Source organism: Oryctolagus cuniculus, chromosome 7, assembly GCF_051225735.1.
Source record: "Oryctolagus cuniculus isolate XC-2025 breed Fujian yellow rabbit chromosome 7, ASM5122573v1, whole genome shotgun sequence".
NCBI classification, from domain to species: Eukaryota; Metazoa; Chordata; class Mammalia; order Lagomorpha; family Leporidae; genus Oryctolagus; species Oryctolagus cuniculus.
The window spans coordinates 137725351-138011094 of NC_142873.1; the positions used below are offsets into that span (position 1 = coordinate 137725351).

The 285744-nt window shown below is 46.6% G+C and overlaps 5 protein-coding genes across 26 annotated transcripts in view; 2 read left to right on the forward strand and 3 right to left on the reverse strand.

The window, feature by feature from the left end:
- Nucleotides 1–33530: 33530 nt before the first annotated feature.
- Nucleotides 33531–71539, forward strand: PSMB2 (proteasome 20S subunit beta 2). The gene is made up of 6 exons (XM_002720693.6): nt 33531–33733; nt 38577–38699; nt 40880–40950; nt 67011–67173; nt 68629–68678; nt 71304–71539. Exons 1-6 carry the CDS (start codon nt 33643–33645, stop codon nt 71409–71411), a joined length of 606 nt encoding a protein of 201 aa, XP_002720739.1. The 5' UTR covers nt 33531–33642; the 3' UTR covers nt 71412–71539.
- An 8516-nt stretch (nt 71540–80055) lies between these two features.
- On the reverse strand, nt 80056–97003 carry TFAP2E (transcription factor AP-2 epsilon). Its single transcript, XM_051832042.3, has 7 exons — nt 96843–97003; nt 96095–96571; nt 95509–95560; nt 84435–84657; nt 83054–83172; nt 82481–82622; nt 80056–80487 (listed from the first exon to the last, which is right to left on the reverse strand). Exons 1-7 carry the CDS (start codon nt 96867–96869, stop codon nt 80205–80207), a joined length of 1323 nt encoding a protein of 440 aa, XP_051688002.3. The 5' UTR covers nt 96870–97003; the 3' UTR covers nt 80056–80204.
- Nucleotides 97004–102901: 5898 nt separating this feature from the next.
- On the reverse strand, nt 102902–111684 carry NCDN (neurochondrin). Of its 3 annotated transcripts, none has more exons than XM_051832167.3 (7): nt 111545–111684; nt 110236–110376; nt 108165–109133; nt 106917–107158; nt 106206–106430; nt 105691–105833; nt 102902–104436 (listed from the first exon to the last, which is right to left on the reverse strand). In XM_051832167.3, exons 2-7 carry the CDS (start codon nt 110356–110358, stop codon nt 104000–104002), a joined length of 2139 nt encoding a protein of 712 aa, XP_051688127.1. In that variant the 5' UTR covers nt 110359–110376; nt 111545–111684; the 3' UTR covers nt 102902–103999. The 3 variants fall into 3 exon arrangements, with proteins under 3 accessions (XP_051688127.1, XP_002720740.1, XP_051688128.1); XM_002720694.6 differs by having other exon boundaries at nt 111204–111663; XM_051832168.3 differs by lacking the exon at nt 111545–111684 and adding an exon at nt 111379–111540.
- Nucleotides 111644–232977, forward strand: KIAA0319L (KIAA0319 like). 8 transcript variants are annotated; one of them, XM_089301030.1, is made up of 22 exons: nt 111989–112199; nt 115186–115355; nt 153747–154270; nt 170102–170267; nt 187862–188108; nt 190332–190433; nt 195788–195885; nt 198981–199068; nt 200938–201030; nt 202780–202912; nt 207202–207430; nt 209008–209131; nt 209690–209822; nt 211855–212003; nt 213384–213535; nt 214185–214323; nt 215763–215922; nt 220649–220791; nt 221447–221569; nt 222059–222149; nt 224557–224648; nt 231948–232977. In XM_089301030.1, exons 5-22 carry the CDS (start codon nt 188012–188014, stop codon nt 232133–232135), a joined length of 2334 nt encoding a protein of 777 aa, XP_089157156.1. In that variant the 5' UTR covers nt 111989–112199; nt 115186–115355; nt 153747–154270; nt 170102–170267; nt 187862–188011; the 3' UTR covers nt 232136–232977. The 8 variants fall into 8 exon arrangements, 7 of the variants coding, with proteins under 7 accessions (XP_069934876.1, XP_051688123.1, XP_089157159.1 ...); XM_070078775.2 differs by lacking the exons at nt 111989–112199; nt 170102–170267 and adding an exon at nt 111644–111773; XM_051832163.3 differs by lacking the exons at nt 111989–112199; nt 170102–170267 and adding an exon at nt 111744–111880.
- Nucleotides 232978–244475: 11498 nt separating this feature from the next.
- The window catches only part of ZMYM4 (zinc finger MYM-type containing 4), a 185719-nt gene continuing 144450 nt past the window's right edge, over nt 244476–285744 (reverse strand). For 11 of the 13 annotated variants that reach the window (XM_002720695.6, XM_089301035.1, XM_089301034.1 and 8 more), the window contains 11 exons: nt 285247–285418; nt 281692–281745; nt 280785–280964; nt 279889–279983; nt 267565–267736; nt 267290–267385; nt 263532–263683; nt 252022–252133; nt 250057–250305; nt 247798–247927; nt 244476–246975 (listed from right to left, as the gene is read on the reverse strand). In XM_002720695.6, the coding sequence (XP_002720741.3) occupies nt 246768–246975; nt 247798–247927; nt 250057–250305; nt 252022–252133; nt 263532–263683; nt 267290–267385; nt 267565–267736; nt 279889–279983; nt 280785–280964; nt 281692–281745; nt 285247–285418 (1620 nt within the window). In that variant the 3' untranslated portion in view covers nt 244476–246767. Of the gene's footprint in view, nt 246976–247305; nt 247396–247797; nt 247928–250056; nt 250306–252021; nt 252134–263531; nt 263684–267289; nt 267386–267564; nt 267737–279888; nt 279984–280784; nt 280965–281691; nt 281746–285246; nt 285419–285744 lie in introns of all 13 variants that reach the window. The other 2 variants (XR_016211122.1, XR_016211123.1) reach the window with 2 other exon arrangements.

A 285744-nucleotide genomic window follows, 5' to 3' on the forward strand; every position in this document is an offset into this window, starting at 1 on the left:
ACAGGTGAGTAATGTGTTTCACTATGACATTATGACACCTATGATATCTCTATGCCATAGGAAGTTTTCAGCTTCATTGTAATCTCATGGGGCCATCTTCATACACATGGTCTGCTGTTGGCCGACATGTGGGGCAGTATGTTATTGTAAAATGTTTCTTAAACAGAAAATCAAGTTATAGCTGGACTGACGGCTGGAATCCCAAAAGAGCACAGCCTCCAAGGGGAGAAAGGAAAATTTCTCTTGTCCTTGGACAAACAGGTCACTGATTGGAACTTCAATTTGTTTATATTCATCTCCAAAATGGAGAACTAGCTTTTGGCAGTGTGCTCGCCAGGGATATGGTGGTGCTGACACAAGAGAAGGGGCAGGAAGGAGCTCAGCATCCCAGCCAAGCAGGGAGCTTCAGGAACAGGCTGTAGGCTCGCAGGGAAGCAAGTCCAAGGCTTGGGCAGAGGCAGTGGGGAAGGAGGAGAGGGTCGTGCCAGTATGCTGCACACCGAGGCAGGCTGACTCAGGACCCTGCCCTGGGACAGAAGGCAGCGACTCCTGACAGACGGCTTGTTGGAGCAGGGGTAGGCAGAGCTGACGGCCAAAGCCCTGGGACCTGGATGGCTTCCTTCTGACTCATCCTGCCCAGTGGAATCTCCTGGCAGAGCTGGACAGTTCCAAGGAGGTTGAAGGCGCCAGGGATCAGTAGCCTAGGATCTGGCTCCAGAGGACAGGGCCTCCCTCTGTACCCGTAGAGGGGGCCAGGCAGGCAGCAGCTCTCAGCCAGAGGGGGAAAGCGGCAGCTCTGTGCTGGAGGCGGTGAGCGCGTCCAGACTGAGCGTTCCTGCGCGCCTGGGCCCTGCTCTGCATTAATTACCCTCCGACATGGTTTGCGCTGTTCTCCCTTTGTGCTGTTTTAATTAACATAGATCTCCTCCGAGCAAACCAGCTGCTCTGTAAGTTGTCAGACTGTCAGCACACACAGGATGGGTGTGGGGACGCCAAGTGTGGCAGCGTCCGATGGGCTCTCATCTCTGTGAATCTACCCCAAACCCGCCCCACGGTGGAAAACAGGCTCAGGAAGGTCACGATCCAGAAGAGGGCTTGGGGTCCAAGTGAAGCTCTGAACTTTGACCCTGCCATGTGACGTGGGCAGATCACTTAACCTCTGACCCTTCCTCATCGGCAAGATGGGGTCCCGATGCTGAGCCACAAGCAATGCTGAGCTGCAGGTAGTTAAGCGATGACGTAAGATGCTTCACTCGGTACCTATGGAGCCTAACAAGCATGTCAGTTTTCTGTGCACCATCCTCCTGTGTGTAGTGGAGCCCAGACTTTTTTTTAAAAGATTTTATTTACTTATTTGAGAGGTAGAGTTATAGACAGAGACAGGAAAGACAGAGAGAAAGGTCTTCCATCTGCTGGTTCACTCCCCAAATGGTCACCATGGCCGGAGCTGTGCCAATCTGAAGCCAGGAGCCAGGAGTTTCTTCCAGGTCTCCCATGCGGGTGCAGGGGTCCAAGTGGTTGGGCCATCCTCTACTGCTTTCCCAAGCCATAACAGAGAGCTGGATCGGAAGTGAAGGAGCCAGGACTTGAACTGGAGCCCATATGGATGCAGAGGCAGCAGCTGATGGCTCAGGCAATTGGGTTATTGACTCCCCTGTGGAAGACCCTGATTGAGATCTAGGCTCCTGGCTTCAGTCTAGTCAAGTACCAGTTCTTATGGGTATTTGGGGAGTGAATCAGTAGATGGAAAATTTCTCTTTACCTTTCAAATTAATATAAATTAATTTAAATTTTTCAAAAATGCAGATATTAATATTTATTATCCATTCAAAATGCTTATCATTATTATTGGCAAATACATTCACACATACATAAGCCCTTGAACACATGCAGAGGCCCTCATACATCACACAGGTTCACATGCAAGCTCAGTATTTGGCTAGGGCAACCTAGCCTAAAACAAAAGGTCATGAAGGAGCCGGCACTGTGGTGGCATCCCATATGGGTGCCAGCTCGAGTCCTGGCTGCTCCACTTCCAAACCAGCTCTTTGCTATGGTCTGTGAAAGCAGTAGAAGAAGGCTCAAGTCCTTGTAACCACGTGGGAGGCCTAGAAGAAGCTCCTGGCTCCTGGCTCCTGGCTCCTGGCCTTAGATCGGCACAGCTCTGGCCATTGCAGCCAATTGGGGAGTGAACCAGCAGATGGAAGACCTCTCTCTCTCTCTCTCTCTCCCTCTCCTCTCTCAGTGTAGCTCTTTCAAATGAATAAATAAATATTTTTTAAAAAGTCAATGAAAACATTCAGACACCTTCACCCCCTTATAGGCCCACACCCAGTCCAGCCATCTAGAGATTCCCATAAAATCTCACACACCTCCAAGTTTTGTTTTGTTTAAGATTTATTTATTTATTCGAAAGGCACAGATACAGAGTTACATTTGTTTCAGCAGAGACTCAGTCTGTCTGGGGCAAGGCGGGGAGGTGTGTGTGAGTGTGTGTGTGTGTGGGGGGCAGTTTGGAAGGGCAAACCAGGAGGCAGAAGGGAGAGATCTGCTCTTCTCCCACCTGGCTTGCCCTCCACCCACCCAAGGGCCCAGATACCCAGGGGCCCATACTTCCACACCCCTGAGCAGAAGCTGGGATCCTCTGAGCTGCAGTTTCTGACCTTGGAGAGCCCTCATCCCCCAAGCTAATGCCACAGTCATCAAACCCCTCTCACGGGGACTTCACAAACTCAGCTGCTCCAGCGCCATTTCTTCCACTGCTGTGACCCCAGCAGGCAAGCTCTGCATAGATGGGTCCCCACTTGGGTGATGAAAAAATTGAGTTCAAGCTAAGAAGGTTTTTTTGTTTTTGTTGTCTCCTGAGGATCTCAACCCACACAAACCCACAATTGGCTGCATCGGTCAGAGCTTCAGTAGGCTGAAGCCAGGAACCATGAACTCCATCTAGGTCTCTCACATGGGTGTCAGGGGCACAAATACTTGAGCCATCATCTACTGCTTTTCCAGATGCATTAGCAAGGAGCAGGATAGGAAGTGGAGCAGCTGGAGCTCCAACCAGTGCTAATGTGGGATGCCCGCATTGTAGGTGGTGGGTTAGCCTGCTGTACCACAATGCCGACTTCTTGACAAGTCTTGATTCTCTTATCTCCCCCTTGGCTCTCTGTCCACCTCTTATTGGCCACTACTTCCTCTCCCCTTTTCCCTCAAGTCCTGTCAACATGAAGTATGTAGTATGTACTTCCTAAAGATCACTAAGAGAAGAGAACTCTACTTCTCCTCTTATCAAATGAGGCTCTCAGCTTAGCCTGAATTCAAGCAACACCCCCACAGCTGATTCCCTGCACTTACTCTCACCTTCCTAACTTACCATCTACACCTCATCTAAAGGGTCTTTGTTATAAAATACGAATCTGAATCTATCATTTCTGTTGCCTGCAACCTTCACTGGCTGAGGTCCAAACTCCCCAGGCCACCTGTGTTCACCCCACTTTCCTCTCTAGACCCGTCTGTCCCACCTACCCCCTTGTCTTCTGTGTGACTTGCTTTCCTCCGATACTGCGTGCTGATTTTGCCTCTGGACACGTGAACGTGGTGTGGTATTGTCTGCCTGGGACACCCTCGACCCCTCCCTCCTTCCCTTTAGCTAATGCCTACTTGTCCTCACCCCAGCCATCTCCTACTCCTTAAAACCAAGCCCCCCTCAGCCACCCTTTTATTCGTTTGTGCAGATCTTCAGGAAGGGTTGCAGCACATGAACTTCAAGATCCTCCAAGAGAATGTCCAGTCCACTCAGGGACCTGGCAGTAGAGTGAGGAGACGGGAGATGAGGATTGCCAAGTCCTAATGCCTTGCAGAGCAGAAGCTGAGGGGCAAAGCTACTGAAAAGGCAAAAGTCTGGGCTCTGGGGCCAGCACTGTGCCGTAGTGGGTTAAGCTTCTGGCTGCGGCACCAGGCAAACCTTTCTCTCTGTCTCTCCCTCTCACTGTCTGTAACTCTACCTCTCAAATAAATAAAATCCTTAAAAAAAAAAAAAAAACAAAACTCCACATCTGTTGATGACGGGTGATCTGTGCAGGCAGTGTGTTGGGAAGGATACGTGTAGGGGTGTTGGGGGGTATATGTGGTTAACCTGAGTGTGGGTGGGGTGGACATGGTGTCATGAACTGAGTAGGACTTGTCATGCAGCTATTTAAATTCTGATGTCTTAATGTAAACAGTTGATTGGTTAAAGGCAGAGACTCGATCTAACAATGGCATCTGATTGGTGGAAAGTCACTGTGAGCATGCCCTTGGAGGGTGGCTCCCTTGAGAAGTTTGAGTATTTCAGTTCAAGTTCAGCTGAGTTTTTTTCTCTACTTCCTGCCTCACAATGTGATCCCGCCTCCACACTTGCCATTAAATGGCTTCCACCAGATGTCAGAATAGAGGGCTGCATGATCCTGTAACTCAATCTGTGAGCTGAAATAAACCTTTTCTTTCCCAAGAAACTCCTCTCAGGTATTTTGATTAAAGGAACGAGAAGCCAACTAATACATGTGGACACCGACGTACTCCCCTTCACACCCACACATGTCCAGGTCAAAGGGCAAGCTTGGGCACCTCTTGTTAGCACCAGTGGAGTCTGAGTTAGTCTGGGCTCTGATTGCATACAGAGAGGAGCATGGGATGCCAGAAGGGAGGCTGGACATAGCTGTCCTTGGACAACCCTCGGCTCTTGTGCACTTCAATCTGTGTCTTCACCCTTCCCCTGATCTACTGGTTTCTTTAGCCTGAAAGGTTTCCTCCACCCCAGACTGGGTTTACCTTTCTTTAAGGAGTTGTTCAAATCCCCTCCTTTCCTTCACTTCCAAAACTCTGCAGCTAGTGGAGACCCGTCCTCACTGCCAGTCTCTCTTCAACACACTTCTGCTTCACTACTCCTGATAAGGCTTCTGGTAGCCACGGACCCCTGCCTCCTCGCCAGGTCCCAGCGGCCTTTCTCCCCACCTGTCTGGAGCATCTGACTCTGGATCCTTGGGAACCGCCCCCTCCCTTAGCTCCTACAGTAGCTCCCTCGGCACCTCTGCTTCCTCCTCCATTCTTTGCCTTCCTGCACTCCTGCTTCTCTCTACCCATCCTTTTTTTTTTTTTTTTTTTTTTTTTTTGACAGGCAGAGTGGACAGTGAGAGAGAGAGACAGAGAGAAAGGTCTTCCTTTGACGTTGGTTCACCCTCCAATGGCCACCGTGGCTGGCACACTGCGCTGATCCGAAGCCAGGAGCCAGGTGCTTCTCCCGGTCTCCCATGGGGTGCAGGGCCCAAGCACTTGGGCCATCCTTCACTGTACTCCCGGGCCACAGCAGAGAGCTGGACTGGAAGAGGAGCAACCAGGAGAGAGCCAGAGCCCCAACCGGGGCTAGAACCCGGAGTACCAGCGCCGCAGGCGGAGGATTAGCCTAGTGAGCCGCGGCGCCGGCCCTCCTTTTGTTTTAAGGCCTTCAAGATGCAAGCCTCATGCTCAGTTGCAGTGGAGACCTCAGACAGAGCAGAGTGGGGATCCTCCCAGGGCTCCTATCATACAAGTTGTCACAAGTTCACTAGACAGAGTCTTTGAGCTTCGGGAGACCTGGCTCTGACCTTCGGACAGGGCCCTCAGAAGGAGAGGGGATGGGAAGTGTGGGCATTTCTAGCACGGAAGAGGGTTTTGTAGGATTTGAGCAAGAGGGTCCTTATGGATTTGTCAGACAGACCAGCAAGATGTTCAGTTGCGTTCCTCGGAAGCAAACTGTTCCAGATGGGATTTCAAAAGGGGGTGGAAGTGGGAGGCAGGAAAACACGGAGTGCTCTGCTGAGGCTGGCACAATTAGGTGCGGGCACAAATGACTGCAGACTCAGGTATGGACCTGCGTGTTAGGAAGTGCAGAGCCCTGTCCCCGGTCCAGAGAAGACCGGGAATCCCAAGCCATCTCAGCCACTGAGGAAGGACTCTCTGTGTCCACTCCCACCCCCATCCTGCCCGCGGAAGGAAGGCACACAGAGGACAGATCACATCGCATCAGGACCTGGCACGGCCCGACTCCTGGCATCCTTGTCTTGCCCTGATGGAGGCCATCACAGAAGCCCCCTGGATGTTGCCTGGTGCCTCATTAATCGCACTGCTGAGCTCATTAAGTTAATCTTTTTCCTCTCCCTGGTCTCCTAGATCTGAGCTGTCACCTCACCCACTTGCAGCCTGGGGCTGAATTAACCATGGTTTCTCCTGCACCAAGGATCCTGCAGGATTCTTCAGAGGCTACTGTCAGTCCCTTGACATAGATTCAGAAAGACTGACCATGGGTCGGTGTTTGGTCTGGTGGGCAATATGTTGATTGAGATGCCTGCTTCCCACATGGGAATGCCTGGGTTCTCTTCCTGGCTCTGGTTCTCCATTACCACTTCCTGCCTGTTTGGATCTTGGGGGCAGCAGGGGATGGCTCAAGTAATTGGCTTTTGCCTCCCATGTGGGAGACCTGGATCCTGGCTTTGGTTTAACCTTGGCCCCAGTCACTGCAGGCATTTGGGGATTGAATGAACAGATGGGAGCTCTGTCTGTCTGTTTGTCTGTCTCTTGAATCAAAGAAAGACTGACCAGAGCTCACTGAAGGGAGTGTCTTAGTTTGCCAGGGCTGCTGCAGCAAAACACCATAGAGTGGCTTAAAAACCAGACACTTTTCTTCTCACATTTCTCATGTCTGGAAGCCCAAGATCAAGGTTGGCAGTCCTTCTGAGGGCTTTAAAGGAGGATCTGCCCTGTGCCTCTCCTGAGGTTTCTGGTGTTTATGGAACATCTTTGGTGTTCTTTGCCTTGTAGATATGTCTTGCTGTCTCTGCCAGATGTTTGCATGGTGCTCTCCCTGTGTGGGTGCAAGTCCAAATCTCCTTTTACAAGGACACTGGTCCCAATGCATTAGGGTCCACCCCAATAACTTCATTTTAACTTGATTACCTCTGCAAGGACAGTAGCTCTAGCTCAGTGGGTTAAGCTGACACCTGGCATCCTTTATCAGAGTGCCTGTTTGAGTCCCAGCTGCTCCACGTCTGGTCCAGCCATTTCCCCAGGTTTATTGGCAAGGAGGCAGCAGATGATGGCTCAGGTACTTGAGTCTTTGCCATCCAGGTGGGAGACCCGGGAGTTGCAGGCTCCTGGCTTCAGCCTGGGACCTCACCAGTTGTTTCAGCCATTTGGAGAGAGAACTCTGCTTTTCAGTTGAATCAAATAAATAAACATTTTTAAATTATGAAAAACAACCTATAGAATGGGAAAATTTTTAAAAAAATGAATGAATTAAAGAATAAAATAATTTCTTCCTTATTTTTCTTTTCCCCATGGCTCACCCCAGGGTGCTATCCAGTTCTCAGGCTGTTTCCATATTCTCTGTGCTCACAAATGAGAAATCGTACAGATGAAAGCATCTAACATGATGTCCAGCATATAACAGGTACTCAACAAAATTCAGATTCCCATGATGCACCTATGCACATCATATTCTGGGGATACAGAAGAAGTGGTGTCCAGAGATGACCTGAGATCCCTTCCTGTCTCCCAGTCATGGAGCATGAAGCCAGACCATGGGAGGAGAGGGGTGTTCAGGCTTTGGTGGAAAAATAGAAAAAAAAAAAAAAACCAAGGACCCCATCCCCAGGAACAGCACACAGCCCAGCAGAAACCCCAAATCATAATTAAAAGATGCCCTGCAACTCCCTTGGCAGCATAAATTTTGAAGATGAAAGTAAATGATTAAAATAATTAAACACTTCAAGCTGACAAGCTGGAGCAGAATCTAGCCAGCGGACGTTTGTCAGTAATTAGCTAATTAATCCTGGCGCAGATTATAAGCCATAACAAACCAGTCAGGCTGAACAGAGCCGGCTGCTCAGAATTAGACTTTCAAAAAAGAAGAGAAGAGTGGGGGGAGGCGAGGGCAGATAAGAGGGGAGGCGTTAAAATAAGAAGCAGACGTGGCGTTTGTGGCCACCTGGCCTTGCCCTACCAGCCAGTGTGGGGCCCAGCCTGTGTGGGGCCTCCTGGAGCATTCTGAGCCAATGTGTAGGCTACAGACCCAGTGTCTGCTGGGACTTCAACCAGAAGGGACGCAGGGAGGTGGAGAGGGAGCACTCTGTACCCTTGGCCCCCCACAGAGAAGGAATGGTGGGAAGGTGTCCCACGTCCGGCAGGTGCAGCATTACTCCATTCAACCAGGGACTGCCCTAATGACTAGAGTCTCATTTCTGCATCAGGGAATGGCAAGGTGCAGGTGGAAGACCAGGGCCCAGCCAAGCAGTCTGGAATCAGGGCTGGCTTTAGACTGGTGCTGTCTGATAGAAACAGGATGTGAGTCACAAACCTCACAAAATAAAGTGAAAAGAAGCACATGAAATTAATTTTAATAAAATATTTTGGTGAGCCAGTATATCCAGAATGTTATCATTTCATCATAAAATCAATACAATTTTTCATTCTTTTTCCCTCCATTTCTTTAAGTTCAGTTATGTTTTTATACCTACAGCCTATGTAGACTCAGACTACTTATATCTCAAGTGCTCAAAAGCCACGCAGGACTAGTGACTTCTGAATTGGACAACAGGGCTCCAGGTATAGAAAGAAGTGGGGGAGAGGGAGCCCAAGTCCTTGGACCTCTACAGCAGAGCGCCACTGTGACCTCCACGTGTCTTTCTCTCCGTCACCATGCTTCCACCTATCTGTTCCTGCTGACTGTTTCTGGCCAAATAAAGCTTTCTAAAAACGAAAGGTCTGGGAAAGACAGAGAATCCAGAGCCACTGGACTTCTGTCCTGGTGCAAACCCATGGGGCAGGGCAGTGCCACTGCAGCAGCGGAAAGGTTGGACCCTGCAGTCTGGGAGGGCAGTTGTGTTTGCCTGTGCACCTGCTGGTTTCAGAGATGCCTGGGGACTGAGCGTTGGCCTTCAGAGAGTGCCCTGCAGCTGCAGGCAGCAGGAAAAGCTCAGTTTCCTTCATAATGATCACATCAGGCAAGGTGCAGGAGCCAGCACGTTTCCCGCTAATGGAATATTCTGTAAAGACTGACAGATAGGTCCAGTGCTATGGCGCAGCGGGTTAACACCCTGGCCTGAAGCACCAGCATCCCATATGGGCGCCAGTTTGAGTCCTGGCTGCTCCACTTCCAATCCAGCTCTCTGCTATGGCCTGGGAAAGCAGTAGAAGATGGCCCAAGTCATGGAAGAAGCTCCTGGCTCCTGGCTTTGGATCAATGCAGCTCTGGCCATTGCAGCCAATTGGGGAGTGAACCATCAGATGGAAGACCTCTGTCTCTCTCTCTGTCTCTCTCTGTCTCTCTGTCTCTCTCTCTCTGCCTCTCCTCCTCTCTCTCTGTGTAACTCTGACTTTCAAATAATAAATATATCTTAAAAAAAAAGACTGCCAGATGGACAGTCTTGGAAAATAATCAGATATTTGTGAGGTGGATATCAATGGCTTCTAACCAGAGACTGATCCACCTTCCACCACAGTCCTGGTCTAACCTCTCTACAAATGTGAGTGGAATCTCTCATAACCCACAACAAAATGCTGGTAACAGAGAAGGTGCAAGGCACGGTCTCTGACAAATGGCACAGATTTGGTGGTGCAGTCACTGCCATCGGCCTCCTTGCCTGGAGGAAGGGAGAGGGGAGGGAAGAGGAGGCTGGAGGGAAAAGTGTGGGATGTGGAGCTCAGCCTACAGGAAGCAGAAGCCACTTTATTTTTTTTAAGAAAGATTTATTTTACTTATTTGAAAGGTAGAGTGACACACAGAGAGAGGGAGAGACAGAGAAAAAGAGATCTTCTGTCTGCTGGTTCATTCCCCAAATGGCCACAATGGTCAGGGCTGGGTCAAGTCGAAGCCAAGGGTCAGGGAATACATCTGGGCCTCCCACATGGGTGGCAGGGGTCCAAAGAAGTTTGGGCATTTTTCCAGGTGCATTAGCTGGGGGTTGGATTGGAAGTGGAGCAGCTGAGACTTAGACATCACAGGGAGCAGTAAACCCTGATATGCCACAACACTGGCTCCAGTCACTTTCTTTTCTTTTTTTTTAAGATTTATTTTATTTATTTGAAAGAGTTACACACAGAGAGAAGGAGAGGCAGAGAGAGAGAGAGAGAGAGAGAGAGAGAGAGAGAGAGAGGTCTTGCATCCGCTGGGTCACTCCCCAATTGGCCGCAAAGGCAGGAACTGTGCTGATCTGAAGCCAGGAGCCAGGAGCTTCTTCCGGGTCTCCCATGTGGGTGCAGGGGCCCAAGGACTTGGGCATCCTACATTGCTTTCCCAGGACATAGCAAAGAACTGAAGATCCTCATTTGATTATGCACCCTAGCCAGCAGCTCCATGACTGCAATAGATTAGAGCAGCATTGCACAGGGGCCAAGGGAGATGCAAAGAGGATCTTGTGGTGGTCAGGACTCAGGGACAGCTTTGTGAGCTGGATTGATAGGGAAGACCCCCCAGAAGGAGGTAAGCTTGAGCTGTACCTTGGAGGTGAGGAGGGACCAGAATAGAGAGAAGGAAGGAGGACACTTGGGCAGGGGAATGTGGCACACACCCTCTTGTTCACATAGATCTTTAGAGCTTACAAAGTATGTTCGTGTGTGTAATCTCATTTCATCCTCGCTGGGCTGTAAGATCCCAGAGGTACTGTCTCATTTGAGAGGCAATATAGCGTAATAATTAAGAGTGAAGTTTTTTTGTTTCTGGTTAAATGTGGCAGATGGAATACATGCATTTATATCTGGTCCCTCAACAAACCTCACAAAAGTAAAAGAAACATAAAGGAGCCCAGGGTAGACCAAAGATATCAACACATTTTTGGAAGATGGCAAGTGGATGGAGGGGGTGGTAGAGCAGAGATAGCTGCATACCAAGTGCCAGAGTAAAGGGCACCGAGCAGAAGTCAGCCAATTGGACCAGGAAAGGCTTGGAAACTGGAGGTGCCAGTCACTGCAGAAGGTGGGTGTGAGGTAAGGGCTAAGAACAAGGGAATGTGTTGAAGGTATGTTTCCTGGCATATGCAGACAGCCGACTATGTCTTCCACACCTTGGCAGGGACTGGAGGTTTTATTCTGTTTAATAAAATGAGGGGCCAGTGCCATGGCATAGTGAGTAAACCACTGCCTATAATGTTGGCATCCCATATGGGTGCTGGTTCAAGTCCCAGCTACTCTGCTTCTGATCCAGCCCCCTGCTAAGGTATCTGGGAGGGCAGCAGAAGATGGCCCAAGTGCTTGGGCCCCTGCACCTAAGTGGGAGACCCAGTGGCTTCTGTCTTTGGATGGGCCCAGCTCTTGTTGTTGAGGCCATTTGGGGAGTAAACCAGCAGATGGAAGATTTCTCTCTCTCTCTTTGTAATGCGGCCTTTCAAATAAATAAATAAATCTCTAAAAAAAAGTGAACCAGGGTGGGTGTTTAGTCTAGCAGTCAAGACTTCTGTGTTCCATATCAGAGCACCTGGGTTCGGTGTCAGGTCCTGTTCCTGACTCCAGTTTCTTGCTACTGCAATTCTGTAAAGCAGCAGTGATGGCCCAGTATAACCAGGTTTTTCCTTTTTCTTTGCCCTGCTTTAGATAATTCTCTGCAAGTGTGTTTGGTATACCTGTTTGGTGCTGGCAGATGCAAAATCAAAACTGTCTTCAGAGTGAGTATTTGACACAGTAGTTAAGCCACTACTTGAGACACTCGTATCCCATATTAGAGGACCTGGTTGGAGTCCTGGATACTCCATTTCCAATTCAGCTTCCTGCTAATGCACACCCTGAGAGAAGCAGGTGATGGCTCAAGTACTTGGGTCCCTGCCACCTACATGGGAGACCCAGATTGAGTTTCCACTGCCTGCTTCAGCCCTGTTCAGCCCCAGCTGTTACAGGCATTTGGGGAATAATCCGGAAGATGGGAGATCTCTGTTTGTCTCTCTGTTCTATGTTTCTACCTTCCAAAACAAATAGACATTTTAAATGAAAAACTCAATAAAGGAAAACACACAGGATCCAGCCTAGAAAAATGACAAGGAGAGACCTTGAACAACTTGTATATTGAGAGCCCAGAAGAAGATGGCAGGTTCCAAGCCTCCAGGAAAACCAAACAGGAAGTTAATCAATTACCTAATATGTTCCACCATGTGGAAATTAGCAGTGAGAAGGCATTTACAGTCTATGGAAGAGTTTGGGTTTGGGAAGAATTTCTAATAAGCATATGAAAAACTAAGAAGGGATGGTTCTGTGGCATAGTGAGTAAAGCCACTGCCTGCAATGCCAGCATCCCATATGGACACCGATTCAAATCCAGCTCCCTGCTAATGGCCTCAGAAAAGCAGCAGAAGGTGGCCCAAGTGCTTAGGTCCCTGCACCCATGTGGGAGACCTGGATGAAGATGAAGCTCCTGGCTCCTGGCTTTGGTCTGGCCCAGCCCTGGCTGCTGCAGTTCACCTGGGGAGTGAACCCGTGGATGGAAGATTCTCTGTCTCTCTCTCTCTCTCTCATTCTCTCTCTCTCTGTCTCTCCCTCCCTCTCTTCCTCCCTCTATGTCTGTAACTCTTTCAAATAAACAAATAAATCTTAAAAAAAAGAAAAGCTAAGAAAGTGAGAGAAAGAAAAAAAATCCAAGACCACTAACATAAGGGAAGACAAAAATCTGTACAAGAAAGATAATGCAAGATTAGCTTCAGCAGCAAATCAGCTGTGTAAAATCAGTTACGCAAATGACAAACATTGGTTCCATAAAAATACTGTGATATAACTACACCGGAATAATAAATAGACGGAGAGTTATGAGTGGGGCGATGTAAGAATATTAAATGATCACATTCTGGGTGAACACCTGGCCTTTTGTTCTGCATTCGAGTGTCTGGGTTTGATTCCTGGCCCCAGCCGCTGATTCCAGCTTTCTGTCAATGCAGCCCCTGAGAGGCAGTGGTGCGCCTTCAAGTAGTTGGGCTCCTATTGCCCACATGGGACCTGGGTGGAGTTCCTGGCTTCACCCCAGTCCAGTCCTGGCTGGTGTGTGTATTTGGGGAGTGAACCAGGGGATGGGAGTTTCTCTCTCTCTCTCTCTCTCTCTCTCTCTTTCTCTCTTTCCCCCCTCTCTCATAAATTATTAGAAAATTTTTAAAAAATAAATGGAATCTCCATCATTTCAATCTTGGTCTTCAGACTTCAAGTCCAGTGTTCCTCCCCAGCAGAGCAGCAGAAGCATAGAGCTGAGAAATCACATATATTTAATGTGAATGACTGGGTTTATGCAGGGGAGGAGCAGGCATTGGCTCTGGAGATGTGACTGCTAGTCACACAGTGGAGGAGGGTGCTGACATGAAATGAAGGGGGCTGGAAATTATCCAGAAGAAATGTGAGCACTGAAAACCCTCAGAGGAAAGAGTCCATTTAGGAAGCTTCAGTGACAGCAGGGTGCAGAGGGCACTGGTGTGGGAACTTGGTCATGAGTCCCATGGAGGAAGCTGCTGCAGTGAAATGGTAATCCTCTGAACTGGGCTGTGGAGGCAATGGTAGGAATGATGGAAAATCAAGAAAACAGAGGAGGCTGGCACCGCGGCTCAATAGGCTAATCCTCCGCCTGCGGCGCTGGCACCCCAGGTTCTAGTCCCGGTCGGGGCGCCAGATTCTGTACCAGTTGCTCCTCTTCCAGTCCAGCTCTCTGCTATGGCCTGGGAGCGCAGTGGAGGATGGCACAAGGGCTTGGGCCCTGCACCCACATAGGAGACCAGGAGAAGCACCTGGCTCCTGGCTTCAGATCAGTGTGGTGCGCCAGCCGCAGCAGCCACTGGGGGGTGAACCAACGGAAAAAGGAAGATCTTTCTCTCTGTCTCTCTCTCTCACTGTCTACTCTGACTGTAAAACAAAAAAGAAAAAAAAGAAAAAAACAGAAAACAGAGGAACTTCTAGATAAACCAATCAGGAAAAAAAGGAGTTGAGATACAAATTACCAATCTCAGTATCAGCAGCCGGAGATAGGTTATCAATACAAAAGTCATAAAAATTAAAAGGATAATAATAGATACTATAAACAATTTTTTTGACAACCAGGATAAAAAGATAGTTTCCTAAAGGGGAAGGCAGTTGGTTTAAAGGTTAAGACTCTCATCAATGGGGCTGGTGCTGTGGCATAGTGGGTAAAGCTGTTGTCTGTGGTGCCAGCATCCCATATGTACACCAGTTTGAGTCCCAGCTACTCCACTTCCCATCCAGCTCCCTGATAATGCACTTGGGAAAGCAATAGAGTATGGTCCAAGTGTTTGGGCCCCTGTACCCACATGGGAGACCTGGAAGAAGCTCCTGGCTCTTGCCTTTGGACTGGACCAGCTCCAGCCATTGTGATCACTTATAGAAAAACTGTAAGTTCTGATATAGACCCCCTGGGGCTTTAGAGCTGAAGATTGTAGTCAGGACAATGGACAGATACCATGAGTACCAGTGCCTGAAGTTGAGGATGAATTCAATGATCCTAACTCCATGCTGAAATGGTGTCTAGGGACACATTATCAGCACCATGGACAGATACCACAGGCAGTACTATCCTGAAGGGCAATCTTTAAGAACTTGGTTTAGTCAAAATACTTGTAATTATGAAAAGTAGAAATCTGGGGCCAGCATTGTGGCGGAGTAGGTTAACATGCCACTACGATATACCAGCATCCCATATGAGCGCCGCTGCTTGAGCCCCTGTTACTTATGTGGTAGACTAGATGGAGTTCCAAGCTCCTGACCTTGGCCTGGCCATTGTGACCATTTGGGGAGTGAACCAGTGGGTGGAAGATATCTCTCTGTACCCACCCACTCACATGGAAACCCCCAAGATGACTATGGCTTTCTGAAGGCCATCCACCCTCTACCAGTGTACCTTGTGTGACTGATTGAGGCGGCCACCAGTCATGCCCTTCTCCTCTAGTCAGCAGTGGCTGGAGGAACTCCAGGCACCCACTAGGACTGGGGGCTGGAGGAAGTCTGTAGATGGTTGTGGGAGGTCTGGCAGGGAGGTGGAGGGAACCTCTGTGGAGGGAGGATGCTGGTGGGAATGGGGGTGGGAGACGACTGGCTCCCTGCTGCTCTCAGAACGATTCTCACCTGCCAATCGATGGCTAGAGACTCACGCAAGTGCTAATCAGCTCCATTGACACGCACAGGCTGGGGCTACAATCCATTTTCACATGCAATGGCAGATCGATTCCTCATTCTCCACAGGCCCCAACCAGCCTCATCTGTCCTTGGGAGACCAAAAAGCTGGTTAACTCCCTGCACCTCTGGCCTCCTGCGATCTGTATCCTTCTCTGTATTCTCCCCCAGACACAATCTCTCCCCAGTCCACTTCCAGGCAGTGCAGCTCAGTGGATCTCTGGGCTGGGAGTCCCACAGGCCTGGGGTCTACTCTTAACCACCAGTTAATTATGTGGCCCTGGAACAATCACTTTACCCATTCTAACTTCAATTTTCTCAGCTGAGAAATGGGGATAATAATGTCAGCTCTGCAGTTTCTTTTGGAAACTCACAGGCCCAACTAGACATAGTGGCTGCTGGGAAGCACTGTGAAATGTAACCAATACAAATCACAGGCTGCAGCTGGAAGAACAGGTTCTTCCCCCAAATTCTGTCCTCCTCCCTGCACCCCAATCTTTGAGGCATGACAATGCTGGGAGGGCACTTCTCCTGACATAGACCTAGGGAAGGTTTTATCCTCACTCATATTATGTTAAATTGCCAAGAATATCTCATGAGCCCTGTTTTCCTTTCCCAATCAGACCTCTTGATGGGGGCTTCTGAGCTCTGGAAACTGAGCTTAGAGGCAGCAGAAACCAAGCAGGCAGGAGCTGGCCCCAGCCAGTCTAGGTATTGTGCCTGGGACACAGGTGTTTCCTGGGTAAATTTTTGAGCATTCTTCCTACTTCAGAAACAAGACCCTTTCCTTGTTGACTGATATTTCATCAGTGCACATCAGTTTTATTTCACTTCAGGAAAGAGGACCATGTCTCTGGACCCCTCGATCCCATGCCCTGGACATAGACACTTGGACAAGAGTAGGGGATATTTGCCCAAGCTGAGTTAGAGTCTCCCTTCCTCCCTCCCTCCCTCCCCCCTTCCTTCCTCCCTCCCTCCCTTTCTTCCTTCCCTTATCTGAGAGGCAGAGTTAAAGACAGACAGAGGGAGAGACATTCCACTGGTTCACTTCCCAAATGGCCGCAACAGCTGGAGCTGGGCTGAACCAAAGCTGGGAGTGCCAGTCTTTCTGGCACAGTTAACAGTGGTGGAGCTGGGATTGGAACCCAGTCTGCTTGGCGCCATCACATCATAATGCCTCTCAGTCTTTCTAACTTCTTTTTTTTTTTTTTTACAGGCAGAGTGGACAGTGAGAGAGAGAGACAGAGAGAAAGGTTTTCCTTTACCGTTGGTTCACCTTCCAATGGCCGCCGCTGCTGGCGCACCATGCTAATCCAAAGCCAGAAGCCAGGTGCTTCTCCTGGTCTACCCATGCGGGTGCAGGGCCCAAGCACTTGGGCCATCCTCCACTGCACTCCCGGGCCACAGCAGAGAGTTGGCCTGGAAGAGGGGCAACCGGGACAGAATCCGGCACCCCGACCAGGACTAGAACCCGGTGTGCCGGCGCCACAAGGCGGAGGATTAGCCTAGTGAGCCACGGTACCAGCCTCTAACTTCTTGTGTATCTGGGAGAGGAGCTACCATTTGGGGAGAGCGGTACTATCACGAGAGAAAACAGAGAAATCAGTTTGTTGATAGGAGACTGAGAAAATAGGCAGAAGGCCGGCGCCGCGGCTCAATAGGCTAATCCTCCGCCTAGCGGCGCCGGCACACCGGGTTCTAGTCCCGGTCGGGGCGCCGGATTCTGTCCCGGTTGCCCCTCTTCCAGGCCAGCCCTCTGCTGTGGCCAGGGAGTGCAGTGGAGGATGGCCCAGGTGCTTGGGCCCTGCACCCCATGGGATACCAGGAGAAGCACCTGGCTCCTGGTTTCAGATCAGTGCAGTGCGCCGGCCGCAGTGCGCCAGCCGTGGCAGCCATTGGAGGGTGAACCAACGGCAAAGGAAGACCTTTCTCTCTGTCTCTCTCTCTCACTGTCCACTCTTGCCTGTCAAAAAAAAAAAAAAATAGGCAGAAAAACATAGAGGCAAGAATTCCCGAGTTCCTGAGAGAGAGTGGTGGGGAAGCTTTCTGCTCGGTAATGTTTGAGTTTTAGAGTGCAGAGCTTGTACTTGGGAGGGTTCAGCCAGCTCCCCCGTGTCCATCCACTGTCAACAAGCTTTATAAACCTTTTTGAAGCTGGCTTGTGTGCATGTCTGTTCGTTGCAGACCAACAGCCCTCTCTGTAGATCAGTGTGCAACTGCTGCGTTAAGTGTTTTTTTCTTTTTTTTTTTAGCTACCTCGTGTTAATACTGACATGTTAAGTGGGGGTAATTACCAAAGACTGAATTAGAATTTGGCCAAGGCACAGGCCCCGCAAAGTGCTTCTGGATTAGCATTTCCACACTGTGCTGTATCCTGGAGTTAAATTGCTACTCATTTATTCATTTAAAAATATTCAATAAATATCAAGTAATTACTATGTTCCAGGTCCCATACCATGTACTGGACTCACACTGTGTGAGCCATACAAAGGCTTTGCTCATATGAAGTGTGCTCTCTATTGAGCTAACTTTTCCTCATTATAAACTGAGAATTACAGTAATATTAAATATCCTAAGCACATTTAACTTAAACACATTAATCAAATTATTTAAATATGGGGTAGGCATTGTGGCACAGAGGGTGAAGCTGCCACTGGGGACGCCCACAGCCCATATCTGAGTGCTGGTTTGAGTCCCAGCTATTCTGCTTCTAATCCAGTTCTCTGTTAATGTGCCTAGGAGGCAGCAGATAATAGTTCAAGTGCTTAAGGTCCTGCTGCGCACGTAGGAGACTCAGATGGTGTTCCTGGCTCCTGGCTTTGGCTTGCCTAGCCCAGGCTATTGTGGACTTTTGGGGAGTGAACCAGTGGATGGAATATCTCTCTCTTCCCCCTCCCCACCTTTCAAATAAATAAGTGAATCTTTAAAAATCTATTTAAACATATGTAGGACCTAATATTTCCTAGAAATTTTATACACTCACTTCACATATTAATTAATTCATCTAATTCTTGTATCACCCTTATGAAGCAGGTGCCACTATCACCTCTTTTCACAGATTAGAACATCAAAGCACAGAGAAGTTATGTAACCTGCTCAAAGTTACACGGTTAACAGTGGTGGAACTGGGATTGGAACCCAGTCTGCTTGGCGCCATCACATCATAATGCCTCTCAGTACAAATGAATAACATCCTCTGGTCAGGGATGAACCTACACTGATCCCCCTGGTCTCTTCTGGGGCCATTTCTCAGAGGAAGGCCAGGAAGCCGAGCACATCTGACCATTTGCTAAGAGTCACTAGGAAAGGCCCATCAATCACCTTGGGCACCAGAGCAGCACACTGGACTTGGGCCCAGGCTACTGGAAAGGAGTCCTAGCTGCTGCCCAGCCCACCCTGGGCTCTGCACAGCCATCTGAACGTCCTAGATGTACCAGCCTGCTGAGCTCTTCAGAGAGCTGGGGAGGGATGCCAGGTCTCTCCCATGGATAACTGTTGTACCAGTGCCTGCAGCCGGGGGCCTGCCCTGCTCAAGGCCTGCATCTCCTGACTGTGTCATGGTCATGTCTCTCCCAGAGCATCCGCAGCCATCTGCTCTGCTTCAGAAGTCTTCTCACACCCACACTTTCTGCTCCATATCCTGACTGCACCATTGCTCACTGGGATGATGCTAACTGTTCCCCCTGGGTCTGCTGGTGCCAAGTCTCTCACACTTGCACAGGAGTTTTCTACCCTGCCTGCCTATATCATGCTCTTGCTTTAAAAACCATGACTCTGGGCCGGTGCCATGGCTTACTTGGTTAATCCTCTGCCTGTGGCACTGGCATCCCATATGGGTGCTGGGTTCTAGTCCTGGTTGTTCCTCTTCCGGTCCAGCTCTCTGCTGTGGCCTGGGATGGCAGTGGAGGATGCCCCGGGTGCTTGGGCCCCTGCACCTGCATGGGAGACCAGGAGGAGACTCCTGGCTCCTGGCTTCGGATTGGCACAGCTCCGGCCGTTGCGGCCATTTGGAGAGTGAGCCAACAGAGGGAGGACCTTTCTCTCTGTCTCTCTCTCTCTCACACAGTCTGTGAGAGACTGTCAAATAAATAAATAAATAAATAAATAAATGTAATGGCTCCTGGGGCTGGTTAATTCAATATACCATATTGGACCCCTGCCCCTCACTGCCTTCCCACCACCATCCCTTGGTGAAACCATCCTTTTGTAAATCTCAATACCATTTAGTATTTAGAAAGCTCTTCTTCATGCCATTTACTTTCCACCCTGTTAGCTTCATGGACTCCTAACCAGTCTTATTTATCTACCAGGCACTTATGTAATATGTAACTGCATACTAGGCACTAAACAAAAAAATCAACTCACGTAGTCTTTACAACAATATCATAAGAAAGCTACTTTTTAAAAGTTTATTTACATGAAATGTAGAGGGAGAGAAGGAGAGAGGAAGGGAGAGAGGGAGAGAGGGAGAGAGGGAGAGAGAGGCTGACTTTCATCTACTGGTTTATTCCCCAAGTGCCTACAACAGCTGACATCTGGATCTCTGCATGGATGACAAGGACCCAAGTACTTACTTGGCGCATCATCTGTGGTCTCCGAGGTGCATTAGTAGGAAGATGGATCAGAAGTAGAGGTGGGAACCTGAACCCTGATATGGGATTGCAGACATTCCAAGCCGCAGGTTAACCCACTGTGCCATAAGGCCCACTCTAGGAGTTTCTTACTAACCATCTTTACAGATGCAGAAATCAAAGCACTGCACAGATAAGTTCAATAATGTGCCTCAAACCACATGCATGCAGTTGGCACGCAAACTCAGGCAGTCTGGATCCAGACGCCACACTCTTAACCAGTACATGCTGCTGCCTTTTCAGCTTTCAGAATTCAGCTCCAATGCCACCTCCTCTGGCAGCTTCCCTCATTTTCTTTCCAGCAAAGTTACTGTCAGATCCTATACTCTCATGTATATTTATTTCTTCTTTCAATATACATCAAAATGGATTTACTGAGCACTCACTATCCTGCTAGTGTTCAAGGCACTGGGAATTCACCTATAAACAGTCTGTATAATCCTATTTGGGAATCATGTGTTGATCTCAATCTCCCCTCTTGAAGAGGTTAACCTTTGTAACTTTGAATCTTGCAGAGTACCTGATATGGAGCTTGACCTAAGTAAATGTGCTTTGCAGGAATAAATAAATAGTTATCAAGAATTGTGATGACAGTAACGATAATGTCAACCAACCAGATGAATCTGATGTGGGAATGTGACAGCGTGGGCTGTGGGCCAAGGGCCAGGGACATCGTCATAATTGAGCCCTAGGCTAGGAGGTTCCTAGGGAGATGACAAGTGCCTTCTGCATGTAGACCAAGCCGCCGTTGTCATTGTAATTATTTCTGCCATTAGTGTTGGTGTTATGCTACAGTATGGCAGGTGCCAGTAGCAAGCTGGCTGGTTACACTTGCTCCTGGCAAGGGAGGCATCAGGGAAGCAAATGCTCCTTGAGGAGGAGCAGCAAGGAGAACCAGACATAGGCTGGGCTCTTAGCCCAGAGTCTCAGCAATCCAGACATCAGTTCTGGGTCACTGAGGCTGGGGCACATTTGCATTTTTCTTCTGTGCCTATAGACCAAAGCCCTAGATATATCAGGAGTGGGATAGAGAGAAAAGTGGGTGTGGTGGGGGCAGAAGTCACCAGATTAAAGTGACCTGAACAAGAGGGCTTATAAACTTGCATTGGATCAGAGCCTCAGTGGCATGATGGAGTAATTTTCAGGGAGCGCCAGACAGAAGTTGGATTCGGGAAGGATGGAGAGAGAGAAGTGAGGCAGAGATTAACAGGGCCCTGAATTCCTTTGCAGCCCCAAATCCTGTGAGGAGGCACACCAGTCTTCTTCTTTTTTTATTATTTGAGAGGCAGAGAAAGAGAAGACAGATAGACAAAGAAAAAGGCAGACTGTGAAAGAGAACTCCCACCCATTGGTTTACTACTCAGATGCAATGGCAGGGGCTAAATCAGATCAAAGCTGGGAGCCAGTAACTCAATTCAGGTCTCCCATGTGTGTGGCAGGGACTCAACCACTTACAGCATTACCTGGTGCATCCCAGGGTGTGAATTAATAGGAAGCTGGACCTAGGAGCTGGAACTAGGACTTGATATAGGATGCAAACATCCTAGCTGTATCTTAACTGCTAGGACAAAAGCCTGACCCACTAGAATTCTCAACTCTGAATGATCCCTTGGGGACCAGAAGTCAGATGGCATAAATGCTACTTCTGATGTTTATGTAAAATCCAAAGTCCTCTGCGACTTTTCCTAAAGGATACCAGAATCACTGTATTGGATGATTACAGGCTTCCTAAGTGAATGGAATTCTCTACAAGTCATTAGATCCATCTCCCTGCCTCTGGGCAAGAAGTTAAAAACAATTATAGATGGTGAATAACAGTTGATTGCCAGTCGTGTGCTTGGTGCCGTCAGTTTCAGACAGTGCAAGACAGCAACAAGTCTCAGATCATGGACCTGTTCAGTTCCACTGGGGGTGCATCAGCTCCTGTGGGACACACAAGAGGAGTGTTGTGTTTTTGGACATCTGCAGATGTGACTGCTCTGGTCTCTGGGGGTAATGCAAGGAGTTGGAAGGTATCATTTGTCTGAAAGCCCTGGGGATGCAGGAGCCTGCTGTCAAAGACACCAGTGAGCCCTTGTGTTTGATGTACACCTCGAAGGTGATGAAGGTGAAGATGAGATTTTCCAAGGAAATGTTTTCCTTTCCAGGTGGAGAAGTTAAGCCTAGAGTGCAAGACCCAAACACAAAGTTTATCCGATCTCAAGGATGCTGATTCTCAGTTTAACGTCTTCCCTGGGACTGGCCCCATTTCAAAGTCTTCTATCTAAAAGCCAAAGTGTAGGAGCAGAAGCAATGCTTTGACATGAAAGGCTTTTGTCTGCGCTAGCTCTAATTCTCTTGTCTCTGTTTCTATCGCCTTGGGTAACCTGGAACAGGAAACATACTGATTTTTATATTTATTCCACATCTGCACAGTTCACTCATTTATTCTTTAATCATGCTGCAGCAACCTCAAACACATCTCACCCGTCCCTGGCCTTCTTGCTTACCCTGCCTCTCCAGTTTACGCTTTGATGGGCTGCCTTCCCCTGTCCACACTTTGGTTTGGCACTTCCCTACCCTCTAGCCTGATCTCCCTCTGGCCCACCCTCTCTCGTAATGCAGTTCCTTCTGATACAACCCTGGGCCTCCCACACTGATGTAGCACTCTGATGGGAAGTTTGCATGCGGAACTGCCTGCCTCTTTGCCTTCTAGACAGTGCTGGGTTTTGAATAGTGACCTTTGAAGGTGGTGAATAATAACATCTAATATTTTCTAATTTATTTATTTTTATTTTACTTGAAAGGCACAGAGAGAGAGAGAGAGAGAGAGAGGGCGAGAGGATTTTGAATCTATGGGTTCACTCCCCACATGTCTGTATCAGCCAGGGCTGGGCCAGATCAAAGCTAGGAGCCTGGTACTTGATCTGGTGTTCCCACATGGGTGACAGGATCTCAAGTACTTGAGCCATCCTTTGTTTCTTCCCAGGATGCACATTAGCAGGAAGCTGGATTGGAAGCAAAGTAACCAGAACTTAAACCAGGAACTGTGGCATGGGTTGTGGAAATGCCAAGCTGCCATTTAAGCCACAGTGCCAAATGCCCAATCCAAATAATATCAACAACACTATTGAATGCCTACCAAATATTAGGCACAAAGCTAAGCAATTTGTTTATTTCATTACATTGTTACAACTATCCCATGAGGTTAATACTGTCTGTCATGATCATCTTCCATGCTATTTTAATTGAAACTGAGACTCAAAAAAGTTAAGCATTTTGGCCGATGTCCCCAAGATCATTAGTGGTGGAACCAGGATTCAGACACAGTCTTGTTTTATTCTAAATAGAAATTAGCCACCGAGGTAGACATTTGGCATAGTGGTTAAGACCCTGTTTGCAGGGCCAGTAGTAGGTAAGGCTGCCACCCGAAGTGCCGGCATCCCATATGGGTGCCGGTTCGAGTCCCAGCTGCTCCACTTCCAGTCCAGCTCTCTGATATAGCCCGGGAAAGCAGTAGAAGATGGCCCAAGTTATTGGGCCCCTGCACCCACTAGGGAGACCCAGAAGAAGCTCCTGGCTTCTGGGTTTGGATCAGCACAGCTCTGGCCATTGTGGCCATCTGGGGAGTGAACAGGCGGATGGAAAACCTCTCTCTCTCTCTTTCTCTCTGTGTAATTCTGACTTTCAAATAAATAAACAAATCTTTAAAAGACCCTGTTTGTAATGCCTACATCCCAAATAGGAGTGCCTGATTTGAGTCATGGTTCCGCTACCATTCCAGCTTCCTGCTAATGCACATCCCAGGATACAGCCGCTGATGGTTCAAGCAGTTGCGTCATTCAGAAATGCTGCTTATGACTTCATAAGAATATGGATGACACAAAATGAACTGGTAGTATTCATCAAGACTGAACAGAATGGAACAACTGAGTTGAGTATGGGAGGAAGTGTTGTATGCAAAGTGGGCCTGGTAAGTCCAAAATTTTGGAATACTGGAGCCTCTTCAGTGGGGTATGGCCCTTTAAACAACCATGATTCTGGCAAATGATGCCCTGCTAGCATGAGATTGCTTCTTATCTAGTTGTGGACTGCTCTAAAGTGCTGACTTGCACCTGGAAATGGAAAGACAGACTTATTTGAAATAAATTCACCTAATGGAAGGAGTGAGATGTAAACCATGTGATAAATTTTTGCTGTAATGTGGGTGAATTTGACTCTACCACATTCACAGGTAAGAAGTGGCACATTTTCTTTTCTTTTTAAAAGGGATTTATTTATCTAGTTGAAAGGCAAATAAATACAGGGAAAGAGCTGGGGGGGGGAGGAGAAAGAGAGAGAGAGAGAGAGGGAGAGAGAATTTCTTCCATCTGCTGATTCAGGATCTCCCACATGAGCAGCAGGAGCCTAAGGGCTTGGACCATCTTCCACTGCCTTTCCCAGACCATTAGCAGGGAGTGGGATTGGAAGTGGAGCAACCAGGACTTGAACTGGCATCTATATGGGATGTGGGTGCTGCAGGCAGTGGCTTAATTCACTGTGCCATAGCACTTAAGAAGTGGCATATTTTCTACATTAGATAAATATTATTTATCTATGAAATTCAACTTCTGACATGTTTCGGGGCTATCTTTTTCTTAGATGATATGAAAATTCTGAACAAATGTACACTTTGAGTTGGGTTCCTTGGTAACAAAGTGTGAGACAGGGATTTTTGTTCCAGTGATTTATTAGGGGAGTGATTCCAGGAGGGAGGACGTGGGAGAAGCATGATAGGAGTGAAATGCTGGCCAGAACGCGCTCTCAGTTGATTCTCAAGAAAGCTGTGCAGCACAAACTGGACCGCAGAATTAGTTCCCCATTGTGGCAACAGGGCCAGGTTTTCATATCTCTGTTAATTAGTTATTGATCAAGGTAGGGTGCAGCCTCCCAGGTGAGGGGGATGACAATTCTTTAGGAGAGAGAGCAGCTGTGAGCTATTGTCAACCAACATCGCTGGGGGTGGTGCACTAATAGGTCTACTACAGCCCACTCCTTGCATCAACAAGCTCTGCTTGCTTCTCACATTAAACTTATTGTGTGTAGGCACAGCTTCTCCTGGATCCTGGTCGGTCACAGATTCTGAGCAGAGGTACAACAGGAAGGTTTATGAAATGAAATACAGTACCCGTGGCTGCATTTTGTTTTGAGCCGAACTCCAATTTTAGATGCCCCTCCCTTCCGTTTGCCTGATGAGTTGACCCACACCCTCATTTTAATGTTACTTTTAAGTTGTTTTTCTCTCATTGTTATTTTTTAAAAAGTTATTTATTTATTTGAAAGGCAGAGTCACAGAGAGGCAGAGGCAGGGGCAGGGGTGTCTTCCACCTGCTGGTTCACTTCGCAAATGGCTACAATGGCGGGAGCTGAGCTGATCCAAAGCTAGGAGCCAGGAGTTTCTTCCGGTCTCTCATGTGGGTGCCAGGGGCCCAGGGACTTGGGCCATCTTCTACTCCTTTCCCAGGCCACAGCAGAGAGCTGGATTGGAAGTGGAGCAGCCGGGACTCGAATTGACACCCATATGCGATGGCGGCATTGCAGGTGGCAGCTTTACCTGCTACACCCCAGAGCTGGCCCCCACACTGTTATTTTTAAGGAGACTCTCATGGTCACCAGACATTTATCAGACTATGGTTGACAAAACTGCCCACTTCAAATGAACATGGGAAGGGCTGGCACTGTGGCATAGCGGGTAAAGCCCCCTCCTGCAGTGCCAGCATCCCATATGGGCGTTGGTTAGAGTCCTGGCTGCTCCACTTCTGATCCAGCTCTCTGCTGTGGCCTGGGAAAGCAGTGGAATATGGACCAAGTCCTTGGGCCCCTGCACCTGCGTGGGAGACCTGGCGGAGGCTCCTGGCTCCTGGCTTCAGATCTATGCAGCTCCAGCCACTGCAGCCAGTTGGGGAGCAAACCAGTGGATGGAAGACCTCTCTCTCTCTGCCTCTCCGTCTCTCTCAATGTAACTCTGACTTTTAAATAAATAAATCAAGCAAGCAAGTAAGCATGCGAGTACCAAGAGAAGTTCCAGTGGGTCAGCTAAATGTTAGATAGAGTCCTCTCTGCCCTCATTATGCATCTTTTGTGATGATTAGGATCAGTTACCCTTGCAGTTTACTTGTGCCTTTCTGGGGCTGCTTGGACTTGATCTCGAATGTACCACTTTGTATATAAATCCTCCATAATGAATACCTACACTTGAAGGTGTTACTGCTGATCCTACTTGATCTTATAATGTGATGAGTTTGATAGAATCAAGCAAAGTGGGAAAATCAAGGCACGTTATCATCCAATACTCTGATCAGACACTTGTTTTCTATCAGGATGGGATACTCTCGGAGTTTGAACTAGACCTGTTCTATTACGGATTAACAGAAGTGCCATGAAGCACTTTTCCCTACCAAAGGCAATTCTAGTGACATCTGATCAGCTGAGTCAAATGGCCCACGTGGCAGGGCTGCTTACATTGTTGACTGATCACAACCAGAACTAGCAGCTTTCCCAGGGTGGGCATTTGTACAGGGCTTAAGTTGCTGCCTGGGGTACTCGCATTGGTTACTCCAGTTCTGATCTAGCTTCTTGCTAATATTCACTCTGGGAAGCAGCAGCCCTGTGCTATCAGAGAGATCAACCAGAATCATCTGGATATTTACTACTATTATTAATTTTTCTTTCAGATGAAGTTTCATTTGGAAAATATTCATTTTTAGTTTAAATGTCAATCAAGGAGCTGGCATTGTGGCACAGTGGGTTAAGCTGCCACTTGCCACATCAGCATCTCTAATTGGAGTGCCAATTCAAGTCCCAGCTACTCTGCTTCTGATCCAGATTCCTGAGAATGCACCCGGAAGGCAGTGGAAAACGGCCCAAGTACTTGGGTCCCTGCCACCTATGTGGGAAATCTGGATGGGGTTCAGGGCTCCTAACTTTGGCCTGACTCAGCCTTGGCCATTGTAGCCATTTGGGGAGTGAACCAGTGGATGCAAGATCTCTCTCTGTTTCTGTCTCTGTCTCCCTTTCTAACTCTGCCCTTCAAATAAATAATAAATAACTTAAAAAAAACTATAGTAATATTGGAATAAAGCCCTGCTCACTTATTTATGTATTGTCTTTAGCTGCTTTCACAATCCAACATCATCATTGAACACTTATCACAGAGACAGTATTGTATGCAAAGCCAAAAATTATTTACTTTCAGATCCTTTACAGGAAAAAAATGAAATATATCATGCTGTTTCTGTGAACCTCTGCAGGCTTTTTTCTAACACTAACACTCAGTTATTCCAAGAATTACATTATTACAGGAGGCATTCTCCCTGATTCTTTGTGAGATAGCACAAGTTAGGTCTTTTTTTTTTTTTTTTTTTTTTTTTTGACAGGCAGAGTGGATAGTGAGAGAGAGACAGACAGAGAGAAAGGTCTTCCTTTTGCTGTTGGTTCACCCTCCAATGTCCACCGCGGCCGGTGCACTGCGGCCGACGCACCGCGCTGATCCGAAGGCAGGAGCCAGGTGCTTCTCCTGGTCTCCCATGGGGTGCAGGGCCCAAGCACTTGAGCCATCCTCCACTGCACTCCCGGCAGAGAGCTGGCCTGGAAGAGGGGCAACTGGAACAGAATCTGGTGCCCCGACCGGGATTAGAACCTGGTGTGCCGGCGCCACAAGGCGGAAGATTAGCCTATTGAGCCACGGCACCAGCTACAAGTTAGGTCTTAAAAATCCACCTTCTCCTATACTGACAAGAAATTGGGGCAGCTCTGGGGTTACCGAGCCAGAGGGTTCTTTCCAAAGTCCTGGGAAGGAAGGAAGAACAGCCAACTTCAAAGATCACTGTGTGTCTGTCTCTCTCTCCTCTTTAAGATTGCAGATCTTTCAGTCTAGAGTTCTGCAGCCTGCATGAATGAACAAAGGAATATTGGTATATACAAAAGGAAAGGTCTGGAAGTGTACAGACCTTTGGTGGGAGGGGGAGAGATACCTAACTTTTCACTCCTGTACTACGTGTGTGTGTGTGTATGTGTGTGTGTGTAATATAACTATGTACTTCTTTCATTAAACACACACACACACACACACACAGAGAGAGAGAGAGAGAGAGAGAGAGAGAGCACTTCCCTAGTGGTGTTCAAGAAAAGAGTATCTCCAGGATGATGGATGCAGCTGTTTTCATAGTGAGATTGTTGACTTAATGACCTCACTTGCCTCTAGCACTGGTCCCTTGATAGATGGGCTGGCCCAAACTCCTCAGGCTGTTTGTTCCTTTGTGGACAGAGAGCTGGAAGACACATTCAGAATGAAATAAGTACTACAATTTTTGCAGAGGCAAATGAATTGCATAGCTGTGCTTAGAGATATGATTGCAACATTTTTTTTTCATTTCTCAGGAAGCTGGCATAAAGATTCAGCTGTGGATGTCAGAAACTAGCCATGGAATATTTCAGCTCTTTTCAGAATCACTGCAAGATACAAACATAAAGGGATGACATTTTCTTCCTATTAACAATTATGGGTAATACATGAGGATTGTAAAACATTCAGACAATACAGATGTGTATGATTCAAAAAGCGGAAGTCTTCCCTTCAAATCACATCCTCAGGATAATTACTGCATATAATTTGACACTGGGACATCTATAAATAGTCATTTTTCAACTCATATTCAAGTGTAGGCATTCATTAAAAAATAAAATGGAATAGTGCCACACATAGGAAAGCATTTTCATTTTCATCTGATAATGAGGTCTTCAAAAAGTTCATGAGAAATGCCTGTTGGGAAAAAACTATGTGGGGCCAGCATTGTGGTATAGTAGATAAAGCCACTGCCTGCCATGCTGGCATCCCGTATGGGCGCTGCTTGGAATCCTGGCTGTTCCACTTCTGATCCAGCTCCCTATTAATGTGTCTGGGAAAGCAGCAGAAGATGGACCAAGTGTTTGGGCCCCTGTATCCTTGTGGGAGATTTGGAAGAAGTTCCTGGCTCCTGGCTCTGGTTCTGTTTGTAATTCTTTCAAATAAATAAATAAAATCTTAAAAAAGAAAAAACTATACATATATTTAAAAAAAATTTCACCAAAATAAACTTATTCTCTAATTTCATTTTCTATGAACTTTTGGGAGTACTCTCATATCTTTTTAAAGGTTTACTTATTTGAAAAGAGTGACGAGAGAGAGAGAGAGAGAGAGAGAGAGAGAGGGAGAAAGAGAAAGCTTCCTACTCCTATTCACTCCCTGATTGGCTGGAAGAATCAGGTGTCCCGCATGGGTGGTAGAAGTTCAAGTTCATGAGCCATCATCTGCTGCTTCAGGCACATTATCAGGGAGCTGCATTGGGAATGGAATAACCGGTACCCAAACAGGCACTCTGGTATGGAATGTGGGTGTCCCAAGTGGCAGTTTATTCCACTGTAGCACAGTGCCTGCTCTCCTCTTACATATTGAGCCATGAAATATATAGATATATTTATTTATTTTTAAAATATAGGTATATTTAGATTCATCCTATAACAGAGCCAGTTTAAGTCCTCGCTTCTCTGCTTCTGATCCAGCTTCCTGCTAATGTACCTGGGAAAGCAGCAGAAGGTGGCCCAAGTGCTTGGGCCCCTGTCAATCATGTTGGAGACCATCAGGGAGTTCTTGGCTCCTGGCTTTGTCCTGGACCAGTCCCGGCTGCTGTGGCCATTTGGGGAGTGAACAAGCAGATGCACCATCTCTGCGTCCAGCTCTTCCTTTCAAATAAACAAGTACATTTAAAAAGCTTATGTACACTGAAATGTTAATATATATCAAATTGTCCTCTTTAAAAGGTCTTATGGGGAAGGCAGTTAAGCTGCTGCTTGGGATACCTGAATCCATATTGGAGTGACTTGTTCAAGTCCAGTGTACTCTATGCTTCTGATCCAGCTTCCTGTTAATGCATCTGGGAGGCAGTGGATGATGGGCTAAGTATTTGGATCCCTGCCACTTCATCCAGACATGGAGTTCCTGACTCCTAGCTTCAGCCTGGCTCAGTTCTGGCTGTTGTGGGTATTTGGGAAGTTAACCAGTAGATGGAAGGTCTCTCTCTCTCTCTCTCTCTCTCTGTCATTCTGCCTTTCAAATAAATGAATAAATAAGCAAGTCTTTTTAAAATGTCATGTGATTTATAATATCAGCAATTCATAGCACTTAAAATATGATTTCTTTCAATTGATGCGATCATCAGGGTAGGATATAGACATGTTCTTGCCTCTGGACTCTGCTACCTCTCACATTCTGGGATACAGCCTGCAGAGACACAGACTCAACCTTTGTAGCTTTGATGAGAACACAATGGAAAACCCCACTCCCTTCTTTCAGGCAGAAAGTCCTCGGTATGGGGCTGGGCCAGGACAAAGCCAGGAGCCAGGAATTCCATCTAGGTCTCCATGTGGGTGGAACTTAAATACTCGAATCTCATCTGATGCTGCTTCCCAGGCACATTAACAGGGAACTGGATGGAAAGTGGAGTAGCTGGGACTCAAGTCGGCACTCCAGATATATGATATACACTTGATCTTAGCCAAAAGGCCGAGAAGCAATCATATATGATATCTGATGTGGGCATGGCAAGCAGGTTTATTACACTTCTGAAGTTACTGATTCAGACATCGTTCCCACCCCACTCTCTCCTGACCATACTCCTTTACCACTTAGCTGCTCGCACCTTCACTGGGGCCCCGAATGCACTCTTTCTTCTTGTCTGATTCCCCGTTGCCTTTACTTCCCCTCACTACCCACTTCAAATTCTATGAATTCAGAACTTCAGTGCCTTTCTTTCCAATATTCTCAATTCTCTTTCTATGCTTTTGCTTTTGGACACCTTCTTGAGGAGTTGAGAAGCCTACCTGGTTTAATCTATCTGATTCTCTGGGTGACTGAATGCTAGGGAAAAAATGTCCTATCACCTGTAGGACGGATACTGAATTAGTGGTCTGACCTCAACTCTATTCCAAACAGTACACACAGTACTCAGTATCTCTAAGAAATACTGTTTATCAGAGTGAAAAATTGAGAATAATCCAAATGCTTTAAAAGTATTTAGGGGAGGGTGTTGTGGTGCAGCAGATTAAGCTACTGCTTTGAACACCCACTTCCCATTTTGAGGTGCCAGTTTGAGTTCTGTTTCCTCTACTCTGATCCAGCTTCTTGTTAGTGTATCTGAGAGGCAACTGATGATGCCCTAAGAACTTGGGTTCCTGCCACCCATGTGGGAGACCAGGAGGGAGTTCCCGGTTCTTGATTGTAGCCTGGCTCTGCCCCAGCAATAGCAGGCATTTGAGCTAACCAGCTGATGAAAGATTTCTTTCTCTCTCTTGGTTTTCTCCCTCTCTTCCTGTCATTCTTTTAGAAAATCACATGAATAAACTTTCACAAGGAGGGATTGTCAGCAGATACAACAAAGACCACACTTACACACTCCCCACTAAGTTGCATATAATTTAAGGCAAAAAAGGACTCGGAATTCTAAAACAAGAGCAAAATACTGAAGAGCAGATGGTGAAAAAGGAGCAAAAATATAGAATGAAAAATATGGTCCTTGAAATAAGAGACTGAGTGGGCAAGGTAAACTTCAAATTAGATACTTCTTTCTCAAAGTGGAAACAAGGCATAGTGTTTCATTTGTACTTTAGGTGACACAACTAAGATTATCTGTAGCATTTGCAAGCCTGTTGCCTTAGATCACAATGCAAGATATCATTGCTCCCTACCAATCTTTTCTGAATTTCTGTATCTGGCCTTCTATGATACAAAATGGAGGTAAATCTGCTCTAACTTGCCCTGAGTTTTTCCATCTTTACCTAAACTGTAATAAATATTGGTGAGTTCATGTCCATTATTCTCAGAACAAAGAAATAAAACAAAAGTCCAGATCCAATGACAAAATACACCTAACTCTATTTAAATAACAAACAACATTTTCCTCTGGCTGTTCATTTCTCATTTCCTAATTACCATCAAAGTTGATGTTATTTTTATGCTTATTGGTCATTCATGTTGCTGCTTTTTTTTTAATAATTAAAAAAATTATTTGAAAGGCAGAGTTACAGAGAGAAGGAGAGACAGACAGAGATCTTCCACTTGCTGGTTCACTCCTCAAATGGCCACAACAGCCAGGGCCTGTGCCAGGCCAAAGCCAGGACCAGGAGCTTCTTCCAGATCTCCCATGTAGCTGCAGGGGCCCAAGCACTTGGGCCATCCTCTGCTGCTTTTCCAGGAGCATTAGTAGGGAGCTGCATTGGAAGTGGAGCAGACAGGACACAAACCAGTGCCCAACTGGGATGTTGGCATCGCAGGCAGATGCCAGCTTTACCCCCTAAGCCACAGTGCTAGCCCCTGCTTCTTTTTCTTCCTTTTCTTAAAATTTATTTTATTTATTTGAAAGGCAGAGTTACAAAGACATACACACATACATACACTCACAGATCAATCTTCTATCTGCTGGTTCACTCTTCAAATGCCCACAACAGACAGGGCTGGAAGCCAGGAGCCTGGAACTTCATCTGGGTCTCCCATGTGGATGGCAGGAGCCCAAGCACTTGTGCCATCCTCTGCTTTCCCAAGCACATTAGCTGGCAGCTGGAGGGGAAGTGGAGCTGCCCAGACCAGAATTGGTGCTCATAACGACTCTGCTGTGGCAGGTGGCAACTTACAGTGCTGCACCAAAACGCAGGCCCCATGTCGCTTTCTTTGTGGATTGCTTTCCTTAATCTTTGGTCATTTTGAGATTGTGTTATTTTTCCCACATTGATTTATAGGAACATCATTTTAAAGTTACAAATGTCAACTATTTGTATATTGAAACATTCTCAGTTTGCATTTAATTTTGAACTTCAGGATGACTTTCACCGAACGGAGGCTTGTCATTCTGTGTAGTGAAGTTTGTCTACAGATGAGCATATTGCTTCCGGGTTCCCTGTCACGCTTACGATCACGTGCCTTCCAAAGATTCTAAACATACTTTTCTTCCACTATTCATTACTTTTTGCATTTGTGCTGATATCTCTAATACAACCACGTACCATTTCTGTGAGGGACGTAAATAGGGCTCCTCTCGAGTTAATTTTTCTCCAATCTGGCCTGCAGGGAGCGGGATTCTGGAGATTTTAACCGGCAAAAAGGGAAACCGCCACCTGGGAACTCACCCTTTTTTGGAACCCATATGGGCTCGGCATTTACCAGCAGTGATTTTATCCTCAAGCAAGGTTTTTTTTTTTTTTTTTTTCCCCAGGCAGAGTGGACAGTGAGAGAGAGAGACAGAGGTCTTCCTTTGCCATTGGTTCACCCTCCAATGGCCGCCGCGGCCCGCGCGCTGCGGCCGGCGCACCGCGCTGATCCGATGGCAGGAGCCAGGAGCCAGGTGCTTTTCCTGGTCTCCCATGGGGTGCAGGGCCCAAGCACCTGGGCCATCCTCCACTGCACTCCCTGGCCACAGCAGAGGGCTGGCCTGGAAGAGGGGCAACCGGGACAGAATCCGGCGCCCCGACCGGGACTAGAACCTGGTGTGCCGGCGCCGCTAGGCGGAGGATTAGCCTAGCGAGCCGCGGCGCCGGCCCAAGCAAGTTTTTAAATCCCAGTTTCCAGATAAAGAAACTTGGCGTTACGTAAGTAGCACAGTGGAAGAACAGGACAGCCCACTAAATGAGCGCAGAGTGTAACACGCCCAATGCCACGCCCACTTTCTAACCTCTCGCGACATTTTACGTCATCCGAGAGCGCCTGTGGCCGGGGCTGTCGCGCGGCTTACGTCGCGCCAAACTTCGCTCCGGCGGTGCTGTCTCACCGGCGAGGCCTGCGTTCACTCGGACCAGTAGTCCTCGACCTCTTGCCACCATGGAGTACCTCATTGGCATCCAGGGCCCAGACTACGTCCTTGTCGCCTCGGACCGGGTGGCCGCCAGCAATATTGTCCAGATGAAGGACGGTGAGAGGAAGCAGACGAGGCCTGGCCTGGCCATAGGGGCAGCCGGAGGGTTCGGGGGCGTCCCGGGGAGGCCTGGGAGGTGAAACCCGGCCTGCACTGCCATTCGTGCACCTGTTTTGTAGAACTGGGACACGGGCGGCGGAGCCTGGGGCCGTGGCGTTCGCTCTCCCCAGGGCTGCTGGGTCAGTGCTCCTGCTCTGGTCTTCGCTAACTGCTTCTTGCCTAAGGACATTGGCTTGGGAAGTGTTAAAGCACCTGCCGGCCTCCAGGTTGCTTGGATCCCCGAACTCCCACGTTTCCTTAGTTCGCTGGGGGCACAAAGCGGGCTCCCGGGGAGAGTGAACCTGTGGGACTCGCAGGTTGGCGTTTCTCTGCTTTTTCCCGAGGCTCGGCCTGGATGCTCCTCTTCCGGCTTTCTAAGATATTGGCTGCTAAGCTTCCCTTATAGTTAAGTAGTTAATGAAGTTAGCAGACTGCAGCCCTGTCACCTGTTTGCTTAGTCAAGTTATTTCAAAATGCCCAGGCTTCTTCGTCTGTTACGTTATTACAGTAATGCCAAACTCACAAGCTTGTTGGGAGAATCGAATGAGTTGTATGCAAATACTTAGCACTTGACCGACATTTAGTAGTAAGAATGCCAAGGACTTAGGATGTACGAGGTGCCACGTTAACTCATGTTGAACCTTTTGAGACGGGCACTACTTCATCCCCATTTTACAGGTGTTAGTTTGAGGCCCAGAGGTTAAGTAACTTGCCTAAGTTCAGGTGCCAGAAGCAGTGTTCACACGTGTGCAGTCTGAGTTCAGCTCTTTTGCCCATAACTGCCAAACGGTACGATCTCTTTACAGTGAGTACTAAATGCATAATTTTTTAAAGATTTCAGTTATGGATCTGAAAAATCTAGGGCTATGTTTTCATGACTGATCAGACATGCTGCTATTGAGAAAGCCTGCTTTGACTCAGATGACTGAAAGTTCATCTTGACAAGTAGGTTTTGGGCACTGTGTGCACTTGGCTTTGTACTTGCTGAGGATCTGCGAAGATTCAGATGTGACACCTACTTTAAAAGAAGTTACAATTCAATAAGAGATTCAGATATGTGTACAAATCATTATAACACAACTAGAAAGGGGTTTTGTCCTATGAAAAGTACAGTCAAGCTTCTCAGGTGATACAGAGGAAGAAGAAATTCTTGTGGAGATTAGGGAGAGCTGTGAGGGCAGACGAGAGTTCATCTTGGGTTTAAGGAGAGAAAAATTATTAAAGCTGGGGCTTCCCAGAGTACGTGGACAAAGGTGAACTGGTGTCCACCACTGCAGTTGTAAGCCACAGGCGTTTGATCGTGCGGCTGTGGGCCCATCTGGGGAGATGGAAACAACTCTAAGGAACTTTTGTTTTTTAAAAAATACACAGTATATACAGTAACAGGAAATGCGATATACTAGGTATAATCCATTAAAGAGATGAAGATATTAAAGTAAGGAAATAAATACTGCAAGATGATTTTATAGGATGAAAGAAGTTAATAATTGGTTACTTTTAAAATTCATGACTTCATGAGTAAATGCTAAGAGTATTCAGAGAAAAGACAGACCACTGTGGTATGGGAAAGAGAAAAATGAATTTGAGTTCCTGAAGAGTAGCTGGAAATAAGTGTGCTCAGTTCTGATTTTCCCTGTGGTCTTTTGTGGTATAGAAACAATACGAGTGTTAGAATTGTATGAGGACTTTTTACTAACTATTCATTGCATGAAGGAAGTTGTATAGAGTAGTCAAGAATGCTGAAAAGTGATAAACTCTTAGGACTTATTTTCTCAGAGTATAAAATAATACTTCCATTCAGTTATTCAGATTGTCGCTTTGTGACCTATTTTGATTCTATAGAGAAGACATTTCCCAAAGATTGCTTGTTTATTAAAAAGTGGTGCAACTCTGGCCGGCGCCATGGCTCAGTAGGCTAATCCTCCACCTTGTGGCGCCGGCACACCAGGTTCTAGTCCCGATCGGGGTGCCGGATTCTTTCCTGGTTGCCCCTCTTTCAGGCCAGCTCTCTGCTATGGCCAGGGAGTGCAGTGGAGGATGGCCCAAGTGCTTGGGCCCTGCACCCCATGGGAGACCAGGAGAAGCACCTGGCTCCTCTTTGGATCAGCACGATGTGCTGGCAGCAGCGTGCCGGCTGTGGCGGCCATTGGAGGGTGAACCAACGGCAAAGGAAGACCTTTCTCTCTGTCTCTCTCTCTCTCACTGTCCACTCTGCCTGTCCAAAAAAAAAAAAGTGGTGCAACTTTCAGTTTGGTTATATAGTATGGTACATTTTGTGCCAAGTTTACCCCCTTGGCCTATATAGAATTGCTTTTCTTTTCTTAAGATTTATTTATTTATTTGAAAGACAGAGCTACAGAGAGGCAGAGGCAGAGGCAGAGAGAGAGAGAGAGAGAGAGAGGTCTTCTATCCGCTGGTTCATGCCACAGATGGTTGCAATGGCCAGAGCTGTACCGATCCAAAGCTAGGAGCCAGGAGCTTCTTCCGGGTCTCCCACATGGGTGCAGGGGTCCAAGGACTTGGGCCATAGCAGAGAGCTGGATCAGAAGTGGAGCAACCAGGACTTGAACCAGTACCCATATGGGATGCCAGCATTGCAAGCGGTAGCTTTACCCGCTATGCCACAGTGCCCGCCCGTAGAATTGCTTTTAAGTTACTTAGATTACTACAGTGCACACTCAACTTTCTTTTACGAATTCTTCTAACAGTTATGATCTAAACTATATTACCCAACACTAAGAATACTATTGTACATGTATAGAATTTGTTACAGTTTCTCTCACTCGATAGTAAGGCAGTGGTAAGTGATTTTATTTTTTACACATTTGGAAAGTGAAGTATAATGAGACAAGTAATATGCCCAAGTTCAGAGTCTGAAGTCCAGATCCTAATGAAGTCTGTTGGGTATTAGTCTGATTGGCTTCCATGGTATTATACACTGATGCTCAATTCATTGTCTGTTTATTTCATGTATGTAGTTCTTGTAAGTTCTTCACCAAAGGATCAGAAATTCCCTAGAGCTGCAGAGGCTCTCAGGGAACAACTCAGGGAGACATTAGTGTCTATCACTTGTGGTTTTATGTCACCCTCCTTTATTCACTGGATAGGCTCAGTGTTTAAAAAAGATGTTTGACATTTTATGAAGTTTCTTTCCTTTTTTTTTTTTAAAGATTTATTTTATTTATTTGAAAGACAAAGTTACAAAGAGAGGTAGAGACAGATAGAGAGGTCTTCCCTCTGCTGGTTCACTCTCCAGATGGCCGCAATGACCAGAACTGCACCGATCCTAAGCCAGGAGCCAGGTGCTTCCTCTGGGTCTTCCACGGGGGTGCAGGGGCCCAAGAACCTGGGCCATCTTCTACTGTTTTCCCAGGCCATAGCAGAGAGCTGGATCGAAAACGGAGCAGCCGGGACTCGAACCGGCGCCCATGTGGGATGCGGGCATTGCAGGTGGTGGCTTTACCCGCTATGCCACAGAGCTGGCCCCCAGCCTTTCTTCTAAATATGACAACTAAGCTCCCCTCCAAATAAGTGCAGCTTCTTTTTTCAAACTATAAAAATGATGTATTTTTTTTGTTTTGTTTTTATGAAAGTGGTACATATTAAGTGTAGAAATTTCAGGAAATACTGATAGGCAAAAAAGAAGGAAATAAAAATTGCCCATATGCTTAACACCTCCAAGAACTTGGACTATACCCTTCTGGTCCTTTTCTTTGCATGGATAATATATCTGTAAGTGAATTTTTTTCTTTTATAAACAAGTTTACAAACCCACAGTCTTTAAATCTCCTGTAGCCTGTAACAAATAAAAGTGAGCTTGTTTAGGAGTTTTAAGGCAATTTGATACTATCTGTAGGCACATTTTGTGTAGTTTTTCCCCAAAGTCTAAGAAGCCATATTATTGGTATCTCTAACTCTCAAACACTTGTAAAGTATTTGATAGTAGCATTTTGCTCTTTAATCCTATTAAGGGATTTTGACATTTCAGAAGCTTTCAAACTGGGAAACATGTCTCCCAGGGAAGATTATTCAGCACTATTTGAAAAAATGAAAAGTGAAAGTGAGAATAAGATGGGAAGATACAGGCTGTTTCTGAAGCCGCAGATTGAATATGAAGTTTTATCTTCCTTAGGCAGTAATTGCAATCTGAATATTTATTTATCTATCTAATCTGAGTCTGGTTCAGCTAGATAAGATTAGAGTATTTAGATTTTTGTGAGGTATTCTGTATAGCTTAATGTCAGAATTTCTGTTAGAACTTTTCTTTGGCAATCGTTTTAGGCTTTCTTTTTTGTTTTTTGTTTTTGCTTTGGAGATGGAGTTGGTTTACTTTCTAAGGTGATTTATATCACAGTCGATTTTCTATTTTGTGGAGCAGTTCTTTCTAATTGTAGCACTAGCCCTTTTCAAATACATGCTTTATATGTGTATAAATGTAATAACTACAATTTGTATCTGTAGGAACGTCTGAGGGCTTTGTAATTATGAACCTAAAGATAATCACCATTGGTTAGATTCCTTTAGTTTCCTCTACTGCTCCTTGCTTTCCAAATATCTTTAAATGTTGAAATTGTCATGTCATATCTGTTTTTGAGAATACATATGAAATTGACATTAATAACATGTTGATGTTTTAACATGGAGAGTGAAAGAAATTAATACTGTTGTGTATTAAAATCTGAAGACAATGATTAGTAAAATTATTCAAGATAGCAATTAATAAACCTACTTAGGTTGCATACATAATAGCTGTCTGTTTGTGTTAAGGCAGATTCTAACATAGTTTCTTTTCTTTGAGCAGATCATGACAAGATGTTTAAGATGAGTGAAAAAATATTACTTCTATGTGTTGGAGAAGCTGGAGACACTGTGCAGTTTGCAGAATATATTCAAAAAAATGTGCAACTTTATAAGATGCGAAATGGTGGGTAAGACTTAGAGAATAGCTGTGGTAGATAGGTTTTTCAGTGCTGCTATAACAAAGATTTACTTTAAGATTTATTTTAAAAGCAGAGTTACAGAGGTAAAGAGATCTTCTGTCTGCTGGCCAAGTGACTGCAATGGCTGAGGCAGAGCCAGGCTGAAGCCAAGAGCCTAGAACTCCATCTGGGTCTCCCACGTGGGTGACAGGGGCCAAACTACTTGGGCCATGTTCCACTGCTTTCCCAGATGCGTTAGTAAGAAGGTGGATCAGAATTGAAGCAGACGGAACTGGAACCACTACCTTTATGGATGTGGAAGGTGATGACTTAATCTGCTGTACTGTAATGCCAGCCCCACTTGGGGAGGTCTTAACAGAAATTTTTATTTTTTTTATTTGACAGAGTTATAGACAGTGAGAGACAGAGACAGAGAGAAAGGTCTTGCTTCCATTGGTTCACTTCCCAAGTGGCCGCTACGGCTGGCACTGTGCCGATCTGAAGCCAGGAGCCAGGTGCTTCTTCCTGGTCTCCCACGCGGGTGCAGGAGTCCAAGCACCTAGGCCATCCTCCACTGCCCTCCCGGGTCACAGCAGAGAGCTGGACTGGCAGAGGAGCAACTGGGACTAGAACTTGGCACCCATATGGGATGCTGGCGCCGCAGGCAGAGGATTAACCAAGTGATCCACAGTGCCAGCGTCCAGAAATGAGGTTTTCCCTAGTTCTGGAGACTAGAGGTCTGAGATGAAGGTGTCAGCAGGATAAACTTTTTTTTTTTTTTTAAGATTTTATTTATTTATTTAAGAGGTAGAGTTATAGACAGAGAGGGAGAGACAGAGAGAAAGGCCTTCCAACTGCTGGTTCACTTCCCAAGTGACCACAGAGCCTGGAGCTGGGCCTATCCAAAGCCATCAACCAGGAGCTTCTTCTGGATCTCCCACGTGGATGCAGGGGCCCAAACACTTGGGCCATCTTCTACTGCTTACCCAGGCCATAGCAGAGAGCTGGATCAGAAGAGGAGCAGCCGAGACTGGAACTGGTACCCATATAGGATGCTGGTGCCACAGGCAGAGGCTTAGCTTACTACGCCACAGTGCTGGCCCCTAGGATGGACTTCTTCCAAGGCCTGTGCCTTCCCATGATTTTTCCTCTGAACTGTCTGTGTCCAGAATTCTTATAATGACACCTGAATTAGGGCCCACTCTGATGACCTCATTTTAACTTAATTGCATCTTTAATGAATCTATCTCCAAATACAGTCACATTCTGAGGTACTGGGTGTTAAGACTTTAACTTATGAATTTTTGAAAAACACAGTACCACCTATAATTGTTGGTTTGTCTTTAAATGTGAACTAAAAGTTATTCTGTTGCAGTTCTACACATGAGCAGAACCATGTGATCACAAGACATTTGAGTTTTCCTATTTTAAAAAACTTTTCTAGACCCTAAAAATCTAATCCTTCTAATCTTAAAGATTTTCTGCAAAATTCCCAGAGCAGAGAACCATTGTAATACTGCTTCTTGGAAGATAAAACTAAAATAATCTTAGAGATGGGGGTGGTAATACCAGATGTTTTAAGTGTTGCATATTTCAGAGGAAATGGTTTCAGTTCAAGTATATCTGAATCTCAGAGCAAAAAGACATAAGTAAAGCTTGGCTTTACTGTTTTCTATGTGACAAGTTATCTATCCTCTCTAGGCCTTTATTTAATAATATTTATGAAAATGCTTTGTAAAACTCTAATTGTAAGCATTTATGGTACCTTAAAAGGGTTCTACCTTAGTTCTGTGGTAGGTTCCTGTCTAAAGAGATAATTAGGACATTTGTGTTTTGTGGGCTCTCTGCAGTTAAGAGCTTTTATCCACTGGGAAAGGCTCCCTGTTACATGATACTAGTTAACTTCCTGGAGTTTGTGGTGGTACTCTGTCAGAGAGAACCTTGTTTCTAGTTACTTCCTTAGTTCAGTAACACTGCTTCATACTGTACTGGTATAATATGGAGCTATAATAATTGCATGTATAAAATTACTAGATGAGGCCATTTCTATAATTTTTTTAAGGCGGTAGATTAAGCAGGCATAGTGAAGTGATTTGCGGTAGATTAAGCAGGCATAGTGAAGTGATTTGGGATACCGTTATTTCTTCTGCTTTGCTTTAAGTGTGACTCTTTATCTCTTGTCCAGGCTATGAATTGTCTCCCACAGCAGCAGCAAATTTCACACGGCGAAACCTGGCTGACTGTCTTCGGAGTCGGGTAAGCAGTCTAGCAGGTAGCCTTAGATAAGAACAGAAGAATATTCTGTACTTCTTTTACATTCCTGTTAGACATAAGTAGTATTTTTGCTTTTTTTGGCTTTCCTGAACCCTTCCTTGCTATTCCTTTATCCTTCACTCCCCTTAGATTTGTTTTTTCTCTCTGCACAGTTGCTACTTAAAGCCAGTAGGACAAACACACATTCCCAGAGAATTTGTGGGCTTATGCCCATATGAAGACCTTTGACAGCTTTTTTTTCCTCTCTCTAAAAAGACTTTATTTTTTGGAGCAGTTTTAAGTTTACAGCAAAATTAAGAAGAGAGTACAAATATACTCCATATACTCCCTCCCCCATACCCATTATAACATTCCCTGTTACCAACATTCATGATACACATCTTATAATTAGTGAACCTACATTGACATATCATAATTGCCAAACTCCATAGTTTATATCACTCAAGGTATTGTACATTCTATGGCTTTGGACAAATGTTTTATAACATGAACTCATCATTGTAGTATCATACAGAGTAGTTTCACTGTTCTGAAAATATTCTGTGCCCCAATCTGTTCATTCATGCCTACCTCTCCAGGTCCTGATATTTTTATTAATTCCATAATTTTACCTTTTCCAGAATGTCATATAGTTGGAATCACACCTTACATATCCTTTTCAGACTGACTTCATTTACTTAGTGGTATGCATTTAAAGTTCCTCCATGTCTTTCTATGGCTTGTTAGCTCATTTCTGTTTAGTGCTGAATAATTTTCCATTATCTGAATGTACCATAGTCTATCCATTCACTTCCTTCTTGTTTGCTTCCAAGTTTTACAATTGTGAATAAAGCTACCAAAAACATCCACATGCAGGTTTTTGTTTGAATGTAAGTTTTTAACTCCTTTGGGTGAATGCCTAGGAATGTGATTGTTGATTGTTGGTTGATATACTAAGAATAGATTTAGTTTTATAAGAAATTGCCAAAATTTTTTCTAAGTGTTTCCATAGGAAATCGTATTTCTTAATTCCTGTGACTAAAGTTTCCTGTATGATGCTGGAGGTGGAACCTTGAAAATAATAATGCAAATTTTCATCTTGAGATTATTTATCTTTGTTTCTCTGTAATTATTTTTGCTGAGCATACAGAATTGGTCTTCCTTGCTTAATTTTGGCCTTGTTGCTATCTAGGAGCTGTCTTAATTCCATTGACAGCAAGTTAAAAGATGCAGCATTAAGTTCAGGATTGAATGCATTGAAGATTGTGTAGGATGTGCCAAGAAGGTTTATTTGATTGCTAAAGGTGTGTGTTATTCCCTTCCCACAGGGACTAAGTAAGTAGAGCCTTCTCGTGTGACCTTACCTCCTGTGCCTGTCTACTCATCTATGAAATCGAGATAACTTCCCATCCCCACAGGAGTGCTAGGAAAATTAATGCTTGTAAATCACAATATTTAACATTCATATGACTTTTGCCCAAAGCATTTTGCTTAATAATTTAATCTACTCACTATTCCACTGAGACAGATAGTAGTTAATTCTGTCACTGATATGGAGTAAAAGCCATAAAGTGGCAGCAGGACTAGCTCCAGGTCACGCATCAGGTCAGACAAAGCTACAAATAATGATGGTGCCATCATTGACTGTTGTGCTGTAAGGTCAGTTCCTTGGCTCTTCAGTAGTGTATATGGTGCTGGTCATGGTTTTATTTTAAGCTACACTTTCTTAAACTAAGTTTAAAAAGAATCTACACAGGAGTTATGTTTTTAAAAAGTTACTATAGATCTTTAAAACAGTTTATTTTCTAGTATCTAGCAATACTGGACTGAGGACTTTTTGATAATAAATAGACTGTCAGCGATAACTTTAACCAAGGCATTATGCAGTCTGAAGGACTGAAGTTTAAAGAGAAGCTAGAGATAAGATAGATTGAGGGGAGGAGACAAATTTACTTACATTGTTTTGATCTAAGTGAAAGGTCAGTGATCTTCTCTTGCTCCCTGCTTGAGATGGAAAATGAGTCAAGTATTAGCTTTCATGCCACCTAGAAATTCTTTCAGTATTCAGCAAAGAGTATGCTGTGGCTTGTTCCTCTGACTTACCAGGCAGAAGTCAGCTTTGGACACAAAAAACACTTTGTCATAAATGCTGCAGACATTAAGTGAATTAAACTCCTTTTAAAAATTGAGATAAGAGTGACAATGTGCTTGATGCAATTGCAGTCAATCTAGTTAATCTTCTAGCAGAAATGTTTGATGTCTTAACAAATAAATATCCTTTGTAGACAATGGTATGAGGCTGTAGTAAATATTGACTACCTCTGCCTTATGCTTCTATGATAGGTCCAATCCCTGCTTCCCCAAGCCCCAATCAAAAATGAATTATTAGTTCTAAAATGTGAATTTATAATTTAGTCATTTTATTCTGAGATAGGTGACGATTGCTTGGTCAGTCTTCCTAATAAATATAGAGGAATTAAATTTGGAACATTTACACAGTTATACCAGTTGGCACATAAGACTTATTTTGGGTCAGCCAGATACTATACATAATTGTGTCTACAGCTCAAATTATTTAATTTCCAATTTGCAGTGTATATGTGCATGCATTTATGTGTATGTGTTTGGGGGTTATGTTGGGTTAGGAGAACATTTATTTACCAAGGAGTATATAGTAGATCCTAGGTAAATTGGTTCATTAAGATGCAGGGCCAGTATTGTGGCAAAGCTGACATACCATAATGAAGGGCCTGTTCCAGTCCTGGATGCTTCACTTCTATCCAGCTCACTGCTATTGCACCTGGGAAGGCAACAGATGATGGCTGAAGTCTTGCCACTCATGTGGGAGACCTGGATGAAGTTCTGGACTCCTGGCTTTGACCTGGCCAAACCTGGGTGTTGTGGTCTTTTGAAGAGTGAACCGGCAGATGGGAGATCTCTCTGTCTCTCCCTCTGATATTATATCTTTCAAATAAGTACTTAAATAATCTTTTTTTAAATTCAGTACTATTTTCTTTCTTTCTCTCTCTCTCTCTCTCTTTTGAGATTTAATATATTTTATTTGAAAGAGTTACAGAGAGAGAAAGATCGATCTTCCTTCTGCTGGTTTGCTCCCCAAATGGCCACAATGGCTGGAACTGGGTTGATTCAAAGCCAGGAGCCAGGAGCTTCCTTCAGGTCTCCCATGTTGGTGCAGGGGCCCAAGTACCAGGGCCATCCTCTCTTGCTTTCCCAGGCACATCAGCAGGGAGCTGGATCAGAAGTGGAGCAACTGGGACTTCAACTGGCACCCATATGGGATGCTGGCACTGCAGGCTGTGGCCTTACCTGCTGTTGCCACAGCACTGGCGCCCATAATAAATCTTAAAAAAAAAAAAAGATGCAGGCAGAGTGAATGTTAAGGTGGAGTGGATTAAGGAATGCCTACATGGGAATGCCTACATCCTATATCAGAGGGCCTGGGACTGAGTCCTGCTCCCAGTTGCAGTCCAGCTTCCTGCTAATGCACATCCTGAGAGGCAGCAGATGATGCCTCAAGTACTGAGCCCCTGCCACCCAAACGGGAAACTCAGATGGAGTTCCTGGCTCCTGGCTTTGGCCTGACCAGCCCTGGCTACACAGGCTTTTAAAGAGTGAACTGGCAGTTGAAAGATCTCTCTCTTTGTCTCTTTCCCCCTTTCCCCTTCCTTCCTCCGTCCCTCCCTCTTTCTTGCCTTTCAAATAAATAAAAATAAGTAAATTTTTAAAAAGACATTGTGGTTAAGAGCGGTCTCTAGGATCAGGCTGTTTAAATAGATGTTTATTGACTTGCTAATTGTATGACTTGCTAATTGTATGTCTTTATACAAATTCTAAGTTTAATTTTTCTACTAGCAAAGTAATACCTATTTTATGGAATTATTATAAATATTAGGTAATTTTATAAAACTCTTACCACTGTATGTGGCACATATAACTTAAATCATTTTTGTTTTTATGCTACATTTGCTATTTAATTGAAGAAGCAATTTAATGGCTCTAAGTTAGCTCCCTATGTTGTTGTGCTATTTTTGATTGAACTGATCTGTTCGTAAAGAGAGATAGAGGACAGGGCTAGTACTGTGGCGTAGCGGGTGGGGCCGCCACCTCAGTGCCAGCATCCCATATGGGCACTGGTTTGGGTCCTGGCTGCTCCACTTCCGATCCAGCTCTCTACTGTGGCCTGGGAAGGCAGTGGAGGATGGCCCAAGTCCTTGGGTCCCTGCATCCACGTGATAGACCTGGAAGAAGTTCTTGGCTCCAGATCGGCCCAGTTCCAGCTGTTGCGGCCATTTGGGGAGTGAACCGGCAGATGGGAGACCTCCCTCTCCTCCCCTCCCCTCCCCTCCCCTCCCCTCCCCTCCCCTCCCCTTTCCTCTCCTCTCCGCCTCTACGTTACTCTACTTTTCAAATAAATAAGTCTTGAGAGAGAGAGAGTAGAGCCAACTCCATGGCATAGTAGGTTAAGCCTCCACCTTTGGCACCCATATAGGCACCCGTTTGAGCCCCAGCTGCTTCATTTTTGATATAGCTCCCTGCCGATGCACCTGGGAAAGCAGCAGAGGATGGCCCCAGCTTGGGCCCCTGCACTCACATGGGAGATCTGAAGGAAGCTCCTGGCTCCTGGCTTTGGATCAGCCCAGCTCCAGCCATGCGGCCATTTGCAGAGTGAACCAACAGATGGAAGACCCTTCTCTTTCCCTGTCTCTTTAACTCTGCCTCTCAAATAAAATAATTAATTTTAAAAAGAGAGAAAATTGCCAATATTAATAGGAAAAATAGAAATAAACTAACACTGACCATCTATATTCAGTGGACTGAACAGGGCTATTTCCTTTTGGTTGCTTACTTTTAAAGATTTATTTTTTATTTATTTGAAAGGCAGAGTTACAGAGAGAGGGGTGGACAAAGAGAGAGGTCTTCCATCTGCTGGTGCACTCTCTAAATGGCTGCAACAGCCAGGACTGGGCAGGCTGAAGCCAGGAGCCAGGAACTTCTTCCAGATCTCCCACGAGGGTGCAGGGTCCCAAGTACTTGGGCCATCTGCTGCTTTGTCAGGTGCATTAGCAGGGAGCTGGATTGGAAGTGGAGCAGCTGGGACTTGTACCAGTGCGCATATGAGATGCTGGTGTCACAGGTGGCAGCTTTACCCACTATACCACAACACCGGGAATGGGATATTTCTTACTTGAAATGAATTATGTTGCATATATGGTGTATCCATCTGAATGTTGTAAAATTGTTAGTATCACTGTCCCCCATCTCTCCCCCCCTCCTTTTTTTTTTTTTAAGATTCATTTATTTGAAAGAGTTACATAAGGAGAAGGAGACACAAGAGATATTTTCCATCTGCTGGCTCGTTCTCCAAATGGCTGCCGGTCTGGGCCAGGCCAAAGCCAGGAGATAGAGCTTTATCTAGGTCTCCTGCATGGGTGACAGGAGCCCAAGTACTTGGGCCATCATCTGCTGCTTTCCCAAGTACATTAGCAGGGAGCTGGATTGGAAGTGGAGCAGCCAGGACACAAAGTGGCACCCATATGCCCATGTTGTAGGTGGTGACTTTACCTGCTATGCCATAGTGCTGGTCCCTACTGTCTCATTTTACAGATGTGGAGACAGATATGAGCCAGTCAAATTTGATGTCCTAGTGAAATATGGAATTTGCTTAGAATAAAATACTGGCCTTTGTGGTATATAATCTTTAGGGCATTACTACTGATCACCAGCCAAAATATTTTCATTGAGTTTTTTTCTTAATTACTTGATGTCTTTGGTAATATTCTTAAAAGGCTACACTTGTAAGTGCTTAGCAGGCCGGTGCTGTGGCTCAATAGGCTAATCCTCCGCCTGTGGCGCCGGCACACCAGGTTCTAGTCCCGGTCAGGATGCCGGATTCTGTCCCGGTTGTTCCTCTTCCAGGCCAGCTCTCTGCTGTGGCCTGGGAGTGCAGTGGAGGATGGCCCAAGTGCTTGGGCCCTGCACCCACATGGGAGACCAGGAGAAGCACCTGGCTCCTGGCTTCGGATCAGCACGGTGCACCAGCTGCAGTAGCCATTGGAGGGTGAACCAACGGTAAAGGAAGACCTTTCTCTCTGTCTCTCTCTCTCACTGTCTCCTCTGCCTGTCAAAACGAAACAAAACAAAAAACCAAAAGTAAGTGCTTAGCAAATAAAAAGTGGAAATATTGGGAAAATATTCGGTCTGGTATAACGGTTTTCAAACTTAATTCCATGAAGCTGCCTCAGGAGACTAACCAAGGAAGACCAGTGTGGTAAAACGTCAGCTATTGTATACAGATTGAATCAGCTTTTATCTATTTTACATACAGGAATTCTATATTGTGTTTTATTTGAGAAGGTAGCTTCACTTGTTCCCTTCTCGTTTGAAAACTAGTGGTAGAGTTGAGAAAACACTGCTACAGGAGGTTTAGCGCTACCTCTGCTGTTAGTTGAAAACTTTGGGGGAAAGAGCATTTGATTGAATTATTGTATGGTTTCTTTCTGAAGTGCCCAAATTGGATGACTTAAAGATCTGATGTCAAGACCATAATCATTCTTGAATTTATTTATTTATTATTTATTCTCAGTGAAAAGCAAAGAACATCTAGGAAAGAATTTCAGGGGTTAATCATTTCCAGATGTGACCACTGGTTGTCCTAGGGTTTCAGCCTAAATTAGAGTATGTTTTGTCTGGTTAGTATCAGGCGTATCTAGCATATTGTTGTCCTAGAAGAATATCATTACTTTGAGCCTTCTTCCCTTCACTAGAGTCATTCTCCTCTTGCCTTAGGTTGCTGGCACCAAAGACATCATGTGTTTATTGGTATCAGTACGGTCCTGTGACCTTGTGAACAGATGGCCCAGGTGAAACTTCGATGCGGGTCTTATACTCTAAACACAACCAACCATTTGTTACTTGTGATTAAAATATCACTAGCAAGAGTAATTTCACATGCTTTTTGGCAAAGGTGGTTAGCAGGATATGACATGACGCAGCACTGCCTTCCTCTCCATGTGCCATCTCCCTTGAGGCCTCATCTCTCCTGCTTGCGCCTGCCTCAGCCATGCCCAGGCTTGCCTTCCAGCTCACCTGCTCCAGATGGGCGGCACAGTGGGAGGACACTGGCAGAGGCAGATGTGTTTATTTTCCGGAGACAAAATGTTGTGTTGCTGCAGATGGCAATGCCTTGGAGCAAATGGCAGCCTTTGACACTGCTGCCGCACAGCCTGGGCACTTGACAGACAGGGCTGGCTTACTTTTGGTGATAGGGAAATTGAAAAACAGAAAAATCAAGACGTTTGTCATGTAGCTCCTGGACTTCTAGTGCAAGCGAAAGCTGCCTTAAGCCTGGAAAGCAGTTTTCTTCCTCTTCAGACCTATCAGCTAGCTGGCTAACTGGATTTTCACTGTGGGCCACAAGTTACATGCTTGTGTATTACCTTTGCTGCCTAGTCTTAATAGAAAATGAGGTAAAAACTGAAAACATATGGCTACATTTAGATGGATATTCAGTGGTATTGTAAAACTCATGTGGATCCCAGGTCACATATCACAGGAGTCTCTGAGGATTCAGAGTGGCTCATGTCTGCCCCATGGGAGATATGTTGTTCTGTTTTTAGTGGTCATTTTTACTATCCAAAAGCCCAGTGACAGATGTTCATTGAAATTGAGATGCCTTAATTATTATGACTTTGTGTTCATAGTATTTTCTTGTTTATTTGTTTCATTTTGTTTTTTACCATGAGGAGTAAGAATTTTGACTGCTGGCCATTTAAGCAACTTGTTTATGCAGTTATTGGGGCTTGACTAAGTCTGTTATTAGGAAGACAAAGATTGGCTGCTGACTGATTATACTTACTAGTCTCCCAAGGAAAAAATGGCCTGAGAAGATTCTTTGAAAGTTATTGGCTGTATTGGGAAACGTGTATGTATATATTAAATGTGTATGTGTATATATATTATATATATGTGTGTGTGTGTGTGTGTGTGTGTGTGTGTATATATATATATATATAGCTGCTGTTTTTCCCAGTCCTAGTGCTGATAGAGTTAGAGATTGCAGGTGTAAAGTCCTCCCCCTCCCCTTTCCCATCTCTCTCCAGGGGGTTGTATGTGAGAAGGTGTTGCTTTCTCACTCTGAGAGCATATATGTGCTACCCTGTTGGATGCCTGCTGTGAGCAGAGAACCCCTGTTCTGGTTGAATGGAATGAGCCTATTGGATGGATGGAATTGTGCAGCCCCATAATGCCACTTTTCACTTAAAACATCTTTACTATCCACATCGGGGTAAAGTAATATAGGAAATTGGCCTAGATTTGTGTTCTTGTGAAACTTGTGTCTTATTAATGTGGTTTCCGATTAAGGTTTGTTTTAAGCCTGGAGCAACACAGCACTGTGCCTGCTTAGTTAGAATATGCTTTTGTTTTAAAAATATTTAACATTAGAAGGGCAAATTTAAGATTACTGTAAGTCAGTGTGTTGGCCTGGGTAGGCATAGTTGTGGACATGCCCTCACACACATTAATAGGTACAAACATACCCTGGCATCTTGGTGCTTCTTTTTATCCGCTCTGACCTAGTCTTGTGCATGGATTTGAATTCAGGGGCTGATCCCCAAACCCATGATGGTTTCTTTACTCTTTTCCAAAATGACTCCAAGAATGAAGGGCATTGGGGAAGGCTTTTCAGGGAAAGAAGGATCAACTGTTCTGTTTCTTGAACAAGAAATGGTTACATGTTACTCATTTAGCTGTGCATGTATATTTTATGCTCTTTTATATCTTTTTGTTATTTAATTAAAAGATGTAAGAAAATAGGCTAAAAAGGCAAGTAAACTTAACTTTTTTTTTTTTTTAAGTTAAAAATAGGGGTGGACATTTAGCATAGCAGCTAAGCTACTAACTGGGATGCCTGTGTCCCTTATTGGAATGCCTGGGTTCACATCTCGGCTCCAGCTTCCTACTAGTGTGGATCACTCTGGGAGGCAGTAGGTGATGGCTTGGGTAGTTAGGGCCCTGCCACCCATGTGAGAGACTTGGATTGGGTTCCTGGCTCCCGGCTTTGGACCTGCTCTGTACCAGCTGTTACAGGCATTTGAGGAATAAACCAGTAGTTGGGAGCTGCTGTTGTACATCCTCTCCCTCCCCCTCTCCTCCCTCTCCCTCTCTCTGTCTCTGCCTCTCTCTGTGGGCAACAGAGCAAATAGGATTAACTAAACTGATAACCAGAACTTTCTACTTTCTCTCTCTTTTTTTAAAAAAGATTTATTTAATTGTTTGAAAGTCAGAGTTACACAGAGGAGAGGCAGAGAGAGAGAGAGGTCTTCCATCCGATGGTTCACTCCCATCTGCTTGATCACTTCCCAAATGGCCAGCTGGGGACTGGCATTGTGGTGCAGCAGGCCAAGCCACATTCTGCAGTGCTGGCATCCCATATGAGCGCTGGTTCAAGTCCCGGCTCCTCCACTTCTAAACCAGGTCCCTGCTGGTTTAAAGCATCAGAGGAAGGCCTAAGTGCTTGGGCCTCTGCACCCAGATGAGAGACTCCTAGCTCCTGGCTTCGGTCTGGCCCAGCCTTGGCCGTTGCTCTTATTTGGGGAGTGAACCAGTGGATAGAAGTTCTCTCTATGTCTGTCTGTCTGTCTGTCTGTCTCTCTCTCTCTAATTCTGACTTTCAAATAAATAAATAAACCTTTTAAAAAAAATAAGTATGCAACTGGGGCTCAAACTGTTACCCCATATGGGATGCTGGTGCCATGGGTGGCAACTTAACCTACTGTACCACAGCACTAGCCTCAGGAGCAAACACTCTGTTGCACTGAGAGGTGATAAATGCTACCATAGCCATGTACACAGGTGCTCTGGGAACACAGAGCCTAATATGAGCCTTGGAAGAATAGCTGTTGACAAGAGAAAGATGACGAAAAAGGTGAAACTAGAGGTAAAGACCAAGTTGTATGAGAGAGTATGTTAGGTTAGGTGCAGTGTTTGCCAACTTGTTTGGTGCAGGGACAGGTAGTTCTCTTTGCCTCCTTCTATTTTTATCTGTTTTTACCAGTGGAATGCTGTATATAAACTGATTCTAGCAAGTAAAAAGCAAATATATATATATATATATAGTTTATATACTACATATGTGAAACTCATAGTCTAAAATAATTTGTTAAATAAGTCTGAGCATTTTGGGGGAATAATAAGAAAAGGAAACTAGAAAAGTAGTCTAGTTCAAAGATGTTTATGAACGAGGTTTGCTTTAAAATCACTGGGGCTCGGGGACCAGTGCTGTGGCACAGTGGATTAAACCCCTGGCCATAAGCATCAACATCCCATATGGGCACTGCTTCTAGTGCCAGCTGCTCCTCTTCCAATCCCGCTCTCTGCTATGGCCTGGGAAAGCAGTAGAAGATGGCCCAAGTCCTTGGGCCCCTGCACCCACATGGGAGACCCAGAGGAAGCTCCTGGCTCTTGGCTTTGGATCAGCAAAGCTCCGGCTGTTGCAGCCATCTGGGGAGTGAACCATCAGATGGAAGACCTCTCTCTCTCTCTCTGCCTCTCCTCTCTCTGTGTAACTCTGGCTTTCAAATAAATAAATAAAATAAATCATTTTTTTAAAAAAAAGCATTGGGCCTCCCTGGGAACTGTTGACTTAGCATGATCAGATGAGATTTGGTTAGGTCATTGGCTGTTCTTTGGTGGTGTGTTAGGGGAAAGAATAAAGGAATTAGGGGCCGGCGCTGTGGTGCAGTGGGTTAAAGCCCTGGGCTGAAGTGCTGGCATCCCATACAGGCGCTGGTTCGAGTCCTGGCTGCTCCACTTCTGATCCCGCTCTCTGCTGTGGCCTGAGAAAGCAGTGGAGGATGGCCCAAGTCCTTGGGCTCCTGCACCCACATGGGAGACCCAGATGGAGCTCCTGGCTCCTGGCTTCGGATTGGCGCAGTCCTGGCCATTGCGGCCATCTGGGGAGTGAACCAGCAGATGGAAGACCTCTCTCTCTCTCTGTGTAACTCTGACTTTCAAATAAATAAATAAAAATCTAAAAAAAAAAAAAACAACAAAAAAAAAAACAAACACAAAACAGCTGGAACCCAGGGGCTTCTCACCACCCCAGCAATCTTTACAAAAAAAAAAAAAAAAAAGAATAAAGGAATTAGGAGCACTTTCATATCCATTGAAGCTGTAGGAGTAACTGTGTTGGACTTGGAATACTAAGAAAACACTGTATTTTTTTTTTTTTTAAAGATTATTTGAGAGGCAGGCTTACAGAGAGAGAGGTCTTCCATCTGCTGGTTCACTCCCCAGTGGCCGCAACGGCTGAAGCTGGTCTGATCCAGAGCCAGGAGCTTCTTCTGGGTCTCATGTGGGTGTGGGGCCCAAGCAGCTGGGCCATCCTCTGCTGCTTTCCTAGGTGCATCATCAGGGAGCTGGGTTGGAAGAGGAGTAGCAGGGACTTGAACTAGCACCCATATGGGATGCTGGCACTGCAGGCGGCGGCGTTACCTGCTGTGCCACAGTGCCAGCCCCAGAACACTGTTTTAATAGAAGGATTCCTAACTAGTCTTTTTCCAGTACTTTCATAGTACTCTGAATGTAGTTGCTGTGGACATCTGAAAGCATGTGAAATCTTATATAGTCCTAAATACTCATCTGTAGCAGACCATCTTGTTTATTAACTCAAAAAGATGAAGGTACTGTGATGTTCAGCATCCATGGATATTCATGGGCATGCATAGCATGTGCAACTTAATAGATGCATTGTGGTAGCAAAGCCTGACTTCTGCATTTGAGCTTGTTAAGAACTGACTTAAAAGTCTATGAAATCTTCAAGTTTTCCTGGGAACTGTCGGCTCATGAAAAAGAATTCAAGTGGCCTCGTTGCAAACATGGTGTTGGTTTTACCATTGCACAATCAGCAATTTTATTTTGATGTTATTTGAAGGAGAGCAGTATTTTTGATTAGCAAGTAAAATTAATGTAGAAAACAAATACCGTGTTAACTAGTTGGTATAATAAGGCATCTGTGCCATGTTGCATTTCAACTCATTAAATTTCTAAACTTCTAATTATAAGAAAGTTACAACTTTAATTGGAGAACCAGTCAAATTTGGGGTTAGCAATGGCTTTAGATAAATAAAATTTAAACACTTTGAAATTATTAAAGGGAATTTTAAAAATTCAGTATTGTTAAAAATTGAAATATATACAATATTTAATGTTTTTTATTCTTAAAATTCAACTTAATAACCATCCTTCCAAGAACTTTATTTTTAAAGATTTATTTATTTATTTGCAAGGCAGAGTTAGAGAGAGATCGATGTTTGAGAGAGAGAGAGAGAGAGAGAGAGAGAGAGATCTTCCGTCCACTGGTTAACTCCCCAAATGGTCATAATGGCCAGGGCTGGGCTAGTCTGAAGCCAGGGCTAGGAGCCAGGAGTTTCTTCCCCATGTGGGTGCAGGGGCCTAAGTACTTGGGCCATCTTCCATTGCTTTCTAGACCATTAGCAGAGAACTGGATTGAAAGTGGAGCAGCAGGGACATGAACTGGTACCCACATGGGATGCCAGCACCACAGGCAGTAGCTTTACCTGCTGTGTCACAGCGCCAGCCCTCTTCCAGGAACTTTAACACAGGTGAGCACTTTAATTCCTCAGAACCCTGTCAGGTAATCAGTACTGTCCCTGGTATTGCTTATGGGACACCAAGGCTCCAAATGTAAGGTATCTGTAATATAATATAACATGTAAGTGTAACATAACAACTCATATCATGTAACCGATCTTCATTGCTTTTTTTTTTTTTTTTCACAAAAGCACATGCCTATCTTACATAATTTATAGTGTTTAGAAGCAGTTTTCTTAAATTGTAATTTAAAAGATGTCTTGTTTTTATTTGTTTATTTTAAAAAGATTTATTTATTTGACAGGCAGAGGGACCCAGAGGGAGGGAGAGACAGATCTTCCTTCTGCTAGTTCATTTCCCAGATAGCCACAACAGCTGGAACTGTGCCAGGCCGAAGCTAGAAGTCAGGAACTCCATTGAGGTCTTCTTCATGGGTTTCAGGGACCCAAATACTTGAGCCGTCATCTGCTGTCTCCTAGGGACATTAGTAAGAAGCTGGATTGGAAGTGTAAGAGTGGGATTCAAATCAGACATTCTGAAATGGGATGCAGGTGTCCCAAGTAGACTCTTAACCCATGTTCCCAAATGCCCACCATTGAGACCATTTTTATATTTTGGTTTTGCATTTGCTAGCATCAAACAGGTATACCAATCATACTTTCAGAGAATTATCTTAGGCAGGGAAAGAAAAAAGAAAAACTTAGACTGAGTTCTTTTATTTCATCTTGGGCTTCTGAAAATCAAACATGCCAGTGCCTTTATTTCTCAATTTAGTGTGAGAATTTACAAACATAGGTCAGTTTATTTTTAGTGCTACAAAAGATAAATGTATCTGAAACAGGAGAGAATAGGTCAGGCAGTCAGTTTAATTTCCTGTTAGTGAAGTATTCTGATTCTGATCAGTTTAAAATGTATTTTTTTTTCAGTCACAGGAAAAAAGAAACTTTTCCACTGCCAATTCTTTACTGTTTTGTCTTCTGCATGGCAACAGGTGGATAACAGTACCCTAACCTGCCATGTGTTCCATCTTGCATCTCTGTCCTTTCCCACCCACAGCTTTGCTTGTCATTCTTGCCTGAGTGTTCCTATGTCCCCATATGGCTACCTCTTTATTGCTGGTTAAACTCAGTTCAGGAGTTATTAGGGAAGCTTCCTTTGTACTTACCTCTGCCTGCTCTCTTCAACTTGTTTGTGTGCTCATGGCGACCTAGGACTACCTCTGCCATTGTGTCCTGTTGGGGTGGTTTCCTTCATTGTCTTTTGTGTGTATGTTTCATGAAAATAAAACCTAACGGGCTGGCTCTTCTGTCTCATGACTTTGACTGTACATTATTTTCTCTTTTCAGCTGTCTCAGCAGCTCTACTTAAGCTCATTGGGTTCAAATTGAGCTCTTTATGTTTGAATTGAACACTTTATTTTTTTTTATTATTTTTATTTTTTTTGACAGAGTGGACAGTGAGAGAGAGAGACAGAGAGAAAGGTCTTCCTTTGCCGTTGGTTCACCCTCCAATGGCTGCTGCGACAGGTGTGCTGCGGCTGGCACATTGCGCTGATCCAAAGCCAGGAGCCAGGTGCTTCTTCTGGTCTCCCATGTGGGTGCAGGGCCCAAGCACTTGGGCCATCCTCCACTGCACTCCTGGGCCACAGCAGAGAGCTGGCCTGGAAGAGGGGCAACCGGGACAGAATCCGGCGCCCCGACCGGGACTAGAACCTGGTGTGCTGGTGCCGCAGGTAGAGGATTAGCCTAGTGAGCCGCGGCACTGGCCTGAGCTCTTTATGTTTGTACTACCACTTTTCCCCTTTCCGAGAGTCCTCTCTGCTCCTTTTCCTCCCTTACTTCTGTTCTACTAGTTACTAAGTCCTGTCAGTTCTGCCTTTTAGATGCCGTGTTCCACGTTTCCCTCTCCTTCTCTTCTGCTTGTGCTTTAGTTTGGCCCTAATCTTCTATCTAGGCTATCTGTGTAGTATACTTTAACTGTTCTCCCTTTCTCTCTGTCCCAATCCCAGGGCTTTCGTGAAACTCAATTATCCTAAAATGGTGATCTGTTTTACTTCTGTATATAAAAAAATTCTACTTAAGAGAAGGGGGAAAATGACTGGGACCAGTGGAGTATCAATCCTGAAACTTCAGGGTTCTTAGGCACCAACTGTGTCCTATGACCTTAAAAAAGGCTTGGGTCAGCAAGGTGTGGAAGTGGTAAATTTTCACTGGTTACATACTGAGGTTTATATTCTTTAGTCTATGAGGCCAATGATAAATCATCCTAGTTTTTCTCTGCTTCCTGCTGAAATCACCTAATTCTCCAGGTACATGTAGCTCATATTTACCAGGACCCAAACATGTTGTGTTCCTCCGTGTTTCTTTACCTTTACATTTGTTGTCTCCTTTGTCTGGAATCCTACCTATCTACATCTACTGTGCTTTTATACTTAAGGCTACAAGAGATTGACTCTATACATGGATTTCCTTCAAAAAGAAGCATAACCAAGAAAATTAAAATCTGGATAATGAATGTTGCTTAGGTGTTAGGGATAGATAGTTCTCCATCCGTAGAACTATAATCTTTCAGAGCTAGAAAAGATACTTAGATTATGGTAATTGTAAGTTGCTGAAATCTTGGAGTTTTTTGTTTGTTTGTTTGTTTTTTAAGATTTATTTATTTATTTGAAAGAGGTGTCCGGCGCCGCGGCTCAATAGGCTAATCCTCTGCCTGCAGTGCCGGCACACCAGGTTCTGGTCCTGGTCGGGGTGCCGGATTCTGTCCCGGTTGCTCCTCTTCCAGTCCAGCTCTCTGCTGTGGCCCAGGAGTGCAGTGGAGGATGGCCCAAGTGCTTGGGCCCTGCACCCACATGGGAGACCAGGAGAAGCACCTGGCTCCTGGCTTTGGATCAGCGCGGTGTGCCGGCTGAACCAACGGCAAAGGAAGACCTTTCTCTCTGTCTCTCTCTCACTGTCCACTCTGCCTATAAAAAAAAAAAAAAAAAAAAAAAAAAAAGAGGTACAGAGAGAAAGAAAGGGAGATACTGGTTCACTCTCCAAATGGCTACAATGGCCAGAGCTGGGCCAATCCAAATCCAGAAGCCAGGAGCTTCTTCTGAGTCTCTCATTTGGTTGGGCCATCTCCTGCAGCTTTCCCAGGTGCATTAACAGGGAGCTGGATGGGAAGTGGAGCAGCTGAGACTCAAACCAGCACCCATATGGGATGCCAGTGCTCCAGGCCATGGGTACTATGTCACAGTGCCAGCCCTGAAATCTTGGAGGTTTAAAAAGATGTTTGAAATAGTGAATTCCAATATTTTTAAAATAAACATCATTTTAATTCTATTTTCACAAATTTTCTGAAGAATCTCACATGCTTATAGAGTTTCTTTTTTAAAATTTATTTTATTTATTTGAAAGGCGCAGTTACAGGGATAGAGGGGGAGAGACGGAGAGAGCAATAGAGTGATCTTCCATCTGCTGGTTCACTGCCCAAATGCCTGTGATGGCCAGAGCTGGGCCAGACTGAAGCCAGGAGTCAGGAGCTTCTAGGTCTCCCTTGTGAGTGCAGGGGCCGAAGGACTTGGACCATCTTCTGTGCCTACAGGCACATTAGCAGGGAGCTTGATTGGAAGTGGAGCAGCTGGACTCAAACCAGTGCGCACATGGGATGCTGGCACTGCAGGCAGTGGCTTTACCTACTGTGCCCTAATGCCAACTCCAAAATAGTACATTCTGAAATGTTTGATTGTGAAACTGACATTTACTGACCAAATCATATTATATTAATTTACATCTTGTGGAACTTTAACTGTGGTGTAGCGGGTTAAAGCCCCGGCCTGCAGCACTGGCATCCCATATGGGCGCTAGTTCAAGTCCTGGCTGCTCCATTTCTGATCCAGCTCCCTGCTAATGTGCCTGGGAAAGCAGCAGAGGATGGCCCAAGTGTTTGGGCCCCTGCACCCTTGTGGGAGAGCTGGAAGAAGCTCCTGGCTTCATGTCAGCTTAGCTCCGGCTATTTGGGGAGTGAACTAGTGCATGGAAGACCTCTCTCTCTCTGTCTCTGTCTCTACCTGTATCCATTACTCTGTAATTTAAAGATAATTTTTTTTTTTTTTTTTTGACAGGCAGAGTTAGACAGTGAGAGAGAGAGAGACAGAGAGAAAGGTCTTCCTTTTTCCGTTGGTTCACCCCCCAAGTGGCTGCTACGGCTGGTGCGTTGTGGCTGTGCGCTGCGCCAATCCGAAGCCAGGAGCCAGGTGCTTCCTCCTGGTCTCCCGTGCGGGTGCAGGGCCCAAGGACCTGGGCCATCCTCCACTGCACTCCCGGGCCACAGTAGAGAGCTGGCCTGGAAGAGGAGCAACCGGGACAGAATCTGGCGCCCTGACCAGGGCTAGAACCTGGTGTGCTGGCGCCGCAGGCAGAGGATTAGCCTAGTGAGCCGTGGCGCCGGCAAACAAAATAAATTTTTAAGAAATTAATTTTAAAAAAAATTTCCATTTTGTAGAGGCGGCATGATTTCCTGGAAAAGAGTAAAAGACTTGGCGCTAGGAAGCCTGAATCCTGGTCCTGACTCTGAGGCTGATTACCTGTGTGATTTAGGGCAAGTTACTGTCTCCTCTTTGAGCTTCAGTCCCACATTTATGAAAGGGAAACTACTGAGTAAGTTAGTTTAGCCTTTAGGTCCCTTCCGATTCTATAAACTATATTTTTGTGAAATACTGTCATGGCGAAGATGGAATTTTAAGCAGCTTTGACAGTCAGCTGGACTAAAAGAAATAGCAGGTATGCTGTTCCTTTCAAAGTGCAGTCTGTGTTTAGTATATTTAAAAGTCTGTTGAAATTTATATTCATTAAATAAAAGTTTAAAAGAAAAGTCTGTTTATTAAAGTACTCATCTCTAGATAAACTCATGTCTCCTTAATGGCTCTGTATATTCTTCCCTAAAATTATTACCCACCACTGCTTAGCATTCTAAGGTGCAGTACATCAAAAGAGAATTTCTGCACCATTCTAAATGGCACCTTGCTCATAGCAGTGTCATCCCATTCAATTAGAGGTGGCAGAGCCTGGCCTGGCTCCAAAGGAAGACTGTCAATTCCTCTCTTTTTCTGTGTCCACGCTCTGCAGGATGCTTCCTCACGCCCACCTCTCTCCCCCACGCTGTGACTTTGGCTTCCGCCAGATGTCACACCGCTGCTTGTCACCGCCCAGACTCTCATCATCGCTGATTTTGTTGTTTCAGTGTATTTATCACAACTGTTCTCTTTAGCTGTAAAATTTATGGAATTTCACACTCTTCTTAATCACTGCAGTGTTTCTTTTTCATGAGAGAAGGAATGTATAAGGAGTGGTATGCATGAGAGTTGGGAAGTTTATAAGTCAATTTCAGTCCCAGGAAGAAGTTCTTAGAAGATGTATTTACTGGTTAAATCCTCTAGCGTAAATTTTATCCCTTTTAGCACCCGAAAGGAGGTAATTTTCTTGCCATTCTATGGTATATCATCTTGATCTTATTATTATGTAGTCAAATCTGTTAATAATGCAGTCAAATTCTAAAAATGTTGGTTATGGTGATGTGATAATAGCCATCTGTATCACTGTGTATCAGGCATTGCACAGAGTACTCCTTACATGTATTTATTTAAATCTTACCACAACCTTCATAATAATGAATCCATGTTGTATAGATGAGGAAATCTCAAAATGACTTTAAAGTTCTTCATTTTAAAAATTAGTTTAGCCTGGTTTAGACACCCAAGTCCCATCTGAAAATTCCTGGGTTCAGTATCCAGCTCTGGCTCCTGATTACAGCTTTCTGGTAATGGAACTTACCATCACCTGGGAGGTACCAGGTGCTGGCTCAAGTACTTGGGTGGCTGATCCAGCCCTGGCTGTTGAGGGCATTTAAGGAGTAAACCAGCAGGTGGAAGAACTGTGTCTCTCTGCTTTAAAAAAAAAAAAATTGGGCCGGCGCCGTGGCCCAATAGGCTAATCCTCCACCTTGCGGCGCCGGCACACCGGGTTCTAGTCCCGGTCGGGGCGCCGGATTCTGTCCCGGTTGCCCCTCTTCCAGGCCAGCTCTCTGCTATGGCCAGGGAGTGCAGTGGAGGATGGCCCAGGTGCTTGGGCCCTGCACCCCATGGGAGACCAGGGAAAGCACCTGGCTCCTGGCTCCTGCCATCGGATCAGCGCCGTGCGCCGGCTGCAGCGGCGGCCATTGGAGGGTGAACCAACGGCAAAGGAAGACCTTTCTCTCTCTGTCTCTCTCTCTCACTGTCCACTCTGCCTGTCAAAAATTAAAAAAAAAAAAAAAAAAAAAAAAAAAAAAAAATTGGCAGGGAGCAGTGCTGTGGCATGGTATAGGCTAAGCCTCTGCCTGCAGCACTGTGGCATCCCATATGAGAGCTGGTTCGTGTCCAGGCTGTTCCTCTTCCCATCCAGCTCTCTGCTTATGGCCTGGGAAACCAGTGGAAGATGGTCCAAGTGCTTGGGCCCCTGCACCCATGTAGGAGACCCAGAAGAAGCTCCTGGCCCCTGATGTCAGATCAGCTCAGCTCTGGCTGTTGCAGCCATTTGGGGAGTGAACCAGTGGATGGAAGACCTTTCTTTCTGTCTCTCCTTCTCTCTGTAACTCTACCTCTCAAGTAAATAAATAAAATCTTAAAATTTTTTGTTTTTATTTTTTAAAAGCACATGAAGATACGTATTAAGAAAAAGCTATGGCCGGCGCTGCGGCTCACTAGGCTAATCCTCCGCCTTGCGGCGCCAGCACACCGGGTTCTAGTCCCGGTCGGGGCGCTGGATTCTGTCCTGGTTGCCCCTCTTTCAGGCCAGCTCTCTGCTGTGGCCAGGGAGTGCAGTGGAGGATGGCCCAAGTCCTTGGGCCCTGCACCCCATGGGAGACCAGGATAAGTCTGCCATCGAATCAGCGTGGTGCGCCGGCCACAGCGCGCCGGCCGCAGCGGCCGTTGGAGGGTGAACCAATGGCAAAGGAAGACCTCTCTCTTTTTATTTTTTTTTATTTTTTTTATTTTTTGACAGGCAGAGTGGACAGTGAGAGAGAGAGACAGAGAGAGAAAGGTCTTCCTTTGCCGTTGGTTCACCCTCCAATGGCCGCCGCGGCCGGCGCACCGCGCTGATCTGATGGCAGGAGCCAGGAGCCAGGTGCTTTTTCCTGGTCTCCCATGGGGTGCAGGGCCCAAGCACCTGGGCCATCCTCCACTGCACTCCCTGGCCACAGCAGAGGGCTGGCCTGGAAGAGGGGCAACCGGGACAGAATCCGGCGCCCCGACCGGGACTAGAACCTGGTGTGCTGGCGCCGCTAGGCGGAGGATTAGCCTAGTGAGCCGCGGCGCCGGCCCTGGAAGACCTCTCTCTCTCTCTCTCTCTCACTGTGCACTCTGCCTGTCAAAAAAAAAAAAAAAAAAAAAAAAGCTGTGTGTTTGTGTGTGGATTTTAAAAAATTTTTGCAGCAAAATAAACTTATCTTTTAATTCTACTTTTCCATGAACCTTTTTGAAGTGCCCTTGGATTTGTTAAAGGAGAAAAAGATACCACTTTATTCTAATTTCCCATACCCCTATCCCTTATTATAAGAAGCAAAAGTTTGGTTATCCTCTATTTTAGAGGTTAAAATTAATTTTGAGTTTCCAAGACAGTTAATTTAAAAATTTTGGCTTTGTATATCAGTTGGACACAACTTAAACTAGCCTGTTGGGGGCCTACGCTGTGGCATAGCAAGTTAAGCTGCCACCTCTGGTGCCAGCATCCCATATGGGCACTGGTTCGAGCCTCAGCTGCTCTACTTCTGATCCAGCTCTTGGCTATGGCCTGGGAAGGCAGTAGAGGATGGTCTGAGTCCTTGGACCCCTGCATCCATGGGAGACCCAGAAGAGGCTCCTGGCTCCTGGCTTTGGATCATCCCAGCTCTGGCCATTACAGCTGTTTGGGAGTGAACCAGTATATGGAAGACCTCTCTCTCTCTCTGCACCTCTGCCTCTCTGTAACTCTGCCTTTCAAATAAATAAATAAATCTTGGGGGGGGGGGGCGGAGCGAGTCTGTTAGTATTTGTACTGCACATTATTGGTAATCCTGAAGACCATTGGATAGAGTATCTTAACTGAATGTTTGGATTAATTACTGAGCATTCAAGGTTAGTTCAGAATTATATATAATATTAACCTTTTGCAGTAGAAGATGCAGTTGCTCTTCCTAGGGACCTCAGACTTTGTCTTATTGCTAGACTTGGTATCTAAATAATTAGAATAGTGCAGGCAACCAAAGGCTAGATTATATCATGCACAGAATAGAGATTTCTTTGTAATCTCTGTTGTGATTGGTGTGTGTGTTTCTTTAGAATAATTAGGCAGATTCTCACGTGTAATGCTGGTCATAGGAAAGAAAGGAACTGATAAAATGTCTAGAAAATGAATCTTAGCAGTCAGGATGGACACATCGATAAGAGAGGAAACAGTGTGAAGGCACGTAATACATGTTAATTTACTTTCCAAATCTGGATGTAGGTGTTTTTTAGGGAACTGGGATGGATTGACTGTGAAGCAGATATGCTCTAACTGCTTAATGTAAGTGCTTTCACTGGGCCACTTTTTTTTTTTTTTTTTTTTTGACAGAGTGGACAGTGAGAGAGAGAGACAGAGAGAAAGGTCTTCCTTCGCCATTGGTTCACCCTCCAATGGCCGGTGCGCCGCGGCTGGCGCATCGCGCTGATCCAAAGCCAGGAGCCAGGTGCTTCTCCTGGTCTCCCATGGGGTGCAGGGCCCAAGCACTTGGGGACTGGGCCACTTTTGAAAGGGGTCTCAGGAGGGAGAGAAGAGGAGACTCCTTTACTGCTTTTCTGCCATGTGTCAGGCAGTACACTGGGCACTTTTTTCTGAGCATCCCTTTGTATCCTTTTATGAAGATACATGTGAGGAATTTATCTCGTGTCTCAGAGTGAGCTGTAGCAAGGGCTTCCTTTGAGTACTTGCATTGTTTATTTCATGGACAGTTCACGGATGATTGTATTTCCTTAGTATTTACCATTTATTGAGCCTTCTCTGTGTTTTAGGTATTGTGCTTATCATTTACCTGCGCTGACTCTGAATCCTTAAAGCAGCCTTGTTGCAGTAGGTATCGGAAGTTAGGTCTCTGTGTGACATAGCCCAGCTGTTTTTTCCTGAGATACTTAATTCATGTTGCTAATCTCTCTTTTTTTGTTGTTGTTGTTTTTTTTTGAAGATTTATTCATTTATTTGAAAGGCAGAGTTACAGAGAGGCAGAGGCAGAGAGAGAGTGAGGTCTCCCATCTGCTGGTTCACTCCCCAGATGGCTACAACAGCCAAAGCTACTGGATCCAAAGCCGGGAGCTTCTTCTGGGTCTCCCTTGTGGGTCCAGGGGCCCAAGGTCTTGATCCATCTAACACTGCTTTCCCAGGCCACAGGAGAGCTGGATCGGAAGTGGAGCTGCTGGAACTAGAACCAGTGCCCATTATGGGATGGCAACACTGCAGGCGGCGGCTTTACCTGCTACACCACAGTACTGGCCCCAACTGTTGATCTCTTTATTTGCTTCCAAATGGTTGACCTGTGTCCTAAGCTTTGCTTTTATTTAATAACTCATGTCTAAAGGGAGGTAGAAAGAGAAGGACCCAGAACCAGGCAAAAAATAGCAGTACATATGTATGTGGATTCATAGAAATGCTGGTAGTTAACTGAAACTTGAACTAATTCTCAAAAGTAGGGCCTATCACTTTGTGATATTGGTTTAGTGGTTTTCTTAGTCTTTTCTTGTGATACTAAGCATTAGCCTTATGTATTAAAATCTGTGTAATGCTTTGTGGCATGATTATTAGTACTCATTTATTCAGTATATATTTATTGAACATTTACTGTTTGCTTGTACATCATTGAAGAAGCCAGACATAGTCCTTGTAATTTGTAATTAGCACAGATGTTTGAACATGGATTGTGCCACATATTTTTTCTAAACAAACTACAAGCAGTCACACCTGTGTATGCTGTTAAGACTAGCACAAAATTGGATGTCTTAAAAGTTATCTCATTCCAGGAAAATACTAATGAATCAGGAACATGAGGAAGTGTAATATTCAAGAAACCCATAACCGTGGGTTTGTTGCTTTGGATGTCACAATTTCTAGAGGTGTGAAGGAGTGACAAACACAAGACTTTTTGGAAATAATAATAATTTAAAAAACTAGTGCGGCCAGCACCGTGGCTCACTAGGCTAATCCTCCGCCTTGCGGCGCCAGCACACCGGATTCTAGTCCCAGTCGAGGCGCCGGATTCTGTCCCAGTTGCCCCTCTTCCAGGCCAGCTCGCTGCTGTGGCCCAGGAGTACAGTGGAGGATGGCCCAAGTGCTTGGGCCCTGCACCCCATGGGAGACCAGGAGAAGTACCTGGCTCCTGCCATCGGATCAGCGCGGTGTGCCGGCCGCAGCGCGCCGACCACAGCGGCCATTGGAGGGTGAACCAACGGCAAAGGAAGACCTTTCTCTCTGTCTCTCTCTCTCACTGTCCACTCTGCCTGTAAAAAAAAAAAAAAAAAAAAAAAAAAACTAATGTGACACAGAGATCTTTGATGGAGCATTGTCAGAATTTCAGAAACTGCAAGCTGTTGCACAGATATGTTGATTTAATTAGTCTGGATAGCATCATTTATTTATGCTTAAGCATCTCACACATGGCAAAAGTTGGTAATTTGAAGTCACACAGTATTTGTGAGTTATTTTCTGTACCACAAGTGGTAGCTTCTGAACACCAACTTTGGTGAGTATGTGAATCAAATACTTGAGGATAAATGATGTTATATAGACCAGTTAAGCAAAACAGTTTGCTTCTGAAATTTTGTTGACAAAAGATTTCATGTAATATCTTCTGGCTTTTAAAAGAGCATTAATTATTTTAAGTACAATTTAACCTCATGATATAGGCAAAATGTTCATTAGGGACAGATAGTGGATTCTGCTGGTTAAGGCCTCTTTAGGTATCTGAGTGGATACTTAATATACTGTTGCAATGTGATAAAATTGTATTAGCTAACCTTGCAATGGGTGTTCAGTGGCCAGTGAGTGGAGAATAGAGTTGTACTCTTAGCAAAAGGATTGATTTATCTTGTGATAGGGAAGAGACTATTACTAATCTTTTAGAGAAGGAAACCAGTTGGAATCCATGTGCTATTCTCTCTATTCTAATTTTAACTGTAAGAACACCAAGGTATTTGGTATCTGCCAGATTTTGCAGTACTGTTTTCACACTTTCAAAAATGCTGTTATATATTTTATCTTTAGATAATGTAGACAAAGTTTTTGTTGTTTAAGTGGAAAGCTGTGGAAAGCAGACTAGGATATAGCTAGTATACTAGGAATTTAAGTAATTTTTTTCTTCCAGAGTTTGAAACATTTCACCTCTATTATTTTTTCTCACCCTACTCCCTAGAAGATAGAAAGGGAAAGGATTAATTAACCCAGTTTTACTCATAAGAAAAGAGGAGCTCATAGGGGTTAAGTGTCTTGCCTAAGGTCAGACTTACTAAGAAGGTAGTCAAGAGACTGTGACAGAATTCTAGAGCTTGGCAGAAGGCAGCACACTACCCACTGGGAAATGTGATAGGCAGGTAATTATTTTCTCAGAAGTCTTGACTACTGCTGTTCAATTCCTATTCCTCTGAGACTATCCACTATCTTATCCCCAGGACAGACACTTGTTTGAAGGTTAGGGCTCCTCTGTCATCTTCCAGAGGTGTTAACTCTACCTACTTACTAAGCAGAGCTGGATTGAAATTCCAAGTAAATAAAAAATATTTTCATGTGTTTTTTTAACATGAGTTTCTTCAGAGTGCCAAATGCCCATGTTAATCAGTGTTCAAAGAATGCAAAATGCCACTTTTAGGACCATTGATTGTTATTATTTTATGTTCCATGATAGGGAGTTCCATCTAATGTGCTATATACTAATAATATACCAGTGTGCTATATGCTAATGTAATGGAATACATAAGTGTAGGGATGGGCACACAAACACAGGCAAGACCTGCTCACTACCCACTGAAGCAAATGCAAGAGGAAAAATACATTCTGCAGAGGAAAATGAAGCCATAGAAAATGGGAGTGCCACTGCGAAGCCTGGGGTCACAGACAGACTGAATTTAATGTGGTAAATGATCCAGCTGATGTAGAAAAAAACCAAAACATCCCTTTGGAGAAGAGAAGAGCAAGGCAGATTTAGTTAAGATTCTCTATGATAACTTCGATTTTTATATTTGCAGGTTGCAATTCAATGGCAGGATACCTATAAGTGCAAGTTGTAATTACTCTATTTGTCTCATTGACAAAAAAAAAAAAATACTAGGTTGTCTGTCTTAGGGAGCCTTCTTATGTTAGGAAAGTGTTAGCATTTCACCTAAAGCTACTGGCTCGTCTAGAGTTATCATGTATCTTAGTATCTATGGATTTGCATTACTGTTGTCTTCATTAAAATTCTACCAATTTGACTTAAATACTTGAGGCCTCCTGTCCTTTTCCACCTCAAGAATTGTTTCTTTAATAGTATGGCATCCAGTGTACCATTTGTGGTTTTGGTCTAGGTGCCAAGAGTGAGCTTTTATATCTTGGATGATGTGGTGGAACTTGGAACTGCTGCTTTCTTCTTTCTATAGCATGGCACTTTCAAAATAGTGTTTTGTTGGTCTCACCAGTTAGGAATGGCACAAGAGCGACTATGTTTTGCCTTTGAAATGCTTTTGCAACAGGTTCTTGTTCATGGACTTTGAGAAGCGGGGCTCCCCCCCCCAAGATTTATTTATTTTATGTGAAAGAGTTAGAGAGAGGGAGAGACAGAGAAAGATGGCTGCCTCAGCCTGAGCTTTTTTTTTTTTTTACAAGTATCACAGTGTTTGTTGATAGATACAAGTATATAAAATCAGGGCATGAACATGACTTGATAAATTAAGTAGACTTAATTTCAATACTATAATAAGAGGGACCAATTCAAATTCTCACCACAAGAGCTTCTTCCATGTCTCCCATGTGGGTGCAGGGGCCCAAGCACTTGGGCCACCTTCCACTGCTTTCCTAGGTACATTATCAGGGAGCTGGCTCAGAAGTGGAACAGCAAGGACTGATACCAGCACCAAGATGGCAGTGGCTTTACCTGCTAGGCCACAGTGCTAGCCCCAGAAAGCAGCTTTTTCATATGCCTAAAAACTGTTCTTCTGTTCAGAGAAAACAAGTCTACCTCTCTACCTCTTAACACATCCCAGGTCCTCTAGAATTCTGGCTTTTTGTTTTGTTTTTGTTTTTTTCCTACTATATTTCCTCATCTGCTGCTTATGTTTTCTTTTTCATCAAGAGTTGAAAACTCCATTTGCCATGAGAAGAGCTGTTGGTGTTCTGCTTTAATCATTACTTTGCTATGTCTTTCCATTGCAGACCCCATATCATGTGAACCTCCTCCTGGCTGGCTATGATGAACATGAGGGGCCAGCACTTTACTACATGGACTACCTGGCAGCTTTGGCCAAGGCCCCTTTTGCAGCCCATGGCTATGGTGCCTTCCTGACTCTCAGTATCCTGGACCGATACTACACGCCCAGTAAGTATCAGCAGTCCAGCTAAGGAGCAGTGGCAGAGCTGTGCCTTCAGCTGCTTCTCCGTTTGGTCTACCCTTGGAGTTGGGTGACCCGGTCGTTAATAGAAGATGGCTTCTTAGAAGTACAAGCAGTGCCCTTTGGAAGCTGCTCTTTCCCTTAGCTCAGTATGGTCTTCTAAAAGTCCCTCTATTGCCATCCAAAATGCGATAGTGCATATCTGTGGAGGTGGGTTTTGTTCTATTTGTTTTAAAAGAGAGTTGGAGTAGATGTCATAGTGAGTAAAACATTGTTATTAAGGTCTGTAGTTCCTCAGTTACTTACAAGTAAGCTTTTCATTAATTTGCTCTGCCTGAATGTTGATTAGCATCTCAACTACCAAGAAGGAGCAAGTAATCCAAGTGATTGTGTATTTGTTTTGAACTTTGTGAGGATGAATAGGTCCCTGGCGTGACAAGTTTGGCCTTGCCCTTAGTTCTTATCACCTGATGGCTGCTTCCTCCGGCCAGAAAAAGCTGTCTTTCTGCTTGTCCATAAGCTGTCAGCTTGGCAGGGTTCAGACCCAGGGACATTTCTGTGTTAAGTTCTATCTCCTGACCCCAGTCCCAACCTTGCCTTTAGCTGTAGGCAATCAGCACTTGGAATTCTTGGGTTTTACAAGCTGTAGGTACAGCACAGATAGCCAGTTCTCTCCTAATGTTCAGTTCATCCCTGTCAACATTATAAGACTCTGGCATGTTCATTCTGTTTTGGTGTTGCCCTCTTTCTCAACCTCAGTCATGCTAGAGCTCCAAGCCTCATCCCGAACAGAATTAGCCTGGTTTCCTGGTGACTTTCTGGCTTTGGCATCTGTCATTAATACAGCTGATTTGCCTACCAAAATAACCACCAGCAACCTCTGAAGCCTAACTGCATAATATGTCATCCAAGTTTGCCATGCCTTCAGACACTTCCTTTGCCTCCTATTTTAGGGGAGTCACAGCCCCTTGCTATTTATTCTTTTACCATTATGAAACTGCGACCCAGCTAGGAAAGTAAGGCTAAAACTGTTGCCCTGTCCTCTTTTCCCCTAATTTGCAGCTGTCCAGGGCAGATGGAATTGATTTAAACTCTGGATTAAAAGGGAATAGAGGAGGAATGGGCCATTAAAAAGAGAGGCAGGCCTCTGGACTTCCTAAGAGATGGGCCTTGGCCAGGGGAGGCAAAATTCCATCATGCTTACCTTCCTCTAGAGCAAATCAATTTGCAATGGCTTGTGGCTGCTGGAGCACAGGCTCTGGGGCACCCTCAGCTGCATATGGAGTAAATTTGCTACAGGCTAGAAGGTTGAACATTTTTTGCCTTTTCTGTTTGTGTGGCACTCAGACCTGAGAAGTTTGAAACTTAAATGCTGGAAGGAGTTAAAAGAGTTAGGCTTAATGTCAGCATGCTCAGTGCTTGGCCTCTGTGTTCTCTTCCAGCTATCTCTCGTGATAGGGCAGTGGAGCTGCTCAGGAAGTGTCTGGAGGAGGTGAGTAATGTCCATGGGATCCTGATGGGAATGTTGTCTGTGTTTGCTGCTCTGTTTGGTCTTGTCCTCAGTTTTAGTTGTTCTGATCCTTGCAGGAAGATGTAATAAATACCCACTAACCAGATGTGAAGTTGCTGCCAGGGTTGGTTTCATCTGGGTAACAAGATTGTTTTTCTCTTGTGGATTACCTCTTCACCAATGTCAGTTTCCACAGTGTAATTATCTTTCTGGGTCATTGGGACCAGTGGGTCTAAAACTTCATTGGTCTTAGGTGTTGTGGAGGGAACTTATTTAAAAAGCAGATCCCTGTCTGTACCCCCTAATTCTGATACCACTGTCCTGAGGTCAAGGCTGAGAATCTTTAACTGGTAATCCCAGCTATTTTGATCTCTTTTTAACTAACAATCCCAGGCTATTTTGCTACAGGCAGTAGCTGGGACCATATTATAACTGTTCCGTTCTTGGACCACCTTTAATTGCCATACTGTCTGCTCCTGCAACAGTGCATGAGTCCCTGTCACCTGGAGTAAAAGCCACCCTGAGCATTTTGGAGCCATTAAAAGCAAACTGGGGGCCGGCGCCGCGGCTCACTAGGCTAATCCTCCGCCTAGCGGCGCCGGCACACCGGGTTCTAGTCCCGGTCGGGGCGCCGGATTCTGTCCCGGTTGCCCCTCTTCCAGGCCAGCCCTCTGCTGTGGCCAGGGAGTGCAGTGGAGGATGGCCCAGGTGCTTGGGCCCTGCACCCCATGGGAGACCAGGAAAAGCACCTGGCTCCTGGCTCCTGCCATCGGATCAGCGCGGTGCGCCGGCCGCAGCGCGCCGGCCGCGGCGGCCATTGGAGGGTGAACCAACGGCAAAGGAAGACCTTTCTCTCTGTCTCTCTCTCTCACTGTCCACTCTGCCTGTCAAAAAAAAAAAAAAAAAAAAAAAAAAAAGCAAACTGGGAAGCTTTAGGCAGAATGGGAGAGCAGCCTTTGATTTGTGGGTTCAGGAATATGAACCCCACCCATCCGATACTCTTCCTGAGAGTCTATAAAGCTTTGGGTGTGAATCTAGGATGAAGAGATCAAAAGGCAGCTCCATTAAACTTTTTTATATTCTTTTACTGTTCTTGTAGGCTAAGGATGAGTGAGAGAGTAGGAGGTTAAGAGCAGATGGGAGCACTGGAAGTAATGTCAGTTTGCCTCTTAAACAAGCCTGTCATTTTCAGTCCACAGTGCCTCCCCTCTTCCTTCTTCCTCTTGTTTGCAAATCTCCTTTCCAAAGCAGAAGCCAACAATAAACTCATGTGCTTTTCTTAACCATTCACCTGAGACTGTATTAGTCTGGTAGCCCCAAGAGTTGCAAGGAGCTTCCAGGAAGAAGCTATTGGAATATCAAGTGCTCTTGGAACTTTAGTCCCCAGGGTTCTAAATAAAGGGGTCCTGATCTGGACACGAGAGTCATCAGCCAGAGAGAACTCTGGGAATGGAATGGGCTGTTGCTAACCAGTCCTTAGCTGCAAAGGAAATGGCGTACATCAAGGGAGGGAGGGCTTAGGCCTGGGGAGGTGGGTGTTTCTGGGACAGGCTCCTAAGAGAGCAGGTAGAAAGCTTGGTGACTTCTCTCTGAAGACTTCTAGTGGGGTCCAGGAAGGGTTGCCACAGAAGCAAAGATGTCCTCATATGTCGTCAGTAATCACCAACCAGGTTAGTGGGGCTGTCTGCTTCCAGGCGTGTAGACCACAGCTCCTTTGGAACAGCCTCTCAAGCAGGGCCTTAGGTGAGTACAGAGACCTGGATGACAGGTCAGCCTGGACTGAGACAGCAGCAGAGCAATTGTGTTTACATCTTCCTACCACCCCTCCGCTGCACACACACACACACACACTTACCCGGGCCTTATAATTTGGGTGGGTGATTGGAGCAAACTTTTGGGACCCAGGAGTGCACTGCTTTCATCTGGAGCTTGTTCCTAGATCAGGCATTCCACATTAGCTCACTACCCACATACCCACAATAGCCTACTGCTCACCTTGAGAGATTTTGAGAGGTCTGTTTACCAGACTAATTGGTAGCAGACTGTCGGGATGAGAAGATTGAATTGTCTCATTCTTTCATCAGCTGACTGACAGAGACAGGCTCCCAGCTGCATCTCCCATTTTTTTTTTAAGCTTTATTTATTTATTTGAAAGGCAGACTTGTGCAGAGAGAGAGAGGTCTTCCATCTGCTGGTTCAGTCCCCAGTTGGCCGCAACAGGTGGAGCTGTGCCAACCCAAAGCCAGGAGCTTCTTCCGGGTCTCCATGCGGGTGCTCTACTGCTTTCCCAGGCCATAGCAAAGAGCTGAATCAGAAGTGGAGCAGCCGGGACTCAAACTGGCACCTGCATGGGATGCCAGCACTGCAGCTTTACCCACTACACCACAGCACCGGCCCTGCATCTCCCATTTCACACTCGCTGCCTTCCAGTCAGGCCCCAGCTAGCATTTGGGCTTTCCTCAGTGCCCATAGCAGCCGCCCCCAGTAGGGTGTCAGTCTACTAAAGCAGCATTGCGTATGTTCTTGTGTCCCTGGCATCTAGAACAAGGCTTGGCACGTGGCTGATGCTCAGCAATTTTGACTAATTTCCTTCGTATCTCTCTGCAGCTCCAAAAGCGCTTCATCCTGAATCTGCCGACCTTCAGTGTTCGAATCATTGACAAAGATGGCATCCATGACTTGGACAACATTTCCTTCCCTAAGCAGGGCTCCTAACGTCATGCCTTCCCTCCCACTTGTCAGGAAACTTTTTTGATGTGCTCCTTTATTTTTTTTCTACTCTTTTGACGTTGCACTCTTGATAGATGGTTAATTCAGAATAAAACTGAATATGGATAAATTCAGCTCTTTGGTTTGGGTCTGAGTTTGCCTATCACCCAAGAAAGGAACTGGAAGAAGAATTATCTTTTTACCAGGGCTGTCTTTCTCCTTACCTGACTTTTAAGAAATTCTGTTCCTGTATAAAGTATGCATACACATGCATACAGAGACACATCTCCTTTTTGTTTTGTTTTGTTTTTTAAGATTTATTTTATTTGAAAGAGCTACTGAGAGAGGTAGAGACAAGAGATCTTCCATCCGCTGGTTCAGTCTCCAAATCGCTGCAATGGCCAAAGCTGAACTGATCTGAAATCAGGAGCCAGGAGCCTCCTCCAGGTGTCTCATGTGGGCTCAGGGGTCCAGGGACTTGGGCCATCCTCCACTGCTTTCCCAGGTACATTGACAGGGAGCTGGATCAGAAATGGAGCAGCTGGGACTTGAACCAGTGTCTATATAGGACACCGGTGCCACTGAATGGGGCTTCAACCCGCTGTGCCTCAGCACCAACCCCTCACAAATCTCCTTTAAAAAATATTTAAATGTTCTACATGTTGCTTATTTCATTTAAAACTATATTAGAGTTTTTTTTAAAAGATTTTATTTATTTGAGAAGTAGAGTTACAGACAGAGGGAGAGAGAGCAAGGTCTTCCATCTACTGGTTCACTCCCCAAATGGCCATAACGGCCAGAGCTGGGCTGATCTGAAGCCAGAAGCCAGGAGCTTCCTCCAGGTCATCCACCTGAGTGCAGGGGCCCAAGCACTTAGGCCATCTTCCACTGCTCTCCCAGGCCACAACAGAGAGCTGGATCGGAGGAGGAGCAGCTGGGACACAAACCAGCTCCCATATGGGACTGGTGCTGCAGGTGGAGGCTTAGCCCATTACACCAGCCCCCAAAATTGTTTTATATCAGTACAAACAGATCAATAAAAGATTTGCATAATATTCTATTAAGTTGGTATACCGTGGGCTTTATTTTTCTAAAGATTTATTTACTTATTTGAAAGACAGAGTGACAGAGAAAGGGAGACAAAAGAGATCTTACATCCTTTAGTTCACTCTCTAGATGTATGCAACAGACAGAGTTAGGCCGGGCTGCAGCCAGAAGCCAGGATCTCCATCCTGGTCTTCCTCATGGGTGGCAGGGTCCCAAGCACGTGGCCATCTGCTGCTGCTTTCCCAGATACATTAGGGAACTTGATTAGAAGCAGAGCACTCAGGACTTCAGTGTGGGATACTAGCATCACAAATAGTGGCTTAACCTACTGCACCACGATGCCAGCCTTATCCCATGGGCATTTCATTAAATATATTTTACTCCTAATCTAGCTTTTTGGGAATGATGTACCTTCTTGTGATTGGGGCCACTAAAAGCGATTTTTGTTTTTTTGGGGGGTAGGGGAGGGCGTTAAAGGCATAAAGAGAGATAAAGATCTCTTATTTGCTGGTTTACTGCCCCAGTGCCTGCAACAGCCAGAGCTGGGACAGGCTGAAACCATGAGCCAGCAATTCACTCCAGGTTTCCCACGTAGGTGACAGAGACCCATGTACTTGAGCCATCACCTGCCACCTTAGGTGCATTAGCAAGAAGTTGGAATCAGGAACTTTGCTGGGACTTGAACTAACAGTGCCACAATGATTGCCCATCCCCCCTCAAAACAGTAGTAGATCTTAACTAGGTGTTTTTTTTTTTTTTTTTATCAGAACTACCAAAGGAGTTTTCTTTTTTAGTGTATATGATTAGACTGTACTTCTAGGTTCTTGGCTTTGGGACTTAAACATAGGGATTTTTTTTTAAAAAAAAGATTATTTATTTGAGGGCCAGCACTGTGGCATGGAGGCTAAGCCTCCACCTGCAGCGCTGGCATTCCATATGGGCGCTGGTTCGTGTCCTGGCTGCTCCTCTTCTGATCCAGCTCTCTGCTATGGCCTGCGAAAGCAGTGGAGGATGGCCCAAGTGCTTGGGCCCCTGTACCCAGGTGGGAGACCCAGAGGAGGCTCATGGCTTTGGATTGGCCCTCATGGCCATTTGGAGAGTGAACCAGCGGATGGAAGACCTTTTTGTCTTTCCCTCTCTCTGTCTGTAACTGCCTCTCAAATAAATAAGTAAATATTTGAAAGGCAGAGTTACAGAGAGAGGGAGGGAGGGATGGGGAGAGATCTTCTGTCTGCTGGTTTACTCCCCAGATGGCTGCAACAGCCAAGGCTGGGCCAGGCTAAAGCCAGGAGCTAGGACTTCTGGATCTCTCATGTGGGTGGCAGTAGCCCAAGCACTTGGGCCATCATCCATTGCTTTCCCAGGTGCACTATCAGGGAGCTGGATCGGAAGTAGAGCAACCAGGACTTGAACCTGCATCCATATGGAGGTCTGTGTCACTGGTAGTGGCTTGAACGGTTGGTTGTCCCATAACTCTGGCCCCAGGAATTTCTTTGAAAACTTACCAAGTAATGTTTACACACACACACAGGACTAAAGATTCTTTGGAGCTGTGGTTCTAACTTTAGTTTTCATCTAGTGTGCAACTTTGGGGCTTATTGAAACATGGTTTACTGGCCCCTATGCCGCAGTTGATGCTACATAGTTATTTTAGACTAAGACCCTGCTTTATCCAATTTGTGCTACTCTTCATACCATATACTGGTAGGTTTTTGGTTTGTCTGAGGTGAAATACATCCTCTGTCTAGGATACTACATACAGATCTTAACATTCATATTAATTGTACTGGGTTAACGTCAGGTTTAAGTGTCTTCGATTTTTTTTTTTTTTTTAAACAGGCAGAGTGGACAGTGAGAGAGAGAGACAGAGAAAGGTCTTCTTTTGCCGTTGGTTCACCCTCCAATGGCCACCGTGGCCGGCGCACCCCGCTGATCCAAAGCCAGGAGCCAGGTACTTCTCCTGGTCTCCCATGTGGGTGCAGGGCCCAAGCACTTGGGCCATCCTCCACTGCACTCCCAGGCCACAGCAGAGAGCTGGCCTGGAAGAGGGGCAACCGGGACAGAATCCGGCGGCCCGACCGGGACTAGAACCCGGTGTGCCGGCGCCGCAAGGCGGAGGATCAGCCTAGTGAGCCACGGCGCCGGCCTTAGACATATTTTAATATACCAATAGTAAGGCTGGCCAGGGAGTGCAGTGGAGGATGGCCCAAGTGCTTGGGCCCTGCACCCCATGGGAGACCAGGAGAAGTACCTGGCTCCTGCCATCGGATCAGCGGGGTGCGCCGGCTGCAGCGCACCAGCCATGGCGGCCATTGGAGGGTGAACCAATGGCAAAAGAAGACCTTTCTCTCTGTCTCTCTCTCACTGTCCACTCTGCCTGTCCAAAAAAAAAAAAAAAAAAAAGTAAATGCTTTAAACCATAAGAAAGCTAATCATTGAATAAATGGGGAAAAGATGATTCATATCATCAATCTCTAGAACCCCTGTGAATATGCATAATTTGGGCTTTTAGCTCTATTCCAAGTCATTTTTAAGTCATTTTTTTTAAAGATTTATTTATTTATGTGAGGGGTGGCACTGTGGCTCAGTGGGTTAACGCCCTGGCCTGAAGTGCTGGCATGCCTTTTGGGTGCTAGTTTGAGATCTGGCTGCTCGACTTCCGATCCGGCTCTCTGCTATGGTCTGGGAAAGCAGTAGAAGATGGCCCAAGTCCTTGGGCCCCTGTACCCATGTGGGAAACCAGGAGGCGGCTTCTGGCTCCTGGCTTCTGATCGCAGCCAATTGGGGAGTGAACCAGCGGATGGAAGACTTTCTCTCTGCCTCTTCTCTTTCTGTGTAACTCTTTCAAATAAATCTTTATATGAAAAAAATTTTATTTATTTATGTGAAAGAGTGACAGAAAGAGAAGTCTTGCATCCACTGGTTCACTCCCCAAATGGCCTCAATGGCTGGAGCTGGGGTGATCCGAAGCCAGGAGCTTCTTCCAGGTCTCCCACGTGCATGCAGGAGCCTGTTCTCCCAGGCCATAGCAGAGAGCTGCTTCAAAAGTTCACAGAAAAATTGATTCTATATATATGCACTATAAGAGAGTAAGCATTGCTTTGTGGAACTTTTCTTACAGTTCTATATATGTGTGTGTTGAATCATGCTTCTGCTTTCTGATATTTTCTGTTGTGTTTGCTTCTGCTGGGTTTTATTTATTTTTTAATGCCAGCTGTGTCCTAAACCAATTTCTTGAAGTTTGAAAAATACCAGGAAGGTTTTAATTCTTTAATACTCCTGGCCAAATGCTGCTCAGAACAGTCCTCCGATTGTCTTCCATCTGCTTTAGGTGCATGATACACAGAAAACAATTTATTTCTGCCCAGGTTTGTGGTAGGAAGGGGTTAGGTTGGCAAAGAGCAGCTGTTTTGCCTCAGGGTAGGGAAGCTCAGCCTGGCCTAGTGAAGAGACAGATGACAAGGCCGACAAGGAGCCTCTGAGGGCCGGGGGAGAGGGTGCTGAGATGGCTTGAGCAGCTCTGGGTGTTGCCAGCTGAACAGCAGCAGCGGAGGCTGCTCTGCCTGAACTGAAGCCAGGGTCCCGTCACCATCTCCTGCGCTGGCCCTCTGCTGGAAGCAGCAGCAGTGCTCAGGCAAGACAGGGACATTCTCAGGATTCTCTCCAGATGTCTGCCTCTGCCTAGTCCTGTGTGTGAGTACAGTAGTCCCTCCCTTACCTGTAGGGGATACATCCCAGGCTTCCAGTGGGAGGTCGGAAGCCATGACTAGTATGGAACCTTATGTTTGTTACGGTTTTTCTTGTGTGCCTGGCCAGGGTTGCTATATAGCCCCAGAGTTGATCTGTCTTTCCAGGTTTTGTTCCCTGGTTCCTCCTTTGCATTGCTCCTCTAGTCCTTTGGGGCCGTTGTTAAGTGGAATAAAGGTCGTTTGAACATAAGCACTGCCATACTGTGACATTCTGACAACTAAAACAGCTGCTCTCTGACTAATGGGCGGGTAGTGTATACAGTGTGGACACTCCGGACAAAGGGATGATTTACATCCCAGGCAGGATAGAGCAGAATGGTGAATTTCATCACACGATTTGGAATTTAAAACTTGAAATTTAAAACTTATGTTTTTTCTGGAATTTTCCATTTACTATTTTCAGATCTCAGTTGACTGTATGTGACTGAAACTGGAAGATGAAGCTGTGGCTAATCGGGAGGGGCTACCTATGTGTGTCTGGGAAGAGAAAATCCCATAGCTTGCCCTCACCTTCCTTCAGGAGGTTTGAGGGAGAGAAGGTTTTCAATGGCTGCTCTTTTCTTATTCCTGGAAGACTATGACCATTAAAACAACAAAGTCTTGTCTTTAAGGGAGTATAAAATTCTTGAGCTCCCTAATCAGCATCTACTTTCCTTATAGCTAAGCCCAACTAGTCAGGGGATAAAGGGATAAAACAGTTTATTTGGCTAAGGGGTTAAAAAAAAAAAAAACTACATTAGAAGAATAAAACACTTGAGACCTCATTAGAAGGTTCTTAGACCATTTACACTGTCTCCACACTGAACTTCTTCTGTACATTAATGACTGGCTCATGTCCTGGCATAGCAGAGCTTGAGGGCACAGGGGCTGGGAGGACCTGCCTCCCCTTGTTGGGGTCAGGCCCATGAGCCTCTCTGCAGAGGGCCAGGTGGTGCCCTGGAAATGGAGTGCTGGAGTAGACAGACACTGTGAGGCTGACTTGCCACGTGACCTTGGCAAACAAATAGGACTTGGTGAGGACAGCCTGGTCCTTGCCTTAGGGAAAGTTGCCCAGCACTGAAAAGTTCTTGGTAAACTGGTTTCTGTTTACCTTCTGGATATTCGCAACCCTTTATTTATTTGTTACTGTATTCTGGGCATTGCCTAAGTGCTGTCTGTCGGTTATCTCATTTGGTCCCCTCAGCTTCCCAGAGCCCAAGGTAGTAGTGGAGACTCTTGCTGGGTCTGGCCTTCAGTTAAAGCAGAGCATACTTCCAGCCTTCCTGCCATGTGCCCTTTCATATGGGTGGAGTGAGGCTTTGAAACTTCTTGGGAAATCACCTTGAGTGGGGATGTCGAGACTCTGTTCCTAGCACACCCTTCACTTCTGCCACACACCTCAACATCTGTCCCTCACAGCACCCCTGCAAAAAAGGAGGACATTCCAGGTCAAGGGAAGAGTGAGTGCACCAGTCCTGAGGCACAGAGCAAAGTGGTAGTTTGAGGGACAGAAGGGAAGCTAGTGTGCCTGGGGCAAAGTGAGTGGCAAACAACAGTTTGAGATTGAAGTAGGCAATGTGCAGATTGTGCAAAGCCTTAGCATGAAAATGCACCAGTGATAGGGAGACCAGTTGGGGGCTATTGCAGTAGACCAGAGGACTAGGTGATGGCCATGGCGATGGAAAGAGGAAGAGGGACTTGGAGTCAGTAAAACTTGTAGAGGAATTGAGCACACGGGAAGAGCCAAATGAGACTCCAGTTTCCTGGTCTGGGCAGCTGGTGTAAGGTGGTGCTATTCACTACAGTGAGACAGTTGAGGAGTGAAGATTTGACTGCTTGAATCAAGTACTCCATTTGGGCATAAGTTTGAGATGCCCATTAGACAATCCAGTGTAGACATCAGGCAGACAGTTGTAAGCCCAGGCCTAGAATTCAGAGAGCAATTGAGGCTGCAAATATAAATTCAGGAGTTAGCAGCACATAGATGATATATAGAGCTGCAGAATTGAATGAGACCATCTAGGGAGAGAGTGTGGATTGAGAAGAGAAGCTGTGAGGAAGGCCAGCATTTAGAAGTCAAAGAGAAGGAAGCTCCAATGATGAGAGTTGGAATCAGTGAGGTCAGGGGAAACTGGAAGTTGGGAAACACAGAAGAGAGCGTTTCAGAAAAGCCATGTCAAATGCTGCTGTGAAACCTAGAAGAAAGGCCTTTATTTTGACATTGTGGTCGTTGACAGCTGAGCTGCATGGATTTCAGTAGACCGGTATAGAGAGAAGCTAGACTAAAGCAAACTGAAGAGTGGATTGGGGGTGAGTTAGGGGAACAGTTTTTCAACACCTTAAACTGCAAAGGAAATAAATGGAGAAAGGATTTGTTTTATAAATTTGAGCAGTGAACCAGCAGATAGAGATTCTCTCTCCCTCTCTGCCTCACAAATACATTTTTAAAAAACATTTATTTATTTGAAAGAGTTGCAGGAAGAGAGGGGGAAGACAGACAGATCTTCCATCTGCCAGTTCACTGCCCAAATTCCCACAATAGCCAGGGCTGGGCCAGGCTGGAGCCAGGATCCAGGAGCCATGAGCTTCATCTGGGTTTCCCACTTGGGTGGCAGGGGCCCAGACACTTGGGCCATCTTCTGCTTTTTCCAAGATATTTTCAGGGAGCAGGATTGGAAGTGAGGCAGCCAGGACACAAACCACCCATATGCGATCCAGCACCACAGGACACAATGCTGGCCCCTCAGACTTTTAAAACAATGCTTTAAGGAGCTATATTAGAATTTTCATCACACACACACACAGACTTACCACAGTTAGGGTAACATATCAGTCACATAGACCTAACAGCCTGACTGGCACACTTACCCACAGGCCCACAGTCACTGATCACTTGACACACATCTGTCACACAAACCAGTAGGCACATGAGAATCCAAACAGACCCACCAACATCTGCATCCCCTCTTGGAGCTGCCCACAGCCCCCTCCTAAAGTCTCCGCTTACAGGCTTCTTTTATCCCAGTGTGACCTCTTATTTTCCAGGGTTTGCCTCTCCCCAGTGACTTTGTCCTCTTAGGAGACAAATCTAGGCCTGGGCTGAAGGAGGACAGGGAGGCTTCCATATGAAAAAGTTTTATTAAGAGAACGAGAAAGCGACATGAGAGCTAGGGAGGCACATCACCTGCAGGGCAAGAGAAACCACAGCAAATACAAAATCCCAGTGACAGCCTCGGGGTGCCTGACACACCCCTAGTGACAGTCTTTGGGTACCTGACACACCCATCATCCTTCCAGGGCCACCCCAACGCCTCTGCAAGCAAAAGCACCCCCTCCCTCCTGGTCCAGCCAAAAACAGTGAAATAAGTCCCCACTGACTGTGATAAATAAGTCGCACTGGACATCTTTAAACTTTCAAATTTAATGACAACATACATAAATAAATAGGACAGACAGCAGTAGTACCAAGATGAGCAGCCTGGATTCAGGTTCTGCAATTTGTGCTTTATGTTCTTTGTTCCTTGAGGGCCCCTCCTGCCTGCTTTTCTCCACATGTGGGAAAGGCCCAAAAAGCCCACTGGGCTCTCCTGCCAGCACCATTTTCTGTGGGTAGGAGATTCTGGGAGAAGGGGCGCCAGCTCCTCAGCACCTCTGTTTTGTTAACAGCTCCCTCCTGCCATCAATAAAAAACAGGAAGGTGTCAGCCCCTAGGCGTACCCACTGCTGCGCAGGCATCCCAGTGGGAAGGACTCTGCTCCGGGAGCCAGAGTTTTCACAATTTCTTGTCCAAGCCCTTCTCAGCCATCAAGGGAGAGAAAATTGCACACATGAGATAGACACCTGGGCCTTAACTTAGCAAGAAATGCCGACAGAGGCCACCCTCCCTTGATCCAGCACAGATCTCTGACTCTGTGGACGAATGCCTGACTTGAATCCCACCTTTTAGTCTTTTCAGGTCCACCCTCAGGAGCTGAGACTCTTTTCTGGCCTTGGGAGCCCCCTAGGGATGGGGCAGGGAAAGCGGTTATTTCCGATGCTTGGCGTCCTTCTCCGAAGCCTTGCTTTCACCCTGCCCACTGCTCGCACTGCTTAGAAACATCTTGTCCAGCCCCTTGAGTGACTCCAGCAAGTAGTTCTGGAAGGCAGTTAGGGCAGCACAGATGGCGGGCCCGCCAAAGCCGTGGGTGATGAGGCTAAAGTGGGTCAGGCAGCTCTGGACTCCGGGTTCCAGGATGAGTGCTGGGTGGCTGTTGCCCAATGGTGAGCGGTCCTGTGCCATCAAGTCTGCAAACTCCTTGCAGATCTGCCTGGTGCGGAAAGAGGGTCAGAGGTTTAAAAACAAAGGCTTGAGCCCAGAGAAGGACCTGCTGCTGCACGCTGGGCACTTTCTATGCATTATCTATACAATTGCTTACCCTCCCGACAATCTGCAAGTTTTACAGAAAAGAAACAAGTTCAGAGGAGTTAAGTGACTAGCCCCGTAGCACACAGTTAGTAAATGGCACATGCCAATACCCTACCGTCTCTCTCCCTGTGGATGACCTGTCCTCACTGCCTTATCCAGGAGGGTCTCCTTGATCCCCCTGCCTACACAAGCACCTAGTGCTTCCCAGAAGTTTGTCTTTGAAATAACTAGGGAACAATCTAGAATCTGCCTTATACATCTGAAATAATAGCTGGCAGCAAACACTGAGGCCTAGATGCTGTGCTGAGCACACTGAACGCATGAGCTAGCTTGAACCCTGCCAGTGTCTCAGACACACCTGGGACCCAGGAAGAGCTCCACTCGTGAGCTGGTTAATGCCTGAGGCAAGCCCGCCCTAGGGCCCTAGGTATGCATCTTCAGCTACAGCCCTAGCAGCCGGCCGCAGCCTCAGTGCTATCTCGGCTTGGAAGTCCTGTGAAGCTGTGATTTCCCCCTGCTTCAGGGACTGGAGGAAAGCCTCCACGGAGGGACAGTACAGCTGTGACCCGAAGGGCTGGATTAGGTGGGGGACCTGGCCGGTGTCCTAAGCGGGAGCAGAAGGGCAAGCCCAAGGAGGTGTGGTCAGCCAGGGCGGGTGGGGGTGGTGGGGCCCTCCAGTGAGGAGCTTGGATCAGTCTACAGATTGGGGGTTCTCGATTCCACAATGGATCTCCTGTGGTCTGAATGTTTGCATCCTCAAATTCCTCTGCTGAAGCCCTGCCCTGCAAGGCGATGAGAACAGGTGGGGCTTTGGTGGGGTGACTAGGTCATGGGAGTGCAGCCCTCAAGAATGGGATTGCTGCCCTAAAAAGAGGCCAGAGACCCTGACTCCTTCTACCACGTGAGGACACGGCAGAAAGGTGCCATTGACCAGAAAGCGAGCCCTCAGCAGATTCTGACCCTGCCTTGATCTTGGACTTCCCAGCCTCCAGAACTGTGAGAAATAAACTGGCTATTTTTTTTTTTTTTTTGACAGGCAGAGTGGACAGTGAGAGAGAGAGACAGAGAGAAAGGTCTTCCTTTTGCCGTTGGTTCACCCTCCAATGGCCACTGCGGCCGGCGCGCTGCGGCCGGCGCACCGCGCTGATCCGATGGCAGGAGCCAGGTGCTTTTCCTGGTCTCCCATGCGGGTGCAGGGCCCAAGCACCTGGGCCATCCTCCACTGCACTCCCTGGCCACAGCAGAGAGCTGGCCTGGAAGAGGGGCAACCAGGACAGAATCCGGCGCCCCGACCAGGACTAGAACCCGGTGTGCCGGCGCCGCTAGGTGGAGGATTAGCCTAGTGAGCCGCGGCGCCAGCCGTAACTCTACCTTTCAAATAAATAAAATAAATCTTAGAAAAAGCTAAGTCTTAGTGGACTCTTCACTCATGAAACAGACCCCGAGGTACCTACCCCCAGCACCTTGTTTGAAAATCAATGCAGTAGCAGTGTGAGCCAGGGGATATTCTTGGGCAGAGGCGCTGTGCATGTGCAGTGAGGTGGAGGGGGACTCTGGGTGAAGGCCCAGGAGTGAGAGGAAGAGGCCTGAGCTGAGGTCACAGGAGTCAGGTAAGGCCTGGGGCCTGATGGTGGTCACTGGAGCTAGGAGCTGCTGGGCAGGGCTCAGGTGGTACAGGGGAGGTTCGGGGCTTGGGGAGGCCCAGACTGGTGCTGCCATGGGGCAGTGAGTGTAGTGCCCAACATGGCCTCTGCTAGCCTGTATGTGACACTGTCTACTGCTACATGGAACCCACAGATGGTCACATGTGGTACCATATGTGGTGTCATATGTCTGCTCAGGAGTGGTGTCCATTGTACCTGTGTATGGTGCCTGTGCGTGGTGCCCTCACTCACTTGGCAGCCAGCAGCATGCTCTTGCGGCTGTGCAGTCCCCCGGGGTCGGCATGCTGTCGGCACAGGTACTCAGCGGCTGCCTTGGCTGGGAACTCCGTCTCACAGACGTAGCTGAAGTCTCGGGCCAGGTGCACAGCCTCTCCTGCGGGGAAGGGAGCTGTTGTTACTGCCAGGTGTGCTCTGAGCCTGGAGCCCAGCCTCGAGCCTCCAAGGCCCTGAAGGGGGCATCCTGCTTCTACAGACGCTGCCCTCTGATTTCCCTTGCAGCCCACCGGCAGCCCCCATTCCACTGCCCTCCCCTGGGGCCTCCAGGGCTGGGCTCCGAGCTCAGAGACCGGAGCCTGGCCCACAGTGTATCCCAAAGCCAGTCACCGGCCTCAGAGAAGTGGGCTCCTACCTCCTCATTCCTTTACCACATTCAAACCCTTTACTGCACATGCATGTGTGTGCATTGTACAAACAGGACGACCAGACATACACCTTACTCTCATGCTACACAGAGCACACACACAGATACCACAACACTACACACATCTCGCAGTCATGCTCATGCCCGCCCAAGGCCTCCCTCACCTTCTACCAACGAGGTAAGCAAGGTCACGTTGGCAGCCTTGCGACGGCCAGCAGGCAGGTTGAGCCCAATCTTCTCTAGCTGTTCCCGCAGGCACCGGCCCCCATTCTTGGACTTGGCCCTTGACATGATAGGGAGAGACAGACATACAACTATGAAGACAAGAGAGAAGCATGTAGGCTAAGTGACCCCAAAGGACCTTGTTCCCCCCACCAAGCCCTGTCAAGGCTTAGGTCTGGCCCTGGGCTGCTCTGGGGACTCTGAGCAAGCTCCCAACCTCTTCTGACCTCACATATTTTGCAGCCAAGACAGGATAAGGAGCTCCTCAATTCTCCATCCTCTCAGCAGGAGGAACCAAGGCTGGGGAAGGATGGGCCAGCCCCTGTGGTCCTTTCCCCACAACTCAGCATGCCAGCTGCACCATCACCGGCCACCCAGGCACACACAGGCCTATATGCAGACATGCAGTGAGACACATAGGGTGACAGGTGCACACAACCACCTGGGACCTCCAGACACACAGATGAACACGCACTGAGGGCAAAGAACACAGAGACAGACACTGATGAGACAGATGTATGCAGAGCCAACGGACACCAGGGACAGCAGGAACACAGAGACATTCACCCCAAGTCAGGATCCCAGGGACTCACACAGGTCCCTCCAGGGTGCTCAGAAAGACCAGGAATGAGGAGCTGGCCCCCATAACTACACAAATGCAGCCCCACACAGAGGTGCAGACGTGGCATGGACGCATGAGGGCTCCAATTGCACATGCACACACACGGAGTAGGAAATACTCCTGCCCTACAGGTCACTCACGCGGGAACCCTGCTGGCCACCCCTCACTATGTACACACGTGTGCGTGCACACACACCTGGGTGGATGTACACACTATCCTCAGACTCATCAAAACTCACAGTCCTGAAGCAGAAATACTCTTCCCAGGCACAAGGACAGGCACAGAGAGGACACACAGCTATGAAGACAAACCATCGGCTACCATGCTCCCCACCCCAAAACAACAAAACACACCCCAGCAAGGCCTGTGCAGCAATGGGGAAGGGGCCTTAGGTCTGGGGGGAGGGATGGAAATCAGCTCCCTCTCTCCCCCAGACCCAGCCATGTCTGTCCTGCCCAATGTGGGCAAGTCCTCCCATCCCGTCTCTGTGCCTAGGCTCTGCCCCCTCCCTACCCACAAGACCACAGACCTGTGGAAGCTGCTGGGGACCCAGGCCTGCCCCCAGAGCATGCACAATCCAGAGTTCCCGGGCCCTCGTCTCCCAGGGAGACCGAGGCAGGGATGATGCAGTGGACTGGAGAGAGGTGGCTCTCGGATGCCCTGAGGAGCCCGTGTGGGGACTGTGGGCTGGCCTTCCTACCTGCGGAGGACACCTCCCAGGAGGGAAGCGTTGAGGCACTCGGGAGGTGAGAGTCGCCGCTGCACCTCCCCCACCGTCACCTTGTACTTGGACGTCGAGCTGAGCAGCGAGAGCCGACCAGGCACGGAGCAGAAGACCTCACTGGGGTTGGTGATGCCGCCAACCAGGCTGTCTTTGGCCAGTGAGATGGCCGAAAGGCTGCTGGCTTTGGAGGGAATGGGGACTGTGGAGCAGAAGCAAGGGCAAGAGAGAGAGAGAGAGGGCGACACTGAGCCGGCGGCCACAGCACATGGCACAGGCCAGCTGTGGAGCAGGTGTACTGACGACGTACCAGCTGCACACACGAAAGGTCCCAGTGTCTTTCAGAGGGAGGCCCTGTTGCTCTGCTTTACAAAGGGAGAAACCAAGGCCTGCTGAGGTTACAGTGCCTCGCCCAGGTTCATGCAGCCAACAGGTGTGGAAACTGAACCACAGACCCCTCCCATAACTAGGCTTGTTCCTCTAACGCTTGGGCAGCTTCGCAGAGTCTCAGGGTTTGGCAGGTGCCACCAGAGAAGCCTGAGCTTGTGTGGGACTCCTGGGTCACCATGGCAGGGCCTACCTAGCTGGTTTGAGCAGCCCCAGGGAGCCCCCAACCTCTCCTTTCCCACTTATGACCCCCAAACTCCCACCCTCCAAGATCGGTGAGGGGCCTGGGGGCTCGGTGTAGGGCCCTGCTGGACCTCCAGCCCTGGCTCCTTCCTGCCGAGTCACTCTGGGACGCTCAGGAAGAAGGAGACCGGCTCTGGAGTCATCTCCTTCCAACACTCCCTAATTATCTACTAATTATTGATCGTCTTGGCTCTAAAACAAAGTTCTTCCTGCAGTCTGGCCTCCATCTTCCTGCTTCGCTGCTGGGGGTTGAGCATTTGCATCTTCCGAGGAAGCCCTTGGCCTTTTCAGGGCTGAGAAAGCCTTTGTGTGGGGAATGGGGCTAAGCCTGCTGAGCACCCACTGGTGGCCCACCAGGGGGCTACACTTATTGTTGGCACTTCACAGATGAGGGGTGGAGGAGATGGACGCCTAGAAAGGTGAAGAATCCGGCCTGGCAGACTGAGACCCAGCTGTAAGCCCCAGGACTTCAGTCTCAAAGACAGTGAGTGCTTCGTCTTCCAGCCGTGCAGCAACTGTGCGCTAAGCACCTGTGTGACAGGAGCTGGGCCAGGCCTCAGCACACAGAGAGGTTTGGTCCCCCCACCCTTCCCCTGTCTGGACGAGAGTCCCCACCCTCCACCAGGCCGGGGACATCTCCTCTCCACCCCGTCCTTCCATCACCGTGGCCTGTGGCCTGGGATGTAGCCCATTCTCTGCGCACCTCGCCTTGCTGCCTCCTCCATGCACTCTGCACAGCCTCTGCTCCGGGCTCCCTTTCTTTCTGAAATGTGCATGAGTCCACAGTTCACAGCCCAGTGCCCAGTCAGTTCCCTGAGGGTCAGATCCAAGCTGTGTAGCTGGGCAGAATGAGGTCACCTCTCCACCAATGAGTGCCCACAATACACCACGGGGTTTATGAGAACAGCTCTGTGGAGTGGATGCTTTCTTTTATCCTTGTCCCAGGTCAGAATGAAGAAACTAAGGGCGAGCATTGTGGGTTTAAGCCTCCTGCCCATACTGAAGTGCCTGGTTCTGGTCCTGGCTACTCCGCGCTTCTGATCCAACTCCCTGCTAATGCTCCTGGGAGACAGCAGGTGATGGTCCAGGTACTTTGTTCCTAGTACCTGGTTCCTCGTGAGATTGGGACTTCCTGGCTCCTGGCTTCAGCCTGGCTTAGCCTTGACTGTTGAGGCATTTAAGGAGTGAACCAGCAGATAGATCTCTCCCTGCCTCTCCTTTTCTCTCTTTCTGCATTTATTTTTATTTTTATTTTTTATTTGACCAGTAGAGTTATAGACAGTGAGAGAGAAACAGAAAGGTCTTCTTTCCGTTGGTTCACTCCCCTAATGGCCGCTATGGCCGGCGCTGCGCCAATCCAAAGCCAGGAGCCGGGTGCTTCCTCCTGGCCTCCCATGCGGGTGCAGGGCCCAAGCACTTGGGCCATCCTCCACTGCCCTCCCGGGCCACGGCAGAGAGCTGGACAGGAAGAGGAGCAACCGGGACAAGTACCCGGCACCCCAACCGGGACTAGAACCCCGGGGTGCTGGCGCCGCAGGCGGAGGATTAGCCAATTGAGCCACGGCACCGGCTCTGCATTTTTTTTTAAAGATTTATTTATTTATTTGAAAATCAGAGTTACACAAAGAGAGAAGGAGGAGCGGGGGGAGAGAGCGAGTGAGCGAGCGTCTTCCATGTGCTGGTTCACTCCCCAAGTGGCCGCAACAGCCGGAGCTGTGCTGATCTGAAGCCAGGAGCCAGGAGCTTCTTCCAGGTCTCCCATGTGAGTGCAGGGGCCCAAGGACTTGGGCCATATTCCACTGCTTTCCCAGGCCATAGCAGAGAGCTGGATCAGAAGAGGAGCAACCGGGTCTTGAACCAGCACCCATATGGGATGCCAGCACGCGGGCGGCAGCTTTACCTGCTACACCATGGCACCAGCCCTTCTGCTTTTCAAATAAATAAGTCAGTCTCTTTTTTAAAAATGAAGAAACTGAAAATGCAGAGGTTACAATGGCACAGCACATAAGCAGAAATGGGTCTTCGGCCTGACTGCTGGCTCTGCAGTTCCCCTCCTTAACCATCGCACTCCATCATCACTCCCAGCTGTGTTCTGGCTGCTGCCTAGCCCTCTTGCCTGCTCCCCACTTGTCCTCTGGGCTCGAGACGCAGGCTGCCAGTGGAAATCCCATGTGGGCCACGTGTACATTTCCTGGTAAGCACACTGTCCACTTAGAGCCCATCTCAGTCCAAATATGCAGCAGCCACTCACAGTTAGAGGCCACCAGAGTGGATGGCACAGCTGTAGAAGTCCAAGGGCAGGAGGGAGATGACAGGCAATGTAAGTGAGATGTGGACACCAGGCTCAAGCGGCCACTCTGTATAAAGCCACAAACCCAGCATTCCCCTGAGTAGGGCCCTTGCTCCCCTCGGTCTCGGTAGGGACCGTCCCATACCCCTCAATCCCATCCCTGTCCTGACTGTCCTGTCTGTCCCATACCATCTTCACCCAGCCGAGGCAGGGTCGTGGCACAGGTGGCCTTCGGTGAATAAATGAGTGAATCAAGGGCCCTCGGAACCAACGTGGGAACAGGGCGGCGCCCACAGCTCAAATGTCAGGGTGGCCATGAGGGGAGCATCATTCCTTTGTTAGCAGCTGAGCACAAAGCTACCCTTCCTCCTGACCCCCTGTTCAGGCCCCAGCTAGGGTAGGTGGGGAATGAGCACAGCCCCACCCCAGGCCGGCTCTCTGTCTCTAGGACAGGGCCAGAGCTGGGGTAACCTGGGAATCAAGGCACACAGCATTTTAATACAATCTTCTTGAAAACTAATGTTGTGGCAGCATTGTGGTGTGATGAGTTAAGCTGCCGCCTGTGGTGCCAGCATCCCATATGAGAGCTGGTTTGAGTCCCAGCTGCTCCACTTCCCATTCAGCTCCCTGCTAATGGCCTGGGAAAGCAGCAGAAGATGACCCAAGTGCTTAGGCCTCAGCCACCACGTGGGAGACCCGGAAGAAGCTCCTGGCTCCTGGTTTCAGCTCTTGGCCCAGCCCTGACTGTTGCAGACATTTGGGGAGTAAACCAACGATGGAAGATCTCTCTCTCTGTCTCTGTCTCTCCCTCTCTGTCTTTCAAATAAATAGTAAATTGAAAAAAATAATAATGGAAAAATCTATGATGAACAAAACATCAAAATTTTCCATCAAGGCAGGCTCTGCCTCACTCACCTCAACCTAAGCCTGCCCCTGCCCCTGCCCCTGCCCCTGCCCCTGCCCGGCATGAGGGCCAGGATGTCCCGACTCAGCGGGCACCAGTGCCCTCCTTCTCTGCCGTCAGCCGCGTCTCCCAGGCCTGCACACACCATCCCCAGGTTCTCTCTTAGCTTTGTCCCTCTGCCCTGAGGGGACTTTCTGGGGTGATGGAGTTAGTCTGTATCTTGGTATTTTAGTGGTTACATTTATCAAAATTCACAGAAATGTACATCTAAAAAGAATAAACTGTACTGTATATAAATTATATCTCAGGTTTGACTTCAAAAACATAAAACTACAGGGGCAGGCATTTGGCCTAGAGGTTCAGACACCCACATCCCCCACTGGAGTGCCTAGGCTGGATCTCTGGCTCCACCCCTGACTCCAGCTTCCTGCTGATGCAGACGCTGGGAGGTTCCTGCCACTCACATGCGAGACCTACCTTGAACCCCTGGCTCCCAGCTTCAGCCCCAGCCAGGGGTTGTTACTGCCATCTGGGGAGTCACCCAGGGGGTGGGATATCTTTATCTACCTCTGTTGCTCTGCCTTGCAAATAAATAAAACTACATAAAACCACACACTAATCAGTTAGAAATAAAAAGGGCAAGGTGACTGTCTTCCCTCCCATCAGCCCTAGCCAGAAGAAGGGGTCAAGGGAAAAGGAAATTCTCTCCTCCATCCAACTTCAACTAAGTACAGAAAAAGGTATGTTCTCGTCATAGACACACCAATGATGCTGTGCATACCGGCACTTATTCAGCAGACAGACAGCCTCTGCCCTCCGTGAGCATGTAAGAACGTGGGCATGTGAGAACGTGGTAGTGTGCACATGGCCATCTGCAAGGGTTTCTCCTGCGGATGCCTCTGCAAACAGGTGCGGCTGAGAGCGAGTGCATGATGTGACACAGGGACATGTGTTCATGTATATGAATGACAGACCATGCTGCTTTCCCCACTTTCCCCTTTTCCTTAGAGCCTCTTCTTTCAAAAATGGCAAGGCAGGGAATGGGGGGCCAGTGTTGTGGTACAGCAGGTTAAGCTGCCACTGGCAATGCCAGCATCCTCTATCAGTGTGCCAGTTCGGCTCCCTGCTACTTGGCTTCTGATCCAGCTCCCCACTAATGTGTGTGGGAAGGCAGTAGAAGATGGTCCAAGTACTTGGAGCCCTGCCACCCATGTGGGAGATCAGGATGGAGTTCCAGGCTCCTGGCTTTGGCCTGGCCCAGCTCTGGCTGTTGTAGCCATTTAGGAAGAGAACTGGCAAATGGAAAATCTCTTTGTCTCTGTCTGTCTCTCTTTCTGTCACTCTCCCTTTCAAATTAATTAAATAAGTAAATCATAAAAAAAAAATGAAGCCCAAGGTTAGGGAAGCAGGTGGGCTAGGAAAGGGGTAGACAAGGAGGTAGGAATTAAACTAACACGCACTGCAGAAGGGAGCTGGAGTTCATCCCCGACATCCACAGGACAGCCCTTCCCATGGCGACTCCTGAGCTGAAACGAGCTACTCGTGGTGTCCCCAGGTCACACACACAGCAGCCATTAACAGACATAAGAGCTCCCAACCTGTCAGACAACACACACATTTATGCACTTTGTCCACACATGGTGGCTATAACCTGGGGAGTGTACAACAGACTCTCCGGAAGGCCTGTTAAGATTGCAATTCCTTGTAAAGGAAAACAGAGGAGAAATTTTTACGACTCTGGGCTAAGTAATGAGTACCTTAGATAGAACACCAAAAGCATGGCCCTAAAAGAGAATACTGAGAAATTGTACTTCATCAAAAAAATTTAAAACGCTTGCACCTCAAAGACACTATGAGGGGGCCGGTGCCGTGGCTCACTGGGTTAATCCTCCGCCTGCGGCACTGGCATCCTATATGGGCGCCAAGTTCTAGTCCCGGTTGCTCCTCTTCCAGTCCAGCTCTCTGCTGTGGCCTGGGAAGGCAGTGGAGGATGGCCTAGGTGCTTGGGGCCCTGCACCCACATGGGAGACTGGGAGGAAGCTCCTGGCTCCTGGCTTTGGATCAGCGCAGCACCGGCCATTGTGGCCATTTGGGGGGTGAACCAACAGAAGGAAGACCTTTCTCTGTCTCTCCCTCTCAACTGTCTAACTCTATCTGTCAAATAAATAAATAAATAAAAATCTTCTAAAAAAAGACACTATGAAGAAAATGAAAAGACAAACCACAGACTGGAAGAAAATATTTTTAAATCATATATCTGATGATATATATCCAGAATATATAAAGAATCCTTACAACTCAATGACAGTCTAATCAGGAAACCATCAAGTATGTGAGCAGAGATTTCACTCAGACAGACAGATGAGCACGAACAAGTGTTCAACACCACGAGTCATTAGGAAAATGCAAATGAAAACTGTACTGAGATACCACAAGATGTTTATAATAACAGAGGCAGCCAATGCCAAGTGTCGGTGAGGATCTGGAGAAACTGGAGCACTCCCACGTGGCTGCTGGGAATGTTAGTACCCTCACTTTAGAAAGCGGCTGGGTAGCTTCATAAACATTAAATATAAACTCCTGATACAATCCAGCAATTCCACTCCCAGGAATTTACCCAAGAGCAATGAAAACATATGTCCACACAAAGGCATGTCTATGAATCATAGCAACATTATCTGTGATAGCCAAAAAGTAGAAACAACCCATCAACTGAACAGTACATCAACAAAATGTGTGACAGCCATACCATGGGGTACTACAGAGCTGTAAAACGAAACAGACTCAGCAAATACAACAGGGATGAGCCTCAACACCAGTATACTAAGTAAAAGAAGCTAGATGCGGGATTTGACTTATGTAACAGGTCCAGAAGATGCAAATTTATAGACAGAAAGCACTTCAGTAGTTGCCTAAGGCTTGGGGTGTGAATGGGAATTAACTATAAATGAGAAGGAAGAACTGTAGGGAGTGATGGAAATGTCCAAAATGGACAGTGGTGATAGTTAATGTAACACTGCGCATTTACCAAAAAGCATCAGATTGCATATTCTCCCAGTGGGAGAATTCCTGGCCTGTAAATTTTACCTCAATGACCCAGCTTAAAGATGCAAGTTGTAGGGCCACAGTTCCAGGGGACTCCCACTCTGCAGACGTGAGGTGGTGCCAGAGAAATCCGCTCTTCTCAACAGCTCCTCTCTGGGCATCCTGATACAGATGGCTCCCTGGCCTGCACTTAGGGGACCGCTGGTCCAAAGCCTGGGAGTGGGGACAGTGGAGGAAGGCAGACAGGAGGGAGGGACTCTACCCCAGCCCAGCTGAGTCTCCTCAGGTCCCAGAGGTGTTTGTTAAGCTTCCTTCTCATTAGCTGCCAGAAAGTTGCTTTTAAATATACCTTTTATTTATGTGTATATGTATGTATTTAAAAGGCAGAGTTACAAAGAGAGGGAGAGACAGACAGGAGAGAGATCTTCCATTTGCTGGTTCACTCTCCAAAAGGCTGCACTGCAGTGGCTGGCCCAAAGCCAGGACTCCATCTGGGCCTGGCACATGCATGGCAAGGACCCTTTAAGCAGGGAGCTGGATCGGAAGTGCGGCAGCCAGGACTCAAACCACTGTACATACGGGATACCCGTGTTGCCGACTGCTACTTAACCCACTGCGCCACAAGGCTGCCCGCCCCAAAATCTAGCTTTTCACTCACCCTGCTCTGAGCTCTTCTATGGCTCCCACCATCCTCAGATAAAGTTCCAACTCAATCTGCTAGGGCATTGTTCTTTTTGTTGCTTTCTGGGGCAGACCATAGCCTGGGGGGCAAGTGAGGAAGGGTTGTGGAAGTAAAACAACAGATTCTGTCTTTATGAAATTTTTTTATATTTTGCTTATCAACAATTTGTTTAATTATTTATTTTTAACTGCTGTATTATTACTTATCTTGGAGTGGGCATTTGGCACAGAAGTTAAGACTTGGGATGCCCGCATGCCATCCTGGAGTGCCTGGGTTCAAGTCCCACCTCCACTCCTGATTCCAGCTTCCTGTGGAAGTGCACCCTGGGAGGCAGCAGGTGATGGCTCAAGCACTTGGGTCCCTGTCATACATGTGGGAGGCCCGTGCTGGGTCGCCAGCTTTTGGAGAATGAGCCAGTGGATGGAAGATCTGTCTCTGTCTCTTTGCCTTTCAAATAAAATGAAAATAAATTAAAAATGTAAGAACACATATTATTTGATTAGGAAGCTTTTTGACATCCTCTTCATGACCTCACCCACATCCTGGACTCTGCTTGGAGATGCAGGCAGGAGCCCAGACCCTGGCACCCCCCTTCTCCTTCCCCAGAGCCTGGGGAGGGTGACAGTCTACATCAGCCCCTGGCCTGAAGACCCCCTGAGATAGGACAATGTCGCCTGCCGACAAGAATTCCCCAAACCCCCCCCAGAAGGGGAGGGGAAATACATCCCAATTCTCATCCGTAAGCCACTCCCCTCCAGCTGCGACCCTGTAATCTTTGTAACCAGCGGCTGCCACCTGCGTGTGCTGTGCCTAAAAGGGTGAAAGCAACTTTTTCAACACCTTCTCTCCCAAGGCAGTCAGGCTTCAAAATCTGCCACTCAGTCATTCAACAAGCACCTACCACGCACCTGAGACGGTCCAAACGTCCCTTGTTTAGGAGGCGGCCCAACCGCTGGCTCTCAAGCCCCTCCCCGAGCTCTCCCGGTGTCCTGTGCTGACCGCTCACTGCACTTCTCAGCTGGGGAACATGCCTGGCCCAGCTCCACCCCGCCTACCACCCGTCCACCTGCTTTCCGTGTCGCTGGAGCTGTTGCAAAACTAGAGATGACAATGCAGGCAAAAACCAGGGGTCAGCCTCTGCCCTGCCTGCCACCCCTGACCCACACTGGGGCTGCCAGGGGCGGCGGACCTGGAAGGGTGGGGTGGGGTGGGGTGGGGGCTTTGCAGTATCGGAGTCAGCGGAGATTTTACGCGCCTGGTCTGGGATCGCAGAGCTTCCAGTCCCCTCTCTGCTATACTGGCCATGACCAGGCCCCGGGCCCCCGGGCAGAAGGGAGGATGCTTGCGATGTGGGGCGGTTCAGCCTCGGTTTCGTACGCAGGACCCCGAATGACAGCGTCGCAGCTGCCCCCGCCACCAAGGCCAGGAGGACCCAGAGCGATGCCCCTTCAATGCCGGGGCGCCTGCGGGGTAGAGTCCACAGGGTGCACCGGAGCCTCTGGTGCCATCCATTGGAAGGGCCTGAGGACGAAGGGCATTAAGCCATCGGCCCGACGATGACCCGAGAGGTTGCGGAGGGTCAGAGTGGACACTGCCTGCCACGGAGCTGCAACCGGGCATGCCCTCAGGGCTGCAAGGCTCAACCAGCTGCGGGGCGCCGGGCTATCCGCACAACAAGCACAACGAGCAGTGCGAGTTCGCCGTCTGAGAAGCAAGCCTCCTGCCGCTTCCCCCTTTGCTGCGGAACCTCGGGCGGGGATTCCACGTCCCGAGTGGGGCGCCCAGGCGCAGCCTCTCGCTTGGGTTTGGCGCAGCCTCTCGCTTGGGGTTCGGGTCGCCCACGCTCCTCCCCGCCGCCCGCGGCCACCGACCCACTGCGCCCTGCTGGTGTGCGCGCTCACAGCAGTCTGAGATGCGCAGCGCAGGGGACGCTCCCCGGCCGCTTGCTGTGGTTCTCGGGACTGCCTGTGGGGATCCCGGCGCACGTCCAAGGACCGGGGAATCCTGGAAGCTGATGTCTTCGGAAAGAAATCAACTCTGGGGCAATTCCAGTCTCTCCTCACGTCCTGCCTCCTGGCCGGGGATTCAGGATCATGGTGCTCAGAGCAAGAGGCGATCCTTCTCCAGGGCAGAGGCCTCCCAAGTCCCTTCCCAAAATGCAGTCTTAGCTCCCTAGGGAGTCAAGGGAACTAGGTCCCAGCCTCTTGAGCTCGGCTGGAGTTGGGATGGAAGAGGGGGCGGGAGGGGAGCCCCTGGGGCGGCAGATCCAGCTCTCCCTTCCTCCGTGGGGTTGCAGAAGAGCTGGGTCCAGTGCCAGCGTCCTCCCTATGGCCCTCTCCACGACAGCCTCAATTTGCAGACACCCTCCCCACCACACCCCCACCCAAGTTCAGGGCACCCTGTCCCTTCATCCACCTACTCCAACCTCCAGGCCTTTCAGCCACCTCCCAGCCGCTGCCCCCCCACCCCACTCCCACCCTGAGCCTCCCCGGAGAGCAGGTGGAGGGCAAACAGCCTGGGCTTGAATTCACTTGTTTGAAAGCACTGGCCGCGGGGCTCTGGTGGGCTTGGAATCCCCTCTTGCACGGACCCAGAGCTAGGGAGCTGGCCCACTTCCCGGGGCCCTTTCTGAGTCTGTGCCCCTTCCTGTCTCTGTGTGTCTCTCCTTTCCCAGGGAACCACAAGAACTTGGTCCTTGGGGGAAAATCCACTCGGTGGGTCTCTCACCCTGGCTTTTGCAAAGGTAAACACCCCTGGAAATACACAGGGAGGGACCTCACGTTTGTAGACGCCCTCAAAGAACACATTCCAGGTCACACAGAGAACCTTCACGCACGTGGAGACCCCCAAACACGGAGCAATGTGTCCCAGCACACACAGAGAGCAGCACACACACACTCACATCAGACATCCACGCGCCAGGAAACGCAAAGCCACGCAGGAGAGGAGCATGGAGCCACACGCAGGCCCCTGACGGAGGCCTACAGCAGCAGCCGCCACCCGGCCTCGCGAGCCACACTCTCACACCAGCTTCCCTCCTCCCAAATGGCCAGCAGCTCCGGCTGAGAGCAAACGGCCTGGGGAGATCAGAACACGCGCCCACCCATCAGCCCAGCGGGGCCAAGCTGGCAAGGAACGGGCACAAAGCGATACCAAGGCCCTGTAAGCTGGAAATCGTTTACCCAAACCCACGAGAACAGCGCTCCCGTTCCCACCTCCGAGGACACGCGGAAGTGGCTCAACTCGTTCTGCATCCACAAGAGCGCCCTCCACCCAGAACCGTTAGGCTCAGGCCCACCCGGGCGGCTCGCCCCGGGACCAGCTTGCCAAGCCAAGCCCGCGCCGCTGCCCACACCTGGCCGGGCCCACAGCCTCGCCGCCCCTTTGCTGGGCTGGAACAAGCTCCCGGCGGCGGCCCCCCGCGGAAAACGTGGGTCCGTGCGTCTGGGGCCTGCGGCGTCTCACCCGGCACTGCCCCCGCGGACGCACAGGCATTCCTTACCTTTTTTGATCACCGACTGGTCCAGGAGGCTCATTCCCGGCTCGTCCACGGCCTGCAAGCAGAAAAGGGCGGCGTGGATCGCGTGGCCATCGCTTCCCAAGCCCGCGCTGCGCCGCATCCCTATGGGCTCTGCCTAATGCGCACCTGCGGCCGCTACGAGCGGGACCGAGAATCGCCGCGCTTCGGCCCCATCTGCGGGCGGGCTGGTGGCCTGGGAACCTCGCCTTAGACGGGCAACTACCGCGCGCCTCTTCGCACCAGGTGTGGCTGCCCCAGCAGCAGCCCGGGCCTGGGCAGGGATGCCCCGTGAGGCTCAACCGCACAGAGGGTAAGGAGGGAAGCAGCCCGGTCCCACCGAGGTATGCCGCCTTCGGGCACTGCTCGCGGACCTGGGGCCGGGCCGCCTGAAGGGCCAGACCCTGTCTAACCCAGGCTGTGGGGCGCATCCTCGGAGTCACGAGGGAAGCAATGCGGGCCCGGAGGAAATTCGGGGGGGCGTTTGCAAGGATCGCTGTTTTGGTCCCCAGCCAGGCTGCAGAATCACCACGGCCTGTCCTCCGCACATCCCCAAGCTCTCCGGCCTCACCTGCAGGTCCTCCAGGCCAGGCGGAGCTGCCAGCCCCGGAAGGCCGAGGGGCGCGTCAGCCAGGCCGTGCGCGCCGTCGGCCAGGCCGTGCAGGAGCCTGGGCACAGCGGCGGCGTAGTCGCGGCGCGGGTCGAGGCCCAGGGCCCGGGCAGGCGGCGCCAGCAAGCCGGGCGGCTCATCGTGGGCGCGGGCGGTGGCGCGGGGCGCGGCCCAGGCGGCTTGCGGGGGCTGCGGCTGCGCCAGCGGCGCCAGGCCGCCGTACGGGTCTCCGGCCAGGTGCGGAAAGGCGGCGGCGGCGGCGTCGGGCGCTTGGCCGTAGGGCAGCGGCGGTTGCGGGTAGGGCGGCGGGAAGTAGGGCGGCTGGAAATCGGCGGCGGCCGGCGTGTGACAGAGCGGCGGCGCCGGTCCATAGGCCGCCTGCGGCAGGGACGACAGACGGGCCCCGCCGGCCGCTGCGCCCAGCCCGTCGGGGCGCTCCTGGGGACGGAGAGGGGCGCGTTAGACGACGCAGTGGCACTGAAACGACCAAGCCCGAGGGAGTCCTCCTAAGCTCGCGTGGGCCCCGCTGCCGTCCCTTCCCGGGGGCCCAAGTCCGTCTCAGAATGACCCGCGGGGCGAACGGGCGAGCGCTCTCAGCTGGCGGAGTCTCCGCGGCGCCCGCCCGCCCAGAGTTCGTTGGCGCGGGGACGGGAACCCGTGGAGGGCCTGGCGCTCCGGCTCCTCGACCCCCCGGTGCGGGGCTACTCACCATGGCGGAGTAAGTGTGCACCAGCATGGGGCGGCTGGGGCGCGGGCGCGGGGCGTGGCGGCGGCGGAGCCCTCGCCCGACGGCGAGCGCTGTGGGCAGGCGGCCCGGCCCGCGGGACTCTCGGGGCGGCGGCCGGGTGCACCCGGGCTCAGGGACCCGCAAGCATTCGTTTCTCAGCAGTAGGTGCCCCCGGGCGGATCCATGGAGGCGGGACTGACGGGCGCCGCTCGCACTTGGGGAAAGTCGGCGGGCGGGTGCCCAACGCCCGCCCTTGGCTCTCTGAGAGCAGCCCGCTCCATGCACTCCAGTTATAGTGGCGGGGGCGCGCCGGGCCTCCGGGGGCGCGCATTAAAGAGACAAGCTGTGGCCGCTCTCTCCCTTCTCCCCAGCGACCGCCAAGGAGGAGGTATGGCTTTGGCGAGACCAGCGGGGGTGTGTGTGTGTGTGGTGTGTGTGGTGGGGGGGAGGCGTGAATTCGACCCCTGCTGGTCTAAGCCGCCTTGTGGGCTCACAGCTGGCAGTTGAGGCTGAGGCTCAGATGCTCTACGTTTTCTACTTCCATGACATCCTTGCCTTTGAGCAAAGCGCCACACTTGGCTGGCCTCAGTTTCATCGTCTGTAAAATGGGCATCCGCCATTTCTCGACCCAGCCCACCGGCCTTGGGATGCAATGGGCCCTGGGGAATGTGGAGAAAGTCCGCAGGCTGCAGACTCAGGCCCCCAGTTCGCGTGCACATGCATGCTGAGGGCCCATCGTGGTCTCCCGGAAGGGTTCCAGATCAGAACTCCTCTGAGGGTGCCCACTTCTTTCAGTACTCACAATGACTTGAGCCAGGATCTGGAAGGAGGTTGGAATCATGGACGGGCCAGAGAGAGTTGCCTGGGGTGGGGTTGGCATGAGGTGCACCTGACAAGGAGCCAGGATGTTCCTGGGCTGATTGGAGGTAGCACTGGGATGTCCAGAGGCTGTGGAGGGAATCTGCCATGACTTAGGCATATGGCTGGGTGCCCGGGGACTGCACTGACATGCACAGGTCCTGTGTTTGTGTGTTGCTAAGGCTGTCAGGTGTGTTCCCCACTTCTGCAGTCCCTCCCTCCTTCTCTCTCCTAAAATCCAACCTTCCTTTTCTGGAGAGGCCAAGACAAGAATCCAAGAAAGGAAAATGAGAGGGAGGCTGGGGAGAATGGGCGTGAAGCAGGAAGACGCACAGGTAGAGGTTGTGGCAGCGAAGCGCTGATTACATAACGTTGGCTGTTGGTGGCCATTTGGGGAGTGAACCAGCAGATGGAAGATTCTCAACCCCCCCCAACTCTGTTTTTCAAATAAATAAATAAATAGATTTATTTATTATTTGGAACTGGGCCAGGCTGAAACCAGGAGACAGGAACTTTTTCTGGGTCTCTGGCTTGGATGCAGGGACCCAAGCACTGGGGCCATCTGCTGCTGCTTTCCCAGGGACATTAGTGGGGAGCTGGATCGGAAGTGGAGCCACTGGGACTTGAACCGGTGCCCACAAAGGATGCCAGCCCCAAGGATTTGTCATTGGGTACTTTCCCCTGGGTGGTGTTGTGGCGCAGCAGATCAAGCCACTGCTTTCAATGCTAGCATCTCATATCGGAGGACAGATTTGAGTCCTGGCTGCTTTGCTTTCCCATCCAGCTCCCTGCTGATGTGCCTGGGAAAGCAGTGGAAGACGGCCCAAGTACCTGGGCCACTGTCACCCCCATGGGGGACCTGGGTGTGGGGGTTCTGGGCTCTTGGCTTCAGCTTCAGTTTGGCCCAGCCCCAACCGTAGCAGCCATTTGGGGAAATGAACCAGCAGATGGAAGACCTCCTTTTCCCTCTGTGTCTCTACCTTTCAAAGAAATGAGTAACATCTGAGAACTTTGCAGAGACTGAAGTCACCGTGGAGGGTGGTGGGTGAAGCAGGCTTGGCAGCTCGGGCAGCTTCCTGTGCAGTCTGGATCTGAGGCCCGGGTGCGTGCGCGAGTGTGTGTGATTTTCTCAAGCTGCCGGCGAGGCCTCGGTGCCTGGCACGCGGGCTCTTGGGCTCCCCTGGGAGAAGTCCAGGAGGACAGAGGAGGAGGGCGTCCTCTCTCCTGTGTTCTCTCCAGCAGGCGTGGGAAGGCCAGAGTGACAGCTGGGACTCTGCCTGGTGGCTTCCTGGGGTTTCTTCTCCCTACTTTCTGCAGCTAAGACACTGGTTTGTTGTCTCACTCCCTTCCTCCCCTCCTCCCCTCCTCCTACTCTGACCACTGTCTCCTCTCTTCACCCCTGTCCTTGACGTCAGTTACTCACTGGCAGAGTAGAAGCGTTTGCCTTTTCTTCCTATCTGTGCCTTCTGAGAAAATCCCTTCCTCTCAAGTCTTTCAGGACCCTCTGTCCGCTGTTGCCTCCCAGCCGTGCCATTCCCCAGTCTGCACCTCTCCCTGCAGCCCCGGAGCCACAGTCCCAGCTGTCAGTGGGCTGGTCCCTCCAGGTGTCTCCTTGCAGCCACCTGAAACTTTCCAAGTCCCAAAACTGCACTCCCTATCCCAGCCACGCCCACTGCCGACCCCAACCTGCTTTGCCGCCTCTGTGCTTTGGTTCTGTGAATGGCACCACCAGCCTTCACGTTCACAACTTGCCAATTGTGCCTGAAGAGTCTTGGATCTTTCCATCACCCCCTCTGAGCTAGTCCTCATGGAACATCGCCATTTCTGACCCATAAGCACCCGCCCATGGTATGCCCATGCAGGAGACTTGAGGGATCCCAGAAGGCACTCAGCACTCGGCTCTCAGCACCTTACCCTGCCTTATTCTTTCTCACGGAACAGGAGTTCTCCAAGGGTGTATCTTGGACCAGCATCAGCAGTAATACCGGGGAGCTTGTTGGAAGTGACAGTTCTTGGAGCCCATCCCAGACCCACTGGATCGGCAGATATGGGGTAGAACTCGACAGTTTTTTTTTTTTTTTTTTTGACAGGCAGAGTGGACAGTGAGAGAGAGAGACAGAGAGAAAGGTCTTCCTTTGCCGTTGGTTCACCCTCCAATGGCCGCCGCGCTGCGGCCAGCGCACCGCGCTGATCCGATGGCAGGAGCCAGGAGCCAGGTGCTTTTCCTGGTCTCCCATGGGGTGCAGGGCCCAAGCACCTGGGCCATCCTCCACTGCACTCCCTGGCCACAACAGAGAGCTGGCCTGGAAGAGGGGCAACCGGGACAGAATCCGGCGCCCCGACCGGGACTAGAACCCGGTGTGCCGGCACCGCTAGGCGGAGGATTAGCCCAGTGAGCCGCGGCGCCGGCCGACAGTTTGTTTTAATAAATCCTTAAGGAGATCTGGAAGCACACTAGCATTCAAGAACCCCTGGTTTGGCCATTGCCATTGCTGCTCTCCTGACTTCATTCACGTCCCTTTCTGTATAGTTCTAACTCCAGTCAGTGACAAGAGTGGCTGGCCTGTGTTCCCTCCCTCCTGAAAACTCTCCTGGGGTTCCCCATGGCTCATCTTCAGGAACGAGGGTTCGAACACCCTAATCAGCCTTCCAGACTCTGCGGTGGTGACTAACTTTGCTTTCCTGTCTCATAAACTACTTTGTGAAAAAAAAAAAAAAAAAAACAACTTGAAGGAAACACAGGAAAGTATTTCTATCAGTGTGGCTGGTGTTCAGATGGTCGGTCAGTAAATGCTTACCGGATCAATGATGAATGAGTGCCTCCGGCTTTGAAGAAAGGCTCCACGTGAAGCTGACCCTGGGCAGCCAGACATGGAACCCAAACACAGTCTGCAGGAACTCTGACACATGAGTGATGTGGGGTGTGGCCACTAGGGAGGGGCGGTCTCATGATTGGCTGCTGCTCTAGAGCTCCCCCAAAGCCCAGGGTCCCATGTTTTCAGACTCTGGGGTCCTCGCTTTCTGGGACATGGAGGTTGCACACCTCCTTGTCTGGGACACATGCACACATGTGACGGCTGTGGGTACACACAGTTACATGTGCAGACATTGCTGGGATCCTGCGGGCACACAACATCCACAGGAACATTTATGGGGAACACAGGTACACATGGGAACACAGGGCATGAATTGACATGGGTGTGCATGCTCACAACATATGCTGACTCCCATTGGGCACAGCTGGCATATCTCTCTCCTACTAGGCTCTATTCCCCCATCTCCCCTTTTCAGTGATCTTGAGTTTGGACTTTATGTTAAGAAAAAACTCAGTTCTGCCCATCCTTTGATAACCTGTTTTGGACCCAGTTGTATGTGCAAGGTGGGGAAATCTGGCAGAAGGCGGTGCTCAGGCGCCACCTCGTGGTTTTATCTCACAACTGCAGCTCAGATCTTTCCCACTTGCAACTTAATTAGCAGAAGCAAGGTGTCTCTGCAAATTAGCCTAGCCCCCTTCCAGCTCCGGAGCCCACACTTCACTCAAGTCCAGAACTTGGTCTGCCTTGTATTAATGGAGCTTTTCTGGCTCTGGGTCCCCCGTGCACAAGGGAAGCACCTTGCCAGCAGGGACACAAGTGGTTGTCATTTGCTTCGGGTCCCTCCCTTCTCTCTTCACTTCTCCAGGTGAGCTCAGTTGCTTCCATGACTTGAAGAGCCCTCTGTATCTGACAACCTCCACATCTGCCGCTTGCCCAGACTGCAGAAAGCAGCTGTCCCTTGGTTGTTCCACAAGCACAAGTTCACCATTTGCCAAACAAGTACATTTCTGCCCCAGTGTTTCTTGGGCCAGTGAACGGCCCCATTGTCCATGCACTCAGTGGCCCTGACCAGGAATCTGGGAGTTATCCTTGGACCCCTGCCCCCTTTTCGTTTATCCGTCTTCACTTCCAATCAATCACCGACTCCAGCAGACTAACTCCTACCTCGCTCTCTCCCATCCTCACTGCAGCTGGTATGGCACAGACTCTCTTTCCCCCTGAGCTCCCTCAGTCGTCCCTCCTAGGGCCAGCCATCTTTCTCAAATGCAAACTGGAACACATGCAGCCTGCCCCCAGATCTGCAGGCTGGTGCCTCAGCATGATCCTATTATGGGTGCTTCAGAGCTTGGCATGCCAGGCCCGACCCCTCCGGGCCTTGCCCACTGGTCCAGTGGCATCTCCCACCACTCCCTGCTCCAGCTCCACCCCACAGCAGCAATGAACGCTGGCCGTTTGGAAGCTTGCGTGCCTTCATGTCAGCTGTCCCTCTGCTTGTTGACCTGGCTCACACTGCTTCCCCTCGGCTCCCAGAGCAGAGGCTGGCTCCAAGTTTGTCTGCACTTGTTCAGTTGGGCTGAGGGCAACCGAGCTGCAGCTGCAGAGCCCAACTGGTGCTTCCTGTTACAGTGTGGACTCCCCTCTAGATTGTAAGCGGCTTGAAGGCAGGGTCTGACTTTTCCTATTCACCACCGGAGAATCATGCTAATTTGGCTTTTAATATATACAGGCCTCTTCGCAGCCACACAGGCAGAGCCAACCCCACGGAGGCAACAGGACATGCTCAGCGCAACGCAGGCTGGTCTGAGGGCCCAGGTGGAGGTGTGTCCGGGGTGTGTGCTTGGGGCTGGCCTGGCTCTAACGGGGCTTAGGCTCTGGCCTCTGAGGTGAGGTGAGTAGTGGGTGCTGTGCTCCTCTCCTGCTCTGTCTCACAGACCCCTGCTCTTCCCACTCGGCATGGGACAGAGGCCAGGCGGTAACCTGATGGCCACGTGTGACCTGCAGGCTTATTTAAAACATGAGCTACCAACACGCAAAAGCCAGATTTCACATACAACTGAGGATTTCTGGGGCGGTGCTTTGTGTGGATCCCACAGCACCAGAGCCACCCCAGGCTGGCCACGGCAGCATGACTTTGTGAACCTGAAGCTGGGGAGTCGATGGCCTGCATGGAGCCCTGGAGTAAATCACTTGTCCATGCCTCAGTCTCCTCTCTGGAAGACTGGGCTACAGTGCTTTCTTCCTGGTATTCTTGGGAGGGCCGACTGAGGCGGTACTCACTCCAGCAGGGTGCTGGCAGCGCACGTGCTCACTGCACGGCGAGCCCCTGATGGGGAAGAGGGCAGGTGCAGGGCGGACCACTCGCATGGCTTCTTGTCACCAATGAACGTTTATTGAGTGTCCACATGTGCACAGCTTTGAACTTGGCAGTCACAGAGCGCGCTGGGGGAGGGTGGGGAAAGGGGAAAGGGGAAAGCAAAGAATCAGGTGTGTGTGTGTTGGGGGTGTTCCCCCTGGGTTTGTAACCAAGGTAGGTCCTGCTGGAGCCGCCAGGCGCGTCTCTCTGCAGAGAGGACTCGGAGGAGGGGTGGGGGTTTAAGCCAGGCACCACGGTGGCAGTGGGGTGCAATCACCAGGGAAACATGCGGATTCCAGGGAAGTGCCCCTCCTGTTCCTGGCTCCTGCCAGGCGAGACAGCACAGGGATCAGACGCTCAGGTGTCCAAGCAGGGATAAGGACAGGCAAAATAAATAACCCCCCCGACCCCCACGGTCACTCTGCTGCAACACGATACAAAAGTGTAGAGACCCAGGTCCAGCGACTCCTGGGTCCTCTCCAGGAAGCTCAGGTGGGAGGAGGTTTCCCACCCTTCCCCAGGCCGGTCCTCCCCAAGCTACCCTGAAAGACGGGGCCAGTTTAGACCCTGGGTCACTGAAGTCGATGGGAAGCACTGTGATGGCAACGGCCTGAGCCTGCTCTCTGCCCAAGAGGCCAAGGGCAGGAGCCGTAGGGCCAATTTGAAGGACGTGGACCTGGGGGGCCAGCGGGGGCACCACAGCCTAGGGGAGCCCACGCCCTGGCCGGCAGGGCACATGGGCCAAGGCAGTCAGCTCCTGCCAGCCCTGTCCTAGCCTGGGGCCTCCCCTCCTGCGGGGGAGCCAGACATCGGGCACAATAACACCTAGTGCCCCCCTCCCTGGGGGCTGCTCCAACCTTCCCCGGCCTGGCGGGGACAACCACGTTGATTTCCAAGCCGATCCCTGCCCCCAAGGGGGCCTGGGGGACGGAACGCAGTTCCTTACACTTGAGGGGTGGGCAACTGTACCCTTGTCCTCGGAAAAGCCAGAAAGCTGGGGTGTTTGGGGGGAGATGTCTGGGGAGGGGGTCCAGTTTGGGGGCTTCAGGGAAGATGCCTCCTCCCTCCTTCCCTCGCTGCCCGCCCCCGGGTCTGTCCCCAGTGGACACCCCTCAGGGCTCTGACAGGCACTGCTCCAGGGCGGCCATGCGGTAGTGGCTGGCCGTCTCCTCGCCCGCCTGCAGCCTCATAGCCTCCCGGCACAGCCGGTTGGCCCGCGCCAGCTCCACCAGGACACCCTGATAGGCGGCCACCATCTCAGGCTTGACGGAGTTGGGACTGACGCTGCCCAGTAGCTGCAGCAGCTCCTGCGGCCAGCGGGAACGCAGGGCGGCGGGGGCCAGCCAGGGCAGCAGCGGCACGCAGCCCGTGAAGGCCTGCATGCCGAGGAACCAGAGCTCCTGCAGATCGGCCCAGATGCCCTCGTAGTCGGGCGACAGGGCCAGCACCGCCTGGTCTGAGCCAGGGGTGGCCCGCGCCACGTGGGACTGAGACAGGAAGAGGATGGCGGCGGCGAAGAAACCTCGGGATGCTGGGGTTCCCTGAAGAGCTGGAAGACAGGGAGGGAGAGGAGGCATGAAGTGGGTGCTGGTGGGGAGCTGGCGCCTTGCCTGCGATTGGACCACCTGGCTGCACTCCCCACCGCTGATGCCTCCTGTGTGTCCTTGGGTCACGGAGGGGTCTCAGTCTCTTCGCTTATACAATGGGGCCAGTTGTGCTACTCCTAGAATGTTTTGTTGTGAGGATTAAAAGTGATCATTTCGGTACTCTCAGTCATCGAGACCTCTGTAGGAACCGGGAGTGGGAGGGGGCTACAAGGTCCGACGCTACCGAGGACCTTCCTTGGGGTTCTCACAGCAGTGGCACAGCCTAGAGGGCTTCGCCAGGCTAAGGCGGCTGCACCAGTTTGATTCGTGGGCCAGGAGAGGGCACCATGAGGGGAGCAGGCATGTGCGCCCCAGCTTTTGTTGACCCGATGGGCGCCCACCAGGCAGGGCTCTCCAGGAGGCTCTTAGTCTAACCCGGTGGCATTCCTGGGTGATGACACGGCGCTTCTAGTAGGGAGCTGCCCCAGAGTGCCCGGGGCTCTGGGTCCACAGGGACACGCTCTCCTTCGCGCTGTGGGTACCCTGCTGGGATCCTCACATGGGGAACGCAGAGGCAGCTGAGGGGATGGGCATGTTACACCCTGTTCCCGGGCATCTGCTCAGCTCCTCCACCCTGACAGATGGGGCACAGGGAACAGGCGGGGACAGAGGGACCCAAGCAGACACCCACGGCCAAAGTGGGAGACACAGGGGGCTGCCAGGGGCTGGAGGAGGCCCTTCCCCCTGCACACAGCCAGGAGGCAGGGGTGGGAGAAGGCGTGTGCAGAGGCCACGGAGTGCTGGTGCCTGTCACTGGGGTAGGGGCTTGGGGGGCGTTGATGTGCTGAGCATAGGAAAAACCTCAATGGAGGAAAGTCAGGGTTCCTACTCAAGGCCTGGCTGGGGGCGGCTGCTCCATCTTGAAGCACAGGATTCGGATTCCTAGGGCTGCAGGGATCCCAGGTGCCTCTGCCAGTGCCTCTAAGCAGGCCTGTGCTTAACACCCACCAGGCCTTGCCTTAAAAGCCTTCAGAAGAGAATGTTAGCGTTTTGGGAAGGAGGGTGGGGGCGGGGCCGGCTGGGTGCTGCAGAGACTGCCTCTTGCCTGGGAAATCCTGCGAAATCATCTGCTGCAGATGCTGACTGGTGCCCAGAGCTCGGCAGTCCCACCCAGCTCATCTGCCCTCGCCCACGAGGCCCGGAGCCCCAGGGCTTACCTGGAGAGGTGCTGAGGAGCCGGGCCATGAGGAGGCCCAGGGTGGCCACGTTGGCAGCCAGAAGTAGCCGGCCCTGTTGCTGCACTAGCGCAGGGAGCGACGTCATCAGGGTGTTCATAAGGGACGTGAAGCAGGCGTCGCGCCTGGGAAGAAAGGGAGGCATGGATGAAAACACAGCTAGACCAGGCCCTGTGCAAAGCCTGTGTTCTGGGGCTCCCAGCTCCACCAGGCCAGGATCTGGCCAGCTATTAGGCAGCAGTGAGAGTTCCCCTTGGGCCCCACAGCCATGGCGTCTGGGGACCAGAGACTGGGTTTCTGCTGCTGCGGGCAGATGCGCCCAGAGACAACACTTGGCGTGCCGGGTGTGCCAGATCCTCGTGTGGAACTGGCTTTGTCTATCTGTCGATTCAGAACCCCATGGGCGCCTGGCAGCAGCAGGCAGCCGAGACTGGAAGCGACCGTGCAGCCCTCTTTGCTTTCCTGTGACCTCTCCCCAGCCTCCCCGAGCCCCTCACTTGATCAGCCCTGGAGCAGTGACCACGAGGTTGAGGAAGATGTGGCAGCAGGTCTGCAGGCCGATCTCCACGCTGTCAGGCAGCACCGAGGTGTCGTGGCCGGGGGACGTGAGCTCCCACTGCTGCAGGAAGTACTTGCAGAGGAGTGAAGGGGCCCCCTCCTTGATCAGGATCTCCCGGGGCCCATCTTCCACCGTCAGGTGGCACCAGCCGGGCAGGAGGAGCCTAGGGGTGGGGTGGGGGGACAGATGTGCAGGTTAGGAGATGAGAAGGCACAAAGAATCCCTTTCCAAGGGCACCCTGCCTAAGAGGAGATGGGAGAGGAGGAAGGGCGTGCCCTCACAGCACCAGCACAGAGCTGCACAGGCCCAGGATTGAACTTGGGCCCTGCCGCACGGTCAGACCATGATCAAGCTCAGTTTCCTCATCTTTCAAATATGGATGAGGCTTCTGTCCCATCTGCCCTGGGGACCAAACGAGGTCATTTTGGTGCAGGGCAGGACTAAATACCTGGCTCCAAGCAGATGCTCAATACACTGCCCAAGTTCTCTTTTCATTGAGAAATCTGGGGTCACGGCCTGCCCCGGGAACAAGCCCCCCAAACCAACAGAAACAACGCTGAGTGAACTCTTCTGGTACAGTCAGGAAGCCGGGCCAGTTTCGGGGGATGCAGTGTCCCTGCATGACGCTTTTCTTCAGGACGGAACTCACCGGAGAGCGTCCCCTGGCCAGGTGGGTCCTGGGGTGCTGGGGGAGATGGCCAGGGTCGCCACCTGCTGGGAAAGGTCGTTGGCCTCCTCAGCCTCCTCGTAGAGGGTCTTGGCGTAGCGGACGAGGAAGGGCAGCAGCTGGCACACTTCCTTACGCAGGGAGGAGGTCTCCTCGGCCAGCCAGGCACCCAGGATCCGCACCGAGGCAAACACAAAGGGCTCCTTCTGCTTCTCGGACCCCACCTGTTGCCACAAGAACCCTCTGAGATGGAGAAGGTTCCAGAGGCCCTCCCCAGCCCTGCCAGGCTGCAGCCCAGCCCAGAAATGTCCCAAGCAGAAGGTAATGCTGGTCTGCTAAGGCCTTCTGAGGCATTAACCAAGCCTTGTGCCACCCAGTGCACCAGGCACCCAGCACCCCCGGCAGGGGCCTGACCCAGAGCAGGCCCTCAGTGTGCATCTGCCGGCGGAGCTGGACCTCACAGGCTCCACCCCTGCCCTGGCTGAGACTGCAGTCGCAACGCCATCTCCCCAGCTCTAAAGCAGCTCAAGGCTAGGAGGAAGCCCACAGGTAAAAGCCGAGCAAACCCTCCTGGACTGCAGCTCCGATCCAGGCCAGGGGGATGGACTTCCGGCTACTGTGTAAACACGCGCAGTGGGAGGAACTGGAAAATGGGCAAGAGCGCCGAGTGCACTGTGTGGAATATATGGCTGGTGAGTTCAGTGGCTGGGGCCGGCCGTTAAATAGATCACGGTTCTGACTGAATCCTTGTGGGACAGGATGGCTGGCTGCTCAGACAGGAAGAGACGTGATGGGGGGGGGGGCAGTCAAACGGATTCAGCAGAACCTCTGCAGAGGCAGGCACCAGGCAGCCCTGAGCCTTTCATTGCGTCATGACAAGTGCATGCGTGTGTGTAAAACAATGCTGGAGTAAGCGCAACAGACTCCTTGACTTGGTGTGTGCCGTGTAGTGTGTGTCTATCCGGGGAGCGCTGTGAGTGGGAGGTTACCGTGTTGCGTGTGCGCGTGTGGCATGCTGGGATGCGAGTGCACATATGGTGTGTGGTATGGTGCTTGTGTGCAGGCTCAGGGCGGGAGGGAGCGGGAGGGAGACTCGGTCACACACTACTCCCCAGAGTGCTGGCTGCGGTAGCCGCGTGCACCTGCAGCTGCGCCATCTCTCCGTGACCCCCTTTCCCCTCACCGGGTGGCTCCCGCTCTGGCTCCCTCTGTGGGCCACTACCCCCTTACCTGCTGCAGGTAGTGGATGACGGCCCCGATGGCCTCCTTCATGATGCTCACGAGCTGCACCTTCTGGGGCTCCTTAAGCAGTGACTGCTCGCAGCGGGTGCACTCCTGGATCCCCAACTCCATGAGGGCATAGCAGGCAGTCACCACATCCTCTTTCACCTCCGTGCCCGTCTCTTCCAGTGCCAGCCGTACCTCCACGCATGCCAGGTTTACCAGCAGGGACAGGAACTTGCTCCCGGAGTTGCCCGCCGGGATCCAGTCGGAGCCGCAGGCATGCGCCAGGCGAGCGGCCAGCTTCAGCGCAGGGTTGCGCTGCCAGGAGCTCAGCTTGCTTCCCAGGATGCGTGCCAGGCCAGCCTGCAGATCCCGGAGGCATTCAGGGGGCACGGTTGTCGGGGGCAGAAAGATGGGCAGCAGCTGGCAGAGCTCGAACTTGCTGGCATCCTCAGCTTTCTGGAAATCCTCGCTGAGACCCCGCAACACGGCTAGTAGGTCGGGCTCCGCCTCCTTCCAGCACTGTGTCTCGGCAGCAGCCAGCAGCCCTACCAGCAGTGCCAGGGCCTGGTCGAAGCCATAGCCATGCCCTAGGTATGCTTGGCACAGGGCAGACACGGTGCCACCAGCAATGAGGTGCCGGGGCCCTCGGGGGGTGCCTGCTACAGCTGTCAGACACTGGTAGGTGTCGTCGACCATGGAGCGGCGGGCAGCGTCATCAGGGTCGCCCCTGGCTGTCAGGAAGGTGCTAAGGATAGGGATCTTGTTCAGGACCTGGGGATGGGCAGCCAGTTCAGGGTCGCTGCAGAAGCAAGCCAGCAGGGCCACGCCCAGGGCCCGGAGAACATGGTCGGGGCAGCCATCCGGTGCCTCCTTAGTGGTCAGGAGGCGATTGGGAAAGGTGAAGCCGACGGCGTCGAAAATCCGCCGCCGGGTTTTGGCATCGATGTCACCTGCTTTGACTGCCTTGGTCACCTACGTGGAGAGGAGTATGTGCTATCAGCAAGAGAAACGGAAGAAGTAGCAGAGACTGTGCCTTCCTTGCACCCTGGGGTGTTGAGGGCTAGCAGGCTTGGGTTATGCAACGGAACTCACTCTGGGGTCATCTCCTCCAGCTCCCCTTTCTCCTTGGAGGGACAGGGGTGACCTCTGAGAGCCCTTTCAGCTAGGATTATGCCAGGGGAGGAAGGGTCTAACCCTCTTCAGCCACTCACTTGGGCATTTCACCACCTGGCCCGTGCAGTTCTTCGGAAGCCTCATCTAGATGCCCACAGACTGGGCTGGAAGGGGCTCAGAAGTCAGTATTTCAAGTCCCCCAAAGATTTGGGGTCTTTCCCTAACTGCTCCCTCCAGAGAAGTCTCTGAGCCGTTTCCGCCACCTTCTCGGGGGAAATGGCTCCTGTGTCTTGCCGCTCTGCCTGTCAAAACATTTCCCCTTACATTTCACCTAAACACCTCCTCTGCTGCAGTGTGAGCCCTTGACTCCAGAGCCTTCTCCCTGTTGCCATGGCAAACAAGCAGCGGCTGTACTCCCTCCTCCCTGCACCCCCCCACATCAACACCCCCCCCCCCCCCCCAGCACTGCAGCTCTTGCTCTGCTGTCCCCAGCCTGGGTTCCTCCAATAGGCTGAGCTCTGAACCCACTCCCTTACCTTAACCTACCTTCTGCTGTCCTGACCATCCCCTGGGACCCCTCCCCAGTCACCTCCAGTCCTGTGACTCTCCAGAACAACCATCCCCAGCCCTCGAAAACTCTGCACATTACTACCTGCTGCTGTTACCCTATGAGTCAGCTCCCATCTGCTCTGGGACGCCCCGGAAAGCAGATCCAGGCAGCCTCCTCCAAGGCCCCCAGTGCTGCCACTGCTTTATTCACCCCCTTTATCCCTTCTGCGCACATCCTCGGGGAAGTAAAAACAAGAAAAGAATAAAGTACAAAGATAGGGGTCTTGGGCCTTCTTTGCTGCCTCCAGGGCTGCCAGCACCACCTGCATATCCCTGGGGACTCACTGACCCCATTCCTTGGGGGCCCAACCACCCAGCCCTTCCCACCTCCCAATTTCAGCCAGTTCCTTACTAGCAGCAGGGCTGCAAACTGCTCGCTGTCATTCTTGGCCTCACGGAGGGCTCCCAGGTAGCGCTCCAGGGTGGGGTTTCGGCTCTCTGCCTGGTTCAGAGCTGGCTCACAATCCGAGGCCATGATGCCCGCCTTGCCCAACTGTGAACACAAGAGGGACTGAGCATCCCTCTGCAGAGGAGGGGCGGAGGTGGGGGTGGGGGTGGGAGTGGAGGATGCAGGGAGGGATTAGCACAGAGGGAGGGGAGGGGAGGATCTGGAGGGGTGGCTTCCTCAGGACTGACCCCTCCTTAGGGGAGCTCTTCTAGGGGGCTGGACCTGCAAATCTCTAGGGATGAAGAAGGGACCCAGGTCCAAGGTCACCTACAGGAAGTGGGAGAGAAGAGCTGTTAAGCTGGACAGCTCTCCTCACTAGTCTCCTGGGGTGGGAGGGGGCTGGCCCCTGGCACCAGAGGCCAGGTTCGGCAGAGGCACACAGGGAATGAGCGGGGAGGACAGACAGGAAGGAATGGAGACACAGATGGTTCACGAGAAGTTCGATTATCCGGACTCAGGCTGACACGGTGGGGTGGGGGGTCGGGAAAGGGCGTCCTGGGCTTCAGCAACAGTGAGAATATGAGGTCTCAGCAGGGAAGGCTTGGGGGCCCCTCCGGGGACCCCACCCCTCCAGCCAGAACTCTCAGCCGCCCCCGCAGGCTCCTTGCCTCCTCTCCTTTCCCTCCCTCGGGCAGAGGCTGCAGCAGCAGCAGCGGCGGCGGCAGCGGCAGAAGCAGCAGAAGCGGCAGAATTAACCCCTTGCCCGCCCTCCCCATCCCACTCCCAGCCTGTGGGTGCCGGCAGGGGCTGGAGAAGCAAGGAGGGGTCCCAGGTAGCTCCCGGGACAACAGAGAATCCAAGAGCCGGATAATCAAAGCGGGGCTGCTGAGATGGGGAGATGAGGAGGGAGGAGGGTTCCTGGCGGTCACCACCTGTCCCGCCGCAGCCAGGTCACAACACGACATTGATGAAGTCACGACAGAGCAGCGATGAGATCACACTTCACGATGGCGCGGTGATGTCACGGAGAGATCACAGCAAAAATCACGACATGGGGGGGCAGCCCCCGAAGATGACAGGGCAAATTATTTTTAGAAAGATATATACTGAAAAGGGCTGTGACAAAATGGAGTCTTGACAGGGCACGATGATGTCGCGATATGGCGCGATGGAGTCGCGATAGGGTCCCCAGGGTGTGTCGGCATCGATCAGCGCCGGCTCCGAGAGGCTCTGGCTGGGATGCACGGGAGGGTCTGAAGGGGGCTGAGCTCACCAGGCTGCGGCCCCGAGCAGCAGCGAAGTCTCCTCCGGGCGCGATGCTCCAGGAGCCTGGGGCCGCTGCTCACGCCGCGTTGCCCACTCCGGGCTCCGGGCTGCTGCAGCTCCACCCCCACCCCCGCAGCGCTCTCGACCAATCCGTGGCCGCTTCACTCCGGGCGCTGGCCAATGGCACGGCTGGGCGCTAAGCCGCAGGGGCAGCCGCCGTGACCGCCATCTTGCTTGTGGGTATTGCCCGAGTCTGGGACTTGGGGCTCGTGCAAAGGACCAGGGTGTAGACTTCCTTTGGAGAGCGGGAGGCGAGAGTCTGGGGGCCCAGAGTCCTTCGTCTGTGCGTAATCTTATCCCTTCTAGACAGCCCCTCCTCCCCTCCGGCTCGCGGCTGAATTGCGCTTCCGGGGGTGGGCATGGAAGGGTGTGCTTCCGGGTTGAGCCCGGCAAGGTGGGAGGAGGCTGCGTTTCCGGCCTCCGTCGCTGTCCAGGGAGGCTGAGGCGAGAGGGAGCTGTCCGGGTGGGGAAGCCGCACTGGTTTCATCCTCTTCCTCCTTCTCGGGGTGAGGGGAGCGAAGGTTGGGGGCCCCGAGCCCATGGACCGGAAGGAGGCGGAGGCCGCCGAGAGCCGGGGCCCCGCTATGTGGCCGTGAGCCCCGGTAGGTGGCCGGGGGCGGCTGGCTGCCGGGCCGAGGACCATGAGCTCAGGGGAGGGCAGGCGGGACGGGCGATGTCTGGGGTTGCGCTGGCCGGGTGTTGGGACCCGGAGGTGGCGCTCCTGGCTCGGGCAGAGCAGCCTGCTGTTTCTGGCCTTGCAGGCGCGGAGCTTGGGTCCCCGGCAGGAGCCCGACTCTTTCGTGTCCGGGCCTGATCATGCAGCTCCCTCCGTCTCTTTACAAACAGTCGGGCTCGTCCACCTTCGACCTCTGCAGCCTGGCCCTGAGCTACCGTCCCTGGTGTTGGGTCTCCCTCCCACCCCCCACCCCCCATCCCCCACCCCCGAGATAGAAGTTGATGCAGAATAAGGGCGTGTGCGGGGGGATATTGAGCACAATGTGGAACATCTGATGCGAAACCTGCCTCATTGAGGCTTTTGTAAACGATGCCCCTCCGAGGGTTCTGATGCGGCTGCAGTGAGCACAGAGGTGACATGAGGGAAGCCAAATGGAAAACCTCAGGCGTGGCGCTAGGAATGCTTTGTCTGCTCTCACTTCGGGGTGGTTGTGCCCAGCCGACCGTAGATGCAATTGGTGAAGAGCATTAGCCGACTCGCCTTGTGCTTTCTTGTGTGACGAACAGTCTGGAAACTAGGAACAAACTGGAAAGACAACCTCCCAGAACAATCTGTTCATTTTTCCAGCTATTTGGAAAACAATGTCTGCAAATATAAGCAAAGCTATTCATGGCAGTCTGTTCTGTGACTTTCCCAAATATCCGAGACTTTTTTCTTTAAAGCTTTATTCTTGATTACTCATACCAGCTAAATAGGCTGTTTCAGACGTGCGCTGTCGTTATTCAAACATATCTTATCGCTGTGTACATAAATGGAGTTCCACGTATGTAGCTGACAGACTGAACTATGATACATCCCCCATCAACCTGAAGTATTAAGTAAACATTACCCCCTGCTCTGTCTGAACAGCTGCTGCAACAGAGAGTGCTTTTATTTCGGGTGTACTTGTAACGCCCTAAATGCCAGAACCATCGGGAGCTTTGAGATTTTCATTTGTCAAGTGTTGTGGGGGTGTGTGTTCTCTCCCTGGGTTGTTACCCTTTGATTTGATAACAAACTGTTTGGATCTTGGTGGTGTGGTGTTGTTCCTGCTTCTGGTCAGCAAGCCTTTGCCTGGACCCTAGCAGGGATTTGTGCCCTTCGGCAGTTGCAGGTTTCAGAGGAATGACTGGGAGTTCCCATGATATTAGCTGCTGTTCTTATGCACCATTTGTAAGACATTGCCCTTGTAATCAGCTTGCTAGTCCAATGGTGTTTATTACGCCTGTTTTCAAAACCTATCCACTTCTTTTCTGCGTTGCCCTCCTACCTGCCAGGCTATTGATGACAGGTGTTGAGTCACCTTGAGTTTTAAATCCTGTGGTAGGCAGTAATATGTGTTGGGTAAGATACATACACACGGGCACACTCCCCCATTCTCTCTTGGGAGAGTGGAGAAGTTGCTGGGTGTACTTTCTAACTCAGCTCCATTTCATGATCTCTTGAACGGGTCTGGCCCACACACCTCCTTTCTACTCCATCCCGCCCTGCTCCCTCACTTCCAACTCCAAAACAGTTAGAAATAGCAATGGATGGTAGTGAATGAGAAAAATGGAGTCTGACAGATGCTTATGGCTCAGTGGAAACTTTTTCTTGGGTGGGCTGCACCTCAGTTTTGCAGCTGTGTGTGTCTGCTTCCTGGTGTTTGCGTTGATATCCCGTGCAGGCAGTGCTAATCTCTGTACATGCTGGCCAAGCGGTTGTGAGCCTGTGCCATTTGCCGGATGTGGAGGATGGGTGCATATTTAGGATAGATGTTTGAATAGCCACTTTAGAACTCATCCAACCCTCATAATGTTGCTATGCTTTATGTAACTTATACAGTATATAGCCACGTTGTGTAAACAGGCAGAAACTTCTGGAAAAATCAGTTTTTCTACTGGAAGGGACCTAAATCGTCCAGCTCCTAGATTCTAAAGTAGCCAGCACAGTGCTTGACATAAATATTTGTTGAACGTGTGTATGAATTTAAAGCAGGAATTCTAAATGACTCTTAGGGAGAGGAGGGAGTAACAGGGAAATATAAATTGGGTAGATTTTAAAGATAGTAGTGTGTGTAAGGGGGGGGGAGGACAGTAGCACACTGGAGGCTGCATGTCCTGTGTAAACATCAATCCCATTGGAGCTGGAATTGTGGTAGAGTGGGTATAACAGCTGCCTGTGATGCCAGCATCTCACATGGGTACTGGTTCATGTCCCGGCTGCTCCGCTGTGATCCAGCTCCCTGCTAATGGCTTGGGAAAAGTGGCAGAAGATGGTCCAAGTATTAGGGTACGTGCCACCCACGTGGAAGACCCGGATGAAGTTCTGGCTCCTGGCTTTGACCTGGCCCTGCGCTGGCCATTGTGGCTATCTGGGGAGTGAGCCAGCAAATGGAAGATCTCTTTCTGTCTCTTTCTCTCTCTTTCAAAATAAATAAATAATTTATTTTAATAAACCAATCCCATTGAAACAATTTAACAATACTGGGCCAGATAAAATCCTCAGGTTGATTTAGTTAAAAGAGGTCCAGCCTCTTCTTTTCATAGAGTATTTGGTCAAAGTCACAAAGCTGTTAGTAGCAGAACTGGAACTTGAACTCAGGTGTGGTGCTTTTTCCATTCTGCCACGTAGATAAATTACTGTTAGACTATAATGGAACACAAAGTGTTTCAGTTTTAAGGTAGATTCATTTCATATCCTTATGTTGTTATTCTGATAATTATAGGCTATGTCAAAGCACAGGTTTAACATTTATGGGCAGGGATGAGCACTGAAAGACGAATTTGAAGTTTCTCTTCTCCGCAGCCTGTCACGCTCTCTAGCACTCCACATTTCCAGGAATCAATTATTAATTACTTGGCATATCATTTCTTCTCTTTCTGTCTTTCTAGTGTACTGATTCTGCTCATCTGGAAGGCCATGGAGAAGAGGCTGGGAGTGATGCCAGTTCCTGCTTCCTGGATTTTATCAGGATATTGTTGGCAGTCAACCGTGAAGTGGTTGAGAAGCTTGTACCTGTGTTATGCTTGCTTCTGTTTCAGCGCTCTGTGGTTGTCAACAGGTACCATTTTCTTTGAAGATTCTAGATAAAAGAAGGGCACTCTGTGTGAGTCCCTCAGTCAACTTTCAACGCTGTTAAGAGGCAGAAAAACAATATGCTGATTAACAGAAATAGCATCTTTTTGGTGGATACTTTGTTGGGTTTGTTTACTTTTAGAACCAAAGTTTAAATCAGATTCTATCTCATAAGGGGAAATGGGTGTAATCATTTTGAGATTTGATAAAGATGTGGTGAAAAGAAAAAATCTTTCAGAGTTGGACATACCTGGGTCCTGGAACTGGATGTTTCTGTTTAATGACTATAAAACCTTGGCAGGTCACCTCATAGTGTCTCTGAGGAGGGGTAAGATCTACTCCATCACTTGATTTGAGGACTAGTGGTCAGCATGAACTTAGGTTATTAATAAATGTTTTGCTTCCTTTTCTAAAGAAGCCTCCTCTTACAGGGCGCCTGTGCTCCTTGCTTTTTCTGTGCAGAAGGGCTATGTTTCTAGGTTTCGTGGAGTTTGCCTTCCTCCTTCATCCTGCTAGAGCCTCTTGCCAGGAATCAGTGCCAAGAAGGCTACATTTCAGAGAAAATGTCCTTTCTTTCTGTCTTTTCTTCTTTGAGTTCTTTTGTTGACATTGTGCCTCTCAGAGTATGGAGTGTGAGAAAACAGCAATTTGAGAAAGGACTTCTGAATACACGGCCATTCTGCCCAGTGACCAAAAGCCTTCTGCTATAGAGACCACTGTCTGTGATAACTAGTCAGCCTTTTGCTCCTATAATTATAAAGGTTTCTATTGCTTTCCTAAAGGATTGGTGGTCATGATCTTGAGAACCAAGTAATTACTGCATTTAGCAATTTCAGTAGCATCAGCTTTGTGGTTTTTGTTGTTCTGAGTGGTGGTTAGTGATTACATAATTATAGCAATGGAAATGGCAGTTGACAGAAAGCTGACCTGGATACTTTTTACCCTGGTTGATGCTTTGCTGGGACAGCTGACTATTTCAAGCCAACATTTTATATAAAGTCATTCAAATTAAGTAAGTAACTGATTTAGCACCATCAGAGCAGGAAAACCACACCTGTCACATGCCAGGCTCCTGATTATAAACATTATGCATCTCATTTATTCCTCACGAGAACTCTAAAACAGATAGTTTTATTTTCATTTTATAGAAAAGGAAGTTGAGGCCCAGAGACAAAAATGGCTTGACTAAGGTCACACAGTAAGAACATTTCAGAGCCAGGATTCTAAATCCAGGTTTGTCCGCTCTAGAGTCTGCTGTTTGTCTTCTGCTGCTCTGCCCGGCAGGCATAGGTGGTTTTTTGGAAGGCCACTTGAGAAATTCAAAGTACAAGGGAGGTCAAAAAGCCAAAACAAAAGCAAAAACAGAAAACACGTGCTGGCAAGGGTGTGGAAAAAAGGGAAACTCTTATGAATTTGATGAGACTGTAAATTAGTATAGCATTGTGGGAAATAGTATGGAGGGTCCTCAGAAAACTAAAAGTAGATCTACCATATGATTCGCCTGTCCTACTTCTGGCTTTATATCCAAGGGAGAGGAAATGAGCATATCAAAGTAATATCTTCACTTTCATGTTCATTGCTGTACTGTTCTCAACAGCCAAGATGTGAAATCAACCTAGGTACCCATCAGTGGGTGAATGCATAAAAAAAAAAACTGCAGTGTATATTTATATATACAATGGAGTATTAGTCAGCCAACATTTGCAGCAAAATGGATGGAGCTGGGGAACATGATGTTAAGTGAACTAAGTCAGGCACAGAAAGACAAATACTGCATGTTCTGTCTCATAATGTGAAAGCTAAAAAAGTTAATCTGAATGTTGAGTAGCGATAACCAGAGGCTGGGAAGGGTGTGGTGGGCAGGGAGAGTAGAGGGAGGTTGGATAAAGGGTACCAAAACACAGTTAGATAGAGGGAATTAGTTCTGGTGTTCTGTAGCACAGCAGGTGGTCATAGTTCAAAAGAATCTATTATCTACTTTATGAAGAATTAGTAGAAAGGAGCTCAGAGTCTCCAAACAAAAGGAAAGGACATGGAGATGGAAAGGCTAATTAACCTGATTTGATTAGTACACATTGAATAATTGTATTAAAATGCTACACTGTTTTTATAAATATGTACAGTTATTTTTTGTTAATCATAAATGAACGAAAGGACCAAGTGCAGGGGAAGAAGAAGCAACTCTGAGTCTTTCTATATTTACCAGTCTAGCACTTGGCTAAGCATTGCATGTTGGCTCATTGGGCAGTCTTGAAATTTGAAAACAGCATCCTGGTAAATAGATTGTGTATAAAGATGCAGAGGGAGAGTTGTTATAGGTGGTTCTGGTGGGTGTTAGGTTGTATCCATTCCATTTTAGAAAAGTGTAGAGCTTTTTTTTTTAAATTTATTTATTTATCTATTTGAAAGAGAGACAGAAAAAGAGGGAAGGAGAAAGAAAGAGAGGTAGAGAGAGAAAGAGATCTTCCATCCATTGGTTCATTACTCAAATGGCCACAACAGTCAGGTTGGGGCCAGGCCAAACCCAGGAGCTTGGAATTCCATCCAGGTTTCCCACAGGTGCATTAGCAGGGAGCTGGATTATAAGCGGAGCAGCCAGGATTCAAACCGGTGCTCATATCAGATGCTGGCATCTCAGGTGGCTGCTCAACCTGCTGCACAATACCAGCCCCCAATTTGGAGCTTTTGCCATGGAAATTAAAGATCAGGAGCCATGTGTGTTCAAACTATGGGAACATGTAACCAACATGACAGACACTTTTGTTATATGTTTTAATTTATCAGGCTTTTTCATATCAGTTTGTTAAAAAAAATCCTAACAAAAAGATGAATAAAGGTCATAAACAGGGAGTTCCAAAAATAAGAAAATAAAAGGGGGACCGACACTATGGCACAGAAGGTTAAAGTCCTAGTCTGCAGTGCTGGCATCCCATATGGGCACCAGTACGAGTCCAGGCTGCTCCACTTCTGATCCAGCTCTCTGCTGTGGCCTAGGAAAGCAGTGGAAGATGGCCCAAGGTCGTTGGGCCTCTGCACCCGCGTGGGAGGTGTGGAAGAAGTTCTAGATTCCTGGTTTCGGATCGGTGCAACTCCAGCCGTTGCAGCCATCTGGGGGATGAACCAGCAGATGGAAGACCTCTCTCTCTTTGCCTCTGCCTCTCTGTAGCTCTGCCTTTCAAATAAATAAATAAATAAATAAATAAGTCTTTAAAGGAAAGAAAAAGAAATTAAAAGAAACAGAACTTGAGTCCCAGCTCCACTTCTGATTCCCACTTCCTGCTAAATGTGTACCATGGCAGGCAGCAGGTAATGCTTCAAGTACTTGGGTCTTTGACACCCATGTGGGAGGCTCAAATTGCGTTTTTTTTTTTTTTTTTAATTTTTTTTAGGATTTATTTATTTATTTATTTGAGAGGCAGGGGGAGGGAGAAAGAGGTCTTCCATCTGCTTGTTCACTCCCCAAGTGGCTGCAATGGCTGTAGCTGGGCTGATCCGAAGCCAGGAGCCAGGAGCTTCCTGGTCTCCCACACGGGTACAGGGGCCCAAGGTCTTGAGCCATCTTCTGCTGCTTTCCCAGGCCATAGCAGAGAGCCTGATTGGAAGTGGAGCAGCTGGGACTCAAACCGATGCCCATATGGGATGCCTACACTGCAGGTGGTGGCTTTACCTGCTACAGTGCTGGCTCCAAATTGAGTTTCAGGTTCCTGACTTGGCCTGGCCCAGCCATGGCTGTTGTGGGCATTTGGGGAGTGAACCAGCAGATAGAAGATCTCCATCTCTATCTCTGAAATAAATTAATTAACCAAAAATGAAAAGGAACATATTTAAATGTATACAAAAACATATATGAGAAGATTAAGTTCTGATTTTCTATAGCACAGTAGGGTGACTGCAGTTAGCAAGAATTTTTTGAATATTTCAAAATGGCTTGAAGAGATATTTTGAACGTTTTCAACACAAAGAAACAATGTGTTTGAGGTGATAGATATGCTAATTACCTTGATTTGATCTTACACATTGAATGCATATATCAAAATATCATACTATCCCATAAATGTGTACAATTGTGTCAATTAAAAATAAAAAATATAGGGGTTGGTGCTGTGGTGTAGTAGGTTAAGCATCTGCCTGCAGCACCGGCATCCCATGCCAAGTACCAATTCAAGTCCTGGCTGCTCCACTTCAGATCCAGCTTCTTGCTGATGGCCTGGGAAAGCAGTGGAAGATGGCCCAGGTGCTTAGGCCCCTGCACCCACGTGGGAGACCTGGAAGAAGCTCCTGGCTCCTGGCTTCGGATCAGCCCAGCTCTGGCCATTGCCGTCATTTGGGGAGTGAACTAGCAGATGGAAGACCTCTCTGTCTGTAACTCTGCCTCTCAAGTAAATAAATAAATTTTTTAAAAAATACAAAATAAAGTATATAGGAGAAAAAAAATTATATTTGAAGTGTTTATTCTCATTACTAACCAAAGATTTACAGATTAAGATGAGAAATCCTTTTTAATCTATCCCATTGATAAAGATTGAAGTAAAGTATCTAGTGCTCCTAAAGGATGATGCAGTTGCCCTCAGATAGATAATGCTGGGGAGTTTGAACAGAGAACTTAAAATTTTTGAGTATTTATTTTAGTTTTTTCAAAAGGAAGAGTGAGAGAGACTGAGACAAAGAGAAATCTTGCATATGCTGCTTCACTCCCTGGATACTTGGAATAGCCGGGGCTGGGCCAGGAAGAAGCCAGGAGCCTAGAACCCAATCCAGATCTCCCTCGTAGGTGGAAGGAACCCAGTTGCTGAGCCGCCTGCTGCCTCTGAGGATGTGCCTTAGCAGGAAGCTGGAAATTGGAAGTGGAGTGGGGACTTGAATCCAGGCACTCTCCTGTGGGAACCAGTGACCTTCCCAGTTGGACACCTTGGCTTTTTAGCTTACTTAACAGCTCTCCCACACTTGGTACCTTTCACTGCTTTCTTGAGACCCTTCCTTGCTTGCCTTAAGTTGTACCATTCTTGCCTTGGTTCTCCTTGTAGTTGGTGTGCTGTATTTCTTCATTATTTCTCCTTCACTTTCTTCCCAGTGTGTCCTTTCAATGTCTTGTTCTTCAGGGTTTTGTTTGAAGCCTTTCTTGTCCTGTTCTTGTGTGCAAGAACAATCTCATTCATGCCACAGTTGTAACCTGTGTGCTCACTACTGCCAAATCTATAAATATTTCTGAGCTGCAGACAACATAGCCACCTTTATGTTACACATCTCCAACTAGATAACTCTTAGCTGCCTCTGACTTGATGTACTGAACCTGCGGCGGCTGACATTGCAGTGTGATGGGTTAAGCCCCACCTGTAATGCCAGCATCCCACATGGGCACTGGTTAGAGTCCTGGCTGCTCCACTTCTGATCCAGCTCCCTGCTAATCCACCTGGGAAAGCAGCGGAAGATGGCCATGTCCTTGGACCCCTGTACCCACATGGGAGACCGATGAAGCTCCTGACTCCTGGCTGTGGCCTGGCAGGGGACCCTCTCCACAGCTTTTGCCTCTCCAATGTCTCACTCCTTAAATTCTAGCGAAGCTCATATGTCTGCTTCCTGGGCTCAGTAAGGCCCCCCTGTCTTCTGTTTGGGTTCCAGCTTTCTATGCCATGGGAAACTGTGGGATGCAGTTCTAATTTCCCCTCTCTCAGGACTGCAGCCTTGCACTGCTCGCTATCTCCTGACTAAAAGTAATTGTCTTTCAGATTCTGTCCATTTTTTAAAAGATTTATTTATTTGAGAGGCAGAGTTGCAGAGAGAGGGAAACACACACAAGGTGGGGGTGGGGGGAGAGAAAGAAATGTTCCATCCACTGGTTCACTCCCCAAATGGCCACAATGGCTAGAGCTGGACTGATCTGAAGCGAGGAGCTAGAAGCTTCTTCCAGGTCTCCGACATGGATGCAGGGGCCTGAGCACTTGGGCAATCTTCCACTGCTTTCCCAGGTCATTAGCAGGAAGCTGGATCACAAGTGGAGCAGCCAAGACTTGAACCTGGAGTCCATATGGGATGCCAGTGCTACAGGCAGAGACTTAACTTACTATGCCACAACGCCAGCTCCTCTGTCCAGTTTTGTAGTTATCTACGGCAAGATGGTGAGTCTGGATGGGAGAAGTCTACTCTAATTACTTGTTTATGTGCCTGTCTGCTGCACAAAACCTCTAGCATCTAGCAGATAGTAAGCAACATTGAAAGTTTATTGGTTTAACCTAAAGGTAATACTGGAAAGAGTATCACCTTGGAATATACATGTTTGAAAGAATCAACCCTTCCTCCCTCCCTTCCTCTCTTCCTTCCTTCCTTCCTCTCCTTCCTCTTCTTCCTCTCCTTCCTTCCTCTCCTTTCTCTCTTTCCTCTCCTTCCTCTCCTTCTCTCCTCTCCTTCTCTCTCCTAAAGATTTATTTCTTTATTTGAAGGTCAGAGTTACACAGAGAGAGAAGGAGAAGCAGAGAGAGAGAGGTCTTCCTTCCGCTGGTTCACTCCCCATTTGACCGCAATGGCCAGAGCTGCACTGATCCAAAGCCAGGAGCCAGGAACTTCTTCCAGGTTTCTCACGGGTGCAGGGGCCCAAGGACTTGGGTCATCCTTTACTGCTTTCCCAGGCCATAGCAGAGAGCTGGATCGGAAGTGGAGCAGCCAGGACTCGGACTGGTGCCCATATGGGAGGTCAGCACTGCAGGCGGCCTGCATTCTTTCTTGCCCTGTTTTTCAATTTTGGTCCAATAAGTGGGTACTTTAGGAGGGAGCAACATTTGGAAAGTAAATTCTGCTCTTTTCTCTGAACTGGCTATGACTGGCAGAGTATTCTTCCCGATTGATGTCACTGGATGGTAATCTTGCGGTATGGAATGGCCAGCCTTCAGGATATACATATTTTCTCTCCCCTCCATGCTTTAACTGGTCTGCATTCATCGACATGTGTAAATTTACTCCAGTAGAAGAAAGCAGAAGAAAAACCATGTGTGTTTACACATCCCTGACATGGTCTCCAGTCACCCTCACCATCTCTTGTAAAGATGGTGTTCCAGCCTCCATGTACTGCTAAGTGACATGTTTTAGATTTTAATTACTCCCAGTTCTGAGTGGCAGAGATTGGTTATCACCCTCAACCTCAGCAGAGACTGCAGATGGGACAGAGATATCCTTTGGCTTAGCGAGAAGCTCCTTCCCCACTAGTTGCCATTATTCTTGTTCTCAAACCTGCTTGCTGTCATGAGCCCAAGTAATGACCCTGGCAGACTGAAGGTCCCTGTGGGCCCCAACATCACTTTCTCCTTTGCCCTTACCCTTTGGTTCTACTTTGAGGACTGTATTAGTCAGCCTATAGTGAGATCTGAGACAGGTTAACTTTATGAAGAAAAGAGGTTTATTTTGGTTCAGAGCTCTGGAAATACAAGGTGCACAGGCTTCCTTTGCTGATGACCTTCTTGCTGACAGAGTCCTGAGGTGATGCAGAGCATCAAATGGCAAGGGGCAGGGAGTGCATGTGTCTGTCACTATCCACGTGGTCTTCCGCCCCACCTTCTTCTAAAGCCACCAGAATTCAGTTGTGGGGGCTACATCCTAATGATCTCATCTAATCACTTTATGAAGGCCCCGGCTCTGAACACCATAGTTAATAAGTTTCTACCCTTTTAATGCTGCTAACAAGACTTTAGGAGTTAAACTCCTGTGTGAGTTCAGGGGCAAATCATATCAAACTGTAGCAAGGGCTGTAGCCCCTGTTATACCAGTCACAGTGGTGTCTTTTTTTCTTTAAGAGAATGATACACTTTGAACATGCTTTAGTCTTGTCTTCAGGAAAAAAGCATTTGCAGGAGACTTTCTAAGTGGTATTATATCCCCGCTCTTCTTGTATCTGCTGGGCACCTAATTTGAGGTCGATGACTAATGGAATATATCTTCCAGCAGTGAGCCTTCAACAGGAACTTTGTGCTGCCAAACTGGCCTATATTCTTAACTACATTGCAGCACAGGAAGGTACTAAATTATTAATCCTAAATCTGTCTCTTCAGATTGTAGGATAATGACTTGAGTATGTGGCAGCTGAGGGAAGGTAGACTTTTCTGGTTGTTAACACAAACTATGCAAGATATTTGATTCTAAAATTCAGCCAGCATTAAGCAAATCTATAGGCTCTTGTTACATTGCAGTTTAATTGACATAATCATGATTCCCAAAGTTAGCCTCTCTCCCCATGAAATTGAATCATTATCTTTTGCTTAATCATTTTTCAGTAAGAGATAATCATTCCCTTTGTCTTAGAAAACTATACTATAATTTTTGGTTCTTTTTTCCCTTTAGAAAAACTATGCAGACATGAATTTATTTTTTTAACTTGTATGACAAAGTGAAGAGAGATGAGAAAATGGCAAAATTGGCAGTAAATCCAAATCATCTTGAAAGCTATCTTAAATTGTCTCTCCTCAGGAATTCTTTAAGGCAAAAAGTAATAAGACAGCAGAGGAATTTATAACAATCAAAATAACAATTATAGGCAAAGCATAGCTGTTTGGCTTATTTTGGAGATTTTATGAAAATCTCAGTAATAGAGGTCAGTGTTGTGGCACAGTGGGTAAGCTGCCACCTCCAATGCATGCACCCCATATTAGAACTCTGGTTGGAGTCCCAGATATTCCTCTTCTGATCCAGCTCCTGGAATTGGATCCAGCTCACTAAAAGCAGTGGAAGATGGTCCAAGTGCTTGGACCCACTGTCACTCGAGTGAGAAACCCTGATGGAGTTCCAGGCTTCTGGCTGTGGTCTGGCCCAAGGTCACTGCAGTCATCTGGGGAGTGAACCATTGGATAGAAGATCTCTTTCTCTCTTTCACCCCCTATCTTTGTCACTCTGCCATTCAACTAATTAAATCTTAAAAAAATAAAAAGCTTAGTAATTGGAACCACTTGTAATTGAAGGCTTTTGGTGGAATTGGCAGGAATGTGGTCAAGAACTATGTGTATGGTCACTGTTTGGACATCTATTCTCAGGTGAGCAGTATTAGAGTTTGGGTTCGAATGGATAGCTCTTTATTGAGGACCTGCCTTTTAAACATTCTGATCCTTCATTCATTCAAGAACTTCCTTAGGAAAAGGCAGCTCGTGTGGTTAAGATCCTGTTGCCATTTTTAATTTCCAGACAGTTCTGTGTAAGTTTCAGAGAGAAGTTGTAAGAACTGATGGCCGGTGCCGCGGCTCACTAGGCTAATCCTCCGCCTTGCGGCGCCGGCACACCAGGTTCTAGTCCCGGTCGGGGCGCCGGATTCTGTCCCGGTTGCCCCTCTTCCAGGCCAGCTCTCTGCTGTGGCCAGGGAGTGCAGTGGAGGATGGCCCAGGTGCTTGGGCCCTGCACCCCATGGGAGACCAGGAGAAGCACCTGGCTCCTGCCATCGGATCATGCGGTGCGCCGGCCGCAGCGCACCAGCCACGGCGGCCATTGGAGGGTGAACCAATGGCAAAGGAAGACCTTTCTCTCCGTCTCTCCCTCTCACTGTCCACTCTGCCTGTCCAAAAAAAAAAAAAAAAAAGGAACTGATCTTAACCCGCTGCCTATTCAGCCGACGATCAAAGGTGGGAGATAGTTGCCAAGAGGATGGAGCATGGACTTGAGGGTCAGACAGGCCTGAGTCTGAGGCCTGGTTTTATCATAGCCTGAGGGATGTGACTACAACCCACCCCATCAGGTTCTTCATCTGTAAAATAGGAATGACAATACCTCGTATAGAATTATTATGAGATATTCATGCAGAGGACTTACTGTACTCCCAGGTACATAAATAAAACCTAGCAAATGTTAACAATAGTTACTGTAATTAACAAAGTACAATTTGGTTAAACTCTTGTCTAAACGTAGGATAACTCAGCAATCAGCTTCTTTTTGTTAATTTTTTTTTTTTTTTTGGACAGGCAGAGTGGACAGTGAGAGAGAGAGACAGAGAGAAAGGTCTTCCTTTGCCGTTGGTTCACCCTCCAATGGCCGCCGCGGCCAGCGCGCTGCGGCCGGCGCACCGCGCTGATCCGATGGCAGGAGCCAGGAGCCAGGTGCTTTTTCCTGGTCTCCCATGGGGTGCAGGGCCCAAGCACCTGGGCCATCCTCCACTGCACTCCCTGGCCACAGCAGAGAGCTGACCTGGAAGAGGGGCAACCGGGACAGAATCCGGCACCCCAACCGGGACTAGAACCTGGTGTGCCGGCGCCGCTAGGCGGAGGATTAGCCTAGTGAGCCACGGCGCCGGCCCTAGTTTTGTTTTTTTAAAGATTTATTTATTTGAAAGAACATCAGAGAGATTGGCTGAGTGCAGGGTGGAGGGTTGGCAGTAGGGTTGGGGATAGAGATATCTACCGTCTGCTGGTTCATTCCCCAAATGGCTGCAACAGCTAAGGCTGGCCCAAGCTAACGCCAGAAGCTAGAAACTTCATCCAGGTCTCCAGCATAGATGGCAAGGACCCAAGTACTTGGGCCATCATCTGCTGCCTTCCCAGGTCCTGGCTAAACTGGCACTCTGATATGGGGTGCTGGAGTCAAAAGCGGTGACTTAACCTAATGTGGCCCCTCTGCTGGCTTCTTAAACCTCTGTCCAGTGGGATCTCAGCCCCCACTTTTTTTTTTTTTTTTTTTTTTGACAGGCAGAGTGGACAGTGAGAGAGAGAGACAGAGAAAGGTCTTCCTTTGCCGTTGGTTCACCCTCCAATGGCCGCCGCGGCCAGCGCGCTGCGGCCGGCGCACCGCGCTGATCCGATGGCAGGAGCCAGGAGCCAGGTGCTTTTCCTGGTCTCCCATGGGGTGCAGGGCCCAAGCACCTGGGCCATCCTCCACTGCACTCCCTGGCCACAGCAGAGAGCTGGCCTGGAAGAGGGGCAACCGGGACAGAATCCGGCACCCCAACCGGGACTAGAACCTGGTGTGCCGGCGCCGCTAGGCGGAGGATTAGCCTAGTGAGCCACGGCGCCGGCCCTAGTTTTGTTTTTTTAAAGATTTATTTATTTGAAAGAACATCAGAGAGATTGGCTGAGTGCAGGGTGGAGGGTTGGCAGTAGGGTTGGGGATAGAGATATCTACCGTCTGCTGGTTCATTCCCCAAATGGCTGCAACAGCTAAGGCTGGCCCAAGCTAACGCCAGAAGCTAGAAACTTCATCCAGGTCTCCAGCATAGATGGCAAGGACCCAAGTACTTGGGCCATCATCTGCTGCCTTCCCAGGTCCTGGCTAAACTGGCACTCTGATATGGGGTGCTGGAGTCAAAAGCGGTGACTTAACCTAATGTGGCCCCTCTGCTGGCTTCTTAAACCTCTGTCCAGTGGGATCTCAGCCCCCACTTTTTTTTTTTTTTTTTTTTTTTGACAGGCAGAGTGGACAGTGAGAGAGAGAGACAGAGAAAGGTCTTCCTTTGCCGTTGGTTCACCCTCCAATGGCCGCCGCGGCCAGCGCGCTGCGGCCGGCGCACCGCGCTGATCCGATGGCAGGAGCCAGGAGCCAGGTGCTTTTCCTGGTCTCCCATGGGGTGCAGGGCCCAAGCACCTGGGCCATCCTCCACTGCACTCCCTGGCCACAGCAGAGAGCTGGCCTGGAAGAGGGGCAACCGGGACAGAATCCGGCGCCCCGACCGGGACTAGAACCTGGTGTGCCGGCGCCGCTAGGCGGAGGATTAGCCTAGTGAGCCGCGGCGCCAGCCCCCACATTATTGAATATAAAGTAGACAGCTGGCCTTTCTGTACTATCAGAGAAAGTGCGCTGCCATTCCTAGAGCTTAACATGCCTGACGAGATTGATTGAAATCTGTGACAGAGTGAACTGTGCAGGACAGGCCTTTGTTCTGCTGCCGTGACATCAACTTTCCCTCTGCCCTGGTTCACTTCCCTCAACACTGATGATGTGCCCAGGCTTGGCAAGGCCTGGGGCCAGGCCAGGTTGACTCTGTCTTTTCGTCAGAACAGTGTTTTGGCTGGGGCAGATTGAGTAGCGCTTTGGATGTTGTGTCAGAAGCAGCTTGGGGAATTAGTCTGTCCTTCTCTCAAAATGTATTTATTGGGTGGCTACTATTCCAAGCATTAATACTATGAGATGAGCAATACAGAAAGGTTCTCTGTCCTCATGGAGCTTGCAGCCTATTGATAGGATTGTCATTTGTGGACAACAGAAATTCTCTTTCAGAGGGGCAATGTTACTGTACCAAGATTTCCCCCAAAAAGTCTGAAGCCCTCTCTAAGTCCCAGAGTAGTATGGTGATGACAGAGACCCAGTCTTCCTGTAGAATCCGAGGAATGTAAGGGACTAGGCAAGTTGGTATCTCAGGCTGGTCTCAATAGTTAACCACCTGCTAAGAATTTTATAGGTAAAGCCCTGTGCATGGTACAGTGCATCTCCAGCTTTCTTTTCAATCCAGCCTACTCTCTTGCCCTGAATAAGCAGTGAGAGTGCTTATCTGGAGATAAGGAAAGAGTGCTACAGCTTCAGCCTTTGTCCCTAATTTTTTTTCTAAAGATTTATTTATTTATTTGAGAGGCAGAGTTATAGAGAGAGGAAGCGACAGAGAGAAAGGTCTTCCATCTGCTCGTTTGCTACCCAAATGGCTGCAACGGCCGGAGCTGAGCCGATCCAAAGCCAGGAGTCAGGAGCTTCCTCCAGGTCTCCTGTGCGGGTGTAGGTTCCTGGGTCCCTACACCCAAGTGCTTGGGCCATTTTCCATTGCTCTCTCAGACCATAGCAGAGAGCTCAATCTGAAAAGGAGCAGCCAGGACTCAAACCAGCGCCCATATGGGATGCCGTGGCACAGGCGGAGGCTTAGCCGACTAGGCCACAACACCGGCTCCCTTGTCCCTAATTTTTCAAGATTTGCTTATTTGAGGGGCCAGTGCTGAGGCACAGCAGGTTAAACTGCTGCCTGCAGCACCAGCATCCCATATGGATGTTGGTTTGAGTCCTGGTTGCTCTACTTCTGATGAAATTCCCTGCTAATGTACCTGGGAAAGCAGCGGAAGATCCAAGTGCTTGGACCCCTGCATCCATGTGGGAAACATGGATGAAGCTCCTGGCTCCTGGCTTTGGTCTGGCCCAGCCATGGCCATTTGTGGCCATTTAGGAAGTGAACCAGTGGATGGAAGATATCTCTTTCTCTCTCTGCCTCTGCCTCTGCCTCTCTGTCAGAGAGAGAAAGAGAGAGCCCACGCGAGAGCACTTTTCTCCTGCTGAGTAACTCCCCAAATGGCTACAGTGGCTAGGGTTGGGCCAGGTGGAAGCCAGGAGCTGAAAACTCCATCTGGCATTCAAGTACTTGAGCCATCATGTGCTCCCCAGGCTGGATTAGAAGTAGAGTAGCCAGGATTTGAACCAGCATTCCAATCGATATGGAAGGGGGTATCCTAAATGCTGGCTTAACCCTTTTTGCCACAGTGCTGATACCCTTTGCCCACAGTTTGGAAGTGTGTGTCCTCTGGCAGTTTTCTAGAGATTAGATTTAGTCAAATTCTAAATTTCCTTGATCAATTACAGTCAAATACCTCAAGGTAAGAAGGAATTATGAATGTTCCTGAATGATGAGCTGACCTTCTGCAGAGAAACCGAAGCAGAAAGAATGCTGGTCCAGGTCTCTCTGAAACTCTACCTACTATGGACTCTGCCCCTAAACCTAAAGATGAGTGTTAGTAAAATGATGCAGTCTTATCTATGGCGCAGTCTACACCCTGACACCATCCGAGCTCTAGCCTCCCCCTCTCCCCCCATTACTGGAAGCCTGGTAGCCACATGGCCCAACCACCAGTGTCAGCCCCACCTCCATCCTAATGGGATTAGCTGCTCCTACTTCCCTGCCTGCCAACCCCCCTCCCCCGCCAAAGTTAACCCATGGCTCTCTCTCTCTTTCTCTTTGTCTCCTGACCTCTGTCTCTGTCTCTCTTACATTTTCCTCCCTCTTCTTTACCTTCTTCGCCCCTTCCCTCCAGTCTGTTGGGTTTCCCCCAATAAACTCTTTCCCTTACTCCAGTGTTTGGTGTGTTTTGTGGCGGCCTTACAATGGGTGCCCAGTGGTGTTTCAGCCCCATTCCCCTTTTTAAACTAACCCAGCAGATGACATGATTTTTAGGAATGCTGTCTTTCTCCCAGCTGACTTAGCCTTATGCGTTGATTCTAATCCAGCAGCACATTTGAGTCTGAAGTAAATGTGTGCTCGTGGATTCTCTCACTTCTGGGTAATAAGGGAACCACTGGTATTAACAGCCCTGGAAGATGGGGTGGGGTGGGGACTACTGATTTGGTTTTGCTTCTGTAGCCTTGATTTAAGGTTTGGGATTATAGTTTCAAGAGGACTGCCATCCCATTTATTAAGAAATGACTCCTCTGGTTTTTGTTTTGATACTGATCAGTGTTTATTGTCCTTAACTGAGGGCAACCTGGGTCAGATGGAAGCTTATGGAAGTGGGCCTGCTAGAGTGAATGAGTCTTAATCAGAATAAATGAAGCAACCTTGTGGAGAGGTGCTGAAGAGCCATATTCCATTTCAGAAAGCTGAGTAATCTGCACCCTGCTGGGTCAGTCTGTGGCATCTGGCCTGACAAAACAGCCCCGTATATACGCAGAAGCAGTGCTAAGCTTCTCTTCTACCTGTGCCTTCTGCTTCATCAGTTTCTTACTGCTTGGCTTTCAGAACTGCTCTCAGCTGCATTCCCCAGTGTATGCTTAAATGCTGCACTGTGACATTTCTCACAATGTACTTTTCATATTACCCCTTTCGTGAAAGGTTAAAGGGAAGGCTTGGCATCGAAGCTCAGGTAAGCAGATCAAGCAGGGTTATTTACCCAGGATGGTCAGGGCAGAAGCAAAAGTTTTCTGCCCTATCCCTGGAGACTTTCTCTGACAAGCATACCCCACTTCCCTTTTCCAAGCTGTTTTGATTGAGCTGTTTCGCCTCCACTCTTTCGAATTTCATGTGGGGGTTGCTGCCTTGGTAGCATGGCTGCCTTTGTCAGTAAGGAAGAGTGGTGGGGAGTGAGGACTGTGTATGGCACATTCCAGCGGTTTCCTGTGTGTTTATGGTGCGTGTGTGTGTGTGTGTGTGAGAGAGAGAGAGAGAGAGAGGTGGAGAGAAAGAGAGATGGTGAGGCACATTTGGTGTGCTTCTCTGAAGCAGCAGAGAAATGTTGCCATTTTACAGATGAGTCTAAGGAAAGGCCGGTTTCTCTGGGTAGAGCCATTGTTATATAATTGGGTAGTCAGGAGTGTTGACCAATTTGTTCAGATTTTCATTTCTGTAGTAGATTGTATAAAGTATGATCAACTTGTAGGTAGAGCTATAAAAGAAAGATGCATGTAAATACATGTTATAAAAATGAGATCTGTTAAAAAAAATCACGTCTGTAGTAAATAAACCCAACCATACTGAATTATCTGAATGCCGGTGCTGCACTAGATGATGACTTGAATTAAATTATGCTTTTCCAGTGTTTGTGATCTTTGATTCTTTAGTTGTGAGTCTCACATGCAGTGCCTTATAAGTCGTTAACCTGGGCTGGCGTTGTGGCGTTAACAGGTTAAGCCGCCACTTTTAATGCTAGCATCCCAGTTCCTGCTGCTCTGCTTCCAATCCAGCTCCCAGCTAATGCAACTGGGAAAGCAGTGGAAGATGGCTGGGTTTCTTGGGCTCCTGCCATCCACATGGAGACCCAGATGGAGCTCCTGGCTCCTGGCATCACCCTGGCCCAACTCTGTTGCAGCCATTTGGGGAGTGAACCAGAGGATGGAAGATCAATCTCTCTTCCGCTCTCTCTCTCCCCCTCCTTCTTTCTGTAATTCTGTCTTTCAAATATATAATATAAATCTTAAAAAAAGTTACAATACTATAGAAAAAATGTTGTAACCACTTAGCTATTTTTTTTTTAAGTTGTGTTTATTTATTTGAGGGAGTTGAGGGAGAGAGGGAGCTCCCAACTACCAGTTCACTCCCCACATGCCTGCAACAATCAGGGCCAAGACTGGAGCCGGGAACTCCATCCAGGTCTTCCATGTGGGTGGCAGGAAGCCAATTACTTAAGCCATCAACTGCACCCTCCTAGGGTCTGCATTAGCAGGAAGCTGGAATCAAGAACCAGAGCCAGGAATCGAACCTAAGTGCTCTTATATGGGACATGGGCATCTTAATTGGTGTCTTAGCAGTTAGGCTAAAAACCCATTTGTAACTACATTTTTAATACCTTCTTTAGGCTACTTAATTTATATATTTTTTGATTTATTTATTTATTTGAAAGTCAGAGTTATACAGAGAGAGAAGGAGAGGCAGAGAGAGAGAGGTCTTCCATCCACTGGTTCACTCCCCAATTGGCAGCAATGGCCGGAGCTGCGTTGAGCTGAAGCCCGGATCCAGGAACTTCTTCGGGTCTCCGATGTGGGTGCAGGGGCCCAAGGATTTGGGCCATCTTCTACTGCTTTCCCAGGCCACAGCAGAGAGCTGGATAGGAAGTGGAGCTGCCGGGTCTCGAACTGGCATTCATATGGGATGCCGGCACTGCAGGCAGCAGTTTAACCTACTATGCCACAGTGCTGGCCCCTAATTTATATCTTTAGTGATCATTAATATCTAAGTGTTATATATATATATATACTATAGATAAGTACATTTTAGGCCAACAAATACTGTACCAGGCTAAATCCAGTTCCTACCACAGAGAGTTCACAGTATGGAGGTAGAGAATGAGGTAAAAGCATAAAGAAGGGTGATAAATCCCAAGATGTACTGTGGGAGCACAAAGAATGGGGCAGAGAAGAGCTGAACCCTATTCTATAGCAGGGTGGTGAAGCATGGCATATTCTGCTTTCTTTGAACCTCCCTCTTGCAGATTTATTTGAAGTGGTTTTTAACCTGCAGAGCTCTTTTTACTTCTTTGTCTCAGAGGGAGAAACAGAGGGAATGGAGTATATACAGCTCTGAGCAGGCTAGAGAAGACGAGCCCTAAGAAAATTATTTCTGTACGGATACAGATTGGCTTTGACTTAATTTAAATAAACTTGCTCGCAAAAATTCTAAGAATACTAACTACTCACACAGTTTCGCTTTCATTTACACACAGATGAGAAAGCATCTGTAGCTCTGCATTTTATTTGCTATAAGCAAAAAATGAAAGTGGTTCGAGATATTTAAGTATCTGAAGCTTGGTTGTATTGAGTCCTCATATGTCCCAGTTCAGCCCACTGCAGCTTTTTTTTTTTTTTAATTTTTAACAATTTTTTTATGACACTTACATAATGCTCCAAAAAGAGACTTTCAGTGGACAAATTGACATAAACTTTTCCTCTTTTGGCCTTATCTATTGAAGTAACACCTCATGGCTAGCTGTGTTATTTCCTCCCAAGTTTACTGCTCTTATTTAATTTATGTAACACTCTACCTCAACCCTCTAAAAGACCTTTTTCTTTAGAAACAACCAAACAAACCAACCAAAAAAAAAAAAAAAAAAAAAAAAAAGGAAAAGGGAAAAAAATCTTCCCCCAAACAAAACAGTTCTCTGATTCAAGGTTTTTTGTGTGGGTTTCAAAAGGAGGTTGGCACGATCATGGTGAATGCAAATAATTTATCAGCCCATAATGACTGCAGTCAGAGATGGCAATCAACTGCAGATTCTTAACAATAACATCTACAAGTGGGCTTTACACAGAATTGTTACATTCACGACATCGTATTTAGGTGCTTTTCTCTCCGGAAAAAACATTTTTTCTTTTATGCTTTTATGTGCTGAAAAACTAACGTTTATCTGTTATCATTTGATACCTGTGCCTTGTGAAGTACAAAGACAGTATTACATAGAGCGGTGTGGGCTCCTTCACGCTGCGGCTTGGAGGCGTGCTCTTCTTGCTGACAGCATTCTCCAGAGTCTTTTAGTCATAAGGTGGTGGGAGAGGAAGCGAAGCAGGATTCAGAGTACATCAGATGCGCAGTGTAACCTCCTAGTTGCAGGTTGTTTTTTCTCTTTTCTTTAAAGTACATGATTTAATCATTTGCTTTCAATCTGTCTTTAAATGTTATGAATCTCTTGATGACTGGCTCATTTCTGAGCAGGTGACTTTATGGTAGGAGAGCTATTTTAAGTGACATTAATGATTCGATTAATACTTGGTTGTGAAAAATGGCTTTGGGCTAAACCTTTGCAGATGAGTCTTTAGAAACGTAATAGCAAACATATTCAATTAATACAAACTTTTGATTTTTTTTTTAGATTTATTTATTTGTTTATTTGAAAGGCAGAGTTACAGAGAATGGAGAGACAGTATCCTCCATCTGCTGGATTACTTCTGCAAATGATTACTATGGCTGGGGCTGGGCCAGGCCAAAGCAAGGAGCCAAGAGTTTCTTCTGGGTCTCCCATGTGGTTGCAAAAGCCCAAGGACTTGGGTCATATTCCACTGCTTTCTCAGGGGCATTAGCAGGGAGCTGGATCAGAAGTGTGGCAGCTGGGACTTGAATTAGCTCCTATATGGGACACTGGTGTTATAGGCAGAGGCTTAACCCACTGCACCACAACACCAGCCCGAACTTTTGAATTATTAATAAGTTCCAGGTAGAAACTAAAGGGATGAGAATTGAGGTGGAGTAGTGTCCGTATTTTCATTTGAGTGACTAGAACTTTGAAGTGTTTCTTTTTTTGTTTAAAGATTTATTTTATTTGAAAGGCAGAGTGACACAGAGGAAGAGACAGACACAGAGAGAGATATCTTCCATTCACTGGTTCACCCCCAGATTGTCTTAGCCACCAGAGCTGGGCTAGGCTGAAGGCAGAAGGCAGAAGGCAGAAGCCAGAAATGGGTGGCAGGAACCCAAGTACTAGGGCCATCATCTGCTGCCTCCTAGGCACACTAGCAAGAATTTGGATCAGAAGCAGAGTAACTTAAACTGCTGTGCTTTGATGCCTGCCCTTGTTTCTTTTCCTTCTCACCATTGCTCAGGAGAAGGGAAGGTGAATAGATCTGTATGTCACTAGTGATGGATGGCTATTTGCCTTGGTGAACTGGGAAGCTATTCTCCACTGTTGCTTTGTTCAGAAATTTCCATGGTGAAAGCTTATCTTGCCTTTGAGTAAGGTGAAGTGGTCTGAAATAGCGCAGGGAACTGAAATTTGGCTGATCTTTTCCTGAGGAAAGATTTCTTTGTGATTTGAAAGGATTTTCCAATCTAGGGTTTAGGTAGGAAAGGCTTTATTTTTCCAGTTTCTCTCGGCATGTCTCTCACCATATTTCTTTCCCATTCAGTACTTTGCCCAGTTTAATTCCAATAACTGTTTCTAATGTCTTAGTGAATTGAGAACTTTACTTTTCTCTCCAGCCTCCCCTTCTTTTAGCCCGGGAAATTAATTAACATTAGGAGCTGACTCAAGTGACTCAAACTCAAGTGATTCCATATTGGAGCTGACATCTACTGCTTTCATTAGTTTTTAAAAATAACATAAATTTATTTAAAAATTGAGAGAACTTTTAAAATTAACTTGAATTTTTAAGATTAATTTCTTGAATGCCTATCTATTGTGTGCCAAGCATCTTGCTGTGTCTACAAACACAAAGATATAAGATAACAGTCCCACCACTTATAGAGGGCAGAATGTATGAGGTAAACAAAGGAATGGGATCTAGGGAGAGAAATACTGTCATCCAGGTGTGTGCACAGAGGGAGGAGAGGCTGTGCCAGAGGTGTGTGTGGATTGCACAGAGCAGTGGTGTCTTGAGGTGAAGGTGTCATCAGGAAGCCTTCCTGGAAAAAGTGGCGGCTGAGCCGATGCTAAGTACAGGAGTAATCTCTACAGCAGAAAGATGGCAAGTAACAATTATGGAACTTTTACCATATGCCAGGCTTGTGGTAAGTACATTGCTTAGATTATTTCCTTTAATAACCCTGTGAGTTAGGTACTGCTGACATCACTCCTGTTTTACACATGAAGAAACAAATAGATTTGATCCATATTACTTAGTTTGAAAGTGACTATGTTGAAGTTCCAATGCAGGCAGCCTTATTTCAGGAGCCAAAGCATTAACTACAGATTTTTGGGGTGGAGGCCAGAAGATAGAGTGAGAATGGGGATATTGATCTTGATATGAGATTTTCTGTGAGAACAAATTTTAACTCCATCTTTTGAAGGCTCTATATTAATATCACCTTGGGGACCTTGACAATGCTTTCTCATTAAACCTAGATTAAACAAAGGTAGTTTTTATATTTCCTTTAACCTGTGAAGAATATTTGTTGTGCTGAGTATAGGTAGTTTAAAAGGCCTCTTTCCCAGCTCTGCCTATAAATATTACTCTTTTCTAAGGAGATGTGATGGTACTGTTTGTCTCTTCAGCAGTTTGTCATGATCCACACTTGATCTTAGTCAGAAGGCCGAGAAGCAGTTGTTATGACCCAAAACCTTTGAGGCTTCCTTAGGGACAGTATTATAGGAGAGGACTTGGTCTTCCAAGTACTCTTAGCCAACCAAGGGCTTTGGGACTCAAGTTGTGTGATTGAGTCCTTGGAAACTTGTTCTCCATCTAGCAGGTGTTCAAGAGTTAATAGCTGAGATGTATCTGTTGGGCAGCTAGTTCCATAGGGAATTTGTGATCCCAGTAGCCTGTGAGAAAATGAAAACCTGGAGTCAGGGAGAGGAGTCAGAATATGGACACAAAGCCTATTAATTCTTGTTTAGCAGTTAGTTTCATTATAGCAAATCACCTACACCATTTTCTTTAACAAACTGTGCTCTTAACAAAGTTAGGCACACAGCAAAGGCAATGAATAGTAATTATTTTCTTTTCAAAGGACTGCTTTGTGAGGCAGCTGCCACCTTTCCGTCCTACCTATGTGCAGTTGAGGAAAAACATATTGGCCCTTTTGAAAAGGAGAGAGCAATGGTTATTAATTACCCTGGCCTTTTCCAAACTTCATAATACCTGATTGTGCCCTTCAAAGGATTTTGTTACCTCCTCTGCCTTGCTTTCTGAATATACCAACCCCCGCAGGGGAGAACTGGTGTGAAGAGTAATATGGGGCCATTTTTGTCTGTTTATCAGTGGGTGTGCAGGTAGCAGACATGCTGACAGTCAAAAGGAAAGTGGAGGGTGCCCTCTAAGGGGATTTGGTTTTGAACGGTTTCTGAGAGCTGTTTTTGAGATTGATAATATACCTGCTTATATCATTTTCATATGGCAGCCATCTTGGCAAAGTCTGCTGCTTCTTAGAAAATGCATACTATTTTTTTTAAAGATTTGTTTATTTATTTGAGAGGCAGATTCACAGACAGAGAGAAGTCTTCCATCTGCTGGTCCACCCCCCAGATGGCCCCAATGGCCAGGGCTGGGCAGATCCAAAGCCAGGAGCCAGGAGCTTCTTCCAGGTCTCCCATGCCAGTGCAGGGGCCTAAGCACTTGGGCCATCTTTCACTACTTTCACAGGTCATAGCAGAGAAATGGATCAGAAGTTGAGCAACTGGGACTTGAACTGGTGTCTATAGGGGATGCTGGCACTGTAGGTGGAGGCTTAACCTAGTGTGAGATAGCACTGGCCCCAAGAAGGCAAGCTTTTGATGATAGCTGCAGGAGGACTTATGTTGAGTTATTGCTCACTGACTCCAGCCTTGGATTTAAGGCTTCTACCTTACCACCTGATAATGGTTTATTATGGGTGTAATTATCAAAGGAAAGGAAAGTGCTGAGTGAACCCCCCCCCTTTTTTTTTTTTTGGTTAATATTTATTTATTTATTTGAAAAGCAGAGTTACAGAGAGAGAAGGAGAGATGGCTTCCATTCTCTGGTTCATTTCCCAAATGGCCGCAACAGCTGGAGCTGGGCCAGTCTGAAACCAGGAGCTGGGAGCTTCATCTGGGTCTCCCCTGTGGGTGCAGGAACCCAAGCACTTGGGCCATCTGCTTTCCCAGGCCATAGCAGAGAGCTGGATGGGAAGAGGAGCAGCTGGGACTAGAACCGATGCCCATATAGAGATGCTGGTGCTTCAGGCCAGGGCTTTAACCTGATGCGCCACAGCGCCGGCCCCAGCCCCGGCCCCATGAATTCTTAACTATATTATAAAATTATGAGATTTCAATTAAAGAATTTTAGTTTTAGCTTTGATGAATACTAAAAATTAGTGCAGATTTTGTGAAATACCCTGACCACATCTTTATAAAATATTTATTTTTTAGAGATGTATGTATGTATTTGAATGGCAGAGTTATATAGAGTGGGGGGCAGCGGGGAGAGATATCCTCCATCTGCTGGTACACTCCCCCAATGGCTGGAACAGCCAGGCTGGGCCAGGCTGAAGCCAGGAGCCAAGGGCTTCTTTTGGGTCTCCCACATGGGTGCAGGGGCCCAAGAACTTGGGCCATTCTCCACTGTTTTCTTAGGTGCATTAGCAGTGCACTGGATCGGAAGTGGAGCAGCTGGGTCTCAGACTGATGAAATTGGTTAGAGGGTAAATTTTTAACTACTTTAACAGTACGGCTCCTAATTAGTGGGCGATGTGTCTCTGCTTCCTACTTGGTTGCCAGCCAGTGTAGTTTCCGAGTTTGTTCACGCAGTCAAGCTTGTTACCTGAGATTTAAGAATGCCAGAGGCAATAGCACTGTCTCTAAATATTTCCAGGATTGTTCACAGCTTTATAAAAGTATTAAATGAATTTCCTTCTGGCAATAATTCATGTATTCAGTAGACTTCTCTACTCTGCTGCTTGGCATTATGAAACCTGGTCTAGATTTTGTGCCAGATTTATTAGAATTCTTTCTTTTGAGGGGTGGTGATGTAAGTCAGCATTGGTAGTTGCAGAGCCTCCTGTTTTGGGGATCCTCCAGGTAATACACACGGGAGCCCTGTCTGCTCTACTTACCATGGCTTTGGAAGGAAAGGGATTAGGGCTGGGGTTGTGGTGTAGCAAGTAAAGCTGCCACTGTGACGCAGGGCATCCCATATAGATACCGGTTTGAGTCCCCGATGCTCCACTTCCCATCCAGCTCCCTGCTAATGGCCTGGGAAAAGCACAGGAAGATGGCTCAAGTGTTTGGGCCCCTGCACCCATGATGAAGCTTCTTTGGCCTGGCCCAGCCCTAGCCATTGTAGCAATCTGGGGAGCAAACCAGTGGATGGAAGAGCTGTGTGTGTGTATGCGTGCGTGTGTGTGTCTAAATAAATAAATCTTAAAAAAAGGGATTGGTTTTGTTACCTTGTTCTTACCCTGGGTAAGCTTTCTACAGCTCTACTCACTTTTAACCATGAGTTCCAGACTTTCCCAAAGGGTTTTCAGTCTGAGGTTCTACCAACTGTAAGCCCTTTTTTGTAAAGATTTAATATTGCTTTTGCTTGGGTCCTGGGAGCAGAGCCAGGCTATGGTGGCGTGGGCCGAGAGGAGAACTGATCTAAAATTGGAGTTTATTTTCATTTTACCTTTCATCCAAGTTACTTCTAGAATCCAATATTGACTCTACCAGTGCTTTCCTACTTCCAAGAGTAACAGCAGTGAAAACGGTCAAGATTGAGTCTTGGAGAGGTTAAATTATTCCCTACAGGTTACATTTCTAGTAAATTATGGCCTTAGAACTAAAATTAGAACCCATGATTATTAACCATTTAAACTGGTTAATCATCTTTTTTAAAAGATTTATTTATTTTTATTTGAAAGGCAGAGTTACAGAGAGGCAGAGGCAGAGGCAGAGAGAGAGAGAGAGGGAGGGAGGGAGGGAGGGAGGTCGTCCATCTGGTGGTTCACTCTCCAGAAGACTGCAACTGCCAGAGCCGTACTGATCTGAAGGCAGGAGTCAGGAGCTTCTTACGGGTCTCCCATGTGGGTGAAAGGGCCCAAGCACTTGGACATCTTCCACTGCTTTCCCAGGCCATAGCAGAGAGCTGGATCAGAAGTGGAGCAGCTGGGTCTCGAACCAGCACCCATAAGGGATGCCGGCATTTCAAGTGGTTGCTTTACCTGCTACACCACAGTACCGATTCTGGTTAATCATCTTTTAGCCATCTAAGAGGAAGAACTGTGATCCAGTGAATGGATAAAAACAAAACAAAACAAAACAAAACAAAACAAAAACCTGTTTTGAACTCAATATTAAGTAATATTTTAAAAAATGAAATAAAAATCCTAGTAACTAAACATGTGAACCAGAGATCAACATACTTCTTCCCCTTATTGGGATGATTGAGATTAACTTTCTCAGTAACACTATAGTCAGCTAACCTATCCCAGGCCTCACACTTCTTTTACTCCTGGCCACTGTCAAAGATATAAATGCTTCTGATCATCTGTCCTCTCCCAGGCTTTGTTCTCTTGAGGGAAGACAAAGAATCCAGTTGTCAGATAAGACTCATGTGAATCAGAGCTCTTACTCATTGCTAAGCTTTAGTAATAATTTTAAGAGTACTGCAATCAATAGCTGTGGTGGACTAGGGAGAATCTGGGACATTCTGTATGTCTCCCCAGGTTCTTTTTTGCCTTGCTGTACCTGTTCACTTGGGCCTGGGGTAATGGATAAGGTCTCCTAAGAGAAACTTCCAGGTCACCTGACAAAGTATGAACAGTGTTTGGGTTATGAAGCATTTTCCTTTCATACCCCAGATAGTTGTGTATCTGACATTTTGCAGGGAGCCACAGAAGCAAAAGATGACCTTTGCAGGACAAACCAGTCTTAAAGCTTTCTCCGTGCTTTTATCTCCACTCAAAGGTCTGGATTTTACCAGAGCTGCTCCAACAACCAGGGAATAGAATATTTTGTTATCTTTCCTTTGACCTTGAAATCTCCATGAATCTTCTTGACCATTTCCCCTGAGTCTAAACCTGTTTCCTCCAAGTTTCATCAGTAAGGTATTCCTCGTGATTTGCCTCAGAGCTTTTGCTGTTTTGTACCAAGGATGAATAGGCAGCCGTCCTGTCATCAGTTCCTCATATTTTTCCATTTTCTTTTTTTTCTTGTTATAAAGTGCCTTAACCATTATGATTTGCGTGAGTCTGATTTGACATTTTTGTATAACTTCTTGCTTTTTGACTCACTTGCACTTATCATACCTCCCCTCCCAACTTAAAAACTGTGACAAGAATCCATTGAGTTAATAAACCGTGTCTATTCTCAAACCTGTTAGTTAAGACATCAGAATGTTCTGAGACTGGCTTTCTCTTGGAAAAAGTCACTGTTTTCCTTCTAGGCTGCAGGCAATGGCCTATTCATTCTGTTATATCCGTGTGCCCTGATTAGAGGTATGGTAGAAGTCCTTATCACTCCTCACTGTCACTTCGTGACTATTACTTCTCTACTTTCATGTAAAAACTTTGACGCTTTGGCATTAGCTCCACCTTCGGCCCCTAATCATTGTTTGTCTACTTCCCTCATTTATTGTGGCATACAGGCCTCATCATCTCCTTTCAAAGTCCTGTCATTGACCTGGATTTCTTTCTTCTTCTTTTTTAAACAAGTAGCATTTTATTTTATTTTAAGATTTTATTTATTTGAGAGAAAGAGTTACAGATGGGGGAGGGGTGAGAGGTCTTCCATCCACTGTTTCATTCCCCAAATGGCTACAATGGCTGGAGGTGGGCCAATCTGAAGCCAGGACCCAGGAGCCAGGAGCTTCTTCTGGGTCTCCCACATGGGTGCAGGGGCCCAAGCACTTGGGTCATCTTTCATTGCTTTCCCAGGCAATAAACAGAGAGCTGGTTTGGAAGAAGAGCAGCTGGGACATGAACCAGCACCCATATGAGATGCTGGCACCACAGGTAGAGGCTTAGCTTAGTACCACCAGTACCACCATAGCACCTGCCCCAACCTGGATATCTTTTGTTTGAGCCATCTATACCTGGTTCCCTGGTTTCCTGACAGTTTTTTTGTTTGTTGATTCTCTCCATAATTTATTCAGGCATATGCACACGTGCACTTTTTCAAGTATTGATTTTAAAAGATTTTTTTGACCACTTACCATGTAGTATGCCAAGCGTATGATAGAATTGAAGATACAGTGATGAAAGAAAATAAAAACAAAAACAAGCAAAAACAAACCAAACAATCCTGGAGCTTACAATATAGTTAGGGGAAAAGATATTGAGCAAATGGAGGAATTTCTAAGAACTGATGATTGAGCTGAGACCTCATAGGAGAAGTAAACTAAATGGAGAAGGGAGTCAAGAGAGATCTGCATAGAGGGGCAGCACATGCCCAGGTTGACTGAGGGAGGGAGAATGGTCATATAGTGAGTGGAGAAAGCTGGCGGGTTGAACCGGAGAAGGTAATTTTCCATATTTTGTGGGCTCTGTAAGTCAATGTGAAGCTTTTGTGTGTTTCAGAGTATATACATTTCAAAAACTTAGACATTGTTCTCACAAATGTAAAGGGAGTGTGTCAGAGCTTTATTTATTTCATGAATAAGGGAATCAGGGCATGGTAAAACTGATTCTGAGGAACACCAATTTATGTCATTGGTCAGAATAGAAATGAAGAAGTAAGCTTATAAGTTAGATATAGAATATTAATATCTTATGGGACAATAAAATCCAAACTTTTTAATAAAAAGATTTATTATATTTATTTGATGGGTGGGCGGGGGTGGGGGGGGAGAGAGACAGAGAGAGAGAGAGATCTTCTATATGCTGGTTCACTCCCTAAATGGCCATAATGGCTGAGGCTGGGGCAGGCCAAAGCCAGGAGCCAGGAGCTCCGTCCAGGCCTGCCACGGGAGTCCAGGGGGCCCAAACACTTGGGCCATCTTCCACAGCTTTCCCAGGCAATTAGCAGGGAGGTGGATTGCAAGTGGAGCAGCTGGAACTTGAACCGGTACCCATATGGGATGCCAGTGTTAGAGGTGGCAGCTTAACCTGTTACACCACAACGCCAGCCCCAAAACCAAAACTTTTGAGGTTATCTTTTATACTGGACAGAAGTAATTTGTATCTCTAAGAAAGTAAAAGTTATTTGCAACTAATTTTCCTTAATTTAGCATCTAAATTTAGATTCTACTCAATAGTAAATAATAAGTCAAACTGTCCAACTTTTTCTTTATATTTTTTAAAAGATTTATTTATTTAGTTGAAAGGCAAGAGCTACAGAGAGAGGCTACAGAGAGAGAAGGGGAGAGAGAAAGTCTTCCATCCGCTGGTTCAGTCCCCAAATGGCTGCAATAGCTGAGGCTGCTAGAGCCAGGAGCCAGGAGCTTCATCCGGGTCTCCCACGTGGGTACAGGGACCCAGGGACTTGGGCCATTTTCTGCTCCTTTCCCAGGTGCATTAGCAGGGAACTGGATCAGAAGTGGAGCAACCAGGACTCGAACCAATGCGCATACAGGTTGCTGGCACTACAGGCCGTGGCTTAACATGCTGTGCCACCGGGTTGGCCCTCTAACTTTTTCTTTCTTAAAGGATCATATAAGACATATTTCAGGCTTTATGACCCTTAAGTTTTCTGTTATAACTACTTAACTCTACTGTGATAAAGCAAAGTAAAAGCAGCTATAAACAATACATAAATGATTGAGTATGATTCTGTTCCAAAAAACTTTATTATATTTATGAAAACAGGTAGTAGGGGCAGGCATACTGACCCAGCAGATTGAGCTGCTGCTTGGAATGTCCACATCCCATAGTGGAGTGCTGATTTGAGTCTTAGCTACTTCACTTCTGATCCCTCTCCCTGCTTATGCATATTGGGAGACAGCAGATGGTGGCTTAAGTTCTTAGATTTCTACTGCCCACTTGGTAGACCTGAATGGAGCTCTGAGCTCCTGACTTTGACTTGGTCCATTCCCTCCTATTGCGGGCATTTGAGAAGTGAACCAGTGGATAGAGGATCTCTATTTCTCTGTCACTCTGTCTTTCAAACAAATAAATACATCTTCCGAAGCAAACAGACAGACAAACAGGGAACAGGTTAGTTTGACCTCTGGGTCATAGTTTTTGGTTGATGGTTTATTGAGTCTAGAGTGATATCCCTTCTTTCGTTCCTTTTCTTCTTTTTAAAAATATTTGTTTATTTATTTATTTGAGAGAGATAGTCCTTCCATTGGTTTATTTTCCAAATGTCTATGATGGAGGGGGCTGGGACAGGCTGAAGTTAGAAGCCAGGAACTCCATCTATCCCTTTTATTTATTTGAGAGAGATAGTCCTTCCATTGGTTTATTTTCCAAATGTCTATGATGGAGGGGGCTGGGACAGGCTGAAGTTAGAAGCCAGGAACTCCATCTATCCCTTGTGGGTGCCAGGAGCTCAAGTCCTGGGGTCATCATCTGCTGCTTTGCAGGCACATTAGTAGGAAGCTGGAATGAAAGGGGAGTAACTGGGACTCAAACCGGCATTCCTGCATGGGGTGCAGATGAGCCATGTAGCATCTTAACCTGCAGACCCACAACATCCACCCCACTTATTTCATTCTTGATAATTTGTGACATTTGTCTTTTTTTTTGTTAAACTGTCTTACAGAGCTTTAACAGTTTTTATTGATCTGTTGATCTTTCAAACAACCAGATTTTAGTTTCTTTGATTTTTCTCTCATTGTTTTTTGTTTCATTGAAGTTCTTAGCTTATTACTCTTATTCTGCTTATTTTGGGTTTAATTTATTCTTCTTTTTCAAGTTTTTATGATGGAATGTATAATTGATTTTTAAAAATTTATTTATTTATTTGACAAGCAGAGTTTTACACACACACACACACACACACACAGATCTTTCATCTGTACTTCACTCCACAGATGGCTGCAATGGCCATGACTGTGCCAGGCTGAAGCCAGGAGCTTCTTCCCAGTCTCTCACGTGGGTGGCAGGGGCCCAAGCACTTGGGCCATTTTCTACTGCCTTCCCAGGCACATTAGCAGGGAGCTAGATTAGAAGTGAAGCAGCCAGGACTTGGACTGGTACCCATTTGCTGCAGGCAGTGGCTTAACCTGCTATGCCACAATATCAGCCCCTGTTGATTTTTTTTTAAAGATTTATTTATTTGAAAAAGACATACAAAGGGAAAGAGGAAGAGAGAGAGAAGAGTGATCCTCCATTTTACTAGTTCACTCCCCAAATGGCCCCAACAGCTGGAGTTGGGCCAGGCTGAAGCCAGGATTCAGGAACTCCATTGTAGATCTCTCATTTGAGCAACAAGAACCCAAGTACTGGAGCTATTATTTGCTGCCTCTGAGGTGCACCAGCAGGAAGCTGGATTGGAAGTGGAGTAGCCAGTACTTGAACTGGCACCCTGACATGGAATGCTGGTATCTCAAACAGCAGCTTAACTCACTGTGCTGTGGTGCTGGCCCTGGTCTTTGTTTTAAGAACACAATTGGCTGGCATTGTGTTGCAGCAGATGCTGGCATCCTATGTGAGTGTTGGTGCAAGTGCTGGCTACTCTGCTTCCCTTCCAGCTCCCTGGTAATGCTCCTAGGAAATCAGCAGAAGATGGCCCAAGTGCTTGGGTCCCTGCCACCCTTGTGAGAGACTTGTGTGGAGTTCCAGGCTCCTGGCCCAGCCCTGGCTGTTGTGACCATTTAGGGAGTGAACCAGTGAATAGTTAGCGCTCTCTCTTCTCTCTCTCTCCCTCTCTGTAACTCAGCCTCTCAAATCCATCCTTTTTTTTTAAAGTCCAACTTTTTTTTTTTTTTGACAGGCAGAGTAGACAGAGAGAGAGACAGAGAGAAAGGTCTTCTTCTACCGTTGGTTCACCCTCCAATGGTGCTACGGCCGGCGCACTGCACTGATCCGAAGCCAGGAGCCAGGTGCTTATCCTTGGTCTCCCATGGGGTGCAGGGCCCAAGCACTTGGGCCATCCTCCACTGCACTCCCGGGCCATAGCAGAGAGCTGGCCTGGAAGAGGGGCAACCGGGACAGAATCTGGCGCCCCGACTGGGACTAGAATCCAGTGTGCCTAGTGAGCTGCAGCACCGGCCTAAAGTCCAACTTTTAAAAAAATTTTTTATTTGTTTGAAAGAGAGACAGAAAGAGGCAGAGACAGACAGAGATTGATGTACTGTCTGGAGGCTGACTTCCCACATGTCAGCACTAGCCAGGACTGGGCCATACCAAAACCAGGAACTCCAAACTCAATCCAGGTCTCCTCTGTGGGTGGCAGGGAAGTAAGTACTTGAGCCATTACTTGCTATCTCCCAAGTTGTGCATTAGCCGGAAGCTGGAACCAGGAGCAGTCAGGATTCAAGTTCAGGCACTCTGATGTGGGATGGTCATGTCTCAAGCTGTGTCTTAACCATCTGAGCCAAATGTCTGCCCTGATCTTTGATGATTATTGTTAAAATTTGGCTTTATTTTTATATATCTTTTTAATTATATACTGTTCAAGCTATTATAGGTTTGTTTTTAAAAATATAAATAAGACAATAATTTGTAGATTTTCTCCAACTTGCTTTTTACCTTAAAATGTGTCATAGGGATATGTCTATGGCTATATATAGAATTCTACCTTGTTCTTTTTGTAGTTGCTACATAGTATTCTCTAACTATTTCCATTTTGATATTTAGGGTCTTCAGATATTTCACTAATGCAAACCATGTTACAGTGGACATCCTCAGAAATGAGGTGGTTTCCAGGATAGAGGTACAGAAGATATTTTGGTTAAACATGTAATTTATTGAGTAATTGAGTATCTCCTCTTTGATGATCACAAGTAATAAACTACTTTTCCTTGATTTACCACACTATGTTTGATAACTCATTCTTTGTTAGCAATTTTCTTATGTTGTTTAAGGGCAGAACTTTGGGGATAAACCTTGCCACATTCATTACATGCATAAGGTTTGGATTCTGTGATGTTTACCAAGGCCTGAGTTGTACCTGCAGGCTTTTGCACATTTCTTACCAAGATTGGATTTTTCTTCAGTATGTTGAATAATGATTATGCTCTTTGTAAAGTCTTTGCCATAGTCCTTACACTGATAAGATTTTTTTACACTGTGAATTTTCTAATGAAGAGCAAAGGATAAGCTATACCTTAAAGGTTTTCCACTCTTACTTCAGCAATGAGGTTTCTTTCCTGTATGCATTCTTTGATGACTAGTAAGAATTGAGCTTTTCCACATTTATTATATATGGTTTCTCATCAGAATAAATTATCTGATATTCCAACAGTTTTCTCTGAAATATTTCATATATTCTTTAAAGATTTATTTATTTGAAAGGCAGAGAGGGAGAGTAAAGAGGGAGGGAAGGAAGGAGGGAAGGAGGGAAGGAGGGAGGGAGGGAGGAAGGGAGGATGATAGTGAATTTCTTCCCCCAAATATTTGCAACCGCCAAGGCTTGTTGTGACCAAAGCCAGGAGCCAGGAACACCACCTGGGTCTCCCATGTGGGTGGCAAGAACCCAAGTACTTGAGCCATCATCACCTCCCAAGCACATAAGCAGGACTGGAAGCTGAATCAGAAGCAGAGCCAGGACTTAAACCAGCTCTCTGATTTGGTGTGTGGACATCCTAAGCAGTGACTTAACTCGCTGTGCTACAGTGCTCACCCCTATTCATTACATTTGAAAGACTTTTCTCGATTATGTATTCTCTCAAGATGAGTAAGGACTATCTTTTGAACAAAGGCTTTCTCACATTAATTCTACTGTAGGGTTTCTGACTGTTATTAATTCCCTGATGGCTTGAAAGGATAGAGTTCTTTGAAAAGCATTTTCATGTTCACTGCATTTTTTATTCACTTTTTTTAAGATTTATTTTTATTTATTTGAAAGACAGAATTACAGAGAGAGGAGAGGCAGAGAGAGAGAGGTCTTCCATCCACTGGTTCACTCCCCAGATGGCCACAACGGCCAGAGCTGCGCCTATCCGAAGCCAGGAGCCAGGAGCTTCCTCTGGGTCTCCCACGTGGGTTCAGGGGCCCAAGGACTTGGGCCATCTTCTACTGCTTTCCCAGGCCATAGCAGAGAGCTGGATCAGAAGAGGAGCAGCTGGAATTAGAACCGGCATCCATATGGGTTGCCAGCGCTTCAGGCCAGGGCTTTAACCCACTGTGCCACAGCGCCGGCCCCTCATTGCATTTTTTTAAAAAAGATTTACTTATTTATTTGAGTGTCAGAGTTACAGAGCAGGAGAGGCAAAGAAAGAGATCTTCCATCCACTAGTTCACTCCCCTGTTGGCTGCAACATTGGGGGCTGGGCCAGGCTAAAGGCAGGAGGCAGGAGCTTCTTCCAGGTCTCCCATGTGGATAGCAGGGACCCAAGCACACGGACCATCTTCTGCTGCTTTTCCCATGCCATTAGCAGGGAGCTGGATTGGAAGTGAAGCAGCCAGGTCACAAACTGGCACCTACATGGTATATCAGTGTCACAGGCGGTGGCTTTACCCACTACACACAGTGCCCACCCCCTCCATATCCATTGCATTTATGGTTTTTTTTCTAACATGAATTCTTTGCTTATTATAATTGTTGAGTGCTTCTTAAGGAATTTCCCACATTCAATACATTGATAAAGTTGGTTGCCTATATGAATTTTATGATAATTTAAGAGAGATGACAGTGATATAGCTTGTTTATAGCTATCTCACATTCTTTACTTATATGGGGTTTTGTCCAGTGTGATTTCTTTGATGCCTAACAAAGAAGGAATTATATTTGGAGATTTTTCCACATTTCTTTTTTTTTTTTTTTTTTTGACAGGCAGAGTGGACAGTGTGAGAGAGAGACAGAGAGAAAGGTCTTCCTTTTTGCCGTTGGTTCACCCTCCAATGGCCGCCGCTGCAGCCGGCGCACCGCGCTGATCCGATGGCAGGAGCCAGGATCCAGGTGCTTTTCCTGGTCTCCCATGGGGTGCAGGGCCCAAGCACCTGGGCCATCCTCCACTGCACTCCCTGGCCATAGCAGAGAGCTGGCCTGGAAGAGGGGCAACCGGGACAGAATCCGGCGCCCTGACCGGGACTAGAACCCGGTGTGCCGGCGCCGCAAGGCGGAGGATTAGCCTATTGAGCCACGGCGCCGGTGATTTTTCCACATTTCTTTCATTTGTGTTCCAGTTCTCTGTGGAGCCTCTACCTTCTCAGTCCAGGACTCCTTCCAACATGGCATGCTTTTTTTCTTTTCTATAATAGAGCCTTCAGAAGTATTTTGCTTTGTTTCAAACCAGTACTCCTGGAATGCACATGAACCTAATGAACTTCTCATCCCTCCATCCAAGGCTCTGCTTCTTGCTCCAGTTAGGTGATTAGTTTTGTTTTAAAAGAAAGAAGCCCATGGATGCCAGATTCCTATAATTTTTCAGTATCACATCCTTGTCCAGGTCCATTGAGTAGCATTCAAATGTCTCTATTCAAAAATTTGGCTAAAGGTCACAGCCACATTCCTAATGTCAGTGATCCCAGAATCTGTGCTCTTGGTAGTTTTGGGAACATCTCTCTCCTGAGCATCTGTTCTCATAGGCAAGGGCAGAGGATTCTGTGTCCATCAATAGTTCTTGAGACTAGAAGTTCAAAATCAAGGTGTGAGTAGAGTTGGTTTCTTCTGAGACTCTGTGTAAAGTCTTTCTTTGTTCCCTTAGCTTCTGATGATTGCTGTCAACCTTGGCATTCCTTGACTTGTGGCTGTATCACAATTTCTGCCTCTGTCATCACATGGCATTTTCCTTCAGTTCAACATAATTTACTAAATTTCCCTCAGGCAGTTTCAACTTATATTTGTGTAAAGTAGTATTCCTCCAAAGACTGAAGGGAAGGGCCAGCATTGTGACATAGTGGGCTAAGCCACCACCTTCAACACTGGCACCCATATCGGATGGGTGAGTCCTGGCTGCTCTGCTTCTGATCCAGCTCGCTGATAATGTGCCTGGGACAGCAGAGGAAGAAGGCCCAGGTGCTTGGGTCCTGTACCCACGTGGGAGACCCAGAAGAAGCTCCTGGCTCCTGGGTTTGGCCTGGCCCAGCTCTATCTGTTGTGACCATTTAGGGGAGTGAACCAGTGAATGGAAAATATCTTTCTCCCTCTCTCTGTTACTCCCTTTCTCTGTAACTCTTCTTTTCAAATCAATTAATCAGTCAATCAATCTTAAAAAAAGACTGAAGGGAACCACTCTCTAGATTTCTGGAGCTCTTTCTCTATGTAGCTTCCTTCTTTCAGGTACTTTATTGGAACATTCTAGCTATCACAGCCACCCCGAATTCTGTCTCCTTTACCCAGCAAGACCTCTCTATTCTGCTTGGATTCTCCCAGCCTGTGCCACAGTTTAAAGCAAGCCTCCAGCCAAAGGTCAGGGTGATTGTAGCGGTCATCTGGTTTGCTTCCTTTCTCAGGGATCACAATCCTGCACTCCTGTTGCCCAGTCTGAAAGAAGCTGTGTCCTGTATTTTGTTTAGTTTTCTAGTTGCTCGTGGTTGGGGGGTAAGTCTTATATTAGAGCAAGTCCTCCTTTGGACAGAAATGGAAATCATAATGCATTTAAAAATTAAATAGAATGGTGGGTTATAAAAAGTACAAGTTATTTTCATTTGTGTCAGCCTCTTCACTATGTTAATTATGAGAGAATTGTTCTGAGAAAAATGAGAGAAAGCTGATATACAGGTAGTTGCTGATGTGACTGTCTTAGTTTCAGCAAAGTCTGTACAGCCAGGCTACTATTGGCAGAATTTGTTAATAAGGTAGCAATATGGGAAGGTGATTAAGGAAATGGGTATTTCTGTAATTTTTATAGCTTCATTTTTTCATAATTGCTGTTTCTTCATCCTTTCTTAAGGAAGTTCTGTCTTATCTGGCCTTCTAAGATATTTGATTTAGGTCTGTGCCAGTGTATCTTTGTTTCCTTCCTTCCTTCCTTCCTTCCTTCCTTCCTTCCTTCCTTCCTTCCTTTCTTTTGTTTGTTTGTTTGTTTGTTTGTTTTTAAAGACTATTTGAATGACAGAGTTACAGAGAGGCAGAGGCAGAGAGAGAGAGAGATCTTCCAACTACTGGTTCACTCCCCAAATGGCCGCAATGGCCAGAGCTGTGCCGATTCGAAGCCAGGAGCTTCTTCTGGGTCTACCACATGGGTGCAGGGTTCCAAGGACTTGGGCCATCTTATACCACTTTCCCAGGCCATAGCAGAGAACTGCATCAAAAGTGGAGCAGCCGGGTCTCAGACCTGCGCCCATATGGGATGCCAGCATTGCAGACAGTGGCTTTACCCATTGTGCCACAGCACTGGCCCCATATTTTGTATTTTTTGATGTATTGTGAAGTATCATGGGAATTTTTGTGTGTGACCTTTTTAGAAGATGCTGGCAGCTAAGGCTGAATTTATGCATCAGGAATATAGATTCTTTGTTTCACAAATTAGGAAAATGGAAAACCTAAGATTTCCTACAGCCCAGAGGAAGGTATTAACATATAGGGTATTGCAGTGATTTCTGGGAGTTTCCGACTTTGTATGAGAATGGAGTTGTGAGCATTTCTCCGAGAGGGTAGCATATTTTCTGTTTGGTAAGGATCAGAATGGGGGTGCACTTTGACATCTGACTGAGATTTGTGCTTTTATCCCTCTCATACACTGACTTAGGTCAGTTGTTGACTGACAATACACTATACTTCAGCTTTTATTTAGACACTAACCCTAGGAGGGTCTTTGCCAAGAACCATTTAATGAATCTTTGTTTTCAAGATCGGTGGCAGGGTGGCTTCTATAGAATTCCTGACTCAGGAGTCCAGAAACCTACCTTTATCTTCCTTCTATCTTCCAGTAATTATGTCCACATTGAATCTGTTGGACATTTACTAGTTCACAGGAGTCAGATTCACTGTCACTGATTATAGGATTGTTGCTTTAAAGTCTTTTATCAGTTTTTGTATGTGCAGACATTATTATCCATCTTTTCAATGCTTTGAGTCTATTGCCTGTTTTCTTTAAGTAATTCCAATGTATATTTTATGTGAGGTGAGGAAAGATGGGCCCAGAGCTTGGTATTTAAAGTGGCACTCAGTAACTAGGTTGTGTAACCCTGCACTCACATGATTCTGAGATTGAGCCCCTCTTTTTATTTTTTTAAGATTTATTTATTTATTTGAAAGGCAGAATTAAGGCCGGCGCCGCGGCTCACTAGGCTAATCCTCCGCCTAGCGGCGCCGGCACACCGGGTTCTAGTCCCGGTCGGGGCGCCGGATTCTGTCCCGGTTGCCCCTCTTCCAGGCCAGCCCTCTGCTGTGGCCCGGGAGTGCAGTGGAGGATGGCCCAGGTGCTTGGGCCCTGCACCCCATGGGAGACCAGGAAAAGCACCTGGCTCCTGGCTCCTGCCATCGGATCAGCGCGGTGCGCCGGCCGCAGCGCGCCGGCCGCGGCGGCCATTGGAGGGTGAACCAACGGCAAAAGGAAGACCTTTCTCTCTGTCTCTCTCTCTCACTGTCCACTCTGCCTGTCAAAAAAAATAAAAAAAAAAAAAAAAAAAGAAAGGCAGAATTATAGAGGTGCACAGGCAGAGAGAGAGGGGTCTTCTATCCACTGGTTTACTCCCAAAATGGCCACAACAGCTGGAGCTGTGCTGATCTGAAGCCAGGAGCCAGGAGCTTCTTCTGGATCCCTTTAAATTTTGTGCCCAAGGTTTCTTTCTTGCCTTATTCTCTTATTCTGGTTCTGTTTTTTTGTTTTGTTTTGTTTTAAGACATATTATTTGAAAGGCAGAATTACAGAGAGGGAGAGGCAGTAGAGAGAGAGACAGAGACAGAGACAGAGACAGAGAGAAACAGAGAGACAGAGAGAGACAGAGGGGAGGAAGAGAGATCTATCCATTGGTTTGCTGCTTTCCCAGGTGCATTAGCAGGGAGCTGAATTGAAAGTGGAACAGCTGGGACTCAGACTAGCGCCCATATGGGATGCCAGTGTCTCAGGCAGTGGATTTACCCACTACACCACATTGCCGTCCCCTGGTTTTGTTTCTATATAGCTCTGACCACAGCTAATAGACTATGATCTTAAAATGAACAATTTTCATTTAGAACATTTTTTTAAAAGATTTATTTACTTGAGAGGCATAAGCAGAGATACACAGAGAGAGACAGAGGTGGGGGAGGGGGAGGAGCGGAGATCTTCCATATGCTGGTTCACTCACCAAGTGGCTGCAATGCCCAGAGCTGGGCTGATCTAAAGCCAGGAGCCAGGAGCTTCCAGGTCTCCTTTGTGTATACAAGACCCCAAGCACTTGGGCTGTCTTCTGCTGCTTTCCCAGGCAAATTAGCTGGGAGCTGGATTGGAAGTGAAGCAGCCAGAACTCGAACCAGTACCCATATGGGATGCTGACACTTCAGATGGAGGCTTAACCTTCTATGCCACAGTGCCAGTCCCTAGAACATGTTTTGACTTTACTTTGTCTAAGAGAACAGAGGTGAGGTAATATTTCAGGAAAATCATTACCATGCTTGAAATAACACAACAGCCAAAAATTTATCCATAAGCAATATTATCTAGAAGTTTGGACTGTATTATCTAGATTACACACAGTAAATCACTATTATATTTCCATTCCTTTTATTTAAAAAAAATTATTTATTTACTTGAGAGGTAGAGTTACAGAGAGAGGGAGAGACAGAGATAAAGGCCTTCCATCCATTGGTTCACTCTCCAAATGGCCACAACGGCTGGAGCTGAGCTGATCCAAAGTCAGGAGCCAGGAGCTTCTGGGTCTCTGATGCGGTTGCAGGGGCCCAAGCACTTGGGCCATCTTCTACTGCTTTCCCAGGCCACAGCAGTGAGCTGGATGGGGAAGAGGAGCAGCCACATCACTCACCGGTGCCCATATGGGATTTCTGTGCTGCTGTCAGAAGCCTAGCCTACTTCGCCATAGTGCTGGCCCCTCCTTTATCTCTTACTATAATCTGACTTTATTATTAAGAATTTCCTTCTAGCAGAGTCCCTCTCATGATTAAAGTTTTTGGTAATCTTGACTACTACTCTGGCTGATACCATGGTATGCAAAACCATATCGAATGGTGACCTGCATGAAGTCAAGGTGCTCAGTTTGTGTTGTTGCCAGTTCATGGGGTGAAATGTTCGAGGAACTTATTGAGCTACCTGTTGTTTTGGTTTCATAGTCTTCACATTGTCCTGGAGAAATGCCTTGGAAATCAGTGGGAGGTCAAGTGTTGGGACTCTGTCTCCATGTTCCCTGTACTCTCACATCAGCATAGTTCGTTTTTTTTTTTTTGTTTTGTTTTTTTTTTTTTTTTTTTGTCTCATGAATGGGAATTTTGTGCAAAAGCTCTGCATTGTTTGATCTCATTGAGCAGGGGAACCACTGATGAATGTGGAGCAGTTCTTCTAGAAACTAAAATGTCCTGAGCCACCAACTACTCTTAGAGTCACCAGACAGCTTTCTCACCTTCTTAGAAACCTGTCTTCAAACTAGCCTCAACTGTTGGTATTCAAGGCTCTTTACAGAGCAGTTGACTCTGTTTTTATTTCACTTTAAAATGTTTTCATTGTTTGTTTTTAGATGCCAGTGAGAGCCAGTGCCAGCAAAGGAAGACACAGTTTGGAGCTGGCCTGAGACCTGGGGGAGAAAATCCCCTCCGGCTTCTTGAGGGATCCCTCTCTTTCCAGTCGTGTTGGGCTGCCTGCTGCCAGGACTCTGCCTGCCATGCCTTTTGGTGGCTGGAAGGGATGTGTATTCAGGCAGACTGCAGCAAGTCACGGAGCTGCCAGGCTTTTAGGACAGACTCTTCCAATTCTGTGCTGGTGTTTTTAAAAAAATTCCAAACTGAAGATGATTTGGGTTTTCCACCTGAAGATGATGTACCACATCTTCTGGGACTGGGATGGAGCAGAGCATCTTGGAGGAGACAGGGGCCACCCAGAGCTCCACTCAGACTTGCTGTATCTTCCAATGACCAGCGGAACTTAATCAGGAAGCTTCAGAAGAGAGAGAATCCCAGTGAAGTTATTCCTTTAATGACACAGCATTCTAAAGTGAATGATTCAAAGGAGCTACCTGATCTAACTGCCAGTGGTTCTACAGAGGTAAGCATGGTATGAAGAAGGAGCAGAGAAAGTGTTCAGTCTGCTCTTACATTTGACACTTTGCCAGCATTGAGGCTGATGCTTTGGGCAGTGCTCATAGGCCAAGGCGTGTGTGTATAAAGCTGCTCAGTGTCAACCTAGTTGCTGCTGCCGGGATGTACAAGGGTCATTTGCCCTTAGAGATGTTGGTTCACTGATGCATTTCTGACCATTGTTTGGTAAAAGCAGAAAGCTGCTCATTATCTAGTCTAGGCTCGTTCTTGGCTACAGGTAAGTGTAGTTGTGTGGGTGTCAGTCTCCACCAACGGTTCTGCAGTGTTTCTGCCAGATTGCAAAACAGTTGATTGATATGGTTGCAGTCAAGTTCTCCTCCTCCATCTCCCGCTTGTAAATACATTCTTTATGAGGTAGTTTCTATTCTAGTCTGAATTAACCTTGCCTGGTACAGCAAACCAAGATGTGACCTGCTGGGCCGGGGAGCAGGATGTGGCCATTAGCCAAGAGGTCTCTAAGGGTGAATTCTCACCAAGCTGTGTATGCCAAAGGAGATACCATCAGTAGAATTTATTCAGCTTATTGTGTTTCTTCATTGTTGATCTTCCTGGGCAAATGATTAAAAGGAATGACTCACTCTTTGCTCAGTCTGCCTTGATTACTGTGACTTATTTTTGTATTTGTTTTGTCCTGTTTGTCTCTATCAAGTTGAAGCCAGAGTGGGGAGGCTACTGCAAGCCAGGCCCTATGTATGCTAATCATTATATTTTGTCATTTTGTTTAATTTTCACAGCAACATTTCCAAGGTAGGTATTATTAATTCCTTGTTGCTAGTGAGGAAAATGAGGCTCAAACAGGTTAAACAACTTGCCCATCCATGATCGTGTAACTAATGAGTAAATGCTGGAATTGAGACCTAGATTTAATATTTAAAAAAAAAAAAAAACAGTGCAATAGTCGAGAACAGTCATAAGTGTACTATGCTCATCAAGATTTATGAAAACCTGTCAATGTCAGTTTTTTTTTTTATTTTTTATTTATTTGAGAGGTAGAGTTACAGACAGTGAGAGGAAGAGACAGAGAGAAAGGTCTTCCTTCTGCTGGCTCACTCCCCAGATGCCGCAATGGCTGGAGCTGTGCCAATGTGAAACCAGGAGCTTCTTCCTGGTCTCCCACATGGGTGAGGGGCCCAAGGACTTGGGACATCTTCTACTGCTTTCCCAGGCCATAGCAGAGAGCTGGATTGGAAGAGGAGCAGCCAGGACTAGAACCGGTGCCCATATGGGATGCCGGCGCCGCAGGCAGAGGATTAACCTACTGCGCCATGGCACCAGCCCAGTGTCGGGTACTTTTCTAAGCATTAAAGTTACAAAGGTGAACAAGACATGGTCCATGCCCTCAGGGAGTTTATAGTCTTACAGAAACTAAGAAGTGGATGTGGATATTTATAACAGTGTATAATTACTGCATTAACAGATATATGTACATGATACAATAGGAACACAATGAGGAAGTGATTCACTTGAGCTGGTAGGTGGTATGTATATGCAGGTAAAACTTGACAGAGATATTCAACATTTCTTAAAGGATGTATTAGGATTTCACTAGGGGGGTTAAAGGTAGTTAAAAAACATTCTGGACAGAGGCACAGTGTTTGCAGACTCAGTGAGTCTAAGTGTATATTGTGCATTTACTATGGTAATGAATACTATAGAGAAGCTGAACATGATATCTGACCTAATAGAACTTATAGTCTAGCAAGGAAAATAGACATTAGATTTATAATAATTAAATCATTATAAGCTTGATGTAGGTTGTAAGAGGATAAATACAGAGGGCTGTGACAGCATGTAACAAGAACTTTAAATAGAGATGAAGGTGTAAGGTTAGGTTTCCCCAAGGAAAGGAAGTTTTGAGACCTATAATAAGGGTTAGAGGAAGAGTATTTTAGGCAGAGGAAATAGTTTCTTTATTTTTTTTTTAAAATTTATTTTATTTATTTCAAAGACAGAGTTACAGAGAGAGGTAGAGACAGAGAGAGAGGTCTTCCATCCGCTGGTTCACTCCCCAGATGGCCACAACGGTTAGAGCTGCGCTGATCCAAAGTCAGGAGCCAGGAGCTTCTTCCGGGTCTCCCACCTGGGTGCATAGACCCAAGGACTTGGGCCATCTTCTGCTGCTTTCCCAGGCCATAGCAGAGAGCTGGATTGGAAGAGGAGCAGCCAGGACTAGAACCGGCGCTCACATGGGATGCTGGTGCTTCAGGTCAGGGCTTTAACCCACTGTGCCACAGCACTGGCCCCAAGGAAATAGTTTCAAAGTGTGTTAAGTACTGTAGAGTATGGGAAGATCAGGAATTTGAAAGAGCTAGTGATGAAAGAAGAGACTTAAGAGGTGTACAGAGCCTTGAGGCTTAAGGTACTAGCCATTATCTCAAGATCTGGAGGAAGTCATTAGAGAATTTTAGGCAAGAATGATATGGAGTAATGTCCCCCATTATCAATGGGGGACATATTCCAGGGCCCTCAGTGGATGCTGAAACTGTGGATCAGATGAACCTTATATATACTATATTTCATTGTCACTGTATATCTTAGCAACCTTAATATAGGATTTTTTTTATTAAATCTAGAAGTTCACTTTTTCACATAAAGGAAGCACTTCACAGCTTCTCTGGTGTATCTGAATTGAAAACATCACTATTCTTGTGCTTTGTGGCCTTTAAGTAAAATAAGGGTTATTTGAATATAAGCACTGCAATATCAGACAGTTGATCTGATAACCTAGCCAACTACTAAATAACTAATGGGTGAGTAGCAGTTACAGTGTGGGTATACTGAACAAAGGGATGGTTTATATTCTGAGTGGGATTGAGTGGGATGGTTCAAGATTCCATCATGCTACTTAGAATGCATGCAATATAAAACTTATGAATTGTTTATTTCTTGAATTCTCCATTTAGTATTTTCAGACCAGTTTGGGAATAACTGAAACCATGGAAAGCAAAACCTCGCATAATGGTAGACTACTGTATTCAGATATATTGCTGTGTAATGAACAGACTGGAAAAGTGCAAGAATGTATATGGGCCCATGAAGTAGGAGGCTTTTCAGGCAAGAGAACCATTGCAATAGAGGTGATTAAAGGTTCAGGAAGGGAGATAGACAACAGATAATCCCTCAGAACTATGGAGTTTAGAATGTACTGGACTCACTTTGAGGCTTTGTTGAACAAAGGTCATTGGGCACAACTCTATAGTCTGATTCAGTAGGTCAGCAGGCCTGAGAATTTGCATTTTTTAAAAAAATTTATTTGACAGATAGAGTTAGACAGTGAGAGAGAGAGAGACAGAGAGAAAGGTCTTCCCTTCGTTGGTTCACACCCCAAATGGCCGCCATGGCCGGAACTACACCGATCCGAAGCCAGGAACCAGATGCCTCCTCCTGGTCTCCCATGCAGGTGCAGGGGCCCAAGCACCCTGGCCATCTCCACTGCCCTCCCGGGCCACAGCAGAGCTGGACTGGAGGAGGAGCAACTGGGACTAGAACCCAGTGCCCATATGGGATCCTGGCGCTGCAGGTGGAGGATTAACCAAGTGAACCAAGGTGCTGCCCTGAGAATTTGCATTTTAATAAGTTCCTGGAGTGAGTGCCAATGCTACTAGACTTTGAGATCACATTCTGAGAACCACTGCCTCTTAAGTCTTAGTTTAAGCAGGATACCTCTTCCTTGTGTTAGGGAGGAAGGATTGGGAGGGAGGCAGCTAAAGTAGGTATATAGGTTCCGTAGAAGGGAGTTATAGCAGTTCTCTCATTCCTGCTTCTTCTGAAGTGTAGTAAATCGTTTATGGAGAGTAGAAGCAGAAATAAGTGGGCTAGGGTTAGGTGGGTAATTGGCTGGAAAATCAGAAGTTTGGAGAGAGTGATTAGGATTTGAAATAACCGTTTTTGAAGGATAAGAGATGGCAAGCTATGTAAGGAATAAGGAGATGGCTAGCCTTGAATATGGAGACCATGCATTTATAACATTGGTACTGGTGTTTAGAGTTTTATGAGTCTCCTTAGTAGCTGTCAAAAAATGGCTCAAAGGGGTAGGTATTGTAGTGCAGCAGGTTAAGGTGTGGCTTGGGACACCACATTCCCATTTTGGAATACTTGGGATCAAGTCTCACTTCTGCTTCTGATCCAGCTTCCTGCAAATGTTTGTGGAAGGCAGCAGATGATGGCCCAGGTACTTGGATTTCCCCCCACCCATGTGGGAGACCCAGATGGAGTTACTGGCTGCTGGTTTCAGCCTGGCCAAGCCCCAGCTGTTGTAGGTATTTGGGCAGTGAACCAGCAGATGAAAGAGCGCTCTCTCTGTTACCCTGCCATCCAAAGAAATACATCTTAAAAGAAATGGCTGATAATTGGACTCATCCAAGATAGGAGCTTTGCTAGGTGGTTTGTGCATAAAGAAATTGGGCATGGAAATTTAGGTGGTCATTAAAAGAGTAGATGAAAGAGTATGAGATAAGAAAAGGGTAAGGGCAGGCATTTAGTCTAGTGATTAAGACGCTCACCTTCCAAATCAAAGTATCTGGGTTTGGTCACTGGCTCTGATTTCAGCTTTTAGCTGATACAGACTCTGGGAGGCACTGGTGATGCCTTGGTAAGTGGGCTCCTGCTACCCATGTGGAAGACCTGGACTGAGTTCCCAGCTCTTGGCTTCTGCCCACCCCAGTCCTGGCAATAGAGACATTTGGGATGTGAGTCAGAGGATTGAAGCACTCTCTGTCTGTCTGTCTGTGCCTTTCAAATAAATAAAATACACAATAATCATCTTACTGAGAAAAAGAGGCAAATCTAAGAGGGGGCTGACAGAGAAAGAAGTTAAAGGAGTTTGGCATTTATGTATTTCTGTGATGGGGAAGCAGATGTGGGGATGAGGAGACAGGTAAATATGAGTCTAGGAAGGACAGAAAGTCCTTGGCAAAGCCTGGGATATTTGAATTTAAAGTTTTGGAGGTGGAGATTTTTTTAAAAATATTTATTTATTTATGTATTTAAAAGGCAGAGGTACAGATAAATGGAGAGAGAGAGAGACAGAGACAGAGAGAATCTTCCATCTTCTGGTTCACTTCCCAAATGGCAGTAGCTGGGGCTGGACCAGCCCAAAGCCAGGATCCTGGAACTCCATCTGGGTCTCCCACATGAGTGGCAGTGGCCCAAGCACTTGAGCCATCTTCTGCTGCTTTTTCAGGTGCATTAGCAGGGAGCTGGATGAGAAGTGGAGCAGCCAGGACTTCAACCAGCACTCCTTTGGGATGCTGGCATTACAGGTGGTAACTTAACCTGCTACACCACAATGCCAGCCCTGGAGATGTTCTTGTGATGATACAATCTATGGTGTAGCTGTGGAAGAGGGCTGCTGAGTAGAGTGGAGCTGTTTATGTAGACCAGGAACTGGAAGAACTCAGCAAGCCTAACAAACATGTTGAATTTGTTACACAGTGGACATTGAGAGTTTCTAATAATGATGACAGTAGTAGCAATGGCTCATGTTTTCTGAGTGTGAACTATGTGTCAGATACCATTCTGAGCCCTTTCCGTACATTAACTATACAACAAATCCTATGAAGTACTGTAACTATCCCTATTTTCTAAATAAAGGCACAAAAAAAAAAAAAAAAAGAAAAAAAAAAAGAAAGAAAGAAAGGTAGGTAGGTAGGTAGGTAGGTTAAGGAACATGGCCAAAGCAACATGGGCAGTATATAGTAGAACCAAGACTTGATCCCAGGCAGCCTAATTCTGTCCAGAGTCTGTCCCCTTAACCCCTTTACTCTTCAGGCAGGACTTGGGATAAAGAGGAATTTTGAGAGCCAGATGTCAAAGCCATCTGTAAAGTAGGAGGAGTGATGAGTAAGTTGGAAGATGACAACTATGATGAGAGTTGAAATATAGTGCAGCAAGATGGCAAAGGAGAGGAGGATTTTACAAGAAGGTAGGAGAGTAATGATTTGCAAAGGGCATTAGGAAGGGGGAGCAGAGGAAATAGCTTAGTGCACCACAGGATAATTATCTCCAGTGAAATTAGAAATGGACCAGTAAAATTAGAAATGTAGATTTAAACCTGACAGCCTCCTGGAAGATGGTGAAAACTGAAACTTGGGCCTTACAGAATTTTGTGTGTGCTGGAAGGAATGTCTTGAAATTGTGGCTGGTTAGTTCTTTTTCCTTTTCTCAGCAGTGGGCAGTGGTAATAAATTACTGTCAGTGAGCAGGATTTCACAGGCTTTGTGGTCCAACATGGGGGGAGTGGGTGGGCCTGGGGGGTGGGGAGGAATACTGAACTTGAACTGTGAACCACAAGAGTGGGAATGGGCTTTCACTGCAGGTAGTGTTGCCCAGAGACATGACACATTTTGGCATCACTTATTGAGAACTGAAAATATTGCTAAAAAATGGGACAAAGTGAAGTCTTCATATCTATACCAGTTATTTTTGACCTTGCATGCCATGCTTAGGAGTGTCATTCTTACCCTGAAGGTTATGGATAGTTCTGGAAGGTCACCTTGTACATTCAGGATACTTAAAGGGTAAACATTTCTTTTGGGAGAGAACTTGGAGTTCCAACTTCTGCTTACTGCACCAGGGAAAGAAAGAGAAATGTATGCACTGCAGATTTCCTAATTAGGGATGACTGGCTAGCAGCACTGGTTTCTAGTTTGTGCTCTTTTCACTAAGGTAGGTCAAGCAACTCTGCATCTAAAATTGTAGCATAAATTGCTCTTGTCTTGCTTGAAATACCTGCAGAGCTGCAATGGCATTGGGTTGTCACTATGCATATTTCATTTTTTTAGAGACATATGAGGCTTCTTCAGAAAGTTCATGGAAAATAGAATTAAAAGATAAATTTATTTTGGTGCAAAAGTTTTGAAATCCATGCATACAAGGGGTCTTTAAAAAGTTCATGAAAATGCATGTTATGAGAAAATGGTGCTTGGATTTCAATTTTTTTGTACCCAAATAAACTTACCTTGCTGCCATTTTTTTCCCACAAACTTTTTGAAGTACTCTCCAGTACACACAAATACACACACACACATATACACACACTAATAGCAAGTATTGTGGACCTTTTGCAATTCCAGAAGTGGAAAAGAGTGCCATCGGTTTATTCCCTTTTCCCACCTTCAAGAGAGAGAAGCTTGTCCTGCTGGTTTAAGTACTGGCACCTTTCTGCACCATGATCCTCTGGATTATTGGCAGCAGAGGCGTGGAGCCTTGTTGACAGGGTCCTGGAACATGTACAGTACTAGAAGTTCTGCCTTTGGCAATTAATTGCTGCCAGTCCTGCTTTGTGAAGGAGGAGGGAGTGTTTCCTTTGAACCCAGAAAATGAAGGTCCACTTAGCTATCCCCACAGGTGAGATTTGACTTTAGGAAGCCTGAGCTGTTCTCTCTACCACTCATTTTCTCCCCATTTCTCAACAGTAATCACAACATTTTCTTTCTTTTTAAAGTTTATTTACTCATTTTTTATTTATTTGAAAGGCAGAAAGAGAGAGTGGTAGGGAGAGAGAGAGAGAGAGAGAGAGAGAGAGAGAGAGATTGATTGATTGATCCTCTGGCTACTGCTTCGTTCCCCAAATGCCCACAACAACCAGTGCTGGGCTAGGTGAAGCCTAGAGCAGGAACTCTTCCCATGTGGGTGACAGGGCCTCAAGTACTTGAGCCATCATCTGCTGTATCCTAAGACTATTAGGAGGAAGCTGGATTAGAAGGTGGGGGTGGGACCCAGTCCCAGATACTCTAATATGGGATGTGGCAGCTGAACCCACCGTGCCTCATGGCAGGCCCAGTCATAGCAAATGGCTGAGGAGATTTAAGTAAGCTCCTGGACATCCTTCTGTTGCCTTTTGTCGCTAGGGAGGCTCCTGTGCTTACTCCTCATAATGCCTGCGCTTACTCGTAGCAGAAGACAGAGGCTTGCAGTGTGCGCAGCAGCAGAGCAGAGCCTTACATAAGCAAGGGCAGAACCCCAGCACTTCTTGTTCCCTTCTTGTTTTTGTTTTTGTTTTTCAGGATTTTTTTACTTGCTTGCTTTTGGTTTTTGTTTTTAAAGTTTCCTTTAAATCCTTTAGGCTTGTAAAATTTTTATCAAGGATTTATTTATTCTGGCTGTTACTTCCTGATGAATTTGGAATCTCTCAGAGCCTAGTTTTCCCCAAATTCACCTCAGTTACTTGACAGACTGGTTAAAAACCTTCACTAACATTTTTTTAGCCCTAGGCCCCCTTCTAGGCTTCTGGCTTGTATAATTTGCATGGTTTTCTTAACTTTCAATGACTTAGATTCTCCCAGTACTGCCCATGCATAGTGCACATATACTTACTAAAGCACTACCCCTCCCCCAGCCTGACAGTTTGCACCAGCAGAATAACTGGAAGCCTGTTTCCCTGTTGTATGCGAACAGGAGGCCCTGCAATTGTAGTATTCCTTTTATTACAAATATTAGTTCCTGAACTACAATCCCTTTCCAACTGCCTACTTTCTGCTTCTTTATTATATGGTTTTTACTATGCACAGTGAATTTGAAACTATGTTGGTTACTTTGTAAGTTAACATTATTTTAGTCCTTTGGGGCTACTATAACAAAATGCCATAAATTGAATGGTTTATAAACAGCAGAAATTTATTTCTTACGGTTCTGGATACTGAGAAGTCTCAAGATGAAAAGTGTGGGCAGACATATCTGACGAGGGGCCTGTTCCTTGTAGATGGTACGTTCTAGCTATGTCCTCACATGGTAGAAGAGGCAAATAAACAACCTCAGATCCCCTTTTTAAAAAATTTTTTTTTAAAGATTTATTTCTTTATTTGAAAGAAAGAATTACAGAGAAGCAGAGAGAGAGAGGTCTCCCATCCACTGGTTTGCACCCCAGATGGCTGCAACTACTGGAGCTGGGCCAATACGAAGCCAGGAGCTAGGAGTTTCTTCTGGGTCTCCCATGTGGATGCAGGGGCCCAAGGACCTGGGCCATCTTCTACTGCTTTCCCAGGCCATAGCAGAGAGCTGGATCAGAAGTGGAACAGCCAGGACTTGAACTGGCACACATATGGGATACTGGCACTCCAGGTGGCAGCTTTACCTGCTATGCCACAGTGGTGGCCCCATCAGATCTGCTTTATAAAAGCATTTTGAATGGCCCCTCTACCTAGCACCATCACCCTGAAGGTTAGAATTTCTTCCTTTTTATTAAATTTTAAAAATGTATTTGAGCGGTAAGTGTTGAGATACAATGGGTTAAGCAGCTGCTTGGGACACATACATGCCTTATCAGAGTACCTGGTTCAAGTCCTGGCTACTCTGCTTCCGATCCAGCTTCCTGTTAATGCACCCGGGAAAGCAGCAAATGATGGCTCAAGTACTTGAGCCCTTTCCACCCATGTGGGAAATTCAGACAGAGTTCTCACTCTTGGTTTTGGCCTGGTCCAGCTGATGCACGCATTTGGGGAATGAACCAGTAGATGGAAACTCTTTCTTTCTTTCTCTGTCATTCTGCCTTTCAGATAAATAAATCTTTAAAAAAATTTGTTTGAAAAGCATAGAGAATTGCAGGTGGAGAGCTCCCATCTGCTAGTCCACTCCCCAAATGACCGTGATGGCCAGGGCTGGGCTGGGGCTGGAGCAAAGTTGGAAACTCAATCCAGGTGTCCCATAAGGGTGGCAGGAACCCAGTTACTTGAGCCACTGCTGCTTCCCAGGGTCTTCACTGGCCTGAAGCTGGAGTCAGCAGCTAGAGCTGGGAATTGAACCCAGGTACTCCAATGTGGTATGCAGGCATCTTAACTGGTAGGCTAAACGCCTGCTCCTGGGATTTCAACATAGGAATTTTCAAACCATAGTTCTTATGACACGAGATAATGAGGGGGGCTGGTGTTGTGGCTCAACGGGTAAGGCTACCTCCTGTGATGCAGGCATCCCAGATGGGCACCAGTTCAAGTCCTGGCTGCTCCACTATTACTACTACTACTACTACTACTACTACTACTACTACTACTTCTTCTTCTTCTTCTTCTTCTTCTTCTTCTTCTTCTTCTTCTTCTTCTTTTTAATGATTTATTTATTTATTTGAAAGTCAGAGTTACACAGAAAGAGGAGAGGCAGAGAGAGAGAGAGGGGTTTTCCATCTGCTGGTTCACTCCCTAATTGGCCTCACTGGCTGGAGCTGTGGTGATCCAAAGCCAGGAGCCAGGAGCTTCCTCGGGGTCTCCCATGAGGGTGCAGGGGCCTAAGGACTTGGGCCATCTTCTACTGCTGTCCCAGGCCATAGCAGAGAGCTGCTTTGGAAGTGGAGCAGCTAGGTCTTGAACTGGCATCCGTATGGGATGGGGTGCCGGCGCTTCAGGCCAGGGCGTTAACCCTCTGTGCCACAGCACTGGCCCCCTGTTCTACTTCTGATCCAGCTCCCTGCTGATACACCTGGGAAGGCAGCAGAGGATGGTTCAAGTGCTTGGGCCCCTACATGCATGTGGAAGACCTGAAGAAAGCTCCTGGTTCTTGGCTTCACTCTGGCCCAGCCCCTGCCATTGTGGCCATTTGGGGAATAAACCAGCAGATGGAAGATTCATTCATTCATTCTCCCCCCACGCCAATAACTGTACCTTTCAAATAAATAAAAATATAATTTTGGAGAAAAAAGAAGAGACAATGAGGGTTTTGATATGAATTCAATGATAGATCTCGCTAACTGACAGAACTTGAGCCATGGGGGAAAATATCTTAAAACTAGCCATATCTTTTACCACCATAGGCTGCCATCCTTCCCTCTTTCCTGCTTCCTGGATGGTTTTAGTTTCTCTAAGGAGACTCATGAGATGTAACTTTGTAACTAACTGTTACAAAGAAATACCTTGCCACATTGTCCAGCCCCAGCTTCAGTTGCTGAGAATTGGGTGTGTGTGTGTGTGTGTGTGTGTGTGTTTTAAGATTGATTTATTTACTTTGAAAGTCAGAGTTAAACAGAGAGAGGAGAGGCCGAGAGAGAAAGAGAGAGGTCTTCCATTCGATGGTTCACTCCCCAATTGGCCGCGATGGCTGGAGCTGCACCAATCCGAAGCCAGCAGCTTCTTCCGGGTCTCCCATGTGGGGACCAGGGGCCCAAGGACTTGGGCCAGTCCCATCTTCTACGCTATCCCAGGCCATAGCAGAGAGCTGGATCGGAAGTGGAGCAGCCGAGACTTGAACCGGCGTCCATATGAGATGCTGGTGCTTCAGGCCAGGGTGTTAACCTGCTGCACCACAGCGTTGGCCCCTGGGGATGTGTTTTTAAAACCCGCTGGCTTTAGCTACTGCAGGGAGACGTTGTCTATCCTCTGGTGGGATTTTTATTATGATCATGTGGCTTTTTGTTTTGTTTCATACACTTCTCTCTCAGTGTATGTTGAAAGCTGAATTTTTCTAAATTATTTGTTAATATTAAGTGGAAACCAGAGTAGCATGTATTTCACACAGGAGGACAACTCTAGGACCAGGATAATGTAACCCAGCTAAGTGTGAACATCCTGTGAATGCCCTGTGGGCTCCTACTCAGAATGGAGTAGATAGTGATAGAGAATCTTGCTTGGGCATTCTGAATTTTTTTATTTTTTTGAGATTTATTTATTTGAAAGGCAGAGTTACAGAAAGGCAGAGGCAGAGAGAGGTCTTCCATTCACTGGTTCAGTCTCCAGATGGCCATAACAGCTGGAGCTGTGCTAATCTGAAGCCAGGAACCCCCTCAAGGTCTCCCACCCGGGTACAGGGGCCCAGGGACCTGGGCCATCTTCCACTGCTTTCCCAGGCCATAGCAGAGAGCTGGATAGGAAGTGGAGCAGACAGAACTCGAACTGGCACCCACATGGGATGTTGGCAATGCAGGCGGTGGCTCTACCTGCTACACTACAGTGCCAGCCTAGAATTATGGTGTTTATCACTGGGTTTGGATGTCTTGATTTGTAGAAGGTGGTCACAGAGTGGGGGCAGAGAATAAGGGAGAAAGAGGAAAAGAAGAGAGATGGAGATTTAGAGAAAGAGAATGAAAAATTAAACCTTTCACCATTCTGAATAAGGCTCCTTTGAAGAAGAAACAGGTGTATTCAGCTGGGGCAAAATTTTATAACATATGGTATATTCACAATTGCATTATCTTTTATGATTTCTGTCAGGTATTAGAGAAAATTGCCCAAGGAGATTCCATCCAACTATATCATTCCCTAAAAATTGTTAGTATTACTTCATAATTTCTGAAGTAGAATAATTTATTCCATGTTTCCTTAAAAATAAATGCATAATAAATAGATGATAAACTGTTTCTTTCAAAATAATTTGCCTAGGGCCTGGTGCTGTGGCGCAGTGGGTTAATGGCCTGGCCTTAAGCGCTGGCATCCCATATGGGTGCCAGTTCAAATCCTGGCTGCTCCTCTTCTGATCCAGCTCTCTGCTATTGCCTGAGAAAGCAGTAGAAGATGGCCCAAGTCCTTGGGCCCCTGCACCCACACAAGAGACCCAGAGGAAGCTCCTGGCTCCTGGCTTCGGATTGGTGCAGCTCTGGCCGTTGTGGCCATCTGGGGAGTGAACCATTAGGTGGAAGACCTCCCTCTCTCTCTCTCTCTCTCTCTCTCTCTCTCTCTCTCTGCCTCTCCTCTCTCTGTAATTCTGACTTTCAAATAAATAAATAAATCTTTAAAAAAATAATTTGCCTAACTTTCTACATCTAGTAATCTATTTTAAAGCAGTAACTCCTAAAGGAAGAGCATTGTACACAATGAGGAGATGTTATTTATTTAATGAAAAAAGTGAAAGCAATCTAATAAGGAGAAAATGGGCATTGTGCAAACATTAAAAAAATTTTTTTGGGTCTGTGGACGACTCTTTTGTTACTCCATTTTACTTTCCACTCCAGCCAGAATGAATGCTCGCTTTTCTAGGGACACCATACTTTTTTTTTTTTTTTTTTTTTTAAGATTTATTTATTTATTTGAAAGTCAGAGAAAGAGAAGGAGAGGCAGGGAGAGAGAGATCTTCCATCCACTGGTTCACTCCCCAAATGGGCAGAGCTGTGCTGATCTGAAGCCAGGAGCCAGAAGCTTCCTCCAGGTCTCCCACATGGGTGCAGGGGCCCAAGGACCTGGGTCATCTTCCATTGCTTTCCCAGGCCACAGCAGAGAGCTGGATCAGAAGTGGAGCATCCAGGACTTGAACCGGCACCCATGTGGGATGTGGGCACTGCAGGCGGCAGCTTTACCTACTATGCCACAGTGCCAACCCTGACACCATACTTTTTAAAAACAGCTAATTGCCATATTATAAATTATAAATGTTTAAAGTGTAGAATTTGGTTAGTTTCGACATGTGTGTGTATATATATGTGTATATATATATATATATGTATATGTGTGTGTGTGTGTATTCACATATATATTCTCATGTATACCCATAAAGCCGTCACCATGAAAAAGAACATATCCATCAAATATCCATCAACCCCAGCCCTTTTGGAATCCATCTACCTCACTTCTCCTTTGTCCTCAACAACTGAATCTGCTTTTAGTCATTATAGATTTTCTAGAATTTTACATAAATGGAATTATACATTATGTATATATTTTAATGACTTTATTGAGGTCTAATTTACATGCCATAAAACTCATTCCTGGCCAGCGCCGCGGCTCACTAGGCTAATCCTCCGCCTTGCGGCGCTGGCACACCGGGTTCTAGTCCCGGTCGGGGCGCCGGATTCTGTCCCGGTTGCCCCTCTTCCAGGCCAGCTCTCTGCTGTGGCCAGGGAGTGCAGTGGAGGATGGCCCAAGTACTTGGGCCCTGCACCTGCATGGGAGACCAGGATAAGTACCTGGCTCCTGCCATCGGATCAGCGCAGTGCGCCAAGCGCAGTGCACCAGCTGCAGTGGCCATTGGAGGGTGAACCAACGGCAAAGGAAGACCTTTCTGTCTGTTTCTCTCTCTCACTGTCCATTCTGCCTGTCAAAAAACAAAAACAAAAACAAAAACAAAAAACCTCATTCCTTTTCTTTTAAGCATATAGTTCAATGATGTTAGTAAATGTGTAGAGTTGTCATGACAATCCAGTTTGGTAACAGTTCTGTCACTCCCAAAACTTCCCTTGTTTGCCCAAAAGTTCCTGTGTGTCATCTCTATTTTCACCCCCAGCCCAAGGTTGCTGTCTCTGTAAATTTGTATTTTCTGGACATTGCATATAAATGAAATCACGTAATACATACTCTTTTGTGTCTGGCTTCTTTTTTTTTTTTTAAGATTTTTTTTTTTTGAAAGAGTTACAGAGAGAGGTCTTCCATCCACTGGTTCACTCCCCAGATGGCTGCCGTGGCTGGAGCTTCATTAATCCGAAGCCAGGAGCCAGGAGCTTATACCAGGTCTCCCATGTGGGTGCAGGGGCCCAAGTACCTGGGCCATCTTCTACTGCTTTCCCAGGCCATAGCAGAGAGCTGGATCAAGAGGAGATGCTGGGACTAGAACTGGCACTGATATGGGATGCTGGTGCTTCAGGCCAGGGCATTAACCTGCTGCACCACAACGGCTGCCCCCATGGCTGCTGCTGCTTCTTTTTTTTTTTTTTTTTTTTTTAATTATTTATTTATTTGAAAGTCTGAGTTACACAGGGAGAGAAGGAGAGGTAGAGAGAGGTCTTCCATCCACTGGGTCACTCCCCAGTTGGCCAGAACGGCCAGAGCTAATCTGATCCAAAGCCAGGAGTCAGGAGCTTCTTCCAGGTCTCCCACGCAGGTGCAGGGGCCCAAGGATGGGCCATCTTCTGCTGCCTTCCCAGGCCATAGCAGAGAGCTGGATCAGAAGTGGAGCAGCCAGGACTCAAACCAGTGTCCATATGGGATGCTGGCACTGCAGGCGGTGGCTTTACCTGCCACTCCACAGTGCAGGCCCTCATTATTTTCTTTCTTTCTTTCTTTCTCTCTCTCTTTTTTTTTTTTTTTTTTTTTTTTTTGACAGGCAGAGTGGATAGAGAGAGAGAGAGACAGAGAGAAAGGTCTTCCTTTTGCCATTGGTTCACCCTCCAATGGCCGCCACGGCTGGCGCACTGCGGCCGGCACACCGCGCTGATCTGAAGGTAGGAGCCAGGTGCTTCTCCTGGTCTCCCATGGGGTGCAGGGCCCAAGCACTTGGGCCATCCTCCACTGCCTTCCCGGGCCACAGCAGAGAGCTGGCCTGAAAGAGGGGCAACCGGGAAAGAATCCGGCACCCCGACCAGGACTAGAACCCGGTGTGCCGGTGCCGCTAGGTGGAGGATTAGCCTATTGAGCCACGGCGCCGGCCTCTCATTATTTTCGTTTAATCACTAAGTAACATTCGTTGTATTGATATATTATAACTCGTGTATACCCATTCATATGGTTCTAGATATTGGATTGTTCCCAGATTTTGGTTATTACAGATAAAGCTGCTAGGAATGTTTCTGTACAAGTCTTTGCATGGGCAAATACTTTATTTTCTCTTCAGTAAATACCTGGGAGTGGAAAAGCTAGGTAGATACATATTTAATTTTTAAAGTAACTGCCCATATGTTTTCCAGAGTGATTGCAGATTATATATTCTTATGAGTAATATATAAAATTTTGAGTTATTCTGCATTCTTGCCAGTACTTGGTATGGTGAGTCTTTTTAATTTTATACATTGTAGTAGGTATGTCACTGTGGTTTTGATTTACATGTTGAACATTTTTCACATACTTTTCTGTCATCCATTTTTCTTTGGTGTAAAGTATTCCTATTTTCTCCCATTTTAATTTAAAATATTTATTTGTTTTCATCTATTTGAAAGGCAAAGACAAAGAGACAGAAATCTTCCTCTTGCTGGTTCACTGCCCAGATGGTTGAAACAGCCAGGTCTGGGCCAGGCCTCAGACAGGAGCCAGGACCTGCATTCTGATCTCCCACATGAGTGGCAGCGGCACAAGTGCTTGGACCTTTCTCCACTGCATTCCCAGGTACATTAGGTTACTGGATTGGAAGTGGAGCAGCTAGAACTCAATCCAGCACATTGATATGAGATGCTGGCATTACAAGTGGTGGCTTAAACCGCTGTGCCACACGCCAGCCCCAGGATGCAAGTTTTTGCTTTTATTTATTTTTTTTTGCGTGTGAATATCCATTTGTTCTAGCACTATATTTTTTCCATCCTTTCTCCACTGAATTGCCTTTTCATCTTTATTGAAAATTGGTTAACTATGTGTTGATGGGTCTATTTCTGGTCTCTTTAGTTCTGTTAGTCTATTTGTATTGACCTCAGTACTACACTGTTTTATTACTATATTTTGTAATAAGTTTTTAAATTAGATAATGGAGGGGCTGGTGCCATGGTATAGCAGGATAAGTCACCGCCTGCAGTGCCAGCATCCCATATGGGTGCCAATTTCAGTCCTAGCTGCTCTACTTCCAATCCTGCTCCCTGGTAATGCACCTGGGAAAGCAGTAGAAGATGGCTGAAGTGCTTGGGCCTTTGCACCCACATGGGAGACCAGGAAGATGCTCCTGGCTCCTGGCTTTGGATCTGCCCAGCTCAGGCTGTTGCAACTACCTGGGGAGTGAACCAGCAGCTGGAAGAGCTCTCTCTCTGTTCTCCCTCTCTTTCTCTCTCTCTCTCCCTCTCTGTAACTTTGCCTTTCAAATAATAAAAAAAAAATTTTTAAATAAGATAATGTAAATCTTACAACTTTTTAAAAAAATCAAGCTTGTTTTGCTGATTTTTAGTCCTTTGCATTTCTGTATAAATTTAAGAATCAGGAGTGAGTGTTTGGTGCAGTGGTTAGCTTCCTGCTTGGGATATCTTCACTCTCATATCAGAATGCCTGGCTCAAGTTCTGTCTCCCCTTCTTCCAATCCAGTTTTGTACATTAGCGCAAATGTAAAGCAGATGATGATTCTCAAATACTTGGTCCCTGCCACCTATGTGGGAGACCTAGATCCTGGCTTTGACCAGGCCCAGTCTTGGCTGTTGTAGGCATTTGGGTAGTAAACCAGTGAATGGAAGATCTCTCTCAGTCTCTCCTCTGTCATTCTGCTTTTCAAATAAAGTAAACATTTTTTAAATGAAAACCTTTTAAAAATATAAGAATCATCTTACCAATTTATGTGAAAACACCTTCTAGAGTTTTGATTTGGATTGTCTTGAGGAGTAGATCAATTTGGAGAGAATCAGTAGTCTAATAACCATATTGAGTTTACGGGTCCACAAGCTATCTATTTAATTAAATGTTTTAAAATTTCTTATGATTATGTGTTGTATTTTTTCTGTGTACAGCATTTGCACATTTTTAGTCAGCTTTTTCCCTAAGTATATCATATTTTTTTTAAAAGATTTATTTATTTTACTTGAAAGTCACAGAGAGAGAGAGAGAGGGAGAGAGAGAGGGGTCTTCTGTCCGCTGGTTCACTCCCCAGATGGCCACAACAGCAGGAGCTGTGCCGATCCGAAGCCAGGAGCCCGGAGTCTCCTCCAAGCCTCCCACGTGGGTGCAGGGGCCCAAGGACCTGGGCCATCCTCCACTGCTTTCTCAGGCCATAGCAGAGAGCTGGACCGAAAGTGGAGCAGCCGGGTCTCGAACTGGCGCCCACACGGAATGCCGACACTGCAGGCGGAGGCCTTACCCGCTATGCCACAGCACTGGCCCTGTATCATATTTTTAAAAACATTTATTTGCGGGGTGACATTGTGGCGCTGTAGGTTAATCCTTTGCCTGTGGCGCCAGCATCCCATATGGGTGCTGGTTCTAGTCCTGGCTGCTTCTCTTCTAGGGTCCTTGGGCCCCCGCACCCATGTGGAAGACCAGAAAGAAGCTCCTGGCTCCTGGCTTTGGATTGGCACAACTCCGGCCATTGCAGCCATTTGGGGAGTGAACCAGTGCAAGGAAGACCTTTCTCTCTGTCTCTCCCTCTCACTGTCTATAACTCTACCTCTCAAATAAATAAATAAATAAAATCTTTTAAAAAAAAAAAAAAAACCACGGCTATTTGCAAGGCAGAGAGACAGAGAGAGACAGAGATCTTCCATCTGCTGGATCACACTCAAATGGCTGCAACTGGCAGGGCGAGGCCAAGCCAGAGCCAGGAGCAAGGAACTCCATCTGGATCCCTGACATGGGTGGCAGGAACTCAAATACTTGAGTCATTATCTGCTGCTTACCAGGCACATTAGCAGGGTGCTGGACTGGAAGCAGAGCTGAGACTTGAACCAGCACTTTGATATAGATATGGGATGCAGGCATCCCAAGCAGTGGTTTTACCCATTGTGCCACACACTTATCCCAGTATTTCATGTTTTTAATGCTATTGTAATTGGTATTTAAAAAATTCACTTTCTAATTATTGATAGTGTATACAAATACAATTGCTTTTTTAAAAAAAAAAAAGATTTATTTATTTTCAAAGAGTTACAGAGAGGGGGGAGAGACACAGATAGAGAGATCTTCCATCTCTTGATACACTCCCCAGATGGCTGTAATGGCCAGCGTTGGGCCAGGCCCAAGCCAGGACCAGGAGCTTCATCTGGGTCTCCCACATTTTCCTTTAAACATGATGTCTTTTAATTTTTTACACAGATTTTTAACAGCTTCTTTGAAGTAATTTTCCACTCAGAATTCATTTTTTAAAAAAGATTATGTATTTGAAAGGTAGAGTTACAGAAAGAGAAGGAGAGACAGCAACAGAGATCTTCCATCCACTGGTTCATTCTTTAAATGGCCTCAACCACCAGGGCTGGCTAGGCAGAATCCAGGAGCTTCATCCAAGTCTCCCACATAGGTCGCAGGGTCCCAAACACTTGTTCCATCTGCTACTGCTTTTCCCGGGCCATTAGCAGTGAGTTGGATCAGAAATGGAGCAGCCGGGACACAAACCAGTGCCCATATGGGATACCAGTGTTGCAGGTGGTGGCTTTGCCCACTATCCTACAACACCCCCCTCTGCAGTTGCTTTTTATATATTGATCTTGCTAAACTTACTCATTCTGCTAGTGTTTTTAGATTTTATAGTGTTTTTTTTTTCTTTGTAATCATATCATCTTTGAATGAAGAGTTTTACTTCTTCATTTACAGCCTGGGTATATTTTATTTCTTTTTCTTGCCTTACCACACTGACTAGAGCCTCCAGTATAATATTGAACAGAAGTGATGAGAATGTACATTCTTTCATGTTCTTCATCTTAGTGGGGAAGCATTCAATCTTTGACTACTAAATATGATGTTGACTATAGGTTTTGTTAGAAAAATATTTCCTGGGGCCGGCGCCGCGTCTCACTAGGCTAATCCTCCTCCTGCGGCGCCAGCACCCCGGGTTCTAGTCCCGGTTGGGGCGCCTGATTCTGTCCCAGTTGCTCCTCTTCCAGTCCAGTTCTCTGCTGTGGCCCGGGAGTGCAGTGGAGGATGGCCCAGGTCCTTGGGCCCTGCACCTGCATGGGAGACCAGGAGGAAGCACCTGGCTCCTGGCTTTGGATTGGTGACCGGCCGGCCATAGCGGCCACTTGGGGGGTGAACCAACGGAAAAAGGAAGACTTTTCTCTCTATCTGTCTCTCTCTCACTGTCTAACTCTGCCTGTCAAAAAAAAAAAAAAAAAAAAATTTCCTGGGGTGGGCACTGTGGCTTCAGGGCTTTAAGCTGGCATTCTATATGGGTGCTGGTTCACGTCCCGGCTGCTCCTCTTCTGATCCAGCTTTCTGCTATGGCCTGGGAAAGCAGTAGAAGATGGCCCAAGTGTTTAGGCCCCTGTACCCATGTGGGAGACCCAGAAAAAGCCCGTGGCTCCTGACTTTGTATCAGCCCAGCTCTGGCCATTTGGAGAGTGAACTAGGGGATAGAAAACCTTTCTCACTGTCTCTCCCTTTCTCTCTAACTCTGCCTTTCAAATAAATTAATACAATCTTTAAAATAATATATTTCATGTCACATCTGTTTTTCTATTTTCTATTTATCTAATATTTTCTATTTCTAGCTTGATGTGAATTTTTATCAAGAGTAAATGTTAGATTTTTGTCAAATGGTTTTTCTACATTTCTCTGATTCTTAAGTAAAACAAAAGTAAATTTAAAAAACTTTGAACATTTAAGAACCATCAATTTCTTTAGAAAAAGCCTTTTAGGATTTTGATTGAGATTGTATTGGAGGTGTAGATTGAGATAGATTTTGAGGTGGTTATATGATGTTTTATTTTTAATATGGTGAATAACATGATTAATTTGGAAAGTTAAATCAACCTTGCATTCCTGGGATAAACCCCACCTGGTTATAATAATATCCTTTTTATATGTTGTTATACATTATTTATTAAAATTTGATTATGAATTTTTACTTCAGTGTTCATTCAGTTATTGGCTTATAGTTTTCTTGTTTTATTTTTTAATCAGAGAAACAAATAGAAAGAGCACTGCTGTCCACTGATTATTTCCCAGATGCCTGCAACAGCTAGAGCAGGATCAGAGCCAACGCTGGGAGTTGGGAACTAGTCTGGGTCTCCCATATGGGTAGCATTAACTCAATTACTTGAGTGATCACTGCCGCCTCCTAGGGTTTGCATTAGTAGCAAGCCAAAATCGAGAACTGCAGTTGAAAATTGAACCTAGGCACTCCATTGTGAAACAGGAGCATCTTAACCAGTGTCTTTTTAAAGGTTGATTTATTTGAAGGCAGAATGACACACAGAAAGAGATCTTTTTTCCAGTGGTTTACTGTCCAAATGGCCTCAAGAGTCAGGGTGAAGCCAGAAACCTGGAACCCCATTTGGGTCTCCCATAGGTGTGGCAGGGCAGGGGCCCAAGCACTTGGACCATCTTTTGCTGCTTTCCCAAGTGCATTAGCAGGGAGCTGAATCAGAAGTGGAGCAGCCAGGACTAAAATTTACAGCATAATATGGGATGCCTGTATTGCAAGTGGTGGCTTAAACTGCTGTGCTACAATTATAATCCTAGGCCCCCACCTCTGGAATTTTAAATAAAATTTATTTATTTATTTATTTGGAAAGGAGAGAGTGTGTGTACACGTCTGTGTGCTGATTCATGCACCCAATGTCTGCAGTAGTTAGGAGTCCAAAGCTGGGAGCAACTAGTTCAACCTAGGTGTCCCACATAGGTAACAGAAACCTAGTACTTGAGGCATTACTGCTACCACCCAGGATTCACATTAGCAGGAAGCTGGAATCAGGATTTGAACTTAGATTCTATTGTGTGTGTCCTAACTAGCAGCGGATCTCCTAGGCCAAACACCTGCCCTCTATTCAGGTTTTTTTTTTTTTTTTTTTTTTTTTTTTTTTTTTTTTGACAGGCAGAGTTAGAGAGACAGAGAGAAAGGTCTTCCTTCTGTTGGTTCACCTCCCAAATGGTCGCTATGGCCGGCACGCTGCGCCAATCCAAAGCCAGAAGCCAGGTGCTTCCCCCTGGTCTCCCATGTGGGTGCAGGGCCCAAGCACTTGGGCCATCCTCCACTGCCTTCCTGGGCCACAGCAGAGAGCTGGACTGGAAGAGGAACAACCGGGACTAGAACCCGGGGTGCCGGTGCCGCAGGCGGAGGATTAGCCTAGTGAGCCGCTGCGCCGGCCTCTCTTCAGTTTTAATATCAGAGCAATGTTGGCTTCATAGAATGAGTTGGAAGTTTTTCTCTTTTTCATTTTTCTGGAAAAGTTTTTGTAGAATTGGTATTATTTATTCCTTAGATGTTCAGTATAATTCTCCAATGAAGCCATCTGTGCTTGGAGTTTTCTTTGTTGGAAAGTTTTAAACTAGAAATTTAATTTATGTAATAGGTACATAGCTATTTAGTTTCTCTCTTTCTTCTTGAATGAGCTTCACTGGTTTGTATCTTTCATGACATTTGTCTTCTCTTCTGTTCTCTTTTCTTCTGTTCTCTTCTGTTCTGTTCTCTTCTCTGACAGGTGGAGTGGACAGTGAGAAAGAGAGACAGAGAGAAAGGTCTTCCTTTGCTATTGGTTCACCCTTCAGTGGCCCCTGCAGCTGGCGCGCTGCGCTGATCCGAAGGCAGAAGCCAGGTGCTTCTCCTGGTCTCCCATGCGGGTGCAGGGCCCAAGGACCTGGGCCATCCTCCACTGTACTCCTGGGCCACAGCAGAGAGCTGGACTGGAAGAGGGGCAACCGGGACAGAATCCGGCGCCCCGACCGGGACTAGAACCCGCTGCGCCGGTGCCGCAGGCGGAGGATTAGCTATTGAGCTGCGGTGCCAGCTTGTTTCTTTTCATCTCAGTATTTGAATTTATTGGCATAATATTGTTCATAATATTTCCTTATTACCTTTTTATATCTGTAGAACCTATAATTATATCATCTGTCTCATTCCTGATATTGGTAATTTGTGTTCTCTTACTGGTTCTCTCTTTTCTCTCTCTCTCTCTCTCTCTTTTTTTTTTTTTTTTTTTTGACAGGCAGAGTGGACAGTGAGAGAGAGAGACAGAGAGAAAGGTCTTCCTTTGCCGTTGGTTCACCCTCCAATGGCTGCCACGGCCGGCGCGCTGCGGCCGGCGCACCATGCTGATCTGATGGCAGGAGCCAGGTACTTATCCTGGTCTCCCAAGGGGTGCAGGGCCCAAGTACTTGGGCCATCCTCCACTGCACTCCCTGGCCACAGCAGAGAGCTGGCCTGGAAGGGGGGCAACTGGGACAGAATCCTGTGCCCTGACCGGGACTAGAACCCGGTGTGCCGGCGCCACTAGGCGGAGGATTAGCCTGTTGAGCCGCGGCGCCAGTCTCTCTCTCATTCTTGCTCTGGCTCTTTCTTTTCTCCCGGTCAGATTGGTCAGATTTTCTCAAAAAACTGTGGTTTCATTAATTTTTTTCTATATTATTTTTCTGTTTTCTATTTTATTGATTTTTGCTCTAATCTTTTTTATTGCATTACTTCAATCTAATTTGTATTTTATTTGCTCTTATTTTTCTAGTTTATTAAATTGGATTTTTTTTTTTTGGCCAGGGAGAGTTAGACAGTGAGAGAGACACAGAGAGAGAGTTATAGACAGTGAGAGCGAGACAGAGAGAAAGGTCTTCCTTCTGTTGGTTCACTCCCCAAATGGCCACTACGGCTGGTGTTACGCCGATCCGAAGCCAGGAGCCAGGTACTTCTTCCCCATCTCCCATGCAGGTGCAGGGGCCCAAGCACTTGGGCCATCCTCCACTGCCCTCCCAAACCACAGCAGAGAGCTGGACTGGAAGAGGAGCAACCGGGACTAGTACCTGGCGCCCCAACCGGGACTAGAATCTGGGGTACCGGTGCCATAGTTGGAAGATTAGCCAAGTGAGCCACAGTGCCAACCCCCGAGACTTTTTAAAATTATTTTATTATTTATTTAAAAGGCAGAGTTACAGAGCACAAGAGAGACAGATCATCCATCTGCTGGTTCTGTCTCCAAATGGCCTCAGTGGCTGGTGCTGGACCAGGCTGAAGCCAGATCCTATAATTCCATTTGAGTCTCCCACATGGGTAGCAGGGACCCAAGCACTTGTGCCATCTCTGCTTTCCTAGCACATTAGCAGGGAGCTGTATTGGAAGTTGAGCGGCTGGGATTGGGATGGTACTGGCACCCATATGGGATACTAGCATTCATTTGGGATGCTGGCATTGCAGGCGGTAACTTAACCCACTGTGTCCTAACACTAGCACCAAGACTTTCTTCTTTTCTAAAGTGGACTTTTTAGTGCTATAAATTTACCTCTAAGTACTAGGATAGTTGCATCCCACACATTTTGATATTTTGTCTTTACAGTTTCATTCAATTCAAAATACTTTTTAGTTTTCCTTCTGATTATTCCTGTGGCCCTTGGGTTATTTAGAGATGTGTTTTGTAGATTCCAAATATTTAGAAGAATTATTTTAGATATTCATTGGATTATTGATTGGTAAATTAGTTGTTGTCAGAGAACATTGTATGATTTAAATTCTTTTGAATTTGAGCTCTTTTATGGCTCAGAATATGCCCTATACTGATAAATCTTCCAAGTACATCTGAAAAGGCTGTGGTCTGCTATTGGCTGAGTGTTCTGTGAACATCATTTGGTTTAAGTTGGTTAGTGTTGTTCAGATCTGCCATATTCTTATTGATTTTCTGTCTCATCAGTTATTTAGAAAGGGTGATGAAATGTTCCACTATAATTATAGATATGTCTGTTTCTCCTCATTATTTTATCCATATTTGCTTCATATATTTTGAAATGTGTTATTAGATGTATAAATGTTTAGGATTATTATATCCTACTGATGAATTGATCCCTTTATCATTATGAAACAATTATCTTTATCTCTGCTGGTAATCTTTGCACTGAAATCTGTCTTGTATTAATATAGTCATTCAAGCTTTCTTTTGATATTAGCATAATATGTATTTTTGTGTCCTTTTACCTTTTTTTTTTTTGGACAGGCATAGTGGACAGTGAGAAAGAGAGACAGAGAGAAAGATCTTCCTTTTCCGTTGGTTCACCCCACAATGGCCACTGCGGCCAGTGCGCTGCGCTGATCTGAAGCCAGGAGCCAGGTCCTTCTCCTGGTCTCCCATGCAGGTGCAGGGCCCAAGGACTTGGGCCATCCTCCACTGCACTCCCACGCCACAGCAGAGAGGTGGACTGGAGGAGAAGCAACTGGGACAGAATCTGGCGCCCCAACTGGGACTAGAACCCAGTGTGCCGGCACTGCAGGTGGAGGATTAGCCTATTGAGCCACGGCGCTGGCCTGTGTCCTTTTACTTTTTTTCTATGTGTGTCTTTATATTTAAAGTAGATTTTTAAAAAAGATTTATTTATTTATTTGAAAGGCAGAGCTACAGAGAGGCAGAGGCAGAGACAGAGGTCTTCCATCCGCTGGTTCATTCCCCAGATGGCTGCAGTGGCCGGAACTGAGCCAATCCGAAGCCAGAAGCCAGGAGCTTCTTCTAGTCTCCCTTGCAGGTGCAGGGGCCCAAGGACTTGGGCCATCTTTTATGGCTTTCCCAGGCCACAGCAGAGACTGGATTGGAAGTAGAGCAGCCGGGACTCAAACCGGTACCCATATGGGATGCCAGCACTGCAGGCAGTGGCTTTAACCGCTATGTCATGGTGTCGGCCCCCCTAAAGTAGATTTTTTTTTAATAGACTGCAGGTAGCTGAGTTGCTTTTTATGTAGCCTGACAATCTCTATCAATTAATTGGAATTAGACTGCTTACATTTAATATTATTAACATGACTGGATTGAAATCTACCAACTTAGTATTTGTTTTTTTGATTGTCTTCTATGTTCTTTGTACATTTATTCTGTTTTTATACTTTCCTGTGGATTAATTAGCACTTTTTTATTCCATTTTGCTTTCTTTGTTGACTTATTAGTTATGGTAGGCAAGATAATGGCTCCTAAAGTTACCAACATCTTGATTCAAGAAATCTGTGACTATGTTGTTAGATGGCAAAGAGGAATAGAGGATGCTGACAGCTGACCTTAAAATAGAAAGATGGTCTTGTGTTACCTCTGTAGGTCCCCATGTAAACACAAGAGTCCTTTAAAGTGGGAGAGGAACATCTAAGTATGTACAAAGGACAGAGAGATGTAATATTGCTTGCTTTGTAAGTGAGGAAGGAGGCCTTGAATCAAGGAAGGTAGGGAGACTTCTAGAAACTAGAAAAGACAAGGAAATTAATTCTCCCAAGTTTCTAGACAGGAACACAGCCCTGCCAATCTCTTGATTTTAGCCCAGTGAGATCCATGTTAGATTCCTATCCTACAGAACTGAAAGATAATAAATTTGCATTGTTTAAGCCACTAAGTTTGTAGTAATTTATTTAGCAATCATAAAAAATATAATGGAGAATTACAATTCTTTGTGGTGTAGTTTTAGTGGTTGATATAGTGTTTATATTATACCTCTGTAGCATATCAAGAAATAACATGATGTCATTTCACCTGCATTTTTGAAAAATATTTTCACTGTTTAAATAAATCTGTCAAGTTTCTTTTTTGCTTCATGTTGAGAAGTCTGCTGTAATTTTAATCTCTGTTCTATATATAATGTATCTTTTTTTCCTCTGATTCCTTTTAAGGTTTTTTTTTAAATTGTTTAATGCAGTTTGATGATGTTATTCCTTTGTATAGTTTTCTTTATATTTTGTGTGTTTGGCACTTTTTCAACTTTTTGTTTTTTAAGATTTGTTTTTATTTATGTGAAAGGCAGAATTGCAGAGAGAGAGAGATCTTCCATCCGCTGGTTCACTCTCCAAATATTTTCAACGGCTAGGGCTGTGTCAGGCCAAATGCAGGAGCTCAGAACTTCTGGGTCTCCCATGTAGGTGCAGGGGCCGAAGCACTTGGGCCATCTTCTGCAGTTTTTTTCAGGCACATTATCAGGGAGTTGGATGGGAAGTGGAGCAGCGAGGTCTTGAACTGGAGCCCATATGGCATGCTGGTGTAACAGGGAACAGTGCTGTGCCGCTATTCTGGCCCCTCAGCTTTTCTAATCTGGATTGGAATGTGGATTGATTTAATCAGATTTGGAAACCTGTTGACCGTTATTTCTTCAAATATTTTCCTGTCCTCACATTCTTTGAGAAATCTAATTATAAGCATATTTATTTATTTATTTGAAAGGTGGAGTTACAGAGAGGCAGAGGTAGAAAGAGAGGTCTTCCATCACTGGTTCACTCTCCAGATGGCCACAATGGCTGCAGCCGTGCCGATCCAAAAGCAAGAGCCAGGAGCTTCTTCCTGCTTTCCCTGGCCACAGCAGAGAGCTGGATTAGAAGTGGAGTAGCCAGGACTTGAACTGTCACTCATATGGGATGCCGGACTGCTATGCCACAGTGCCAGTCCCTATAAGCACATTTAACCTTTGAATTTTTTTGTTTGCTGATCCTCTGCTCAGTTCTTTTCAATCTTTTTGCCCCCTGTGTTTCATTAAAAAAAATTTTTTTTTGCTGGTGCCACGGCTCAGTAGGCTCCTCCACCTAGCGGCGCTGGCACACCAGGTTCTAGTCCCGGTCGGGGTGCCGGATTCTGTCCCGGTTGCCCCTCTTCCAGGCCAGCTCTCTGCTATGGCCCGGGAAGGCAGTGGTGGATGGCCCAAGTGCTAGGGCCTTGCTCCCCATGGGAGACCAGGAGAAGCACCTGGCTCCTGCCTTTGGATCAGCGTGGTGCACCGGCTGCAGCGCGCCAGCCGTGGCGGCCGTTGGAGGGTGAACCAACGGCAAAGGAAGACCTTTCTCTCTGTCTCTCTCTCTCTCACTATCCACTCTGCCTGTCAAAAAAAATTTTTTTTTGAAAAGATTTATTAATTTGAAAGAGAGTGAGAGAAGAGATCTTTCATTCACTAGTTCACTCCCCAAATGGTCACTGCTCCATTTGAATCTGCCACATGGGTGGCAGGGGCCCAAGTCCTTGGACTATCTTCTGTTGTCTTCCCAGGCATATTAGCAGAGAGCTGGATCAGAAGCAGAGGAGCCAGGACTACAACTGACATTCATTTGGGGTGCCAGTGTCAGAGGTCGTGGCTTAATCCCTGGTCTACAATGCCAGCCCCCGTTTCAAACTTCTGTTGAAGTTCTTCAGGTTCACTAATTTTTTCTTATGTATTGCTTAATCTGCTGTTAAATCCCTACAGAGTATTTTTTTTTTTTTTTTTGACAGGCAGAGTGGACAGTGAGAGAGGGAGACAGAGAGAAAGGTCTTCCTTTGCTGTTGGTTCACCCTCCAATGGCCGCCGCGGCCGGCGCGCTGCAGCCGGCGCACCATGCGGATCTGATGGCAGGAGCCAGGTGCTTCTCCTGGTCTCCCATGGGGTGCAGGGCCCAAGTACTTGGGCCATCCTCCACTGCACTCCTGGGCCACAGCAGAGAGCTGGCCTGGAAGAGGGGCAACCGGGACAGAATCTGGCACCCTGACCGGGACTAGAACCTGGTGTGCCGGCGCCACAAGGCAGAGGATTAGCCTACTGAGCCGCAGCGCCGGCCCCTACAGAGTATTTTTCATCTCAGATGTTATACTGTTCATCTCCAGAAGCTTGATGTGGATCATTCTTTTTGTCTTCTGTGTCTCTGTTTCATGCTGCAGACCCCTGTTGTCTGCAGGGTATATTTCCAAGATCCCTAGTAGATGCCTGAAACAGTGGTTAGGAGCAAACGGAAAGAAGAATCCATAGCCTGAGGCTGTAATGTCTGTTGGGGCGACAGTAGACCTGCCAGAAACTTAATGTCAGAGAACCATAGTCAAGCCATGTGGTAAGCTGACTGGGAAGCTACCTGCATGTGCAGGAGGGAGCCAGGAGTAACAGAAAGTAGGAATCAGGGAGACTGGAGAGCTGATGCAACTTTGAATGTATTCCTCAAGCAGCACACAAATGGATGGGAATAGGCAGAGCTTTATGAGCTCAAAGTGTGTGAGCAACCTCTGCCCAGATCCCTGTCAGTGCCAGCATACTATGGGGGAGTCGGATTGTGCAGTTTATGTACAGAGAAGTCACTAAAATTAATCAACAGCTCATCAGGAAAATAAAACAATCTAATTGTTAAAATATATTATCTAAAATGTTTAGGCCGGCGCCGCGGCTCACTAGGCTAATCCTCTGCCTAGCGGCGCCGGCACACCGGGTTCTAGTCCCGGTCGGGGTGCCGGATTCTGTCCCGGTTGCCCCTCTTCCAGGCCAGCCCTCTGCTGTGGCCAGGGAGTGCAGTGGAGGATGGTCCAGGTGCTTGGGCCCTGCACCCCATGGGAGACCAGGAAAAGCACCTAGCTCCTGGCTCCTGCCATCGGATCAGCGCGGTGCGCCGGCTGCGGTGCGCTGGCCGCGGCGGCCATTGGAGGGTGAACCAACGGCAAAGGAAGACCTTTCTCACTGTCCACTCTGCCTGTCCAAAAAAAATATATATATATATATATAATCTAAAATGTTCAGTTTTCAACCAGATATTATGAGATTTGCAAGGAAACAATCAGGAAAGTGTGACTCATGTTCAGGGGAAAAATAATTAATAAAAATGAATTCTGGGGCTAGCATTGTGGCATGGCTGGTAAAGCTGCAGCCTATGATGCCGGCATCCCGTGTGGGCGCTGGTTTGTGTCCTGGCTGCTCCACTTCTGATCCAGCTCCCTACTAATGGCCTGAGAAGGCAGCGGAAAATGGCCCAAGTGTTTAGGCCCCTGTCACTCATGTGGGAGACCTGAATGAAGTTCTTGGCTCCTGACTTCTGTCTGGCCCAGTCCTGGTGGTTGAGGCCATTTGAAGAGTGAACCAACCAATGGATGGAAGATCTCAATCTCTATCTCTCCCTCTCTCTCTGTAACTCTTTCTTCCTTCCTCCCTCTCCCTCTCTCCTTACCTCCTTCCCTCCTTCCCTCCATCCCTCCCTCCCTCCCTCCCTTCCTTTCTTTCTTTCACAGGCAGAGTTAGAGAGAGACAGAGAGAAAGGTCTTCCTTTTCCGTTGGTTCACCCCCCAAATGGCCGCTACGGCCAGTGCTGCGCGGATCTGAAGCCAGGAGCCAGGTGCTTCCTCCTGGTCTCTCATGTGGGTGCAGGGCCCAAGCACTTGGGCCATCCTCCACTGCCCTCCCGGGCCACAGCAGAGAGCTGGACTGGAAAAGAAGCAACCGGGACAGAATCCAGCGCCCTGACCAGGACTAGAACCCGGGGTGCTGGCGCCGCAGGTGGAGGATTAGCCTAATGAGCCGCTGCGCCGGCCTTTTTTTTTTTTTTGACAGGCAGAGTTAAACAGAGAGACAGAGAGAAAGATCTTGCTTTTTCTATTGGTTCACCCCCCAAGTGGCCACTACGGCTAGCGCGCTGCGCCGTTCCGAAGCCAAGAGCCAGGTGCTTCCTCCTGGTCTCCCATGCAGATGCAGGGCCCAAGCACTTGGGCCATCCTCCACTGCCTTCCTGGGCCACAGCAGAGAGCTGGCCTGGAAGAGGAACAACCAGGACAGAATCCGGTGCCCCAACCGGGACTAGAACCCGGTGTGCCGGCGCCGGAGGCGGAGGATTAGCCTAGTGAGCTAATGAAGTTGTGTAGCAGTCGGAAGTATCATATAATTGGGTAATAGTTTAGTTTCCTGTATACTTAAAAATCCATTTATATACAACCCATGATTGTATTCCTAAGCATTTACTGCATATAAGACACATTTATAGAAACATTTATATTCAAACATTCATAGACATTTTATTTATAACTGATAACTGAAAACAACTTAAATCTCCTTCAATAGAGCAATGGAAAACAAATTTAGATGTGTCTCTAGTGGAATACTACTCAGTAATAAAAAGTAATGTGCTACTGCTACACATAATGCCTTAGGTGGATCTCAGAAGCATGTTGAGTGAAAGTAGCCGTAAGCAAAAGCTGTATGTATAGGATTCCTTTCGTGAAATACAGGAAAACTCAAGCCAATCGAACCATGACAGAAAGAAATCAGTGGTTGCCTGAACCTGGAGGTGGAGGCAGGGACTTATTGCGAAGGGGCATGAATGAATTTTTAGTGCTCTTCCTAGAAATGTTCTCTCCTTTAATAGTGGTTATGTGGGTGTATACACTTGTCAAACATTGACCTTATACTTGAATTTTGTGCAGTTTATTTTCTGTGAATTACACTTCAGCTAAGTTGATTTAAGAAAAAAAATCTGTACCACTACCATTTATCCATGCATCATTTCTCATTTGGATGAATGCCACAGCTTCCTAAGTGGAGTTCCTGCTGTTGGCTTTACTTTTCCAAACCCATACACTAAGAAGTGACCTGTAAAACAGAAGCCTGACCTTATATAACCCTTTGAATGCTCACTGTGACTTGGTTCCTAAAAGGAGCATGTAACATCATCTTCTGTCTGGTCCTTGCCTGTCTTTGACGTTTATCTTCCATTACTTCCCACCTCACATATTGCTTTTGGCTCTCAAAATATACCTTGTTCAATTAATTTCTTTGTTTTTAAGGTAATACATTGTTTAATTTTCATTTTATTTGAAAGGCAGAGGTGGGGGGAGGGGAGACAGAGACATACAAAGACATTTTCCATCCACTGGTTGACTCCCAAATGCCTGCAGTTTGCCAGGGCTTGGCCAGGCCAATGCCAGGAGCCCAGAACTGAATCCAGGTCTCCCATGTGGGTGACAGGAACCCAAATACTTGAAAATCTCCTGCTCTCTCCCACAGTGTGAAGTAACACAAAGCTGGACTGGAATGGAGAAGCTGGGACTCAAGCTAGGTGCTCCTGTTTGGAATGTGGGCATCCCCAGTGGTGTCTGAACCACTGTGCCAAATGCCTCCCTGTGTGCATTCTCCCCTCTCAGTCTTCTCTCTAGTGAACAACTGTTTAACCTTTAAAGCTAGCTTAGGACATTGCTCCTCTAGGAAACCTGTGTGTGTGTGTGTGTGTGTGTATAAATCACCCTTTTCCACACCCTCCCTTTCTCTAAGGGATAGAGCTCAAATATCCTCAGATTGTGTTTCTTTGGTTTATTATAACTTTTATAGGTATCTTTACTATTTTGGCTTAGTGTTTTTTCTTTTTTTTAATAATTCTTTTTTTTTTTTTTTAATTTTATTTTTTTGACAGGCAGAATGGATAGTGAGAGAGAGAGACAGAGAGAAAGGTCTTCCTTTGCCGTTGGTTCACCCCCCATGGCCGCCACGGCTGGCGCACCGCGCTGATCCGAAGGCAGGAGCCAGGTGCTTCTCCTGGTCTCCCATGGGGTGCGGGGCCCAAGGACTTGGGCCATCCTCCACTGCACTTCCAGGCCACAGCAGAGAGCTGGCCTGGAAGAGGGGCAACCGGGACAGAATCTGGCGCCCCGACCGGAACTAAAACCCAGGGTGATGGCGCCACGGTTGGAAGATTAGCCTGGGAGCCACGGCGCCAGCCCGGCTTAGTGTTTTTTCTTCTCTCTTCCCATATGTTGAACACAGTGGTTAGTTTTATTTATACTTTGGATCCACAAGGTCTGATCCATAATAGGTGCTCAGTAAGTATTTGTAAGAAGATTGACTATCAGTGTTAAGAATAGAAGATAGCGGTTCAGTGCTGTGGCACAGAGGGTTAAAGTCCCTGCCTTCTGTGCAGGCATCCCATATGGGTGCCAGTTCAAGTCCTAGCTGCTCCACTTCTGATCCAGCTCCCTGCTAATGCACCTTGGAAAGCAACAGAGGATGGCCCAAGTTCTTGGGCCGCTGCACCCACGTAGGAGACCTGGAAGAAGCTGGCTCCTGGCTTCAGATTGGCCCAACACCGGCTGTTGAGGCCATTTGGGGAGTAAGCCAGCAGGTAGAAGACCTCTCTCTCTCTCTGTGTCTCTCCCTCTCTCTGTAACTCTTTCAAATAAATGAAATAAATCTTTTTTTTTTTTTTTTTTTTGACAGGCAGAGTGGACAGTGAGAGAGAGAGAGAGACAGAGAGAAAGGTCTTCCTTTGCTGTTGGTTCACCCTCCAATGGCTGCCACGGCCGGCGCACTGTGGCCGGCACACCGCGCTGATCCGAAGCCAGGAGCCAGGTGCTTATCCTTGGTCTCCCATGGGGTGCAGGGCCCAAGCACTTGGGCCATCCTCCACTGCACTCCCGGGCCACAGCAGAGAGCTGGCCTGGAAGAGGGGCAACCCGGACAGAATCCGGCGCCCCGACTGGGGCTAGAACCCGGTGTGCCGGCGCCGCTAGGCGGAGGATTAGCCTGTTGAGCCGTGGCGCCGGCCATGAAATAAATCTTTTAAAAGGTATAGAAGATAAAAAGTATGCATAGTATGGTTATTACTATTTTTATTAAAACTGCATAGAGGAACCAGCGCCGTGGCAAACTAGGTTAATCCTCTGTGGTGCCAGCATCCCATATGGGCGCTGGTTCTAGTACTGGTTGCTACTCTTCCAGTTCAGCTCTCTGCTGTGGCCTGGGAAAGAAGTAGAAGATGGCCCAAGTTCTTGGGCCCCTGTACGCACATGGGAGACCAGGAAGAAGCTCCTGGCTCCTGGCTTCAGATCGGAGCAGCTCTGGCCGTTGCGGCCATTTGGGGTGTGAACCAATGAAAGACCTTTCTCTGTCTATCTGTCTGTCTGTCTCTGTAATTCTACCTGTCAAATAAATAAATAAAATCTTTTAAAAAAACTGCATAGAAAAAGCTGAGAAGATTTATATCAGCATTTTAACACCATTTTTTGTAGAGATTAGTTTTAAAATTTTTTTAAAATTAATTTATTTATTTGAAAGGCAACGAGGTGGAGGGGAGAGAGACAGACAGAGATATTTTCCATCCTCTGGTTAACTTCCCTATTGCCTACAACAGCCAGGACTAAGCCAGGCTGAAGCCAGGAGCCAGGAACTCCATCTGGGTCTCTCACAAGGGTGGCAAGGACTCAGGTCTTTGGACCTTCATCCTCCGTCTCCTAGGAGTATTAGCAGGAAGCTGCATTGGAAGCATGGAATAGCTGACACGGGATGCAGGCATCCTGAGGGGTGGCCTAACCTGCTGCACCACAATGCCTGCCCCAAGTTTCTTTAATATTTTTTGGCAAGTTTGCAGTTTTCAAAAAATATTTCATGAGATATAAGCTGAAAAACTGTATAACTTTTGCCTATTCAGATGAATTTTTGCATTTCTTTAGGTCCACAAGGCAGTTACAGTTTCCAGTCCCTCAACCACAGTCCTGACTGCAGAGATTCCTGATGGGCCAAAGAACCTATCCGTTCAACCTGAAATACCAGCAGATCCTGGAACTACAGCCAGTACTCCGCAAGTGAAAAGCCCTGGGACAATGCAGGTTGCTACCCCTCTGCCAGTAGCTCCCTCTTACAGTTATGCTACCCTCACCCCCAAGGCCTCTTTCCAGAGCACCTCAGCACCGTACCCAGGTGAGGCCCCTTGCTTCTGCCCTTGGAGATGAGATGGAAAGTAGAACATTTGATGAAAATGCTCCCTTTTAGAAGGAAGAAGGGTGGGAAGGAAGCATGTCTTGAATACTGTATGTTAGAGAGAAAATAACCTTGTCTGTGGACTTGGGACTCTATATCCCTTTTTCAGCCAGCCCCTTGCTGGTAGAAGTTTATGAGGCTCATTTTCTCAGAGCCAGATTCCACTTCCTTAAAGGCACAAGGTTCAATAAATGTTTGAGGCATCAAGTAAACAGAGCCTGGGGGGGAAGTTGGGGAAAGTTGGATCAGTATACCTGCTTGCCTTCTGAAAGGCTGGTTGTAGGCCAGATGTTTGTCTCTGATTTTTACAGCATCTTTATTTTTAAAGGAGCCCACAGGAAAGAGACTTACACTTAGAATGTGGTCCTAACAGCTCACTCTACTGTTCTAAGGCATTAAGAGGGAATGATCAATCAATGCAACTCAGTTGATCTTTATCCTTTTAAAAAGTTAAAAGTGTGAAGCAAAGCTAGTAGAAATGAATTTCTGCCAATTTTTAATGTCCTAGTACCTCCTTTAGTGGTAATATAACATGAAAATTTACAGCTTTTCCATCCTGAGACACCAAAGTAATTTTTCTATTCAGGCAGAACACCTGTAATTTTTGGTATAATTTTGAAAGGTTTGAGTTGTACTGTATTGAACATTTTTTTGTCCATGATACTTTCTCTGAGTATAATGGTTTCTGTCTTTCTTATCTCTTTATTTTCTTTCTTTTTTTTGAAAATCACTTCAGAGCACTGTTATTCCTTCTCCTGGGGCATCTACATGCTGAAGCTTCCATAAAGAATGGTTTCATTTCTCTCCAAGCGCAGTGTTCCCAGGCAGAGGCAGATAAATCTCAAGTTTCATATTTGTCCAGGAAGCCATTCTCACCTCTCAGTCTTGAAATACGAGAGTTGCCCAGTCTGTTGTTTGCTTTAAGCTCTCCTACTGTCGAGGTCTCCTACCAAATGAACAATTATTGTCAGAGAAAAAAGATTTATATAATCAATGATTCTCGATGGCCTGCAAATGCCTTTGGCTCTTAACAACGTTGGGGAGTGTGGTGTGGTGGTGCTGCTGACATCTGGTGGATAAAGGCTAGGGATACTGCAGAGCATCCCAGGACCGTCTCCCTCACAACAGAGAATTATCTGGTGCAAAATGTCAGTAGAGTTGAGGTGGAGACACCCTGACATGTATGAAATAGCTGGTGAATAATATTAAGACAGCATCTAGCTATTTGTTGACTTGTGTATTCCAAACTCAAGGAGTAGAAGAGTTTGAACTGAGATGCTTCGAACTGGGGTGAATTCTTGGAGAGGAGACAGTCTTTAAGCTACAAACAATGTGCTGTATTTAAAGAAAGGCAGACACCTCATTTGAAGAAAATAGCGTTAGGCAAGCCCCCAAGAGTAAACTATGGCTTCTGTGGAGCACAAGAGGAAAAATTAATGTGACTTGGGTAGCAAAGAGGACAATGCGATCAGATGATGGTTTCTCTACTGCCCGGTTAGAGGTTTGGCCTCAAACATGGTGTGGGAATGTGGGACTTAAATGAGAAAGTAACATTGGAAGGTGAGTATTGTCCCAAGATTATGGTGGTGAGTATCTTAGGAAGACAGAATTAGTTAAAATGGGGAGAGCTAGCAGAGGTAGCAATTAGAATAGAGAAGGAATAGGGCAGGCCTGGTGACCGATAGATGCCTTTCCTTCTGGGAACTTTATATATGTATCTTGTAAGAAAATTATTTGTCAGCATAAAGGTGATCTTAAGCAGAATTTGAGCTCTGTGGAAAGTAGTATATAAAGAGGGCTTTATGACTGAACATAGTTAAAGTACAGGGGAGGGAAAGGAAGGAAAGAATAATACAGTGTCATGACAGCCAAGAGGTTTCAGCAGTAGTGGATGCCACTGAGGTGAAGGATGAAGGTTGAGACAGAGCTGTTAGATTTTCTAAGAAGCAGTTCATTGAGGACCTTGGAAGATCCTTTTCCATGGAAAAGTAGGGGCAGAACCAAATTGCAGAGGACTACAGCATAGAAAAATGATGAAGGAAATAAACAAATGAAGGCAATAACTGAATATCATTTATAGAAGGAGTTTGATTGCAATCAAAAGAGAAGTGGGGAGGCAGTTGGATCTGTTTCTAATTTGTGATATATTTGCTTTGTTTCCAGTTATAAAGGAACTGGTGGTATCTGCTGGAGAGAGTGTCCAGATAACCCTGCCCAAGAATGAAGTTCAGTTAAATGCGTACGTTCTCCAAGAACCACTTGATGGTAAAAATCCTTACAATTGGGTAATGTTTTAATTTATAGTGATATCTACATACCTCAACTGATTTATTCCTTACAATAGTCCTGTGAGGAGAGAAAGTAGCATGAGGATGCATAAGTACTTATGTACTATGAGAGGCAATGCAAGATAGGTTTGAGATTGCTAGCTTTGATGTCAAGCCTGGGTTCACATCCCAGCTCAGCCTGTCATTAGTGGAATGATTTTAAACAAATAACTTCTTTGAGTTTCCATTTTTCTTGGTAAAATGGGAGTAATATTTCCTCTCTTCAACCTAGTTAATTTATTTATTTATTTATTTTTTTTTTGGACAGGCAGAGTGGACAGTGAGAGAGAGAGACAGAGAGAGAAAGGTCTTCCTTTTGCCGTTGGTTCACCCTCCAATGGCCGCCGCTGCAGCCGGCGCACCGCGCTGATCCGATGGCAGGAGCCAGGAGCCAGGTGCTTTTTCCTGGTCTCCCATGGGGTGCAGGGCCCAAGCACCTGGGCCATCCTCCACTGCACTCCCTGGCCATAGCAGAGAGCTGGCCTGGAAGAGGGGCAACCGGGACAGAATCCGGCGCCCCGACCGGGACTAGAACCCGGTGTGCCGGTGCCGCAAGGTGGAGGATTAGCCTATTGAGCCACGGCGCCGGCAGTTAATTTATTTTTAAAACTTACCTTTTAATTCCATTTTCTGTGAACTATTAAAAATGTATTTATTTATTTAACTTACTTGAAAGGCAGAGAGACACAGAATGATCTTGCTTCTTTTGGTTCAATCCCCAAATGCCCGCAATAGCTAGAGCTGAGTCAGCCTGAAGCCAGGAGCCAGGAACTCAGTCCAGATCTCCCAAGAAAGTAGCGGAGACCCAAGTACTTGAGTCATCACCTGCTACTTCCCAGAGTGCCTGTCAACAGGAAACTGGAATCAGGAGTGGAAGCAGGACTCAGACTCCAGCACTGATGTGGGATGCTGGCATCCCAAATGGTGCCTTAACCTCTGTGCCAGATGCCAGCATCATCAGAAGGTTACATTAAGAAATAGTGTATGTGCTATCTAATTCAATGTCTGGCATATGGTTGATGATTGTTAATGTAGATCTTAGTTAGGAGGTTGTATTATACCCATTTAAAGAGGAAGAAACTAAGGCTCAGATTAACCTATTTATTTTAGTCAAGCAACTGGTAAAAAATAGCAGTTAGAGAACTTAGCAATTATGCAGAACTACAGCTAATATAGATTTATCACTTAAAAAAAAAAAAAAGACAACAGGCAAGCATTGTGGTATAGTGGGTTAAGCCACCACTTGAAAGGCCTGCATCCCCTATCGGAGCACTGGTTCAAGTCCTGGCTGCTTTGCTTCCAATTCAGCTTCCTGCTAATGTTCTGGAAAGCAGCGGAAGATGGCTCAAGTATTTGAATTCCTGCCACCTCTGTGAGAGACCTAGGTGGGGTTCCTGGATCATAGCTTCAGCCTGTCTAGCCCAGGCTGTGGAGGCATTTGGAAAGTGACCCAGCAGATGGAAGATCTCTCTCTATCTCTGTAACACTTTCAAATAAACAAATTTTTTGAAAAAATTAAAAATACAGCCCAATGTGATTTACATAACTCAAATTTGTAAAATATACAGAAGGTGGGGGCTAGCACTGTGGCATAGCAGGTAAAGCCTCTGCCTGAGTGCTGGCATCCCACATGGGCACCGATTTGAGTCCCAGCTACTCCACTTCCTATCTAGCTCTCTGCAGTGGCCTGGGAAAGCAATAGAAGATGGCCCAAGTCCTTGGGCCCCTGCACCCATGTGGGAGACCTGGAAGAAGCTCCTGGCTCCTGGCTTCAGATCGACCCAGCTCTAGCCATTGTGGCTATTTGGGGAGTGAACCATCGGATGGAAGACCTCTCTCTGCCTCTGCCTCTCTGTAACTCTACGTTTCAAATAAATAAATAAGTCATTTAAAAAATACGTAGAGGATGAATAATTCATTTAATAATAATTTGTCGGGGTGGCATTGTGGCACAGCTCTTCCCTCTCTGCCTCTCCCTCTCTGTAATTCTGCCTTTCAAATAAATAAATACATCTTTAAGAAAAAAAAATAAAACTTTTATAATTATAGTATCCCTTTCACCCTTGAAATATAAGTTAATATACCAATGTTTGACTTACAAACACAGATGTATTTTCTTAAGACTCTTTATGATGTGAGTGAAGCATACTATGATGGCAAATGACTGGGTTGGCTTTGTGTTTCTCTCATTAAAAGCTTAGGCAAGCAGAATGCCCTTCATCATTCAGGATGGGGTCCTTCTACTTTAGTTACACACATTTCCAATACAATATTCCTGATTCATGGGTCTCATACCACATAGTGTATTAATGCAAAAAGCACTTTTTCAGAACCTAAATGTCCTCTGTGTTTTTATATTCATGTTCTCAAATTGAGGTTTCCTTGTCAGTTCAATCCACCCCCCTTTAGAGAAGCCTTTTCTGTCTCTGGTGGGAAGTTAAGATGAAGGTTTTTGGTAGCCTCTGAAGACGCAGTGAGGTGAGAGCCGTCGGTGTGCCATAGTGGGTTAAGCTGCCACTTGTAACATTGAAATCCTATATTGGAGCACTGGTTCACATCCCAGCTGTTCTACTTCTGATCTTGCTTCCTACTAATGTGCTTGCCAGGGAAGGCAGCAGAGGTTGGCCCTAGTACTTGGGTCCCTGCCACTCATAGGGGAGACCAGGATGAAGTCTGGTGTCCTGGTTTCAACCTGGTCTACCCCGGCTGTTTTTGCTATTTTGAGAAGTGAACCAGCAAATGAAAGATCTCTCTCTTTTGATGGTCTGCCTTTTAAGCAAATGAATGAATAAATCCTACAGAAAAAAAATGCTGTTAAGGAAAGAACTTTCTTGAGCTGTGATAACTTCTCTTACGAAAGATTTGTTAGATTCTACTGTATTTTCTTTCCTTTTTTTTTTTTTTTAAAGATTTATTTATTTATTTGAAAGTCAGAGTTACACAGAGAGGAGAGGCAGAGAGAGAGGTCTTCCATCAACTGGTTCACTCCCCAGATGGCCGCAACGGCTGGAGCTATGCCGATCTGAAGCCAGGAGCCAGGAGCTTCCTCCAGGTCTCCCACATGGGTGCAGGGGCCCAAGGGCTTGGGCCATTTTCTACTGCTTTCTCAGGCCATAGCAGAGAGCTGGATCAGAAGAGGAGCAGCCGGGATTAGAACTGGTGCCTATATAGGATGCCGGCACTTCAGGTCAGGGCGTTAACCTGCTGCGCCACAGCGTCGGCCCCTGTATTTTCTTTCCTAACCTACCTGTACATATACATTTCTTTGAGTTACTGTTATATTGTAGATTGGCAGTCCAAAAAACATCAGCTCAGACACAGATTCTTTTCAACTATCCTTTCCCCAGCTTCTTCCACCTTTATCAGATGGGTGATTTCACACTCTTAGGGACTGAGGTGGTGAGACAGGACCAACTGCATGCTCTTGAACCCTGCCTGTCCTCTGGAAGCCATTGGCACCCCTCTCAGGTTTATAGTTCCCAGTTTCAAAACCACTGCCCTCAATCATTGCAGTCAGCCTTCTGTATAACAGACTCAGTTGGTTGTTCCTGTCCTTGGCCAATTTCTGCCTATAAGGTGAATTTCATCTGACATTTTGTCTCCAACAAATATTGTCCTTTTTGAAATTTGTGTTGATAGCCTTAGGTATTATTAGCAAAATTATCAGTTCTCAAACTAATGTGAATTTGTTTTCTATGTAGAAAAAAGTTTCCAACTACAGTTAGAAGAAATGTCTCATAGCATGCTCTCTTTTTTGCTTCTCTCCTCACCTGACTTCTACATGCACATTGCTGAGACCTATTGGGAGTGGCACCTGGCCAGAACAATACTAGTTTTAGGGGGAAGGAGAGAGGGAGGGAGCGAAGAATGTAGGGGAGGGAGACGGAGGAAGGAAATCTTGGATTTAGGTTCTAACATTCACATTTGAACTCATGTAACCCGGAAAAGGATTACTGCTAGAAGGAAGGAAGCAGGCAAGCAAAGAGGAAAGGAGGGAGGAAGGAGATCTTAGAATTAGGTTCTGTGTTATAACTTTGCCATTTGAATTTATGAAATAAGAAAGAGATGACTACAGGAAGGAAGAGAAAGGAAGGAAAGGAGGAGGAAGGAAATGTTGGAATTGGGTCTGTGTGCTGACTTTCATGTTTTAACGTATGAAATAAGGAAAAGATGACTACTCTCTGCTAAACAGTTGCTGTTTGATTTTTCTCTCTTGAGTGATAGCTTAAGCTAAACCTTCCTACCACATCCCATCCATCCTTAGCTGGAAATGCCTTTTGACTCCCCCAAAATTTAAGACCACTTTTACTGGAGAGGGATTCCATTAGGATAATAGGATTCTACCCTTACCCTACCTAGTGCTACAATTTGAGCTGCAAATGAGGACCATTTAGTGCTTCATTTGATCTTAATTAATTTCAGTGGGGCCTGTTTTAAATGGGCCATCCCCTACCATCTTCTGCAGTGTATTATTTAGCTCAGTAGGAATGAAGTAGCTCTTTTAACTCACCAGGGTGTGATGACCTCAGTGAGACGAGCATTGTTAGCACTCTGTAAAAAGCTATTTTTGAACCATGTTATTTAGAAGTCATTGCTGTTCTTTGTTGCAAAAAAAGTTTTGCAAGAAAATGGCCTTTGTTCCCAATGAGTTCATCTGTAGTGGTTGGTAGGGTATGTATTTTCAGTAGGATGCCACACCAGGAACAACCTGACTTTATTTTTTTAAAGGAGGATTGAGGCGGATTGACCCTGGGGAAGGTAGGTATGAGATAGGGATGAGCATTGTTGAGAGAGAGAGAAAGAAACCTTTATTGTAACTGAATCAGAAGAACCTGCCCTTTCTTTCAGTAAATTGTTTGGTTTCCGTACAGGCTCTAAAGTACAATTTTTTAAAAAAAGATTTATTTATTTATTTGAAAGGCAGAGTTACAGAGAGAGAGAGAGAGAGAGAGAGAGAGAGAGATCTTCCTGGTTCACTCTCCAAATGGCCACAATGGCTAGGGCTGAGCCAGACCAAAGCCAGGAACCAGGAGCTTCATCCAGGTCTCCCATGTGGATGCAGGGAGCTGGGACACAAGCAGCCAGGATAGGAACTGACACCCATGTAGGATGCCAGCGTCATAGGTGGTGGTTTAACCCACTGTACCACAACGCTGGCCCCTGTAGGGTGCATTCTTGAAAAACTGAGGCCTTGTCAAGATTTAGAAGAGGGTTGTTATTGGCAGGCTATGAAGCTGTCATCTTTGTGTGTAGGTGTGTGTTTTCATGATTTTTGTAACTGCCCTTCTATAGGAGAAACCTACACCTACGACTGGCAGCTGATTACTCATCCTAAAGACTACAGTGGAGAAATGGAAGGGAAATATTCCAAGGTCCTCAAACTATCCAAGGTGAATTTGTCTCCTTTCATTTGTAGGGCTAAGATAGAGGCGTTGACTACTTCCTAAAATGTGTAACACAGTATTTTCTGTCCATATTGAAGCTGGGAATGATCTTTCAGAAATGAATTCTCCAAAAGTCTCACTGGCTGACATCCAGTGTTTGTTAGTGTATGATTCTCAAATTTTCATTTATGGTGAGAAGACTGTACCAGCATGGTAGTGATAGCTGAAAATACACACAAAACAGCTTTAAGGGTAACATAAGGATTTTAGAATTTGGGAGATGAACTAGGTTATTTGTGGCCACATGACTGTACTTTGGCTCACTCCTTTTGAGATTCATTGTAGTTATTAAGAGCCATAAAAATGATCATATTCTTTGGCCCAGCAGTCTCATTGATTCAGCAACTGTTCATTGTGCACAGGCTAAGTGGTAGGCATTGGTGATTTACCAGTGAGTTAATCATAAGCTTAATGTTCAAGGACAATAGAGTCTTGTAGGTGCTACTGGTGGGAAGCAGGTGAGTATAACAGGTCAGTGCAGGAGTATTGAAGTCCTGGGGTACTAGAGTAGATTTTTTCAAGTTTGCCTACTCGGGCAATAAAAGGTGGTTAATTTACTGCGTGGAGGGATAATATCTCAAACAGAATCAACATCTCCACTGGGTCAAAAATGAGAGAGAAAGTGTGGAGGAAGGAATGGTATGTGTGTGGTTCAGCTTGACTGAGCCCTAAGTTTTCAGAAGACCCACGGCTCAAGTAAGTTGGAGAGATGCAGGGGCCAGATCGAGCAGAACCTTGTAAGTAGGATTAAGTACTTTGAATCTTATCCAGAGGAAATAGCGTTGGAAAGATTCTGTATAGAAGAAAGACATGTTCAGATTTCTAGTTTAGAAAGATCCATCCTGATTGAAGAGTGGAGGACATAAATAGGGAGACCAGTAAGGAATCTGTTGAAAATTTGAGTGCAAAATGATAGTAGCCTGAGTAAAACAACAGAAGTAAAATAGAAATGTAAAATCATCTGTTGAGTTCATGCCATGTGCCAGATGTGATGTAAGTATTTTATGCAGCTAAAAAGAACTTCATAAAACCCCCAAGATGTGGGTATTAATATTTCCTTTACAAGTGACAAAATGAAAAGTTGGAAAACTGAAGTGATTTGGCCAGAGTTCACTAAGCTATTAAATGGTTGTTTGGGGCTATATAGAGCTTTCTATCTCCAGAACTCTTTTTTTTTTTTTTTTTTTTTTTTTTTTTTTTGACAGGCAGAGTGGACAGTGAGAGAGACAGAAAGGTCTTCCTTTTGCCGTTGGTTCACCCTCCAATGGCCGCCACGGCTGGCGCGCTGCAGCCGGCGCACCGTGCTGATCCAATGGCAGGAGCCAGGTACTTATCCTGGTCTCCCATGGGGTGCAGGGCCCAAGGACCTGGGCCATCCTCCACTGCACTCCCTGGCCACAGCAGAGAGCTGGCCTGGAAGAGGGGCAACCGGGACAGAATCTGGCGCCCTGACCGGGACTAGAACCCGGTGTGCCGGCGCCACAAGGCGGAGGATTAGCCTAGTGAGCTGCGGCACCGGCCCAGAACTCATTTTAATAACTGCTGTGAGGAGTGGTTGAGAACCAAGGTGATGGCAGTGTGGCTGGAGACAAGTGAGTGGATGTGAGCAGTAAAATGGAGGGCAGCTGGATAAAATGTAATGATCAGTGAGTTGGATGGAGGTGTTGGGGAGGGAGGTCTGGGATAACCCTAGCCTTTTGGTTGGGTACCTGCATGGATGTTTCCTGAAACGAGGAGCATAGAAGAGGGAACAGCTTTGGGGGAGGTTTGCAGATGATGAGTTCATTTTTGGACAGGATGAGTTTGAGGTACCTGTGAAACATTTGAGTGGAGTTATCCATTTAGTAGCTGGGGGTAAGGGGCTAGGGATCAGGAGACAGCTCTGAGCAAGAGAGATAAATTTGCATGTCAACCCCAAACAGATGATAATTGAAGCCATAGTTATAGATAAGACCTACGGAGGAGAGGGTAGAGTGAAGGAGACTGAGGATAGAATCCTGGGTACACTGTCATCCTAAGGGTAGAGAGTGAGGAAGCAGAAGGAAATGAGTATGGCAGAGAGGTAAAACCCAGCAGGAAAGCATTAAAAGGAGATGGAAGTAATGAAAAATGCTACCTGCATCAATTAGTATTTACTCAAAGAAGGTAATCTTCGAGAAAAAACCACATCCTCCTGGAAGATGTTCACTACAGTATTAGTCATAATAGTAAAAAAGTGGAAAGAACTCAGGTATCCAACAATGTAGAATGCATATGTGAATTAGGACACATTTATTCATGGGCTATTCTGCAGTCATTAAAAGGCATATTAAAAAGATTGTGTGACAAAATGGGGAAAGTGTTCATACTAAATGAATGGGAGGAATAGCATTGAAAAGTTTGATACTTTCATTTTAGCTTGACCTTGAATACCACTGAAGTATGAGCTCTTCGAAGGTGGTAGAGATCTTACCTTGTTGCTCTGCCAACCCAAAGTCTGGGGTAGTGACTGGTACATGATTGGGTCTCAACAAATGTTTGTTGAACAAATGAGCTACTTTTTGTATGTAGTCAGGATAGGAAGAAAATAGAGGAATATAATGGATTGATGTGTTATAATATAGTGCGATAGTGGGTGATTTTATTGTTTTTTTTCCCCATTTATGCAGTTAGTGAAAATGGTGATAGTGGGGAATTATTTGTTATTTTTACAAAATGTTTTTCTTTGAGGAACTGATTATTTTAATTTCATAACTCTGTGAAGTAGGCTGTTTGGGCCCTTAATGTTCTTCTGAAAAGAAAATGGGAGTACAGAGATATTGAAATCCCTTCTGTTCCGGAGTCAGCTAGTAATAAGATGCACATTAAAAGCTCTGTTTTTTTGTTTGTTTGTTTGTTGTTTTAGTTTAATTTATTGTTTCATTTCCTTAGATAGTTTATACTTTTTTCCATTTCAGAAGCAGAGCAAAAGAATGAAAGGTTAAGCCTGGGAAAACTCAGATGTATGTATTCAATGTAATTGCTACGTTTTGTGGCTAACAGGTTTTCTCTTGCTTCCACAGCTCACTCCCGGCCTGTATGAATTTAAAGTGATTGTAGATGGTCAAAATGCCCACGGGGAAGGCTATGTGAATGTGACTGTAGAGCCAGGTATGTGTTGCCAGCTCCAGCTGTGTCTCCATTGCTCCCTCTGCAGGCCTCCCAAGGAGATGAAGATTTGACTTCGGGGTTTTTAATTCCCAATCTTTTTTTGTACATATTAAATTTATCGAGCAATTCCTAGTTCAGTGTAGCAAAAGATTATAGTAGCAAGATATGTACTTTGTTCCAAGTGTTCTAATGGGAACAGTGGGCTTGGCAGGGGAGCATTAGTTAGGCAGCCCACAGAGCAGTGTGGCCTGAGCAATAGCCTGTCTCCCTGAGAACTACTCCCCCAAGTGGGCCAAGCTGAGAGCGCACCATGTGCTGTAATTAAGAGATAGGAAGAAACCAGAAGCCTTGGAGAAACATGCAGGAGAGCCAGCCAAGTGATAGGTCCTTTCTGATCTTCCAGAGTTCCTCATTGAAACCCTACCATCCCTTCCACCTTGGAAACCAAATCCTGTCATTCTTTTTAAATGAGCCACTGTGGGTAGGTCACAGTGTAGTAGCAAGGTGTCTTGTTTTGGATTTTCAGAGAAATTTGGGAGAAGTTGAAGAGTGGCACTTACACTGGTAGAAATTCCTAATACTGTTTTTTTTTTTTTTTTTTTTTTTTGATATTTATTTATTTGAAAGGCAAAATTACAGAGAGGCAGAGAGAGAAAGAGAGGTCTTCCATCTGCTGGTTCCCTCCCTAGATGGCTGCAATGGCCAGAGCTGTGCCAATCCGAAGCCAGGAGCCAGGAGCTTCTTCTAGGTCTCCCACGTGGGTTCAGGGGCCCAAGGACTTGGGCCATCTTCCACTGCTTTCTCAGGCTACAGCAGAGAGCTGGATTGGAAGTGGAGCAGCCGGGACTTGAACCAGTACCCATGTGGGATGCTGGCACTGTAGGCTGAGGCTTTATCTGCTACACCACAGTGCTGGTCCCCCAATACTGTTTTTTATCTTTGTTGGTACTTGATTCTCTTTTCATTTCCTAAACTTTGTAGCCAAAGTAATCATTTCACCTCCTTTAAAATGTATTAGCACTGGGGCATCACTGTGCCAGTAGCACAGTGGCACAGTGGGTTAGGCTGCTGCCTGTCAAGCTGACTTCACATATGAGTGCTGCTTCAAGTCTTGGCTGCTCCATTTCCAATCCAGTTCCCTGCTAATGTGCCAGGGAAAGCAGTGAATGATGGCCCAAATGCTTGGGCCCCTGCCACCCACATGGGAGACCCAGATGGAGTTCTAGGCTCCTGGCTTCAGCCTGACCCAGCCCTGGCCATTGTGGCCATTTTGGGAGTGAACAGATGGATGGACGATCTCTCTCTCTCTCATCTCTCTCTCTCTCTCTCCCCTCTCTAACTCTGCCTTTCAAATAAATAAGTGAATCTTTTAAAGAAATGTAATAAAATGAACACCATTTGACATTCCTCAAGGACAAAGTCATTGGGTTTGTAGCTCAGTCTTTAGGGTGGACCAGAGTGGTTTGTAACCTTCCTATCACTTAGCTATGGCAACCCCACACACAGCTCAGTGATGGCTGAGCTTTCCACCACAGTCTGTGCCAAGGGATGGTTTGCTTGCCAAGGCCTGTATCACACAAAGCTTGTGTGTTGTCCTGCTCCAGGCAGACTTGCCCCAAAGTAGTCACTTGCTGCTAAAGTGCTTTTTGTAAACTAGACAACACCTGAACATTGAAATTCAGAGTGCATAGGAATGGTCAGGTTTGGAAGTGACTTTTATCATCCCAGGGGTGTTGGTTTAAAATGGCAGCCTGGTCTTGAGACTTTCACATCTGGTGATGCCTCAACCATCTGTTAAGTATCCACTCAGATGTAGCTTTCTTCTGTTAAATCCCCTTTCCCAATCTCTCCCTTGTCACCTTGTTACAGAACCCCGTAAGAATCAGCCTCCTGTTGCTATTGTGTCACCTCAGTTTCAGGAGATCTCTCTGCCAACCACGTCTACGGTCATAGATGGCAGCCGTGAGTACTGGTCTAAACGTGATGTTTTAGAAGACATTCACTGTGTTACCTGGGTGGAACACCCTGGTGGAAGATTTGGGGCTGGACATGTCTGCATTCTGGTTAGGCCATTATCTTAGCCAAGTCACGGGAAGACCACGCATCTGGAAGCAACTGTTAGGAAGTAATAAACCAGACAGGTCCTATTTCAAATTTCTATGTGATGTGTATGAAGTAGTATTTCTTTGAGAAGATAAGACAATGTATTTAGCATTATTTTAGTTGAAATTCCTTGTTCAGATTTGCTTACACAGAGTTGCCTTTCTTGGTTATGGAAACAAAATTCCTACATAAATGAGAAACCTGACTGAAGTGCTCTCACCCAGCCATTATTGCCCACAAGATTGTTGTCTGTTTTGTTGTAGGACTCAGAGAATGCTCTCTACACCCTTGCCTGCACTCATTAATGTTTTCCTCTTCAGAGTCATGTCACCTAATGAGTGCCATGAAAAGATTTCTGGGTCTTTGTTCTGTGAGTGTGCAGGTTTCAGCCTATCCTCTCACCAGTATTTGCTTGATTTCTTTTGAGACCCCCTAAAGGCCTGTTATAGTGACTGTCTTGGCACCAACAATGGTTTTTGGCAGAGAGTCACTGCTTTATCCAAGGACTTTCTAGCAAAATTAAGCATTTCGTGTCAGTGATTGTGGCAAGAAGAGGAGACTAGGAAGATGGAAGGCCAAGAGGGAAGAGAGAGAATGTGTAGAAACCCTTATGATAGCATGTGGTATAAAGGGTTCCTATTTACCATATTACTTGTAGGTTTGAAGAGATCAAAGTTAAATAATACATAGAAGGACACAGTGAGAAGAATTATAGCATCCCAGTCTCTCAGCTCTCCAGTTTTCCTCTAGACAACCAATAATGTTATTTTATATATCCTTCCAGAGATAGCTTATGTACATATTAAGAAAATATATACATAGTCATTATCCCCTTTGTTTATGCAAATGATAATATATTATTTTTCATTTAGCTATGATGCTTGTTTCTGTATGCTGCAGGAGTTTTCTGAATCAGTTCTCATACATGAAGTGCTTATTCACTCTTTTTAGAACAACTATATAGCATTCCATTATATGAATGTGTAATTTTGTTGTGTGAATATTTGCTTATTTATAGTCAATATTCATGACTATTTAGATTGCTTTCACTTTTTTGCTATTAACAGTGTTACCACATTAATAATGTTGTAAAACTTGATTTTTAATGCCTGCCCTAGTGTATGCACAACAGATTTCTAGAAGAATTGCAGGGGCAAAGATAAATATTGCCAAATTACTCATTATAGAGGGTCTATCAGTTTATATGTCCATCATGACTAGTGAGAGGACCTCTTTCTCCACACTTATACCCATCCATCTGATAGGTTAAAAAATGATGTTTCAAATATAACTTTAATTTGCATTTATTTTAAGTGAGGTTGAGTATCTTTTCTTGTGGTTAAGAATTATAGATTTTCCTTTATTCATACAGTAGCATTTTAACCAGAGATTGCCTGTGTTGGAATCCTTGGAAAACTAGGCAGTGGAATATTCATAGAGAGGCAGAATGACCCGTTATTCCTAGGAAAGAAACACTCTGGAGGATAGTCTGTGATCTCACGGAGTTTTCCTAGCTTCAAATCTCTGGGTAGTTGCCCTGGTTTGTTTAAGGTGGATGAGTGCTGAGACCCAGCATTCTTTTGTAACTGATGTTTCCTTATGATCAAGAAAGCACTGATGATGATAAAATCGTCCAGTACCACTGGGAGGAACTAAAAGGGCCTCTGAGAGAAGAGAAGATTTCTGAAGATACAGCCATATTAAAACTAAGTAAGCTCGTCCCTGGGAACTACACTTTCAGGTAAATTAGGATCTAGATTCACATTTAACCGATGCCATGTTTGTTTGCTTGTTTATTTGTTTTTCTCTCAGGGGCTTTACATTCTTTTTTTTTTTTTTTTTTAGATTTATTTATTTGTTTGAAAGGCAGAGTTCCAGAGAGAGAGACAGACAGACAGACAGACAGACCTTTTATCTGCTGGTTCATCCCCAAAATGGCTGCAATGGCTGGAGCTAGGCCTACCCAAAGTCAGGAACCAGGGACTTCTTCCGAGTCACCCATGTGGGTACAGGGGCCCAAAGACTTGGGCCATCCTCCACTGCTTTTCCAGATGCATTAGCAGGGAGTTGGATCAGAAATGGAGCAGATGGGACTTGAACCAGTGCCCGTATGGGATGCTGGAGACACAGGCAGCGGCTTTACCACAGCACTGGACCTGGGACTTTACAGTCTTATAGGAATAATTCACATTTCCTCTGGATTTGGTTGATAATATAGTCATCTCTTGGTATCCACAGGGGATTGGTTCCAGGACCCCCACCCCCCAAGATATCAAAATCCATGGGTGCTCAGTTTCCTTATTTATATAAATTGTATAGTGTTTGCATATAACCTTCCTACAGCCTCCGGTATACTTCAGTAAAAGGTGAAAGATTTATATGATCTGAAGAGAAACCAGTGTATTCTCTGGTATACAAATCATCTCTAGCTTGCTTATAATACCTAATGCAATGTAGATGCTATGTAAATAGTTGTTATATTTTATTATTTAAGAAATAATGATAAGGAAAAGGCTGTATGTATTCCGGACAGCCATAATTTTTTTTTTTTTTGACAGGCAGAGTTAGACAGTGAGAGAGAGAGAGACAGAGAGAAATGTCTTCCGTTTCCATTGGTTCACCCCCTAAATGGCCGCGATGGCCGGCGCGCTGGACTGATCCAAAGCCAGGAGCCAGGTGCTTGCTTCCTCCTGGTCTCCTATGCGGGTGCAGGGCCCAAGCACTTGGGCCATCCTCCACTGCCTTCTTTTCTGCCACAGCAGAGAGCTGGCCTGGAAGAGGAGCAACCGGGACAGAATCTGGTGCCCCAACAGGGACTAGAACTCAGGGTGCTGGCGCCACAGGTGGAGGATTAGTCTAGTGAGCCGCAGCGCTGGCCCAGACATAATTTTTTAAAAGTGCAATAGTTGCTCTCTGAGGTTGGTTGAATCTGTGGATGTGGGACCTTTGGCTAGGAAGAGCTGACTGCACAGCCTTTGGTTCCGTTGGTTTTTTGAGTCCTGTGATGATGGTAATGCCATCCGCGGCAAACGTCTTGTGTAGTAGCTCAGGATCTACCACAGTTAATCTCTTTTGAAGCCTTATGTGGAAGATCTTCCAAATTTTTTCCAGATTTCTATCACCAAGTGAAAAGGCCCAATCATCCTTTGCCTTTTCTCAGGCACCATCTAGCAGGAACCTACCCCATGCTGTCTCTTCCTCTTTACATGCTGTCTCAGCGAGGGGACCTCAGAATCTTCACTTTTGACTAGTGGTTTGCTCAGCTACAGTTTGTAGGCTCTTTCTCTACTAGGGCTTTTGGGAGGATTTTTTAAAAATTTATGTGTTTCAAAGGCAAAATGACACGGAGAGGGAGGGAGAGAGAGAAAGGGACAGAGAAGTATCTTTTATCTACTGGTTCACACCCCAAATACCTACAGTAGCCAGGGCTGGCCCAGACAGAAGCCGGGAGCCAGGAACTCCATCCAGGTCTCCCGAGTGGGTGCAGGCTTAACCTGCTGCTCCATAATACCTGCCCCCTTTCTTGTGAATTTGATTCAAACAAAGTCCTTTTGGGAATTACGGGTGATTAATAAGGCTTTAAGGCAGACTCTAGAGTAATCCCTGTATTTGCATAATTCCTCACATGTTATTTCTACATAGGTGTCATTCAGACATGATATGTAGATGATACGTTGTCTTTTTACAGCTGAGGAAAATGAGTATTCAGTAACTTCTTGTATTTAGGAACGTCTCTAAGGTCACACAGCTGGAATTGAAATGCGAATTTTCTGACACCCAAGTCAGGGCTTAATTCTGCCTTGCTTCTTTACTTGGTCCTTGTATGACCAAAAAGCCCTAAGAAAATGAAATTAAAAGATAAAGTTTATTTGGGTACAACAAGTTTTAAATCCATGCATTTTTTTCATAATATGAATTTCCATGAACTTTTTGAAGACCTCTTGTATATTTTGTTTCTGCCTCTTTGAATACTCTTCTCAAGCTGTTGAAATTTTGACTGTTCTTAAGGACCTGCTCCGTTTCTCCAGAGAGGAAAAGCTGTGGCTCTCCTCTTTCCTGTTGCTCTCATTGCCTTACCGTGCGTGGTATGACATATGACAGCTTATTCCTAGGTGTCTGTCTTCCCATGAATCTGAGATTAATCAAGTTTTAGACACTATTAAGGACAGAGAGATGAGTGTCCTAGCACAACACCTACATAGAAATCAATATGCAAGTTCTGAATTACAGCACTCCCACTGATTCAAGACTTCAGATGAGTGAAAAGTAGCTGCCAGTACAAATTAGAGCCTTCTAGTTGGCTTATAAGGGAAATTTGGTTTTTTTTTCTTCAATTTCTAATATCAGACATTTTTTACTTAGTTTTTAAAAAATCATAATAATATTTCTTGAAAATATTTACTATATGATAAATACTATTCTGAGCTACTTCCTCACAGTATCTCATTTAATTCTTTTAACAGGTATTATGATTATTTTCATTTTATATATTAGAAAGTTTTAGCACAAAGATGTTAAGTAACTTGCCCAAGGTCACACAGCAGTCTGACTCCAGATTCTAGGCATTTGACCCCAGTGTTGGCCTGCACCTTTAATGGTAGATTGGGGTCTTGGGAGCAATTTTATTTCCCTAACCTTTAGTTATTTTTCCTGTGTGATGATGGGATTGGATTAAAGTAGCAGCAAGAGCCAGTCTGGTTGCGCCTCACTCACTTTTTCCTCTTTGCTACATTTACACAGTGAAGGCCTCTTTCCCCAGCCTTGTGGTCAGCTGCTGTTTGGCTCTGGGATCCCTTTGGGAAGTCCAGGAAGTGCCTGAGGTGAAAGTCACAGCAGTGGGCACTGTGAAAACTATATGGACATTGGGAAAAGAGTCAAAACTTCTTCAAATTTTTCTGTTTCTGATACTTGCTGGTTTGTGCACATATGTGTATCTGAAGCTTTTGTGATTTTTTTTTTTCTAAAGAGTTTAATACCAAAAATCCCCTTCAGACCCTAGGTAAAAGGTGAGATCGTGGGATGAAATCTCACAGATGTCTGGCTCTGTCTGTGGTTGGTGGTGAGATTTAAACAAACCACATGTCTTTTCTATGCTTATCCTCTTTCTGTCAGCAAAATGGAAGGAGCCCAAACCTCCTTGCTTGCTTATGCTCACATTTTAAGGTGGCATGAGAAGCTTTAGGCTGTTCAGCTGGAAGGCATCATTTAGGTAAAAGTCTGCTCTTAAAAGAACATTTTTTTTTCTCTTGCAAATCCTGTTTCTCACTGGCACAAACTGTGGAACTGTTGCGTAGGAGAATTCATTTCCATCACAAGCTCCTGCCTTACTGTAGCCAGGCTTCCTGGTTCATCCCAGGCTCAGTCTGCCCAGGATATCCATCCTTGTGATCTGTACAGGGCTTAACCAGCTTGATGGCAGGACAGCCCGCTGCAGACAGAGCTTGCTGTATTTAGTGCAGTGTCTTTGAACTCCACAAGACTGGGGCCAGGGACAGTATCTTCTTAAGATGTGGTTTTTGAGCTTTGGAATTAGGCTCACCATGTAACCCTGGGTACTGTGCTTGGCTCCTCTAAGCCTCCTGTAACGTGCAAAGACACCTCCCCCAGGGTGGTTGTGAGAACCATTTCAGGTGCTTAAAAGACCTCAGCAGACAGGAGAACAAAATGGTGCTGGAGACATACTACTTGCATCCAATCCCAACGCACAGCTGCCAAGTTCTGTGAGCCTGGGCAAGTTACTGTGCCTCTCCTTGCCTCAGTTTCCTTATACATGTAAGGAATCAAAGGAGGAAGAGACTTTGTAGAACTGTAGCTGTCATGCACATTTAATGAGCTACTTACTACACACTTGGATCAGTGTCTGGCACATGGTAAGCACTCAGTGTTATCTTCTAGTGTTACTCTCTGCTTTCCACAGAGGAATGGATGAGAATTGGTAACCTTCCCACCGTGGTACCTCTTAGCCCTGTCATGTTTATTCCTCTTTCCTTAAACCCACTTCTAATTGTACTCCTCTGTTTGCTCCAACAGCTTGACTGTGGTAGACTCTGATGGAGCTACCAATTCTACCACTGCCAACCTGACAGTGAACAAAGCTGTGGATTACCCTCCTGTGGCCAATGCAGGCCCTAACCAAGTCATCACCCTACCCCAAAACTCCATCACCCTCTTTGGGAACCAGAGTACCGATGATCATGGCATCAGCAGTTATGAGTGGTCACTCAGCCCAAATAGCAAAGGGAAAGTGGTGGAGATGCAGGTAGGAGGGTGATTCCTGCCTTTTCTCTCTCAGGGGAAGTAGAGTTGCTGGACTCAGTTACCTATCCAAGGCTTATTTCTGCTCCATTTGTACTGCCAAAGTCAGGTTTGCGCATAGACCATTTAGATTGTAAAATAATAATAATAATAAAGAAATTCAGAAAGCTTTAGGAAACTTTGGTTAGCATGTTCAGGAACTTTTTTTTTTTTTTTAAGATTTATTTATTTATTTTGAAGAGTTACAGAGAGAGAGTGAGTGAGTGCAAGCGCTAGCTTCCATTCACTAGTTTATTCTCCAGATGGCCATAATGGCCAGGGCTGGGCCAGGTTGAAGCCAGAGCCAGGAAGTTTCATCCAGATCTCCCATGTGGGTGGCAGGGACCTAAACACTTGGGCCATCTTCTGCTGCTTTTTCCACTCACATTAGCAGGGAGCTGGATCAGAAGTGGAGCAGCCAGGACTCAAACCAGCACCCATATAGGATGCCGGCATTGCAGGTAGCAGCTTTGGCTTCACCCACTATGCTACAATGCCAGCCCCTCAGGAAAATCTTTGTCTTAAACATTCAGCATTAGAAGAAAAGACTGAATGAGAAATGTGGCTGTTTTGGATGACTCCAGACAGTCAAATAATTTGGGAGCTACAAGGGTACAAATCTGAATGAGCTCTGTTACAAATTGGAATAGATTGTTTTACTATAGGTTGAGTACCTTCTTTCTGGGAAGATCAGATTAGACAAATAAATAAAAGGTACTGGGGGGGGGTAGTTGTGGTGAGCCAGAAAGCATGTGAATGGAGGTGGGGGTGGGGGTGGGGGAATGGTTGTGGTGAACCAGAAAGCATGTGAATGGGGGGAAGGTGGGGGGATGGTTATGGTGAGCCAGAAAGCATGTGAATGGGGGGGTGGAGGGGGTGGTTGTGGTGAGCCAGAAAGCATGTGAATGGGGGTGTGGGGGATGGTTATGGTGAGCCAGAAAACATGTGAACGGGGGTGGGGGTGGGGGGGTTGGGGTATGGGGGATGGTTGTAGAGAGCCAGAAAGCACAAGCCCTGATGAATGGGTCCATCCTACTCCTCGGGACCAGCCAGTTGTTGCCACATGGAAGTGTGGTACCAATATTGCTTAATAGTCTGGTGTTTCAAGAGAAGACAGAGTGGAGAACTTTATTTAAAATTTCTAACTTTTAAGACACTGCAGGCCAAGCTGTGTTCAACCCACAGGCTGCCAGCTTTTGCCCACTGTTCTACAGGAAGTTCCTGCATTGGGAGTTTGCCCTAAATTATTTATGATGTTCCTGCTGATCCTCAGGGTTCTCTGTTTCTCGATTTGAGGCTTGACTTAGAGCCCACATGTTAACTGTCAGGTTTCCCTGCTGTTGTAGAATCTGGGCAAAGTCTTAGTAAGACGACTCATGGTGTCTGATTGAGGGTCACTAATTAGACTGAATTGGGAGGTAATAGCCCAATACAAATTTGGGTTTAGAAAACTGAGTAAATCACTTCTACCAGAGTAGGGGTTATTGTGGGATATTGTGCTTATGGCAGTCCATTTTCCCACTTCTGTATTGACACATATAGGGTGTTAGAACACCGATCCTGCAGCTCTCTGCAATGCAAGAAGGAGACTACACCTACCAACTCATGGTGACAGACACCATAGGACAGCAGGCCACTGCTCAAGTGACTGTTATTGTGCAGCCTGGTGAGTTCCAACCTTGTGGCTTGTGTGTTCAGCCTTGGTGGGGGGTCCATGGGGCCCTTAGCTCCGAGGTGTATGAGGAGGGAAGCAGAATGCGCATCTGTGGAGCTTCTGTTGTCCATTTCCCCTGTGCTTTCTTGATAGCTGGAGATAAAACGTTCTTCCCAGCCTCTGTGTGTGACCTTGCTTTGGATACTTACTGTGCCTTTACAGGCACCCAGGAGATAGGCTCTATGCCACCCCAAATCCTACCATGTTTTCCAGTGGCCGGGATAAAACCCACTTCCACAGAAAAGTCCTGTCTCACCACTCACATCCTTTCATTGAACTGGTGTAACATTAGATTTCAGACATAACATGGCATTGTAACTACTCTTATTCTTTCAGAATTGTTTGGTACTTTGTCTATGTTCCCTGCTGGTATCCATCTCTCCCAGGGATCTGACAGTCCTGTGGACTGAGAGGCAGGGTTCCCATAGCTTCCAGGACATGTGTCCCATTGGGTCTTCTCCTTTCCCATCCAGATGGACTGCTTTTGACCTCTGCATCTCTGTCTCCTAGAGAACAACAAGCCTCCTCAAGCAGATGCCGGCCCAGACAAAGAGCTGACCCTGCCCGTGGACAGCACAACCCTGGATGGCAGCAAGAGCTCAGATGACCAGAGAATTGCTTCATACCTCTGGGAGAAAACACAGTGAGTGTTGACGGGGAGCCCTCATCCACACACAGCCTCTAGGCCTCGGAAGAGCCGAGTTGTGTCTGCTTATAAGAACTGAGTTGCTCTGTGAGCTCACGCAGTGGGGTTATTGAGAAAGAAATGTTTGCAATCCCCAATGTCACTGCAAAGAAAATGGCATTAAAAGAAATTTTTATAAGAAAAAGAAGACTGCTTACCATCAGCTACCCCAGAGAGTACCATGTGATCATGGTGCTTTTGCAGGTACAATCCCTCTGCTGAAACGCATAGTGTAATTACACGTGAGAGGCAGGGTGGAAGGGGCAATGGAGCAGAAAAGTACTGTTGTTCAAAATTAACAAGGTAATGCTGGTGGGGGGATGGGGCAGAGCAGCTGTTAAGAGGAACTGAAAATTCCTGTACAAAATGAAAGCATCACTCTGTTATTGTTTCCTTGAAGACATCATTTAGCAATTAAGTTAGCCAGAGGCCAAAGTCTTTACCAAAATAATACTGATTAAACTGAAATTACCTAATTGGACCATTCCTGGTTCTCACAGTTTCTTTTAGCTTCTTTAAACCATAACAAATGGAACTTAAATTATATGCAGGATCCCACAGGAAGCAAGAGAATCCCAAGGGAAAGTTAAAAGCATTCTTGATTTCCAAAGGTAGCAGCCATTGAACAGACTCGGTTTTCTGTTTTGTTTTGTTGTTTCGGCTAGGTATATTAGAGATCGGTGGAACAGGTTTAATTTGACTATAGAAACCATTTGATTGGTGGTTGCTGTGTTGGTTTCTAGAAATTATTTCCCTCAGCTCTTATTTCTCTTATTACAGAGAGACAGCTCTTCCGCAGCCCAGCATGTTTTTGTTACAATTGCTTATTGAAGATACAGCTGATAAACCTTTTAGCTGACTTTTGTTAGTGCTTACAGCAGGGATCAAGCTTAATATTGCTTCTTGGAGAAGACTGTTGCAGGAGACACTACTTGGCTCAGAGGCTCTGAATTTAAAAAGCAAAACCAAAGAAAGCAAACTCGAGTCCACAGATTTCACCGGCTCTCCTGTAGTTTAAGCAAAGCTTGGGGCATTTGGATCCTTGAGCAGAAGGGCTCTCTGGCTCCCTGCAAGCCTTGTGGTTGGTGTTGGCACAGAGCTCAGTGCCCTGTCTAAGCTGCTCTCAGGTCCCAAGGGGAGAAGAAAGGATGCAGGCATCCTGTCCGCTCTGGCCCTGTCCCGGAACTGCAGGGAGCTTTGCTGATAGAGCTGCGGAGAAGTGGCTGTGTCCCTAGAGTTCCTCTGCAGCCCTGGCCCGTTGCCTTCCCTTGCCTCTTCACCAGGAGGGATTTGGGCATGTGATGAAGGAATGCATTTTGCCTCTTTACTGGCAAGAGCCAAGCCAGCTATGGGCCAGAAATGCTTTTCAGAAGCATCACTTTTTTTTTTTTTTTTTTTTTAATGGGAGAGGCAGAGAGTGATATAGAGACAGAGAGAAATGGCCCATCTACTAGTTTACTCCCCAAATGCCCACAACGGCTGGGACTAGGCTAGGTCAGTGCCAGGAGCCAGAACTCAATCCAGATCTTCCACGCAGGTGGAGGAACTCAATTTCTGAGCCATCCCCTGCTGCATGCCACAGTCCACATTAGCAGAATGTAGGATATGGGCCTCTGAACCACCGAACTGAATGTCCACCCAGAAACCTCACTCTGAATTCATCCTGTTGATCAGATACCTGCTCAGAGAATTTTCTTCTTTTTATAAACTGAAATAGTTAAGAGTCCTAATTTATAGAAGCTGATATAAAGGATAAGGCTACATGTATTTTGAACACTGGTGCATGGAATTTTGTGATCAGCAGGTAACTTGAATTTTGGGACCAAATGATACTTTGTCCACACGGAATATTTTTAAATGTGTCCTGTTAAAGCCGAGACACAACAGTTGGTGTCTTAGCAGAGGCGATAACTGTTTCTCCCTGCTGTGTCAGGAACGGAAGAGCAGTACATAGGTAGAGCTCCACCCTCCGATTGCTGTCTTCCTCCAGGGGACCTGATGGAGTGCAGCTTGAGAACGCCAACAGCAGTGTCGCCACGGTGACCGGGCTGCAAGTGGGGACCTACGTTTTCACCTTGACTGTCAAAGATGAGAGGAATCTGCAGAGCCAGAGCTCTGTGAATGTCATTGTCAGAGAAGGTACTTCCCTGCCTCTAGTTTGTGCAGCACCTTTTTGGGTCTGATAGCTGAGGAATCTCTCTTGCTTTATTGGCTACAGAAATTTATTAGAGACAAGAGGTGGGAAAGAAGGGCAGGGCAGGGGCAGCTGTTACTTTCCTTCCTCCCTCCCTCCCTTCCTCCCTCCCTCCCTCCCTCCCTTCCTCTCTTCCTTCCTCTTCTTCCAGAGGTACAGTTGTAGACAGAGAGAGGGAGAGACAGAAAGAAAGGTCTTCCATCCACTGGTTCACTCCCAAAATGGCCACAGTGACCATCACTGGCCAATCCAAAGCCAGGATCCCAGGAGCTTCTTCTGGGTCTCTCATATGGTTGCAGTGGCCCAAGTGGCCCAATTGGCCCAAGCACTTGGGCCATCTTCCAGTTTTCCCAGGCTATAAGCAGAGAGCTGGATCAGAAAAGGAGTAACCAGGACACGAACCGGCACCCATATGGGAATGCTGGCACTCATGGGATGCCAGCACCACAGGCAGAGGCTTAGCCTACTGTGCCACAGCATCAGCCCCTGTTATTTGCTTTTCTAAAACAACTTTTAAGTGAGAGTGACTGCAAAGTGAGTTTTTGTTTCCCTCCTTCTCTCCCCTCCCTGTCTCCCAACTCTTTATGTCTTTCTTTTAAATTGAACTGGGAAAGGATTGAGGGCTCTTTCTTTGTATTTTTATTTTGCTTTTGTGCCAAGACCAGTGGTGTCTGTGACTCCGCCTCTGGTTACAGTGACACCTGCTGTCAGGCCTGAGAATGACTGTGCCGCACTGCAGCCTCCTGTTGCCTGTGTGCTGAGGCTGACTAAATGCAAGGGCTTGATTGGCCTTGCTCTGCTTTGCAGGCACAGTGGCTAATGAGGGCCAGAAGCTGAGAGTCAGAAAAACCACTGGGTGTGCAGGCCTGGTACCTTGAGCTCCAGACACAGTATACTGAGCAAACAAAGTGTCAAGCAGGCCCAGGATAAGAGAGTTCCCTCTCCTTTGTCTCTCATGAAGTACCAAGGGAGGAATCAAAAGTAAATAACACTTTAAGAGATTTTGAAGGAGAATTTTTGGTATCAGTTGATGAAACCCAAACTCTGAAGCTTTAAGTCACCTTGGGTCTTTATTTTCCCCTTCCTCTTAGGACGGCTGCCATGAGAGCACCGGAGGAATGCACACTTGCCCCTGTGTGCTGGTGCCAGGAGCACATTTCTGTGGTGGGACAGGAGCCTGGGGACATGCACACTGGCATGGACAGGCACTGGAAATAGTTCTCCATTTAAAGTGCTCTTGATGTTTAATTTCCCAAAAGCACCATGAAGATGGCTTCCTTCTTTTCTAGAATGTCATATTATTTCAATGTTTTCTCTTTGGCTAGAAATGAACAAACCACCTACAGCCAGGATAACTGGGAATGTGGTGATTACCCTGCCCATAAACACAGCAGAGCTGGATGGCTCCAAGTCCTCAGATGACAAGGGAATCGTCAGTTACCACTGGACTCGAGATGAGGGGAGCCCAGCAGCAGGGGTAAGTGTGCCGGGAGCTGGGGAGCCACAGAGGTTGAGGCAACAACACAGAGAGGAGGAGGAGGTGCAGCATTTCAGTATCTTTTGTTTGTTTTTAAGATTTAATTATTTATTTGAATGTCAGAGTTACAGAGAGAGGAGGAGAGACAGATTCATTCCCCAAATGGCCACAATGGCCAGGGCTGGGCCAAGCTGCAGACAGGAGCAAGGAGCTTCATCTGGGTCTCCGACATGGGTAGCTGGGGCCCAAGTCTTGGGCCATCCTCCACTGCTTTCCCTGGCATATTATACAGGAAGTCGGGCAGCCAGGACTCAAACTGGTACCCATATGGGATGCCAGCATTGTAGGAGTGGCTTTACCCACTACACTGGCCCTGTCAGTATCTGTTTAACCGAAAAGCCCCTCGTGTCAAGCCTGGGTTGTTCTCTGAATGACCTGTTCGGTGTTAACCTGCATGCTTGAGTGAGTTAGAATGGGTTTCTCTCCCCTGACCCTAGCAGCTGTGGCCTGCAGTGCTGTTAGAGGTCATGAGCTGCCCAGCATTGACAGTGCAGCCCAGTGGGGCTTGATCCTGGCAGGAGCAGCAGCTGACTCCAAGAAAGGAGTGGTGTTTTGTCCTGCAATTGAGCCTTGTTGTTCAATCCTACAGGAGGTGTTAAACCACTCTGACCATCACCCTGTCCTCTTTCTTTCCAACCTGGTTGAGGGAACCTACACATTTCACCTGAAAGTGACTGACGCAAAGGGTGAGAGTGACACAGACCGGACCACTGTGGAGGTGAAACCTGGTGAGTTCATTCTGTGGCAAGATGATTGCTGGATTAGCCAGCCAGGGCCCCTCTCCTGAGACTCCTTCCCCTCGGCAAAGACAGAGCTAAATGGCATATCTGCTTTTATCCAAAATCTAGAGACTTCAGGCTGAGAAGTCCTCAGAGACTGTTCCAACAGTGCCCTCCTACCCGTGCAGAAGCACAGACCTCTCCCTGCTCAGTTCAGATGGAGAAGCTGAAACTCAGAGAGGCAGGGCTTGCTCAGTGTCACACAGCAGTTGTGTCAGAGCCAGGCCTTTGTGCCCTGGTCCAGCACTTGATTGCAGAGGACCGGGCTGCTCTGGGGATGTGAGCATAGGGACAGCTTGAGTCACGATGTCGCATCAGCTCCCAGGTGCAGAAACCGTGTATGTTTTTAAGTGGAGCCTCAGGCCTTTTCGGACAGCTCTGGGAAGGTAAAGCAGCTGATGTCCTGATGTTTTTTAGATTTTCAGAAATAAAATTTCCTTCTTAAATAGAACCATGTTTTTGTTTTGCTTCAAGGCTAATTTGGTGATAGGGAGGAATAAGGTTGAAGGTGGGGAAAACTTTATAAATTCCTGAGCTTCTGATAAGAAGGCATTAACTTCAGACCTCCTGTTTATTATGTAGGCCAAGCTCCTGTACAGGCTGTCTTAGATGGGAAGGGGTCTCTGTCTTTGTCCTGCCTCTAGGGAGGACAACAGCCGAGACACTGCAAAGTCGCTTTAGTTTTTAGAATCACAGATAGTCTGCTAATTATGTAAATTACACACCAGAACAGGCAAATGGTGGTATGTGATTTAACACATTCCGAACAATCAGCTTTAACTTCCAAGTTTCGAGCAGTCTTTAGGGCATGTCCAGAAGTGGAGCTGTAGGCCCGGTGGCGGAGCTTCGCAGAGCAGCGCAGCTCGATGCTGCTCTAGGAGCTCCCAGTTTCCTGGCTGCCTGGATTTGCTTGCTGTGCTGAAATCTGGAGGGACAGTTGCACCTCCCCTTCCTGAGAAGATGGTTGAGATGGATGTTTTCCCTTCCCCCGCTGCATAGGAAGCTCAGACAATCAGACTGAGTCAGGAGAGAGGGCCTGCTTTCCCCCACTTGGCTTGGAGGGCCCAGCAATGCCAACCTAGCAGAGGCTTTTTGGAATAAATGCTGAGTGTTTCTCTCTTCCCTCCACTGACCTCTCGAGGCATTGCTGCTCTCACCCTGTCCCAGCACGTGCGTGGCCACTCTTAGGTTGATGGGAAGACTGGACTGTTTTAGAAGGTGTCCAAGCCAGCCCGTTACTGATCAGCAATTCAGCATTGTTCCCCTCCATCTGAAGGAGGGCTGAATGCCTTCACTCCTTTCTCTTCAGAGCCGAAGCAAATGCACAGTGGCAGGTCTGTGTTAACTCTCCCACTTCTGAAGCCATGACTGATCCACGTGCTTTCCAGATCCCAGGAAAAACAACCTGGTGGAGATCATCTTGGATGTCAACGTCAGTCAGCTAACTGAGAGGCTGAAGGGGATGTTCATCCGCCAGATTGGGGTCCTCCTGGGGGTGCTGGATTCCGACATCATTGTGCAAAAGATTCAGCCGTACACGGAGCAGAGGTAGCTGGGCAATGAATGGGGGGAGAAAAGGAAAGACCAGGAGCTCCCTGGGCTTCTTGAATGAGCTGAGAAATAGCATGGATAGGTAGAAAAGGGTGGGCTTTCTGGCCAGGAGCCACTCACGGTGTCCATTTCTGTCCTGAGCTTTGCTAGTCCAGGTCACTCACTCTGTCCCGCTCAGTGGGGTATGGGCAAGGTTGGAAGAGACCCATTATGGTTTTAGGCCTACAGTCTGGTTGGAGACAATCAGGTGCCCACAGCACATGTGATATCAGTACACGTTCAACACAATGTATGGCATTGTAGAAACACATGGGTGGGGACAGTTCATTCTTCACCGAGAGTTGGAGTGAAACTCGCATGGACCAGGCTGAGGGGAGCTAGGAGCAAATTCAGATCCGGGCGCAGGCTTTCTTCAGGAAGAAGTCATTTGGTTGAGACCCTAGGGTAGAAGGTGAGGCTGACTGTGGAGCCCAAGGCAGAGATATGCACGCAGGCAAGGGATTTAGTTGTAATTGTTTGGGTAGGAGGACCACCTTGGTTAACTTTATGTGTATGAAGTGTTTGTTTTTAAAGCAAGGAAATTACTTTTTTTTGGGGGGGGGTAGGGGATCAGTAATGTAAAGGCTAGACTAAAACAGGGAGAGACTGAAGGCTGGGAGACCAGTCAGGGAGCCTCTGGACTAGTCCAGTGAGAATAGGATAAAACCTGAATTAGGATAGTGGCAGAGGGGAAAAAGAAAGTAGAAGAAATTTGGGGGTCCATCAGCGGGTCACGGTAGCCCCAGGAGTGTGCTGTTGAGCAAAGCCGCAGATGTGAAGGCTTGGTTGAAAGCTGGGGAGATGGGCCAGGCCATCCACCGAGACTGCAGAAGCGAAGGCAGCCTGCGTCTTTGACAGGCTCGTGAGGAGATATGCCTTCAGATAGCTCCAAGAGGAGTCTGGAACTTGGGTGGAAGGAGGAACCAGAGATGTGGGGTCACCAGCATACGGGCAGGAGTCAGAGCCCTGCGGGACAGTGGTGAGGGGGAGGACAGAACTCTGCAGAACACTGCTTCCTCCGAGAGGGCCGAGAAAGAGGCGGCAGAAGAAACTAAGAAAAAGCATGAGAGAGGCGGGCGGAAGGCCAGGAAGGAGCAGCCGGCGGGGAGCCGAGGGGGCTCAGACGCGCGGGGGTGGTGGTGTGGGGCACGTGCAGAGCAGGCCTTTGGGTTGTGCTCCGCAGGTCGACAGACCATGGTGGAGGCAGTGCGCGGAGACGGTCTGCTCAGCACGGGACAGAGTGCGTGGTGTGAGGAGACAAAGGTGGTGACTGTAACCTCTTTGTAGGCACTGGTAGAAAGGAAGGTGGGAAATCAGGAGGATGCCATTTAAAGATAGGGATTCGTGAGCATTGGGGTGGATTGCTAGGAAGTTGCAGAGGAAAAGGTCCCGGGGGCTGGGGGGAGGAGAGGAAAGTAGTAGACGGAAGTGGGTCTGGGGGGCCAGCGCAGGAGAAAGGAGGGCAACGTGCAGGTGTGGGTGTGAGTGTGTTGGTCCAGTGTCGTGGGTTCTGTTTGTGGGGGTGGAGACAGAGCCATCTGCTCTGCGGAACGTAGTAAGAGTTGGGAGCAGCTCCAGGAAAGGATGCAGTACTGGGGTCACAGCCAAGGGTAGAAGCAGGAGGTGAGCAGTGGTTCCCAACCCTAACTCTGCAGTAGAAATGCTAGTTTTATGAGCATACCATCTCCCCAGCCTGCCCCTGCCAGAGGTCACGGTTCAGTTGGAAACGGGGCTGTGCGCCTAAAATTTGAAAGCTCCCCAGGTAAATCTGATGTGCTTTCGGGCTCACTGGGTCAGAAGCAGCATGAGGAGGCCTTTTTGTTTTTCCTTAAGCTGCGCTCAGCAGCCTGGAAGTAGGAACAAGATAAACTGCTTGTATTGATCGAAGTCAGTGGGAACTGGCTGGGTAGAAGCAGTGAGAGTTTGTTAGCTGGTGAGGGCATCATTGACTAGTGGATTCTTTTTATATATATATAATAATTTTTTTTTTTATTTGAAAGGCAGAGTTAACAGAAAGGGAGAAACAGAGAAGGAGATGTCTTCCATCTGCAGGTTCATTCTCCAGGTTACTGCCATGGCTGGGGCCAGACTAGGCCAAAGCCAGTAAGCTGGAACTCCATCCTGGTCTCCCGGATGGCAAGGGTCCAAGCGCTTGGGCCATCTTCTGCCCTTCTCAGTCATATTAGCAGGGAGCTGGATGGGAAGTGGAGCAGCAGGACTTGAGCCAGCATTCATATGGGATGCTGGCGTTGCAGGCAGCTGCTTAACCTGCTGTGCCACAGTGCCAGTGCTGACCGGTAGGCTCTTGCATCACTGCACATGGGGTTTGAGGAAGAGAGAAGTTTATGGGTTGCTTTGGATTTCTGATTTGGGCCGGATTGGCTTGGCTTAGGAACCCAGGAGGAGCATTTGACAGGAGCAAGAAAATACACCAGTGTGGGCAAGTCTGTGGACCTCCCCCGCACAGACAGTGCTTCTGAACCTTGCCTACCAGAGAGTCTGTGGCTGTGGGAAAGTCACTTACCTCTCAGGGCCTGGGTTTTCTCCTGTGAAAGCACAGGCACCTGCTTTACAGGCTTGTTAGGAGGATTAAGTGATACCACCTTTGTGTGGTCCCTAACACATGGTGCTCAATTTAAAGTGTTTAATGTGCCCCATGTTGGAGCTGAGCTACCACGGAGATCTGGGGTCCATGTTGTTGTTAGCATTTGTGGGTGTAGATTGGCCACTCAGGAGAGATGTGGGGGAAGGAGATAAAGATTGGAGGAGCTTTGATGTAAGTACAGGAATTGAAACCGCAAGCATGGCTTAGGTAACTGGGAGAGAACAGGGGGAAACTGACCACAGATCTTGGATGGTAAAAGCAGCTTTCTCCATTTTGTAATTTGCAGCCACACAGTCAGCCTCACTGTGCAGCAGGCTTTCAGAAAATCAGGGGAAATGCTGCCCAAACTTTTATGTCACACACGTAGGAAATAATACTATTCATGTGGGACCTTAGGATAAAGAGACAAGGCTCCTCACCCCAGAAGCCACTGATCCAGGGCTGTAGAATACACAGGACCCACCCAGTCGTGCTGTCTGTGAGGGGATTGAGATCTTGATTACCCCTTTAAATCCAGGGTGACCCACAAAAATTTAGGCTGAGGCATGGAGAACAGATTTTGTGCTCCCCAGATGTGAGTTCACACATGGTCTGTCCTAGACAGGAAGTGACAATCAAACCAGGTTATGGGCGTAGAGCAATATCATTTTGCACCAGCTGCACCATGATATTGAGTTGTTTTTGTTGTTGTTGTCATCGTAACCATTGTTTTGGCTATGTTTTGACTTGTGGATATTCTTTAATGCACTTTACAAAGCTTAGCAGTTTGTCTTACAAGCAACCCAGACACAAATCCAGCAGCACCACTGTCTTAGTGATAAAAAGGCTGGCAACAGGAATGTAGCCACAGCCCAATCCCTACTTTTCTTTTCTTTTTTTTTTTTTTTTTTTTTAGGTGTCAAGAGGTCTTTATTGAAATAATAGCACAGTTACACTTCTAATACCCTTTCCACTTCTGTACAATAGATTAAAAATGCTTGCTACATACATTGCACAGACAGTTCAATAATTAGAACCAAATACAACTGCATTTGAACAATCCCTACTTTTCTCATCCTGCAGGTGGCCATTTGGAATGGGTTGTCTTGTTAGCTGGGCCAGCTAAGGGCATTTTTCAAAAAGTGTATGTATTTATTGGAAGGTAGAAAGAGAGAGAGGGCAAAAGGGGAGAGATACTGATCTTCCAAATGCCTGCAATAGCTAGGGCTGGGCCAGGCTGCAATTCAGAGCCAGGAACTTCATCCAGGTTTCCATGTGGGTGGCAGCGACCCAAGTGTTTGAGCTGTTACCTGCTGCTTCCCAGGGTGCACATTAGCAAGAAGCTGGATTGGAAGCAGAGCTGGGACTTGAACCTGCACTCTGATATGGGATGGGGGGTGGGTGGTTCCTAATGGCAGCTTAACTGTTGTACCATATATCTGCCCCAGCCTAGGGTGTTTTCAAAAGAATAGGCTTTGGGGTGGCCATTGTGGCACAGCAGGTTAAAGCCACCTCTTAGGACTCCTGTGTGCCGTATTAGGATGCCCTTTTCAGTCCTGGCTACTCTACTCCTCATCCAGCTCCCTGCTAATGGGCCTGGCAGCAGCAGGTGATGGCTCAGGTACTTGAGTTCCTGCCACCCATATGGGGGGCCCAGATAGAGCTCTCTAGCTGCTGGCTTCAGCCTGGCCCAGTCCTGACTGTTACAGGCCTTTTTAAGAGGTGGATCAATGGATTGAAGATTTCTTTCTCTGTCTTCCTCTGTCACTCTGCCTTTTGTAAATAAATAAATAAATAAATAAGTCTCTAAAAAAGAAATAGAGTAATGGGCTTTGGAGTCAGACATAGCAGAGTTGGGATCTGGCTCTGCCGTAACTAACTGTGTGACCTTGGGCAAGTTACCTAACCCCTCTGAGTTCTAGTGTTGTCTCTGTAACGGAGACGACGCTGCTAACGCGTTCCTCGTGGGCTTGCCGCGGCGGGGTGTGCATGTACTTAGCACAGCGTCCGGCACAAACAGAGGGTGCTGGGCGAATGGTGGCTGCTGCTGCTGTGGTCCTGGACAGCCTCAGCTCATTCACGCTGTTGGTGTCTCCACAGCACCAAGATGGTGTTTTTTGTTCAGAACGAGCCTGCCCACCAGATCTTCAAAGGCCATCAGGTGGCAGCGATGCTCAAGAGCGAGCTGCGGAAGCAGAAGGCCGACTTCCTGATATTCGGAGCCCTGGAGATCAGCACCGTCAGTGAGTGCCCCGCCCCGCCTTCTCCCCTTTCCCCGGGAACACGGACTCAGTCATTTTCCTCCACTGCCATTGTCCTGAGAGTCCTGGTTTGCTGCGGGTGCCTGAGCCCAGGGCTGTGGGCCGCTTGGGAAAGCTCAAAGGGGCTCCAGCGGGGGCTCCCTGGGGGAGGGGGTCCCTCTGTACTCTCACTCACTTCACACTCCCTCCATCACGAAGGTAGGCATCAGGCACAGAAGACGTGGCTTTGAGACAACAGACCACAGATAGCTGCATGTCACATCATGTGACAGTGTCATCTTTACTCATTCACTCCTAGATCTTGTTACTTAATGTTTTATTGGACACACACATATGATTTCAAATATTTGTGTTCTTAAGTATCTCAAAACCATGTTCCATATACTTTCTTTCCTTTGTAATATGATACGTGTTTTATTTTTGTAATTGTATTCTTCTCTGAAGGGGTGGCAGTTGGGGGATGGGGAGTGCCTGGCCAGCGGCCTCTGACTGTTCGCGTTGTACATCTCTGGGGCCATGCTGAGGGGCGCCTGGGTCAGATGTCCAGGCAGCTTCCCCGAGGAACATTAGGCCCTGCATGCTGGCGACCCCCTGCCTGTGACCCTTGTTGGCCTTTTCCCTCCCCTGCCACCATCAGCGTGTCAGCTCAACTGTTCAGACCATGGCCACTGCGACTCGTTCACCAAGCGCTGTATCTGTGACCCGTTTTGGATGGAGAATTTCATCAAGGTGCAGCTGAGAGATGGAGACAGCAACTGTGGTGAGCTGCTGGGCGGCGCTGGGCCCACTGGTTTGGCAGGGAGGGTGGTTCTGCACCCAGTGGGTGGGTGTGGCGCTTCTGAGGCTCAGGAGTCAGCAAGGAGAGGAACTTCGTGTGCTTTTTGTTTGCAGAGGACTTTTATTTCCCTCCTCTGCACCTGCTCAAGGTTAGAGGAGAGCCCTGAGGCAGGACCAACTGCGAGGGCGCCTGTCTCTGGGAGGCCTGCACATTGCGGCCTGAGGGAGGCCTCCTTCCCCTCTCCTCAGCTCCTCGCAGGCTCTATCCCTGCTGGGAGTCTCAGAGCTCACCCAAAGCGGGGCCATCTCAGAAGGGTTAAGCCCTTAGCTGTCCTGAATGCCAGTGGCTCACCTATCCTGGGGAGCCTGGGAACGTTCTTGTCTGCGGGGTAAAGCCACACCCTGCCCAAAGTGGGGCGGCCCACACCTCCCTTCCGACCTCTTGCCCGGCCCTCGATGGTTTTCCTGGCAGAGTGGAGCGTGCTGTATGTTATCATCGCCACCTTTGTCATCATCGTTGCCTTGGGAATCCTGTCTTGGACCATGATCTGCTGCTGCAAGAGGTAAGATGGCTCTCCTGTGGAATCCATCTATGAGGTCGTTAGCCCCGTCCACATGGACTGACTGTGCTGGTCCCCAGTCAAAGTTAGGGTTGGTTTGGACACTACCCCCATCCTGTACCCAAGACATGGACTGGCAAATTTTTCCACTTCAACACTGCCAAGGCCAGAAGCACATCCTGCAGTCCCGTGGCTGTCTCCACTGTGGTTTGTGGCCACCTGGAAACCATGTCTGGGGCCACAGTGAGCAGCAGGGCCTGGGTCAGCTCTCTAAGGTGTGTGTCCTTGCACGCTGCACACTCAGCACAGCCACAGGCGTTCTGTGTCTGCCTTCCGCTCTGCAGGAGCGCGGGCTCACGCTTCTCACACTGGCGAGCGAGGGCCTGGGTTCCTGAGGATGAGCTGTCCTAGTGTCTCATTTGAGCCTTCCTATCTACTTGGACAGTAGTTCAGTTAACAGCTACAACATCTTCTTCCTTTTTTTGTTTAATGTGAAATTCATAGGACAAGCTAATCTGTATAATGTTTTTAAAATATATTTATTTATTTGAAATGCAGAGTTATAGAGAGGCAGAGAGAGAGAGAGGTCTTCCACCCTTCTGGTTTACTCCCCAAATGGCCACAATGGCTGGGAGTGGGCCAATCTGAAGCCAGGAGCTTCTTCTGAGCCTCCCGTGTAGGGTGCAGGGGCCCAAGGACTTGGGCCATCTTGTACTGCTTTCCCAGGTTATCAGCAAGGAGTTGGATCGGCAGTAGAGCAGCCAGGACTTGAACCGGTGCCTGTATGGGATGCCAGCACTGCAGGCGGTGGCTTTACCTGGCCCTGTCTTTTTCATCATTGATGATAGTGTGGTTTCTGTGTCTGCTGTGTGCCACAGTAACACTTTTTTTTTTTTTTTTTTTTTTTATTTATTTGAAAGGCAGAGTTACAGAGAGGCAGAGAGAGAGAGACAGACAGACAGAGAGGTCTTCCATCTGCTGATTCACTCCCAAGATGGCTGCAATGGCCAGAGCTGTGCTGATCTGAAGCCAGGAGCCAGGAGCTTCTTTTGGGTCTCCCACATGGGTGCAGGAGCACAAGAACTTAAGACATTTTCCACTGCTTTCCTAGGCCATAGCAGAGAGCTGGATCAGAAGTTAGCAGCTGGGTCTCGAGCTGGGCCCTGTATGGGATGCCAGCACTGCAGGCTGCGGCTTTACCCGCTATGCCACAGCACTGGCCCCAGCGCCTTGTTTATTAGTGCACAGCACCTTTTCCCGTTTTATAGATGAGAGAGCTTCGGCTTAGCAAAATTGTATCACCTGTCCAAGGACAAAGTTGGTAAGTGACAGGGCCAGGATTCGCCCTGCAGTATAATCTCCCAGACAGCTTAGAAAATTAAAAGAATGAAGGCAGATGTCCACCAGCTGAAGACAATCACCACTTAGGATTTGGTTGGGCTAATGGGTACCTTCTCGCACCCCCTCAAGCAGAAGGTTTTGTTTTCTTTACTCTCTCTCTCTCTCTCTAATTTACTTATTTGAAAGGCAGAGAGGCCGGCGCCATGGCTCACTAGGCTAATCCTCCTCCTGTGGCGCCAGCACCTCGGGTTCTAGTCCTGGGTGGGGTGCCGGATTCTGTCCTGGTTGCCCCTCTTCCAGGCCAGCTCTCTGCTGTGGCCAGGGAGTGCAGTGGAGGATGGCCCAAGTGCTTGGGCCCTGCACCCCATGGGAGACCAGGAGAAGCACCTGGCTCCTGCTTCAGATCTGCGCAGCACGCCGGCCGTGGCAGCCATTTGGGGGGTGAACCAACGGAAGGAAGACCTTTCTCTCTCTCACTGTCCACTCTGCCTGTCCAAAAAAAAATAAATAAATAAAATAAAATAAAAAAGGCAGAGAGAGACATAGCTCTAGAGGGAGCACTCACATCTGCTGGTTCACTCCTGAAATGCCCACAATGACTGGGACTGGACCGGGGACAAAGCCAAGAGCCAAAAACTCAACCCACGCCTATCATGTGGGTGGCAGGAACCCAGTCACTTGAGACATCACTGTCGCCTCCTGGGCTCTGCATCAGTAGAATGTCACTGAGGAGCAGGAGCCGGAGGCTGAACCCCAGCGCTCTCCCGGGGCGTGGGTGGCCTAAGTGGCGTCTTAACCACTAGGCCAAATACCTGCCCCACTTTACATTCTGATGGCTCTGACCGCCTGTGCCGCGGTGGAGCGGCCAGTTTGTACTGAGATGGTCATAGTTCCCTTGCCTTTCCCCAGGATTGAAGGGCAAATCCCAGGTGCTGCCTTCCCTGACGGAGAAGTGCAGAGACCCCTCCTCCCACTGGGCAGCCTGAGACAGCTGCTTGTGCATCTGGCCCTCATCCTGAGTCTCACATGGAACCACTTTCTCAAGCAGGGTGGGAATTGTGTTTTTTAGGCAAAAAGGAAAACCCAAGAGGAAAAGCAGGTACAAGATCCTGGATGCCACTGATCAGGAGAGCCTGGAGCTGAAGCCGACCTCCCGAGCAGGTAGGGCCCTGGACACTGGGCGCTCTGCCTGCGGTCCTCCTCGTGGGGTTGCCTCCATCTGTGCTGGGAAAACGTGTTGTTCCCTTGCTTGGGGGGCAGGGCTGCATTCACCCTGGCTGGCAGGACTCAGGCACAGAACAGGCTGGCTCCAGGGGTCCCTGTTCAGTGCCCCGTCAGTTTGCAGGGGGCCAGGCCTCCTGCTTTCCTTTGCTTGCTCCTTCTTGGTTTCTCACCCGGGTTCTGGGGCCCTGGTCTCTCATGCCTGATGACAGTGACAGGGGCACAGGCAGCAACTGCCGGCTCACTTCCTCTTCTGCCAGCCTTCCCCTCCTGTCTTCCTCGCGCCAGTGTGTCCCCAGCCTCCGTCAGGTGAGCAGGTGCATTGGGCTCAACTGAAGCCTGCCTCCCACTGCAGGGATTTCCTGCTGCACAAGCACTGAGATGACTTGGGGCGGCGGGGCTGGGGGAAATGGGACAGGCAGTGGCCTCTCTCCCTTGCTGGGCTCAGACACGTGGTGGGGTTCCCACCATCAAGGATGCCACAGGACAGCCATCAGTCTGCTTATGGGAGCAAGTAGTTGGGAAAATCTCTCCGGTCCTGAAAACTTTGTTTTGGGGAGAGGCTGTGGACACAGTGTCCTCAGCCCAGGCCCTGCCCTCACAGAAGCGGAACCTAGAAAGGAAGCAAAGGCGCCTCTGCAGAGGCTCTGCCCCTGCACTTCCCTGCAGCTCAGGTAGTGTCCCTGTGGCCGGGGGCTTCAGGGAGTCCCAGAAAAGCAGAGCACTCAGCACAGACATCCTGAAGATGAAGGCCCAGAGGCGCAGGTGTGTGCAGGCTGTGCCCACACAGTGCCAGGGTGTTTTTTTTTTTTTTTTTTTTTTTTTTTTTTTTTTTTGACAGGCAGAGTTAGACAGTAAGAGAAAGAGACAGAGACAGAGAGAGAGAGAGAGAGACAGAGAGACAGACAGAAAGGTCTTCCTTCCGTTGGTTCACCCCCCAAATGGCCACTGTGGCTGGCACGCTGTGCTGATCCAAAGCCAGGAGCCAGGTGCTTCCTCCTGGTCTCCCATGCGGGTGCAGGGCCCAAGCACTTGGGCCATCCTCCACTGCACTCCCGGGCCACAGCAGAGAGCTGGCCTGGAAGAGGGGCAACCGGGACAGAATCCGGCGTCCCGACTGGGACTAGAACCCGAGGTGCTGGCGCCGCAGGCGGAGGATTAGCCAGGTGAGCTGCGGCTCCGGCCGCAAGGGTCATCTTTATGCTTCTCTGAAGATATCTTTGACTTGAACTTTCCAGCCCAAATCGAGAACTTTCTGTCTGGCTGAGCTGGCCTTTGTGAGCCTTTCTGGCCTCTTTTTCAAATTCATTCATTCATTCATTCTTAATTATTTTTATTTATTTTTTAAATTTATTTTTTAAGGAATACAAATTTCCTAAGTACAACTTTAGGAATATAGTTATTCTTCCCACCATATCAGCCCTCCCACCCACACTCCCACCCCTCCTCCTCCTCCCCCCTCTCTCCTTGCCAGTCCCATTCTTCATTAAGATTCATTTTCAGTTAACCTTGTACACAGAAGACCAACTCAAAGTAAAGGTTTCAACAATTTGCACACAGACACACAAACTGAGAACTGGTTTTCCAGTTAACTCTCAACACAACTCATTGAGGACAGAGGTCCTGCATGGGGAGTTAGTGCACAGTGACTCCTGTTGTTAATTTAACAGTTAACACTTGTGTATGACGTCAGTGACGTCAGCTCTTGACATGAGCTGTCTAGGCTGTGGAAGCCTTTTGAGTCCACAAACTCTATCAGTATTTGGGCACCACCAAGCTTAATGGGAGTTGAGTCCCATGACAAGTTTTCAATCTGTACCCTTAGAAGTAAGTCCGTAGGAATGTATGTAGATGTTGTAATATACAGCTTTACAGTTACAAACTTCCTTCTCCCTTATTCCCACTCTTACTTTGTACTAAGATCTATTTTCTTTTTTTTCCTTTTTGGCAGGCAGAGTAGATAGAGAGAGACAGAGAGGAAGGTCTTCCTTTTGCCATTGGTTCACCCTCAATGGCTGCCGCGGCCAGTGTGCTGTGGCCAGCGCACTGCACTGATCCGAAGGCAGGAGCCAGGTGCTTCTCCTGGTCTCCCATGGGGTTCAGGGCCCACATACTTGGGCCATCCTCCACTGCACTCCCGGGCCACAGCAGAGAGCTGGCCTGGAAGAGGAGCAACCGGGACAGAATCCGTTGCCCCGACCAGGACTAGAACCCGATGTGCTGGCGCCGCAGGCAGAGGATTAGCCTATTGAGCCGCGGCGCCGGCCCTAAGATCTATTTTCAATTGACTTTATACACGTATGATTAATTCTATGTTAAGTGTTCAACAAATAGAATGAAGAAAAAAAGATGAAAAAAACAAAGAAAATGAAACTGTTCTCGACAATCAAAACAAGGGCAGCTCAAATCATCATTTAGACCTTTAATCCATGTTGAATGGATTTTTTTGTAAGGCACAGGGAGGGGTCCTGCTTCACACCCTGCCTGTGGAAATCCAGTTTTCCCAACACCCTTTGTGGAAGAGACTGTCCTTGCTCCAGGGATTGGTGTTAGCTCCTTGGTCAAATATAAGTCGGTTGTAGATGTTTGGATTGATTTCTGGTGTTTCTGTTCTGTTCCATTGGTCTGTTTTTGTACCAGTACCAGGCTGTTTTGATTATAACTGCCTTGTAGTATGTCTTGAAATCTAGTACTGTGAAGCCTCTAGCTTTGGTTTTGTTCTGTAAGATTGCTTTAGCTATTCGAGGTCTCCTGTGCCTCCATATGAATTTCAGCATCATTTTTTTCTAGATCTGAGAAGAATGTCTTTGGTATTTTGATTGGTATCACATTGAATCTGTAAATTGCTTTCAGAAGAATGGACATTTTGATGATATTGATTCTTCCAATCCATGAACATGGAAGATTTTTCCATGTAGGTCTACTGTGTCCCTTTAATTTAGGTAGAGTTTCCTCTGCCATTTTCTCTGTAACTCTTCCTGAGACTGCCTTCTCCCCAGGTTTTTTAAACTATCTTCTCTCGGACTAGAGCATTAAGCTCCCTCCCTACTCCACCACCTTGGAATCCCCTCCCCTTTTTTTAAAATATTTATTTTATTTTATTTTGAAAGGGAGAATTACAGAGAGGCAGAGAGAGAGAGAGAGAGAGAGAGAAAGAGAGAGAGAGTCTTCCATCCACTGGTTCACTCCCCAGATGGCCGCCGTGGCTGGAGCTGTGCCGATCCAAAGCCAGGAGCCAGGACCTTCTTCTGGGTCTCCCATGCGGCCTTGGGCTTTTCTGGGATGTTTGTTTCTGCTGATTTCCCTCTCCCGAGAACTCGGTCTCTGCACAGGAAGCTCCTTCGGACCCGCGCCCCTACCCTCCGGGAGTTCCGCACTCGCTCTTTACCCGCCTCGGGCTCGGCCTTGGTCTCACGCTGTAGTGATGCGTTAGGTGTCTGTCTGACGTCTTACCAGTGAAGTCAGTGAAGCCTCGAGGACAGGACTGCCCCTCATTCATCTGTGAATGCAGTGCGAGACCAGTGCGTGCAGGCCCTGGCCCCACTCTGCTCCCTCCTTGAGAACGACAGACTCTGCTCTTGTGTAGCGTGTGTCAGCGACATTAAATACACTCACACATACATGAAACATGACAGCGGAAGGGCTTTATGAATTATGCTTAAGGAGTGAGGCAGGCAGAGACTCCAGGAAATTGCACTGTGGGCAGAGTAGCAAAGTCAGTGGAGGCCCAGCTGCTGGAAGGAGCGGAGCACGTCTGTGAGCCGGGGCAGAGTGGCCTGAGGCCGCAAGGGTGAGCGGGCACCTCGCCCGCAGTTCCTCTGAGAGCAGTGGGAGCCAGCGGCCGTTTGTTCAGGGGTGGATGGTGTGACTTGATTTACATTTATATATACATATTTTATATATATATTTTAAATATTTACTTGAGAGGCAGAGTTACAGTTGGAGAGAGAGAAAGAAAAAGAGGTCTTCCATCTGCTGGTTCACTCCCCAAATGGCCATGATGGCTGGAGCTGGGCTAATCTGAACCAGGAGCCAGGAGCTTCTCCCCAATCTCCCATGCAGGTGCAGGGCCCAAGGACTTGGGCCATCGTCCACTGCCTTCCCAGGCCATATAGCTGGGAGCTGGATCAGAAGTTGAGCAGCTGAGACTGAACTGGATCCCACTCATAGGGGATGCCGGCGTCACAGGAGGAGGCTGAGCCTAGCACGCCACAGCGCCAGCCTGGATTGAATTTGTGTTTTTAAAAAGAGACCTGTGGCTGATGTGTGAAGGACTGCAGACGGCAGGAGGAGCAAAAGGAGACAGGACAAGATGTGCCTGTGGGAGAAGGAGACGGGACAAGATGTGCCTGTGGGAGAGGGAGACGGGACAAGATGTGCCTGTGGGAGAGGGAGACGGGACAAGATGTGCCTGTGGGAGAAGGAGACGGGACAAGATGTGCCTGTGGGAGAGGGTGGGGAGATAGGCAGACGAGGGGCAGTCCAGACATGCTGGAGGAAGACTTGATGAGGCTGTGATGTGTTGGCCAAGTGGGGAGAGAGGAAAGGAGACGTGAGGGGCGGCTCCCAAGCTTCTGCTTGGGCTGGAACGGCTGGAGAGGAGGTGCAGAAGGCCAGTGTGTGGTTTAGGAGTTACAGAGGGAGTTGAGGACATGAGGCTGGAGGGTTGATGGGGCCGATTGTGGAAAATTCGGAGAATCGGCTGAGCAGGCAGTCCTTTGTCCTGATGCTGATGAGATGTGACATCTTGAAGGTGCTGGCTTGGGAAACCACAAAGCCTTCTTAGGCAGGGAGGCCAGCAAGGGGATTTTTGCAGTGGCTGGAGGAGGAGGTAGTGATGGTGGAAGTAGTGTGGTGTCAGTGAGGCGGAGGGGCAGGAGAGTGAAGGCTGACTTCCGCCGGGAGAGAGGATGACGGCACCACTGACAGCATCAGGACCTGGGGGCGGTGTTTGGGTTAGAGTAGATGAGTTAAACTGAACTCAGCAGAACAGTCCGGACTGCAAGTGTAGACGGGGGAATCTCCTTCCCGCTGGTGAGGGTCACTCCCCTGAAGTGGGTCATGTCCCTGTAGCAGGGTGAGGAACTCGGGAGACCCATCAGCCATGCTGCTGCCACAGGGTCACTCCGGTCACCAGGGCCAGAGTGGACGGTGAGTGAGGGCGGGGGGCAGGTAGAGGCTCAGGATGTTTCGGAGCCCTTGCTAAAGCTGAGCAGTGAAAATGGAGAAGCAGGACAAGGGCAGAGGTGTCCTGGGTGGGGGGTCCTGGCCAGGTCCTGTGGGCAGGCAGTGAGCAGGCGCTGTGGGAGAGGGCTGTTCCGAGGGGCGCAGCCCAGCAGGGAGGCGGGGAGCGCTGGGCAGCCCGCTCTCTGGGCTCTGTGGATACGGCCCGGTCACTAACAGGACGAGCTCAGGACTAGGGACCCTGTCCCCTGTCGTGGGAAGTGAAGGCGTGCAGTGCGGAGCAGCCGGCAGGGGGCGTGTTGCTGACACTCAGCGGCCTTGTTTTGGGTTGGTTTGGTTTTTCTTTTCTATCGATATTTTCAAGACATTCAAAACATTCTGTTCAAGTATTTCAGGTTGAACCAAATGAAATTACTGATGCTTGATTTTTCTTTTGCCCTGTAAGAATGGCCCTTTTAATGGGGTTCAGCCTGATCTGAACAGAAAAGCAGCAACGTCGCTTGCTGGGTTTTCACAGTGAACAGCCCCGCAGAATCGCCGCCCAGAGCCCCTTTTGTGCTTCCAGTGCTGTTCCCACCTCCCCCGGTCACAGGTACCGCCCCGGGCTGGTGAGGAGTAAGCAGTGTCCGCGCCGTCATGCGCATGGCTAAGTCGTGTGTGGGGATGTGTTTATTCGTGGCACACACTGGTGACAGGCGTTGAGTTCTTTCAGTTTTCTTTTTTTAAACTTATTTATTTGGAAGGCAGCATGAGAGAGGGCGAGAGCGAGAGTGCACTTCAGTCTGCTGGTTCACTCCCCAGACGGCCATACCAGCTGGGACTGCGCCAGACCGAAGCCAGGAGCCTAGAACTCCATGTGGGTCTCCCACAGGGGTGCAGGGGCCCAAGCCCTTCGGCCATCCTCCGCGGCTTTACTAGGCCCATTGGCAGGGGCCCGGATTGGAAGTGGAGCAGCCGCACTCACGCTGATGCTGCATATCACAGACGGAGGCTTCATCCACTAGCCCACAGCGCCGGCCCCTCTCCATTTTCTGTCAGATGTGCTGAAGGGTGCTCAGTGCCACAGGCCGAGCGAGCAGGAGCGAGTGGTGGGAGGGCCTTGGGGAGCCAGGAGGAGCTCCTCTTCCTGTGTGGTTCCTCCTTTGCAGCCCTGGCCAAGAGGCTGCTAGTGCACACTGGGAGAACTGGGTGGGGTTCCATGCACCTGGCCTGGTTCGCACACTTGTCACTGTCCCCACCCTATCGGACAGCCCCAGGCTGCCCCTGCTCTTCTGTGGCCTGGTATTCTGCCATCCTGAGACCGGGGCAGATGGCTGCACAGGCCTGTCCAGAACTGTACGGACAGGGCCGGGGCCGTGCAGGCTCCTTGCCGGAGCCCCAGCCTGTGCTGTACCCCGCGGGAGGGGGTGGTTCCGGGTGACAGGTGCAGTCAGCGTCTGGGTGTCCTCAGCCTGAGGAGCCCCGAACGTGCGAACTGTGCCTTTAAGGCGGGCGGAAGAGAACGGCCGCGAACCCTTCGACCTCTTCAGTGTCCTGGGGAGTCACGGCTGCGTGACGCGCTAGATCACGTTGCCTGGGTCACATGCGCCTCACGCGGCCACTGTGGCGTTGTTTTATGTGAAAACGTAAGAGATGGCCATCAGAACAGTGACCTTCCCTTCACTAGATGACTCCCCAAATGCCTGCAACAGCCAGGGCTGGGCCAGGCCCAAACCAGGAGCCTGGAACTCAATCTGGGTCTCCCACGTGAGGGGCAGGCCCTGGGCGCTTGCGCCATCAGCTGCTGCCTCCCAGGGTGTGCATTCGCAGGAAGTTACCCGGAAGCTGAGGAGCCGAGACTTGAACCGGGCCCTGCGATACAGGATGTGGGCGTCCCGAGCAGCTTCTAACTACCGTGCCAAGTGCCCACCTGCCTGGTCACCTTTTTAAGAAAGGAGGGAGGCCAGCTCCCAAGGCCTGTGACTTTCCCTGTGCCTTGGCGCCTGCCCAGACTGCTGGAAGGTGCAGGGCAGACGCGTTGGCCCCTGACGCCAGGTCTCCTCGTCTTCCTTGCAGGCATCAAACAGAAAGGCCCAGTGCTGAGCAGCAGCCTGATGCACTCCGAGTCCGAGCTGGACAGCGATGACGCCATCTTCACGTGGCCAGACCGAGAGAAGGGCAAGCTCCTGCATGGCCAGAATGGCTCTGTGCCCAACGGACAGACCCCGCTGAAGACCAGGAGTCCTCGAGAGGAGGTCTTGTAGCCACCTGGTCTGTGTCCTCAGGGTAGGCATTGGCAGCGCCAGGGCCCAGCGCCTGCTGGCCACTCCACCCCAACCCCCACCGGAATTGCTGGTACTTGAACCCACACGCTCTCCAGGAACCCTGAACGAAGCTGTGAAGGAGAGCTTGTCTCTAAACCTGCCCCGTAGGCCCCGACACCCCAACACGTCCACACCTCAGGGCCTCCCGTTTTGTGGCAGAACTGCCCCTGCCCGAAGGCAGACATTGCCAGCCGGGGCTGCTCCCAGGGCACCGCACACGCCCGGGCACCGGACCGAGCAGAGCCCCGGCCCTGCCCCCTGGCACGGAGCACGCCCTGTCACTGGTGGGGAGCAGGTGCACCCCCTGTGCTCAGCACTGCTGCTGGCGCCCTGCAGACCCAGCTCCTGTCTGGCTGGGGTGGGGGAGACTGGCTCAGGGGAGAGGGATCCTGGCTGCGGGGCCTGGCGGGGGGCCACCCGCTCTCCTCTGGCCAGCACTTGCTGCTGCAGGACTGAACCCCTGCTCCCGGCCTGAGACTACAGGAGACCCACGGCGGCGACACGGGGGGCATATGTGTGACTGCCCGCCGTGGCCCTGTGCCACTGGCTATCTGCTCCCCGGGCCTTCGCATGTGGGCATCAGCTCCTCGCAGGGCTCTCGGCTGCACACTGGGCAACCTCGACTTGGAGACTGAGCCCCCAGATCAGAGCCCCTTGGCTCCTCCACTGAGGTGTCTGCGTGTTGAGCACTGGGAGCTTGGGGGAGTGACTTTCTAAAGAGAAACAATTTCTACTACTGCACTACTGTTGTCGTGAGATGATTAAACAGCTATTGAATTGTGTGCCTGCCTACACTGCTTGACACCACGCCTTAGGCTCCACCCTGGCCCCCACCTGTTGCTCGGGGATGGGTGGGGCCCTGCTGTGCCCTGTGCCTTGTTACCTCCTTAGAGGAGAGTTTGGTCCATCCCTCCCATATCTTTAATGAACACTTTAAAGTAAAGTCAGTCCATGTTCTCCCAGCGCTGGAGCCAGCGCCCTCGGGTCTGTGTGGCCTGTGCGGTTTCTGGCCACCTCTCTTCCCTGGGCTCCCAGGCCAGTCTCAGGGGGCCGCGTGCCCCGATGCGCTCCCTGTGACTGTTCACACAGCACTGGTGTGCGGAGGAGCAGGAGGGCTGGGTGGTCTTGGGTGCTTGAGGAAACGAGGGGCGGGGTCAGGCACAGTGGGCCCACAGAGGGTGATGGGCCGGGCAGCAGCACAGCCCTCCCATGCCAGCACGGGGTCGCTGGGTCTCACTCAGCAGGTCTCGAGTGGGAGCGGGCAGCCTGCCTCCCTAACATCCGGAAGCCTACTCCAAGAACCCGCAGCCAAAACGCACACGTGCAGTGCCGCGGGGTCCCCTCTGGGTAAGGACTGTGGCAGTCCAGGGGTGCACCCGTGCCCAAACAGCCACGGGGCTGGGCTCGGTGAAGGGCGCCTGGGACAGAGTGGCCACATGGCAGCTGGCCTGGACGGAGCTGAAGCAGGCGGCGACGGTGGCGGCCCTGGGCGCCTGCTGCCTTGGGGTGCTCTGGGGGCTGCCGCGAGGTCCTGGTCCCTGGCCCGCAGGAGGCTTCTCGTGGCCACCAGGCCTCACTTCTGTGTCTTGTTTATCTCAGCCACAGCCCACTGAAGGGGACGTGTTTCTCTCAGTGTGAAGGTGAAATAAGTAACTTCTCATCCCCTACTTCGCCTGCCCCTGCTCCATGGCACCAAGTAGGAACCAGTTCTGCTTTCCAGGCTCGGCGCTTGGCGGCTGACTGGGGAGCTGCTTAGGGGAGCCAGGCTGTCAGGGCTCACGACAACCCTTGTCATCCCCAACGCCACCCTCCCAAGATCCTGCCGAGTCCTGGGGCCTTAGCTTGCCAGACTCTCCTCTTCCCTTGCCAAGTCTGATTTCCTAGGAGGCCAGGAGAGGAAATCCTTGTCTGTCTCAGCTCACAGGAAACGCAGTACCACGGGGCTGGAAGCTGCAGCTTCGGTCTTCCTGTTGGTGCCATCGGAACACTGCTGCTCCCGCTCCCAGCTTCCCTTGGCTAATCTGGTAAGTGAAGGTGCTGACGAGGTCCACGCCCTCTGGAAACAGCAGGTGCGTGCCCAGAAGCCCTCAGTCCACACAGCGGGGCCCTGGGCTCCTGCACGATGAGTCCTGCCCGGTTTGAGGGCCGCAGCTCTAACTCCCCCTCCCTCACCTCCAGTCTGTGGTGGGTGGGGTGCGGGCGGTAGCTTCCTAATGCGCCAGATTCCCAGGACCTGGGCTGCCCACTCCTGTGCCTCCCCACAGAGGCCTGGGCAGGGCAGACCCAGTGTGCTGGTGCTACTGGAACAGGAAAATCCGCCACGTACTGCATGGCACGAGGATACCAACAAGGAACAGCCCGAAGTGACCACTCGTGGCAAGGTCGGGCCTGACCAGTGTCTCCACCAACTCCCGGTGCAGACAGAAAGCACCCCTGCAGGGTCCTCCTCATCTTCCCCTTAAGGCTTTGTTTTCCTTTGCTTTTTTTATCTGAAAGGCAGTTGGAAAGCGAGCACTTCCATTCGTTGGTTCAGCCCGCTAAAGGCCCCAATGGCCAGGGCTGGGCCAGGCCCAAGTCAGGAGTCCAAACAATCCAGTGTCCCTGTGGGCGACAGGAACCCAAGTGCTTGGGCCACCCCTGCTGCTCCTGGGCTGCGCACCAAGACCTTCAGCAGCCGCCCGCGGCACTGGTGTGCGCAGCAGGCTGAGCCGCCGCTTGGAGCACGCGTCTCCTTAGGGGCAGTTCCAGTCTCCGCTGCTCGCCTTCTGCTCATGCGCCTGGGAAGGCAGCGGCAGATGGCCCAGAGACTGGGGCCCCTGCGCCCCTGTGGGACATCAGGATGCCTTGTGGCTCCCAGTTCAGCCTTGGGAGTGAACCCGTGGGTGGAAGAGCGCTCTCCTCTGCGGTCACACGCGAGCCTGGGGACCTCACCCCCGAAGGAGGCTGCTCCGTTTAACAGCTCGTGGACGCCCGAGCAGCGTGTGCGGCCACACGCCCTCTGCAGCACGGCTCCGAGACGGAGCTGGGTTTGGGCGGACGAGGAGGGAAAGCGCAGCGCCAGGCCCGTCTCCTTCTCAGCTCTGGCAGAGTCACTGCTGGCAAAGCGGGTTCCGTGTCCGGGACACGCAGTCCACGCTCGCAGCCTTCTCACACAGACGAGAGGTGGCTTCCGTTCTCAGACGCTAGCCTGGGGATCCTGGGACCACGGAGGCGCCAAGATGAAGGAAGCCTGCTCCGGGACCACCGGGATGGCCGCTGGGCTGTCCCCAGAGAAATAAACCTGAAGTTGGGTGGCGGCGGCAGGCAGTTAGCAGGGAGGTGGGGGCAGCTCAGCCCGGGGCTCCACAACAGCACGCGGCCGGCGGTCAGTCCAAGTCCGGAGTCTCGTGCTTCTGGTCTTTCTCTGAGCAGCAAGCACTAACGGCCCCGCCCCTCCCTAGGACAAGGGCAGCACGCTCGGGTCTCGGCAGGGCTGAGCTCACGTGCAGCAGGCAGGGAGAGAGAAGAGACTTCCTCCCCCAGGTCTGCGCCCTGTCTGCTGACAGGAAGTGGCACAAACCCGGCTTGTAGCACAGCCGACTGCACGCTGTGAATGCCTCGGTCCATGATCTTGCGTAAAGCCAGAGCCGGGACAGATCCACGCAGTGTTCCGTCACCCGGGAAGCCGGCTAGGTGGAGGAGAGCTGAGAGCTCCGTGTGCACGCGGCCGCCCACACCTGGAGTCACACCTGGGCTCCCGCCGGAGCAGCCAAGTCAGCTGCGGGCACGTGATGCTCTTGGCACGCGTTAGCTGTCTGAAGAAATCAAGGCACTGAAACAGATCAGATCCCATGCGGCTGAGCAGTGTTGAGTCTTTCCCAGGGAACGCCCTCTGGTCTTGGGGTGCGTCCAGGGGCTCGACTCCGGGGCGACAGGGGCTCCTGTGCCTTCACCTGCTTCCCGCACTCGGCGTTTGGTCTCGCGCTCACCTGCAAGTTCACGAGGCTGCAGCCTCTCCTGGGGTTTTGTAGCAGCTCTAAGAGAATCCACACGGTAACACATCGCAGGTGCCACTCGGCCCGACACCCGGGGAACCTGCCACTCCGGAACACACACAGCCCCGGAGCAGGGCTCCTGCCCTACAAGCGCCCCTCAGTGGTTAGCAGACAGCAGTGGAGAACCCAGACCGTAACCCCCGCGGTCTCCACACTGCCCCTGCAAGCCCGCTCTCAAAACCATGACGCGCTTTGCAACGGAGTCCTCTTTGGCCATATTAAATGCCACTTTCTTACTCCAAAAAGCAACATAAACTTCAGCATCTGAAACACACAGGCATGCGAGCGAGCGAGCTCATGGTCACAGCCCTGGTCCCTGTCACAGTCTGCATGCACTTCACGGTGCGCTGACATCAGCAGAGTCACGGGGGGGGGGGGGGCGGTGACATCAGCAGTCGTTGGCGGGGGGGGGGGGGGGGTACCGGGCAAGACAAGGGCAGACTGTCACTGCTGGCTGCTGCGGGCGGGCACCCGTCGGACCTGACCAGGCAGGCTCCCGGGGGCTACTACTTGGGTACAGAACAATGAGAAGCAATTAAAATGCTGCACCATGACTTACTCGATGGGGTGGGGTGGTGACTGAGGTCATCCAAGGTCCCTGTTAAGTTTAAGCCAGGCATTCATGTATCGAGACAGTCTCTATAAAGATTCACAACTTGAATATGTAACATCTAAAGCATACTGGGAGAGAAGTTATTTTTAACCAGCCAATGAAAAAGCAGGAATGGAGGTGAAAACATCAGCATTCCAAATCTGACTACTGGGGGCCGGCACTGTGGTGTCATGGGCTAAGTCTCTGAGACACTGGCATCCCACATGGCTGCTGGTTTGAGTCCCAGCTGATCCACTTCTGATCCAGCTGCTGTCTAAGGCACCTGGGAAAGCAGCAGAAGATGGCCCAAATGCTTGGGTCCCTGCACCCACATGGGAGACCCAGATGAAGCTCCTGGCTTCGGTCTGGCCATTGTGGTCATTTGGGGAGGGAACCAGCAGATGGAAGATCTGTCTCTCCTGTCCCCCTCTGTAACTCTACCTTTCAAGTACATACATCTTAAAATAAAAAACAGAATACCAATATCTGACCACTTGGTAGACATGTTACAACGAATACCACCCAGCATAAGCTAAGTAACTAGATGCAACTGTCACACTTCTTGTAGGTCAGAGAGAGATGGAAAACACACGGACAACGGGAACTCTGCTGGGGCTCTGGTTCCTAGGAAGACAACGAAGTAGCTATCGGCTCCCTTCCCCTGGAAGCAGACATCGGAGGCACCACTGCCAAAAATCAAACCACTTAAAGCCCCTCAGGTCTCGGAAGAAGGCCTGAGGAGGTGCAGGTTGGGGTAAACTGGAAAGGGAGCTGGGGCGTCAGTGGGAAGATCAGTCATGTCCCTGGTGGCAGCGGGACCAGCAGCCGTGGTGGGGGAGGAAAGGGCGGGCTGCGCTGTTGCCCGTGACCTCCCTCTCCCTAAGTCAGGCCCTGGGAGGGGTGGTGTGGCTTTGGCCTTTCACCCGGGGGAGCTCCCAGGCCCTCCTGAGGGGCAGAAAACCAACTGCATACTAACAGCTCAAAGAAAATCAGCGCACATGGAAACACCAGCGATCTGAAAAAGGAGCAAGAACCACGTGGGCACAGGCAACGTGGAAACCAGGACAAGTGTGGCAGTGGCGCTGGAGGGCCACCTGACCAGAAGGGAGCAGCGAGAGAAGACAGGACACACACAGCAGCCTCAAAGTGCCAGTGTCTGACGAACACGAGTCCGGGCGAGGGGTGGGATGGGGTGGGGTGCGGAGAACATGAAGAAACACTCAGAGCGCCGCAAGGCCGCGGCCCGGGAGAGCGAAGCGCGGCCGGCGGCTCGGCGGGACGGCGAGGGCTGCCGCGTCCGGGTGCTCAGGGAGAACTGCGACTCCGAATTTCCCCCGGGACAGGCTCGCGCACGCCGGAGCAGTCGAGCCAACCCGGGCGGACAGGCAGCTTCCGAGAGCTCCGCCCACGGATGCGTTCGGAACGCATTCCTGGAGCCGTGAAACAGAAACCCGCGGCCTAGATGGGACGGAGGAAGTCCCGGCGACAAGGGCAGTGGCGACGTTCCTAGACTGCGACAGCTAGGGCTGACAAGAAGGACTGAATTCAGCTAGGACTGAGCCCGCAAGCAGGGGCCGGCGCGGCGAGTAAGCGCCGCTTGCATCGCACACGGCGCCGCCGGCGGCTCCGCTTCTGCCCTGGGGGAGGCCGCGGAGGAAGGCACCAGAGCTGTTCCCGCAGCCGTCGGGGGGGGGGGGGGGCTAGAGGATGGCAGGTCGCTCGCTATCGCTCTGCTTCCAAGTAAGGAGCTAAATCTAAGGGAAAAACAAACCCCAGACCAAGTTCCCCCAAAATGTCAACAAGGCGAGGGTAGGCAAGACCAAAGAAACAAAGAAAAGTTCAACCAACAGGGGCCAACCAACATGAACGGTATTAGAGGTAACTGCCAGTCCTGAGAGCAGAGGGACTGCAAGTAGATGGAGAGTACACTCCCCGAAGGAAAGCAGGGGGCACCCACAAAGCACAGGAAATGGGGGCTGGGGTGGGGGCCCCGCAGTAATTCAAACACGTAAACATTTTTAGCCTCTCCCGCTCCTCCCCGCCCACCGCCCCGCACCCCGCCCGGCCTGCGTAGGGTGTAAGCCTGCGATGCTGGAACGTGACTGACTGAGAAAACAGTTCACTCACAGGGCTCCCGGGCAAGGACTGATGAGCAAGTTAAAGAGGAAGGCCAGAGGGCGCCCTCGTGTACGCTGCCGACAGAAGCACGGTCGGCTGTGCCTCACTGACCAGGGAGAGGCCGACGCGTGCCCCCGGTGTTCAGCACTGGGACTCGACCGAGAGGTGGCTGAGGAAGCAAGATTTACTGTATCTGATAAACGATTCAATGCTAAAAAGAACGTGGAAGACGACGTGGAAGAGAGCAGTGAAGGAAATTTTGAATCGTAGCTATTAATCTCAGCTGCAGCTTGAAACTGACACGACAGCAGGCAGGGAAAGAGAGCATGGTTAATGGTGCGCTACAAAAGGAAGTGAGAGGGGCCCAGCCTTGCAGCGTGGCAATTAGAGCCGCAGCCTACAATGCCGGCGCCACACACGGGTTGAGTCCCTGCTAATGGCCTGGGAAAGCAGCAGAGGATGGTCCAAGTGCTTGGGCTCCTGCTATCCATATGGGAGACCTGGTTCCTGGCTTCAGGCTGGCCCAGCCTCGGCCATTATAGCCAAATGGGCAGTGAACCAGTGGATGGAAGATCTCTCCGTGTCTCTCCCTCTTTCAGATAAATAAATCATTCTTAAAAAAAAAAAAAAAAGTGAGAAAACACCTGGCCCCAACCGATGATGCTGTCCTCACATCTTAATCTGGGAACTCAGCCAGCACAGTGGGGAGAGGTTCGGAACGTTGATGAATCAGAATCACTTTCAAGACACAAGAAAAACTCACAACAAAGAAAGCAATCATTCAACTTGGTACATTAAAAATATGAACAACAGGAGAAAATAACAAAGAAACAAGAGCAATGCCATCAGAATAATATGAAAGAGAGAAGACTGACAAAACCAAAAGCTGGTTAGGACAGGTAGACTGAGAAGAGAAGATGCAAATGAAACACAGAATGGAAGGAAGTGAGTAGAACTACACCACAGTAAACTGGGACACACAGAAGAAAACGAGAAACCTGTAGAGAAACATAAAAATCCAAAGTGGCAAGACTTTCAAAACTCGAGTGGATCAGTTTTTAAAAGTAAATTAAAAAGGTAAAGGCCCTTAAAAAAAAAACACAACTGAAAGTTTTACAGTTTGACTATTCTCAAATCGTGAGTCAGCTGTTAGACAAAACGGACAAGGATCTGCAGTTGTTTTTGAGACCAGTGTTAGAGTCATCCCAAAACCAAATAAGGAGAATTGAAGATGGAAAAAAAAAACCCTTAAGAAACATTTTACTCATGTCTAGAGATGCAACAAAAATGAAATAAAAAATAATCAGCTAGCTATGTCTACTAGTGGGTGCTTACAAAAATATCAACATGGTCTGATCGAAGGAATTCAAGAGTAGTAGAACGTCAGGAAACCTTCACCAAACTTCACAACTTCGATAAAAGTATAACTGCAACAACAGATGTAAAAAAAGTATCTGGTAAATTCAACTTTTTTATTTTTTATTTATTTTTTGACAGGCAGAGTGGACAGTGAGAGAGAGAGAGACAGAAAGGTCTTCCTTTGCCGTTGGTTCACCCTCCAATGGCCGCTGCGGCCGGCGCTCTGCGGCTAGCGCACCGCGCTGATCCGAAGGCAGGAGCCAGGTGCTTCTCCTGGTCTCCCATGGGGTGCAGGGCCCAAGGACTTGGGCCATCCTCCACTGCACTCCCTGGCCACAGCAGAGAGCTGGCCTGGAAGAGGGGCAACTGGGATAGAATCCGGCGCCCTGACTGGGACTAGAACCCAGTGTGCCGGCGCCGCAAGGCGGAGGATTAGCCTAGTGAGCCGTGGCGCCGGCCAAATTCAACTTTTTAATTTATAATTAAAACTCATAGCAAACCTGGAAGAGAATAACCTTGAGGTGATAAAGGCTATATATCTAATCCAAAAGTGTGTAAAATACACATAAATACACACGAATGGAATTAAAAGTCTATTTCGATGTAAAAAATTTTTTTTCATACTAGTTGGAAAACATACAATGCAAAAACTATGCATGGCGTTCAAAGTTGGTTTTGCACCAAAATAAACTGTACTTTGAATTCCGTTTACCAACTTTCTGAAGTATTCTCATCTATGATATATCACTGATCAGGGTGGTTCACTGAATGAATTAAGATAGGAACTGTCCACTGCACAGACACCAGAAGCAAGCACTTGATAATGCACCTCTCCTACTGAATGGGCGAGAGGTTGAAGGCCGCCCTCCAGGCCTCCTGCAGGCTGAGAGCAGGTGCAGGCCCACATCTACTCCTCTTCTGTGTGAGGCCCTTTGTATTCCCACACTACCACCAGCACTTGGCAACAGCCATTTCTCTTAAGTGATAGCTCTTAGAAAAAATCCCAATGACTGAGTGTGAGCATCTCTTCATAGACTCATCACCCTTTGGGGCTTTTCTTTTAGCAACTACTCATTATCTTTTATTCAATTTTTATGATTCAGCAGTTTTTTGCATTTTCCAGACAAATCTTTCGGTGGATTTAAACTTTTCAAGTGTCTTTTTAAACTGAATTTGTTAACATTAGCCTTTACTGAACAGGAATCTTTAATTTTTGATGTACCAAATCTTTAATTTTCCCCCATTTTACATGAATTGTGCTTTGGGGGTTTTACTTAAGCTCATCCCTATGTCTAAATCACAATAAAATTCACCTGTTTCCTGTTAATTTTAGTAATCTTACCTTTCACATTTAGATACTAAACTGATTCAACAGTCTCTCTGCACACAAATGCTAGTTAGGGATCCTTTTATTTTCTTCCATGTAAAAAGCCAGTTTTCCAGCTAAAACAAACATAGGAGTCTTGTGTATTATTTAATTACTAAACTCTATACTGGCACCCTTTCAATTATATTACCTAATGAATTACAGCTCTTGTAGAAAATTGCTTGGGGGCCGGTGCCTTGGCTCAATAGGCTAATCCTCCGCCTGCTAATCCTCCTTTCTACTGTGGCCCGGGAAGGCAGTGGAGGATGACCCAAGTGCTTGGGCCCTGCATCCCATGGGAGACCAGGAGAAGCACCTGGCTCCTGCCTTCGGATCAGCGCGGTGCGCCGGCCGCAGCGCACCGGCCGCAGCAGCCATTGGGGAGTGAACCAATGGCAAAGGAAGACCTTTCTCTCTGTCTCTCTCACTGTCCACTCTGCCTGTCAAAAAAAAAAAAAAAAAAAAAAAGAAAGAAAAAAAAATTGCTTGGAACTTATTTTGTATCTAGTGAGCTATTTTAATCATTGGTTAACCCTGTTCCTTCTTTATATACTCTGAACACCTGAAAATAGTGACTTTTTTTTTGACAGGCAGAGTGGACAGTGAGAGAGAGACAGAGAGAAAGGTCTTCCTTTGCCGTTGGTTCACCCCCTAATGGCCGCTGCGGCCAGCACACCGCCCTGATCTGAAGCCAGGAGCCAGGTACTTCTCCTGGTCTCCCATGGGGTGCAGGGCCCAAGAACCTGGGCTGTCCTCCACTGCACTCCCGGGTCACAGCAGAGAGCTGGACTGGAAGAGGAGTGACCGGGACAGAATTCGGTGCCCTATCTGGGACCAGAACTCGGGATGCTGGCACCGCAGGTGGAGGATTAGCCTAGCGAGCCACGGCGCCGGCCAATAGTGAATTTCAAATGAAGCGTTTCATTTATTACCTTTCAGTATGATAATGTTTCTCTTTCTTCCTTACAGCTGTGCTCAGAACGTCCAGTTCTGCCGCACAGTGATGTGACAGTGTATGAGTTATGTACCTGGCTGCTGCTCCAACGGAGACTAGCCACAGAGTCCTGAGTAAGAAGAAACCTTTCTTGGAGGAAGGTCTGAGCTGGCAGCCAGCCCAGGAGGAGATGGGCGGCGCCTCTGTACAGAGCTTCCTGGGCTTCCCCTGTTACTCTTCCCACCGCAAGCACGCTCAAGTGCCAGCCCACAGGAATGGACAGGGAGCAGATGGCGAACTTACTCCTTTCAAGGGGGAGCCCTGGCTGTTTTTAAGCTCATCTCTGCTTCCATCCCAATGGCCAAAACTCGATTCCATGTTCACTCCTAGCTGCAAGGTAGTCTGAAAAACACATTCTTGCCAACAGAGCTGCTGGCTAGCTAACACTCACGGAGAAGCAGGATCTGTTAATAAAGTTCAGAAGTAGAGAAACGGATATTGTTGTCTGGTTCCTAAAGTGATGATGTGTAACCACTACCCAGAGAAAACAGCTTCAGGGATCATGGGTTTGCTTCCAATTAAAAAATAAATTCCAACACACGCTCTTTCTGTACCTGTTGCTTTTTGCTTTTCCAATGTAGTAAAGCCATACATCAGTGGGCTTCTGTGACGCTGATCACTACTGACATGTACATAAATACAAGATTGAAGAACGTAGGATTTTTATTATAGTAATCATTCTAAATACCTGATTCAAATACACAGAACTGGTCATATGGAAAGTATGTTTTACAGAATCCAAAGTGTTGAACTTAGAAATATTCAGACTGCACAGAGGAAGGAACATTTATTTAAAGTCTCCATACACGCTAGGCCGTTTATTAAAAATAGCTGACATTTGAAAGCCTGCCATGTGCCAGGCACAACCGCCTGGAAGGAGCTATCACTATGTCTGCTTTGTAAGAGGAGGAAACTGAGGCACACAGAGGTTAAGGAATCTACCGAGGGTTAGCAGCTAGTAAGCAGAAGGACGAGGCTCCAAAGCCTATGGTCCCTCTTCTCTGTAATGGGATCTTTTGATGAATATTTTTTCCAATGATGATAACCAAGTGTGATGATAGACGAGACAGATATTCAGAAAGTTCATGGAAAATGCAAAGTACATAAAAACCATGCAATCCATCTCAACATGTTTTGCACCAAAAATAAACTTGTCTTTCAATGCCAGTTTCCACGAACTTTTCAAAAATAATTAGAAGGGTATTGTTTCTGAAAATTTCAACTCATATGGGTCCTTTTTATTCACACAGAAAACTAAGTTCTAAATTTAACAGAAAACTGAGATTCACTGACAGAAATTAATTATATTTTACAGTTCCTCAGAAAACTCTTGCTTTACAAAGTTCAGACTGCCACAGGAAAGATGCTAAAAAGAATCCATGTGGAATCTGGAAGACGTATCTGCCCAATACCAAGATAGCTCTAGAGTCTACGGAAAACACAATTTAGTCTTACTTCTTCGACTTAAATATGATTTTATACTATATATTCTTTATTCTGATCTCTGTTTCAACATCATTAAACTTTAAATGATGCAAGCTTTGTAAATCTCAAAAAAAGCTCACCTGAAATGGAATAAATAAAGGATGCCCTTATTTCTAGTGAGGCTTTAAAGAGCTACCGAATTAATTACAAATGGGAACAAGTCTTTTGATGGAGAAAAGGAAGCAACTGAAAGACTCAGCAAGGAAATAAATAATTTCTTTCCTGAAAACTGCTTTCTTTGTAATTTTACTTTCTATTGAGTCAAAGCAATACAAACAGAAAAAAAGATATTTAAAAATTTTTCCAAGACATAAAGAAAAAGAACTCACCCATCAAATAGAAATATACTATTTTATTCTAAGGGAATATTTTTGTTGGTTTCTGCAAGGGGAAAATCCAAAGTTGTTGAAAACCAAGAAAGAACAGTAAGGATGATTCAGATGTTTCTCTGTGTTTGAGATTTTTTTTCCTCCCCTAGAAAAGAAATGTAATTTTACACAATTTTAATAAAACAGAAAACGCAAATAATGGGACACAACATCAACAGCTACACTTATGAAGAATGACCAATAATCTCTTATGAATTAATTTAGGGTTCTGGACAACTGTGTGAACTAACATGCAACTGAAATTCTGATACAGTCATTTATCTGGGTATTGGCTGCTCTTGGTTAAGATACAGATTTTTTTTCTTTCTGGTATTTTATAACAATTTATCTACTATGCTAACAATATTTGTTTTTCATACAACTACAAAAAGGGGAAAATGTTAGTGTTCAGACAAACCATAAAATTCGTATAGCGGGGACTATTACACCTGATGTTTCTGGATAGTTTATTGGCAGACTTATAAGACAATTGAACTGTTTTTCCTTTATATCAAACAAAGTCTGGAAGTAAGAAGTTTCCAGTCAGAAATGACAAACACAGATGAAATTAATTGTACAGAATTGGGGCAGATTTACTTCTTTCACACAGTTCTTGGTAACAAAAAGTAAGATTTGTTACAGGCAGAGAAAGGGACAGAACCATCAAGTACACAATGTCAAAAGGCCTATTTAAAATTTTTATTGTAGTCCAAAGACTTTCATCAAAAAAAAAAAAAAAAAAAAAATACACCTGACACCCCCACCTAAAAAATTGGGACATACTGAAAATTCTTTCAAGATTAAACTTTCCAAGAGGCTTTTTTTTTTTTTTTTTTTTTACTTCTTTCAACTTTATCACAGGGTCAAATTAATCTCAGCTAATAAGGAAGTTCTGTGATTGGCCAAAATCATGAAAGCTTTGACTCAAAATGTTGTGGGGAAGAAACGGAAGATAGAGATGAGAAAGAGGACTGATATGCCACACATGCCTATGACTTGCAATCCTCACACCACTACTAAAACAGCTAGCGTTTGGGATAATGCTATAAGAAGACCTGATTATGCATATGCAAGAAAGTTACTGTCTTCGTATCCTAACCCAGAATCCCTATTTTCAAGTTTCTTAGGGCAATAAGGTCATTGTCCAAATGATTTACACAGGAACCTACAGGACCTTTCCTACCGTAACCCAGATACCCAAGTAATACTGTGTCTTTGTGGACTCATCCACAGGTTTGCCAGAGTAAGGAGACAGACTTTTCTTTTTTTCTGAAATGATAAGGGCCTCCAGAAAATGGTGCAAAAGATAAAAGAAGAGGGATCATTTGGGAAACAGGAAGGCAAAACAATGGGAGAAAAGCTGCCACTGGGGAAAAAGAAAGCAAAGAGAACTCCCATTTCTGTACCACAGCTCAGGCTATGAGACAGCAGCAGCAAAGGCCTGCACCCAGAGAAGTGGGCATTTTAGTGGGTTTTCTGCAAACATTTCAAGACACTTGGGGTCTAATGGGCTCCACAGATTTTCTGTGTACATAATTAGCTTGTGGACTATCATCCCCGTTACCTTAATTAACCCACATTCAGACTCGCAGCTGAGAAGGCTCGACCCAGAAGTGCCAGGGACACACTGCCACGTGAACAGCAGTGCAGGCCGTTCTCCCTGGCGTGAGGGCCCTGGCAGAAGCGCCAGAGGCTTCTCTCCTTCACAGAGCTGGCTTGGCAGTGAAGATCAAAATCAAGACCACTTCACTCTCTTTTAAAAGAGCTGAGCATTTTTATTGGGTCTTCATCTGGGCCCCACAGTCCCCATGTGATGTCACCCTTAGCTCTGCACTGATGTCTCCCCTTTGACAAAGGGCTTGCCGGAGTAGCCTGCTGCAGCCAAGGTTTCACTCCAAAGCTACCTCTCTACGGTCTAAGGTTACTATGGTAGAATTTTATACAACGGTTTTCCTTAAAAATATTCCACAATTTGTTATTCCCAAACAAAATAAGATTATGCACCACTCAGAGGAACTGGTTAGTCGTTCTGAAGATGTCTACGAACTATATCACCGCCACGGAATACTTCTGAGTTCATATGCTTTCCTTCAGTTTTCCTTTGTACATCCACACTGTGGCTCTCGAGCCGACTGTTTTCCATTATCTTACAGTCAAGTCAGGAGGACTCGGAGTTACACATCGTCTCCAACAGCTGGATGCATTCACAGTTTGGTGCATACCAATGTGTATGAAAATAGGAACCTCATTTCCACTTTAATCTGATAATTCAACATCAGAGTCTTCAGATTTGGCTTTGGCAAGTTCTTCATGTACCTCCCTCACCATAAGAATACGTGTTAACATGGTGTCCAGGGTCCCAGGGTCTATCGGGAAAGTGGAGTACCACATGGGGCTATTCGGGACACAGGAGCGCTCAGGCTGAAGGTAAAATACATCATTCCTCTGCTTCACACTTTCAGAACTATCCACAGGAAAGATAAACAAAAAAGAAAAGCAGAAAATTAGGGATCAGAAAGTACAGTGAACACAAAGTATTCTTTAACAATGGCTTTCAATTTTTCCCAGTGTGACTCACAGCACAGATAAGTAGTGTACCCACTGGGAAAAATAGGTTTTATACACAGTTTCTCCCAAGAATAACCAGTAATGCTACATCTTTCCTCATATACTCATGAAATCCACATTGGGTTGGAAGTATACTGTTAATACAATGTATATTGTTAATACAAAGTCTATAAGTCACAAAATTATGTACGCAAAACATTCTTAGGAGCAAAAATAGTTAACTTACATGTGGGCACCATGGCTGAGAAACATGTTCTGGAATGAATCCCAAGGGCATTCAACACATTATCAATGGGAAAATTCAGCCATTAGATTTCTTTGAGAAAAAATGTATTTTACTGTGAATCTAACAACTCTAAGATTGCAAAGTTCCTCTAAACAGCCTCTCTTTAAAATCTTCTTCCTACTTAAATAATAATAATAATAAATCACTACAGGTTAGATAGAACATAAAGGTTGAGGAACACTTGTAAACATCAAACAATAGAAGTGATTCAGCTTTTGAGAAAATTTTCAGGAAAAAAACCCCAGCAATTCTTTTCTTTATTCAAAATCCACCCAGATAGCAATGGGAATGGGGGGATGAAATTAGGGGTAAATCCTTGTCTAAAATCACAAGCCAGCTACTCTTCTGATAGACGAGCATTCAAAATTCAGAATCAGTCAACTGCTTTCTGAGGTGCATGCGATGTATTCCGATAGACTCCCTTCCACTCACCACTTTGACAGGTAAAACTCATACAGTCGCACCGGGCACCGCAGTGGGTTGTCAGTATTCTCTGCCATCTCCACACCCATGGGAACCTCATCATCTTCGTTTCGTTTTCTCTTGCCAACAGTTAGTTTGTCTTAACACAGGAAAGAATGATCAAAAATCCTATTAGAAAAGTCTATTCTTCAAGTCTCAAGGCCCCCAATGAGCTCTGCTTCACAGCCAGAACTCGGCCTCTCCTTCCTTCTGACACATTCCTTATTCAGCAAATATTTATACTGAGCTCCTATGGCATGCCAGATATTACTCTAAACGCTGAGTTTATAGCATTAAGCAAAACAAAGGCACAGTCCCGTGAAATCTGTTCCCCTGCTCACACAGTGGAGGCACCATGGCAAAAAGTGTGATGCTACTGCACAGCCTCTAAGCCGAGCCTGACTTTGTTAGCAGACGTTATTAGCCATGTGGAGAGTAGAAAAAAGGGCTCCCCATGAGGTCAAGGTAGAAGTTGGCATCACTTTACCTGAAAAGATTTCTACTGTAGGTTACCACTGTCTTACTGGGCATTTGTTCAAATTTCTTTAATCTGTCAGAGTCTTGTGAGAACTGATGGGAAAAGAAATTCTCAGCAGAGTTGGCCATTTAATAACAACAAACCTTTTTTCAGCAAAATAATTTTGCAGGGGCCAAGGGTTCTCAGAAAGAATCCAGGGTGCAGGCATAGAAAAGGGATTGCTTTTCCCTCATCTGTCTTCAAGAGAACACTTGGTGGAACCAACATGTGAGAGCCCAAGGTAAAAAGGTTTTCTTCTTTTTTATATCTGCTATTAATAACTGTCCTGGAGCTTTTCCCAGCTTCCTACATTAGCTGGGACTTTAGCCACATTCACCTGCTTTCTATTTGGAAGCTACCTAAATATAAAGACTGTTACTCATTCAGAAAATAAGCTGAGATTATTTTTTTTTTTTTTTTTTTTTTTTTTTTTTTTTTTTTTTTTTGACAGGCAGAGTGGACAGTGAGAGAGAGAGACAGAGAGAAAGGTCTTCCTTTGCCGTTGGTTCACCCTCCAATGGCCGCCGCTGCAGCCGGCGCACCGCGCTGATCCGATGGCAGGAGCCAGGAGCCAGGTGCTTTTCCTGGTCTCCCATGGGGTGCAGGGCCCAAGCACCTGGGCCATCCTCCACTGCACTCCCTGGCCATAGCAGAGAGCTGGCCTGGAAGAGGGGCAACCGGGACAGAATCCGGCGCCCCGACCGGGACTAGAACCCGGTGTGCCGGCGCCGCAAGGTGGAGGATTAGCCTATTGAGCCACGGCGCCGGCCTAAGCTGAGATTATTACAAAGTCTTGTTTTCAAGCGGAAAACAAGGAAGTATAACCTGACTGGTTCTCCCTCCCCAGTACCAACTAACAGCACAAAGTGGGTTACATATGAACAAAACTAAGGAAACAGGACACAGGCAAAAAAAGCAAGGCAATCTTAATCTTTCCTAAAGTAAAGAAACAACCGAGGGAAAAATTTACGCAAAGGTAAACACTGCAATTCTACTTCACAGATTTTGCTTTCAGTGATTTTAAATTCTCACATTCAAAAAATGTATTTTACCCTTAGAAGTAACTACTGGATTTTGGGAGTCTCAGCATTTATGATTCTGGTTAAAATTAATTTACTTTCTAGTTCTATAATACCAACATTAATTTCTTAAACATTAAAAACAAACTGTTATAGGTTGTTTTTGGAATGCAAGACCATAAATCTAATAAAACTTTCACTGCTGATACTGTGTTCCTGTGTACAAAAGCAGTATACTGTAGGTCATCTTTTAGCTTTCACTGGTATTTTACAACATAAACTAAAAATATGCTCTGGTCAAAAAGAAAAAAACACTTATATATAACAGATTACAGGTTAAGCAGGCTTCTATTAACAAGCAACTGATTCAGCTGATGCCTGTAAGCAAGTGATTCTAAAACCAGATTGTGTATTTAAATTTGCTGAGAAGTTTTAAAATGAAGATTATTTGGGCTCTACCCAGTTAAAATCAGAATTTCTAAGTTAAAAGCCAATAAAAGTATATAGAAAGAAATGGTCCCTCTCATCTTGAGGCAAGCTTTTAACTTCCCCTACCAAGAGAGGAAAACATCCAAATATTAAAAGAAACCTATATTCTTCTTCCAAGTGTAGAATTTATAGCTACCATCCTGCAGATTCTAATTCAGTAGCCATGAGACTTCAGATGGAAACCTTACAAAACCCACCACACACCTGGTTCTGACTCCTGCTTCTGAGACGGTGGGAAGAACCTCAGGTAAGTCATCTTGGTACTGTACTTCAGCGTTCTGGTGCGCCGCATCACGTGGGCAAAGGAAAGCTTCAAGTGCTCAGTAACATTCTTCAGTTGAAAATATTTGGTATTGAAGAAAAGAAGGGTGTTCAAGAGGACAATCGGTGAGTACGCGCCCAGCTGTTTGCACTCCCACAAATGCTCCTCTTCAATGCGAGAGAACATGTAACCTGGACCGAAGTGGGAAAGCAGCAGCAGTAAGCGCCTGTAAAACGGCACTAAGTAGCTTCTCGATTCTAGGATGGCAAAACGTGAAAGGGACGACTGATTGTTTCTATCTTCCCCCTCAGCAGAAAAACTGCAAAGGCAGCACAAGGAGGAGGGAAGGTTTCACTTGAGAAGACGCCGTGAGCATTCATGCCCCTGACACCATCCTAACCTGCTGTTATTCTAGGTCAGCGGCTGGCAAGCTTTCTCTACAAAATGTCAGAGAGAAAATATTTTTGGCTTTGCAAGCCATAACCACTGAACAATTTTGTTGTTAAAGAAAATAAGAAACCACAGACAACATATAAAGCAAGCAGGTGTGGGTATATACCAGGAAAACCTTTTTATAGACAAATTTAAATTTCATATAATTTTCATATTACAATGTATTAACTATTCAGAAAGATTTTTTCCTCAATTATTTGAATGTAAAAAATCATTTTTAACTCACGGACTACACAGAACAGGCCAGATACGGCCCATGGGCTTCAGTTTGCCAACTGCTACTGGAAATGATTAAACTTACTGTCGGCTGGCTTTAGTCTTCTTAGCCAAGATCATCAGTCGGCAGACCGGTCCCCTCCCTCTTTATTTATTTATTTATTTTTATTTTTTGACAGGCAGAGTGGACAGTGAGAGAGAGAGAGAGACAGAAAGGTCTTCCTTTGCCGTTGGTTCACCCTCCAATGGCCACTGCGGCCGGCGCTCTGCGGCTAGCGCACCGCGCTGATCCGAAGGCAGGAGCCAGGTGCTTCTCCTGGATTCCCATGGGGTGCAGGGCCCAAGCACTTGGGCCATCCTCCACTGCACTCCTGGGCCACAGCAGAGAGCTGGCCTGGAAGAGGGGCAACCGGGACAGAATCCAGCGCCCCGACCGGGACTAGAACCCGGTGTGCCGGCGCCGCAAGGTGGAGGATTAGCCTGTTGAGCCGCGGCGCTGGCTCCCCTTTATTTTTATGTATATTAACAGGTCTGGGATTTTTCTTGCAAGTCAGAGGACTTACAGAAGAACTAAAGTAACTGCACCTTCCTCATGATTCCCCTTACAGCCTGGTCTCCTACTCTTCCTTCCTCAGTCTACTTTGCTGCTCTTTCTACCATCTACTCTAGGGCAACCATCCACAAAGATGACTTTATTTCCAAATCTACAGCCCCTAGGCCCTCTGTCAATGTTAAACACGTCAAACCACTCAGAATGCTTCAGGGATACTCAGCAGTGAGATAGCCTGGGTAAACATTCCCGAGACAAGGCGCAAATTATAGACTTGTCTGCTGACACTGGTCAAAGACAGTTCAAGGATGAAGGCATAACTGGCTTCACACAAACATTACTGAAGAAGCTGAAAAGGCCCACGTGTACCAAGTAGAAGGTGTGGCAGCTACTGGTACAGTTACAGCTTTACCGACACTAGCAGATCAAAAATGGTTTCCAAAAAGGTAAATTTTACTTAAAGTTATTTTTAATTCTGGCAATTAGTATCGACCTATACATGCACTGTATGGAAGTTACGCTTTTACTAAAATAACCAACAATAAGCAAAGACTTTTATTTCAAAAGCCCACATTATAAAACAGTACATAAATATAAAATGAACAATTTATAAGAAGATAATTATAAAACTAAGGCAATTTAAGAAAGCATATCATGAAAACAATCAAATAAAAAATAATTATCCTACCATTAGGAAGTATTGTAGGTTCCCATATTTTCAAGAGTTTGGTAAGCTCAATCATAAATCTGGAATAGGGCTCAGTAAAAATGTTATCTATTCTACCATTTTCAAACAGGTACTATAAGGGAAAAAAGAGGAAATACACATGTTGATATAAAGAAAACACAGATTAAAAATTATTGTAGCTTTCCCTTAATATTTGCCCTTAGAATATTGTTTAGCTATGTTCAACTTCTAAGTATTTTAAGGGTATCTGTTTGAAATATAAGGATTCCAGTCAAATGCCCCCTCCACATTAACTGACATTGTCTTCACCACTGAACTTGCAAAGGGTTTTTACTCCCTTTTAAGACATGGATGATACAGAGTAACTATGATTAAAAAAAGAACCCTTTTCTCAGTCTGTGAAACTGATACTCTAGTGTGGACTTCTCCAACATTTCTTTTCCTGACTCATAACACAGAACTGCAGGTGTCCTTTAGAAAGCTTCCAGTCTACCTCAGTATCACTTCCTGAAACGGCAGTTACTCTCAGGTGACCGAAGAACACCAAATTTACATCTCTAAACTGTCTGTGGCACTCAGAAAGTTCACATCTAATTACAGGACATGAGACTACAGTACCTGCAACCATCAACCACCATGTTACAGGACAGGCATCTAGGAACAGCTTGAGTAAAGCACAGTTCAAAATTATACTGAGGGTACACATGAGCTAGAATAAACTGAGTCAGGGAAAGACCACGAACAATTACAGGATAAAGGGCAGCTTTCTGTTTATTTGCAGCTAGCACAGTTTTCTGCATTTCTGTCTATGTGTTATCTGGAGAACACTATACCCATTTAAATTTATTCTAATAAAAGTTATGTACCAGGGCTGGCACTGTGGAGCAGCAGATAAGCCGCCACCTGTAGTGCTGGCATTCCATATGGGTACCTGTTCAAGACCTGGCTGCTCCACTTCCAATCCAGCTCCCTGCTATGTCCTGGGAAAGCAGCAGAAGATGGCCCAAGTCCTTAGGCTCCTGCACGGATGTGGGAGACCCGGAGGAAGCTCCTGGCTTCTGGCTTCAGAATGGCCCAGCTCCAACCATTGTAGCCATGTGGGGAGTGAACCAGCCCTCTCTCTGCCTCTGCCTCTCTGTAACTCTGCCTTTCAAATAAATAATCTTTTTTTTAAAAGCTATGTACCAAATGTCCATTTTTATGAAGCCTCCTCAAAGGCAATTTATCATCATTTTGTCAGATTACAAAAGGGTTGTTGGACAGTGTTTTCTTTTACCATTTTTTCAAAAAAAAAAAAAAATTTATTTATTTGAAGGGCTGACAGAGATACCTTTCATCGACTGGTCCACTCCCCAAATGCCTCAATGGTCCAGGGCAAAGTCAAAAGCCCTGAGTTCCATCAGGGTCTCCCAAAAGGATGGCATGGGCCCATGTACTCTGGTCATCCTCCACAGCTTCCCAGACCCATGAAGCAGAGAGCTGGGACTCAAGCTGCCACCAGGATACAGGATGCAGGCATTGTAGGTCACAGCTTAGCTTATGCACCACAACACTGACCCCTCTTCTTTCAATAAAGTAATTTTCCCCAAAAATGTATTTTTATTATGCAAAAAGTTTAAAAACAGGAAAAGTAAAGAAAGGCTACTTAAACACCCCACACAAAAGCTAATTGTTATTAATATTTAAGGATTTAAAAAATTTTTAATTTATCTTCATTTTATTTAAAAGGTAAAAAGAGGAAAAAAGATACAGACACAGACACACACACAGACACACACATACCTTCCATACACTGCTTTACTCTCCAAATGCCTGCAACAGCCAGGAACCAAGAAACTCCACCTTGCTCTCCCATGTGGGTGGCAAGGACCCCAAACCCTTGAGCTATCAGCTGCCTGCCAGGATGCGCATTCGCTAGACTGAAGCTGAGTAGCTGGGACTCAAATGGAAACTCAGATATGAAATGCAGGCATCCCAAACAGCTGACGTAAGCCACTTGTCACTCCAGATGTTTCTTAAAAAATCTTTTATAAATACACAGAGTTGCCACTTAAGGAATGAACCAGTGGATGGAAGACTTATCTCAAGACCTCTGTCTGTCCCTCTCTTTCTGTAACTCTCTGCCTTTCAAATAAATTCTTAAAAAAAGATACAGAGAGTTGAGTTTTGAATATATACACAAATGTATTAGTACAAATAAAATACATATTTTTAAAAAGTCTCTTCCCTCTCAGATCAAGAATCAAAAATGCAAGTTTATGCAACTATGAGTTGTAATGAACCATGTAAACAGGAAATTAAGGGGGGGAAAAGCCCACTTAAAATGGCATGAAAAATAATAAAATACTTAAAATAAAATTCAACCGTGGAGCTGTAGGGCTGACACAAAACTACAAAAACTTTGCTGATAGTAAACATTAAAGACTTAAATAAATGGAATACATCCTATATTCATGAATTAGAAGACAAAAGAGTTAAGATAGCAATATTCTCCAAAACAATCTGGTTTCAATGTAATCCTACCAAAATCCCAATGGCCAGAAACAGATGCTTAGTCTAATGGTTAAGATAGGTGCTCCCATTTGGAGAACCTGGGTTCAACTACCAGATCTGGCTCCTACTCCAGCTTTGCTGCTAATGCAGACAGTGGAAGGCAGATGGCTCCAGTAACTGAGTTCCTGTCACCCATCTGGGAGACCTGTCTGGTGTTCCTGGCTCCCAGCTTTGGCTTGGACCAGCCTGAGCTACTGAGGGCATTTACAGAGTGAACCAGCATATGGGGCCACATTTCTCGCTCTTTCTCTCAAAAGAAAGAAAAACAAACAAAAAAACCCAAGAAAACTCAATGTTCTTTTCTTTTTGCATAAAAGGAAAACATAAACCTAAAATTTATATGAGATTTTAAAGGACCTTGAACAACCTAAAAAAATCTTGAGGGATAACATTTGCTGATTTCAAAACATAGCCACAGGCCGGCGCTGCGGCTCACTAGGCTAATCCTCCGCCTAGCGGCGCCGGCACACCGGGTTCTAGTCCCGGTCGGGGCGCCGGATTCTGTCCCAGTTGCCCCTCTTCCAGGCCAGCTCTCTGCTGTGCCAGGGAGTGCAGTGGAGGATGGCCCAGGTGCTTGGGCCCTGCACCCCATGGGAAACCAGGAAAAGCACCTGGCTCCTGCCATTGGATCAGCGTGGTGCGCCGGCCGCAGCGCGCCAGCCGCGGCGGCCATTGGAGGGTGAACCAACGGCAAAGGAAGACCTTTCTCTCTGTCTCTCTCTCTCACTGTCCACTCTGCCTGTCAAAAAAAAAAAAAAAAAAAAAAAAACAAAAACACAACAACCAAAAAAAACATAGCCACAGTAATCAAGGCAGTGTGGAATGTCATATGAATAACCACATAGACAAATGGGCTAGAACCGACACAAAGTAAGCACATTCACTTTGTTCAAATGATTTTCAACAAGGGTATCAAGATAAAGAAAAAATAATAATTTCTTCAACTAAAGAGGAGATCTGGATATCCACATACAAGAGAAGGAAGGTAGGGCCTATCTCACATCAGATAGAAAAAAAACAACTCAAGGGGCTGGCACTGTGGCAGAACAGGTTAAGCCACTGCCTGCAATGCTGGCATATCGTATGGCTGCCAGTTTGAGTCCCAGCAGCAGCATGTCCAATCCAGCTCCTTGCTAACGTGCCTGGGAAAGTACAGGAAGATGGTCCAACTCCTTGGGTCCCTGCATCCACACGGGAGACCTGGATGGAGTTCTGGACTTACGGCTTGGCCTGGCCCAGCTGTAGCTATTGTAGCCATTTTGGGGAGTGAACTAGCAAACTGAAGATCTCTTTCCCTCTCTCTATGCCTTTCAAATAAATTAATTAACTTAAAATAGGTCAGTGATTTAAACATAAGAGCTAAAACTCTTTGAAGTAAACAGATAAATTCTTTATGTCCCTGAATTTGGCAATGGATTCCTAGATATGACACTAAAAGCACAGGGAACCAAGGAAAGAAGAAAAAGTTGAACTTTATGAAAATGAAATTTTTTTTGTGATTCAAAGTACACTATTAAGAGAGTGAAAAGAAAACCTAAAGAACAGGACAAAATATTTGCAGATCACTTATCTAATAAGAGTTTAATGTCTAGAATATATAGAAAAAAATCATACAACAAAAAAAGACAAACAACCCAAATAAAACATGGACAAAGGACTTAATTTTTTCTTCAAAGAGGAAATAGAAATGCTCAATGTTATTAGGCAAATTCAAAGCAAATACACAATAAGATATCATTTCATGCCCTCTAGGACAATATTTTAAAGAAGAGGGGAAGGGCATTTGGTTTCGTAGTTAACATGAAGCTTAGGATGCCCTGCATCCCCTGCTGAAGTGCGCAGTTCTGGCCGTGCTGCTTATCCAGCTACCTGCCAGTGCACACCTTGGAAGGCAGTGGTGATGGCTCAAGTACTCGGACTCCTGCCACCCACGTGGGCCCAAGTGGAGCTTTGGGCTCCTGGCTGCAGTGAGGCTCATCCCTGGCTACAGCACGCATTTGAGGAGCAGACCCAAGATCTTTATCTTGTTCTGTTTCTCTGCCTTTCAGATAAATAAAAATAAATGCAAAGAAAACCAATGTGACAATGAAAATACGTGATCTGTGTATGTATATAAATTTCTCTGGAGACAAATACTGACCAAAGATTTTCTATGTTGAAGAATCTATATGCATTTGAAGTTTGAACAGCCACTGTCAGATAACTTGCAAACTAGAAAACCCTGCAAGAGTGAGTGTGTATGTGTATTCATTAATACTTGGTATTATCACAGTTCTCAAACTTTGAAAATTTTAAACTACCTAATAGCTGAAAAATTTTCCCTGATTAAAGTAGAGCACCTTTTAATACTGGAAAGGCAGAACAGTGATCACAGTCACGGATGATGGAGGTGATGCGCCTGTGCGACTTTAGGCCACACTGCCAACCTCGATATGCCTCAGATTTGTCAACAGAACAATGTGACAGTAATAGTTCTTACACGCAAAGGGTCATTCTAGCAAATAAGTTAAGGTATGCAATGGACTTTTTTACTGCATACAGGAAGTTGATCACTTTGTCCTGGTGCATTTCGTCTATTGGCCATCTGTTCTATTCCTTCTGGTACTGGCCTACTGGTATCTTTTGCCATTTTTAGGGTAATATTGCATCATTTTATTGATTTATAGGTGCTTTTCACTCACTGGATAGCAAATTTTGGTTACGCATGTCAATCCTGTGAATTAAGAAAGACTCTCAGTTGGAAGATATGACAAATAGATGTAAAAGAGACTGTTAATAGGAATACTGTCTTAATTTTAAAAATTTACTTATTTGAAAGGCAGAGAGAATGCGAGAGACAGAAAGAGATAATTTCCATCCACTGGTTTACCTCCCAAATGCCCACAATAGGCAGGGCTGGGCCAGGCTAAAGCCAGGAGCCAGGAACTCCATCCTGGTCTAAACATGGGTGGCCGAGACTCAAGTACTTGGACCCTCTTGCACTGCCTTCCTAAGCCCATTAGCAGGAAGCTGTACTGGAAGTGGAGCAGCCAGGACTCAAACTGGCACTCTGATAAGGGATGCCAGCATTCCAAGGGGTAATATAACCTGCTGTGCCACAATGTGGGTCCCAATTGACCTAATTTTTATGGGGAGTAATTTGGCAATATGTAGCAAAAACCTAAAATAGTGAGTTTATGTCTTTGTTCCTAGAAATTCCAGTGGATTTCATGAATTTATGCTATGGGGGGGCTGCCTGGTGCAGCAGTTAAGATACTGCATTCCACATCAGAAAGTCTTCCTACTTCCAGCTTCCTCCTAATGCATACCCTAGGAAGCAGCAGGTGATGGGTTCAAGTACTTGGGTCCCTGCCACTCTTGTGGGACACCTGGATAGAATTCTGGGCTCTTGGCTTTAGACTGGGCCAGCTCCAGTTCCAGTTGTTGCAGCATTTTGGAAGCAAAAGTGAACCAGTGATTGAAATATTTCTCCCTTTATCTCTGTCTTTGAAATAAAATGAAATTAAAGGCAAAAAAAATGTTAAATAATTAGCTCGTGTACAAACATATCTTTGCAAAGATACCCAACAAGACATTATCATGGTAAAAAAAATTTTAAGATAGGATTGATAACATATGTGACATTATCTATTTTTCTATATATACAAATATATCATGAAGGAAAATTGATTATATCATTAAGCAAACATGTATGACATATAATTAAGTAAAAACAATATGTTATAGAAATATATATTAGAAATTATATTTTGGGGGGGCCGACGCTGTGGCCCAGTGGGTTAAAGCCCCGACCTGCAGCGCTGGCATCCCACATTGGTGCCGGTTTGCATCCCGGCTGTTCTACTTCCAATCTAGCTCCTTATTGGTGTGCCTAGGACAGTGGCAGAGGATGGCCTGAGTCCTTGGGCCCCTAAACCCAGAAGAAGCTCCTGGCTCCTGGCTTTGGAATAGCTCAGCTCTGGTAATTGAGGCCATCTGGGGAGTGAACCAGCGGATGGAAGACCTCTCTCTCTGTCTCTACTTCTCCCTGTAACTCTTTCAAATACAGAGAATAAATCTTAAAAAAAAATTCTACTTTTGTTGTTGTTTAAACAGTCATCTTCCATTGTTCCCTTCCCTAGTCAATGTTAACAGTGGTGGTCAAAGTGTTCATGCTACAGTTGAACTTAAGATTCTGTTTTTCCTTTTTAAGATTTTATTTATTTATTTGAGAGGCTGATTTAGACAGAGAGAAGGACAGAAAGGTCTTCTATCCACTGGCTCTTCAAATGGCAACAACATCCAGAGCTGGGCCAATCCGAAGCCAGGAGCCAGGAGCTTATTCTGGGTCTCCCATGTGGGTGCAGGGGCCCAATCACCTGGGCCATTTTCCATGGCTCTCCCAGGCCATAGCAGAGAGCTGGACGGAAGTGGAGCAGCTGGGACATGAACTGGCTCCCATATGGGATGCCAGCATCACAGGCGGCAGATTTATCAACTATACCACAATGCAATCCCCATTTTAACCATTCTTAAAAGTAATCTTGTTGAAAAGAAATGTAAAGGGCAATACAGCTCACAAGAATTTCACTCCCCTTCACCCCCCCACCCCCAGTGGGAGATCTGTTCATGGTCTCTTTCTTTCTAGCCACCTGCAAAATGGCTTGCAAAATTAGAGAAGTCAAAGACCTCCAAGGTTTCTGGAGAGCCCCTGGTGCTGAGTTTCCTTGGCAACCAGACAGATAAAAACTCAGCCGTGTGCCCTTCACAAGAATAGACTGTCATTCCTCTTTGCTTCAGTAAAGCAACCTGTTGAGGTCAGTCCCGTCTCCTTTTTCTCTCTTTTCTGGGGGTATGACAGGCCACAACCCTGAGCTATTCCAAACCTAACAAAATATGCTTTAACCTAGATACAAAAGTACTGGTTCATAAGGTACATAAATAAAAGTTATGGAAGCATTGTTTTTAAGAGCAAAAATGTGGAGAAGAGAGAACTCTTGTACACTGCTCATGGGAATGTAAATTAGAGTTGTTATGAACACTTGTACAGAGGATCTTCAAAAGAAAAAAACTAAACAAAACAGAAACATATGATCCAGCAATCTCTCCTATCAGTATTTACCAAAAAGATTTTTGATTCACTTTGCCAAAGATAGATTTGTACTTTTATCTTCGTTGCAGTACTAGTAACATAGTCAAATTTCAGAATCAACCTAATTGTCTACCAACAGATGATGGATAAAGAATATATCGTATAGAGGCTGACATTGTGGCTCAGTGAGTTGAGCCATCATCTGTAGTACCAGTATCCCATATAAAGGTCAGTTCATGTCCTGGCTGCTCCAATTCTGACCCAGCTCCCTGTTAACGTGCCTGGAACAGCAGCAGAACATGGCTCAATTATTTGGGCTCCTAACACCCATGTAGGAGATCCGGATGTAGACCAGGCTCCTTTTTTGGCCTGTTGCACCCATTTTGGGGGAGAACCAGCATTTGGAAGATCTTTCTTTCCATGTCTGTTTCTCCCTCTCTCGTTAACTCTTTCAAATACATAAAGAAATAAAAAAAAGTTTTATTCACAAAATGTCTTCAAAACATTCACCAAAAAATGCATATCATGAAAAAACTATGTGTGGATTTCAAAAGTTTTTTACACAAAAAAATTTATTTTTTAATTTCATTTTCCTACCATCTTTTGAAGTACCCTTTATAACACAATGGAATACTAGTCAGCCTTAAAGAAGTAAATTCCGTCATTTACTACAACAAGATAGAATTGGGAAACATTCTGCTAACTAAAATAAGCCAGGCAAAGAAGGAACAAGCCCACATGTTCTCACAGGTGTAGATTATAAACAACTGAGTTCACAGAAGCAGAGAATAAAGGTGGTTGCCAGAGACTGAGGGAGCACCAGGTGGAGACTTTAGTCGGATGGTATAAAGTCTCAGGAGGAATTTCTTTTGGAAATCAACACAGTTAAAACAGTGTACCGCATATTTCAAAACTGGGGTAGGCATGCCTATTAAGCTGTTTAAGGGGCTGGCATTGTGGCATAGCAGGTACAGCTGCTGACTCTGACTCTGGCATATTATATGGGTGTCAGGTCATGTCCCAGCTGCTCCATTTCCATTCTTATTCCCTTAATGTCCCAAGTGTTTGGGACCCTACCACCCACGTGTGAGACCTAGATGAAACTCCTGGCTTTGGCTGGGCCCAGCCCTGGATGTTGAGTCACCTGGGGAGTTAACCAACAGATGCAAGATCTCTTTCTCTACCTCTCTCCTTAACTCTTTCAAATGAATAAATAAATCTTTAGTTAACATATTCATGTCCAGGGGCTGGGGTTCTGGCCTAGCAGGAAAGTTGCCACCTGAGACACCAGCATCCCATAAGGGCAATGGTTCACACCCCGGCTGCTCAACTTCCAATCTAGCTCCCTGCTAATGTTCCCAGGAAAGCACATTAGAGGATGGCCAAGTGCTTGGGCCTCTGCAGCCACACAGGAGATCCAGAAGAAGTTCCTGGCTTATGGCTTCAGCCTGGCTCAGCCCTGGCTGTTATGGCCATTTAGGGAGTGAACCAGTGGATGGAAGATCTCCGTCTTTCTGCCTTTCAAATAAATAAATCTTTGTATGTATAAAAAACAGATATTCATGTCCCGTATCAGAGTGCCAGAGTTTGATACCCAGTTCTAGCTCCTCACTCTTGTTACCAATGCAAACCCTGGGAGACAATGGTGATGGTTCAAATAACTGGGTTCTTGCACCCAAAAGGGAGGCCTGGACTGAATTCCTGGCCCCCAGCTTTGGCCCTGGCCCCAGCTCCGGCCACTCCGGACATTTGAGAGTGAACCAGCAGATGGGAACTGTATCTCTGTCTCTCAAATGTAAAAGAAAAAAAATTGCTGAGAGTACATTTTAAATGCTCCTACCATAAAAAAAACTGGTAAGTATTTGAGGTAATGGACATGTTGATTGGTTTGATTTAATTATTCCAGCTTGTATTCATGACTCATAACATCATTTTGTACTTTATATAGTTTGTCAACTGACCACTTTTAGAAAAAAGAAATATATAGTGTGTAGATTCTAAAATATGTGTTACATTTAAATATAAAATTTGCAACTACATTTTTAATTATCAAGAATACAAGTATGGGTATAGTGAATCACAATGTGTTATTCACAAAAAGAATGAATAAATGAGGCCTGCCTAGTGAATTAAATCTTGATTTAATTGAATCCCACTTTTATTTAATTAAACATACTATCTTAGGGCAGGTTAAATGTACTCTTACGGAGGGCAAGAGGTATAGTAAAAAAAGAAACTATCTGACTTCCATCAAAAAGTTCATGGAAAACAGAATTAAAAGATAAGTTAACTTTGGGGGCCGGTGTTGTGGTGTAGCAGGTAAAGCCGCTGCCTACAGGTTCGAGTCCTGGCTGCTCCACTTCTGACCCAGCTCTCTGCTATGGCCTGGAAAAGCGGTACAAGATGGCCCCTGGTCTCCCATGCAGGTGCAGGGGCCCAAGCACTTGGGCCATCCTCCACTGCCTTCCCTGGCCACAGCAGAGAGCTGGACTGGAAGAGGAGCAACCGGGATGAGAACCCGGTGCCCATATGGGATGCTTGCGCTGCAGGCGGAGGATTAACCAAGTGAGCCACGGCACCGGCCCTGCTTTTACTTTTCTTACAAATACACTGAGAACATACTACTTTTGTAATTAAAACACAAAACTTTAAGAACAAATGCATGTCCAAAATACAGTACTATTCCCATACAGAAAATCAGCAACATTCAGATTGATTCCTTCCTTCCTTCCTTCCTTCCTTCCTTTTTTTTTTTTACAGGCAGAGTGGACAGTGAGAGAGAGAGACAGAGAGAAAGGTCTTCCTTTTGCTGTTGGTTCACCCTCCAATGGCTGCCGCGGCTGGCGCGCTGAGGCCAGAGCACCACACTGATCCGAAGCCAGGAGCCAGGTGCTTCTCCTGGTCTCCCGTGTGGGTGCAGGGCCCAAGCCATCCTCCACTGCACTCCCGGGCCATAGCAGAGAGCTGGCCTGGAAGAGGGGCAACCGGGACAGAATCCGGTGCCCTGACCGGGACTAGAACCCGGTGTGCCGGCACTGCTAGGTGGAGGATTAGCCTATTGAGGCGCGGCACCAACCCATTCAGATTTCTACCACCCAAAGATTATAAGCATTGTATACATTTTGAATTTATTTCATTTTATTATGTTTATATCACTATGTTAACATATAGTAATAAACGTATAATTCATACTTTTATTCTGTCCATTTAAGGCTTCAACAGTAGTTTTATAAGTAAAAGCCACTCATGTAAACCATTTTTATTGGATATATAATACACAACTTTATAAATATAATTTACTTAACCATCACACTTTGGTGGGCATGGAAGTTATAAACAATTTTGTGGAATGATGTCTACAGTTCAGAGTATTATGTTTGAACAGACTTGTAAAAGCCTAACTACTGGTAAAAAATAGTCCTGAAATATATGCTCACACTGCTTTCCAGAAATTATATACTAATTACTACCAGATACGTACCAGAACCCTCAATTCATAGTACTTTAACAAGCATTGCCATAATCTGATGATTCCAGCTAATGGGACAAACAATGGTATATCCAGTATTTTAATATGCATTTAAAAACTTAAACTGGAATTACAGATTTTCACATAAACACAGTCATCTATGTTGCTCTCTCTGCCCATTTTCTCCTCCTATCTATAAAATACACTGTCCCCATTTTCTGTTATTCTATTATCAGTCTCAATTTAGCTTACAAATATTATCAAGACTTTAAATCAGAGTTAGTGGTTTATTAAAAAGAAGCTATAGGAGCAACACCAAACAACCTTTACATATTTTAATCTTGTATCTTAATTTATGAGTTCTCTCAGAATGATTAAAATTGCAACCAAATTTTTAACAATTATTTAATTTGGTACCTGCTGAATTCCAAGGCACAAGTATAAGATACTGTCTGGATCATATTTTTCACCATTTGGTCTCCGCACCTCTTGGATAAACTGGCATAAGCCCAAACTCAACTCAGCAAAAGTGCAGGACAGAATATCTTCCTTCAGCTTGACAGAGCGGACTGTGGAAAGACAGAAAACACTTGAAATCTTAACTTACAACAAACACAGTGACATGACTCTAGTCCCTGAAGAAACACTGAATAGTGCTATGTTCCAGGCAATGTGAATTCATGGATTAAAGGCAGATCCTAATCCCAAGGATTTTAGTTACAGAAACAGAAGAGGTCCTCAAAAATTTCTATAAAATGTAATTATGAACATGCATCTAAATTATCTTTAAATTCCATTTTCTATGAACTTATTGACACCCTCTCAATAAAGACTATGGTACAATAGGTGTAGGAAGTTTTGATTAAATAGGATTCAGGGAAAACAAAATAAGGGACATCTAACAAGCAAGAGTTGTAGCAGATTCTGAATGGACATGATACTGGTGCTAGACATTACAAAGGGAAAAAGAGTTAAGACATATGGACAGGCAAAGAATTCCGATATGAGAATACAAAAAGATTTCCCAAAGCACAATACACAAAACAGTAGTCTCATATGGCAGCTGAGGAAAACAGATTTCTAACATCTGATAAATGTTGAAAATGCAAAATACTCTGAAGTATGCATAGTGCCTACTGGCATTAAGGGCTCTAAGAATATCTACACCAAAGAATGCTATTTGCTATGGTTTGAACAGGATTTGGCTCCTCAAGTCAGGTAGATGTTTACATACCAACATCCTAAATTAATAGTATCAGGAGGGTGGGATCTCAATCCAACAATGATGGTAACTAGTGGGCTCTAGTTGGAGGCTCTTAGGTCACTGGGGGTGTATCTGTCTTCTGCAGGTAATACTTTCAAGAGGGTTAGTTTTAAAAGCTGACTTGGAAGGGCCAGCGCTGTGGTGTAGTGGGCCAAGCCTCTGTCTGTGGCACTGGTATCCCATATGGGCACCAGTTCTAGTCCTGGATGCTCCTCTTCCAAATCCAGCTCTGTTATGGCCTGGGAAAGCAGCAGAAGATGGCCCAAGTACTTAGGCTCCTGCACAAGCGTGGGAGACCTAGAGGAAGCTCCTGTTTCCTGGTTTTGGATGAGCCCAGCTCTGGCTATTGTGGCCATTTGGGGAGTGAACCAATGGATGGAAGACTTTTCTCTATCTTCCCCTCTGTTTGTAACTCTACCTCTCAAATAAATAAATAAAATCTTAAAAAAAAAAAAAAAAAAAAAGCTGAGTTAGGCCCAGCTTTTCTCTTGCCACTTCCTGGCTTGCCCTGTGATTTTTCTACCACACATGCTCTGTCATCTGTTGTGGAACCTTCCCCAAACCCTGTTTTGTGTTTTGGAACTTATAAACCTTCAAAACTGTGAGCTAACTGTGACCCTCTATAAAGTTAGCTTCAATCTGGTACTCTATTATAGTAACAAAAAGCTGACTGATATACAGGTTTAACTTCAACTCAGATTTATTTGACTGTACAGCCTTTCAAATAATACAACATCCTCATGCCCTGAGAAATAGTATTCCAATTTCTACAACACAATGGTGAAAGGTTTATGAGGCATGGGTGAACAGAAGACAAGAAGGACAGGAGAAGATAGGTCATGATGAGCCTTAGATATCATAGTAATATTTAAGAAGACAAAGAACTTAATTAACTTTGAGAAGGAGAGTTATCCAATTTGATTTGTCGAGTCACACTGGAATAGGTTGATCTACAACAAGGGGGTAGAAATAAAATACCTTTCCTAGTGACTGCACTTCGTATTTAGATATGTTTTCAAAGATAAACCTAGGCTCCCCTGTGCTGTTCACAGATGGTGGCTCATGAAGGTAAGGACCATATTTGACCATCTTACCCTAGGACCTAGCACCATTCTTGCTACATAATAGATACTCAGTTAAACATTTTCTGGATGAACAAGTAGTAGAAATCCCCTTCAGCTGTTGCATTTAGACATAGTAGTCTAAAATGATATTATCTTCTCACTGTCACTGTTGCCCTTCCTTTTTTAAAGTGAAGAATGTGGTTTAAAGTAGACAGTAAGAGACAAAAAAAATCCCCATAACAAGAATTTATTTACATAATCGTAGTGGAGAAAGATTATACTTGATCTACAGGAACTCAATGAGTCAGACACAGCCCAGAGTAGCAACTAATTGATCCAATAAGGAAGGTTGTATGTACCCCCAAACCATGAGGACATACTGAGGTGAAGATCAGAGTACATACAATCAGCAGGTATGGGAGAAGAGGGTATGGCTGAAAAATGGCTAAAAAACAAAACAAGGCCAGCGCCACGGCTCACTAGGCTAATCTAGGCTAATCCTCCGCCTGTGGTGCCGGCACCCCGGGTTCTAGTCCCAGGGGTGCCAGATTCTGTTCCGGTTGCTCCTCTTCCAGTCCAGCTCTCTGCTTTGGTCCAGGAGTGCAGTGGAGGATGGCCCAGGTCCTTGGGCCCTGCACCCACATGGGAGACCAGGAGGAAGCACCTGGCTCCTGGCTTCGGATTGGCCGTAGCGGCCACTTGTGGGGTGAACCAACGGAAAAAGGAAGACCTTTCTCTCTGTCTCTCTCTCACTGTCTAACTGCCTGTCAAAAAATAAAAAAATTAAAAACAAAACAAAACAAAAAATCTGGTGACGTGGACATACTCATCCACTCCTGCCCCATCTCATTCCATACACATTACATGTACAGTCTTTATAAAATTCATGGAAAATGCATATTCTGAAAAAAACCTATGCATGGACTTTAAAACTTCAAGTAATTCATCTTTTAAAATACGTATTTATTTGGAAGTGAAAGACAGGGAGACAGCTACAGACAAAAGAGATGTCCCAGTCACTGGTTTACTCCCCAAATGCTTACAACAGTGGGCCACTATAGCCAGAAGCCAGGAACTCAATATGGGTCTCTCACATTAGTGACAGGCACCCGACTACTTGAATATCACCTGCTGCATCCTGGGGTGTACATTAGCAGGAAGCTTGAACGGAGAGTGGATCCAGAACTCGAACCCAGAGCCTAGGTATGGGATGTAGATGTTCCTAACAGTGTCTTAACTGCTATACCAAACACCTGCCCCCAAAATAAACTTATCTTTTAATTCCATGTTCCCATGAACTTCTTAAAGTACCGTGACATAAATACCATACATAAAACACAGATAATAAAAAGCAAAATATAAATCAGAAACAAAAATTTAGAGTAAGACATAAAAATAAGTAGAAGATGAAAACTCATGTAGTGTTCAAATTATATACACGGTTACTTTATTTGAACCCAGATTTCAGCTGAAGTGAAACCACAATATCAGTTACACAGAACTCACTATTAGAAACATTCTTATATAAAAAAGAAACGCATTTCAAGGTATTTTTCTCAAAAAAAAAAAAACAAACACTGTGTTCCATGGGTTACTATAAAGACACAGCCCTTAAGAAGACATATTTTGAACCACCTTCACTGCTAGAAAGTGAAGAAAATGAAATAAAATGCCTTATATTTCCATAATGAACTTAACACTCAGAAGATATAACATCATAAATAGCCTCTTTAAAACTCAGGGTAAGATATACTTAAGATTTTAAACAATTTAAAACATTCAATTTAGAAATTTAATTCAATAATATCATAAATACTTCATACCAAATGAAGAGAAACATGTTTTACCTCTGCAGCCTGGCTCAGAGGATTCTTGAGAGAGTGTCTGGTCTTGAGCATTTCCTAAAGGGTCAGAACATGGGCTAGATGAAGCATGTTCAACTCCTGATGAGGACAGAAAAATAATTGACAATTAAAAATAACAACGGGAAAATTACATAAAGCCAAAAAAGTTTTATGGTTTTTTTTTTAACTAGATTTTATCTCTATTGAGTAGATTTTTGACCTACTTATTAGTATTTCACCCACCTAAATCAAGACACAAACTCATGCTGTGTATTTACCTCCACATTTTAGATCCCCCTGTTCTTCCTTGGCATTTTTCCACTGAACCCAATTCTTCCAGGCATTTACCCCATACATGTATTTCAGTGTCATCCCAGACACTGAACACCCTTGAAAGGCTCCTTGAATAAGACTCCTGGGCTCCACAGCCACTATAGACTTCTTCCGTCCCTGAAAGAATTCCAAAAATTTACAGGATATAAAATTTTAGTTTTGGGTCTTTAAGAATCAGGGTTCTCAAAGCTGAAAAGGGCCTTCATTAACTGAATATGGAATTTATTTTTATATCTCAAAGGCTGAGTATTAGAGAAGGAAAGGACTTTAGAGATTATGGAATCCAATCCAAATGAGAAAGAGAAATACATTAAATATTTAGAAGATCACAGTGTAATAATCGCTACCATTTGAGTATTCCCCATGATGATGAGACTGGAATTTCCCAGTGAGGTATCAACTATTCCTACCATTCAGGTCTATTTCATGGAATACACGAAAATTTTGCATTCTGGGCTATAAAAAAAGTCTCAGTAAATTTTCCAATGACAAGAAAACTAAACATGCCAAGTAAATTCTACAAAATTGTAAATTAAATAATATGACTATTCCATGTGTCAACAAAAACACAACACAAAAGTATTTAGAAGCAAATCTGAATTTAAATAAAAATGAAAACATGAAAATTTCTGTGATGAAGCTAAATCAGCAGAGGAAATTCATAATATTAAAATGCTTATATTATTTTCACTTTACATGCAACATTCCAGGTTCCAGCAGCCTTGACCTTTCAGATGCAATACAGTTGCCTGAGTAGCCAGGTTGGGGTTGCAGGTGGGGGTAGGAGGAGCGTCTATGAGAAATAGGAGGAAAAAAGTCTAAAATCCATAACCTCAATTTCTACCTCATGAAACCAGAAAAAGGCCAGATTAAAACCCAAACTGAAGTTAAAGAAATAAATAATAAAAACAAATGAAAAGCTGGCCTTTTCTTTAAAAAAAAAAAAAGATTTTTATTTATTTATTTGACAGGTAAGAGTTACAGATAGTAATAGGGAGAGACAGAGAGAAAGGTCTTCCATCCTCTGGTTCACTCCCCAAATGACTGCAAAACCAGGAGCCGGGTCTCCCATGTGGGTGCAGGAGCCCCAGCACTTGGACCATCTTCTACTGCTTTCCCATGCCATAACAGAGAGCTGGATAGGAAGAAGAGCAGCCAGGACTAGAACCAGCGTCCAAATGGGATGCTGGTATCACAGCCAGAGGATTAACCCACTGTGCTACAGTTCCAGCCCACAAAAGTTGGACTTTTAAAAAGAGAAAAAATCATGGGGCCAGAATTGTGGCACAGCAGGTTAAGCCACCATCTCTGACGCCAGCATCCCGTATAGGTACCAGTTTGAGTCCCAGCTACTCTCACTCCCAATCTAGCTTACTGCTGATGCGCCTTGGAAGGCAGCGAAGATGGCCCAAGTCCTTGGGCCTCTGCACCCACATGGGAGACCTTGACGGAGTTCCAGGCTCCTGGTTTCGGCCTGGCCCAGCCCCAGCTGTTGTGGCCATTTGGGACATTTGGGGAGTGAACCAGACGATGGAAGATTCATTCTCTCTCCCTTTCTCTCTCTCTCCCCCTCCCTCCCTCTCGCCCTCTTTTTCTATAGTTCTGCTTTTCAAATAAATAAATAAATAAATCTTTTTAAAAAATAAGTAAAACAAAATCAGAGTTTATGAGGAATGCAAGGTTCACTATTTGAAAAATCAATATATGTCCCCATTTTAACAAATTTAAGAAATGAAAAGCAGGTAATATTTCCACAGATCCAAGAAATCCACCTGACAAACTTCAACAGCCAATCATGATTAAAGGAAAAAAAAAACTTTTATCAAATTAGAGGGGAATTTCTTCTACCTGATATGGGCCATCTGTGAGAAACCTATAGTAAATCTGTCTTTCTTCACAGATAATTATTATCTAGGTTGAAAATCCCAAGAGCCTTATTAAGTAAAGTTTTAGGACATAAAGCAAATACCAAAAAATCATTTGTATTTCCATATACTGATAAGAAACACTAAAAAACAAAAATTTAAAATAATACAATTTAAACAGAATTTTAAAATTAAATAGAATACAAGGATACTTATAAAATGAATAGTACAAAATACTGTTGCAAGAAATTAAAGATCACCTAAATAAATGGTGCTAAATAAATATCATGCTCATGGATTAGACGATTCAAACTTACTAAAATGGCAGTTCTCTGGTGCATAGGCTCGGGACCTACTCCCACCAAATCCCAGCTGTCCTTTTCATACAAAACTGACAAGTTCACTCTAATTCTAGCTTTTGATCTCAAGGCTCAGCATAAAGTTAAACCAGTCAAGACAATAAAAATAGGCATGTACAACAATGGACTAGAGTGCAGTTTGAAAAAACAGATTCACACATGAAGTCAGTTGATGTTAAACAAAGGTGCAAAAGTAATGCAATGGAGAAAGGTTTGACTTTTCTAAGAATTGTGCTACAGGCCGGTGCCGTGGCTCAATAGGCTAATCCTCCACCTGCAGCGCTGGCACATTGGGTTCTAGTCCCGGTCGGGGCGCCGGATTCTGTCCCGGTTGCCCCTCTTCCAGGCCAGCTCTCTGCTGTGGCCAGGGAGTGCAGTGGAGGATGGCCCAAGTACTTGGGCCCTGCATCTGCATGGGAGACCAGGACGAAGCACCTGGCTCCTGGCTTCAGATCAGCGTGATGTGCTGGTCGTGGCGGCCACTGGAGGGTGAACCAATGGCAAAAGGAATACCTTTCTCTCTCTCTCTCTCTGTCCACTCTGCCTGTCAAAAAAAAAAAAAAAAAAAAAAAAAAAAAAAAAAAAAAAAAAAAGAATTGTGCTAAAACAGATATCCATCTGCCAAAAAGTGAACCCTGACTATTGCCTCAATTCAAACAAAAATTACCTAAAAATATAACAAAGGCAAAGCAGTGCTTCTGCACTGATTTACACACAGGACTAATGGTTGTCAGCAACTGGAGAGGCTGACTGCACAAGGTCATGAGGGAACTTTACGGTATAAAAGAATTATTCACAATCATGCAGAAATTACATACCATATACATTTATCAAAGCCCATCAAACTGTACATTTAGAGTTTCCAAAGCTTTTAATACAATTATAACTCAATAGCGCTAATTAAAAAATAAGGCTATTATTAACTTTGGGATGAGAAAAGTCTTTTCAACACTCAAAACTTTACTATTGTATCAATGAAGCCAATGTGAACTTCACAATTATCATAGTGAACTTCAGTATTATAACATGTGAAAAAAGCTGAACATTAACTTTAAAAAATAAAAAGTATAAAAGGATTTAAAAAAGACATTTAAAGCAAAAGCTGGGGAAAAAAGTCTCAATTATAGAAACAAAAGAAAAAGTCCCATTGAAATAAATGTAAAAATGGAGATCAAGACAGCTGAACAGGGGCTGGTCTGTGGCTCAGTAGACTAAGCCTCTGCTTGTGGTGCCAGCATCCCATATGGGTGCCGGTTCGTGCCCAGCTGTTCCTCTTCTGACCCAGCTCTCTACTATGGCCTGGGGAAAGCAGTGGAAGATGGCTCAAGCCTGGCTCCTGGCTTTTGGATCTGCCCAGTTCCAGCTGTTACAGCCATAACGTAGTCAACCAGAAGATGGAAGACTTCTCTCTCTAACTCTACTAATTCTACGTTTTGAATAAATAAATTTTAAAAATCTTAAAACAAACAAAAAGGCTGAACACAGGACCTATACTCACCTCAGCTGGGGGGATGACATCTTGCTCAGTCAGCAAAAGCTCCGTGATTCCCCTCTCCCCCTCCATTGCTGCAGACCTATAGCTCTAACCATGGGAGAATTCCATAGTCCTCACTGACTTTACATCACTTTAGAAAGCTGACTGGGGTCCAAGTGACTACTTGGCTCCAAAACATGCACCTACATTGCCTGCCCTGCCCCTAAACCGCCAGACCTGAGCTGCTGCCATACAGCTGCTAAATGCCATCTGCCTTAGGGGACAGCGAGCAGCCTCATAGCTCCCTGTAAGTTTCAAAGCCAGAGCAAGGACACTTTCCAGGGCAGACAGCAGGTGACCTTGAATCTCGCCGCTGTGGCAGTTCTGCGCACCAGCCCTGGGAGCTATGCTTGCTAACTCTGTATGATCTAGGCAACTCCCCTCAGCCTCATGGGTCTTGATGCCAGCAGCAGCCCACACATAATTCCAAAGGACCAGATCTGCGGAAGTCCCCTCTGCAGCTCTTAGAACAGAGCGCTGGGTGGCTCTGTGAGAACTGGCGGGTAGGCCCCTATATGCCTTGAAGCTCTGGGACTACTGCTGTTGCTGCTACAAAACCTGGAGTAATTCATGCTACACAAAGGGATCTAAAAGGCTCCATGCATTCCTCTGCTTCAGGCTAGTGACTGTCAGTACACAAACCTCAGCCTAATTGGCACTCGCTCTGCGAGACCCAGCTAAGGACCCCACTGTACCCTGCAAATTCAGGTCTGTGACTATTTGTAATATTTTCTTCAAACTCACTAGAACCTAACCCTGTGGGATCTAGGGAACAACCTACTTGAATTCTACTGCTCCACTCCCACACCTGCTGGTGCAGAACGATAAACATTACCTGTATTCACCCCCACAGGAGTAAGACAAGGTCCCCTGTAGTGGGACTAGAACTCTCTAGCTGCTAAATGCCCCAACATCAGTCTCGCTTGCTCATCAGGACCTGGAAGCTCCCATCTGTATTACACGACCCCGCAACAACAGCTATTGCTGCCACAAGCCTTACCATCTCTCAGCGTGCCTGGAGGGACAGGGAACAGCCCCTCTCCATCCCACAACACCAGTAACCTTACTGTGATTGACACACACCTTTGGAAACTCATGTCCACTTCAAATCCACATGACTCCACAATTGCTTGGACTATACAACTGTGGCATTCATAGATACTGTTGACAACGATTGCTACTTTAGAAAGCACTCAGAGGTTATACTTCTGGGCTCACCTAGAACCAGAGCCAAAGCAACAACCCAAGTGACACCTTGCATTCCATCTAAATAAAAATGTGTTTTCCAATGACCCCATAAAGAAAGAACTATTAACAGACTTAAACATAGTGAAACAAAGAAGCAAGGAAGCATGACACCTAAAATACAACAATAATTCTCCAAAAGCAGATCCCAAGTAAAATGAAATCTATGCAATGCCTGAAAAAGAAATGAAAATAATGATCCAATGGCCCTGACTGAAGACCAGCAGTCATACTATAGCTGCTGGTTTCGACCGCAGGTCCAACTGTCTTTCTGTGGTCTACTGGCTGTTCTGGAACCTCAGCAGACATGGCTATTTGACCTGAAAGAAACCCATTTTCAAACAAGTATCTCTGTTCAACTCCCACTAAACACGACTAACCCAGACTACCTTGTTTTCCTTCTGGATTACTGAATCCTACAGTAAAACATAAAACCAAAGTTTGAGAGAAGAGATAATATTGTTCCAGAGTTGTAGGATTCCTCCCACTCTGAGCAAGAGAGAGAGAGAGAGATCTTTGTCAAAGCTTCCGGGACTAAATGACAGTTTGGGGCTATGTCTAACAAGGAACAGACTTCTTTGTAATGGGATTTCCCAGGTTACAGACAGGAATCCACATGGATACTTAAGGAACTATTTGTATGAATGGTGGGTTATCTGAACCTCTTTCTCAGTGTACTCTACTTTCATCCTCTGAGAAAATAGTCCATAGTCTGCACTCTCCTTAATTATTCATTCTTGTTTCTAACCTATGTAAATTCCTGTGTTGGCTATCTTATACAAGACACATTAAAAATTTATTTATATAGTTTTTACTCAAGGTTATAAAAATGTAAAACATTCACCCAAACTGAATGCATGCTTTGTTTATAATCTAGAATATCTGATATTCTTGATATTAAGGAACTGCCACTGATAGGAAATGGAAAATTACACAGATTATAATTCTATAATTTTCAGTAGTTATTAAAAAAAAAAAAAAAAAGAAACCACCACAGGGGCCAGTGCTGTGACACAGCAGGTTAAGCCTCTGCCTGTGGGGCTGGCATCCCATATAGGCACTAGTTCAGTCAAGTGCTAGCTGCTCTACTTCCAATTCAGCTCCCTGCTAATGGCCTGGGAAAGAGGTGGAAGATGGCCCAAGTGCTTGGGTCTCTGCTTGCACACGGGAGACCCAGAGGAGACTCCTGGCTTCAAATTGGCCCAGCTCCAGCCATTGCAGCCATTTGGGGAGTGAACCAGTGGATGGAAGACCTCTCTCTCTGAGTCTCCCTCTCTGTCTGTAACTTTGTCTCTCAAATAAATAAATAAATGTTTAAAAAACCCACAAAAACAACAGAATAATCCCAAGGATACCTAATGAGATGCAAGAGAATACAGTCGGACAATTTAAGGAAATGAAGAAACAATAGAAGATATAAATGAGGAATTCAGTAAAGAGACAGAAATTGCTGGGGGAAAAAAAAAAAAAACAAATAGAAACCCTGGAGCCAAGAGCTTCAATCAATGAAATAAAAAATATAACTGAGAGCTTCAACAATCTAATAGACTAAACAGAAGAAATAATTTCTGATCTTGAGGACAAGTCTTTTGAAATAACTCATTCAGACAGAAACAAAGAGAAAAGAATGGAACACAATGAAAAACATGGAATACAATTAAGTGAACAAATATTTGTAGTATATGAATACCTGAAGAAGAGAAGGAGAAAGGCACTGAAGCTACTGAATGAAATCATGGTTGAAAACATCCCAAGTCTTGAAAGATATATGGATATCCAGATACAGGAAGCTCAAAGCAGACTCCACCAAAAAATACTTTCTCCAAAGCTTATAATAATCAAATTGTCAAAAGTTAAAGGAGAGGAGAGAATTTTAAAGACAGTGACAGAAAACCATCAAGTTACATATAGACTAACAGCAGACTTCTCAGCAGAAACCCTACAAACCAGAAGAGAATGGGGCGATATATTTAAAGATCTTAAAAGAAAAAAACTTCCAGCCAAGAATATATTTTATCCAGTGAAGCTATTTTTTAGAAGTGAAGAGAAATAAACTTTTTTCCAGACAAGCAATAAATAAGAACATTCACCACTACCAGATCAGTCATACAAGAAATCCTTAAGGGAATTTCTACATTAGAAGTAAACATCATGAAAACACATAAATATCAGTGCAAAATCAATTAACAGAATATATAATATCAGCAATCAATCAACAAAACGATATTAATATTAATCTTGAATGTAAACGCATTAAATTCCTAAGTCAAATGATACCAGTTGGCTGAATGGATTAAACGAAGACCTAACTATATACTGACTATAAGAAATTCACTTCATAAGTAAAGATACACATAGACTAAAAGTAAAAGTTTGGAAAAAGACTTATCAAGCATATGGAAACCAAAATGTGCTGGAGTAGCTATACTCATATCAGATAAAAGAGACTTTAAATCAAACACTGTAAAAAGAGATAAACAGGGTCAGTGCTGTGGCACAGTGGGTTAAAGGCCTGGCCTGCAGCACCAGCATCCCACATGGACGTCAGTTCGCGTCCTGGCTGCTCCACTTCCAATCTACCTCCCTGCTAATGTGCCTGGGAAAGCAGTGGAAGATGGCTCAATTGCTTGGGCCCCTGCACACATGCAGATGCAGAAGACCTGGATGAAATTTCTGACCCTTGGCTTTGGATCAATTTAGCTCCAGCTGCTGCAGCCATTTGGTAGGGGAATGAACCAGTGGATGGAAAACCTCTCCCTCTGTCTCTTCCTCTCTCTGTAACTCTGTCTTTTAAAATAAATAAAATGAATCATTATGAAAAAAAGAGATAAACAATGACATAAAATATTGGTAAGAGAACTGATTTATCAGGATGTTACAATCATAAATACATATGAACCCAACATGAGATTACCCAGATATGGTTCTAAAGGAAGAGGAAAGCACCAATAAAATAATAGTGGGGGATTTTAACACTCCACTGTTAAATTCAAATAGAAATTCAGGAAAGATACATCAGAATTGAAGCATACTACAGAGCAAATAGACCTGAACAGTTATTTACAGAACATTTTAACCAACAGAATACACATTCTTCCCATCAGCACATGAAATTTTCTGAGACAGATCATGAATTAGGCAACAAATCAAGTCTAAGTGAATTTTTAAAAACTGAAATCACACCATGTTATCTTCTCAGAATACAAATGAAATCAAAAAAGAAAAAAAAAGACTTATAAATATATGGAAACAGTGTATCAGAAGACATTACAACAAATACCACAGAAATACAAAAGATCATAAGAAAATATTTTTTTATTTTTTTGACAGGCAGAGTGAACAGTGAGAGAGAGAGAGACACAGAGAAAGGTCTTCCTTTTGCCATTGGTTCACCCTCCAATGGCCACCGCGGCCAGTGTGCTGCGGCCAACGCACCGCACTGATCCGAAGCCAGGTGCTTTTCCTGGTCACCCATGCGGGTGCAGGGCCCAAGGACTTGGGCCATCCTCCACTGTACTCCCGGGCCATAGCAGAGAGCTGGCCTGGAAGAGGTGCAACCGGGACAGAATCTGATGCCCCAACTGGGACTAGAACCCGGTGTGCCGGCGCCGCAAGGCGGAGGATTAGCCTATTGAGCCACGGCGCCGGCCTAATCATAAGAAAATATTATGAACAACTATATGCTAACAAACTGGAAAATCTCAAAGAAATAGATGAATACCTAGGTACATAATATACCAAAATGAAATCAAGAAGATAGAAAAGAGTGAAGCAGATTCATCATAAGTTATGAGACTAAAGCAGTAATTAAGTCTCCCAATCAAGCAAAAGTTCAGATCAGAACCTGATGGCTTTACAACTCAATTCTATAAACCATTTATAGAGGAACTAGCTTGAATACTTTTCAGACTATTCCAAAATCATGAAAAGGATGGAACTCTGTCAAACTTTCTATGCAATAATCATTAATCTGATACCAAAACCAAACAAAGACACAACACACTAACATATTTTTTCAACACAGATGCAAAAAAATACTCAACAAAATATCAGCAAACCAAATGCAATACTACATCAGAAAGATCATACACTGTAATGAAGTGGGATTTATCCCAGAGATGCAAGGGTGATTTCAACATCTGCAAATCAACAAACATCATAAATTACATTAACAGAATCAAGAATAATAACTATGATCATCTCAACAGATGCAGAGGAAGCATCTGTTCATGGTCTACAGATTAGAAGGAACACACCTGAAAATGACAAACCAATAGCCAGTATTACACTGAATGAGAAACAGATGAAAGCATTTCCCCACAGATCTTAAACAAGACGAGGATGTCCACTTTTAACACTCATATTCAATATATTACTGGAAGTATTAGCAAGAGCAATCAGGGAATAAAAAGACATAAAAGGCATCAATATCAATATTAGAAAGGAAGAAATCAACATATCCATGTTTATAGGTGACATGATTTTGTACATGGAAAAACCTAAAAGTTGTCCCAAAAAATTGTTAGAACTGATAAGTCCATTCCGTAAAGTCATAGGATACAAATCAGCACACAAAAACTGCAGCTTTTTTATACATTAATGATGAACTTGTCAAAGGAGAAATCCCATTCACAATGCCCACACCAAACAAAAATTTTTTAGGAATAAATGTAACCAAAGTGAAAATTTCTACAATGAAAATTATATAAATTATATAACACTGATAAAAGAAATCAAGAACACCAAAAACTGGAGAAATACACCTTGATCATGGATTACAAGAATATTATTAAAATGTCCATGCTACCTAAAGCAATCCACTGATTCAATGCAGTCCATAACAAAATACCAAGGAAATTCCTTACAGAATTAGAAAAAGCATCTTAGAATTTAAGAATTCCTGGGGCCGTTTCTGTGGCTCAGTGGGTTAACTCCCTGGCCAGAAGCGCTGGCATCCCACATGGGCACTAGTTCAAGACCCGGCTGCACTACTTATGATCCAGCTCTCTGCTACAGCCTGGGAAAGCAGTAGAAGATGGCCCAAGTCCTTGGGCCTCTGTACCCACCTGGGAGACCTGGAAGAAGCTCCAGGCTCCTGGCTTCAGATCGGCACAGCTTCTGCCGTCGCGGCCAACTGAGGAGTGAACCATCGGATGGAAGACCTCTCTGTTTCTTTCCACCTCTCCCTCTCTCTCTCTGTAACTCTGACTTTCAAATAAATAAATAAATCTTTTTAAAAAAATTTAAGAATTCATATAGAACCACAAAAGATGCAAAATAGGCAAAGTAATTCTGACCAAAAAAAAAAAAAAAAAAAAACAAACTCACAATACCTACTTTCAAAGAATATTACGAATAGTAAGGAAAACAGCATGATACTGGAACAAAAATTGGCATAAAGACCTACAGAACAGAATAGAGAACCCAGAAATTAACTTATATAGATTTAGCCAACTGATTTTTGAGAAAGGTGCCAAGAACATGCATTAGAGAAAGGATAGTCCTTTTAACAAATGATATTGTCAAAACTGGACACACCATGCGTAGAAAATAAATTTAAATCTCTACCTCCTACCACATACAAAAATCAACTCAAGATGATCAAAGATCCTAAATGTAAGAACTGAAACTATTAAACTGCTAGAAGAAAACATAGAGGGAAACAAGTACAGATACTGGAGTAGGCAATAATTTCTTGGGTAAGACTGTAAAAGTGCAAGCAACGGAAGCAAAACTACTCAAAGGAGACTGTATCAAATTCAAACTTCTACAAAACAAAGGGAATGATAAAAAATGAAGAAACATCTGACAGAATGGGAGAAAATGTTTGCAAGCTACTTACCTGATAAATGATTAGTATTCAGAAGGTATCAGGAACTCAAAAAACTCAACAACGATAAAACAAACAACCCGATGGGGTCAGTACTGTAGTGCAGTGGGTAAAAGCCCCGACCTGCAGCGCTGGCATCCCATATGGGCACCAGTTTGAATCCCAGCTGTTCCACTTCCAATCCAGCTCTCTGCTATGGCCAGGGAAAGCAGTGGAAAATGGCCCAAGTCCTTAGGTCCCCGCACCCATATGGTAGACCCAGAAGAAGCTCCTAGCTCCTGACTTCGGATCAGCTCAGCTCTGGCCATTGTGGTCATTTGGGGAGTTAACCAGCAGATGGAAGACCTCTCTCTTCTCTCTCTCTCTTTCTCTCTCTCTCTGGCTCTGGCTCTACCTCTCTGTGTAACTGTCTTTCAAATAAATAAAATAAATCTTAAAAAAAGAAAGAAAGAGGCAACAAGCCTGAATAGACAGTTCTCAAAATGGTTAAGAAATATATATGATAAAATGCTCAATATCACTAGCCATTAGGGTAATGCAAAACAAAGTCACAGTGAGGTATCACCTCACCACTGTCAGATGGTTATTATCAAAAAGTCAGAAAATAACAAATGCTAATAACAGAAACTCTACTCTGTTCGTGAGAATGTAAGTAAGTGAAACTACTATGAAAAATAGTATGGAGATTTATTTAAAAACTAAAACTGCCAATGATTCAGCAATCTTATTATTAATATATAAACAAAAAGACATGAAATCACTGTATCACAGAGATACCTGCTCTAACATGTTTATCATAGTCCATAATAGTCAAGATACACAATCAACTAAGATGTCCACCACTGGGTGAATGATGGTATGTATGTACAACAGAACACTATTCAGCCTTAAAAAGAAAGAAATCTTGTCATTTGCAAGAAAATGGATAGGACATCACGTTAAGTAAGACAAACACAGAAAGATAAATACCGTATGTGGGAGTTAAAAACAAAACAAAACAGAAGGCATGAATACAGAATGTTAATCACTAGAGGCTCTGGGGTGGTGAGGAGTGGGGGGTAATAAAAGGAGTTTTGACAATAAAAGTAGGAGAAGCTGAATATGGTTCACAACTGTGACAACCATAGCATGCTGTAGTATATGAGATGTTAATGACAGGGGAAGATAGGTGTGAGGTATATGGGAACTTTCTATACTATCTCACAATTTTTGTTTTATAAACTTAAAACTGCTATGAAATTAAAAGTAAAAAAGAGGGAGAAGTATAAAATAAAAGACATGATTCTTGACAAGAAAAAAACACAAAAATACGAGGTTACAAAATAATGTATGGAACCACTAACTCTGGCTAGTACAGAGTTGTGCAAACAGGAGAATCTAATTAACACTGGTAGAATAAAGGAAGAACACTCCAGAAAAATTAAGCTGCTGCTTACTCTTCGTCTGGGCTGGGGGAAGCCATCTCTGTGTCGTCGTCTTGTTCGGGATCGTGCCTGGATTCCCTGTCCTTTGTTAAGTGGGTCAAAGGACTCTATAACAACCAGCAGAAAGCACAATGTGAGGTAAACAACTCACAGACTTAAATAAAGACTTAGACTGATGGAAGAAGTTATCAGGTAGTCATCACAATATTCAGTTACTTTGTTTGCAAAAAAACTTCATTTACATATACCTAGGAGCAAGGATATACCAAATGAAAACTTCATGAATAATCAAGAAAATCTGTTAAATGGTTGCTGTGGGAAAGGTTTCTTTAAAAAAATTCAAAAACCAAACTAGTCACTTAGAAGAACAGCATGGGGCCGGCACCCCTGCTCACTAGGCTAATCTTTGGCCTGTGGCACTGGCACACCGGGTTCTAGTCCCGGTCGGGGCGCCGGATTCTGTCCCGGTTGCCCCTCTTCCAGGCCAGCTCTCTGCTGTGGCCAGGGAGTGCAGTGGAGGATGGCCCAAGTGCTTGGGCCCTGCACCCCATGGGAGACCAGGATAAGTACCTGGCTCCTGCCATCGGATCTGTGCGGTGTGCTGGCCGCAGCGCACCAGCCACGGCGGCCATTGGAGGGTGAACCAACGGCAAAGGAAGACCTTTCTCTCTCTCTCTCTCTCTCTCTCTCACTGTCCACTCTGCCTGTCAAAAAATAAAATTAAAAAAAAAGAAGAAGAAGAAGAAGAAGAAGAACAGCATGGGTACAAGCTGAAACCCATAAAGGCAGGTACTGTTTGTACCCTACATTATCTCTAACACATCATGACTGCTTTAACAATGTCAATTCAGAGTATACCAACCTTCCAAAATAAATGACTTTCAGAGGACAAGTTATGTTGTACAAACCTGATGGAAAATCTGCTTCCAGATCCTGTTCAGTTTCCCCTTTTGAGAACTGTTTCAGCTCTGAATCTGCTTCTTGCACAGCATTTGACTTTAAGGCATAATGATTCAATTCTTCTTCCCAGCTATGTGGCGTAGATACTGCCTCTGACTCAAGATCACCACTGTATGTACTTCCTTGGTCTGAAATTTACAGAAAACAAATAAGCTATCAAGATGGTCTCTTGACATCCTTCCTGAACCCCTCAATACCAAAAACTGAGATTTTGGATGATGAACAACCACCCAAGTACAGTCACGAATGAAGTAACTTGTTTCCCAGCCTCACATAAATGGATTCATACTATTGGTAGGCACTTTAAAATATTACCTTAGTTAACACTTAAAAATTTAAATTTTTTTTTTTTTTTTTTTTTGACAGGCAGAGTGGAGAGTGAGAGAGAGAGACAGAGAGAAAGGTCTTCCTTTTGCCGTTGGTTCACCCTCCAATGGCTGCTGCGGCTGGCGCACTGCGGCCGGCGCACCACGCTGATCCGATGACAAGAGCCAGGTACTTATATCCTGGTCTCCCATGGGGTGCAGGGCCCAAGTACTTGGACCATCCTCCACTGCACTCCCTGGCCACAGCAGAGAGCTGGCCTGGAAGAGGGGCAACCGGGACAGAATCCCGCGCCCCGACCGGGACTAGAACCCGGTGTGCCGACGCCGCAAGGCGGAGGATTAGCCTAGTGAGCTGCGGCGCTGGCTAAAATTTTTTTTTGAGGTAGCTATTTACTATTCTCATTATAAATCAGCACTCATCGTAGACATTTGGCAAAATTGCAAACAGCAAATACAAGAGGACTAATACTTTATTGGTTTCTATTAGGATAGTATTTCCAATAACTAAAATATATTTACAAATACAAACCTTTTTCAAATATCTTGGTGTCTAAAAAAAGTTCCTGTTCAGAAGTTTGAGAATCTAAAGAAAAAGAAAAGCATATAATAAAGCAGTTAAAATGTATGCACAAAACAAATTGTTTCTCAAATGAAATGACAGCTTTTTACAGATGATTCATAACATACTGTTCTAAGTAAGACTTCATATGCATAAACAATGACTCATTAATAAAATCAGACATTTGTGCTAAACTGGCTAAACAAACTGCCCCTGTTAATAGTGGCTACAAACCTCAGTGGCAGGACTAGCAGCCATGGAGAGAGAGATCTTTACTTTTGACTCAACATTCCTGCACTATTTGAAATTCTCTGTTACCATCACGTGGAAGCAAATACACACATCTATTGAAAGATTCAAAAATATGCTTTAAACTCCTTTTCCCCAAAACATATAATAGAGTTTACTACTGCACTGAAAGGTCAGCAGACTTAGAAAGTAAATAAAAGTTAATGAGCAATCAGCACATGGAAGTAAACAGACCACGGGTCAATTACAAAATACTTTCTTTTTAAACATTTTTTAAAAATTTATTTAATTATTAATTTGAAAGAGTTACAGAGAGGCAGAGACGGGGGGGGGGGGGGTCTTCCACCCACTGGTTCATTCCCAGATGGCCAAATAACCACAGCTGCACAGAGCCAAAGCCAGGAGCCAGGAGCTTCTTCCACGTCTCCCGTGCAGGTGCAGAGGCCCAAGCACTTGGGCCATCTTCTACTGCTTTCCCAGGCCATATGTAGAGAGCTGGATTAAAAGTGGAGCAGACTCATGACAAGAGCCTTGGGTGGGCTGGCGCCACGGCTCAATAGGCTAATCCTCTGCCTGCTGCACTGGGACCCCGGGTTCTTTTTTTTTTTTTTTTTTTTTGACAGAAAGAGTGGAAGAGTGGACAGTGAGAGAGAGAGAGAAAGGTCTTCCTTTTACCATTGGTTCACCCTCTAATGGCCGCCACGGCCAGCACACCGCACTGATCCGAAGTCAGGAACCAGGTGCTTCATCCTGGTCTCCCATGTCGGTGCAGGGCCCAAGGACTTGGGCCATCCTCCACTGCACCCCTGGGCCACAGCAGAGAGCTGGCCTGGAAGAGGGGCAACTGGGACTAGAACCCGGTGTGCCAGAGCTGCAGGCGGAGGATTAGCCTATTGAGCCGAGGTGCCAGCCACCGGAGGTTCTAGTCCTGGTCGAGGTGCCAGATTCTGTCCTGGTTGCCCCTCTTCCAGGCCAGCTTTCTGCTGTGGCCCAGGAGTGCAGTGGAGGATGGCCGAAGTCCTTGGGCCCTGCATCTGCATGGGAGACCAGGAGAATCACCTGGCTCCTGCCATCGGATCAGCACGATGCGCCGGCCGCGGCAGCCATTGGAGGGTGAACCAACGGCAAAAGGAAAATCTTTCTCTCTCTCTCTCACTGTCCACTCTGCTTCTCAAAATAAATAAATAAATAAATAAATAAATAAATAAATAAATAAGAAAGAGCCTTGGGTGATTACTGATGTCATAAATAAGAGTGTCAATTGTTAAATCAGTAACAGGATCACTGTGCACTTACTCCCCATGTAGGATCTCTGTCCTTAATGCCTTAATGTGTTGTACTATGTGAATTAACGGTAAAAGTAGTATTCAAACAGTAGTTTATACTTTGTGTGCCTGTGTCAGTGTAATCTGTAGAAATCTTTACTTAGTATACACTAAGTTGATCTTCTGTATATAAAGATAATTAAAAGTGAATCTTAATGAAGAATGGGATGGGAGAGGGAGTAGGAGATGAGATGGTTTGCGGGTGGGAGAATGGTTATGGGGGGAACTGCTATAATCCAAAAGTCACAATTTTGAACTTTATATTTGAAAGAAAGAAAGAAAGACAGAAAGACAGAAAGACAGAAAGAAAGAAAGAAAGAAAGGGGAGCAGCTGGGACTAAACCGGTGTGCATATGGGATGCCAGCATTGCAGGTGGCGGCTTTACCTGCTGTGCCACAGCGCTGGCCCACAAAATACTTTCTTAAGCTCAAAGATAGAAGTATGTTTTAAAACTTAAGGGGCTGGCGCTGTGGTGCAGAGGGTTAAAGCCCCAGCCTGAAGTGCCAGAATCCCATGTGGGCGCCAGTTTGATTCCCAGCTTCTCCTGCTTCTGATCCAGCTCTCTGCTATGGCCTGGGAAAACAGTAGAAGATGGCCTAGCTCCTTGGGCCCCTGTACCCGTGAGGGAGACCCAGAAGAAGCTCCTGGCTCCTGGCTTCAGATCAGCTCAGCTCTGGCCATTATGGTCATTTGGAGAGTGAACCAGTGGAATGGAAGACCTTTCACTCTCTGGCTCTACCTCTCTCTGTAACTCTGTTTTGCAACTAAATAAAATAAATCTTTCAAAAAAGTAAAAAACAAAATAAAACTTTTTTTTATTTACTCAGGAAAACTGCCTTTTCCACCGAATATTAAAGAGAAATTAGCCAAATCCCTTCAGCTAAAAATAATTTCTCCTTACTGTATTGAGAAACCATTTGATTTTACCTATATACTACATGATTATCACTACATGTCTTGAAGCTCAGTTGTTTTCTTTTTAAATTTTTAAAAGTTTTTTAAAATTAATTGAAAGAGAGAGAAAGAGAAAATGAACTATCTACTGTTTCACTCCCCAAATGATGGGGGCTGGGCTGAGGTTGGGGCCAGTATCAAAGCAGGGAATTGAGAACCCAATTACTTTTGCTATCATACTGTGACACAGGGTTTGCATTTATAAGAAGGTGGAGTCAGAAGGCGGAGCCAGAATCAGGAACAGAACTGCAAAGTTCTAAAAATTTTTTGCACTAGAGTAACTTTATTTTTTAATTTAATTTCCTATGACCTTACTGAAATTTTCTTATATTGATAAGTTCTGGTTAATATTTACTTTGGAATCAGACAGACTTGGATTCAAGTTTTGGTTCAATTACGTCTTCCCTACATAACCAAGGCCAGTCTAATATTTAATTTCCAGATGAAATATATGAAGTAAACAGTACTTTTCACATAGAGTTGTTCTGAAGATTAAATGAAGCAATCTGCAAAATGTACTTAGGACAATCCCTCAGGGATGATATGCACAAACAAATGTTAACTGTTGATGTAAGTATTCCACACTAACAGAATGAGATTCATCTATTGTTTATTTTGAGCCAAATGGTTCTCTGGCCCAAAGTTCTATTTACCCACTACCAGCATGCTGGTTATTATACAACAGGAACTCTTATGCGGGGATCATAACTTTGAAAAAAAGGATAAAAACAGAAAATGATCATGAAATTTCAATTTATAGATTATTTCCTCATTAACAACTAAAAACTACACTAAGCACCAATGTCTAGCTTTCATTTATAAAAAGGCTAAGAACTTTCAGAAGCAACAAGTTTAATAAACCCATAAGGTGTCACATGTTTACACAGAATGAAACTTTCAGAAACACCCTGATTGTGCAATTCTTAAAATTACTTAAGTTACCTAAAAATGTGCAGATGTGTTTTTTCTTTCTTTACTTTTAAAGATTATACCAACCTCCCTGGGATAGAGTCTTCTCCTTCTCTTCATCTTCTGCAATCATTTCTGCCATCTCAAGGAGATCAGCTTCAAATGGATGAGTGGGAAGTTTTTCCTTAATGTCTTCAATACTCTCAGTGGCTTTGTCTTCATTATCCATTGAGGATGGAATGAGCATGGGAACAGGCATCTGAAAAACCAACACCAAACTCAAAACTTCCTGAGGCAATAGGCTTGTCATCAAAACTATTATTTGTAAGATACGATGTACATATTAAAACATTAAACAAATTCAAGATATTTTCATTGCCTATGATTAAATAGTCTTGCTAGTTTGTTTTTAGAAAGACTAGAACCACTGAAATAAAATCCATTAATTATATATCCTGGATACTCAACAAAGCATGTCTCTGAATCCTCTAAAAGAATAATTCTATGGACCAGCATTGTGGCATTGTGGCATAGTGGGTAAAGGTACCACCTATGACTCTGGCCTTCCACATGGGTGTCAGTTCC

Excerpts from the sequence above, each read along its gene's own strand:
- KIAA0319L (XM_070078775.2), top strand. The coding sequence starts at position 115,214 with ATGGAGAAGAGGCTGGGAGTGATGCCAGTTCCTGCTTCCTGGATTTTA. Across the intron at positions 220,792-221,446 it reads CCTGGAGATCAGCACCGTCA|CGTGTCAGCTCAACTGTTCA; the intron begins GTGAGTGCCCCG and ends TGCCACCATCAG. Across the intron at positions 224,649-231,947 it reads GAAGCCGACCTCCCGAGCAG|GCATCAAACAGAAAGGCCCA; the intron begins GTAGGGCCCTGG and ends TCTTCCTTGCAG.
- NCDN (XM_002720694.6), bottom strand. The coding sequence starts at position 111,236 with ATGTCGTGTTGTGACCTGGCTGCGGCGGGACAG. Across the intron at positions 107,159-108,164 it reads TCATCCACTACCTGCAGCAG|GTGGGGTCCGAGAAGCAGAA; the intron begins GTAAGGGGGTAG and ends TTGTGGCAACAG. Across the intron at positions 105,834-106,205 it reads ACTGCTCCAGGGCTGATCAA|GCGCGACGCCTGCTTCACGT; the intron begins GTGAGGGGCTCG and ends CTTTCTTCCCAG.
- PSMB2 (XM_002720693.6), top strand. The coding sequence starts at position 33,643 with ATGGAGTACCTCATTGGCATCCAGGGCCCAGACTACGTCCTTGTCGCC. Across the intron at positions 40,951-67,010 it reads CTGACTGTCTTCGGAGTCGG|ACCCCATATCATGTGAACCT; the intron begins GTAAGCAGTCTA and ends TTTCCATTGCAG. Across the intron at positions 68,679-71,303 it reads TCAGGAAGTGTCTGGAGGAG|CTCCAAAAGCGCTTCATCCT; the intron begins GTGAGTAATGTC and ends ATCTCTCTGCAG.
- TFAP2E (XM_051832042.3), bottom strand. The coding sequence starts at position 96,869 with ATGCTGGTGCACACTTACTCCGCCATG. Across the intron at positions 96,572-96,842 it reads TGCACACTTACTCCGCCATG|GAGCGCCCCGACGGGCTGGG; the intron begins GTGAGTAGCCCC and ends CTCCGTCCCCAG. Across the intron at positions 83,173-84,434 it reads CTGGGAGGTGTCCTCCGCAG|GGCCAAGTCCAAGAATGGGG; the intron begins GTAGGAAGGCCA and ends TATCATGTCAAG.